This window comes from Dicentrarchus labrax, unplaced genomic scaffold, assembly GCF_905237075.1.
Source record: "Dicentrarchus labrax unplaced genomic scaffold, dlabrax2021, whole genome shotgun sequence".
NCBI classification, from domain to species: domain Eukaryota; kingdom Metazoa; phylum Chordata; class Actinopteri; family Moronidae; genus Dicentrarchus; species Dicentrarchus labrax.
Window position 1 is genome coordinate 26,744,082 of NW_026136704.1, and position 288,358 is coordinate 27,032,439.

The following is a 288,358-nucleotide window of genomic DNA, read 5'->3' on the forward strand; positions in this document are numbered from 1 at the left end:
TGCAGTACAAACAGTCTAAATTTAATAGGACTTCAGAAAGCATCCTACTTCTCCTTGTGGTGAGCAATTCAGAGGAACAAAAACATCTGTACCTTACGTGAGATGATCTCCACATCTGGCCTGAGTCTTGATTGTTTCAGGGGTGTGGGCATGCACCAACAGCTGCAACCAACCACTCCCAGATGTTTCTGATAGGCCAAGTGTCTAGCTGTTTGTTAGGCGTGGGGTGATCTTTGATCCTTCGACAGCGTTGGCTGTAGTGTTATTGTGAAGAGGGCCTGAGAAGCTCTGAGAGGCACACAACGGAAGCGCAGCAACCCCACAGAAGGGCCTGTGGTGCACTGTGGTGAAAACAGGCATGGTAAAGTGGCTTCAGCTGTGGAAAAGAACTCTTTGGAAACCACCCAGCGTCTCTATCCAGGCCCAGTTGTGCTACTGGCATCGTAATAGAGGAAGTAAACACATACGTTTAACCTTGTGATTTACAGTTGCACTGAAAGGAAAGAGAAACGTGTGCCATCTTTAATTTAAGTTTAAGAAATAGGAATCTCTGAAACTTTGAAACACTGAAATGCTTTTTCCATCATATATCAGTGCTGAGTAGTGTAGCACATTGTGGCATGGAGGACACCAATGCTATAAATAACCTTTTTTCTTTTTACTAAAAAAAAGGGATTGCCCTGCTGCTGACATGATCACGCTGCCTGAGCTACACGTGGCTACAGCCTCTTTGAACTGATGAGCATCCTGTTCCTTGATCCCAGGGCTATAAAGGCCTGACCATCCCTGTCATCGTTGTGACAGGCTTTATACACCCACCATTTTGTTTAAAAGAGAAGTGGTGCACACCAGGCCAGAACTTCAAAAATAAACACAGCATTTTATGGACCGGAAAAGGCTTCACATAGCTGTGCCACTCCTGCTTCCTCTCTCATCCCGCATAGCTTAGTCCCACTGCAAGAGCACTTCAGCAACAGGTCTCTAAAGAGGCAGCACAGTTTTTCTCTCATGTAATACCAATGGTTCAAATACACACCAGTTGAGGGCACGTATCCAAGAGCATAAACACACTGGAGAGACCCCAGTCTCATCAGGATGGACATGTCACTAGGAACAGTACCCCACAAAAAAGGGGAACATATTGGTAGTGAACAATCAGGCTTTAGTGTAAATGTACTTCTCCTTTTACAAAAAAGAGAAACAGTGCTTGGCCCAGCCAAAAGTCTGAGAAAACAAGAAAAGAGTTGTATGAATTTTAAAATGCAGAAAAAATTTAAAATTACTGCCATGTCAGCCTTGTTTTGAATCAAAGTCTTTCTCAGCCAGACCTCAGATAAAGATGGTATGAGACAGAAGGCTCCTAACTTTCACCCCAAGTATGGGACTGAAATGAGAGGATTCGCCAAAATGAAAAAATCTGTGTAAAAACAAGAAAACAGGCACAGACCCTTTTTATAAACAGCAAGTGATTAAGAATAATTACATGCAACGTAAAATTAAATAAGGGAAGACCTCAGTGCATTCATTCAGTCATTATTTTTGACTGTTCATTAAAAAAGTAAATGTCTATTGTTTATACACATTATTCAACTTTACGTTGTCCTTGACGTAAGCAAAACATGATAATTGTCACTAGAATGCATCTCTCATTGTATTAACACAGCTACTGGGACATTATTAGAAGTAATTGTGACACCAGCTGTAACTAAATTTAAAACTTTCATATGTATAAAAAGCATAGAAATTCAAAGACTCATTTTCATTAGGTTTGACCATAAAGCCAAATGATTTACCAGTATCATATTCTCTAGTTTAAGCTCTGCATGAATGATTTCAGAGTTTGCCAAGATTTCAACCACAGCATCATGTTTTGCTCGTTTCTCATTTGAGCTCTTTCTATATTATCTAGCACAGTTTTACATCCCTTCACCGTGATTAAAGCTACATTTTAATCTGTTTTGCCATGCCTCGCAGGCATTTATTCACTAAATATTCTGTTCAGTCAGTGGCTGTGAACAAGTGCCAATTTTTGGCTAAGTTACATCAGAACACTTGGGCTATAAAGTTTAAGCATTCAATTCCTGTCAATGTTTAATTTTGTGCACATTGAAGAATAACATGAGACTTAAGACTAGGCAGGAGTGGGTTTCATTCTTTCCTATAAACAGAAATGAGACATTAAAAGCTTCACAATAGTAGGGAGTTTGGGATTTAGTAAATGGGTTACAATCATTTTGTACTAAGAAACAGTTTGTTCATACACTATTAGCAAAAGTTTTATAATACAGCTGTAAAAACTGTCAAAAAGAAGTTTTTCAATGCTACACCCTGTCATACTGCAGATATTGCAGTTTAATGTATCACAGGCAGAGCCGCCAAATTTGGGGCATTTATTCTAAAAATGCCTTAAAGTAGTTTTTGGTGGTTCCTGCACCACAAGCAGATGTGTTTTATAGCATGCACGGCAGTGAGCTGTAATCAAATCACCAGAATCCCAAGTAACATCCCAGACAATAGCAGACTGCCTGTAGGCCCAACATAACAGTGGATCTTAGATAATAATGTCTTGACACAGTGAATCTAGAGGATCCTCACAATAACTAAACTACCTTACAACATGCTGCACCATGTTGCTTATTTGAGCCACCTGAATAATCTGGACAGCTGCTGTATGCCAATCCACCTGCAAGTCAGTTTTCAGTGCCAAGTGTGTGCATTACTCAAAACCTCTCAAACCAAGTAAAGGTGACCCCTGGTGGCCGTGCAACTGAATGAAAACTAAAATAATATATGTGTTTTAAAATACAAACTGCATAGATTTTATGCTGCTGTTCCTGTTTTAGTGGAAATGTTATCTCATTCAAGTTCATTCCACTAAATAACATCATTGTTGTCTTTCTCAGCAATCACAAGATGTGTGTTGTTTGGAAAAACAGTCGATGTGTATTGTGTATGCCTAATTATACATAATGCAACCTACTTTATGAAGAGTCTGTTTTCTAATTAAGCATTGAGTGCTATCACCAGATGAGCTGCTTGCTTTTCCCTTTTTATGACAACCTAATAAATAAATCATTAAATACTAAAGGATTACTTACCAAGGCAAATTCTTTGTATGTGAAAACCTACTTGACAATAAACTCGATTCTGATTCTGATTCTGGAGCGACTGTAATATTCAGTGTCACCCCTACTTGACAAAAATAGATATACATTTCAGAAAACCTTGTTTTATCAAATGCTTTACTGAACAGCATTGGGCCCTTATGAGTTTGACATCAACTTTGAAACTTGGTTAGGCAGTGCCTGCGAAGGTTTGTTGAAAGAATAACTGAGAAGAGGCTGCACTTTGGTTGCAAACCACATACTCTTCAAATAGGCTACAAAGCTGAGCCACAACTATGTCTACATGGTCTCAGCAAAATGTGTGTTTTCCCAAAATTATGCTGTAATTGACTGAAACTAAAACAAGGCATGTTTAAAACTGAAGTGTATAAAACCAAAAAACTTTTAGATCATAATCTGTTTTGTAAAAATGTAAATGAAATAGTTTGTTATTTAATAGTACGTCTGTTTTATCTCTGATATAACCTAAAAATAATGTATCATTCATCATAATATTCAAGCATAATACATAATACATGCAAGGTATAGCTAAACTATTATCAAACGTGAAACATATGGATCAAAAGCATTATGTTGCTCATCCTCTTCCATCCTACAAATATTAAAAACTTGCCTGGTTTGTCATGAGCAGCTAAGAAATGTAACTGTGGGAGGAAATAACCATGACTAAAGCAGTTTTTAGTTTTCACAGTTTACTATTTACAGACCTAATTTACAGACAGTTTTGTATGCATCTGGCTTGACATCTCTGCATAATCTTAAACTTTTACAGAATGCTGACAAGACAAAATAACTGTTCAATAGCAAGTAATTCCAGTCAACATGTCCCTGCCATCCATATACTTAATTCTCTGAATTGTCTTTTAAACAGTACGTGGAGCAGCTGGCCCAGAATATACACATAGAAAATTGTTTTTATATCAGAATAAAGCATGTTTCTGTCTTGAAGACAGTAAGAGTATTGTTCATTCAACCATCAAGTTGGTGCTTGACCATGAAGATATCCTTCATTCTCATACATTCTCTAACACCTTGGAGTTTATCACTGAGCTTTGCGTTTTGTTACAGGACAACTGTATTTATCAACTGTACAATGTGAAACAGTAGGCTGGTCCTCACTAGCAACAGAAAGAGAACTACATTCTACAATTTTTATTTATGAAGATCTCTTGTAAAATCTCCCTCAGTATATCACTTCTCTTCTAAATCTCTGCTCACCAAACCACATCTCAGGTCTGTTTAAACCCTCAGGTTGAATGTGTCATCCCACTGGACAATTTTACACTTTCAGTTTTAAATCTTAGCGATATATGTGATTGTCACTGATGCTGTAGGCCTATGTGTTTTTGTTATGCATGTGATGCACTTTAATTTTTCTGGTAATTTCTATTGTCTGGCTATGTTTCTTTTTTTATTTCTTTACTCAGATCTCTCTTGCAAAAGGGACCTTGATCACATTGAGACTACCTGATTAAATAAAGGTTTTATATAATTTGTGAAAGTAGTAAGTAGTAGTAGTAAGCTGACTTACTAGAAATGATACACTAAAACTACATTATATTCTCAAGAGAATAGTTTTCCGGTAAGTATTATGACCTAAATATGCACTATAAAACAGTCTATATAACAAAAGTCTATACTGAAGAGGTACTAACTGTTTTTCCAGTTACGCAGTTGTGGTGCAGCTTTAGCTGGAGAGCTGTAAAGGAACAAGTTCTCTGTTGAAGTAAGCAGAAGATAAAGAATGCGGAACTGAAGTTCAGGAGTAAACGTTTCCGACCGGATGACAATTTCGTTGGACAGCATTCTGTTTATACCACTACAACGTGGGACACAGTGACAGAACTTTTATGGCAGGGGAGTAAAAGTCATTAATATCTGTTTGTACGCGTATGAAAATGGGGAAAAAGCGCCCCAACGAAGACTCGGAGGAGTCAAACACTCCGGTGAAAAAAGAAGTTCCGGAGTTCAATGGGACTGCGTTTAAAACCATGCTGAAAGACCCCAGCACAGCCATGAAGGGTGAGTGTATATGTTACAGTATGTTACACACATCCCACAGAAGTGGTACATATTAGTGACTTATTTATGTATCTGTTCTTTTGTGTAGTCCGTATTTGATCAATCACCATCTTTCCTGTCTGCAGTGTTCTCCTGTTTGCCTTTGGTTCATTCACCTTTTTTTCTCACCTGCAGGACTGGAGACATTCATATCAACAGCTAAGAAGCTGCCGTGCTCTGACCTGTATGATGTGGTTGAAGGTTATATTAAAATCTCTATGGAGTGTGCAGAGATATTCAAATTGCTAGAGGGAGAGAAAGCATGTAGAGAGTGAGGTAAGCTGAGGTACTTTTTGCACTGGATGGGACTTACTGTTCTTCTTCTTTTTTTTTACCATCTAATGTTCTAATCAAATCTTTCTTCTGATCAGATGATGCTGATCTTTGAGAGCCTGGAGATTATCCTTCTAAGGACAGCCAGTGACTTGTCCCACTTCAACATGGTTGGCAATGCGATTGTGAAAAAGACTGTTTCTAGCTACATGAAACTTCTGCAGGGATCTTTCCATTCAGAAAATCACAGGTTGGTGTTATGACCTCCGTACAAGGCTTCAAGTGTCAGACCTCAGCACAGTTAATCTGCCCATGGCCCTAATGTTGTGTTTTCTGTTGTGCACAGGTTTGTCCGTCAGTGCCTCAGTCTTCTGTCCGCCTTGGTGTCTCAGGGCCCAGAAGCTGCCAGAGAGGTTCTAAGTCACGTTTACATCAATAAAGCTCTGTCTGGACTGGCAAAGAGAAAGGATAAGAGGGTGTGTTGAAGAAATGTTTCAGTTTTCAGCATGTGTTGGAGTTTTTGGGTTCTGTAGATATGTATGCTTACATTCTTCTCTGTAAATTCTCCAGGGAAGACCTGATGTCCGCATGGCTTTTATCCAGTTTGTGCTGTCCTTTTTGGTGTCTGGAGATAATGCTACAGTTGGACAAATATTAGAAAGCAAAGGTAATCATTTTATTGATTCTAATTTACACAGCATACTTTTATCTCCAGTGTGTTGATGACATGTTCATTTGGTGTGTGTCAGAACTCCTGCCAGAGATCCTGAGTACTGGTCTGAAGGAGGACAGGATGTCCATAGTCAATCTGATTCTGTCCACACTGAAGACTAGAGTAAGTGCCCAGCAGCTCACACTTTCCATTTAAAATCAATTTATGGATTTGATCTTTATATGTGTTTTTATTTGTCTTGCTGCAGGTGGTACTAAACAAGGCCATAAGTAAAACACAGAAAGTGCGTTTTTTCACACCTGCTATGTTGGCCAACATAGCGTCTCTGTATAAGTGGAATGGGATTGTGGATGCAACCACTGATGATAACAGAGTGAGTTGTTTGCTTGTGTCTGTTTTCCAAATTTGCTTTTCTACCTTCTTCCACCTGTAGGTCTAAATTTTCCTTATTTTTTAAAGATGGTTGAGAACTCAGAGCATGCTGGGATATCTGTCATCCGGGAACTTGTTCACAGTTTCCTTCTTGACCTGTGTTGCTCTCGTAAGCATGGTATCAGCTTTCATGATGCCAGCTTTGGCACAGCTGGCAGGTAAGTTATCAGTGGGTCAAGTTTACCTTGTACTCTTCTGGAAAGTCCTCATGCTGATCATAGGATTTTACTTTTTTACAGAGCTGGTAACATTGTCTTACTTCAGTTCTTGGTGGGGCTGAAGCAGGCCACAGAGGACGAATTGGTGGCGGAGCTGGTTGTGAATGTGTTAAAAGTTAGCCCTGATGTGCTGGCCAGGTACTTTCAAGAGACTCAGTATTCATATACACCTCGGCCCAAAAGTGCTTGGCAGGAGAATGTCAAGTTACTTAAAAAGGTAATGCTTGCAAGTAGATTTGCTTTTATGAGGCTTCTCACGTGTTTGCTCATATCCAGCTTGTCTGTTGAAAACAATGAATAAAAAATCCTATCTGAATCCATCCATCAGATCTATGAAGGCCAGCCAGAGATGTCCGCAGTCTTCCAAACATGTGAAGTCATCCCTCTCCCTCGCCTGCTGTCCATGATTATGGTGATATCTCTTCCTCCGGTCTGTAACAAGGCCTTCTTCACACAGGGCCTTAGTGTAAGTGACTGCGTCTCATAAGAGAAATGTATCAGTGCTTTAGCTGCAGTACCACAAAACACTAATAAAAATGACAGTTCTTGTCATATATTTTCCAAATATCTCCTCTTGTATCCAACAGCTTGCCAACACAACAGTGCAGCTCACAACTCTGTCCATGATAAATTTCATCTTGAAAAAAGCCAGCAAGAATATGGAGTACCTTTTGGATAAGTCTGAGTCACACAGCTCAGATATGTACACTCCTGACATGATGGGGGAATTGGTGCAGCAGTACAGGGAAACACTCAGCAAGGTAAGCTCAGAAACGGGCTGTCTTAATACTCACCAACAGTAATAACGCACCATTAAATAACTTTTCATGCTCTGTTCCAGATTTTGCCCGATATGACGAGTATAGTTGCACAATGGCAGTCACTTAGCAAGAAGGAAAAAATTAATGGTGAAGAAAAAAAGACCAAAACTCAAGGGAGTGCTGCACAAACAGATGATAAAAACGAAATGCCTGGTAATAACATTTACAGAATAAGTATAGTGGTCCTATGATACAAAGTGGATGACTAGCAAAGACATTTGATTTATTATGTTTTTTTTTATGTTGAGCAGTTGCCGAGACAGCTGAGCTAATCCTGCTGAAGGCTCTGATTCTTCAGGTCATATGTCTTTACCAGAAAGTAGTGCCACATCTGGTGAACCAGTGCAAATTTGACTTCAGCAAGCTCCTTAAAGGTGATGTTTTTTTCAATCGTGCTGGTCATACACAAGTTATGTGTTTTGAGTTATAATGCTGGTGGTTCTTCAACAAAGCCTTTAAAGCTGATTGTTTTTACCTCTCCAGGGATTGTGTCAGAGAAAGGAATAAGGGAAGAAGTTCCCCCCGTTTTGCAGTATCAGATACTGCAGTTGGCCTTAGATCTCCCTGCAAGCAAGTTCTCCTGGTTCCGCATACAGGTGAAGAAGTTACAGCGTTGGTTTTATTTCACTATTTAGACCTATTTTTTTTTAATGGTTGTTGTTTAGATGGTGTTACGTTGTAATCAGTGTTGTGTCTAATTTGCATTGCTTTTCTTTCCAGGATGTTGCAGATACAGAATCATCATCTGGAGAGAAGTCAGTACTTTACCTGCTTCTCAAGATGTTTGTCAGCACCAGCAGCAGCCACCTGAGAACTTCCACACGGATGCTGGTTCTAAAAGTACTTCCTAACTTCTCCTCTCTGCATTTGCTTTCAGCTTGCACTATATGTGAGACATATCGATATAGATATAACAAATCTTCCAACCAGGCAGATATGAAACGTGATAATTGTTTACCACTAATTTACACCACATTAGTTCACTTTGGCAAACAGACTCTAAGTGGGATTTTTTTTCACTATACATTAGAAAGACGTATCATCAACAAAAATTAAATTCAGTTCATTTACACTTTTTGATATATTTGTTTTAGAAGTTGAAAGAATAAAAATACAGCTTGGAGAATGTATTGTATCATCTGAAGTCACAACCTAATTTCAAGAGGATATGTTAGCAGTTCTTTGGCTACATCAGGCAAAAGTTCAGTCATACATTACAGAAAAGTAACTTTCATGTTACTTGAAAGAGCTTCATGCATAATGATTCTGTGGTAAAACTGCATATTTATGAAGTTAATGAAGTGAGAGCAGTGTTTGCAAAAGTATGTTAATATTTAACTGCACAAGTTTCTCCCAACAGTATTGCTAAAACTCAGTTTTGGAGAACAAAAAGTGATTTGTGAGTGTTTTGTATTTCCTGCCTTGTATTTAGGTGCTAAAGGACAGTGGGGTGTTTGAGTACACCTGGACTGAGCTTGAGCTCTGGCTTGACCAGCTGGCCAGAGTTGAGGCAAACCAGCAAGAAACTGTCATCCAGTTTTTAGAGAGGGTAAGCCCATCTATGTAACATATTTGTTTAAATCTCAACATTTCTATCTATTATACTACTGTTGGTTAGACAAAATAAGTCATTTGGAATCATGACATAGTAGTTATGATTGATAATAAATTCCTGGTCTCTTTCTCTAGGTGTTGGTGAAACTGGTGTGCAACTCTTACACATATACAGATAAGGTTGCCAGCCTGGTCCAGGAGGCAGCATATCTGCAAGCTAACCTGAGTAGCCAGGAGGGCGATGCTGCCAGTACCCCAGTCTCACACATAGATGGTGAGAATTTAAAGAGTCAGGGAGAGATGACATGTCTGTCAAAACTTTTTTACAATCTAACAATGTCTTCTAGATGTCGTAGACATGCTGGATGTCATTATGGAGGGTAATGAAGATGAGATGGAGGATTTTGGGCCATCTCTGAGTGAAGACCTCATTATCCAGACCTTTCCCTTCAGTGTGATGGTACCCGCTGCTCTGGAAGCCCGAAACAAACTGCCAGCAGACAAGGGTAAAGCACTTCTGCCTCAACTGCGATGAATAGTAAAATGTTGAGTGTGGAACCATAGGGGTGGAAAACTCATTGTTTTTTCAAGTTGGTGTCACTAAGTGTTCAAATGTACACATAAAATGCAAAATTGTAGTAGAATTGATGCACATCTAAAAACATTCAATGTGCAGCTTGACAATTTATCATTTGCTGCATCAAAAAACTAATTGTGTGGTATGTTGTTAACCATCTGTCTTTTTCTTTACTCAGGGGTGGTATATGAGTACTTGTCTGCGGTGCTTTCAGATGTTCTGCACTGTCAGAGAGAGCCGCTCCCCCTCTGTCTGGCACTGCTGCAGTATGATAAAGAGCTTGTATCCTCAGAACTCTCTGCTTCTCCTCATCCCTCCATCGTAAACCTTCATCAGTATTACTGCAGATGGCTACCACAGCAATGCCGGGAAGAAGTGGTTAGTTTTTGATGGAGGCGAAAGACTGGTTAACTGAATGAGTGACATTGTTATAATGTCTTTATATAGGAACTAACAGCGCTCTCTTTTTGCAGTTCAAGTCCCCTGAATCCCATTCAGAGGGATTGCCAACACCCACTTCATTCACTGCACTGATGAAAGCTACATATAGCCAAGGACTGGGCACATTGCTTGAGGACAACTTCAGGAAGACTGTTGAAGAAACTCTAGCTTCCATGTCGATGGCTGAGTTTCCAGTAGCAGTCAAGCAGATCTTACTCTACATAAAATCAACAGTGGAAAACCATGGCACAGTAAGAGCACAACGCAAGCTAACTACTCAGTAAATTACTAATGTATAAAAATATACACATCACATCATGTCCTTCTGCACAGTTCTCCAAAGATATAGGAACTGCAGCTCTGAAGACCTTAATGGGAATACTGCAGGATTTGGTGACCAAGCTCCAAGGATTTCAGGAGACCACAAACTCTGAGCCAGCAGCAGAGAACTCCCAAGAAGGATCAGACCTCTTCCTGGAAATCAACCAGTCTTCCACAGTAGAAGCCAATAAAGAGCAGGTTGGGAAAAAGTTCAGCTTTTACAGTGACTTTTATTTAATAGATGTTGTTGTAACTATGACTAATATTATCAGGTTTAATACTACTACTATTTTTAGAATAACTTATTATAATATGACTTTCTCTATGTTTAGATCCTTCTTTCTGCACTTGGCTCCATCTTCAAGCATCCATGTTTGGAGCAGTGGTTTCTGGCTCTGGAGCTTGGTGCTTTGCCTCCTCACACGCTGAACCCTGTTAGACTAAAGCACATGTGTGCTCAGCTGAATGATGACATTCTGGCCTTGCTGAGGACCAGCACCCCTGCTCTTAGTGATATGGGACACCTGGAGCTTATTTGTAGCTACATGGACGCTATAGAGAAAGCTGTGCTCAAGGAACTGATGGAGAGGGGCTCCCAGGCTGCAAATAAACAGTCTAGACCTTTCAAGGCCCTCCTGTCTCTGCACAGCTACATGGACCCCTGTAATCTGAGGGAGGTGGTCTCTAAATTGCTACTCCTGCCCCAGGAGAGCCTAATCTCCCCCAACAGTGAGGGCACAAATGCTGAGCTTAGTGTCTATGGTCATGCAGCAGTGCAGATCCTCACAGAGGCTAAAGCTAACTCTTCCCAGGACCACAGCATCTTTCTGTCTCTGGCACACCTCCACGGCCTGGGGACCCTGCTGCTGTCGTGCTCCAGCCCTGCGTTGGAGGCCTTCCTGCAGCAGACTCTGTCTAGTGAGCCAGGCAGTGCCAAGCTCATCCACACAGAAGTGCTGCTGCACTGTCTCCAGTGCCCTCTCCCAGATACTCAGGCCATCAGCTCTCTGCTGCTGCGGAACTGCTCCACGCACCGGCTCTGTTTTGAGGTGTGGTGCCTAGAGCCAGCAAACATGGAGAAGATCTCAGACCAAACAGAAACATTCCTTCCAGTAATAAACACCTACCTGCAGGTGGCAAGTAGAGAGGATCCAGCCAGTCCCAAAGATGGTTTGTACTAACACAAGTTCTCTATTGTCTTAAAGCATATATCACCAGGATTTATGTCACTATTTTTTTAAGTATTTTTGTACATTAATTTAAATGCTCTTTTATAGTGCAAAAAGAAGTTTTAAAGGCCTTGAAGCAAGCACTGCTTACCAAATTATCCCAGCGTGTTCTGGGAAACCTGACGGAAGACTCCGGAGCCCAACTTACTGAAACGCTAGCCGGTCTGATCAAGCTCTCTGCAAACATCAAGGACACCAGAGACTTGATTAATAATCTGCCAAATGCTCTTCAAAAAGTGGACAGTTTTGAAAGGTATTACTTGATTCTTAATACTATGAGTAAACTATCTATATAAGAAATTATTAGCTGATAATTATTTACTAATTGCCAAAGTGTTTTCTCTTCCAGATGGCAACTTGTAGATGTTATCACAGAGAAACTGGCTGATTGCCCAGCAGAACAAGAAAGCTGGAGTCAGTCTGTCACCACTGCTGCCCTCAAGTGTCTCATCGCCACTTACAGTCACTGCAAAGATCAGGCTACTTCCCCTTCAGAGCAGGAGCAGAACATCCTGGAAAGACTGCAACTACTCCTAGTGGGTTTATGTTCCTCACAAATAATGCACATGTTTAGTTTTTACTTTCATGCATTTCATATTTTATCTTCTTTAAACAGACATCAGCTGAAGACATCACTGCGTCTGAATGGAACAGTTTTGTCAAGAATGGACTGAAGTAAGCTATTTGTATATTTCCATTCTCCTAGATGTTTATTCACATCAGATTACTTTTTTCCTGCGCAATAACCTAAAATATATTTGTCTACTGTAGATATCGCTACAGAGATCACCACTTTCTGAACACATTGAGCAAACTGTTGGAAGTGATGTATGGTAGCAGTGAAGTCCAGAAGGATCTGATACCTTTATCCACCCTTCACATGATGACCAGCAGCCATTCTCTGTTCCTGCCCACCATGTTAGACTCTGATGAAGAGCCTAGCAGGTGTCAGGCTAAAGGTACATATGGAGTAGAAAAGAACGGAGAAAAACATTAAATTACAAACATAAAACCTTATCCCTCAATTGTTTATTTCATTACTGAACACAAACACACACTTATTTTGTTTCTCATTTCAGAAGCGCTAGTGTCCCTACTTCTCTGTTTGGTGAAGAAATGCCCTGCAGTCTGTAACATCAATCATTTTGTTGTACTCTTGGGAGCATATGGAGTTACATTGAGTACTTCAGGTAAAACAGGAAATCTAAGTATGTTTGTGTTTGTGCGTGTGTTGTCTTTCTTTCCTCTTACATCTTGTTTTGGTTTGCAGATCAGAAACTGTTACTGCTTATGCAGGAATATGAAAGAAACAATGTCAGTCTGCTGACATTTCAGTAAGTTACATTCATACTTATGTTCTACATGCAACAAGTGCACTTGTTATGTGAAAACAGTGAATATGTGTTTTTAACCACAGATCCTTCTTGTGGGGCCCAGCTGCTGTGGAGCATCACAAGACCAGGAAAAGCCTGGGAGCTTCCCTGTGGAAGCAGGCGAGCTCAGATGACCTGTTGGCCCTGCTGAATACTGACAGGATGCTCCAAACTATTGCACACTTTCCCCAGCAACGCAGAATCATCCTGCAGGTTGATATTTTATTTCATATTTACTTTCCAAAACAGGATTTTTATAAGAAATTATCTGAAAGGTTACCTTGTTTTCTCAAATTACTTTGGTGATGCCAAGCCATTTACAGAGAGGAAATAGTTTCATGTGTATTTTTTCAATGCTTTGAGTATTACAAATTAAATTCCATCCACCTCCATTGTAATCAGGTGGTTGCAGAAAAAGAGATGGATATCTAAAAAGGGAGAGAGAAGTGTGAAAATATGTTTTTTGTTATTTGGATGATCCTTTAATATCTATTTTTTTCTCATATATAGGATGTTAAGGAGCCGCTGTACAGTAACAATGCTGTAAAGGACCTTGGGAATTTATATGATCCCTGTTTTCTTATGCCTCTGTTCAGCACCATACTGGGGCCAGGTGAATATATTTAATTGCTGTTGTCATTGGTCCTAATCAGTTAAGGTTATCACTGCTTTATTTCTGTTTTTATTTTCTCTTTTTTTCTGTGTGACAGAGTGTGTGATTGACTGCCTCAAGTTTGTATCCAGCCACGCCCTTGGAGTAACTGTAATGGCTCTAAGTAGCTACGACCCAAAAGTGAGAGCCGCAGCGTATCATGTGCTGAGCTGCTTCTACCAACACCTGGAGGGGGCTCGAATCAGAGAGAAGAGACAGGTAAAATAACAAGGAGGTGGTGTGTGAGTATTTAAACATTATGTGGAAGTCGCATCCAGAAAACACTGATGGGTTTGTTTTTATCCAACAGCTGCTGTACTTGATGGATACAGTGAAGAATGGAATCCGACAGCAGAATCAAAGACTTCCATTTGTACTGACCACTTACATCACCAAAGTGGCTCAGCAGATGCTCAAACCTGGTGTGTAACTCTGAAAGTTTGTCCCTGACCTGATTTGACTCAAAGTGTTTCCATAAGGATTTTATTATTTGTCGGTGTTGAAATGTTATTCTTTTTGTTCTTCTTTATTTGTTTAAATTCTACATACAGTATACATTTTACCATTGCCTGCTGCAAGAATAACCAACTTTGCCCTCTCCTCTTTTACCCTTTTCCTTGTTTTTACTGATTTCCCAGAGGACCACATGTATGTGGTGTTAAACAGGTTTCTGCTGTCCCATCAGAGTTTGGACTTCAGAAGAGTCCCTGAGTTCTTCAAGCTGTTCTATGGCTTTGACTTGGATGTAAAGTATTATATAAACTGCTGAAAACATTGTTTTTGTTTTCTTCTACTTCAAGTTATTAATCATTATTGGTGAATTTTACCCTGAAAAAATAAATGACTGTTCAAATAAACTCTGCTTATGTCAACAACATTTAACCTTCATCTGTTGCTTTTGCCCAGCTCAGATCTTTTTTTAGCCTGATGTTATCTGTTTCCATGAAGGGGTGTTAACCGTGGGAGACTGACTTGTCTTTTTCTTTTTTTTGCTGTAGCAAAAAATGGAACGTGAGTGGATCTTGAGTGTGCTGGAGGAAGGGATAAGTGATGGACACTGCTATGAATTGTGTGAACAACAAGGCATCTTTCAGACCCTTTTAGGCTTCAGCAGCAGCCCCCTGTGTGATGAAAACTCCCAGGTATACACTGTGGGAATCACAATGATGCAACACATTGATGCTCTGAATGCACTTCATAAGAAAAACAAATAAACAGAGTTATGTCTAATTTGCATTTATCTCACATGTGTCTCTCTAGGCACAGATTATCAGGGTGTTGTGCCAGGCTGCTCGTGTCACCAGAGCGGCTTATAACCTCACCAAGAGCTGTGGACTACTAACCTGGATCATACAGGTGGTTGAAAAAAGGTAAGCTTGGGAGTAAAGTCCAGCCTTAACTTTGAATCTTGGACTGAAGAGATTACTGTAGTAACATGATGATAATGTCACATCCGTCACCACTCATTATCCTCCTCAGGAATCTAGACCAGCAGCTGCTCAGTGCCATCATAAACCTGCTCCATGCGCTGTGGTTCACTAACCTTGGGCAGAAGGAAAAGCAGGTGGATAGAGCAAAAGCCTCCTCCTCCACAGAGGAGAAACCACAGGGCTCAGTGAAGTGTCTCCCACTTGCACTCATCAGTGAATTCCTGTGTGTGGCATTAACTATCAGCAAATACCTGAGGTAAAACTTTTAAGTCACTCCTACGACTCTTGAGCCAAAACATTTTAATCTTAATGTGTACTAAAAAGTTAAGACCTTAACCAAAACCAACACATAATAAATGTTAACTGTATTATGGTCAATGATGTCAGTGTTTCTTTGATCTCCTCCTGTCAGGTTGCGTGTGAAGGCAGCTCAGCTCAGCCTGTTTCTACAGACTCTTTGCTCTATACTGAAGCATCGTGTTACAGCTCATAATGTAAACAAGCAGGCTGACTGGCTAACACTCCACCCACAGCCTCTCTCATGTACCGAAGTCCTCTCTCTGCTTCTCTGCTGGTCCTCCCTGTCTCGCAACACAGCACTCCTTACCCAAATACAAGCCTTGTCTGAAAAGCACAAAGTGAAGGAATTGCTGGGTGAGTGCCATTATCATTCAACTAGTTCTCTCATACCGAAAAGCTTGTACAAATGTACAGATGAACAATTGTCATGGTTGTCTTTCTGCCAAAGGGGTGGACAAAATACTGTTAACACATAACAGAAAAGGAGACAATGAGTATTGTTAACACTGCTGCTATGGTGGGACATAATGAGTTGAATGCTAATTGTCAGATTAAGTTTTGCAGTAAGCCTTTTGATATATGAGGTTTCAAAGGAACAGGAGACAATGAAGCCAAAAAGGCCAAATTGATGCGTGCAGGAGAGTTACAAACATTCCAAAATGGTAACATGCCAAACTTAGAGCATCTTCAAAGAGATATAGCAAGTGGAAACTCACCAACATGGACATGACAGATATATACAGTGTATAGTTGTTAACATATACTACTAATTAGCATGAAACCCTAATATGACCCACCTCATAGCAATGTTTGCAATGGATTTTGTCTACACTATTCCTCAGACAGGTCTTTTCTGCCTAACTAACAAAATAAGTGACCTAATTATTTAACTGCTGACTATAAATTGTAGATGCTGCGGATGGGAAAACAATTTTTCTTATATATTTTCTAATATATTATTTCTCACTGATATATAGCCAAACAGCAGGTCCTGGTTCACAATGAATTACATTCTGTTTAAATTCTGCTTTGTTGATGCTATGAGGCATTCAACATTTAAAAAAATATATATAGAGCCAAAAAAGCTGACATTAATTCCCACAAATGATGATTAATATTTTATACTGAGGGCCAACAATGAAGCCAAGCCTGTTAGAAAGTTTGCACCCTGCAAGACTGTAACATTGTAATCACACCAGTTCCTGGCAATACCTGTTCCAGGGTGTCTGCTCAGTTGCTGACCCTGTGTTCTCTTCTCTGTAGGGAAATGAATAGAAATGAGGCTTATAAAGAATCACGTTGTTACATGTGATGACATTACATGCTGTTTTTCAATTACAAACACTGGAGGATTTAGATCTTGTTCTGTGTCACAGTATCTAAATCATTCCTTGTATCTTTAATAGCATAAACATAGTTTTGTTCATCTTCCTCCTCAGGGATGGGAAAGGATAAGACCCGAGGTAAAGGCTCCTTTTCCAAGGCCCGAAAAGAGAACCTGGCAGAGGATGCTGAGACCAAGAAACAAGAAGAGAGTCTCCTGACAGAGTGTAAATCTTACCTCAGCAGTATCTTTGTTCACTGGGAGCCTGTGTGTCCCTTATCTGAACCCCAGCTGGCTCAGGCAAGAGACAAACTGGATCCCAGTCGGTTGGCCAGTGATACTGCGCACCTGCTCACCAAGTGGTCCCTGAGGTGCTTGGTGGAGGACTCGTATGATGAAAACAGAACAAAAGAATTCTTGCACTGGGTCGAAAAGGCTGTGATAAAACACAGGGACATTGCGGTTGTTGTGTTACTCGATCCTGGCTTGAAAGCGGACCTCCTTCGACTCCACCATCAGGCCTTTGAAGCTCAGTGTCACTCCAACATTTCAGGAAGAGTGGAAACCTTCCAGCTGTTTACCAACATAATGATGCAGTTACTGGAGACCCAAGGCCACCTTCCAGAGCTGCATCAGGCAGTCGTCTCTGCCTGCCTGCCAGAAGCCACACATGATCAGTCTAGACGTGGTAAGAGTCAGCCACCTTATTCACAGAAATGTCTACATCAGTACTGTGACAATACTGTAAGAACACTGTACCTCACTTAAAAACACACTTTTCCAGTTTGTACTACAAAAATATCTAATTGTTGTATTGACACACCGGAGTCACATAGAGGTGCCCAAACTTTTGACTAAATATAATGGGGATACCATCAAGTGATATATGGTATACAGGGTAGTTTATTTTGTCATTATACAACATTAGCTTGCACAACAAAAAGTGTAAATTCCTTTATGCTACACACACAGAGATTGTAACAGATAATTCAATTAGGATTAGGAATAAAGTATTTTTTTTTTTTTTTTATTAAAATAACATTTAAAGAAATATTGACTTTGTCCAATTCAGCAGTGGGCTATGAAAGTGAATACATGGACATTGTTTTGCAACATTTATTGTAGTTCTCATCAAGGTGGTCCTTGTGTAAATTAATGCAATCAGTTGTTTTGCTTTAACATATTACTAGAATTTAATAATAGAGAACTATATGTGCCACATTGCAAAAAGCATGGAGGAGAAACTTGATTTTGACAGCTTTTCAGGCATGTGAGAGATATTTTAATGGTCTTAGATTTTTAATCTAATTTGACTCACATAGTACAAAGAATATTAAGTAAAATATTAGAAACATAAACTCTGTGGAGATGCATGTTTATTTTTCTATGTCAGTATCTGGAAAGCCAGATAATAATCCTGTGGGAGTGGCCGTCAAGGAGATGACTGTAAATGAATTAAGCTTCTTGTTTTCTCTTTCTTTCCAGAAGCAGGATTGTTCCTGTTGTCACTGTACATCCATGAGTTGTGGAGTGGAGCCACATCAGCAGACCTGTTCCTGTCTCATGTCAGTTTGGTGACCAGAACCAAGTGTAAGAGACAGAAAGCATCCAAATCATCACTGACTCAAACAGCCATCAGAACCATCTGTAATGACATCATCATTATGAAGAGTTAGACATCTGAACACTGCGGTGTTCTTTGACTTAATTACAAGAAAGCTTGTTGTCGTTAATTTTGCTCCTTTGTTTCGTTCTTGTAAAAAGACTGAAGATATTTTGTAAAACCCTTTCTTATAAAATGTTGAGATACAAATGTGTTATGAGTTTAAGAATGTTTTTTTTTTAACATATGGTTCCTGTATTACGTATTTTTAAAACTGTGTGTAATTCTATGTGAACATTTGGGGATTTGGAACACAAAAGTTTTTTTTGGACTAAATTAAAGAAATTTGAATCGGTGCAGTAAAGTTGCCTTTAGTTTTTCCCAATATTTTATTATTTATTCAAATAATATTAAATAAGAGCAAGAGCATATACCACACCATAAATAAATGGTAAAAAAAAAAGATATATACAAAGCAAGAAAGCAACACGAAATAACCACAAAACGGCAATGTAAAATCTGTTCAGACAAGAACAAAAAAACACATTAGTCCAAGTAAGTGTCCAATACCAGTATTCTGTCCTCAAAGTTTCCAGTTCAAGAAAGAAAATACCTTTGACAATAAATTAACACTCTACGTGGAAATGGTCTGTGAGTGGCTTCCAAATGTGGAGAAATGACCGATCATGACCTTTAAGTACAGAACTAATCCTCTCTGGTAATACATTAAGATCTCTCACAAACTGACAGAAGGAGGGGTTTCCATGCTCCATTTCAGCAGAATAAATTTTCTTGCCAAAAACAATTTATCCAGCAATTTGGCTTTCAGAGAGGGAAGTGACACATCTTTAGGGAATGTTATATTGAGTTTTCTGCAATCTATTACAAGTAAACACTATGTTGAAACAGTAAACAGCTTTTTTCCAGTCCTCCTCTATGTCATTACATTAAAATTCCCTAATCCATTTATGTTGGTGGTTGTACAAGCTGGTTAAGAAGGTAGAAGGAAGAATTGAATGTGAAGAGTTCTTCCAGTTCAAAACAAAAGATATAGGGACTGGGTTTGGGATATTCGGTGAAGGGAGAGTATGTGCATTAATAAAGTGACAAATTTGCAAATACCCCCCAAAAGTGTTCCTTAAGTTGCAGAAAGACATAAGAGTTGACCCTCCAAAAGATCTCTAATAACCTCAATACCCGGAAAAGCCAGTATTTCCTGTGTTCTCCTTGTACTTTAAACATCTAGGACAGGGTTCATATGTACACACACTGCCAGTTAAATCACATTGTTGCACAACATTTTGTGTAATGGTAATGGTGGCCTTGCATCTCCCCAACATATTTTCCACAGCTGCGTTGTTTGTTCACATCCATAAAAAGTGCTCTCTTTTCCATTTAGTCTCAGGTCAGGTATTTGATGTTCTGTGGCTTCCCTTGGTCCTGCAATAATAAAAGGAACACTTTAAAAGTTTGAGTAAAGATTTACATATATATATATATATATATATGTATGTATGTATGTATGTATGTGTGTGTGTGTGTGTGTGTATATATATATATATATATATATAAATGTACTTTGAAGGCAGTAAAGGATTATGCATCACACTTACCTTGGGAAGTTTCCACTGCGAGACATTAGATTCAAACCGAAAAACAGGAATCCCACAAAAGCAGCCAGAATAATCCAAAATATTATAACAATTGAGTCTGAAAGGGAAGAGGAAAATTGCAGTCATCTCCATGTAACACAAGGAGACAGATACAAAAAATGTATAAAGTATGAAGACTTACATTTATTGTATTTCAGCTTGCTTTCATCCACAATCACAGGATCAAGATAATCATAATAGTATTCCCATTCATAGGAAACAGCGCTGGTTGAGTTCTCCATTATAGCTATAATATAATTTTGAGAAAGAAGTAATGTTGTCTCATTCCAAAAAGTTGGTGGAGAAAAAGGATAGCCAGCAGCACATAATGAAAAACTAAACACTGTTGTTCAAACAGATGTAGTCATGTCTATTTGAGGAAGCCGAGAGCGAGATCCCTCCAATCATCACCCACATACGTTGTCTGCTTCACTCTGTTGTTTTTTCTCTTGTGGGCTCTGATTGTAGATTTCAGGGGATGCATGCGATGTGCAGGTTTGGCCACACGGGTGCATGATAGAGACTAATTCACAGGGTGCAAAACGTCTATGGAAACAGGACTGGGTAGGGAACATGGAAATACCTAATGTTGTGTCCTAGTATAGTACTCAGTTTACAATGAGTGGGTCTGATGAGCTGCACATTATTACACCTTACATCATCAATTATTCGTATTACTTGGTTATTTCTATTTTTATATAAGATTTGATGGATCTTTGCTAGGAGTTTTTTTCAGCAGCCATGGCACTACACACTCCGGAACACGAGGGGGCGTCAGTGTATCATGAGCGCAAGTTGAAGGCGCATTCTTCAGTATTGAGTGTTTTTGGTCCGAGTCTGAAAAGTATACGCCAAAGGATTTAGAAAACCACAGCTGTATAAGTACAACATGGAAGCAGCAGATTTGTGTGCAGGTTTATTTCCCTCCGTTGTCGCCTGGTGCAGAGCGAGGCAGTTCCAGGACAACCAAACCGAGGCTCGACGCAAGAAGCGCCGCCTGCAGCTGCTGGCAGCTCGGCGGCTGCGGCTCAGGAAACTCCAGGGAACATGGATGAGGAGGGGAAAAGTCTGCAAACAGAGTCGACTGCATCGCCTCTGTGCTCATGAGAAGTGGATGACAGCGGTGAGAGCTTGCCCTAGAACCATGGATGAGACTGAGTCTGTTGTCACATACAGTGTCATATGACTAATATTTATTTATGAACAGCAGAAGACTTCCATAACTTGTTAGTGATCATACTTAATACATGAACATTGCATTGGCCATAATAATGAGGTGTCATATAAGGCAAGTGTATTTTTTATGAAAGATAAATTGTTTTACCAAAAACAGGGAAACTTAAAAAAACAAACTGAAAATACAAAACATTTGCCATTTACAGCTTCACCAATGAATTGCTTGATTACATATTTTTTTATTATTATCACTTTGATTATATCACATCATGATTAATAATAGTTTTTAATTATTGTCCATCCATAATTGTAACGACAGCATGCTGTTCAGTGTGTTCATGGCTTCACTTTGTGTGTTTACTTGGAATTTTACCAGCACTTCCTGTGCTAATCACTTTTCCAACATTCCAACCAGATAACACATCACTTCTTGAGGGATCGTATGCGACGAAGACCCAAAGTGTGGCTCTATCCTCGGACCAGCGACTGGTGGGAGAACACAGCTTCTGCTTTCACAGATGATCAGTGGCTGCAGCATTTCAGGGTATCAAGAGAGACTTTCTCCCATCTCTGCATGATGTTGAAGCCACAGTTGAAGAGGCAGGACACCACTTATCGTCTCTGCATCCCCCTGCAGAAGAGAGTGGCTTTGACGCTCTATAAATTGGCTTACCCCTGTGACTACAAAACTGTGGCAGAGCTCTTCGCTGTGGGGGTGGCGTCTGTTTGCCGCTGTGTGCATGAGTTCTGCACAGCAGTCATTGAAGTGCTTAAGCCGCAGCTTGTTGTGACACCAAACGACTCAGAGCTTGTGAAAATAGCAGACTTTTTCTTACACTCATATGGGATCCCTCAGTGTATTGGTGTATTAGACACAATGCAAATTACAGTCATCAAACCACCACACTACCAGTCTGAGCCACCCAACAGAGAAAGTTATCTTGCTATCTTATTACAAGCAGTGGTGGATGGCAATGGCATGTTCTGGGATCTGAGCACAAGCTGCCCAACATGGGTGAATGATTCCTGTGGACTTCAAGAGTCGTGGGCATGTGAGGGTTTCACCATCAGGATGCTCAATGTCTGTGGAACTGACAGCGGCCGCTTTATTCTTGGTGATGAAGGGTATCCTTCTCAACACTGGCTTCTCAAACCGTGCACCAACACAAGCTGGATGACTGCAGAACAAGAGGTGTTTAATAGTCAGATTAGTCAAGCACACAGTGTAGCCCAGCATGCTTTTGAGAGGCTGACGGGTAGGTGGAGGTGCCTGAATAAACGAAATGACTGCAGTGTGGAGATTGTCAAGGACATGGTAGAGACATGCTGTGTGCTTCATAATCTGTGTGAGAAAAACAAGGATATGTTCCTTCCAGAGTGGATTAGTCGTGAGCCACCTCCGACTGCTAATGGAAAATCCTGAAAGGAATAATGAGACAGACTCATTGTTGGTCTTTCAGCAATTTGTACAAAATGATGCACATTAATTTTCTCCTTAGATAAATGGGCCTTAACGAATATCAGTTGACTATGTATGAATGTGGCAGAAAGAGATACTGTTCTTGTGGTTTATAAAACATAAATATATATTTTTATACATTGCTCTGCTAAATTGCTGTTCTGCTGTTGTGCAACATGAAGTCTCTCTTCCTGTTTTGAAGATGCATAATTAAACAACTTTATTCAAATATTTAATTCACACATTGTTTGACCCATTCAATACAATTATTAAACAATATTATATGACTTGCAAACTGTTTACAATTTCACAATGGTAAAACTCCAAACAACAAAACCAACAAATAGTTTGAGACTGTAAACAGCTGTGGGCTGTGCATTGAATGACTCATTTATAAAATGAACTAGAACACAAGCTGTTAGTCACAACAGTTACATAAATGCTTTTACAGAGATAAAATACATACTATGATAATATAATAAATACTATGCTTTTCTTTATTTTTAAAGATAAAATACATGCCAAGTAAAGCCATGCAGTAGTGTTTAGAATAAAGCCTAATCAGATACCATCAGTCCATTGCTACTATTCTGTTGCAGGATTAGAATGTGTCTGTAGTTACAAAATAAAAACAAATACATTCATGGCCATCAAAAATGTTCAGTCACAAAACAGCCTAAGGTATATGTCCTTACAAAGCTGCAGAGTCCTTTGAAATAAGCTTTGCAATTTGCATTAAGCAAGAGGTCAGCAGCTCACTGTCTTTGCTTCGAGCCTCCATCTCCTCGCGCCTCAGCCTCTCCTCCCTTTCTGCTTCCTCTCGGCGTAAAGTCAGCTCCTGCCGCATCTCCTCGCGCCTCAGCTTAGATTCCCTCTCCCACTCTTCCCTCCTCTGCTCCTGCTCCCTCTCCAGCCACTGTCTGTGACACTCTGTCATTGCACTGAGAAACTCTTTTGTAGTGTCACTGTGATCTCTCCGTTTATGAGTCTCTGCAAGGACAGAGCAGCTGTCACACATCAGCTTTGTTCTAAATGATATTTTATTTGATAAAATATAGTTTTTCATTGCTTTTTGCTTCATAGCATTATTTTATGGTCAAAAATGCAAATACTGAATTAACCTTAAATGAAAGGCCAACAGTCAGAAAACACATTGTAACAATACAAGCAAATTGATTTGACTTGACAAGTGATCCAGTAGTGGTTTGTATTGAGTCCAAATGCGTTTTAATGCTTTTATATCTGTTTCTAAGTAAAGCAAATGCTTTATAGCAGTATTGAGTCAATATTATTAATTAATATATCACGACTGAAACACCAAGGGAGCTCAGAAAGGCTGACTAAAGTTTTACTTACGAGATCTGACCCTATGAAATCCAGGATGAGTACCCCTTCTCATGGCTGAGGTCCCACTGCTTTCTGTAGAGTGTGATTTATCTGTTAAATAAGGACACAAATGTATTTGGTTAAATAAATGTAATCAGTTGTCACTGTTCCGATTTGAGGAGCTTGACGCACAGGCCAACAACAGCCGCTGTTAACATACAAAACATTTGACTTTTGTTACTTAAAACCCATTGTATTCAATTTCTGGGGGGCGTTGGGTATTTACAATGCTGATTCTTAGTTATATTAATTAGGCTATAGTTCCTTCACCATTACAGTCGCAGACCACAAACAATGCCACTGTCCGAAGGTGTAGTTACCTCCTAACTGGGCCAAAGGTGCATTAATGCATTTGGGACTTTCACTGGTCCCCAGCTGACCCTCTGACCCTCTTCGTCGTCCGAGTACACTGTCCATTAAGTCAAAAAAGGGAAAAGTCTTTCGTCCATCACTCTTGACAGTCTTATACGAATGTCTCATCTTTTTTAGTTTCTCCCTTACTTGGGTGGTTGTGCGTTGAATACCTAACTTTGCTAACTCCTCTACCATGAACTGAATGACTTCTTCGTTACGACAAACGCCCTCCATTTTTTGCTGCACAGTCTCGTCAGCCCATATGTTTAGCAAGGCTTTAGTTTCACTCATAGACCAATACTGGCGACTGTTAGTGGACATTGTGGGGGGCCCGCCTTATAGCACCGAGATGGCCCGCTTGAGGTTCGCATACACTCCTGCTGAATAGCGAAACGGTGAGAAGTAGCTGTGTTGCACTAGCTTTACAGTGGAAATGGTGAAAGCACGGGTAGGCACGGACTACCAGTACCCGTACTCAAACGGGCTGCTTTCAAATGCTGCTCAGTAATCTGGCAATGTCGGGTGAAGCATATTCATATTTGAGAAATTGATGTTGGGGATTGCATTAAAACGTAACCATCAATCAAATATAACATATATGGCATACAACATGTACAACAGCTATTTAAAAATATCAAAACACTTGTTAGACCGAAGTGTGTATTTCCAGAGGTGTATGATTTTTGAGAACTAACTTAAAAAGTGAAGTTGGCCACTTTTTGCGGCAATCAAGAGATGCCAAACTGGGAGGCGATCGGTTGCAAAGAGGAACCTCCAAATGACTTTTCTAGTCAATTAAAATAAATTATAATTTTCCCGACAGTCGTGAACGCAGCATTATCATGTGACACCCGACGCTGACAGGGCACGTACGGGGTGGAACCGCGAAGCCACTAGCAATTGCTAGCATATCAGAGCTTTGGCAAGAGCTGAACGTCGCTGGTTAATGTTGTGAGCTTATATAACTACACATGGTTATGAGTGGGTAGTTTAAACGCAGTTGTCAATCGGTTTTCCGTATAACAAACCATTATGGATGCAGTGAACGCGTTCAACATGGAGGTAAAGTTTGTTTTTTTTCCCCCACTGTGTCCAGAGAGCTAAATCCGAAAGCTAACGCTAACTAGTGTCATTTTTTGAGTTAACCTTACTGGTTAATACCAGCACATTTGTTAGATAGCTGCGAATAGTTAGTTAGATCGACCTTCAACCGCTTAATCTTTTCATTTTGGGGTGTAAATATTAGTTCAGTTTAACGTGGTCAACGTAAATATGGCTTGATGGGATTTGTTAGCCACTAGCTTAAATCGAGTCCAACGCTTGTAACGTTAATCTCGCAAGGCCTATGATTTTTAATGTCCTGCTAATTGTTAACTGAACCTTACACCACTGAGGCCACGGTAAACTATGAATAGAAATGTACATATACTAATAATATTAATAGCTTCTGTAACTTATTACCCCATTCCTGTATAATTAGTTATGTGTCCTGTTCTCAGTGCTGTCAGTAAAGCTGTTATTAAACCTTACAGCTGCCACCCACTCAGGTTGCTTTTTCTTTTTTTTTTTTTTTTTTTAGGTCTGTGTAACTTTGTCCATCATAAATTAATCGTAATATTTGGCAGATGTCGGTTATTTTATGGTTGCCGCCTGAAACCCTGGACGGTCGTCTTGCTTTGCTGTGTTTTTGTGTGTCTGTAGCAGGTCTGTAGTTTACTTTCCGCATGTAATTGTTACAGAGAAGAGAGAGAGAGATGCTTGAATAAGATATGAGTGTAAGTTTTCAGCTTTTCACAAGCAAAGTGAAGAGCATAAATCCTATTATGTGTTTTTACAGAACACATTAAAATTCTTGCTGCACACCATATAAAAAATAATCCAATATGAGTCAGTGCCTTTTTTATTTGTAGAGCGTATAATGGAAATCTAATAAGAATACTTTAATAATAATAATAAGAGCCTTTCTATACGCCTTTTATTTTTTATATATATCTATTCATTGATTTTAATGAAAATTGTCTATATTGTAATAAGGTAATATGTCTCTTTATCTGGATATGAAATGGCCTATATGCGGATATGAGATTGTGGTTATACCCCACAGCCCTACATACCGTGCTTTTAACACACGAAACAATCTTGTTTAAGCTATGTATTTCCTATATTCTGAGTTTGTTTACTGTTACAGCATTTTCTGTTATTTACCAGTGTGAAATGGCTATATGTTGCTGCACATTAGAGTTGTCTATGTTACCCTTTTTTTTTTATGCTGCATGTTTTCCAGTGTTATCATATTCCATTACTTTTCCCTTAAAATAAACTGATGTCCTTTTTTTAAACCAGTTGTTCTCCATGATTGACATGAAGCCTCCAATATCCCGTGCCAAGATGATGTCCGTCACAAAATCAGCCATCAAAGCTATCAAGGTAAAACCAATCCTGCTTGCTAATGTCAAACTATATGTGGCCAATAGAGACATTAAATGACACATGTTTGAATGTAGGAGTGGAGATCATTTTCACAGAATCAGATACGTGGTCTTTTGGGTTTCTTTCAATTTAGCTTAGCTCTCTATGTCATAATGTCAGAGTTCAGATTTTTCATCATTCCAGGCTGCATGGTGTGACTGATGTAAAATTCAGATTTTTAATAAGCTTTTTACTATCTTCCAATACGCAAGTCTTTTTTTTTTGTGCAATTCCCCAAAACGCATCAGTTAACTCAACATGGCACTGGTTAAATGTGATTTTTGTGTGACCTTAATGGGTGCTAAGACATTTTATAGAACTTGGTTATGTAATGTCAGATAAAATCCTACTGAATTTGAAGAATTTTTCATTGCGGTTTCTGACTTATATGCCTCCAATCTTGCATGATTATGGTATAATAGTATAACCACAGGATGTCACGATTACAGAAATTTAGTCGTGGATACCAATACCAGTCAAATTCCAAATTCCAATCCACAACCATTCTCGATACCAATTTGATACCACGGTAAAAAACAAAACAATAAGGTACTTCAACATATACTCCTTTTTTAATAAAAAAAACTTTTGAACATTACAAAAAACATCAACGTTGGCCCATTTTCTAATAGATTGTTTTCATATTTACTTAATTCAATAATTAGCTCACAAACAATTTTAATCAGCTCACCTGGCCTGGATACCTGGATACTTACTGGGAGTGAGAGATGCATTGCTGAAGCAACGGCACCAAACTCAATGTTGGAGAGAAGTAGAAAAATATTTTCGGTTCATTATGAAACTGTGGGTCGCCACAGTCTGTAATTAATGGGAAAGGCTGCTTGTAGGCCTACATGGTGCCCTATCAGGTCAGATGGGGCAGAAAAATGAGTAATGTCCTATTTTGAGAACTTTGGCATTGACTTGGTAGCAAAATATAGGTTCTTGGGACATCCGTAGTATAATCTTTGGTAAAGTATTATCTATTATGCTGTGGCTGATGTTATTTATTTATTTTTTTTATAGCTTTACAAGCATGTTGTCCAGATTGTTGAAAAGTTCATCAAGAAGGTATGTACTATAGAGCCTCTTATTGTACATTGTATTACACAAATCAAACTGCGTTTAACAAATGCAATTTGTTATGATCAAACTAATTACTTGTATTTTTTTTCTTCCATTTTTTTTTAGTGCAAGCCAGAATTAAAAGTCCCTGGTTTGTATGTGGTTGATTCCATTGTTCGACAGTCACGGCATCAGTTTGGTGTTGACAAAGATGTATTTGGGCCCAGATTCTTGAAGAACTTCACAGATACCTTCCAAAACCTTTACCATTGCCCAGAAGATGATAAGGTGCTCTATGTTTTTGTTATTTTATATCTTTACAATGGATAATAATTGAAAATATCTCAAGGTTTGGATTGCTTTTTTTCCCCCTTTATCAGAGTAAAATTGTCCGCGTCCTGAACCTGTGGCAGAAGAATGGTGTGTTTGACATGGACATCATTCAGCCTCTGATGGATATGGCCAATGGAGTCATTGTACCTGCGCCTGCACTGGAAGGTACAGAAGTTAATACAAATTTCTTGATGTTTGTCTGTTTGTAACAATGCATTTGAGTGTTATCTTCGAGTAAAGGCAAGTGCGGTTGTAATTTTCCAGTGTTCGATGAACTGCATGCACAGATTTAAATCTTTTTCTTTTATCTGAATAGTTCCCACTGACCACCAACGAGAGACACAGCCTCCTGTCACTAGTGCCTCAGTTGTGCCTGTTGTACCCCAGCTACCCAGTCCTGATGCCTTAGCTGCTGTGGCACAGCTGTTTCAGTCCCCCCATGGTCAGGAGGTAAGCAGTAACATGGTTTAAGTGCTTCAGCAGTTCTGGATCATGGTTGGTGAAGAATTGTTTAAAGGTCTGAATGATTCCTCTCTCTTCCTCATCTAGCTGCAGAGGATGCTCCAGAACTTCCAGCAGGCAGATAAAACTCTGGCAGCCACCATTGCAAACAACATACCAAACCCACCCCAGATGCCTGTGGCCCAGCTCCACCCATACAGTGAACACACAGAAAAGAAAAGCTCTTTAGCCGAGGTACTGCGCTGTGATCATATACAAATACATTTACTAACCTATGTAATAGGGCTGGGCGATACGGCTTAAAAATAAAATCTCCGATTTTTTCACACCAAACCCGATTTACGATTTGAATCGATTTTTTTGTAGACTGTTTTTTAGCGGGTGTTTGTGGGCTGCGGTCCTGTGTATCTCGCAGAGAGCAACATTTCTCCGACTCGGCTGCATTCCTCTGCTTGAGGTGCTGGAATAAATTCGTCATACTGCTACCTTTGGTTGCAACAGCTTTCAAACAAACTTTGCAGTGGGTCGTGGTTTGTTCGCTGTCGGACGCCACAAAACCAAACCAGTTCCAAACAACACTGTGCCTTTTTTGGGGACGAGCTCATCCTGGCTTGCTGCCATGTTGTGTTTATCTGTGGAGAGGTGGGGGGAGAGGTCAGCGCACTCTGACCTACGGGAGCCCAAAGGGACCGATTTTAACTAAAAATAAATCGTGTTTACCTACGAATTTGAATTAATTGTTAAAATCGGTTTATCGCCCAGCCCTACTATGTAATATACAATGTGTGTACATATATATTTTGTATTTTTTTCCTCAGAAACTCCTTGACCGGTTTGACTATGATGATGAACCTGAGGATATAATGGCTAAAGATGGCAGTGCCCAGTCACAGTGAGTTTCATAAAATGTATAGATACATCTGTCTGTGTTTTTTTTGTATGAATGGGCAGGGACAACAGCACAGCATCATTTTTTAAGGTTAGGACTTCAAACCATGTTGCATATATCACACCATTTCAGGTACTTCCCTTTTGATAGCGCAAAGAAAGTACCTTGTTTGCAATGAGTGCTGCTAACATGTATTAATACATTCAATGATGTTTTCAGTCAGCTGTTAGAGGTATAGCCGTTAGAAGGGTAAAATTCACTGATTACCGACATGGTGGACGATGTGAATTTTTGAGCTGGAATAAAAATAGACTTCTTCTATGTGGATTGTGCACATATTTTGCACCAATATGACTATGGAAAGATATTCAGAAGGCTTCTTCCTTAAAGAGATAACTTTATCAAAGAATATTTAAGTTGAATTATTCTTTAACATGTTAAATAATTTAACTCCTACATCGTCAACCAATTCTTTTTTACATTGACGAGAGCTGCTTCTTCTCTCTTTCTCTTTGCTGATTGCCACTGTAATGTAAACTACAGCACACTCTGCTGGATAAACTTTGCGTTGACACCAATATATTACCACAAGTACTTATTTCTGCATTATAAACTGTTTTCATATTGCCCCATATTGGGTAACATAAACATAACATAAATGTCTGCAATAGGCCAATATTGGCCGATAATGTCAGCCAACTGACCACTCTAGCTAAAGGGCAAACTATCTGCTGTTACATTATACATTGACTCCAGTTTTGAAAGATGTTCAGACAAAGAAAATGGGAGAAATGTGTCTTTTCTTCAGCTACTGTCATGTGAATATTTTGACAAGGTTAATAATAGTTGTTTGTTTTGGGTTGTGGGGTTTTCTGGCAGAGTTGATGAAGGTTTAAGTCCTCCACTTTAAATTGGGTACTGCTTAGCTGTTGTCTTTCACTTTTATGTTTTATTTAAAACTACAAAAATCATGACGATGTGACATTTGTTGAGGTCTTTATGAAACAAGTATGTTTTTTTTTCCATCTGGAGACGATTTGTTGGCCAAGGCATCTCTGCAGCACAACAGTACTTCCTTATAATGCTGTTTTGACACATATTTGACCTTTTATCAAAAATTTGCAGTTCTTGTGATTTGGAAATTGCACTTGGTCATCATACGATGTCATTCAATTGTGCATCCCTAACCCACTGTGTTTTTCTTTTTGACATGACATGTGAGCGTCTCTGCTGTTTTCCATCTATAATCTGCTTAATACAGCATAAGAGTATATGTTTCCAGTTAAACATATGTGCAAGTAACATAGTTAAATAAGAGTAACACAAACATAATAATAAGTAATTAAATAATAGCAGCAATAAATTAAGGAATTAAAATAAACTAAATTGAATAAAAAATTAAAAAAAATAGCTTGACTTTTACTGCATTAGTATAGTCATAGCAGGTCCCCATCTGTTAACAAATATATCTTTTTGAAGCCTCAAGGCATAAGTTATTTGTTCCATATGGTAGATTTCCCAGACCTTCTCGATCCACATATTGTATGTTGGAGAATCGGGTTTTAATCATTTAACTGTAATACATTTAAGAGCTGCAATCAGTAATATTTGTAAAAGGTATTTTTTCCCTCTTCCAATTAAGTAATTTGGTATTAGACCTAGCATTATTGTCTTGGGACCTTTTTAAAATTTTTCTGAAATACTTTACCAAGTGTCTCAAAAACCTCATCCCAAAATGTTTTCAGTTTAGGACATGTCCAAAGTATATGGGTATGGTTACCAATTTGTGTCCCACAACTTCTCCAGCATTTATCTGAATACATGGGCCCCATTTTGGATGTGATCACTGGTGTTCTAAAGAATCTTATTATTACCTTCCACCTGGTTTAGTTGGTTTTTAATGTGTTTTATGGTCTTTTTAATTCCCCTCACTATCTGTGTATTTTGTCTTGACAGGGGCATTCCTGATAATGTGTTTAACCAGTTTCCTGGTCAGATGCCTAAAATGGATAATGTTCATCCACATATGATGGGACAGACTGGTGGTATTGAGGTATCCTATTACAATTGAATTCTATGATAACTCAACTAAGTGTCAAATATAGCCACTCCAATACGGGTGCAGGCTTCAGTTAAAATGTACTGTGGTCAATATCCCTGTGGTGTATGTGTTTTTAAACTATCTCCTGTGACTATGTCTTTGTCATCCCTCAGTACGGGGGAGGAATAAGTCATGGTGAACATCATGTGATGCCGGATGGATACCGTTCCATAAATGAGGCTTATTCACAATCACAGGTAAATCTTCCAAGCCCGTTCAGTTTAACCTGATTGAATGCCTCTGTTGTGAAACAAAGACTTTCAGTTTGAGTTCCACCGAATTTGCATTTGACTGTCATGACCTGGGTTGTGAACTCTTAAAATAAGAATTAATTTGGAACATGTCATCATTGTCTAATAGGGAAATTCAAGAGAAGACTCAACTATGAGGCGGGAGGGCAGACACAGAGGCTTCGGCAAGAGATCAAGGTCCAGATCCGGTTCCAGGTAAGAGACTGTGTAGCGCTGTGGATTTCAGGTAGATGTTTTGAAATGCAGTTCTGTCTCTTCAGTTAATTGGGGGACATTTTACACTTGTCAAAGCCTTTTTTGTACTTACTGTTAATGTTACAGTGGGTTAAGAAAATATTTTATTATCTGCTGCGATACCTGAAGGGTAATTTACATATCAGGAATTATGGAGCCGTTGGTGCAGTGCATGCACTGACACACTGCACACGCTGCAATGGACCCTCAGTGCTCTGTGTTCATTTTGTCATTTCCTGCTCAGGTAAAAGGTGAAAAGGATAACGTTCCTCTTAGGAATTGCATGATTTGGTTGCACAATGTTGAGTTGTTTCAATGTTCCGTGTTTCAGATCTCCCAGGAGAAGAAGATCAAGATCTTCTTCTCGCTCAAGAAGGCCTAGGCATCGACGCTCTCGTTCTCGCTCCAGAGAATGGCACTGGAGATCTCGCTCTCAATCTCAGGACAGGAATGAAAGGGAGAAGGACAGAGAGCGCAGACAGAAAGGTCTTCCCAGCATAAAGAGCCAGACACTCAGTGGTATGTGCTATTGTGTGTAACAGAAACGAACCTGTGACTCTGAATCTAATCAGTTTAAATGTACACCATATTAAGAATATTTTCACCGCTTTACCTTGCTGGCCACTAAAGGTAGAACTTCCGTATTTCCTGCATAAGCTTAACTGCACTGCACACTGTATTATGCCCCAGATCTAGCTTTGTGGGTCAGATTAATTTTAGATAAGATAATTTTTTTTAAAAATACAGAGAAATTGGTTGCCAACATTGGAAACCAGATTTGTCATGCATTTCCCATTAGAGCATTGAAACCATTACCTACAGTGAATCTTATGATAAAAGTTACTGATGAAGAAAGTCAACAGAAACACACAGAGGTGGGGCAGAGCAAGCCGGTGTGTTTGTGAGAGACCAGAGTAGGTGTGTGTGTGTGGCTTACGTGGAAAAGAGTACTGAAGGGAAAAGCAAAGTATGGTAATTGAAGTAGATAGAGATTTAAGTAGTGAAATAAGTAAGCGTATGTGTATATAATGGGTAATGTAGCCTAGTCTTTCAAATACTTTCAAGTATGGCCGTCACCGCCATACTTAAACTGTCATCCTGTGGGAAACGCTGACCTGGATTTTTGGGGTAACAAGATTTGTCAAACATTTAATTCTTTGAGGTTGCCTAAGCAACCGTTCTATCAATGACAACATATACCAGTAAAAAAAAGAAAAAAACTGAGTATCAAACATTCACATTTAAACAGATAGTAAAGTTAAACACAACCCATCCTCTAAGTTGCTAATGTCATTTTGCTTTCAGTTTGCAGCACTACACTTTGGGTCGGACAACTAGACAAGAAAACTCAGCAGTCCGATGTGATGTCCCTTTTGGAAGAGTTTGGCCAGATTGAGTCTATCAATGTAAGTGTGGACAATTCACGTCAGAGATACTTGTATAATCCTCTATGATCTTAAGATAATGTTATCAAATTACCTTTGCTTTCTCTGTCCAGATGATTCCTCCGAGGGGCTGTGCGTATATTGTTATGGTTCACAGACAAGATGCCAATACAGCCTTGAACAAACTCAGTAGGGGGTCATACAAAGTCAATCAGAAACCTGTTAAGGTACATAAACTCTTACAGAAATTTTACTTATACATTTGTTTCTGTTTAACTTGTTTTAGTAGTAATAATAAACTTGATGATTATAGCTAATTTCATTCTTGCCTAGATTGCTTGGGCTTTGAACAAAGGTATAAAATCAGCACACAAAAAGTTCTGGGATGTGGAGCGGGGAGTTACCTACATACCCTGGAGCAAAGTCAAGGTTGATGAGTTGGAGAGCTATCGGGAAGGGGGTATACTGGACGCAGAGACACTAAATCCAGGTAAACACTTAGTTATTCCTTCAGCTTGGCCAAGATTTACCTACTGTGTGCTATTAGAAACAGTTTTCCCTCATGTTGTCATTGCATGTTCCTTTGTGCACAGAGTGGAATAATGCCAAGGACCTCAATAAGCTGGCAGCTGTAAATGGAGCGCTGGAAAGTGTACCAGCAGATGGAACCATCACTGCTCATATTCAGGTAATGCTAATACAGTCTTTAAACACCTTCTTTTTAAAAGTGTTGTTATTGTATTGGTTTAATGGCCTTGCCATTGGAGGCTTACTTTATAGTGTTTCTTGTGGAGGATGTAAGGAAAATAAATTATTGTTGCATATGAGTAGTGGAGCTTATCTGAACTACCCTATCTTCTTCTCTTCAAAAATGATGTCACTGGAAGTCTAAATTCAAAGAAAGTACCCAGGTAAATGAATGTTAGAAATAATGTACCTAAAGGCTATCCCATTCAGTGAGAAATACTCTGCAAATCAAGGTGTACACATGGCACATTTCTATGGCAGACCTAGCTTCAAAACGCTTTTATAAGTAAATTCTTGCTCAGTCTATATTGGGCTTTAAGTTACCATAGTTACATTAATGATGGTTCTGTTACTATGTTATTTTTATTTTAATTCAATCACTTATAGTTAAACTAACTGACATTTCAAACGGTACTCACTATGTCACCTAAAATAAAGTTTAAAGGGGACCTAATATGCTAATTTTAAGCTTTATATTCTCAGTCTGAGACTCTACTGGAGTGCCTTTGCATGATTCACTCTTCAGAAACATCCTTATTTAGCTTATACTTGCGCTTCATGCAGTCCCTCCATTCTCGCAACAAGCTGATTAGCCAACTTCACAGAAGCCTGATCAGGGACTGCACCCAGTGCTTATAAACACTGCTTCGTCCTCTTGCTGGTCTCGGCGGCATGATAGCTACAATAACTTAGTTTGGACAATAGTGATATGGGGCACTGAATTTGATTAATTTGCTGTTCATCAGAGCACAAATGAATAACAAACAACAAAATGAAACGCCTCCAGAGTGGAGGGAACTGGGCCTCACTGATTACTGTACAAAAGCACAGAACTTCTTAATTTTATTCACTGGTTTTGGTGAGATTGAATTACATTTTATGGAGAAATTTTTCCCTCTGGCCTTCCCTCTGATGTCCTCTGGGTGCTCAGCTTAAATTTCCAGTGATTTATGTTGTTTTCTGATGGACAGATTGCTTCACTGTTGCTTTAACAAGACAAGCTTTTATGTCAAAAATGTAGAAAAAGACGTTGGTAGGTTGCAATTCTGAGATTTTTGCTCACAGGGATTACTTTTACATACGTTTACCTCATTATTTGACACTTTGGCCTAATATCAACATCTGACATTGCATAACAGAATAACATATAGGTCCCCTTTAAAAAATGTAGGATTATTTTAAGTTTCAACCATGGTATAAACCTGGTGTCAGAGTCCAGTCAAAGAACACAAATTAACCTTTGCTTGTAAGAGTGCATATGCTCATGTATAATTTTACGTGGGCTTAGGCAAACTCTTGGGCCACACTGCCTACCTCTGTGTGTGACGCAGAACTGCTGCAGCTTGCAGGCCTGGGTATCCACACAGGCAGCGCTGCTGCTGTGCTGTTACTGCCAGCCTTCTATCTCTCTTCTACTCAGTCTTTCTATATTTTGTTTGCCTTTGATAAATACTATACAATAAAAGCTTTGTTAACACATTAATGGATCCTCTCCACAGAAACACTAGTTTTAAAAAATTTATTCAGATTATTCTCATGTCTGACATATTCTACAGATATACATATAGACATTGAAACTGTAGTAAAAGGTGTAATGTTGGTATGTTGGTATGACTATGAACAGATCGTGTCAAGAGCTGCACGTGGGGGAAAAAAATAGGTGAATTATCGTCTCCCTAGATGAAGAGTTGCTGCAGCCATGCATGTTGCTCACATGGGCTGTGTGGCTGCTCTAACCTGTTAACATAGGCACTGAAATTAAAACCAAGAGGTTCCACAAGGCCCACACGATGCTCAGGTCGGCATTGTGGCTCAGCATAAGGCTTAGTCAGAAGTGATGCTATCACCCTCTGGCTTGGTGCATACTGATTGCGTCTACACTTCTAGTGTGAGTGATTTACACTATCAGGTCTGGTTTAAACTAGGCTAACATAAAATAGGCTGCAGGTGTCAAAACCAGCAGCGACAGCTGACTGTGTCTAAAAAAGGATGCACATTTACCTGTGGCCAGCATTTGGGTTTATGTTTGTGTGAATGTTTATGGGCTTGTGAGCTCCATATGTCACAACTACACAACTGAAATATAACGGGATGACAAATACCTTAAATGGAACATAAACCATCACTTGAAAACCCACACAGTGGCAATCAAATTGTTTGTGTGGACGTTCATTTTTGTGTCATATTTAATACCTTGAATGCTGATGAGGCTGAAATATCAAGGTACTTATTTTGGTCATGATAAATTCAGCCAATAGAAGATGCATTCTTTATAATATCTCTATTTATAGAAAAACCCATAATAAACCCTTAAAATTATTTCCTGGATGTTCAGATTATAAATGGTTGGAGCTTTGAGCAACTCAACTTTCTAAGCGAGTTTGGGTGCAATCAGTTCTTATCATTGTGTTGTCTTGACTTGGTGTGGAACACTGAGCTTGTCATGTGAAACTTTCTAGAAGAGGTCAGACAGCCTGTAATAGTTGCGTATTAGAACTTGCTGCCCCAAACTTGTGCTTTTAGAAAACCTACAGTCAAGGTGTGTGCAACAGATGTTGAATATGATAGTATTTTGTAGCGCTGAATTAAACTGTTTTATTAAAAGAGAAATTTTAATGTTTCTGTCTTAAATGAATATCAGATTATTTACCCTCTAAGAGGGGTCATCGTGTCACTCATGTCTTTATTTGCATCTTAATGGTTCTTTCAGAGTCACCAAATCTAATTTGGTCATTTAATCCACTTGACCACAATTCAGATAAGCTCCTCTGCTGATAGGCATTAAATTCAGCAATGCTTATTCATCAGTTTTCCTTTTTTCTTTGCAAAATATTTGCACCTACACTCGGTGACCTTGTACTGTGCAGTATAACTTATTCAAATAAAGTGGGACATTACAAAAACCTTTAATTACTGTGGTATGTGTAGAGGGAAGAATTTGTTATCCTGTCTCTGTTTTCAGTCATGCAGCTCTATTATTCATAATGTCAGAGTTTCGCAAAGTCATGAGCACTTGTTTTTTCTTCTTCACATCTAACTACAAAAAAAGTTTTCCTAACCATCCACAGTGGTTGAATGACAACAAAAATACTAAAATGGGTATATACATGAATTAGCTCCTTTTGTGGGAAATTTGTTTGTTTTAGTTGCAAACGGTGTGAACACTAAACTCAATATATAAAAACTGATTTAGAGCTAGCAATAACTACATTAAAGCAACATAATATATTGTATTTTTGACAGTTCAGGTGATCATCCAATGTAAAGGCAAAATCTAAGTTCTAAGTAAGTTTTGTAAAAATATTAAACATCCTCTTCATCAATCTTATAACACATTTTTAAAAGGCCTCTTATGACCACATGTTGAATAAATTGAAAACAAACTAGCTTCAGTGACACATGATCCAGCTGGACTGTTGGCAAACTACCAAACATAGCAGGCCTGCTAAACTGCACACCTCACTGTGAAGAAAGGTTGCTCAAATGTCGAGAGTATCTGACTGTTGGCTGCTGGAGGAAGAGTGCCCAAGTGGGAGACAAGGTAAGCCGACAACACTGTTAGCAACTTATGCTCAATATTGCGCTAAACCCACCAATTGTTAATAAAAACTGGTCAGAGACATGATTTTTTTTTATATTTCTTTAGACATGTTTTTGGTAAGGGGAATATTTCCTAACAAAACAATTTTTCATGAAGGGGTGAATGGCAATTTAAAATTAAATCACATCTGCCACGCCTAAGAATGTGTCTAAGGTGGATCAGAATTTAAGTCTATTTTATACTCCATCATCCATATACCACAGTACATACAGCAGGGTTCAGTCATCTATGCTTGTCTTTATACTGGATATGTAACTCCAGTGCGTGCCATCAGTCAACTTATTAAGGAAAAACTCAACTTATTCCTACAATCCAATTCTTGCCTCTGCATTAGTTTGTTGCTGTGCCTATTTCTCGAACATTGTAAAAGATAATGGGTCTAGCTTAGCTTAATTTAGTTAGCAATTTAAAATATGATCACGAAATAATTAAAATAGACATCCTACAGTTAACTTTTTTTGGGACATTAATGTGACAAGTTAATAATTAATATAGATAATATTAATATTTTATAAATAATAGTATAAGAGTATACATATACTCTTATATTCTACATTATGAATATATATACTATAGTGTACTATTTTATACTCAGTATATACTCAGAAAGTACTATAATTATACGTGTGCCATGTATCAAGGCTGAGTCCTTCCCACTGTGGCCCGGGTTCAAATCCGGCCATGGGCCCTTCGCTGCATATCATGCCCTGCTTTTCCTGCCTCTCTCTACAGTCACTGCATTCAAAAAAGTCCGTTTTATAATCATAACTTCATTATTTCTGGTATTTTAAGGAAAGGATCTGCTAACTTGAAACTAGATTGAACATTTAAAAATGTCCTTGAAATTACAGATTTTTTGCAATGACTAAAACTCAATGTTATTGGCTATACATAGAATAGGATGTGCATTTTGGGCTGAATTTGGCATAGAAGCTGTTCTAGACCTGCAGCAATAGGGACAGGAAAGTTGTTTTATGCATCATAAGTGTGTAAAAATAATACACAAAATGACACTAGTAGACTGCACACTATGCCCACATGTTCACCCCCCTACCCATGCTCACTTTATACAAAAGAATATAACATGGACATGGAGACAAAAGATTGAGTAAAGCACTCATGGAAGCACTTGCTTGTTTGGAAGACAGTTTAAATTTTTTTTGTCGACTACTGTATGTGATGGTAACCTCTAGCCAGCCACCATACATAGCTGAATTTCATCAGAGGACCTTCAGGTAGTATCATTTCAGGAGGATGAGATGCCCTCACTCTCCTTGATGTTTGCTTTTTCTATTTGACATGCCCGGCTGGGGAAAAAGCTGCCATATTTTCTGTACAATTATTAGTTATGACAGCCATTTTGTTTTGGGGAAAAAAGAAAATATGAATTTGAAAATGATTGGTGAAGTTCCAGTGTGTAACATTTGGGAGGATCAACTGGCTAGAATTGAATATAATATTCATAGGTATGTTTTCTTTAGTATATAATCACCTGAAAATAAGAATCGCCATGTTTTTGTCACCCTAGAATGATCGACAGAGGCAGTGGGTCCTCTTCCACTGCCATAATTGTACAGTAGTCCAGATCAGGCCAAAACACTGGCTGTACATAAGGGCCTTTCGCTAGTTTTGCAGCCACCATGGTTTTTCTTTCGCCCTTGGTTGAGTCAAGAGGTTTCAGTTGGTTGCAATTTGCAGTCTGACTGCCACTAAATCCTACACACTGGTCCTGTGGTGTTAATCCTCCCGGTTTTTCTAAGTATGACCCTGTGCATTATGGAATTTTACAGATATCAATCAATCATTCTTCTAAATCTAAAGCTGTACCCCTTTTTCTTGTTCTATTTCCAGCCAGTCACCACAGAAGTTCTGTGGCAGGCATCTTACATACCCATATAAAGATTCAATACGTTTCTTTAACTATAAAGAGAATGCATCTGTTTGAATTATTTGGATCCAAGATGTGGCTTTCGAAAAGTTGCTCTTCTCAAGCTGACCACTTTTAATACCAGAAAACTCGTCACCATTTGGTGATTTCAGCATTTTGAATGTAAGATATGGCATCCACATGAGATGAATAGATGTGAGGAATCTTTTCTTTGACAATCACCTTTAAATATATGTCTGGTCATCGGCCTCTGCAATCTGCCTGCACAAATCACAGACAAACTTGTGCTTATTGCAGGATTACTCGACCACACGTTTGGATACTCTGATAGTAAGGCAAACTGAGGTCAGCCCTTTTGTCTTCAGTTATATTGCTGCCTAGAACATTATTCTGACCAAATCAACTGAGCATTGAAAGCAGCTAACGCTAGCTTCATTGTATAATGTGCATCATAACATTCATACTATTTATTTCTATGTATGTATCTATGAAATCCACTCACCCGCACATGTATGTGTCAGGAAACGCTGATGTCCTGTTGTCCAATATAAATGCACATCAACTCTACAGTAACTCCGAAAACCGATTCAACACCTTTGCTCCCTGGATCAGCACATCCCAGCTATTGTACTTTGACTGGCTCTTCTGTCTGTATGGCATGTTTGGTTTGTGGTACAGGCATCAAATGGTGCATGTCAACTAATGTGACACTGCCGGTGTGTTGCACTAAAAGAATGGATGAAGGAGGAGAGAAGTGGCAGTGTAGTTGAGTTGAACTGTTGAGGCAGAGTCTGCTCAGTGCAGTGGGGTTGCCTGGGTTTTTACCACTTTTAGTTTTCAATCTCTTGCACAGTTCTCAGAGTAGCTTTGGGGAAAAAAAAAAAAAAAAAACTAAATGAAAACTTTCCTTTCCCATATTCCATCTTTTCATCTCTGAATTCATCAGGATGCTCCATTTACATGTTAAGTTCTCACGCTGTTTAAAAAAAATCTTAACCCAAGATGGGTTAATAACCAAACACACAACAAGCTATTACTTCTACAGTTACCTGGGCATGTAGAAGTAAAGCAGGTTCAACAAAAAAAATAAATGGCAGTCCTTGGAATGAAGTGGACAAGGTAAAAAAGGTTTTTACTGCTCATGGTCAGTTTACACAGGGTCCACATTTCAAAATGTCAACCTCTGTGTTGGCCTCGTACTTCTCATTTTTTATGTATTATTTTTATGTGTGGGACCTTCTTTTATATGCAGTTTAAAAGTAAATGGAAAAAGAAATTAAATAGAAAAAATAGAACTAGTGTGTATGAATCAAAAGCAATTTAAAAAGTAAACTAATAGTCAGCAACAAACTATGAATTTATGCACATTGCAAACATGCAAATTACTCTGCACATAATAAAGTGTGAAAATAATAGGCATGAAAACCATTACAAAAGCGTAAGTGCATGAAATAGACTTACATTTCCCACTTGGAAATGTAGCTTTTCAAAATGTAGCTCTTCAAAATATTGACGAATATCAGTTTTTCATGATCCAGTTAACAGTTTTTAAGGGATGGAGCCCATTCAAATGTTTTTATAACTTGAGATTAATGTATGAAAACATCAAAACATTTAGATTGTTAATACAAGACTGCTGCAGAATTGTGATAACTTGCAAAGCCAGTCTCAACCTATGTTTTTAGATGGATGTGACTCAGTTAACAGCTTTTATTTATAAAAACTATATATATTCCAAAAGGGCTTTAAATCATTCATCACTAAGAGTTGTGTATAGTTTTAATTAGTTTATGCTTGAACTAAAACCATCCTAAATCAGAGTAATTAAACACTAGGTTCTTCTGGATATAGGTTTCCACAAAGGGTTTGCATATTTGATCTTCAAGTTTGTGCTTAGAATATAAATAAAGTTTGTGAATATGAGCGAGAGACGGGAGAAATCAGGAGAATGAGAGAATCCAAATGTGGTGGTGACATGTTGTAAAACCTTGTGCTGTTCTCTATTTATCCTTGATTTCTTTTTCCTTTTTTTTTCTGACTCTTGGCCATTAGCATTGCATTGTATAGGTAGCCCAGTCATTAACATGGATTATAATCTAAAATCTGAGCAGTCTTCTCCTTTCAGTCGTTTTCAAGTGAAGTGACATTTCAAGGAAAGGGGGATTCTTCAATTTCATCAAATAGTACAACAGTGGTCTAGATCCATGTGTGGAGAACATCACCCACATGAGGCCTCACAAAGGTGAGTGTTATAGAAATGATCTTTGGATATTGGGATTCCAACTCTTTGATGATACTGTGGACTGGTTGTAAGGTAATGACAGGTTCATTCATAATAAAATGGACTTTTGAATTTGCTTTTACTCATGAATAACATCAAGGCTAGTTTATTGTAGAGCTGCCTCATTATTGTCTTTTCATGTCTTATATGTAGCAGGTGTTAACAAAGAGCAAAGGAATTATATTGACAAGCATAAAAGCACTGAAATGATACCTGTAGGGTTCCCTAAGTGGAATTAACCTGCAGAAAAAATGGAGGAGCACATATCCTGTATTTTCTGCTGATGGAGAGAAACACCAGGGTAAGAGCAGATCCCTCTGTTGCCACTCCCATGTTGTTTCGTTCCTTCAATAGCATCAGTGTTATTGTGAAAAAGCATGAAAGGCGGTGCCCAGCCGACCTATGTTTGGCTCCTGATGAATTAAAGGATAACCATCTTAATCCAACGCATTAGTGCCTTTGCCTGCAGTTCCTCTGATGGCCACTCAATGGCATAAGGTAATTATGCCTCTGTAACAGGTAATAAAGAAGCAGCTACTTTTATGGCTGGCTAATTAAGCCAACACTGAAGTAATAAAAACTGCAGTTCTTTGAATGGCCACTGGAGGCTGGCTGCAGAAGTAAGGGAATCTAAATAAGGCCCGTATTAAAATGGCCAACTTTACAGCAGAAATAAACATGTTAACAGCCTAGTACAAAAAACACGTTCATGACAACTGTACAGGCGGTGAATTTCTCCCTTTTAAATTATATCAACACGGAAAGCAGAGTGCTATTTGCTTCTGCATATTTACGTGTTTCCTGTAAAAAAAAAAAAAAGGCAGCTAGGGAGGGACTTGTCGTGGATGTTGATTGGCATTTACAGTAACCAATAGTGCTGTGTGTGTTACCCACCCACTGCTCTGCAGCTAGTGCTATGAGCTAGCTTCAGCTAACAGCAGATACAGTTAGCTGCAGTACATTAGCGGTATGCTACTTTAGCAAGTATTTCTGTCCATCAGGAAATTCTGTAAATCACAGAGAGTTGAGGCTGAGCAGCCAGAGGACATCAGAGTGAAATAAAAAAAATCATAAAATATGATCCAGTTTCATCAAAATCATATTACGTTATCGTCTTTGCCCATTTTTGGATTTACCGTCAGCCTGCGGAGTGAGGACTCCCAAGATGGCGACGGCCAGAGCCGACCACACTTAGCTTCACAACTCCTCTTCAGAAACCTCTTCTGACGTCACAGAGGCCAGGTCCATTTTAATTATACAGTCTATGGCTCTATCTGCTGCTATTCTTTTTGAAAGCAATGACTACTCACTCACGTTGCAGATATGCTGGGCTTGTCAGTCTTTATAGATTTTACGCCTAAAGTAGCTAATGTTTGTGGTATTGTTTCGTCACATGATCAAATAGATACTTGATCATGAACATACATTATACCAGCAGTCATTTGTGCATATATGTGTCTGACAAAAATATTAATTAATTGAATTAGAATTGAATTTCTTTTTTGTTTATTTTATGTAGAATAAGCATGTAACTTTGTTGTAGATGTCTACCAACTATTATACTTTTAAAAGAAAAGTTAAATCCGTGACAGAGATGGGTTTGCCTTTTAAGGGCACATATATTACATATTTCAATAATTTTGAGCCCTCTAGCAACACATTGTAAAGAGAGCCTGATCTTGCTACGGGCCTCCCCACCCATGGGCCCAAGTGCAACCACGCTGCCTGAACTGTATATTTAAGCCCTTGTGGCCACTAGATGGTACTTCCAGGAAAAAAGAATATTGAAATAACTCGGAAATCCCCAAATTCTCAAGTCTCTCTTGAAATACAAAGTAAGTATATTGAAACAGTCAATGGATGTGTGTGAGTGTGTGCGTGTGCATATATATATATATTCATCAATGTGTACATGTATGTATGACAGTATAAATACAAACATTTCAGTCACCAGATTTATACTATATTGATTTCTACCAGACATTACATAATGGTTCTTACTGTTGCCTACAGTCACTTTAATGTATATAGTTGTTTCCGATTGATCTGTTGCTAAAACTTTCTGACATTGACAGGGAAACCTTTCCTCAGCTATAGCATTGTGAAAAACATTTGATGTGCGATCAATGATTAATTTGTGACTCATCTGTGCAGAGATGGATTTTATTATCCCACTGCATGTGATTGAGATAAGTTGGAATGTAAATAGGTGCTTTCCATCTAATGAGAGATTGTTTTGACATGCACACATGAGACACATCTGTTGTTTCTGTTAAAAGGGATATTGTTGTACATTTGTTCTGAGCTTGGGCACTCACATTTTGATTTATAGGTATACTTGCTCTGTAGCTTCCTACAGCCAGCTTTGGCACCAAGGAGAGAATGTCATGGCAGAACCTGTAGGTGATTACCTTGCAACATCTGGTAGGCTTTAAGTTGTCAGCGACTGGGACCAACACTTATGCATTCATGGAGAGAAATGTAATTTGTGTTAATGATAGATTTAGGGTTTTAGGTTGAATGCATGGCACATGATTTCTATCTGGGGGAAAAAGTTAAATATAGTGAGCAATTTGAGTTAAATTACTGTTTCAAAGGTCTTGCGTAAATGTTTAAATGTTATGTCTCACTCATTCTACTTATCAAATTGAATTACCTGAGAGTGCAGTCATGCAGTAACTGGTGTACAGCACATTACATGATAAATATGTTTATTATTTTCTTTTATTATTTTAGGTACTGTGTTCTGACTTTTACCATAGAGCTTGATTCTGGTAACATTTTAAATGTTTGATATGATTTCACAATAACTTTGATTTCAAAACTACAGTATAACCTTTATTTGCCAAATACTGTAAACTTGTCATATATATAGTAGATTATATTATATTATGTATTTATTATACAACAAATGTGTCCGATGCTATTTCATATGCCCATACACTATTCTTATGTTTTAAAATAGAATATTTTTCATGAAGTCACAGTCAGAGAAAACTCCTATATAGAATAATTATAATCTCAGCTAGGAGTCCTGGGTAGAAAACAACTGCATTGCTTCATGCTTTATTAATTCTTTTGATAGATAATCATTATTTGTCAGCTGCACCGTAAGTTTGACAAATTGAAGGTTGTATCAATACAAATATACAAGTGCAGTTATATTATTGATAAAAGGAAGTAATTGGTCTGTCTGTGTAATGTATCTTGTGGCTGTTCTGTGAAATCAGGGACATTGTGACAGAGGTCAAGGGCTTTTCATAGTGATCAGTGTCATAGCTTTTGTTCATTGTTCGTTTGTTGGTCAGCAGGATATCTTGAAACATGTGAACACATTTCTGTTAAAATTAGTGGAAGTTTGGTGGCAGTCTCAGTTCAAATTATTGTGCGTGTGCATATTTGTTGCATGTATGTATCGTATCAGGCACTTAAACACTTCCCTGCTTGGGTCTCCACCTTTACCTTGACTTTAAGGCAAAGCCATTCTGTTTGCTATAATTCTGAAACTAAGGGAGAGTCCTAAAGGTATGTTTGCAGAGACAAGTGGATTGTTCAGCATTTACAGGATGGTGATTTGAACCCTCGGAATGCCTTTTAGGTTTAATAATTTACCTAAAGGGTCAATCTCCATCACTAGTCACCAAAAGCTCCACCAATTAAAACTCCCACCATTCCTGTTACAATTAGCCAAAGTGCTGGTAAAATCCTCCCATATAAGGTCACTATTCTTTAGAAGTTACTTTCTTACCGTCTATTTACCGTGTGTGGTTGTAGTATATAGTGTATACAAATCAAGAAACCCTTCTGACCATGGTGTTGGGTCTTAAACTGCAGTTGCAAGGGGTAAGTAACAAAACACTAGCCAATTTTTTTCATTCCAGCAGTTCAATTCAATACAAGTCATACATGCTATAGATTCATCTAGATTCTGAACATCTTGTCTTCCACCAAAAATCTAAATTTTATACAACATTATTTCAGCATCGACCTCCTTCATACTAAATAATATATGTACAATTTTGCGTGTGCTGAGCAAACATACTTGACCAAGGGTAAATGTGCTTCTTATTCTGACTGGGTGACAATTTTTTATTTGAAATGAAAGACTGATGGGCAGATCTAAAGAAATATTCATGGAGTGGCAAGAGGGAGGCATGGAGACTTTAAAAGGTCGAGAAATATATGCTGCAAACAATAATATATTTGCTTGGAAAAGCCAGTCAGTTTTTAAAAGTTATTTTTAAAATTAATTTAAATTAATAAAAAAGTTAAATTGGAGAACGAACTGGCTCTGAAGACTGATATATATATTATATATATTATATTATCATATAATTATTCTGTATTCTGGCTAGGTATTGTGGGAGTCCATATAACCCCTTAAAATATATCATTGTTATGTCACAGTGTTGGTTATATATGGGTAAACATCCACATATGAAAGTATGTTTGTCCGTAAACTAGACTGAGCTGAATTTCTGCAGATTTGCTCCATGTTCCATTTCCCTAGTATGTTTAAAGCTATAATATAGAACGAATGAATAAAGGCAGTTTTACTATACAAAGCTTGCAGTTGCTGTTCTTCTTGCAAGGGTGTGTTTACCTCCTTTTTTGATCTGTGGACTTCATCTACCACACACTTGTGTTTCCTTTTTACAATGCTTGTAATGTAATACTTGACTGACGTATACATTTTGTCTTGTTTGCTTACTTTGACAGATTGGTTAGCTATGCAGTATGTTAATGTATAATAGTATTGTTTTCTGAGGACTCCACTGAAAATTCCTGGGGAAACTCAGAAATATATAAAAAAAATAAACAAAAATACTCATCAAGAGATTATTTTCCTCATCAAATGTGACAAAGATAAATTAATTAATTAATTAAAATATAAATGGGATGCAATCATCAAGAAGCTGCTTCAGAATCTGTTAACACAGTTTTTTTTCTTTCAGTTCACTGCTTCAAGAAGGCTTTCTTGCTTGTTTCTTTAATCTTAATAACAATGCTATTGTGTTTCTTTGTCTTCCAGGTGCCACAGGTTGAACAAGCAGCACCCATCGGAAGTCCACCGGCTTTTCCTGGCCCCATCATGCTGTCCCCTACATCCATGCCTCCAGGAGGAGCTCCTTTTATGCCCGCAGAGTTTGACCGTACAAAGTTGGTACCAGGTAAGACATTTGTATAGAGGACATTCGTGTGGATCTTTTAGATGTGAGTGTAGTCATGTTGATTAAAATCAACTTCTCTTTGGACTTGATAATATGAACAGGTCTCTGCTGCAATGTTGTCACTTTTCTGGACTAGATGTTACGCTCCCTGGTCTGTTTTTTCTTGTGTTGCCACAATACTTTTCACATTTTTCCTCTGGGGATCAATACAACCTTATTCTTTTTTGCAGCAGGAAGTGTAAAACTTCCAGAGGTGTCCACCAATGATTCTATAGGGGACAAAGGCACACCCTCAGATGTAGGCACCGACAACCAGCTGGGGTCTCCTGTAGCACCGGGGATGACCCTCTCAGGCCCTGGAGTCATGCAGGGTCCCAGACCAGGTATGCCACCTATGCAGCCTCCCCCCGGGATGCCGAATCCTCATCTACCTCCATTCCTGTCACCTCCAAACATGCCACACATGCCCCCAGAAATGATGCCCGGAGGACCTATGTTTCCACCAGATAGGTTCAGAATGCCAATGCCCTTTCCTCCTCGTGGCCCCCCTTTCCATCGACATCCTTCTATGGGACCAGAGGGCATGAATGACAGAGAAGGGAGGCATTTCCGAAATGGGAGGCCAGGGTTTGGGTGTCCGCCCTTCCACAGAGGGAGGTGGTAGATGTTGGCTGAATGATGGACCTGAAGGGGAGAGGATGCTGAACCACTGTGAGACATACTAACAAATATCAGGACATCCGGTTCAACAAGGACTGCGGTGAACAACTGTTGGTGCTGAAACCTAAGACTTTATTTTATACCACCAGAACCTTTTCCTAGTGTCAAATAAACAATGGAAAACAAGACACGATGTTCTGAATGTGGTCTGTGCTCCTTCAAGTTCACCAGAGAAGATACACTTTGCTGTAAATATTGTATGTGCTTGTAGCTGTTTGCTATCTTTTTGTATATTTGAAGTTGTGTAGTTAATGCTTAAGTCTGTAATCCTAGTAGTTGGGGGTAAAAACAAAGGCAAAGTCTGTATTTTTGATCTTAGTTTTTGTCTATGGAAGAAGATTGTAAAAATCTATTATACCTTTTGGGTATTTTGTTTTTAGTAAAATCCCTTTGTACCACACTGATGTTAAATTCTTCCCCAGAGAAGATGGTTTTCATTTAAAGCAGGAGATGATTTCATGTCTTGCCAGTAGAGGGTAGAGTAAACCCTGTTACCATGGCTTGCCTCTGTTGTACATTAAGGTCACACCTTGTAGAATTATGTGCAGTGAATATTAAAAAGAGGTACTACCATTTCATCAGATTGTTTTATTTGTGAGGACATTTTTAACTTCTCTAAGAAAACTGAGGTGGGTTACAAAATTGTCCTGCATGTGAGGTTTCTGTCTTAAACATCACTTAGCAAACAGTCATGCATCTTCTGTGAAGCATACAGCTATACAAACATACTAATCTGCAGTTTACCTTCCTGTCTCATTAAACATAGTCATGATTTCAAAGGTTTTAGTTATGGGATCTTGATAATAATATGAATTAGTATTGCCACCTAAACCATTGTTGATTGTTTAAATAGAAGTCAGCTTAGACCTAAGTCTCTTATCACATTTCTTGTCGCATTCATTTGCTCAAAAAGCATCTGTATGTTCGGGAGCAGGAGATGGGATGCACAGGCGGACTGCACCAATGAGCATTTAAACAATGCGTTATCATACACGTATTTATCTGTGTTGGTTCACACGATGATAAAAACTAAACACATAAGCCTCTGCTGTGTATTTCACATTTCATTGAATGCCGATTCGAGGTGAACCGCAGCTGATTGGCTCTGCGAATAAATAAGTGGCATTCTCATGATCCACTTGCACCCCGTCTCCAAGGAAGGTGGGCTCCGCCCCTCTCAGCGGTGTGGGAACAACACGCATGGTCCGTGGACAAGCAGACCTTGGAGAGGCGGCAGGAGTCGGAGACGCGGATGGGCAACACCGGCGTGTGAAACATGAAGATTTCAATGTCAGGACGGAAGCTGCCAGGTCCAGACGCTGGCGGTGACAGGTATGTAAGGAGACCGGATAGCACGCCGTCCTAATCATGATAAAGATAAATTATGCTCGATGTCCGATCATGCTTCCGCGTGGTCCTAGCGCCGTCTACATGCATGACCGCGTCACTCAATCACACAAGTTTATCAGAGGTGACAGACGCTGCCGCACTGAGGCGGTCGGTGCGGTCCACTGGACAAGGCCGACGAGCTGTGTTATTGTACACGGGATGTCGCGCCTCTGGTGCCGATTAATTTAGTCAAACATCAGTGATTTGGGGGTAGAAACAGCCATATAGCCCGAATGACGGAGGACATACAGCAGGGTTAATGTGCATGTCCACGCATTTCACTGTCCATCCCAGTACATGAATGCACAACCTGCACAGCAGCTCTACTGACAAATGTCGCTTTCCATCAGCAGTAGGATGTTGGTTTGACAAGACTTGCAGGAAAAACAGACACGGGGACTCCGCCGTGATACCTTGAAGGTGTTTGAACGCCTCTGTGGTCATTTTTACTGTTGTGGAAAGGAGAAGCCGTGTGTGGCCTCAGTGCGGTAAATTGTTGAATGAAGCAGTCATTTAATCGGACTCGTTTTATCTATTCTTTCCCCGTAGTACAGCTTAAGCAGCGCTGTTGTTGCATTTGCACATTGCTTTAATAAACAGATCATGTGCAGGTGACTCAACTGAAAGACGATAGCTCATTTGTGCTGCTGTGCTTTACTCCAATGACCTTATGGTGTCAAGTTTGTTGCAGCGTCACTGTCTCCTGCTGAAAGTGGTGTCTTCCTTCCTGTTGTATTGCTGTGTGGCTGTGATGATCATCTTAAACTGTCAGTGCACAGGTGACTATATAAACTAATGAGAATGTGTAGTGATGTAGCAGGTTAAGACTCAATGCTGCATCATGACACTGAAATGTTTTTATTCAGTCTTTTGAAACTGAGCATTAACTAGCTGGCACAGTCAGCTTTTGTAAAGCAGACTATATAGATAAGAATTGCATGAGCAATTTGTGCTGCCAAGAGAAATGGAGTTTTTCTACAAATAACCCCACCACTGGGAGGGTAAGGTACAGTTTTTCCTCAGTCAGCAGCTTGTATTTATGGTGACTCTAGTATGACCTGACTGGTCTACAAACAAGCCATGGTAAACAATCAAAGGGATTAAGACACAAGAGAAAATATATTAACTGCTACAGCACAAAACGGTTAACAACTACAGGATTTTCAGTGATACAAGTTTCCCTTCAGTGAAATGTAAGCAGAGCAATTACCTGTTTAAAAACTGTAGTTGTGTGGCACCACTTATAGTGATTCTATCCCAAATTTTAGCTTTTGAGCCTGTCCGCCCATATGCATTCCAGTCATATAATTTGGTTAAATGCATTGCTTCTGTCCCCACGTTGACATCCCACACAAAGCTCCTGACTTCTACCAGAGGTAGGCATCAAGACAAAGACAAAATTCCATAATTTTCATCAATTATCAGAGATGTATATATATTTTTGCAGAAGCCACAACATTGTGAATAGCATAATCCTACTTTTTAGCTGCCAAAAATATGTTTTGGCAAACTAACCCTTTTTTAAATTCACTTTTCCCCTTATTGATCCATCTAGTCATTATTTTGTCAAAATATATCCCAAAAAACTTAATAGTCACTGTTTTATTCTCAAAAGACACAGTTGTTTTTGAGTGGATTAATGTAATTTGGATTATGTTTGGTTTGTGATATTGGGAATTAGTTATTTCAGTGGATGGCCTAAAAGTTATGTAAAGCATGAGTTAACCTGGCAGAGGTAAGGTTCATCCTGTCAAAGGTGTCCTCTGCAGTGGTTAAAGAACATAGAATCTATGCATGACCCAAACAGCAGCCTGGATACATTGTTTGTGGTAGGGATCCACAGGAAGAAAACAACCATGCTGTGGAGCTAGCATCAAGCAAAATGGCTTCAGTGTTTGGTGATGTGTCCTTAGGGTAGTAACCTGAGACTACCTATGTGACATGCCTGCACAGAGACCTCTCCCTCTATCTGTCTGTTGTGTGGTCAAGTTGTAACCAGTTTTGCTCCCCTCTGGCTTGTGTCCACACTCTGTAACTCTTCATCTCAGAGATCTCAAATGTTAGACCAACTTGAAGCAGTGTAGCAACTAGCGTAGCCACACATGAAAGAATGTCTACACATTCATATGGTGATTTGTTGGCTTTTTGTACAATCCATGACTTTGTTCTTCATGCGTGTACAGCAGTGTACTACCAAACAGTTGATTTCTTGAAATGCGCATAATTTAACCCTCACAAGTGCTCTTTGTGAATTATTCATTTCCATCCCACTTGCATGTAACTCTTCATTCCTTTGAGAAGTGGTGCAAAGTAAATACTGAAGACAGTCTAGTGTTTTGCTTAGTGTCAAGTGAATAACATACTGAGCCAAGGGTGATAACACCAACACAGACCATTCATTCAAAATACAAACTCACTACTATTTACTGTATTACTAACAGTGGTTTGTGATTTTGAAAAATCTATGGTTTCTATTGTTGTAACAAATCTAACTGTTAGATTTGTGCTAAATCACTTGCATCCCAGTATTGGCTTAGGGTATTTAGTCAAGTCATACAAGCAATCAGCAAATAGGAAGAGGAGGTGTGTTATGGAAATATTAAGTACAGAAGTTGGAAATCTTTCCCACCAGGAAACTTAGGCTGTGTCATTCTGTTAAGTGGCTGATTTACTACAAGACTACTGAGCTGAGCCTCAGTGGCATGCACACATGCCTCCAGATGTGGTAGGAAAATATCATCTTAATAGCCATTATTCAGCCTGTCAGGTTTTAATGCTGAAAAACCACATATATACTTTCTACTGTTCACTTAAGGCACAATATACAACTATTTTACCTTTTTAAAATCATTTTGATAGTAAACTGACTTGTAATGGGGAGAGCGGTGCCTCTTTCATTCCTACTCACTGGTCAGAACGACGAGTGTGTAATTCTATAAGGCACTACGTCACACATCACTAAGTATATATGACAGCTACATTAGCTTGGAAAATGCTGATATCAAGTACTGAATTTGATAAAGTAACTGTCAGACCACAAATGAGACAAGAATTAGGTTGGGAAAATGGTTGACGCCGGAGTGTTTCTGGGCGCTGGGGCTCATCGATTACTGTACAGAAACACAACTTTAAAACTTCACTGATTTTGGTAAAAACGCATAATCTTTCATGGAGAAAATAACTTAACCTTAAGTGTGCTGGGTGTTCATGCGTGCTGTCTGTCTGTCACCACTTTGTAGTCTCACTTAAAGTACCAAAAGTGAAAGTGTCTCATTTCATATTAATAAATATTATTTTACTGCATTGTAATGATTGATGCATTAATTTGCTCATCACTTTAATGTTGCAGCTAGTAAAGATGGAATGAATTTGAATTACTTTACACCGCTCTCTTAATCTGTAATAATACATCATAATTTATTAGTTGATTTATAAGTTACTAGAAACAGAGTATCCATAGTATCAGATAAATGGAGTAATGGAGAAAAAAGTACAATATTTGCCTACACATTGTAGTGGAATGGAAGTATAAAGCAGCATAAAATGGAAAAACTCAAGTAGCCCTAACATGTTTGCAGGCTGTATTTTACAGGACAGACATTTTACTTCCCCTCTGTATTACAGTTGTAAAATGAGAACTTGGATCACCCTTTATTACTTTTAATGTAGAAGTGGACTTCTCCCGCACAAAACATGCAATGGAGCAGCCACATTGTGTAACACTGTTGATGTTGCAGCTGTGAGTGGTCTTCTCTGTCCAGACTCTTGTTTAGAATGCAGTACGCACAGGCTGATTGCCAAATTTGTCTTGTGAGAATTGTCTGCTCTCTTTCTGCACAGAACAACACGTTCCTTATATTCAAGCAAGGTAGATTTCATGTTGCAGCCACATTCAAGAAGTGATGAGTAATTTTTTCACATCTATATTGGATCATCTCTTTTAAGAGTTTGTTGGAGAGTTTTTTTTCCAAATCAAGCAGTCTCTGTTCCCTTTCCAGCCCAAGTTGATGAATGAAGGACGACCATACTTTCCTCTCCCGCTCTGTTTACATCCATGTTGTATTGAGTTTCAAGAAGAGCTCGGCCTTCCCTTGTTCCTCCTGACAGGACATCTGTCTCCATTAGAGAGTACTATTGATGTGCCGTTGTATCAGTCTGTCTTCCACCATCTTTGGGCAGTTGAAAAGACAAATCCCATTGTTCTCCACAGTCAGAGAGTGTAGTATCGTTCTGTTTTGGGCATGGGCTGCTAAACAGTTGATTCGCTGAATCTTTGACCTCTCTGTCAATATTTCAGATACATTTTAAAAAACCTTGCATATTTTTCTCATTTATTACCACTTGCAGAAGACTGGAAGCTGCCACATATTCCAGCATTTGACAAAGTGAGGTCATGTATGATGAATTCATGATGCGCTGACAGTCAGCATAATCTGGAAAAGCACCTAGATGGCTTGCCAAGATTGGATCCCAGATGCTTTCCAGAGGACAACCCCTTGGGCAGTGCTGCACTTCACTAATAGTGACTATGATGTGCTCCATATAATATGAGGAAAGATTGGGTTGTGTTCAGCTAACCACTGCAGAAGCATTTTGTAGTATTATCATTATGACTTCCAAGCATAATGAAGACGTGGGTTTTCTCATGAATTATTATGAATCTAAATGAATATTCTTATCAAAGTAAAAAATGAATAGACCCTATGCTGTGGCTTGCACCTTTAGAAACAAGCAAACAAGTGCTCCCCACAAATTAAGTCGACTCGCCTGCACCATCGAGTATTGACTCGAGCTTCAAAGCCTCCTTTGAGGTTGTGGTAGCCTCGGAAAAGTTACTTCTAAAAAGATCCTGTTCCAGTTACAGTGGGCTACTATTCTGAAGTGAGAGGCCAGTGTGCGTATGCAGACTAGTGGATGGTGTTCAGTAGCACTCTCCTGGTACTCTCCACTGGTGCTTATCACAATGGTCATGGGGTTTGGAAAGACGTGACAGATGAGAATTAAAAGGGCTCATCAAAGTTCTGTTTCTCCTCCTATTTCTGAGCTGTGAGCAGGAACGTATGACCAGCTGTCAGAAATGCACATGGTGTTCACATGGTTGATAGAGCCTTGTGGTTTGGGATGAATAATAGATGCTAAGTGCACTAAACTGCAGAGGCTATGAGTCACTTTGGGAAGGCCGGAGTTGGGTTAACTTTACCGCGCTATCAATCATAAACAAGAACTTTTCAGGGCCCGTCTTGTTTGCTTGTATTTGAAGTGGCATAGCACATTTTTGGTTGTACATTTGAACCTCACTCAGTGAGCATTTATTTGGTGGTACACTGGTCAAAAGATGTCTAGACTTCAAAATCAAAACAGGGCATTATTTGGTACAAAAGTCAAAGTATAATCTTTGTTTTACATTTAAATTATTACTATTTTAGTGCAAGGCAGGTCCTAGATGTGGAATTATATAAGTAATTGTGATATGATTGGTTAAATTAATCAAATAGTCAACTGCCGGAAATTTACAATTTGATTATTGCATAATCGTTTAAACTGATTTATGCAGGGAAAATGCCAAACAGTTGCGGGTTCCAGCCTCTGAAATATAAGGATCTGCTGCTGTTCTGTTATTTTATTTTATATCATAGGTTGAATATCTTTGGGTTTTGGGATGTTTGTCAAACAAAACAAGTCAATTTAAAGATGCTCAGAAATGATGGTACAATCACTTCTTTCTTTTCTTTTCTTAAGACCTAACTATTAATAGACAAAAAAAAGAATCAACTGATTCATTGATAAGAAAATAATTCTTAGTTGTAGCCCTAATTAAAATGCTATTGAAGAAATGGATATGTGATTATCCTTTTAGCCAAATTGAATCCAATTTTATTCTTGACGTCTGTTGGTCTGTAAATCAGTGCTTACTGACATTTTCATGCAGTTCACAAATTCTTGGAGGCAAAAATATGGCCAGTGTGCTTTGTTTAACTAGCTCAGTATATAGTTGACCCTACCTAGCAGCTCGTTAAGTGCAGACCACCGCACTTCAATATGCTCCAAGCATCTTTTATTAACTAGTATTGGAGAGCTACCAATGCTGTATAGGTTCAGTCCTGACCAGTCAATTCCAGCTTTTTCTCTGCATTCTGAATCATTTCCCTCTCTATACCGGTGTCTTTGATGTTGACTCTTGAGAGGCAACTCACTGCTGGAGACCACTGGATCCTCTGCTAATGATCTCTACCCGGGCTAGGGTTACTGCTTTCATGTCTTGCATAACAGTTGCATTTTTCTGTTTTAGATATCAGTTGAACATGGTGTTCTTTTTCAGTACAATGGATCATCTGTTTCCTCAGAGGGACACCGGGGGGACATGTGTTGTTGTGATTAAGGAGACCTTCAAGAAAATAAACACTTGAACTCCTGTGTAGATGGATGCTCTTTTCACTGTTATACATTAATATAGCAGCCATATGCTATACCAAATGATGCACACAGCCACTCCCTTGTTAAATAGTAAAATCAGCTTTAATGTGACGTATGCACAGTTTATATTTATAGACAAGTAGCGCTGTGTACAGTTCTGAGAATGATGATCGAATCAACAGACAAATGCTGTTGAATCTACATCTTGATGCATAATGGCGGGCAATACTCATCCCTTGTATGTTAATTGAGAGTTTAATTGGTGTGAGACCAGGAATCATTTTGGCTTTGTAGCTGTTCTGTTGCTGATAGACATGAGTGGCTTTATTGTACTGGACATAATTCATAGCATTTCCATATTGTGGTGCAATGTATTGAATGAAAGGCATTAGATTTACACACACATCAAAGTCATGCTGCTACACTATAATATAATTTTGCTTGAATGTTTGTTTTGATCACTAGTGTTGTTCACTGTATCCCTTAGTATGTCCTTCAAATTAATACATTACACAATGGACAATTTAACATCACAGCTACATCATGTTGAATGATGTGACATCCTGTGGTCTACTCAGAATTGTTATAATAAACCATTGCATAGTCAATTATTAACTGACCTTTTATTTAAAGCTATTCTGGGGAACCGCACTGTGATTCAGCGTGTTAGGCGGAACACATTAGGCTCCAGTGCCTTGAAAAAAGTATTAAACACTGTTGACTTTTTCTACATTTCATCATGTTAACAGCCTCACATCAGAGCTAAGTAAGAATTGTTGTGACTGACCTATGCAGTAACCCAAGTGTGGCAAGTTAGAATTGTATTTATAGTTAGAAATTAATTAGTCCAGTGTCTAACATTTACATGGCTTTATTGACAGAAATTGAATATAATATTGATTCATAGGTATGTTTTAGTTAGTGTATAATCTCTTGAATATAGAAATCCATTTCTCTACAATAGCCCTGAAGGGACAAACCAAACACTGGCTCTGAATAGGGGCGTTTGCATTTTTTGCAGCTACCATAGTTTTTCCTTAATGCCCAGAAGAGGTAGAGTGAAGCGAGGAAAATGTGACCTGCAGTTACACCGCTAGATGCCACTAAATCCTACACACAGGTTAAAAAAAAAAAAAAAAAAAAAATGGAATGTTTATCACCCCAGCCTCTTTGCAGTGACACTAAAACCTCAGTTTGGTGTAACCAATCTCCTTTTAAGATGAGGCTGTTACTGTTGAAGACTAGGCACAGCTCATCACCTGTCCAACACCATCCTTACCATGAAGCATGGTGGCAGCATCAGCTGTTTTACTGGCAGGACACATGCAAAAATAAAGGGGGAATAAGTCTCATTGGAAGAACTGTGGACTTTACTCTTGTGCAAATTTTGACTTAAAAATGTGGTAACTGTATTCAAATAAGATCATTTTGTTAAGATCTCCTTAACAAAAACATTTGAGGTAAAACAGATTGTTGTAGTTTTGTGAAGAGTCACATTTAGTGAACTTGTTGCATATCCTGCCAAATGGATCTCTGTCGTTCCTCTGCCTTCAGCAGTTTTCCCGTTCATTTTGGCTGAAGGTGATTGGCAGTGATTGCAGTTGGTTGTGACACCTGGACAGCATCAGCAGTCTGAAGTGTTTCTGTGGATCTGTAACCGTAGTCTCACCTGCCAAATTGCTCCAGCAGTATTGAATGGCCTGTCAATGTATTGGATGTCCAATTCAATCAGCTCCTAAATTGAGTGCGGATAGCACTGGGTTTAATAGCCTTGTCCCGGTGATGAGAAAGCAGAGTATTTTGTTTAGCTGAGCTCCATGCAAGCAATCTACATTTCTGAAATGCCTGTGGTGAGAGCAGACGTGGATTCAGCATTAGCCCACATTTCACTGGTAGACGCATTTGTTGCGCTGCTGCCTGTTCCAGTATTTTTTGGCTGGGGAGATGAGCAGATAAGAAGATCTCATTTTATGTGACAAAGTTATATTTATTTAACTTTTCAAATAAACACCTATGTGAATGCAACAGAAGTCACTTAAGGTTAATATTTAGCTGCTACTGTAAAAAACAATCATCCAGGAAGTACATAAATACACAAAAACAATTTTCTTGACGTCATGTTTTCAGATCGTATTCTGTGCTTCCAAGTTTTTTGTTTTCATTGGATTGTGTCCCAACAAATTGTTTCATTAATTGAAAAGAAGAAATTGGCGCACAGTGCGTTTTGTGTGTGTGGAATTTGTATCAATTTGGCACAAAACATCAAAGAAAAAGCTGTTATTCTGACAGATTACCTGCGTGAGAGCTCAGAGTTGATAAGAACCCAGGTTATTATGTCTGGTTCCCTCTGTAGACCAGACATTCCTGTCCTCACTATGAAAACCCAGTGATTTAGTTTAATATCAGGGTCACAACCTTGGCAGGACATGAAGATACATTGAGAGGAAGCCAGTCTGACCACGGTGCTGAGTGCTTTTTATTTTGGTCATAGTCATCGCAAAGTCTAGACATGGCAATTCACCCCTCCAATCTCTAGACTCCTTTCAGACAGACTAAGCTCAGTGCTCCCTCTGTCTCTCCTCTGCAGGGTTGTCAGGGTGTCTACACCCTGGACTAGCTCAGGACACGTTTTACTTTCAGCGTGCATGCAAAGCTGCCTCTGGAGCACATGATGCAGGCTGCAGCTTAACAGACATTGTTGTGCCCTGTCTCCCCTGTTTCCTGTGCCGCTTCCATCATCTCAAAATGAATCCGGCACCACTGTCACTGCTGACGTGATAGCCACATGACATCACTGGTGCTATGACAACAGCAAGTCCAGCCTCTCCCTCATTCACAGGTCCATTTTGGGCTGTTGCTGAATGTTCCAAATTATGCACCACAACACATTAAGACTGCAACCTTTCAGCCCTTGTTGCCTTTGAGGCGAAGAGAACATTTGTTTCATTTTCCAGAATACAAATCCTGCTTTTGAACCACAAAGAAAAGAGATGAAAGCATGATTATTTTCTTACTAAGCCAAAAATGAGATGACGTTTATATTTAAGCTGCTAATGATCAAGATCGAGAAATGCAGATCTGGATCTGACAGTTGTTGATCTTATTGGTTTTTGTACAATAAAAAGCTACAACATTTAGTGTAAACATAATGCTTCTCATAGGGGAGTGGAGGGGCAATTACTGAGGAGACGAGGGAGGGAACACGCATTCCTGCTGGCAGTAGGTTTGTAGTTTAGGGGGATGGAATTATAGGAGGGAGCAAGAAGGGAGGGAGTGAAGAGTGTGAAAGAGTCAGCAGGAGGAGGGGGGTTACAAACAGTCACTCCCCTTCCCTCAGTTCTTCAACTCATCTTTGCATGTAGGAGTCAGTCTGCTGTGGACAGCAGGAGGAGTATCAATAATCCCCTCATGTAGAGCTTAAAATTTCCCTCTTAGTCATGTGTGGGATTTATCTTGGCTACTGTGGGGACAGAAAGTAGAAGTGACACTTCCTGGTTGTTTACAGTAAGGTAAGTCATTGCATTTGCTGTTGTGTGTTTTTGCCTCTTTGCAAATGTGTGTTTGGTTGTTTTAGTAGATGGAAGAGACAAATGGCTGGCCATCCCCAGACCTCCCACTTTCCAGAAGAGGTGCGAAATAACACCACCAATAATGCACTGAGTCAATGTTTGGCCTGTAAGCATAGGTTTCTGTGTATTTCAGAGTATATTTAATTTTTTAGATGGAACCAATGCTCTTTTGAATATATTGGGCCTTGAGGGTTTGTATTTCCAGGATTTATCTTCTCTGGATGCAGGATTTTCATTAGTTTCTATCTGTGTTGGCATTTCCTCACTCTAATTCTATAATTTCATGTTTTTTTTGTGTTTTGTAACCATATCCGGGGGTCTTCACAGCCTGTGTTTAGGGTGGGGTTTCCACCTCATGTTTGTACCTGTAGCACTCCTGTGAAGGGCACAACTTTACCTACAACTGCAGGCAACGAGCCATTGTATTGCTCTCCATTCACTGCCAGACGCAAACAATGCAGCTTGTTTCTGTGTCGTTGTAATGACAAAGCATTGGTGGTGGTGGTGTCGGTTTTGTGATGCTAAGAAAGAGAGATGATGAATTGCAAATGTGAGAGGTGGTCAAAGTCAAGGAGAATTCCCAGAGCGCATCCTGGAGGGGGGCTGGAGGACTTTATGATGTGTGAGTTCATTTAAAATCCCGGCTTTGTGTTTGAAAGCTGTGTGACTCCTGTGGTGGGGAGAGGGGCGAGAAATGGTCATCTGGTGTCATAGTTATGGAAATGTATTGACCGTTCAAGGCTTAGCAGGACAGGAGGTCAGGCTCTGGCTTTCAGTCTTGTAAATCTTGACAATGCTCCTGTTATGACTGGAGGAAAGCAAATTTAAAAAACAAACTCTGAGTTCTCTTTTTAAAAGCTTTATATGAAGATCACATGCAATGGAAGACATGTCCTCATTCTACCTAACCTCAACCTAACAAAAAGATTCCCTCTTCCTAAAAGGAGAATAATTGTAATCACAGATTGGTTTACATGGTCTTGTGTCATAAGCTTTACTTAATTGAAAGGCAGTGTGCAGTAGAACAAAGCATATATTGTAGATTTACAAGCCAGCAGAGTTCATCTGGGATCAGGTGGTCTTTCAGATACTTAGCTTATTATAAAAGTTAGACTATATATGGAGCAGAATTCAGCATGACGGCACATGCAACTCCACAATGAGATTTTTCTAGTCACTCTGTTTCATACCACACAACTCAAACCACCATACTTTACTGCATTTTCTTCTGGCTGTAGCATATGATGTGTAGCCTACTGCTGTGGTTACATTAACATAGCAAAGAGCTAAGAAAACACTCTGGACAAAACTGTGATACATGAAAGGAAGTGCTATCTCTATTACCCAGGATATTGGATTGTTTGTCTTTGCTCAGTGTAAATGCAAGCAGTACTATATAAAAGTAATGTTTTTTTATATGGTTAACAAAAAAAACAATGTGTTATGTTGGACATTAGTGTTAAAGTTTAGGCACAGGCACATGCACCCTTGTCTCCTCTCAAATTCACATTCTCCAGTCAAATGTGAGTGGGGAGCTGCATGAGCTTCAGCTGCCAGTTGTTTATATTGCGCACAGTCAAACTATGATTTTTATCATCTCAGAACTGAATGTGTTAGGTCTGCCATTTGAGATACTGCCATGGGATGTGCTGAATGTAAGAATAAGTGATATTTATAATGTATAGATATCAAATTTGGAAAGAAATTGAGCATGAACAGCTTGTACTCTTAATCTCATATATTTGAGGTATTTCAAACTTTAAAAGGAGAGTGCCAGGTAATATGGAGAAATGGGGAAAATACTATCATAATGTATATAAATATGTGATGGTTTGGGCATGTGTTGTAGACTGCTGGGCTACCAGGGTGCCCCTTTCACTTGCAAGTTTGACTTAACGTTTGCATGCCACTGAGCTTTGTGGAAGTACAATATTTAACTGCAGTAAAATATCATTTTTGCCACAGTCGTGTGTCTGTGGCAGCAAGCTGTACATAGTTATTTTGATATGAAACAGTTATTATCTTACGTTTTGCTGCTGAAATTAAAAGTGTGCTTACATTTAACTTAATTAAATGGTCCTTAATGGTATTAGGAGTGCCTCTTCTACATGCAAGTATCCTCCTGCTTAGATACACAAAACAGAATGTTTACTACCAATCTGGAATGTACAGGACTCCAGCTGTAATGTGACTTTCTAAATGACATTTTACCACAGGGCAATAAAAGAGGACTGGAAACTGTGATCAGGACCGCTTGGAGGAAGTGGACACATTTTCTACCCAGCTTTGTGTAGTCATGTGTATCAGGATCCACCTCGGCTCTGCTTCAGTGCACAATGCAACTCTGTAGGGAATTGGGAGCTCCAGGGGTGTTATGGTTGAGGTGGTGCTCAGGGGTGACTTCTCCACGGGATCTGTCTACAGATATGATTTAGATAAAATCTCCTCAGTGCATGTAAACCGTGGACATGCAATTTATGAAAGAACAAAACAGTCCAAGAGGGTGCACTAGTGTTACTTGGAAACTTGTTCTTTTACATTAAGGATGAGTTCAGTAACACACAGATGCTGTCTCATCTCATCATCTGGTCTACCAGGATTATGCATACTCTCTCTTGAGTATCTATTTGCAACATAACCTAAAATGTTTCCCGCTCATTAATATTGGAATCAAAAAGATGTGGGGCCTGTTTAAATCAATCCAGATTTGATTTTTGAGTTTAGATTGTGTGCCTGCACTTGTGATGCCATACAAAGGAACTGACTCAAACTATCTTCCCACTCACTGACCTGAAAGCAAATGATTGCCTCTGTGGAGGAAGATCCTGAGTGAACCAGATTTAGAAAACACATTTCCAATGCAGGATTGTCGCTCCTCTATGTCCTTGGCATTGTGTTTATTCTGCTGCCAGCAAAAGGGACATTCAGGCAAAGACAAGTCAGCTGCCATTCTGAGATTGGTAAATGAATGGCTTACCCAGCAGTGGACTGGCTTCTGGTCTGAGGACATCAACATCCATTCAATGTTTTTTTGTGGTATTGCTGGCTTACTGAAAATGAGCAGGCCAATAGAAAAGATTTTAATTTTATGTAATGCAAAGATTACAAGGCCAGCTGGGCTCAGTGGAAGCGTGCTGACCAAGGCTGAATGGTTCACTCCCTCAGATTTAGAAAATATACTTGAGCATCTCCTACTGACATTAAATTTCTCTATTGCAAAATATTGTCCCATAAGTTTTCATTACCCACATTTTTCCAGTGATGTGCCCTTATAGTTGCATATAGTTTATTTACTTAAATTTTTCTGTACATCAACACCCACAAGCTGATTATTAATCCTACCTTACTATTGAGCTGAAAACAGAATGAGAAAACCAGTAAAGACAGAGCAGTTGTAGGAGAGGATATATTACACTGTTTATATTGTATATCACTGTAGTTTTCACCAATATTTTATTTCAGCTCACAGCTGTTTCTCATATACATCATCCTGTGCCAGTGCTCAGTAGATTAAATGATACCGTTGATCACAAATCTATAATCATAAAACTGTCAAGCACATTTGCTCTTCGTGTGAGGGGAAAATTGTTGGGTGTGTTTGGAGTCAGACTGTGGAGGAGCAAATTGTAAAAGTCTGGAATGTGAAGCATGTAAAGGCAGACCAGTTTTGATGCTCTGTGTAGCCAGGGGAGACCTTTTCACTGACAGTGACAGTAACAGGCTATGAGAAGGTCAACTCATGAAAGTCTCTGGTGATTGTGGTTGTGATATTTTGTCACAGAGCCTTTTTCATTACATGAAGCATTTTCTATGCACTTCCCAGATGACGGCTTCAAGTATTAATCTTGTATTCTTGCAATTCTGTCACTACCTGAACATTTCTTCAACATATGATTTAAGTTTAACGTAATTTGGAATTACATTTGATTTACTTTCAAGGGATTTTTATTTTTGCTTACATCCAAATCTAAAAGCTGTGAAAGGAACTGCTACCAGAAAAGTGGGTGAGAGGATCATTGATGCTCTCATAGTATGATTTAGGAAAGGGGAATTGAAGAAGAAGACAGAAGAAATGGAAGGTTAATTTACTGAAAACATTTGTTTAAATTCAGCTATTCAACTGAATTACTTTGTTCTGGAAAATCCAAATCATCAAAGGCAGTAAGGAGGCCTTACATTTATCTATCTGACACACTAATGGGGATGGATTTGTGTATAAACCTACAAGTTTCAAAAAGTATTGTCAGTTGCCCTTTAATCTGAGCAAGTAATACATGGTAGCTTCTCTGTACATGTTTTTTGGTTTTATCAGACTACTTCAGACTTCTTTTTATTTCATTAAGTGGCTTATAGTAGATTGTAGTTTTAACGGAAATCCCCTTATTCCCTTTACCAGATTAAAAACCACAGATCTCTTCCCCCATAGAACTATAGTCAGAGGAATTACTATAACCACAACCTGTATCCACCCCCCTTTGTTTTAACAGTAGTCTGTGGCTCACAAATACCTCCAATTAACAGCTGTTTAAGAACTTCAAAGGTTGTCAATGAGGGGCTAAATAGCCGTAGGCAGGATGTGGTCTGATAGCACCTCTGTTGTGATCCTCTGGACTAGCACATTGCTGGCATTGATGATAGAGATGAAAGTACTCTGGCACTTAATTACATCACAAAATCTTGTATCTTGAGCCAGTGTGGAAAGCATATCAGTATTGCATCCTACTGCATCAATTTATAGGTGAGATTTATATTGCTTGGTTCTCTTTAAATGTATATCTTATCTTAGTGATAATTTCACACATCTGCTGGTAAAGCCAGTGCACAATAACTAGGATCCACAGTTAAAAGGAAAAAAGATTGACTTACTCTTGGTTACTGCTTATGGCATTGCCAAATAATGTGGCCAATAATGTAACAATAATAATGTGCCAAAAATATGAGGTCATATCTGTACTTTTAAAATAAATCTTCATCGATACATTTTTACCAGTGGCCATGGAAGCTTTCTAAATCTTCTTGAACCTATAGAGTGGACACAAGATTAGTTGACCCAACAAAACCTGCAGCATCTGCTGTATACAAACCTCATATAGCCTTAACGCCAGCAGAAGCAGTGACCTCTGCACACAGTGGTGCCCTAGAGAAAACACTGGCAGGGACAAAGGTGCCACCAGGCTAAACAACACCAGCTGCTGCTCACCAAAAGGGCTCCAAAATCAGTACCTGCATATTTATTGCAAATAGTATAGCTCAATTTTAAAATTACACATTTAAGGCATTGATATGCATATTTTGCACAATTAGGGCTTATTTGTTGCAATCCTCAAGATGGACAAACAATGCAGTCTATATGTCACCTCTATCTGAACTGGTCCTTATATTGACCCATGTTTAGATTCAAAAATGTGTCTTGACTAATGTCATTGTAGCCACAATGTAGTAACAGCAAGTGCCAATGTAACAAAACTGAACAATATATTAAATTAACAATATACGCTTTAGCTTGTTCATTATTCAGCTTTTACCAGTGGTTGCAGTTGTCATGCCAGGTCTCACGCCAACTGTACGGACAGCCATTATTCTGCATGCCGGCATCCTTCTAAAGGCTGCTCTGCTACATTAATAAAGTCCCTCCACACAAGACCACCTGAGCCTCTCATGACGGGGTCAGACAGGTTACACACAACAGCAGAATTTGCCGCCATCGCCTTAACATGAAATCCATTCTGCAGCAAATTAAAATAACTGTGTGGTTCGGCTTACATTGTCTGTTTTTGCTGAAATATGTTGTTTTTCTTCATATAATGTTGCTTTACCTGCTACTATGTCAATTAAATTGTTACAGATAGAGTTGCTGTTGAAGATGGCATATGTAAGCAATGGCAGAATTATTCGGGCCAACATTACTTTACCTGTTCATTTTTCTACATATACATTTTGAATAAGGCAGTATAAATCTTTGCTGAATAAGACGCATGCTGGCTAGCCCATTGCTTCATGGTACTTTCTTGGCACAAAGCTATTCCAAGACAAGTTTGAGGCTTTCATTATCATTGAAAGACCCCTTTCCAGCTGTCTGCTATTCAGGGTTTCTAGGGCTACAGATCCAAGTTAGAAAAATACTTTTTGGCTACATGATGGTGGTTATATAGTTTTCAGTTCAACTATTAAATAAAGACCGGAGGAAGTGCTTGTTTTGTTCAGCATCCCAAATAAATGCTGCCCTGGTATGGATGTTTTTTTTTTTTTTTTTTACAGATGTGAACATTTGAAAGAGGATGCAAGCTTTTGTTGATGCTAAATTTCCCTCTAGCCTAATAGAATCTCAAATACAGTTGAGCACACTCGGGAGCAGAAAATGAGTCATGAGAACAAGAGATTTCTGTTTGCTGTTTGGTACTTCCATTCGCACAGAAGCATATGACTCTATATCATCGGGGATATGTGAGCTGTCTTTTAGTGGTAACCCCCCTCCTCCATACAACTACCTGTGTTATTATCTCTAGAGACTGGAGTGTTCAGATTACAGGGTTTTGTGTTGGAGCTTGTAACTAGTCAGCTCAGTACATTCTTGCCTTTCACCAGTGTAGTTAGGTTAAATGACAGGAATGTGTTTGCAAGAGTCAGAGCAACATATAGAGTCACAATCAGATTGCCCACATTTATGGTTGTATCTTCTATCACATTATGCGCCTGGTTTCAGTGGGTTATGCAGCTAAGTCATTTGTTATCTTAAGATTTGTCTGCAGTATTACAGTATTGTATTTTTTCTACATGAAGTTCAAAATACTAGGAATGTGTGACCAGGTGTTTCACACTGTCATTAGGTTTTACCTGGTTTTGAGAGTCCATAAGTCATATTTTGGCTGTGGGGCAAGAATTTTCATTGTATCCTTAAATGATACAAACAACTTCACATTTTTGTCCATGGGGATCTAAAGGAGAAGAAGAGCAGGTGGGGGGATAGTTTTCCCATGTTCCTGTTCAAACAGGCCCAAGTATTTGTATAAGCTGGGCTTTTAAGTGGTCTTTAATAACAAAAGGACCTTAAATCTGCTTGTCACATATTTCAGGGGTGACAAAATCCCACGATGCATGGAATAGAATTATGAACATGACTCTCCCAAAACAGTTTCAGATATCATCAACATTGTTGTGAAATGAAGTGGTGGGCATAAATCAGAATGTGTGACATTTATGTTCCAATACTGTCATGCATTTTTGAAGCTTTTCTTACCATGAATCCAAATTTTTGCCACCGGGGACAGGGAAAAGACCAAACCTAAAGCCTCTATGTTTAGATAACATTTTCCTCCTCCAATTTGTAACATTGTGAGAATAGAGGAAATATTGGCTTGGTCCCAACATTTACTAATACTTTTATAAGCTGATGGGCTCGATAACGAGTTTGGAAAAAATAAATAAAGTGGCATTTCACTTCCAAGAATAAAGTAGATGCTGGTTAAAAAAAAGAAAAAGAACAGTTTGACATACACAGTATTTAGTATAGTGTGAACTAATGTAGCATTTACTGTGTAACACATGCAGGACAGTGACAACATGTGAACTGGGTTTTATGAATTGGATGTTTGCACATAAGCTGCACAGTTTAATGCTTTTCATGTACTGACTTCCTAAAGTGGTGTTAGTTGTGGTGAATTTTTGTGCTTTTCCCTGAAGCTGTTGTGTTGCTAATCTTGAGACACAATAAAACTATTCTTCTTTGTGATCTGTGGGTGGCTGGAATCTCCTGTGGTTATGTATTTCATTAAGGGCTTGTAACGAATGAATCCTCAGACTTCTGCTGTCCTGTGCTCTTATGCAGCTTGCTGAAAATGACCCACTTACTCGAGTCCTCACTCTGTCACACTGCCATATTACTGATAACATTTTCCAATCTAATTGTTGATTTGCATTTATTTTTTAGCTGTGTTTAAAAGACAGTTGTTAAGATACAAGACAGAGACATGGGCACTAACTTACTAATGTGTGTTAGCAGGTATTTCTAGAAGAACCCACTGGCTGTTCCTGGGGATTTGGTGCTCTAGAACATATTTTCCAACGCTGGCATTTCTTCCTCATGTATTAATAAAGAGCTGATGATGGATTCTGTGCACCAGCAGCATTGCAGCTTTAGAGAATATAGTGTTAGGGAATTGAGGCCATTTTAGCCTTGTATTCAGATATTCTGGTAACTGCTGCAGTTAAATATCCTTGTATTTCAAGCATGCATGCCTATTTGTACATATTCATTTTCAAGAGTTCCTCCAGGCCAGCCTCTTAACTATCTATGTTCTTCAATCTTAAAACCTTTGGTATATTCAGAGGGAATCAGTGTTCCATTATCTCTTCGCAAAAGTTGCCAGCTGATTTATCAGGATCCTACTGCAAGAAATATTTTACTGTAAAGAGAGCTGTTCTCTTTTTTAGAAAGCTCAAACTAATATTGTTCTTGTGGATTAAACAAGGAGTTGTTTGTACTGTGTGAAAGATTGAAAATAATCTCTTATTAATGTGCTGATTTGATAGTGGATGAGTGGACTTGGACTAGACCACTAATTTGACTTCTCTCCCTCATGAGTTTTTAAGCAAATTTTTATACACAGTTTTACTTTTCTCAGACTTTCCTGCTGTCTTTTTTAATCCAGATGGGAATGTCCGTGTGAGAGAAAGGACATACAATGTACAGTTCAACAGTGTTGCCTAAATAATCAGCTATTTTCGTGTACTTAATATTTTGATCATTCTGATTTGTTCACATATTTCAGGCCTGAAAAGGTGAGCTTATGCTGTAAAATCCAAGGTCACTGCTCAGTGGGTTGCCTTAACTGTACCGACTGTGAATACCACATCTTCTGCTATTTAAGCCCCTCATCTCAGCTTGAAACAGTCTAATTAATTTCTGGCCAATTTCCCATCATATTAACATTGAAAAACCACTGAGAACATTAGCAAATCCAGCATGGCAACATATTTAAGCTCCCCTATAAATAGCAGAAACTTCAACCATAAACACTGACTATTAGACCTGTCAAAAAGATTCTTGTGCTTTATTTTATTGTATTTACAGTTTTATGAAGCCCTGTAGGCCTCACAGTGGCAATCAGGGCTAAAACACACTGGACATTTTGTTTCTCTCCAGAGATGACATCTGCTGGGCCATTAAACTTTCACCTTACACATGAAAAAATAAAGGGTACTGTCCAGGGAAGTGTACAAACAAGCCTAGAAGTAGCCCTTGGTGTAATGTTTATGCTAGCATGTTTGTGTCCCTCGGTGAATCTCATTTCCTGTAATGAGTGCAATGGCATTTCATAGTTCTGTTCCCCTTCCTTCTCTTTTTCTCTAACAAATATTATTGAATGAAACGGGTAATAAACTCCAGGGATAGAGGGAAAACAAAGGGACCTCCATCAACATCAAACATTGTGCACTGCAGTACCAGTGATTGCTGATGAGTGAGCAGAATGAAGTGGGAAAAGGGGGAAACATACGGTAGAAAATGGGGTCAGCTCTAGTTTACGTAACGCCCCTCTTCACAGTAAGCCTGAGTGCATGCAGCAGCAGAGGGTTGGGCTCCCACTCATCTGCGTCGGCTATACACGGAAAACACTGCACCCCCCCAAAGGGTCTGTCCTAAAAGGAGGGGAACGCACATCAGGAGGAACAACAGCCGCAATGTAGTTAGTTAATCTCCTGTCCCATCTGCTGATGGTCCCAGGCATGGAAAAGTGCCTTTTTTTTGGAGCAGGCTGTTCAGCCTGAAGGCAGGTAGATGGAGTCCAAATGTGCATTATGGTCATAACTTATGTGCCGCCCCCCCTTGCTCCCAAAGCTATCTAATGCAGGAGTTAGTGCTTGAGAACAGACAACAACACTACATGGATGGTTCACTTCAGCTCTGAATAACTCATGTTCACTCAGGCTGTCACAATGCTCATATCGTCATTACATCCCCTCCACTTCACACAACCCCTGTGCATGTTGAAAGGGGCTGAGTGGATCACTTCCTCTGTCAAACTGAGAGTGGTGTTTATCTAGTTGGCTTGACCAAAACTTGCTCCTTTTTCAGTAAAGTATATAACGAAGAAACAACATCATAAGGCAGGATCGAGTTATATTTGTTCCACTATTCTGCTTTTCTTATGTCAACTCACTGACTTCTTTTTCTGACCAGCACCAGTGTTTTAGGGGACACGTCCATGTGACTATGCACGCTTCCTACAGGGACTTAATGAGTTGATATACAAGTTGTAATAGGCTACAAAAGTACAAAAACCACTAAACTACTTTCCACATTTGATATGATTTCTCATCTGGATGTCTGTTTTCAGATTTTTGTGGATTGTACCAACAGCTGAGGACCAAATTGTCTGAAGATTCAGTGACAAACAAAATGCCAGAAAAATCCTTACGGTCCTGCAGGTAGGATAACATTCACACACAATTTCTGTTAGAAATGAAACTTCATTTTTCTATATTGGCTTCATGTTGTTTTGAAGTTTATTTGAAATGTTTTGTCTTCTGTTTAGCCTCTGAGTCATGGGTAATGTGGAGAGCCAGAACGGGGACCATGGTCTCTACGGTAACGAACATGGCTATTTGTCACGTAAGCACATGTCTCGGTCTCTTCGCATCTCCAACAAGCAGTCCAGACGTTCTCGGCATGCTTCATCAGGGAAAATAGAGCACAGGAACTCTGAGACGAGCACGCGCTCAAGTAGCACCCCCAGTATCCCACAATCCCTAGCTGACAATGGCCTGGAGCCCTTCAATGAGACAAATATTCTCCCAGACTTTGGAAGCCCCATTTGGGTGGACCGTGTGGCCATGAACCTGCGGCCTGTGTCCTTTCACAATGATCTTGCAAATCCCTCTGTCCACATGAATACCATGCACATAACCCTACCTGGCCCCACTGCAGAGGAGGTGCTAGACAAAGATGCTTACACGGGCGAGGTAACATACTTCCAGAAAACTCAGGACGGCTCCAAGGAGACTGTCAGCTTCAAGAAGAAGAGGTCTAAGTCTGCAGACATGTGGCGAGATGACAGCCTGGAGTTCTCCCTGTCTGATCTCAGCCAAGAGCACCTAACTAGCACAGAAGAGATTGTAGACACAGCCAACGAGAGGGACTTTGTTGACTGCAAAGGCCACCTGCAGTCCAGCCCCACAGACTCAGCTGACAGGGCGAACTCCCTTGATGAGCTATATAGCCAGAAGAACCCTGCCCGCCAGCAACCCCAACGCCGCTATGCCAAGTGGCATGACTGCAACAGGGCAATCAGGGAGGGAGAGGATGATAAGATGCTCTCTCCATCAGAGGAGGATGGGAACACCTATGGTGCATACACCCTCCCCTGTCGACGTTCCCACTGCCTTTCTGAAGGCCTGAGCAGCCACCAAGCTGCCATGTGTGCCAGTATGCAGGGCAGGAGGGCGCAGACTATACAGGTAAGATGTAGAGCAATTTCACATTGTACTGATCTTTTACACCAATAATTTGGCTCAAATGGCACAATTCATAAAAAAACATAAACCATTTCCCCCATCCATGATAATGTGAATAGCATATTTATGTCTGTTTGATACTCTCTTAAGTTAGTGAAATGTCAGGGACCTGAACAGTTGAAGCTGTATCATAACTCCTTTTATGCTCCTCGGACAGAGTATGAAAAGCTGTGCAGAATGTTAATGTAGTCTGGTGGCATCATCAATAAGACAGCTCCCCTCATTCATCCACCCCCAATTGTGTCTGAGTATTTCCTCTGCTACATTCACCTCACAGATAATAAGCTGCTGAAACAGATCAAGTGTAAAAAGAAAGCTTATGTCAGGGGACCGATGTGTCGCTTCCTGATGAAACTGTTGTTTTTTTCTTGGGAGAAGAGGCTGCGATGACAGGAAGGGAGGGGGGTACAGAGCTTAAAGTCAATCCCCGTTTGAAATGCCTCACTCTTTTGTTATGATAATGAGGGGAGGCCTGTGGAAGAGTGTAACAGTAAAACGTGTATGGTGGCCCTGTCACTGCGGGGCACCGTCAACCCTAGTGAATGGAGCTCTGGAGCGCATGATTGGGTCATGTGACCAGATGGAGATACCAAACTCAGTGAAACCCCCTTCATCTCCCAGGAGCCTTTGGCCATGTGGGTAGGAGAGGGCAGACCCTGCGGTGCCACAGGGAGGGCAGGCTGTACTCACACAACAGCAGACTCTTTGCTGTGAGTAATTAATTTCGAGGAGAACCTCAGGATTCAGCAACCCATGGACTCTTGTTAGGAATTTGTAATTTTTGCAACATGTTTACTTTAGAAGCATGGCTCTATCCTTGTCTACACAGACAGCTTAGTCTTCAGTCAGGGTAGGAGTTGTTACTGGCTTCCTTCTTAGTGATGAAGACGACGTGGGTGCCATGCCATCTCACCTGTCTTGTGCTTTTGCCACGATGCAGGATGTCACAGCCGGGGAGGGCAGCGAGTATGAAGATAGTGGCATCGACGGGGTGACGGTGGAGGCAGAGCACCAGTCCAGACGCTACAAGACCATGTCAGCCTCCTTCTCCGTGTGCTCGGCGGCCGGCAGGAGCATGTTCGCTGGCAGCGACAGCGGTAGCAGCAGTGGTGGTGCGGCCAGCGAGTGTGTTCAGGGTGTGTATGAGAACTTTCGTCAGGAGCTGGAGATGAGCTCCTGCCAGACAGAGAGCTTGGAGGAGGCGGGGTCCACCCTGAGTGACGAGCAGAGCACTATGAGCTCCGCCTACCAGTCTGACCCGTTGCTCAGCGTTGCCCAGGGGATGGTGCGCAAAGCTGGTAGGCTTGCCGTGAAGAACTTTCTTGTACATAAGAAGAACAAGAAAGTGGAGTCAGCAACGAGGCGCAAGTGGAAGAGTTACTGGGTTTCTCTGAAAGGTTTGTCATGCCCTCAATGCGTCCATAAGATTACACTTTATTTCTTCCATAATCTTAATACAGCCCTTTTAACACAGTATGCTTTTGATGAATATTTAGTTTTTTGCTGACATACAGTAGCTTATGCAGAAATACATAATCTAACTTCAACTAAACTCAGTAAACCAAGCTTTAATTCAAGCATGATGCAAACTTCATTATCAAATTTTATGCCACTTGACTGGGCCTGAAATCAAATCAGTACTAATGATCATGATACCTCCATCATTGATAAGTCAGGCATGCTGCACTTCTTAATGTTGGCCACTGGAGAGCAGAATTAAATTGCTTGAGAAAATCTGGCTGTTAGTAAAAATTGTTATTCTTTCCTAGAGATTGGGGCCAGCAAGTGCATGTGCTGCAATGTAATAAATACATTTTTATTTAATTTTTCTAGGTTGCACTTTGTTCTTCTATGAGACGGATGGTCGTTCAGGGATCGACAACAACAGTATTCCCAAGCATGCCATCTGGGTAGAGAACAGTATTGTTCAGGCTGTACCAGAGCATCCTAAAAAGGACTTTGTGTTCTGTCTCAGCAACTCCCTGGGAGATGCTTTTCTGTTTCAGGTAAGAGAATGTTTAAATGTCATCTGGTCTGTGAATAAGTACAAATTTACCCATGGGCAACTATTACCTTGACCTATATGTACTTGGTTTTCTTTGCTTTCATGCTCTTTTGAGGTCTGATTTGCTATTATAATTATCAGTGAATCAACACAGGAAACCCAAGTGAAGAGTGTTTTATTTTGAATGTCAAGAGGCTGGTTTTATTGTTTAACCTCTGACCTTTTGCCGTCTGTCCCCACGCAGACCTGCAGCCAGACAGAGCTGGAGAACTGGATTACAGCCATCCACTCGGCATGTGCCACTGCCGTTGCCCGCCAGCACCACAGAGAGGACACGGTGCGCCTGCTTCGCGCAGAAATCAAGAAGCTGGAGCAGAAGATAGACATGGATGAGAAGATGAAGAAGATGGGAGACATGCAGCTGTCTGCTGTTACTGACACCAAGAAGAGGAAGACAATCCTGGATCAAGTAGGTTTTATTCTCCTTTCTCACTTAAGCTTGTCTCTCACAGACTTCCCAAATGTCAGGCAATTTTTAGTGATTTTGCTGAGTCTTATGCTCACTTATGCTCAGTCTGAAAATTTGATTAATTCTCTGAGGAAGTCAGGGAACTTGGTGTGTGTGTGTACTAAAACTTTGTAAAAGTTTTTGTTGCAGTCTCGTTAATGCAGGTTACAAAAACATTTTCCTGTTTATGTTTTCCCATTTAACTTTAGTTTAGAGTAAGATATTCTGAGAGGATAATGTCTAAACATTAAATTTGACCAGTCAAGTAGTACAGGTAATAAACATCTTTTGTCACCATTTGCCTGTGTCCATATAACTTTAAATACAAAGAGAAAATAAAATATAGAAACTTAATGGACAGCACAACTTCCTTAAATGTGAGAACACATCTGTAGCTAGAATACATTGGGAAAAATCAAAGACAAGCTTCGTCTTTATTTAGTACAGTAGCAGAAAAGCTCATGGAGTATTTCATCAACACAAGAGCTCTTGTCATCAACCTCCTGCCGCTGCTCTTTCTGAGTGTTGACACAACTGTTAGACCTCATAGCGTTGGAGATTTGATCCAGGATGAACTTCAACTTCATAGGAAGCAAACTACTATAGAACTCAAGATGTTTTTCACTCATAGTGGTCCACAGCTATAGTGACAATAACAATTATTGTTTTCAGAACATGTTCAAGTTGTCTATTGGTTGCTTAATTAGAGGTATCACATGTAAATTTCAATATCTGTTTCCCAAAGTGGTTCTGAGGCAAGAAACTGGAGATGGACAGAGAAGCAGGGAGAGGTATCAGGGGATTAAGTAACAGATCTCAGAGGAATCATCCTCTAGAGGCTGCTGATGCTACACACCTATCGGAACAAAGTTGCTTTTTGTTTTTTAACACAGTATGCAGTTGGCACCGGTCGATAGCTTGCCATTCTCTCATTTAATTGCAAAGCTCATATTGTCTTTAATAGGTCTGTTTACAGAGAAGGGAGATCAAATGGCCTTTGTTTGGTAAGTTAGGTAGTGACTGGTTGGAGCGGTTCTGTTTGGCAGTGTCAGGTTTCACATTGTGCAGAGCTGAATGGATATAGGCCTGCTCCTTAGAAAGCTGAAATGCTCCCAGCCTCTATCTGCCAGTGGAATGTGCAGTATTGTTTCTTTCTCGTCTCTGGGCTACTTGGCAGTGATACAGAGCCCTCCGCCATGGCACTGGCTGCCTCTTCCAAACACCAGTGCAGGACCGTGACTGGGAGGGGACGGCCCAGTGAATAATCACAATGTCCTGCTCTAGTGCCCCAGTAAACATCAAACCATTAGGAACAGAGAGTGCAGGTTGGCAACACTTTGAGCAAAGTGGTAACAGAGCTTCTAAGGGGAGAGTGGAGATGCTCCATCTCCATCTGAAGTTGACAAACAAGTGTCTTGATGAACAATTAACTGGATGTGTCGTTGTGTTCCCCTCACTCTGCAGATCTTCCTGTGGGAGCAGAACCTGGAGCAGTTTCACATGGATCTATTCCGCTTTAGGTGCTACCTGGCCAGCCTGCAGGGAGGAGAGCTGCCCAATCCCAAACGCCTCCTGGCCTTTGCCTCTCGTCCCACCAAGCTGGCAATGGGCCGACTGGGTATATTCTCTGTCTCTTCCTTCCATGCACTGGTAAATATCACCTCTTTGTGTCTTCATGTTTATTAAATGTTCTTATTTAATCTGATTTTATGTAGCATTGCCATGATACGCTTTTTGAAAATGTGTTTTGCATGCATTTACATTTTTATGTGTTTACAGTAGCTGGAGCCTTCAATGGCAAGTATATTTCAGCAAGACAAACTGAAGCTGTTTCAAGAATCAAACCTTTAACCGTTCAGTTGTAGGATAATCTCTCTAAATATTATGCTGCCCCTATATTAAGAAGTTCCCTAGATTATAAGAACAAAATCTCCCTCAAAATACACATTGTCATCACTGAGTACACCGACTCTCCTGGCAGGGCAATTGATTCCAGAAACTAAAATGTGTTGTGTCAAACCATGTTTTTCCACAATGACTACTATTTTGGAGCCTGGGTCTCATGCGGGGCCGCCTGTTTGGGTGGTTTTGGTTCAGTTTTGGCCTCCCACTGCTGTACGGAGGTTACATACTCCACAGCTAAAAGCACTGCTAGTACAGGAAAACATCTATTTGATTTTTAGAGATATGTTTGCAGATCAGTGAAGTACTTTTTTCCCACACCACCAACGCAGTGCTGTGGAGCAGATGGGTGTTTGAGCTACAAGAGAGCAGGGTGGGATGTCTAACAAAAGACACTATCTAACAGCTCTCTCCTACTCTTTTTTTTTAGTTTATTTTTTTCCCCCCTTCTGTTCCACTCTCTAATATGCTCCCACTTCCACAAATACCTGTATCAGCATTATGTCCAAAAAGGACTGACAAAAGTTGACGGAACAAAAAAAGACAGACTGATTGCCTAGCTTAACTACAGAGCATGTTTAGTCTTACATGCAAAATGCTTTTTAATGCCCAATTCAGCATTAAAATACCCTTTTATAAGACCGTTTTACTCTTGCTTTTGCACAAATGAATAACCTAGAAATGTCAGGTTATATAAAAATCTGCATGTGCCCAGTGCTCATGTGTAAAACGACAGCTCTATACCTAAATGTTAACTATTTATCATATAAAGGCCCATGTGACCCCTTTTCGTTATTTCATTCATTCATTTAAGATCACTGTCTTTTTGGTGTGTCCCTTAAAGACTTCCTTTTTATTGGCTCTTTTAATGGCTTATCTACTTTGGTCTTTTATGTCATTTAGAATATGGTGTATAAAAGAATGGTTTACACACATTTTTGCAAAATGTGATGTAATGTGAGGTCAAACGGATTGTTGACTGAGCTGCTATGTTTTTTCAGGTGGCAGCTCGCACTGAGACCGGAGTGAGACGGCGAACACAGGCCATGTCTCGTTCCTGCAGCAAGCGCAAGAGCAGGTTCTCTTCTCTCTGGGGTCTTGACACTACCTCAAAGAAAAAAACAAAAGCTCATCCCAGTATAAACCAGGTCTGTGAGGTTTTACAGTTATTTTAGAGTTTCAAAGCAATCAATAGAAGTGCCTTAGCCACACAAATATTTATTTTTTCCTCAAGTATTTATCCTCCACAGTTCTGCTTGAGTTATGTCCACTTGACCTTCTTCTTGTCCCAGCAGGTTTTTGCTGATGGAGAAGAGCCAGTGAAAAAGCCTGTAGATGGCATATATGTTGATCCTGCCAAGGAACATACAGTAAGGAGGAATCATTCTGTTTGCATAAATTTGACACTGAGGTGTAGGTCAAACTGTGGGAACTTTCTCAACTAAATCTTTAGCAAACCCTGACACCAATGAAATAATAGCCCTGTCTGTATCCTGAGAAAGCAGCAGAGCAAAGGCCCAGAGGTAACAACTATAATGGCTACTCTGGCACATTAGAGGGTGTAATTTTTCTTCCATTCCTTTTCAAGCAAGTTTACAGTAGTGTACTATAGTCCTTGAAAAATGTATTGCAAGCAACTGCTCAGTGGGTGTATTTATGGTAGACAATACTGGTGAGAGAGTTTACTTTGGGAAATTATTAAAACATACTAGTTGAATTTTCACCCATTCAAACCAAACTTTGCATTAAAATGTGTTTACATTGTAAAAATTAATCTGTACTAAAATAGCAGACTGAAAAAACATTTTATTATCTCTGTTCAAAGAAAAGTGACAATGGCACGGTGAAAAGCCTTCCACGGCCCAGCACAGAAACTGACATCTGGGTCCCTGACCACCTCACCCCCTCCTGGGTATGTCTGCCAAATGACCAGCCGGTGCTTACCATCATCCAACCAGGGGAGTCGGTACTGTGCGTTCTGGAAACCATCTGCAAGGTAATGGTGCCCGGCTTTCACTTTTTATTTTTTATTTCATTTTATTATGTTTGCATGGCAAAGTCTCACTTGTAGAGAGAAAAAATCCCTCATCCCTTATTGTAACAAGACTTTGCTGGGTTAAAATGCTGAATATCTGTCAAGTTTATGGTAGCAAACAACCAATCCTCTTTCTCTCTTTTTGCCCTCATATCACAGGCTCACCAGCTTGATCCTACCAAGCACTACTTGCGACTAAAATTCCTTATTGAAAACCAAGTGCAATTCTACATTCCCAAACCTGAAGAGGATGTGTGCGACTTGGTATGTGACTACCTGCTTGAAAATGATCTCATTCTACCTCCTCCTTTTCAAGATTATAAAGGTCAAAAGGAAATGGTAGTAATTGCATTAGTGTGTGAGAGTGTGTGTGAGAGTGAGTGAGTGAGAGGAATCACACATCATACAGCATAAGAGCATCCTTTGTTGTAAATTATTAATAGGTTTTGTATTTTTATCCTTTCAATTTCATGGTTTCTCTGGAAAACTGCTTGCCTGGCAGAGCCATGCATCAAAACATGCATCTGTTTATGGAGAGCCTTAATAAACAAAATCTGTAGTAATTTTTGTATTTACATCATATAATCATGACATGTCATAGACCATCCTGCATAAAGACTCTCAGAGCTGCTTTGTCTGAGAATACAGAAAATTAGTGCTCTCTTTCAATGCTGTCAGTAACGTACCCACCAGAATATGAATAAAGAAGGCAGTGGTTTCATTATTTATATAATAACTTCTTTTTGTTCTTCACAGCTTTACAAAGAAATTGAGCTCTGCTCCAAAATAACAAAAGTAATCCAGTTTGACAGAGATGAATCCTGCATGATTGGCTACGGTAGGAACAATTTAAATGATCCTGTTTATTTTCTTATAGATTGACATTTATAATATGATGTCTGTTCAGTTAAGATAATGTTATGAAGTCGGTGTCAAAGATTACATGTTGTGCTCTGTGTTGGGCATAATTGTTTTTCTTTGACCTATCCACGACCTGAGTGTTTATTTTCCAGACCATTGCCATATATATTGCACAAATCCCTCGGATGTGTTTTTTTTTTTATAAGTCCTCCTCCTCTCTCTCTCTCTGCCTCTCCTTTTCCTCCTCCAGGTTTCTCCATTTCAGTGGTGGAGGAGGACGGAGTACAGCAGCTCTACATCACTGATGTGAAGGCGGGCGGATTAGCCTTCGCCAAAGGTTCATTACCCTTCATTTCTATCAAATTAACTCTCTTCAAAGACACTCAATCTGTGTCTGTTAACTGATGCGTTACAGCTAGAGAAAAAATAAAAAGAATGTGGGGTGCATTAGCTGTTTCAATATTTTTTACATGTTTTCAAAATGGAGCATTTTTCCTCACATCGAGGTCAATAGACTGTGTTACTGTTTCCCTTTTAGAAATGCATTAGTGTATGTCTTTCAATAGGCAGAGAACACAGCAGTTCTCAAGGGCGTTGATTACTATAATCATAAACACACTGCCTCTCACTGGCCTTTGTGAAGGTTGATACTGAATACAACACCTCACCACAGCTGCTTCACATTGGTACCCCTGCTACGAACTTAGACTGCAGGCTTGAGTTACGTCAAAATATCTTGCTGGGGTTGGTCATAGTGCAGGTAGAGCACAGCCAGTGATGCTGTGTTGCTGAAAGTGAGATACCTACTAGAGAAGTGGGTCATGGTTGTGGATCTGAAAGGCAAAGAGAAAAGATAATGAATCTGCAACTAATTGACTCTAAAATAGTATTTTATACAATAATGTCATATCATCTTAACTATGAGTACAATGGTCGCTTAATCAATGCTGAAAATGAGATGGAATGATATTATCATCTCTTATTTCACAAAGTAGATGCTGTTTATTTAGTACATCATTGAGTGACAGGCAGACAATTCAATCAAAGCTGATGATGTTGCCACTTTGCAGGTCTAAATGCAGGGGATGAAATACTTCAGTTGAACGGAAAAGACTCCCACAGTCTCAATTTCTCTGACATGAAGGCGGCATTTTCTCAAGCCTCGCTGGCTTTGACAGTCAACACCCTGCCTTCTGTCGACCGCCGACAGCTCTGCTACCTGCCGCCACGCCGCTCCGATGCAGAGGAAGATCTCTACACTGACATCTTCTCACAGAGTCAAGGTGAGAAGCGCCATCAAATAACTGCCTGACATGCATGTCCAATCAATCTTATTATTTAGTTTCTCTTACTCATTTAAAGCTGCATTTGGAAATTTGGCATATTCACTAGTCCAATAAGCAGAGGTTAGTTAATTTCCAGAGATCATGTAGTGTATTAAAGCTGCACAGTCACGTTTACCAATCCAGCTGGCCTGTAATCACTTTATACAAAAGGATACCAAATAGACCAGAAAGGCAAAAGTAGGCAGTTCTCAAGCTTTGGCTTTTCTTTTTGAGTAGAAAAGATTTCTCACTAGTGTCCTTAGTGACACCAGTTTCATCTATGCATGGTGAGTCTACAGGGTCTTAATAAGAGAGGATAGGATGCTCTCAGCAGTGTTTGCTGCCCCACTTTGTGGATTAGCTTGATATGGTCGGACTGTTTTACATAAAAGTCGTAAATTGTAATAAAAATGACATGGCAAGGACAATATTTCACTTCTACTTTACAGTGCTTGCGAAAAATGCATTCGTTTCATTTAAAGAGACAAGACAATCCGTTACCACATTTTATGAAGCTCATACATGACTGTTTCGTTTGTTGCAGAGGAGATCCTGGACGACGGGGTGGGACTGTTGCTTGAAAGCTCAGGAGACAGCCTGGACGAGGACTCTGAGATCTTCAGTGAGTTTGATGAGTGCAGAAAGGTAAGAGCCTAGTTCATTATTTGTTTGTGGAATCCGATTGAGTACAACTACAGAAATACATCCTGAAAACACATCTTTCATATAATGTGCTGGCGCCTGTGCTTGTTTCCTGTCCTTCACAAAATCACTGAGATCCTCGGTCATCCCACTTGGCCTTCAAAATGAGAACAGGTCACATTACTGCTTTCTAAAAAATTGGTTCTCTCTTTAATGTGCAGAAATTAATCAAATATTGTACCAATTCTAGTTAATTGCCTGTGTAATAATTAATAATAACTAGTGCAGTGCCCGTAGGAAGTATGTATTGCTATAGAAAAGTGTGAGGTTAAGTAGCTTTTTCATGGGTGGCCAAATGAGGTCCTCGAGTATCCGGATCTCCTCAGACCGGAAGAGACTCGGTCCAGACTTGTTCAGCCTCAGTAATCCACAACAGTCAGTTTAGATGCACAGAACAGAAACGAACAGCCGGCAAAATCCGCTGCAGGTATTAAGCCACTCGCGCCGCTGCAGGTATAGATCAGCCTGTTTCTTAAGGTGTGTCGTGGGGGTGGGCTCTGCAGTGATTGGCTCTGGTGCGCACGTGGCTATGGTGGCTAGGGTTGACAATGCTAGCGGAATTCGTAAATCATTTATGAAATGTATTAACGGTATCTTTTGTAGTCCAAACAAAGCCGACGTTGCACTCCCTTAAACCACACAGCAGCCATGTTGAAACTCTCAGGTCAGTCTGATCCTGATCTACAGACAGACAGACAGACAGACAGATTTCTTGCTTCTTCTTTTTTTTTTAAAAAAAGGATATGTGCAAAATAATGAAGGGGAAAAATGTGTGCAGCATTGCATCATAGTGGTGGTTTAGGTGGTCTTTTTCAACTGTCTCTCTTTTTTAATGTTGACTGCCCCTCCTCTCTCTCTGAAGACAAATCAGAAGTTACAGGATTCTTTGTTCTTGAGTAGTCTAGCCTCAAAAGCTTTCAACAGTAATCAGAGTGCAGCTTCTTAGACTGATTCATCAAAGTTCATAGATGAGTGAAGATTTGAGTCTTTTTATCTGAAATGTGGTAATGATGTCTGGGATTGCACCACAAGCTCCATAATAACAGAACAAAATCATACAAATGCTTGTGAATTTAAAAGCTTTTTGTCAAGTGCCCCCCTTGTGTACACCGTGATGACCATTTATGCCTTGTTCCAAATGTTCCTACAATCAGTCAAAACAACAGGCTGGGAGTTTTGTTTCTAAAAAGGATTCTAGTGGCTGTAAAGTAAACTCATACAGAGATTTCTTACGTTCAAAGTAAATGACTGATAACCCCTAATCTAACCCCTGCAGAAATGTTTACTTTTATTTTGTGCTTTGGAAGCGAGAGACCTTTTTTGCCAGCACACTGAAGGGCAAAAATCCATCTTTACACTTAACACTTCTACCTTGTTGTAAAAAAGCTATTGCAACATAGCTTCCATTCCTGTTTTTCTGCCCTTTTACTTGTGCTGGGGTGTATTTAGATTGCCACCTTTGGTTAGTTGTCAGGCTTTAGTGCTAAGGATTTCTTCCCAGAGTCATCATTTGGTACAGACCTTCACCAACTACAGTGAGTGAAACATCAACATAGAAGAAGCAATGTAGAACTACTGGCTGTAGGCTCAATAGATAAAATGTCTTGCAACTACATTGCAACAGTTAGAACTCTAGTTTGTTATGTATTACCACCGTCACTTCTGGCTTACAAATGTGTGCCTTTTGTCGGGGTGCTGGGGAAATTACTGACGCTTAGAGGACACACAAGAAAATGAAGTCATGAGACTCAGTTGTTACATAAGTCCTGGAATCTACTCAAACGGAGAGCATCAAATATGTGTTATCTGCAGCTGTATTTTCTTCTTTTCTTTCTTTTTCCCTATTTCCTGATCTTAACAAGGACATTTTCTGGGCTTCTGAACTCTTCACAGGACCCCTTCCTCATCTGATTAACTAAATATCTTTTGGCACTAAATGTTTCCCACTCTTAATTTTCTTCCTGCAAAACCTCCCACGTCAGTTGTTCCTGCATTCACCCTGCTCTGCAGCCTGCACCTTTGCAGCTCCCCTCTCCCCCTATTCCTGAAATTGTGCATTTATATTCTACTGCGGTGTGGCTCACTCAGCCAATCCTGCTGTACTGCAACCTTGAGGAGGAGACTATTTCCCTCCTGCTCTTTTGCTCTCTCTCCGGTCTGGAGGATTATCAAGACTCATTTACAATGCTGCTGGAGTTGGCCAGATCTTCACACTCACACTGTGTGCCTGAGTTTACCCAGCCTGTAGAGAAGAGAGAGAGAGAGAAAACGGCAGAATATCAGTGACAGGACTACAGCAGAGTCTGAAGGCGAAAAGAAGGGGAGTTGGAAGACTGTAAGCACTGGTGGGCGGAGAGGAGGAGGCTGAGCAGCTTCACTCATCCTTCATCACAAGCACCACAGCACCTTCTCCTTTTTTTTTTAAAGCAGAGGGAAGACAAAAGGGCTGAGAAATGTGTCGGAGAGGCACAGTTTAGACTTGACTCTTTCCAAAGCCTGGGGTCTCTTTCCTTCTGGCACTTAAACTGACGCTGATTGTCCACCTGCACCTGGCTATGTCCGTCCTGAAGTGGAGCAAGCACAGCAAGCGCTCCTCAGACTCCATCTATGACATGCTTCATCTGGTGAGATTCCTTCCTTGTATCCCTTTACTTTACCTGGCTAGCTCTTGCTACTGCTGTGATACATGACTAGCTGTTGTGGTCTTATTCCAGTGAGAGTAGAACACCTCTTCTTGGCTGCTACAGACAGACAACAGGAAGCTGTGAGTCACCGTTGTGTCGCAGAGTTGCCCCATAATCACTGGAGGGCTCTACTGGATGCCAAAATAAAACACTACATATAGGGGCTGAGTATCTACAGATCTGACTCCAGACAACTTGGACATGACATGACCGCAACCGTTGTTGCAGTGACTCTCTGACTGTTGTAGAGTTTTCTCTCTTGGCACCTCAAGCTGTGATCTCAGGCTTATCTCAGTTTCAGAGGGTAGACATGCAGTCTTCTCCCTACTGCATCATCAGTGCTTTCATGTTTTTAAACAGTTTTTAATCTGTATTTCATTTGTAAGAGGAATTGCTTGTATGGCATCTCAGTTTTATACCGGGCAGCCTCTTATCTACATATTGTTCTTTTCATGTGATACTGAAGGCTTGGCCCCCTTCCCCTCCCACTCTGTTCTTTCTCTTCTCTCTGCCATGTCATGACTGTCCATGCATCCAAAGCTGCCATGGTGTTAATTAGCCTAGATTGTGATTGTGAAGACTATGACTGGACTGTGACTGTCTTATTAGGCTCAGTAAAACTGGTTGAGCTCAGTTGACTAATGGGGCAGGAAAGAATCAGGTTTATTTGCAGATTTTCTTCCTCCTTTTCTCTGTAATTCACCACTTTTTGGGAGGTTCAAAATTGAATGCAGGCTGTTTTTTTTTTTGTAACTTCTTTGCTGTCATACTGCAGTTGAACTTCCATTTGGGTTGAATATACAGTATCTCTTCACATCTGTACTGACCACTGTTATGCCTTGTAATGAGACATGTCTTTATGGATGCTAATGGAGCAAATCTCAATTGATCTGTTTTGAAAGGATCTTGCCTACTAATTTGTTTGTGTAAAAACAACTTGTTCCTGCACATCTTCAGCAGTTTTTAAACCACTTTCTACACCCAGTGGTTTTGCAAAGGATGTATATTATGGATAGGCACATACTGTGTTTACTGTAACATTTTAAAATCAACAAAAACATCAAAGTTAATAAAATGTCTATTGCTTTCACTGTGGATAGCCCCAGTGCAGTGGTGTAAATTGCATTTGCCACATTACATTTACAGACATTATAGCACCTCCCAGATCATCTGTTGATCTGGGAGCTGCCTGATTATTTTGGGAAATTGTCAAGAGGGACAAAGGCCTGTCGTGCCTCACATATGGATGTGTCTGTCTGATTAGATAACAATGCTGATAACCATTGCCATTTGCAAAACTGCATGAGAATCTGACTGTCAGTGGATTAAACAATCATCTTTCTTGGGTCTGTACATATATTGCTTTTGTATTTTATGTTTTCATCATATTTTAGTGAACCATCTAACGTACAGATTATTTTTATGCAAAGTAATCTCTAATATGAATAAGTTATTTTGATGCCCCCAGATGTGTAGACTGATGATAGACTAGTAGCTAAGATCTTAATCAAGATTATTTTTTTATCTGAGAACGATAACTTTGCATCTTCTGCAGCTGTGTGGAGGCTGTATTATTATTTCCCAGAGGAGCTTATAGGTGTGACAAGATAAATTGCTTCTGTCTGGCCTATAAAAATCCTTATACTACCAACCAGAGACCTCTCAGCTCTCTGTTATGCACTCTGTGGTGTCAATACCTGCTAGTGGTTCCTGTTATGTGGTCATAACGGTCAGCAACTTTTTCTGTTAATCTTTATGTATGATCTAGCTTAAAATAAGTATTCTGTGTGTTGTATTTGGTCTATTAAATTCTTTTCTCATAAAAATAATGAGTTGGTTGATGGGCATGATATTAGCTCTTTGTGCATTCTGTTTTGTGTTTCTATTGATGTCAAATGCCAAAATTACATTTGGTAGTTATGGCTGGTGAGGTTGTAGCCTGTTCCAAACGAAGCAACTGTATTAGTTTAGCCATGTAGGCTGTTGTTGAGTGGGGTCTATTTTTGTCCAAAATGATAGTCCGATGCACATCAAGGCTGGTCTCCACGACAACCCATACTGTATGTGGACAGATACTGTTGTGTGTATATTTTGATTCCGTGAAAGAGATGAATCATTACACCACCAATCCGTCAGTAGGAGGAAAACACCAGGGAAAAGAGGGATGTGAGTGAAAGAGAGGGAGGCGGAGAGTCATTGTTATGACAGACTGAAAATAGACCAAATTAGTGCAAATGATTTTTTTTAGAGCTGCCTTTCTTCCTCTTTCCAGGCTCACACTCTGCACAGTCATGAATCTGTGCACATCAGTAGGTGGAAAGTAACACCTGCAAGTTAATATTTGAGGTGCTGCTTCTGTTCCGATCGATATTTGGATTTTACTTCCTTCGCTTTCAAGTTGGAGTTGCATAATTTATCATATCACACTTTTCTTTCCCTCTTCAATTTTCAGAGCACAGAGCAAGTCGCTGCTTTCTGCCGCAGTCTCCATGACATGAATCCCTCGGAGTGTGTGTCCTCTTCGCCTAGCCCGGACTCGCCCTTCCCACCTCCTGCAACTCCCCGACAGCTCTCCGATGCCGACAAGCTCCGCAAAGTCATTTGTGAGCTTGTGGAGACCGAACGCACCTATGTCAAAGTCAGTATCACTCATCTTACTTGTAAGAGGCAGATGGTCTTTTGAGTGTGCGTGTGTCCATCGATCTGTGTTTCTGTCTGCCTCGGGTTGTGTTAGCTCTACACATTACCTATTCCACATGACCAATCCATATTTATCTCTGTGTCCTGGGAGATATGAGGGGGACACAGCTGTGCCCTTGCCTGGATATTGCCTAATCTTTTTCTGCCCAATATAAATGTGGCTCAATGGAATAACTGGGTTAGAGAGGGTATATAATGGGATAATGTCATGGCTGTTTAAAAATGTTATACCTCATTACAGAGGGCGCATGTGTGTGTGTATATGTATATATATATATAACATACACACACACACACACACACACACACACACACACACACTTATTATAGAAATCACATTGTGCGTGATACATGGTGTATTGTAGAACCTTCAGAGGGGACAGTTTTCGTAAACTTAGGCCAGTTGTTCCTATTACCCACAGTCATGGACATTTGAGCGTTTGTGTGCAGTTTGCAGAAGTGGGAATTGGCAGTTCAGCTGCTATTGTAATATAGCGGTAGACAAAATAATGGAAACACTAAATGAAGGAGGACTTACCACAAAGGTTTGTCATATTAAGTTGACAGCTAGTTAGCCATATTTTCCAAATACTGTAGGCCTTATAATATTGTTGGTTAGTTTCAGCTTGCGACTACTGTTGCTGATGCAGTTTATGTTTTGTACATGTTGTCACGATTGTCAAGACTACTCATACCCATGCATTGATTTGCAGGCATTCATTATGTATGTATAATTAGGATACTTCAGAATGAAACATGTCAACATTATTTTGTCTATTCCATGTATTTTGCGTTCTAACAAAGAATTCAAATACTTGTTATTTCTTACTAAGATGGTCATATTCTCTTTTCTTCTTTAAGACAAATAATGAGAACATGAATAGGAGGCTGATTAATTTGATTATTAGATTATAAATTAGAAAGATGGGAAATATGTCAATTACAGTGTAATGTTTTGTTAGGCCAGCCATCCTTCTTTGGATAAATTAGATTTATTTAGATCTATTTCCCTACTTTTTGGCAGACCCAATTAATCTCGTAGGATTTCGACAGTTCAGCTTAGGTAACTGTTTTCACCGTCATTATTTAATTGGGTTTCCATATAGCCCCCTTCCCTTATTAAAGTGCATGCAGAAAGGCATCCACCAGCACCTCTGTCTTTGATCTTGGAGGGACACTCTCACCTTAATCACTGTTTTGTTGTGAGGAATATTTAAGCATTATGCAAAGCTGCATGTTTTTCATGTCTGTATTTCATGTAATAACTTGGACAACCCTGAATCAAATGTAATTCACCCTTGTCTTGCAGGATCTCAATTGCCTGATTGGGAGATATTTAACTCCACTGCAGAAAGAGACCTTCCTCACGCAGGATGAGGTATGTCAAATGTTCCCTGTGAGCCTTTGAGGGGTAGTTGGCTTTTAAATGCCAACAGTGTTGAAATGTTTCAAGAAAAGTGGGTTACATAATCATGTGGAGAGTAGCTGTGTACAAGGACAAGGGGTGGATGATGAGACAGGGAGAGAGAGAGAGAGGGAGGTTTGCAGAGTAAAGAGATGATTTAAATGCACTTGCAATAATTAAATTCATTCGGTTGCATTACATTTTGAGCAATCCCCCACTAACTATAGCAAGGGACTAGTATTGGATGCATCATATAAAAAATTGAATTCTGTAAAAGTCCCTAAAATACGGTGAAATTATGTTGACTTTCCTCAAATGCATTTTTCCTCCAGCTGGATATACTGTTTGGGAACTTGCCAGAAATGGTGGAATTCCAGGTTGAATTTCTCAAGACCCTGGAGGATGGGACCAGACTGGTTCCAGATCTAGAGAAGCTGCAGAGAGTGGATCAGTTTAAGGTATACCCCGTCTTTATGAAACTTCAAACACTAAAATATATCCAGCAATGAGCATGTAAAACACCCATACGATTTTTTTCTAACCAATGGTTGGGTAACTTCTCATCCTCTTTTACAGAAAATCCTCTTCTCTCTGGGAGGCTCTTTCCTATACTATGCAGACCGTTTTAAAATCTACAGTGCTTTCTGCGCCAGCCACACCAAAGTCCCTAAAGTCCTCGTAAAAGGTGAGTAAATGTGCTTGTGGGTTGACATTCCTCCTTGGCTCAAAGGAGGGGATGTATTTATTCATCAGCCATCTGCCATATCCTGCAAGGGTCCATAAATCTGCACTGCAGAGTTGTCAGCCAGACAGTTGTCCATTTGACCCCTATGTACTTTAAAGCTGGTGGCTCCTAGGGCTAAAAAGCCTTGCTACAGTATATGATATATAATAAGCAGTGTTGAACAGTCTGTTCTCTTGCTAGTACACCCACTCCCTTTAACACTCAAGTGAATGGCTTTGTTTGCTGCATTTACACCCAATGAGTCAAGTACTTACTGGTCATAACTGAGTTTTGTGAGGTGTTATTTGGATGAAGCTATTTTTAAAGCAGTAAACAGATTATTCTTGCCAATTTGTAGCTGCCTCTTGGATAAAATGACTTGTCTAGTTCAGTCCTTTAGACTTGGCTGTAGGTAATTTCTAATGCAAGACAAAGTAAAACATGAACACCTATTGGTTTGAACAAGAACAGGTTAATGCCACAGTTACCTAGGTAATATCAGCCAATTTAAGCCAAACCATTTAATCCAGTTTCAAACAGAATGCATGCTCCATTATTGTGAATTACAGACAATATATATAAATTATTTGAGTAAGCCACTAAAGAGTAGAATCATCTGTATGAGTGCTAACATCAGTTGTGGAGAGGACTAATAAAAACATGGATAAGATATCTAGAAGTTGTGCAATATGTATATCAATATAATATAGAATATTCAATATATATTCTTTATTGGTCATTCCAGCCAAAACCGATCCTGATTTCAAGGCCTTCCTAGATGAGCGCAACCCCAAGCAGCAGCACTCTTCCACCCTGGAGTCATACCTGATCAAACCCATCCAGAGGGTGTTGAAGTATCCCCTCCTGCTGAAGGAGCTCTACTCACTCACAGACCCAGACAGTGAGGAGCACTACCACCTGGATGGTAAGATCCAGTCATAAGGCTGTATGAAAAAATTAAATAATTTTAGCAGGGGAAAGTGGGTGACTGCATATGGTCACAGCAATTCAGTGCTTACCATGTTGTTTTCTGCTTGTCTGCAGTTGCCATGAAAGCCATGAACAAAGTTGCCAGCCACATCAACGAGATGCAGAAGATCCACGAGGAGTTTGGAGCAGTGTTTGATCAGCTCATTACTGAGCAGAGTGGTGAAAAGAAAGAGGTAGGTTGGAAAAACATGGCTTGGCTCATTGTGTCAACTAAAGATTACATGTGGAGTGACTGCTGATACTTTGTTGCTTTTGCCAGGTTGCTGATCTGTCAATGGGTGACCTGCTTCTCCACACCAGTGTAACCTGGATCAACCCCCCTGCCTCCTTAGGAAAATGGAAAAAAGAGCCCCAGATGGCTACATTTGGTATGTTGGGGGTTGAGTTTCCTCCATTAATTAAAGTATTTTCATGTTTATTTTCCTCCTATAAGTAAACACTACTACTGTTTGCAAAATTACATTATAATTTGACATGTTTTAATTAGCTTTAAAAGCGATAACTTTCAGTGATAACTGTTTTTCCCATTGCTTTTTAGTGTTCAAAACAGCAGTGGTCTTTGTATGCAAAGATGGATCGAAGCAGAAAAAGAAAATGGTATGTTTATACACAAGCAAGAACCTATCAGCAACACCAAAGCCCATTTAAAATATAACCTATTTAGTTACAGCATTTAACTTTCAGAATCTGCCCAGTGGGTCACTTGTAAAAGATTTTCACAAGCAGTTTTAGTAAGAAAGAATTAACAAAATTTCTGTTTGAATGATTGTAGGGTGGCTCCCATCGAGTCTCTGTATCTTCAGAGGAAAAAGACCCTTTCCGATTCCGTCACATGATCCCAACTGATGCCCTTCAAGTGAGGTCCTTGGCCAATGCAGGTAGATTATTCAATAAATTCGTACTGTCTTGAAGTACTGATGTTTTTATTCTTCTAGATCCAGAAATAATTACTTCAGAAAATCTTAACCAGGCTGCTCCATATGAGGTCACAAGTGTTGATTTCTTCCTCAGATGGCGAGGGCTCGGCTGTGTGTGAAATTGTCCACACAAAGTCAGAGTCAGAGGGGAGGCCAGAGAGGACATTTCAGCTGTGCTGTAGGTGAGGATCTCTTCTAATGGAGGTTGAATTCCACAGCAGATTGAAGCTTTCACTGATACAGTCCTGTCTACTGTTATCTACAGAGTGACAAAGTGATAACGTGCCCTTCTATCTCCCTCAGCTCTCCCGAGAGTAGAAAAGACTTTCTGAAGACAGTCCATTCAATCTTGAGGGAAAAGCACCGCAGGCAGCTCCTAAAAACAGAGAGTTTACCCCTCAACCAGCAGTATGTGCCCTTTGGAGGAAAGCGTCTCTGTGCCCTGAAGGGAGCCCGTCCCGCCATAAATAGAGCAGGTAAATGCCAGTCTGTGGCTGCATTCACCCTACAGCTTCAAGTGTCCCAATTCTGAATGTGTTCCTTGATTCAGATAGGAAGCTTCGGTGTAGTGTGAACAAAAAAAGCTGGATCTATGATTTTTCCATTTATTGTTACAACCACATTTATGGATTTAATTTATATGTGGGAAGATTCAAATAAATTTTTCAGAAGAATATTCTTTGAAGTATGCGTTTATACTCCGTATGCTTTTATCTACACTTTTATTAATCTTGTCCTCAAAATCCAAAAGAAAAGGCCAGAAAATTAATAGTAATTTGTTTGTTTTCTGTTATTTGCAGCATCTGCCCCAACCAGGACTCTAGGCAGGAGGAAGTTAGTGCGCAACCGTTTCACCATAGACACTGACATTGTTTTTGATGGTGAGCCCGAACAGGACCTCGCCTCACCACAGGGGCCTGACTCAAGTCAGCTGCAGCAGGAAGACGAACCAAATCAGCAGCAGCAGTCTGAGTTAGCAGGTGACACAGACCGCTGGGTGGAAGAACAGTTTGACCTAGAAGAATACGAGGACCAAGAAGAGGTGAAGGAGACAGACATCCTTAGTGATGATGATGACGAGTTCTGCCAGACACCCAGAGCATTGTCCACAGAGGTCGACCTGGAGGCCCCCGTCATGGCTTTGTCCTTGGCCAGTGAGGAGAGCGAAAGCCTCAAGTCCCCAACGGTCAGTGACATACCTGATGATGAGGAGCTGGCCAAGACTGAGAAGCAGAGCGCGATTGATGACAACGTGGAGGATCAAAATCAAATGAAAAAGGATGACATTTGGGTACAACGGAAGCAATCCGGTTCGTCTCCAGACTGTGGCACATAAAGCTGAAGAAAATGGGCAGACAGTGACAGCTTAAGATGGGCTCCATAAAGATCAGTCATCAGTCTTCACAAACAATGCATGGGCATTGACATATATCGCACAGCTAGTAGAAGATATATCCTTCCTTACCTTACTTTTGCTGAATGCTTTTTGTACAGGTAAGATCATCAGTGGAGCAATACAGGAATCCAGAATGAGGGAGCTTTATCCCAAATCAAATGCTGTCACATAGAAGTCAAGATTAAGCTTTGAGAGATGAACTAATGGTACAATCATGGGATCTAATCAGTTGCTTTGATTGGCATGGTTTGCACATTTGGGCAGCATTCTATAGTCCTGCCTGCTGTTGCCAAATTTGGGTATTGTGAGAAGATTAATATTTGTTTTGTCTGTGTGACTCAGATATTATCATAGTTAAGGGCTGTATATTATTTGTCCTTTAAAGAAATAGAATAAATAATTGCAAAGGACAGTCTTGTCTTGCATAGTTTACTGTACTTGTACATTTTTACATGAATATACACTGACATGTTTTTGGGAACGGATTTCCCAGTTATGTATAATATGATTTTGATCCCTTGTTTTACAGACTTAAAGCTATCTTTTTAGCCTGGAAAATATTTTGGTTGTTCTTGTTACATTTAATAGCGGAATTATGTAATAGCCTCTATGTCACAGAGGCTAGGGGATTTTAATTTGTTTTAATTTAACATAATCCTGTTTTACTTGAATTTGCTGTTTCGTGTTTTTGTTTACTGTGAAACGATTTTCTTAAGTTTTCCTTTTTGATCTTCAGTATTGCCATTTAAACAACGCTCATTTCATTCTTAACACTTTGCGTGCACACTCTGTATTGTAGAGAATTTGCACATCAGCTATTTTAAAAGGTCTTGTGTATTCAAAAAGATTGTTCACTGGTAATGGATTACAAAGCAATGTTTTTATTTATTCATATGTAAATTAATTTGTTAGCAAAAACATAAGTAAACATTTTTTTCACAGAGGAAGTCCAAATTTGCTCAAGCAATCAAGGGGAAAGACTTGCAGTATGCCTGAAACGTGAAAGAAGTCATACTTGTAAACAACTCATTGTGCTACTAAGACTGCATTTTTATTACTGGGTGTATATAGAAAAATGTATTGATATCATAATAAATACAGTTGTTTCCTACTTATAATTCAAAGCACCTCTGTTGTGATTTATGGGTTTGTGTGGTTTTAATTCACTCCCTGCATCATCCCTGCAAAACAGTTTTGTGATGTGAGAAAAACCCAAATGCTCAGACTTGCCTGAGAATGACAGGGCTAAGCAGCTAATCGATGCTCAGGCCTCAAAGCAACCCACAGATAGATAATTCAAAGGGGAAAACTAAAAACTGAACCTTCAGTAGACATTAAGAGCAGCTTTGTGTGTTTACAAGCCATGGCTGATTAGGTGTCTGATGGTGAAGGAGCTAAAACCCTATTATCAGAAAAGATAAAATAATGTCTATAGTTTTCACTCAGGACCAACCCTCTCGGGGGCTATGTTCAGTCATGGAAATAGCTTAGAAATGTTGACAGACTGAAAAGTGCAATGTCTTACAATATTGGGCTGAAATACAAACAAAATAAACACCATGCAATACAAAACTGGTTCAGTGGTTTTCAGTGAGTGTTGGTGAGGGTCTTCTTGTGTCTGGCAAATGTCATCATGATTTTTGAGAGATTAAATGCAGGTGCCTCTGTTATAAACACTGCAAAATAACGTGACAAACCGTGTCAAAGACCATGATGCCAATCACAGGACGACAGCGGTTACAAGTAGATCCTCACCTGACTAAAAGACCCTTAACTGGGGTGTTTGCCCCATAACCCTGTAAAAATCTACTTAACAGTCAAGATCAAAATATAAGCTTCAGCAAAATGGTATTTACTGGAGGGCTATTGTGTTGTAAAGTGCTTCTTTATATTGTCCACCCCCTCTGTTTTTTTAAATGGTAATGAACAATTGAGCAGTTGATGAGGTAGGGAGGTGCCATGTTCTCTGAGGTGGTAAGACTAGGGCACAGCAACTGAACTACATTTTGAACACAATAGCTCTTGCACAATTTTAGTGTTAATGGTAGGTATATTAAAATTACCAGAAAAATAGTAGGAACAATACATCTCATCAACTGTACTCTCCTAATTAAAAAGTGCACATGATGAGACAGTTTGCAGTAAGTTTTGTTTGTTTACTCCTGTAATCTTTCTTTTTACATCCCTCATTGCAGCAAAATATATTCTGTAGGCAGGGGACTAACAATCTAAACCAAAGGAAGACCTAAACCGAAACTGTACAAAGAATAAACCCTTTCGATATATATCACAACATGGCCTTTTCTCTGGTCCAGTCCTCTGTCCAAACATTTCATTTACAGGCAAGTTATTTTATTATATTATGCAAGTTGTAGGCATTTATGCCAAAGACCAATTTCATCAACATTTTAAAGATGACATGGGAAGCACATGCCCTAAACACTATAATCTATGGTTCTCACAGCCCTATCTCCTCTCTTTAGTCTTTGAGCTCTGTGGACATCCTGTCAACCAGGCTCATTCCCCTTCACCAACCCCCACTCTCACTCATGCCAATCACCACCCCCACTAAAAAAGCTTGGGTGCTTCTTCCGATAAAGGGAAAAGATCACTTCAGACTTCATTGTGCAGTAGATCTGCGGCAATAGTATCAGCTGCAGTGGTGAATGACAGAGTGCTGAGATGGGACAGGGTTGCTTTGCCAATGCCCTTGCTTTGAAGGAACAGATGCATATCTTAGCTAGAGATAAAATGGCCCAATCTTAATTCATGAGATTATTTTTCTTTTTGTCTGAACAGTTCATTTCTGAATCTTGAATCCTGAAATGAACACTGAATTAGAAGTGATAGTGGGGAAGGAAATTGGAATTTCATGAAATTAATTTATTTTAAAATGTTACATGATTTTTTATTGGGGCCTAGGAACGTGTAGTCACATTTACATACAGCAGGTGGCACACAGAGTCTGTTGTAGAGGTACATTATTTCCTGTGCCTTTGCCACTGTACCTGCCTGATCAAGTTACTTCAGTTTGCATCATATTTGTAATCAAATCCATCTCACATCAAACTCCAAAAACAACAGCATAGGGGTCACACATCTACAGAAAATAACATGTTCGATGTATTTAAGTTCACAGTTACAGGTTTCTCAGCATGTGCAAGTCTGTTTACATTTAAAGCGGTTGAGCCTGTGACGTATAGTATCACTGAGCAAACCTGTTCTACGGGTTTTCCAGTTTCTGTTCCTGTTTTATGACCTCTCTTGCTATCTCTCTCTCTCTCTCTTTCCTTTTCTGTCTCTCTTACTTCAGAAACAAGGTGACCAACAGGGTGTTGCCTTTCCTAGTCCAATTGAAGGTTGAATAAAGGAGTGGCTCTTGTTAAGAACTATGAAATCCTCTGTTGTTTAGAAACATTTCCATACAATCAAACTATCTACTGGGCCACATTTAAAGAATTTTTGTCAATTCTCCATCATTAATGATCAGAGTTAATGAGGCTCATGCTGGAGCAATGTAGATGTTTACAGATCTAACACAAACTTTCCCAAAAAACATTACATTAATGTTGACTTCAGTGCAATACATAATGACCCTGTAGCAATGTGTCACTTTAACTGATGCCCATAGCAAACATACAAAGATAGAAAGAGGATGTGGTGATTTGATAAAATTGTTGCTACTGACGATGCATATCAAGATGCTTCCCGTGTGGGCTTTCACAGAAAGAAATGAGTAGGTGTGTTGCCCTTTAGGTTGACCACATACATACATACATACATACAAAGATAGAAAGAGGATGTGGTGATTTGATAAAATTGTTGCTACTGACGATGCATATCAAGATGCTTCCCGTGTGGGCTTTCACAGAAAGAAATGAGTAGGTGTGTTGCCCTTTAGGTTGACCACATCCAGTTTTTCCTGGGACAAAGCCATATTTCAGTCCATTGTTGCAGACCTTTAAAAAAAGGAAAAAAGCATTTTCTAACATAACACGATTTATTTCAAAAAAATGTTTTTGTCACAGTGCTCTTTATGCTTTATGCTGACATGCCACCACACATGTAGGAGTAACTTGGATAAAGTACTGCAACAGCAGTACCAAACCAACATGTATAGGCTTGGGCTTGATCATGTAGACTTAAAAGTCACCAAAACTGAACTTGCAAGCTTTTTGCATGGCACCATAATCCTACTCTTTTCATTGGCACTTGATGCAGGCAATGCTGACAACATCTGTTAAAATGAAAGCTGAACAAATGCAGCATAGTTTTTTTTATTTTATTGCAAGTTTCAAGTCAATATAAACCAGTAGGATTGCACTGCAGGCATGGTGATATCACAGATTTAATGCTCTGTAAAACAGATTGCTTGAGCAGTCTTTTCATTAGACGACAGATGAGAGATGAGACTGCACATCCCTTTGAGCCATGAGAGCAAAGTTGGAAGTCTTGGCCCTGGGCCTCTGGTCTTGGGCTTCACTGGCCTGTTTGGGACCATAGCTGTCACTGCCCAGCCCATGTGGAGGGTATCTGCCTGCATTGGCGCCAATCTCATTGTAATGGAGGAACTCTGGGAGGGCTTATGGATGAACTGCTACAGACAGGCTGACATCAAGATGCAGTGCAAGGTGTATGACTCACTGCTAATTCTCCCACCAGAAGTGCAGGCAGCCAGGGGGCTCATGTGTGTCTCCATAGTCCCGGTTCTCATCTCCCTGTTCCTCACAGCATGTGGGACCCGGAAGAGCAACTGTTGTGGCGATAATATAAAGGGTAAGAACATCACCCTGGCCTTAGGGGGTAGTTTGTATTTTCTTTACTTTTGGACCACACTCATCCCTGTCAGCTGGGTGGGTTGTTGATCAAAGGAGGAAGAGCTCTACACTGATGCCTATCTTATGGTGGAGAGGGACGTAAAGAACAAGTCCAGCTTTCATAAACATCAATATTATGTGTAAAGAACTGTACTGTACTGCCTGAAATGAATGTGCAAATTTCACTTCACAGACTAACATTTGAAAGATGGTACCCGGCGAAGGTCACAAGATGATGTCAAGAGTGTGCATAAATGTATTTGTTTTCACTACCTATGTACATATTAATCTCTGACTACTACAAACATACTTTGTGTTCTTATTACATTAAAATGGTTCTCATATCCATTGTTTGTATTTTTTACCCAAGCCCTTCACATTTGAACCAAAATATTTGAACAATATTAGATAAAAAATAAAATATTTGCTTTTAGCTCATTTGCCGTGAATGTAATCAGTGTGTTTAACACTCTCTCTGATGGCCAAGAAGTAAACCTAGTCAACAGATTTAAAAAGTTCAATAAAGGTTTTATTCTATGGTTGCTTGTCATTGTATTTCTTTCGAGTGTTCTAGTGTGTAGTTCCCACAAAAACATGAAATCAAACTTTTAACTAAACACAACTAATACTCCAGATCGGTTATTTTTCCTGCACTAAGACCTACATGCAGTTTTCTTATGTTTAAGAGGAAGACGTGGCAGTGACAGGGTGAGAACTGCTGGCAAACAAACAATAGCGTGTTACAAGGAAACCAATCCTACTCAAGTTTCTGTGCGCCACACCTTTTTATCAGCTCAGTTTGTATGTAAAGTAGGAGACAGTTTCATCACAGATCATCCTATCAGCTTTTGGTTTGAGAGAAAAAACCAATTCATAACCTACACACATTATTTCAGCCACCACCTACATATATACATTTACCTACAGACATGGGTTTAATACTGGGTATCCAAAATGATAAAAAAAAAAAAAATTATTATTTTTTTACTGTTTTACATTTTATTGTTTATTTTTTAGCTTCGAGTTCCGACCAGTAATCATAACAATGAGATTTTAGGTATGTTTCAAGTTTATAGTAGTACAAACTATAAACTATCTAGTGTGTAGTTCCCACAAAAACATGAAATCAAACTTTTAACTAAACACAACTATCCTGTACTATCTAACTATCCTAAATTAGGTTCTTTAACTCCCAAAAACATTGTTCCATATAGTACTGAAAACATTGAAATGTCTCATACTTTGATCAATTGTGACTTTATACAATGATTGAATTAGTTTTTGATTAAGAATCTTAATCTGAAGACTATCGATTGTTAACTGCTGATTGTTAGTAGTCACAGTTGTATTTGCATTCGAAACAAGCAGCACTCTTTTGGTGTGTCCCCGTTTATCTGGCTGTAAAGCAGCCCAACCGGTAAGGTTGCATTGCATCGTTAGCATTTTTTTGTGGGTGTATAAGTTCCATGACTTGCTCTTCCTCTCAGATTTGTTTCGTGAGCTGTGAGAGTAGAGCCAAAGGTCTATCTTTGGCTCATTGTGTGATAGCCGCAATGGCCACTTACACTGCTTACAGTGGCTACAGCAAGCCACCTCAATCTTATGCAGGCTCTTACTACGATGAGAAGCAGGCCCAGACCTATGCAGATTATCAAGACTCTATAGACGAGGAAAAAAAGAGAATTGAGAAGAAGAACCGTCGGGAAGCCATCTGTTGTGAAGTAGTGGCCCTCATCATCGGTTTCATTGGACTAATCGGAGTGGCAGCCGTGACAGGCCTGCCTATGTGGAAGGTAACAGCCTTCATCGAGGAGAACATAATTGTCATGGAGACCCGCTGGGAGGGTTTGTGGATGAACTGCTACAGACAAGCCAACATCAGGATGCAGTGCAAGGTATATGATTCTCTGCTGTTTCTGCCTCCGGACCTCCAGGCTGCTCGGGGTCTGATGTGCAGCTCCGTGGCCCTGACCACCTTTGCCCTCATCGTTGCAGCAGTGGGGATGAAGTGTACTAAAGTGGTGGACCATCGGGCTCGCACCAAGCATGTTGTTCTTGTGGCTGGAGGCTGTCTGTTCCTGATGGGCTGCATTACTACTATAATCCCAGTGTCTTGGACCGGCCATGTCATCATCAGGGATTTCTACAACCCTCTGCTGATCGATGCCCAGCGCAGGGAGCTTGGGGAGGCTCTTTACATTGGCTGGGTAACCTCAGCTTTGCTTTTCACTGCCGGAGTGATCCTTCTGTGCCGCCATGCTCCCCGAACCCAGGAGCCAGATGAGAGAATTGTATACAACCCTGGGGTAAACAACTACCAGCCTGCATACACATACCAGCCGTACACGTACCAGCCAGCATACAGCTACCAGCCTCCCTACTCTGCACCCCCGCCAGGATCTGTAGCATACACACCAAGTCAGTACTAGGCACATGATCAAACTAAGACAGACCATTTTGGACTCTTTTTTTTCTTTTTTTACTAGCCAAAATTTGGCACATTTGAATGAGGAGAATCAACTGACTAATATGACCAAAAGCTGTCACTGGAAATGGCCAAATCTTTCCTTATTTTCTCAAAGAGGGCAAAGTGTATTGCAGAGATTGAAATTTATTATGGAACTGTTTGTGTATGACCATGATGAAATGTGCTGAATTACTGTACTTGTTTTCAGACGCTTAATATACACTTTAATATACAATTGAAATCTGTAATAATACAAGTTAATAGTTGATATCACTGTCTTCACAGACTCTGCTGACATGCTCTTCGAGAACAGATTATGCACTAGGCCTTTTTCAGATTATATACCTCTATAGAATTTATGTTCACTATTGAGTTTTTGTTGTAAATGTACGTACTTTTTCAAAATGCTGGCCTAAATATAAGGTCAATTGATTGTGGTTTACAATAAAGGGATATAGTTAAAAAAATAGTTTGGTAATTTTGTCTCTTTTTTGAAAAGATACTTTATTAAAAGGACACATAACTGATCATGACATAAGGGTGAGCGCTGCTTCCTGCTAAAAGCTAAATGTTTTCCTGGGGTTCAAAAGTTTCTATTGAAACTGCTCCTGTTTCACAAACTGTAAATGCAAAGTTATGTTGTTACGTTGCCTCCATCAGTGGAAATGTGCCTAAACTAGTAAAACCAGACTGTTCACACAGGTCCGCCCACAATGCAAACCTGCCAAGAGATTTCATTTCAACCAAGCCAAAGCTGTGACTGCCAGCTTCTTCCTGAGCATAGACACAAGAGACCCAGACAAGAAATCCAATACTGACAGTGACACATGGGTACACAAGCATTACCCCATCCCATGACACACACACACACACACACACACACACACACACACACACACACACATTACTTATGTATAAGAGTTTTTAAATGCTCTTTTTGCTAATGTTTAAAACGTTTTGAGTCTACGTTCCTATTTCAGTTGTAATTTTTAAACAATACCCTGAAACATAAGAGACTTTATAATGAATTTGAGTTCAAATATAACAAAGACTAGGTTAAAAGGTGCTGATTGATATCTGTAGTTATAACTGTTAATTCATTATAATAAAGGCACTTTTCTTTCTCACACAGCTAATACTGAGCGGTTTTTTTTAATAAACACCCTTAAAAAGTGTCCTTGTCAACTGTCACTTGAGATGTCAATTGAGACTTCTGAATAAACAACGTGGCTGCTTACTGCAGCTCCTGTGGTAGGTATACAAAGAAAATAAGGCCTGGGGGGATTCTGTTTCTTAGCAGCAGGTCGCAATTCCCACCCCTCCCATTCTCGTATCCTGTCCACAGGGAGGAGGCAGTACAGGTGAACATCAACCTGCTCCTCCTCCTCCACTGGGATGCAAAGCCATTCAATAGAGGACTCTACTGCTTCCTACTATAGTCACACCGTGTCCGCACATTATTGTACGCATGAGCTTGGAGGAATAAGAGGAGGACAGGATGGCCAACTCAGCACTGGAGCTAGTGGGTCTGATACTGACCCTAATTGGGCTGATTGGGACGGCAGCAAGCACTGGGATGCCAATGTGGCGAGTCACAGCTTTCATTGGGGAGAACATCATTGTGTTTGAGACCCGATACGAGGGTCTGTGGATGAACTGCTTTCGGCAGGCTGACATCAGAATGCAGTGTAAGGTGTACGACTCTCTCCTGGCCCTCCCTCCTGACCTACAGGCGGCAAGGGGGCTCATGTGCTGCGCTCTGGCACTCGGTGGACTCGGTCTGCTGATCAGTTTGGTGGGGTTGCAGTGCACGTCATGTATCGAAAACAACGATCGGGCTAAGCGACTGGTACTCATCATTGCAGGAAGTATGATCATAATGGCTTGCATCTGCGTCATTATCCCCGTGTCCTGGACAGGTCATGTCATCATAAGGGACTTCTACAACCCCTTGCTGATCGACGCCCAGCGCAGGGAGCTCGGAGAGGCTCTGTACATTGGCTGGGTGGCATCCGCTTTCTTGTTCTTTGGAGCATGTATGTTCATTTGTTGCAATCTGCAGTCTGAAGACAAAGAATCAGAGAGGTATATGTACTCAAGGACCCCCAACTACATGGCCTATACTCCACAGCCTCTACAGCCTCAACAGCTGGTGCTACTTCCCCAACCACAACCCCAGCCGCAGCCAATGTTGTCAAGACAGCCATCAACCAACTACAGCTACCACTCCAGATACCCCTCTGTACGCAGCGCAGTGGCTTACCTCTGAACACTTAAACTGACTTCACAGTTATGGTCACTATAAGGAAATTTCATTTTAATGTGGGCTTTGCTTGGCAGTGCAATCTATGACACATTTCACATTTCAAAAATGAGTTTCAGGTATATAAAAGTAAAATACATTCTTAAAAAAATGTATTTACAATGCATGCAAATGGACTTGATTCATATATGGAGGTCTGTTTTAAATCATCACATCACTTTACACATTAAATGAGGAGTACTTAATGTGTTGTTAAAGAGCACTAGTTACAGAATCTTTATATCAAACTATAAAAAACTATAACCTTGTCTGCATAAGCCAATACAAGATTTCCATTCCTTTAACGTGTTGTATCATACAATTTTATACTGACAGCCTTATTTTTTGTATATTAGATTATTTTGTATGTGTATGCTGTATATAATCACTGACAGTAGATTTGTGTTTTCTGTTAAAATGCTATTTGTCTATGACTGAGCTATGTGGTTATACAGACAGTTAATACTTCAGACATTTCAATTACAACCCCCTTTTCCTTTAACCTTCAATATTCGCAGTGCCTGAATTGTGTATTCAGATTTACATCCCTCACCACATCAACAAAAACAGACACGCATGCAAAATGTTTATGAGAATCACACATCTGTATAGCAAAAATACTGTCTCAGAGGCACCAATCATTCTAATACACTAATACATTGTATGTTTCTGACCTGTTTTAACCAGTATTAGACACAGGATCCACAAAGGTAAAGGCAGACTTGTTTCATGTACTACCATTGGGACAGTAAATGCTTACTGGAAATACACATCAGACACAGACGTGTCTAAAACTCAAAACATTAGGTCTATTTAATCAGGAAACATTTGTAAGTCTTTGTTTGAGCTTGATATGATGCCCTGGAGCTCATGGAAACTGATGAAACTGAACAAATAGCTAACTAAACACGGGATGCGTATTTAAGACTGGTTGTTAAAGGCGTGGAAACTTAACCGGACAGCTTAGTGTTTTTGAAGAAGCCAGACAAAGACAGCCTGAGGGCATGATCATGTGATAAGAATTTGCAAGTCATTTTGAATAGAGATACAGAGAGCTTTAGACAAAAATGTGTGTAGTTCATTTCCGTGTTGATTTCCAGCTCCATATATGTTTGACATTTCTATCTTCTAAGTTTTTTAGCACTTAGGTCACCTTATTTCACTTTTGGTGTGTTTAAAAGCAAGCTACAACTACAACTGGATAATCTGAACTCCTAATACACTGGATGCAATTATATTTTCAAACAGAAAAAAAAAAATATGTGTGTAAGGGACTCAGTAATTGTATAGTAAAAGTTATTTCAATGCTGTTTCATACTAAAAATGTTTGTTGATGTAATGTTGTCTTTTCCTATTGTTGACACCAAAATCAATAATCATTAGCTCTATTTTGACTGTGTGAAGTGAGCTCCCTCTCTCTGAGATTCTTCCATCACCTTGATAGTCTTTTCTGCCCCCCTGTGGACAACAGAAGTACTGCAGAAGCTTCTGTATTACATTGTATAAACGTTTGCTTCTGTATTTTTAATCACATATTATTATGAAGAATAAAATCATGGCAAGTGACAAACACTTCTCTGAAGTTTTGAGCTGTTTCTGGTATTTCTGGTATATCTTGTTGGTGTTTATTCCTAGAGAAGCTGATTGCACAGACATACCACTATAGCTAGAGGAACCATAAACACAAAATAAGGTGAGGTCTTCTTTACCCCCATTGCTCTGAGCCAACCAGGTGACGGCAGAGCTTTTTTCCCATAACAAACCAACTCTTGCATACAAACTGCATCAGATGAGAAGATCCTCACTGCTATGAACACATCTTTGACTTGATTATGAGATGTTGTACTAAAGCATCAAATTTTTTGGTGTCAACGTGAGCTAACCTAATTTTTGGATTTGGACACAGCTAAACTGCACAATGGTTCAAGGTGCTGCCGAAATAGCCGCAATGTGTGTCGGCCTGATTGGGCTTATTGGGGCGGCGGCTACTACAGGGATGCCTATGTGGAAGGTGACAGCTTTCATTGGGGAGAACATAATTGTGATGGAAACCCGCTGGGAAGGCTTGTGGATGAACTGCTACAGACAGGCCAACATCAGGATGCAGTGTAAGGTGTATGACTCCCTGCTGTTCCTGCCCTCGGAGTTACAGGCAGCCAGGGGTCTGATGTGCTGTTCTTTGGCCTTGTCGGGGCTGGGGCTCCTTGTGGCTCTGGGAGGAATGCAATGTATTTCCTGTTTTCAGGGCAATGATCGGGCTAAGACCATTATCCTAATGGTTGCAGGTGGTATGCAGTTCATGGCCTGTATCTGTGTCTTCATCCCTGTGTCATGGACAGGTCATGTAATCATTAGGGATTTTTACAATCCTTTGCTAATTGATGCCCAGAGGAGGGAGCTGGGAGAGGCTCTCTACATCGGTTGGGTAACTGGCGCCTTCCTTTTCGCCTCAGCCATGTTGTTCGTCTGCCGCCGTATACCCTCAGACAAAGGCTCATTTGATGTATACCACCCAGCCAACTTGCTCAGTTACAAGCAAGCACCCAGACAGCAGACTCCAATGAGGTATTATCCTATCTCGACTCTTTCCAGTCTCCCATCAACTGTATACCAGCCTTCTCTACAGAACAACGGCTCTGTTGAACAACAACTTGCAATGCCACTGCAAAATATCCCTCAAGTAATGAGAAATGATGGAGAACTAATCAACCAACATGTTGTCTACAACCCCGGCCTGGCTGAAAATGCATCGTTATATCAAGGTAGCATGGCTCACCATTCCTCTATGCAGAGTTCTAACCATGTTGGAAGCCTGTATATGCCAGGCAACTTGTACCTTAGCCAAAACACCACACCATATACACTGGCTTATACCGGCAATCCCACTCCGTCCTACCAGTCGAGTTTTCATCCGGTTCCTCACACTCCTGTTTTCATAGGATATAAAGCATCAAGGATTCAACCAGAGTCTCAAAGCGGGAGTAGTGCTGGTGTATATATATAAAGAAAAAGTTTGTTGCTTCTTAAACTTACCGACACCAAGAACTTTTCTTTTATAGTCGATCAGCACAACGTAATTTAAACTGCTACACATTAGTGCAAAATGAAGGTAAATCATGTTATCTCTGCTTATATTAAGATTACCCTGATGGCCAGACTAAATAGCTTTTTTGACTCTTTTTCTACTATTATTACAGTTTTTATAATTTGTTTTGTCGAACAAATTGGTTATTTGATCAGGTTGAACACAACTGCTGTTGTTGTTAGTGTAAATAAAGGTGACATTATGCTGTTTTCATTAAGCCCTGGTGTGGGTTTACTTTCCCAAAGTAGAGAGATTTATGAGAAACCATCTGTTTGCAACAACATAGCCTTATGTTTCTTTGTAACCATCTGTTCATTATAGTTTTTAATCTGCTGTGGTTATCATTGAATGTGTTTCAGTGTGTTTTGTTTTTAATGTCTAGTTGTCTACAATGTCTACAATCAAGATATTTTTACAACCACTCAAATACAAGCTATGCGGTGCAGTATAATAAAATTGCCTACTTATAGTTATTTTGTAATAGTTTGTATTAGCATCATCATTAATACTTAGTGATTGGCAGGCCAATTTGTAGAACGTAGCAGTTCACTCAGCAGCATTGAGTTTGTGTGTAATTTGTATGTTCCCCTTGGGAGTTGTATGCAGTTCAGGTAGAATCAGAATCTGTATTTGCCCTATGTTCGACTTGCAACCTATTCAGAATGTTTCCCTGTATATTGCAGATGTTTGCTGCTAGGATAGACTATCTATGTTGCAGTAAATCAAAAAAATTGATGTCCAAAATAAAATGTTACAAATGCAAAACAATAATAAATGTCACTATATACAATGTGGTAGCAGTAAAGGTGTTGTTTTAAAGCCTATTCGAGCCTATTCTTGGTGTAAAAATGGTACAGAATAATGTAAACAAAGTTCTTTCTATTTTTTTATTTTTTCTGAGGTTACATTGTTCTGTATATTATTAGTATTATTGTATATTTAGTATTGAGTTAATCCAAAAGTAACCCGAAGTAATCAAGTTAAGATTACATTTTAAATTAACCCTTAAAGTGGGACTACCTGGATGGACCTTCACAGCGAAAAAGATGAGAGCTATGGAACTGTGCTTCTGAATATATAAATCTGCTTTGTATCAACAACAGCAAATACTTCATGTGTTGTAATTATTGCTTGAGCAATAATATAGTGGCAGTTAAAAATTCCTGACAACGCTAACTCCATGGTGGCCTGAACCAATCCAAGACACTGTCATTATTCGCCACCAGATGCCGCCAGAGAACGTGAGGAGTGTCCTAAACCCTGGACTGAGTGCAATCTTCTGTTCTTGCACTGCAGGTGTCAGAGGAGTAATGCCCTCATTTCACTGCATTTCATTAGCTGAAACTGAACAACTTCATATTACGGGAATAAATTGAAAACATGAAAACCTTATTTAGGCTACTGGCTACACCAATAAATAATAAACATGGTGGAGTAAGTTCATCATATCATATTGCATCCTTATTCTTCATCTGGACTTTTTTGGGGGGATACAGAATTGAGATTGGGTTTCTGCTGTCGAAATAAGGCAGCCACATTTTGTAGGCTACTTGTTTTCTAGTTTACCCAGCTTTTACTGTTTCATCTTCAATAGAGACTTAAAATTGCACAGCACCTTTTGATAAAAAGTAAATTAAGGATATTCTTGCAGTCAGTGTGTAAATCGAGAAATCATTCTCAACTATCAGTCTCTAATTTTTCTAATTTCTGGGGAATTAAATAATAGTAAGATTACACTAATCCCAAGAAACACATCAACACCCCTGATGCTTCTCCCTTGCTTGGGGAGATGTGGTTTGGAGCATCATTGCCAGTTACTGATTGGTGCAACTGAGCAACCATGAAAACTTTTTAACTTCCATCCAAAACCACTCTGCTTCAAGGAAAAAAACAAAAGTAGGTTAAGGTGATGTGAACACATTTTATTTTACTCTGAGACTGTGTCAGATAAACAGTTGAGGTAGTTAATCTTCAAGGGAGCGTCACAGACCAGTTTGAAGATTAGATTTGCATTTCCATCAGGACTGGAGCAAAGATTTAATCATTCCTCGGTGTACCAAAGCAAAGACGTTGTCGAGGTCGAATGTTGCCAGATTTGAAGTTAATCTTCAGGACGTATCCATGTTTGTGGATTAGTGGCTTGGCTGTGCCCTCAATTGAGCGCCTGCACGGGAGGTACGCTCAGCTGTGTCGAGTCAGCCAAAGACAGTGAGAGTGAGACCGGAAGCAAGGCAAGCTTGATTTCACAATAAAAGCACTCAATTAATTAAAGTAAATTATATAGCAGCAGATGCAGAAAAATCCATCTAAACATTTAAATGGAAAATTTACACGACTAAAGGCTTTGGGATTGAGAATCATAAGCAACTCAAGTTTAGTTGAATATGGGAATAAGCTGTATGTAGGGAAAAGTATGAATTATTTCTAAATAAATATATAACAATATTTAATGGGAAACCATCTATAAACACAAACATATACACAAGATCTGCAGCAAAAATTGTGTTGGATGCTTGGTATTTTGATTAATTTGTTTAAAATACAAATTTAATGAAATGAAATATATGAAGCTCATTTCTGTGCTGTTGATTGTGATGTTGATTTTCTCTATTGTTACCACACGGTTGCCAATTCATCTCTTATTTTGAAAGCTGTAACCAGAAATGCCATTTTCTATTTGCACAAGCTTGACAGCAAGAGCACAGCGCACGGTCCTCCTCCTCAGTTGCAGACTACAATTCAAGTGTGCATCAGAAAAAAAAAACATGATAAGAGGGATGTCTGGACAGTGAATATGGGAAGCAAAACCTTAACGGCACAAAAAGGATTTTAGAATGGGAAAACTGGAGTCTTTTTGATCATTGAGAGCTGCAAGTGGAGTGTCTGTTTTTGTTGTTTTTTTCTCATCACAATGTGTGAGGGATGGATGTGGGTCGGATACCAGTCTACTTTCGTTACGGATACAAGGACTGGCAAGTTATCAGCATGATTTACCAAGGGCAGAAAAACTGATATCAATGTTAAATTCGACTCTGGAGGGAGGACCATGGCGAAAAGGAAGGGACTGTTATTTTCACTGCTGTACTTTATGGCAGAGTTTTGGCTCACTTCACAGCAAGTCCTGAGAATTGGTAAGTAGTAAGATTGTCATGTTGTTTTTTTATGTCACTAACTATTAATGTACAAACAGCCACTATATGCTTATCAGCTTATTTAATATTCAATCATATAATTACAAGACCTGGGTTCTCTTTGAGATTAATAGCCTACTTTATCTGTCTTTGGATTTATAATAAAAAAGAAAAAAAGACTATCATAATATACATTATCATAATGCATGATATTTTTAATCTCTCACCAATTGAGTGTGTACCATTCCTTTTTCTAAAGATTACCATGAATGTTATATTCAATTAAAGACAGCCAGAAAATTCATGCAGAGATTATGCAGGTGGTTGTCATGCAAGAATTCTCCATTCATAGCAATTGTGCAGCTCAGATGCTGTAGGTAGGTAATGGGTGCAGGACAACCTTTAACTCCTTGCACTGTCAACAAAAACTTAGAATAGGGAGTCACAGTGTGTTCAGGGTACTCAGTACATTTGTGGTGCCTGTTGGGTTACATGTCGTATCTGTCGCTGTGTCACTATAACACTATATTATGATGCCAACATATAATCAGTGTCCTGTATATACCTGACGGACATTTGGCTGTGTGTCTATGTTATTTAATAGTTAGCTTATATTGAGTGTCACTGGAATAAACAATTTCATCCTGAGACGTTCCATGTTGTTGTGATGTCTGTACATTATCCTTATAAGTTTCATTATTGGATTCTTGTTTCATAAGGGAGGTACTGAGGACAGAGTGCTGTGTTGTCCACATGAAACAACTCTATTGGTTTTCATCAAAATCATGTTAATCCACTTTGGTTGGCGAATACCAGTGTGTCTCTCTCTCTGTTCCTCCATGTTGACAGTGCAGGTCAGAAGCAGATGAGTGATTAAGTTGGCCTACTGCTGCATCTGACAGCATGCACTGTTGGCATGATGATGTCTTTGGCACAGAGGAATGTGAAATGGATACAGAGCTAAAAAATAAAGGGTGGGCAGTATTTGGTTTCTCTTCTACTTAACAACATCAAAACTTATTTAGTCTTGGTGCATATGTATGCTGATGGCCAATGACATCTGTGAATGTAGATCTGAGTCCAAAGTTGTCTGTAAAGCCTTTGAGAGTTGACAAGAACTCTTCCAACTTCAAACTGCACTTGTAATTAGACAAACAGCGCTCTTGCTCCTACTGTACCCCTTTGATTTCTGATGTAAGAATGAGACGGTGTTTGCTGGCAAATTAATGCTGTCTGCTTCTCTCCCATTGGTTATCCACTCTTCCTCTCATGAGTTAGAAGATTGCATCACAAAAATGACTTTTTTAATTTAAGCCTCAGGACTCTCTGCTCCGTTCAATGCCCATGGGCGACTCCAAATTTCCTCTACTTCTAAAGACTTTAACAATCATACTTGTGGCATTGCATAACTTTAAAGGCTAATAGGCCACCTCCCCGTTCTACCAGTGCCGATCTGTGCTCTATATTGTTAATCTCTGTAAATCATCTATCACTCTCCGAGGCCACCTAATCTTTGTCATTCTCTTCATGACCCGCGCACATCATAATCTCTCCCATATGGTGTGTGGCTTGGTTCAATTAACATTTCTCTGTCTTGGCAAGTGTTGGCATCAGATTGTGACTGGCTTCCACTCTTTTCACTGGGGTTGGTAATAATGGTAAATCTTCTCCCCCAAGCCCTTAAACAACCAACACTAATCTTCTTTATGCAGAAAGTCTCTTCCCCAAATATGGTACTTAGGCAGCGACCAAATCTGATCACTGGGGAGAGCACAGAAGCAGCAGCTTGCAGCTTGGCCTCCAGTCTATTTTGCCGTTTGTGAAATTCCTGTTTCCTCTTGCTTCCATGCTTTATGTATTAGTGACATCTAAGTTGTTTATTTATGATGTAATCCATATGATGTTAAATTTGTCATTAGCTACTCTCTGCCTTTTTAGAAATTAGGTGGATTTGATACAGATTATAATCCTGATTTTTACTCTTTCAGTCTAAATGTTTTGGTGGTAGGCTGCAGGCAGCTATCCTACAAACAGAGAAACCTCAGTGCTCCACATCAAACGAAGATAGTAGACTGGTTAGGACCTCCTCATTCATTCACAGTCTGGCAAGGACCCAGGTTTGAGTGGTGCTGGTGGTGGTGTTGAGGTGGGGGGTCTCACTGGGAACTTGCCCAGGATGGGGAGAAGGGAGAAAGCAAAACACTACGTCATTGTGTTCCTCTGCCTTCTAAGACTCCCCTTCATGTGATAATTGCTCACAAAATCACAGATTACGATTGGGATCTAAAGATATGTTTCTTAATATTAACATCTTATTTTTATTTTATTTTTTTATTTAAAATGTCCAACCATCTGCCCAAACCTAAACCCTGCTATTTTTTCTTGCTCTTTGCACTGAAGCGTGGAACAGAAGTCTATAAAAAGCATAGCTCTAGGGTTTATCAGCATTTGCCTGCAGCAAAAGCAGAATCTTTTGTTTTTGTGACCTCCTAGCATGCATCACCCCACAGCATTGTCTGGCCTATTAAAGATGAGATGGAAGCTCAGTGATCCTTAAAATTATATTGTAAAGTAATTAATACTAGCAATAGAAAGAATTTTCATTCTTTCTTTCTTTATAAATTGCATTAATCATAAAGCTCTGATAGAAAATAGTAAACCCTGCAGTGTTCAAATATCAAAGAGGGGCCTTTTCCTTGGAGGAGAAGAATGGGTTTAATATTCGGGAATTCGTAGATTAGAGATTGTTTATTTTACTTTTGAGGACAGAATATGGATGTTTCTTAGATATCTACAATGCACAATAAAAGTGTCTCAGCAGACAAGTCTGCTAAGTGATTTCTGCTCTAACTTTATAGTTTCACCTGCACCTCTAAACTCAAACTTGTAATTACTGAAGTATAAACGATCCCAGGCAGCGCCAACTTTTTTGTCCATTTGTTCATTTGCTTTCTAATAGCCTATTGAGTACGCGTATTGATCCATTTGTCATCTGCTAGCAGACAGTGTGAGATTCCATATTTTATCTGCATCAGTATTGGGAAAAAAAAAAATCTAATTTACAGTGTTGGTTTGTCTTGTGCCATGAAATGCAGAAGTGCAGAATATACAGCTCTGAGCCATGACCCCATGACCCTATGACCCATTTTTGGATACTGCAGCAAAAGCAATACAGGATCAATTTATTTAGCAAAGATATCAATTTATTTAGCAAAGATATCAATTTATTCACTATATATACTGTTTTTTACTGTTAATAATAATAATAATAATAATATTCATTTAAAATGACTGAGCATGTTTAAGACGTGATATAATATCTGCACACACTCAATGTTCAAGCGGAGGAATGTGCCTGAAATAAGTGAGTGGTTCAAATCTGTCCAAAAACAAATCATCAGATGGTTTATTTTTTTATACAACTGTTCATTGGAAGTAAATAAACCATCCCATATTAGCTTATCATAGATATATTACACATGGCAGTTGGCAAGTAACCAGAAATAGCAGTACTAAAAAATGCCAAGAATGTGTGTCACCATAGCATAGTTTCTCAACCAGAACCAACGGACATGTTTATGTAAAATGTCCCACTCAGTCAAAATGATTTAATTACCCAATTCAAGGGATCATTAAATGTATGTAAAAGGATGTATTCAATGGATTCAATAAATTGTTACTGGAGTTTTTGTAAAGTTAAGATGGGCTCCAATTTGAAACAATCATTATTATATGCCCTGAAAACCATTGTCTGTTTTGACCCTCAGATGTGATGAAGTTCTCCCACCAGGCAGAAAGATACATTTTAAATTCTGAGATGTGAGCAAAGCTGGTTGATTTCCAGGTATTTCCAGGATTTTTTTTTAAGTTGCTCAGTTTAAAAAATGTCTGCCTGAAAGGCTGAGGAAATCATTAAATGTCGCTCTGTACATCAGTGTAGACGCAATCCTCATTGGACCTCAATTGTTAAGTCTGGGGTAGACACAAACATAATCATTTTACTGGTAATATGCACATAGTGTTTTGTGAGGTCCTTTAATTGAAAATGCATGTAGAGATAAGACTATGATTTCCTGCCTCAGTTTTCAACCACATGAATATATGAGCTAATTTGAAACCAATTTTACAAAAATTAAGTTGAGACGGTTGCTGCTTCACTCCAGATGTCTGGAAGGTTGATGGTGGTCATGGGTATGATAATGACTTTGTGATTATAGCTGAGCTTCAGTACTGTGCTGCACAATAACCAAGCTAACAGATTGATCAGTCATTTCCTGATACAGCGTATAACCATATCAGATATAATAATAATCTGTGGAATCACAATCAGACATTTTAAGCAAAGAGCTCAGTTACTTCTATCAGCATAAATATTTTCCAGTGGTGTTTTGCTGTTCTGGGCCAGCACTGATTGCTTGGACCAGCACTCTTCACGCTGAACTGCAGACAAACTGCCGTCACACTGAATCTCCCGGGTCGCTCTCTGGAAATCAAGAAACTCATTATACTTTAAACAGAAATTTAAGATCTTATCTCAGGTGGAAATGAGAGCAGAGATTAATGTGCCTTTCCACCAAGCTTCAAAGAGGAAATAAATAAGTGAACAGTGCAATAAAATAGATGTTTGTCTTTGGCTGACAATAAAGGTTGTGTGGGTAAATAGTTTATATATCTCATTTCAAATATAAAACCTTCCAACCAATACATGTATGTCCATACAGTGGTCTAGTCAGACATGAGCAGATGCTGTCACTGACAGCTGTTGTTATTTATGACTTAAGCTTACAGATCTATTGTAGGACTGTGAGTGAATTTACAGTCATTTCTCATTGGAAGAGGCAGTAAATTAAATAGCCTGGACCGTAATGGCATATTGATGTGTTATTAAGAGCTTCTGATAAATGTTGAATTCATAAGCTTTAATTTTAGAGAGTGGTATAGAGTGTCTCTAACTGTGCTTTTTTCATTATTCACTGTTTGTTCATTTGTATTATATGCCATATAATACACTTTGCAGATGCATACAGTTTATATTTTGGCCTCATTTTGAGCTCTTGCATTGGAATGGATGCACGTTATTATTATGCATGTATAATTAGAGGTCAGCTACAAAAATGTAAATCAGAAAATCTAACTAGCAGCAGCTATTTTTGCCTTTCGCACAAACTGGACCATCTATTTTCAGAGCCCTGTTGAGTATGAGCAAGTATGAGGAAAATAAAATCTCTGATTTAAATTATACTGTGATGCTGCCACTTGCATTATTTTGTTGTTAAATCCTAAACACGGCATGTGACATTTGCTGCAGCCTCTGCACTTGAAGCAAACAAACATATGACTGGCTGATCAAATCTCATGTTTATTTCCCCTTTTATATTAAAAACATCTTGAAGGGAAAAAGACACATCAAAGACGCTGAGATGGAATAAATTTTTCTTGGCAAATTTGGGAGAAGGTTATTATGTTTTGGCCTGAGAATTTTATATTCTAGTGGACAGAATTAAGAACTTTAACAGGTCCTAGCAGCTGCTCACTGAGGCTTGGTAACCATAATTAGGATTGGCACTTTCAAGCATGCTCTTAGTGACCAGGGAGTCCAGACAAGGCTCTCTCAGTTTGGGGTTTGAGGCTATGCTACACCAAAGAAAAAGGTCATTCACAATCAAGGTCTCAAGGGGAGCTTTTTAAAGGCCCTTTCTCCTTTCAAATCAATCACAATTTCACAGGCAATTCTTCAAAGACTGTTAGAGTGCAATGACCTATTGCCATCTGTAGACTCAGTGTTGAAGTAAGGTCATTTGCAAACTATTGCAGAATCAAAATGGCATGTTTATGATTTGTGTTAATGGTTACTGTAACTATAGATTGAGAATTTTGAAAATGGCAGCACTTTTTAAAATACCTTCCTTTAGTCTTTTTTTGTTTGCAGGGAAAATCATGTGCATGTGGCAAACCTGAATACAGTCTGTTTCACATCTGTTTTAGGATAAAGAACCGGACTTGCTGTTCAGAACTGGCCTTGTTCCTGTCTGCACTCGTGAATGTCAATGTAGTGAGAACAAAGATTTCAGAAATCCTATCACTGAAGGCCCAGATGTTATAAATGATTTACATCTGAAAGGCTTGGGTGAAATCAACGTGCAGGGGCATTTTCAGCAGGAATAAGGACACTGAATCCCACACAAGTCTGCCTATCCTATATGCAGGTGGTGACAATCCAGTGACAATCCAGCATTTTTCTGGCCTTAATCCTAATGTTTTTCATGCTGCTCTTTATGTAACTGAAATGCAAAGCATTGTATGGTATCGCTAATGCCTGGCTTGAGTAATATATATATCCACATTGCCGGCCATGGCATGCTAGACCCATCATCTTTCTGGAGCAGGGCAGTGGATTAAGAGTTGGATGGTGTTCAGAATGATCTTCTCAACTCAACAACCCCCTCCCCGTGGCCCTGGCACACACAGCCAGCTGAAAAGTGATTGTGTTTGAAAAGAGAAATGTATCTTATAATGAAATGTTGACAGTTGTGGTCTCAGCTCATTTTGAAAGCATTGGTGTTTATCACCTCGTCCAATGTAGGCAGAAACTTGAAATGTGTCAGGCTGCATCTACCAAACAAGTTTTCCATAAAGAGGCAGAAAAAGCAGCAGACAATTCCAGTGCGACATGATTTAAAATATCTTCGTTTGTCATTCCTTCCTCGATAAAGTTTGATACTTCAGATTACTGTTTGGTCTAGTCATTAGTTATGAGTATTCTGAAATGATTATTCATAGTTCATAATTAGTTAAATTGACAAAGAAATACTTTACATGATTGATTATAAATTAATTGCAAGAACTTTATCAAGCAAACACACAGAACATTGCTTGTTTCGAGCATCTCAAATGTGAGGATGAGCACTGGAAAGCACACTTGGTACTTATAATAATTACCGGAAAGACAGACATGATGAGGAAATCCCTTTTGCACGGCTGATGATCATGTTTTAGAAAATGAAAAAATGTTTAGTCTTACAATATATAATATGTAGTTTCTACGTGACAATGTTAATCCACTGCAGCACCATTTAGCCTCTTTCTCTTCCAGCGCAATATGATGGGACAATGAGGCAGTTCTCTATCTAACAGTGACAATTCAATGGTTAGCTTTGTTTTTTTGTTTTTTTTTAAAAATAGGTTTTAAATGTTGCTGAGCTTTTTATAAAACTGTTGTTTACAACTTGAAACATGTTAGATTAGTACAGAATAACAGCAAATCTCATAATGAAAAGATTCTTTGGTCATCTCAAGTAGCTAGAAAAGCACTTCACAGGACTTCAGAGTCAAAGATTCTGGTATGGGATTAATGAAATCTCAGGAATGCTTCATAAAACCTCCAGGTAGCAGAAAATTCAGGCCAAAGAAGGCAACTAATCAGCTGAAAAGAAACATGTAGAAAAGAGTGTTTGGCAGCCTGAGCAGACACACTTAGCCTTTAACCTCTTTACAGTAAAGTACATTCTGTTTTGGGGCTTGACTATTTGATACTATAAATCACAAGCTGGTGGCTACACGTTTAAGTGTTATTTCATCGAAGGTGACTGTTGTCTAGATCAGTAAATTGAAAAAGATTGGAGATATGACTGTGTGGGTGAATGGGAGCTGCTGTTCAATCTCATTTTGATTCTGATTCTGATTCTGATTGAACGGGAGTGAATTACGGTTAAAAGAGAGAGCAATAAGACTGTATAGTATATGGGTGTAAGAAAATATCGATACACTTTGTTATAGCGATATTATGTTTTGTGATGCTGTACCGATTCTCAGAAACACTACATTGATTTTTAACTAAGAGTTAATAAAATAAATTTGTGCCAGTGGTCTATTTTGTGTTTGGGGCTAAATCCCCCGACCACTAGATAGCAGATGTTAAAGGGACTGTGATAAATACTAACACAGATACCACTGTCCTGCATAAAGTAGAAAACTTTTAGGACTTTTTTAAAAATCACAATGTATCAGCTAGCTCACAATATTGCAATGTATTGAACTGCAACCCCTGCATGGTGATCCATATCGCCAGATTCTTGCCAACACACTGCCCCAGACATGATTATATATTAGTGGATACGTTAACTCCCTAGATGTATTAGCTGTGTAGCTGGCCTTTAAAGAACTGAATGTGTTATTGTGTCAGCTTGTGAAATTTAAGCCATGGAAATAGGGTGAAGTCAGTAAAGGTCAAGCTTTTATTTGACTGAGATTAAATCCTGTCATCTCAACCAGGTCCCTTAGTAGCATTATGTGCAGAAGTACAAAAAAAAATTGGGCCATATTATGCAACTGTCAGAATTCAGTTGCGGTGACCTTGAAACTTGAAAAAAAAAAAAAAAAAGACTATGACGGAGGTAAAAAAACTACTCTGAGTGAAATCTGAAGCAAATTCTGATGCAGTCTTTAAGAAGAGACAGCAACGTTTGTACTTCCTCAAGAAGTTAAATGTTTTTAATGCAGATAGGAAAATTATGTCTTTGTTTTACAATTCTTATATTGAATCTGTTACTTACTTATTGTAGGATTGCTTGGTATGGTGTCCTGAACAGCAGGGGGAAAAAAAGCACCTGAGCAATATTATGAAGGTGGCCGGTAAGGTGACACAGACTCCCCTGACGGCTATCTTTGACCAGCAGGTTCTCCGCAAGGCCAGGTCTATATTAGATGGCACAAATCATCTTCTTCACCTTGAGTTTGAAACTCTTCCCTCAGGCCGTAGATTTAGAGTTCCCCGGTTGGAGTGCAATAGGAATAAAAATCCTCCTTTATTCCCTGTGCAAAAGTCCATTTTGATCTGTGTGTCTAAATGTAATTTAGCATTGTATATTGTATGTACAAGAAACATTTATATACTTCTTTTTGTATGTGAGTTGTTTTTTTATCTTGTACCCTTGACTGAAAGTCAAGTTTCCCGTCTGGAACAAAATGACTGAAATAAACTAAACTAAACTGAACCCCTGTTTCTTTTCTTCCTACAGGGGGCATCTTTGAAACGCTTGAGAATGAGCCCATCAGTGTTGAAGAGCTGGCCTTTAAATTTGCTGTAACCAATATAAACAGGAACAGGACCTTAATGCCAAACACCACATTGACCTATGACATCCAGAGAATAAACCTATTTGATAGTTTTGAGGCCTCAAGAAGAGGTAAGGATGATCTCATTTAACTCCGAAAGCTTTCTGTGTTGAAGAATCAATAAAAGAGATTGTTTTCCACACGAGTGTCTCTCCTGTTGGTCATTTGTTATTTTCTCTCTCCACTTTCTCTTTCATTACTTCAGCCTGCGACCAGTTGGCTTTGGGTGTTGGGGCCGTATTTGGCCCCTCTCACAGCTCATCTGTCAGTGCCGTCCAGTCTATTTGTAACGCCCTGGAAGTCCCTCACATCCAGACACGCTGGAAACACCCCTCAGTGGACAACAAAGACAGCTTCTACATTAACCTCTATCCTGAGTACACCTCAATAAGCAGAGCTGTGCTGGACATTGTGCAGTTCTACAAGTGGAAGACAGTCACTGTTGTCTATGAGGATGCAACTGGTGAGTCAAGATAAGATTTGATGACAGGAGCCAGATGCTATTAATCCCAGGGGGGATATCAGTTATTAAAACAGCAGTAAAGCATAAAAACTGTGCATTTACATATGTGGGAATTGGTTGTTATATTTGTGCCTGGGTGAATGCTGTACATGTTTGTGTGACACAGTAGTTACTGGTGAAGGTGTGGAACCTGAACAATACACCTGTTCAAGTGTTTGTTAGTAGTAGGACCGACCACTATTGTTTTTGAAGTTGAAGTGATGAGAAGCGATATGGAAGGGTTGATCGGACATTGAGGAACCTGATTTGAACCATAACAGCTCCCACAACTCTTCTACTATAAAACTCATATAACGGGCGATGTAGTTGTTGAATGCTAAAAAACAGTTTTTTTTTCCTAGCTTATAATCACAAGGTGCTCAATTTGTACGGACCTGTATGGCTCATTCATCATACAATAGATCCAGAGAACCCCAACATAACAAATCAGCCTCCCAGAAGGAATAATAAAGGGAAAACATGGGACAATAAATTGTTAAGCTGTGGCTAGTGGAAACAGAGGCAACCTGGAAAGAAGGCAAGACTTTGTCTCACTTTAGAGATACCAATATTGATGCTCTGAAATTTGTAATTGATTCTCTTCATTCAAAATGCTCCTCCGTGGCTCTTAACACACACTTTCTGTGCAAACTAGTGCTGAAAAGTCATAAACAGCAGCGATGTTCAAAACATTTCTCACCTTTCAGCTGGCAACTTGGTGGTCTTCTTGGAGCCCCATTTAGTGTTTCTATTGTAAAGCTCATACATACGTTTGTTTTGATGGTGATGCTGATTATAGCTGTGATACAAGTAAACCAGTTGATATAAACTGAAGGATTTTTTCTGGTTCTCATCTTTGTAAATTGAATGTCTTTGTGTTTCGGACTGTAGGAATTTGAAGATGCTAGAGTTTTTTTCCCACTATTCTCAAACATTTTATGGATTAAATGATAAATTGATTCATCATTTTAAACAACGACAGATTATTTGAAAATAACAATTAACTGTTGCAGCCCATTTACACCACAGTTATTATGTTTACTGTACACACTAGAAGTACAGTCATGCCTGTTGGCAGAGTATAGCATAGTATATGTCTGCCTAAAACACTATGGTTTACAACACAGATTTACTGAACATAATAATGAAATGCCAAATTCACCTGCAGCAGTCAACAGACATCACAGAAATCAAACCATCCCCATGTGCCAAATGACACAGTAATCAAACCAATAGGCCAATGTTAGGCCCAACTGGCTGCACAGAAACCGGTACTGACATCCATCCCATAACATCAAACATCTGTTGTGTAGTGAAAATAAGATAACCCTGTTTATCAATGGCTGCTGCAGCCTATCACAACAACTGCCCACACATACTAATCCAAACACACCGTCATAATGCAAAATGACCATGTGAACTGCAGTTTATGAAAATAATGTGATAATGGTTAACAGAAAAAGTGTTTCTAATAATCTCAACCTTTGCAACAAGGCCAGATCTGAATAAGCATCCCGCCTTCAAACTGTAGCACGGAGAAGTAAAGTGTCCTACCTTTAGAAGAGCTTCTTCTTTGACATTGTGTTGAAAGTCCTCTCAGCAGGTCAGACTCTGCAGCCAGCAGTCACAACAGGGTTTATGCTCCGATGGCCACGGTGTGCACACAATGCCGTATCCGGTTATAAACTGAAATTATAAATGGCAAAGACAGCAATGTGGAATACGGTGTATTGTAATCCTGCTGCTGAAAATTGTTAAAAGTTAATTGTTACCCACCATTGCTGCCCGCGAGAAACTGCGGCTAGCACGTGTTCCTTTGGCGTCTTTTCCTGGCCCATAAAGAGCCGTCATTTATTATCACTGTGCGCCAATCTGGCTAGTTTAATAACTGTCACCAGTATCAATCATGTGTCATGTTGTTAGCTCCAAAAACAGTATCTCTGGCACGATGTATCAGTGGGTTCAAAATCGCGTGCCACCTTCTCGAGCGCAAAAATGCGTACGGCCGAACTATAATCTTTTATTTTGAAAGTCTGGAAGTGTGCAATGACGTAACTTGACGAAGTTAATGTCTTGCAGTGCCTCACCGTGACCACAGGAGGGCAGTGATCACTCGTGATTTATTTTTTTATTTGTTTTTGTGTAATACAAGATGAAACTTTTTGATATCCAGTAAGATTTACAATACAGCGAAGGTAGGAACATGTTACAAATGTATATAAAAATATCTATATAAATATCTAATTAATCAAGTTTAATAGTTAAACACTAAATCGGTGTGCAGAAATTAAGAATATACAAAGTATCACAGGTTTCCATCGGGGGGAACTTTTAATTTTAATTTAGGTTATAAAAACTGTACTGTTACATTTTAGTTTTTGAAGACTCACCTCCGGTAATATGAAGGTTTTTCCAAGATAACATTTTCGGTTAAATACACTTAAGTCTGCCTTAATGCTAGGAGACACCGGCGGACCTGAGTGTATTTAGAAATTAGTGTTTGTCGCCATCCAGTGGTCAAAACTGGGAACTGCAACATCAAATTCGTCCAGCTAGCATCAACAGAGACGTGACGGTTTATGCACAAACCGAAACAGGAAAAAACATATAATTTTCCTCTAGTGGTGACAGTTAAGCCGAAGATATAGTTGCTTTTTTTAAAAACCATGTTATGTTAAAATTGTTAACTGATTACCTTCTTACAGTACGACTAATGTTAGCTGCGTGACCGCAGTTTACAATTAAATACAGCGTATTTAATCATGTGTGTTCACTGCCCTCTTGTGGCCACACTGAGAAACTGCAGCGACAAATAAGTAAAGTTAGCGTTAATGCACGAGTTGACGTTTCCGGTTAATACTTTCAATATAAAGTGTCGAACTAGAAGCAAACCAGAAACGAACTAAGATGTACTTAAATTATGAGGTTTTGGTAATCGTAGTGTTTTGTTGCAGCTCCTCACTGTGACCACCAGAAGGTCACATACGAGGGGTTCATGGGAAAATATAAAAATCAATCAATAGATAAATAAATCAATAAAAAAAGGTTCAGAGAGCTATTTTGTGTGAATAGTGCTGAATAGTGGATGTGTGCAGTTGCATTTGCTTTTGTCAAAATGCATTTTGACAGCACATGATACTACAGTAAAATACACTGCCCTCCACCCCGATGACCAAACCAAACGACTTTCTGTCCATATACTCAGCTAAATGGTTGTGAACTGCAAAACTGGATACATTTGAGCACCTCAACATTAATTATGTTGAGATTATGTTGCCATTCAATAATTGCAGCTCCAAAGAAGCTTGGACAGTGTGCCAATAGCTAAAACTTGTGGGTTATGTTGTTTTCTGATGCTAAAAAAATATTTACACTGTATGTGCAAGAATTATATCCTGCAGAATTGACATTTATTAAAAGGACTTCCTCCTCTTAATATGATATGACAGTAGTGAATGTTGACACAGTGGATGTTGGAAAAATAAAAAGGATGTTTATTTTTGGATGAATTGTTACATTGTTGTTTTGTGGTCTCATACTTTGCTTAATGCTTCCAAAAAAAAAAAAAAAACCTTTTTGAAAATGTAATACTGTTAAACCAACACACTCAAACACAATTAAAAACTGATGATGTTTTAATCACACAGTCTTTCTTACACTTCACCACAAATTACCTTTTTATTTTGAATATTTTATGGTTTAATGCCTACAAAGGGTGGGTTTGTTGTAAATGCGATTGAGGAGTCTAATGATCTTCTTGTCTTTTAATTTAAGGACTGATTCGTTTGCAAGAGTTGATCAAAGCTCCATCCAGATACAGCATTAAAATAAAGATCCGCCAGCTGCCAACAGGAAGTAAAGATGCCCGTCCTCTGTTGAAAGAGATGAAGAAGGGGAAGGAGTTCTACGTCATCTTTGACTGCTCTTACCAAACATCTGCTGATGTTCTCAAGCAGGTGAATAACACAAACATCTATCAGCGTGAAGCCTACACTGGGCAGAGGTCATTGTCATTGTCCTCAGGTTTTAGTTCATAACTTGACACCTAAAATGTGACGTTCTGTTAGAAATCCAATTAGAATTTGTCAGTGGAGAATAGTCTGTGTTATTTTGGTGTTTCTGCATTACTTTTGGTTTAATATTCACTATGTGCAAGATTAGTCAAATTCTATCCCCTTCGGAAATCCTATGTTCATTTCCAAATCCAAGCAGAGCCTATTTTCGAGCCAGACATACACATTTAGAACCAAAAGCTGCACAGAAGATTAATTGGAAACACTACGCTAACATGAGCAAATTGTGACATCTACTCACTCGGATCCTTGTTAATGCAAACAATATAAAATGAGGCGATTCAGAAAATGGATGGAATGTGTAATTTGAAAGAGTCCCTGGGTATAGATATGGTTGGATGGCGTTAGGGAAAGAAAAGATTATTTATGCTGGCTGGAGCAAAACTGGTATGAATGTACAGTTGGAGGGAAACTGTGAACCACTCCTTCATCTCTCATCCTGTTTAGATCTTGTCCATGGGGATGATGACTGAATATTACCACTTCTTCTTCACCACACTGGTAAGAAAACTACATCTCAAGAATCCATTATTGTTTTTTTATTTAACGTATTTGCACAGGAACTTTGACTCTTCAAGTTTCCCACTGAAACTGGATAAAAAACCAGATGGATATGTACTTTGGTAACATGCCACATAATTACACCGTTCCATCGTCTTAATTAAGTGTCCTTGTAACCTATAGGCAAGCTTAGATGTGTGTGTTCACCTAGAGATTCTGTTATGCAAAGATTATGCAGATGAACTCAAACATCTGTGGTTTGTTTTATAATAAGATTGCTGGGTGTTTTCAGTGCCCTTGGCATAATTCCATGGTATTATACTGTATATTGTTCTATTGTTTTAATCAAGTGTCCCTTTACCCTTCCCTAAGTAAGTCACATCTACTTTTGAGTACTTTTAAGCAGAATCACATTAATTATGCACTGACAAAGTTGTTGCACTTCTACAGGACTTGTTCGCCCTCGACCTGGAGCCGTACCGCTACAGTGGGGTCAACATGACAGGGTTCAGACTGCTCAACATTGACAGCCGCCAGGTGGCCTCGGTGGTGGAGAGGTGGGCCATGGAGCGACTACAGGCTCCCACCAAAGCTGAGACTGGGATGATGGAGGGGATGATGACAGTGAGTTTACCTTGACCTTCCTCCTTTCATTCTTCATCTTTCATTCCACATGCTAAAGCTCTATCAAGTGCAAGGCTGTGTGTGTCGTCTCCGATGGTACTCCGATTGTTCACATACTATAAGCCATATGTTCAGCAGTTCACTCAAAGTCCATTTATTCTATACAAGGCAAAATGATAAATGGAAAATATATCGACAGTCTATGAGCTTGTCAGCAGAGCAAAGTTGTTAAAGATCAGCCTTTGTTTGAAAGGGTGAAGGAATAAACATAGTTCCCATAGTTCCCACAATGAGAATAGGATAAATAAGTCAAACTGAACTCAAATGTGACATTTTATTCACATATTGCCAACTTTGCCTGTCAAACTTGGCAAAAAATATACTCTAATATCAAATAAGGCCATTCTAGAAATCCAGACATAATCACTGAGAGATGTAAATATATAAACACTTATCTTATTTGGGAAGCTGTGCAAAACCTTTACACATAATTAATCAGAGAATACAGCAATCCACCTTGTTGCTCTCTGATTGTATTTACAATCAGAAAGGTACTTTGAATAAAATTGCTCACCAAATTGTGCTCACTGTGGCTGGTTGTGTGTGCCTGTTTGATTGCTCTCCATGTAATTTGTAAAACTAGTGCTGCAGTTTTTTTGGCCATGCTTTGAGAAACCTTCGTACACCGCTGTGCATGTACATTCAACATTCCTGATGTGATAAGTGCACAATATGATTTGTGATCCCTGCTGATGGATGATGACGGCTGTGTTTCTCTTTCAGACTGAAGCAGCTCTGATGTACGATGCCGTCTACATGGTGGCTGCTGCCTCGCAACGCGCCTCCCAGATCACTGTCAGCTCCCTTCAGTGCCACCGACACAAACCGTGGCGCTTTGGATCACGCTTCATGAACATGCTCAAAGACGTGAGTTTAGTTTATGAATGTGTGGCATCCGCCCCTCTTCCTCCATCCATCCATCCGTTTCACAGCCTGCTGCCTCAATCTAATTTCCTTGGGTGCAGGAGCAGGAAGAATAGAGTTAGGAGATCAGATGTGATGAACGAGGAACACGTGTGTGACAATTATATTTAAACTAATTTTTCTCAGGAGATAGGGATTGACATCATGTGCTGCATGTGGGAGGGTTCTTAGATGAGTGGGCTGTGAGATGGTAACTGATTAGAGCTGCAGCTTTTTATATGAATGTTTAATGCAAACATGATACATTTAATTCTCATTTTAAAATATATGTGTTCATATATGTGATTTAATATAAATCTCACTCTGGATCCTCATTGTTTTAAGTTTGAAGGATGCCATACTAAGTATCCTAGATATTAAAATGTATTATATTCTGCATGAACTATTGGTTTGACAGCAGACAGAACAGGAACACAATGAGAAAGAAGCACATTTAAAAGCAAACAGTCAGTCTGGAATACACATAGTCCCATCGAGTGAAATGATCCCATTTTAATTGTGTAAGCAGACTTTCTCAGCTCTGCTAAGATATATTCATTTGAATGTGATAGGCTCTCTTCTTGTGTTGCAGTCTCTAATTAGATGGGTTTTTTTTGACATATGAGCTTTTCAATTAACAATGGGGATGGAATATTGAAAGATACAGGCAAGGCCAAAGAGCAAAATTAATAAATTAACAAATTTTCAGCTGTTTATCCTCAGAAGATATTATCTGTAATTAGACTTGTGATCAGCATTTTTACATAAATACACTGAGGTATAAAATATGAGCCTCTGCTCCATTTGTGATGAACAGTGTAATGTTCTGTGTTCTGTCTTCTACGCAATACAAATTACATCCTTTATCTTTTCAAGCACAGTTTTTATTACAGTGCATTCATTTAAAAAGACCACACTGGTGTTTTAGCCCATTTACTACAAATTATATGTACTGATATTAGGAACTGGGAAAACCATGACATGTGTGTCTATTCATTTTATTACTGTATCAACACCAGCGTGAATATTTTGTTTATTCTTATTTTATTCTTTTTATCGATGTGACTCACGTTTTCCACTGACATCTCACATACACATCAAAGAGAAAAAAGGTTGTGCATTGCAGTGTAGTTCAGTGATAAAACGTGGACTTCTCTGTTCCTGAGAGTTTTGTTGGGAGAGATCATAGTGATCACATTGTCATTGGGAATTTCCAGTGCAAGAGTTGAGAGTGGTGTGTTCATTATGTATTTATTTTACAATTATTTACATCTATTTTTCATAATGCTTCTCTATATCTCTGTTACAGTCTGGTTGACAAGTATGACTAATTTAAAAAAGACTACACTACATTAACACACAATAATCATGGTGGATCACTTAGTCATTTTCTGTTTGATACTGCAGATAAACCACTGGCTGCCTAGGTGGTGGAAAATGCCTTAGAAAAAATAAAACACTGCTACAATTGAAAAATTATTAGCAGAGGCACAGTGTGGAGAATTGAAGCTGAATTGGTTAAAACCTGCAAAATACTGACATGGTCCTACAAGATTGAATTTTATAATTGTGCTATCTGAAGTGCCCTTCAGCAAGACACTGAATCCAGAGGGTGCTGCTCTGTAGCTCTGTCTGCTCTCTGCTCTCGTGGGGGAGGGAAGGCAAAAAGACAATTTGCCCTGCAGGAATCAATGCTATATTCCATATTTAATACTAAAAGTTAAGTTTTGTAGAGAAAGTTTCATTAGGAACTCCCAGCTCAAGAAAATTAGGTTCAGCTTTGTGCACTTGGGCTGTTTTTTTCCCCCCTTAAATTTACCAATACACATACAGAGCATGTTTGTGAGGATGGTGTATAGAGGCCTGAGGGAGGAGTGGAAAAAGCAAATGAGTTTCTCTCACTATGATGCTGATGGTCTGTCCAATATGTTAATGGGTGTTCAGTGAGGTTGTCAGTGGTGTGTTTAAATCTCATTCTTATCCTTTTTATCATCTGGATTCTCCGAACCAAGAAGATTCATGTCATCACTACATTTACAGTAATGACACCAACACATGGTCGAGACAGAGATACTTTTGATTGGTGAGGATTTAAAAAGAGACTTAATGACAGGAATAAATCTGGACTTAGGGGTCAATTAGGTCTCACAGATGTGTGAAGCGGTCTAATCAAAGAGCAACTTCACCAAATGATACCCTGTAACCTTCTATGGATGCGAAAGATCTTTGCATTAGAAACTGATGTCAACTGTGAAGGGGTTAACGTTTCCCTTGATGTCATCAAGTTTAATCTTGAATCTTATGTTTGTGCATTGCCACGTACCACAGTCAATACAATTATTTAGATTTACAAACTGACCAATGTAAGTTTCTGTTTGAAGGCTGATGAAACACTCAGGCTTGTTTGGCATTTCTTAATGCACCTTTAACTTATTTCTAACAAAAATCCTCCAGACAGTTTAGATTATTTTAAAGACTCTAATGTGTGGTGTGGCATGACCCTGATTAGTTAACCAGATTATTAAATTATATTACAATCAGTTATTGGAGTGAGGGACAATTCACCCAAAGATCCAATAAAACTTTCCCTCTTACTTATAAAGCCAGTTATACATTCAGAGAGTTTTAGTATGATTTGTGGTGGTTTGGAGCTTTTGCTAATACCTTATGCTCAGTGGATGTTTTTCTGTCTCTCCAAGTGCCCCAACAAGTCTTTTAAAAACAAACAAGCCACACAGCTCTTATCCTATATAACAGCTTTATTTCCCAAACGTATTTGGGCTTCTGTTGACTGGAAAAACAGTGTCCTTTTGAAACATAGTAACACTTTATTACTGTTCTCACAATAATCCACAGGCCTTGTTATGATCACTTTCACTGAGAACTACTTCTCTCCAAACCATATGTCTTATGTTTGTGCACAAGGAATAAACTCCTCACAACAAGTTGTATAGATTATCAAAAGTAACCCAGTTTTTCAGTGGTAATATGTAAATGAGGCGGCAGCAGCATGCTTTTGTTTCTACCGCTGAAGTCTTTTCATCAATGTGTGATTCGATTATTTCTCATTTAGACCTAATGCAACACTCTCGAATAAGAATTTAGATGTGGTGTATGTTTTGGATCCACCATCTCCACATGTTTCTGTGAAGGTTTTATATAATAGATTAAGATTTTGTGTTTTGGGGAGAACTTCCCCTTTAATTACATTTTCAGTACACTTTGATTTGCAGCCAGAAAAATTTGAAAACATGAACGTGGGTTGTAAAGTTGGCAAAATTACAGTCGATGTATTGATTTGTACATATGCCATCTTCCCACAGCGAAGCTGGCTTCTCAGTGTCCTCTGTCAATGCGGAATTGAGATGCAACTAATTTCTCTAAGCTCTCTGTAATAGAGATTTAACCTGACTGTTATTCAGCTGAGCTCACTTCATTATCAACTGCATTCAAATATGTCTGAGCTCTGCTGCCCACCCGCTGCTCTCTGCTCAGACAGAGGCCATGCCTGCCAGCTCCATTTACATCACCGTCCACCATGTTACATACTCGAGTCACTTTATATTTCGAGTGAGAATACAGCCAATGCAAAAATCTCCATTAAGATGCAGTTAGCCTTTGTCAATGTTCTTTGCTTGATATAACACTCATCAATTATTTATTTTTTAAAAATTGTTTTCATTTTTCCAGGCTTCTGCTTGACTGTGCATTTATTTATATGACAAAAAACTGAGGGATTCATTGGTTTGGTTTTCTGCTCTTTCTTTGCCACAGGCTCAATGGAACGGCTTGACGGGACAAATAATTATAAACAAGACAGACGGCCTGCGGAAAGAATTTGATTTAGATGTCATCAGCCTAAAGGAAGATGGCTTAGAGAAGGTGAACTATCTGACCTGTGTCTGTACTGTCAGTACAGACTGTTATTGTAGATTTGAGCAGAACTGAAGTAGGAAAAATATAGACAAACAGGGCCACTGCTATTCACTGTAACTTTTTTCTCTGGTTGTAGAAAGATTACTTTTCTGTAAAACAATACACAGCATCTTGCTGGTGTCCTAATTATGCCTGAAACTGTTTTGACACATATCTCTTGATAATAGTTGTCACTTTAATTTTAAGTTCAAACGTTTGTGGATGTTCCTTTAATCACATTGACAACGCTGCTCTCAGGTCATAAACAGGCCTGTTATCTGACAGATCTTTTCACTACAAAGAAATTAAACTTAAGTTAAAACACTTGGGAGCGAAGATTGAAATCAAAATGTACTCTGGGTAAAGCTCGTATTATTTTGTCTTTAAGCCACAATTCAGCATCACTGTTTTTTTTCCCCCTTATTTTCTTTAAATTCAGGGCTTTCTGATTAAAATGCTTTCTCTTTATTATTTCTGCAAGACAATCGCGGGCAACAACCGCCTGAATAAAGTGTGGAAAAAGGTCTGTACTTTAGCTGCCATGGCAGACTAAAAGAGTATTGACACTGTTTATTAATTAACTCTTCCTGCTGCCCTCTGTGATGTCTCCCCTTGTTCTAAAAAAAATTAATTTAAGGTACTGGTGGGAAGAAATGTTCAACATTTATGTGCTGGACATGGCATTTCAAATTTTATAAGATATTGTGTTATATGTTATTTTCCTTTTTACCCTCCTCATATATGTTGTTCTTTCATTGTTGTTCTTCTGCTTCCTAGTACTGGTTTATTTTCCCTTACCATGTGAAGGCAACTATGGATCTTTGATGTCCAGTATGGTTATTTGGATATTTTATTCTTTACAGATTGGCGTGTGGAACTCCCAGACAGGCCTTAATTTAACAGAAAACAACAAGGACTCATCCACAAATGTGACTGACTCAATGGCCAACAGGACCCTCATTGTGACAACTATTCTGGTATGAATAGAAGTAAAATCATTTTCAGGCAGCATTTGATCAGGAATGTCTTGATAAAACTAATGAAGTCTATAACGTGCGTTGTTTCAGGAAAATCCTTACGTCATGTATAAGAAATCTGATAAGCCCCTGTATGGAAATGATCGCTTTGAGGGCTACTGCCTGGACCTGCTCAAAGAGCTCTCTAACATTCTGGGCTTCTCCTATGAGGTAAAACTGGTGTCTGATGGCAAATATGGAGCTCAAAATGACAAGGGGGAGTGGAATGGCATGGTGCGAGAACTCATTGACCACGTAAGTTTCAATCCATATTATGATATTATATTATGAGAATATCCAGGTATTAGCAGTATTGTCTGTCTTCAACTGTGGCTCTGCTGGATGTTGTTGCGCTGTAACAGGTGGCTGACCTCGCTGTGGCCCCTCTCACTATCACGTATGTGCGGGAAAAGGTCATAGATTTCTCCAAGCCCTTCATGACACTGGGGATCAGCATCCTCTACCACAAACCCAACGGCACCAATCCAGGAGTGTTCTCTTTCCTCAACCCACTGTCTCCTGATATCTGGATGTATGTGTTGTTGGCATGCCTGGGTGTCAGCTGTGTTCTGTTTGTTATTGCCAGGTAAACTATCACTTGAAGAAAAAAGTTAAACAATGTTCACAGACGTTACATGTTTTGCCAAAAACACACTTTACATGTTTTACTAAATAGGCCACTTAGCAGCAAGAATGCAGTTACTACAAATAATACTTGTTCCTCAGTTTAGGTTGAGCAGATGTCACTCGGTTTACATATATAATAGGCATAAAGCAAAGGCTAATAAATGGGACCAAAGGACTACTGTGTGTACGAAAGAAACAGAATTAGCTTTATATGTTCATTATGGTTGGTTGTAAACAAGCAGTAATGTTTACACAGAAGCAAATGTTGCATGCAATTTATAATTGGTCAACCAATAATTTTGGCTGCATTAAGAACCTATGGATTCATTGCATACTGCTGCAGTAACTGAACACAGTAATATTTCTGGCTCTGAATTAAGTCAGACACATTAGCTGTTGCCACAGATATGAATATGGTGTTATCTTGTCATCATTAAGTCATTGTATCTTTACATTATTAATTGTGACTGTTCAATTCTTCACCTTCAGGTTCACTCCCTATGAGTGGTACAACCCTCACCCCTGCAACCCAGACTCAGACGTGGTTGAAAACAACTTCACTCTTATAAATAGTGTCTGGTTTGGAGTTGGAGCACTTATGCAGCAAGGTATACTTACTGCAATTATAATTGTACTATGGTATTATGCTGTTTTCATAACTGGCAGAAGTTTCTTAACTAAAGTCCCCCTTTGGTAGAGCACCTTCACCCATTACCTTCATACATAGAAAAATGTTTCTGTTGTAGAAAGTGGCAGTCAGTGGAAAAAAATTGTGTTGCATGTTATTGTCTCATGATGTATTTGTTTGTAGAATTCATAATGTACCTTGTGTTGTTATCTTACAGGATCCGAACTAATGCCTAAGGCCCTCTCTACGAGGATAGTTGGTGGGATATGGTGGTTCTTTACACTGATCATAATCTCCTCATACACTGCTAACTTGGCTGCCTTCCTCACAGTGGAGAGAATGGACTCACCGATCGACTCTGCAGATGACTTGGCCAAGCAAACCAAAATAGAGTATGGTGCTGTAAGAGATGGCTCCACCATGACCTTTTTTAAGGTAACCCTCTTTTCACTCTATAGTAAATGGAAAAGTTATTGTACACCAATGTGGGAAGGGATGCAAATAAGAACTTTTGATTTTAATTAGCCTGACAAGTTTTACCCTTGAGTCATCAGTCCTCAGTCAGTCTGATGGGTCTGCAGAAATTGGAGTTGGGGAAAAAAAGAGTAGGGTTAAAGGTTAGTATCTTAGAAATGTCCTCATAAATGCAGCTTAACAAAAACCTGTGGGCAAATTTTCCATAAAGATTGCAAGGATTTATTGTTTAGCCTGTAGCACAGCAGCCAGTTTATCTGGCTGTGCAGAGAAAATGGAATGAACTTGGGCAGATTTGTACACACTTCACATCCCATCTCCTGCCATGCATCAGGATGATAGCTCCAATCAGCAGATAGTCTCTGAATACGCTTTCATTGAAATATTAGCGACAAGCATTAACCTTGTATCAACCACATACAACCATGTATCAACATTATCTACTTTGCATAAATCTTTGTGTTGTTGTATTCTGTGTTGATCATTGAGATGCATTGTTTTAAACTTCCATAAATCACAATTCTTATTCAACAGAAATCCAAGATCTCAACTTACGAGAAAATGTGGGCATTCATGAGCAGCAGGAAAAACACGGCTTTGGTGAAAAACAACCGGGAAGGGATTCAGAGGGTTTTAACCACAGACTACGCTCTTCTGATGGAGTCGACCAGTATTGAGTACATCAGCCAGCGTAACTGCAACCTCACTCAGATTGGAGGCTTGATTGATTCAAAGGGTTATGGAGTGGGAACCCCAATTGGTAAGAAAAATGAGTAACAAACTAAACAACAAACAATTATAACCAATGGGAAACAACAAACCTAAAGCTTATGTTGCTAGTAATGGCAGTAATAATGTTTTTTATCCTGCTGTTGTTTCCCTACTGTAGGCTCCCCTTACAGAGACAAGGTCACCATTGCCATCTTGCAGCTTCAGGAGGAAGGGAAGCTGCACATGATGAAGGAGAAATGGTGGAGAGGAAATGGCTGCCCAGAGGAGGACAGCAAAGAGGCCAGTGCTCTGGGTGTGGAGAACATTGGAGGAATCTTTATTGTGCTGGCAGCCGGACTAGTCCTCTCAGTTTTTGTAGCAATTGGAGAGTTTATTTACAAATCCCGAAAAAACTTGGACATTGAAGAGGTGAGTGTTGGTCAGTGTGAATGGCACAACAAGTATTAACACACTAGGGGAACGTGATCGAAGACTGTTACGAACCCACTACACATTTGTGTTGTCATTGTTGTCTTCAGATGACTACAGTAATCACTGGGCCAACAAAGATTTTAAGTCTGAATGTGTTGAACTGCATTGTTACAATCAAAACAGAGATACTTTTTAATGCAGAGTTTAATGTTTTCAGTAGTTTTGATGTAGAACACATGAACATTTTAGTCTTAATTGGAAGAATTACATTTGAACCCCTCTTTATGATGACAGATGGTTGTTGACTTCTGACATCATGACACTTGACCATCTTGGCCTTGCTGTTTTTTGCAAAAAACTGTAACATTGTAAAATTGTTTTGTGTGAAAACATTGTCATGACATGATGTTGTGGGTAAGTGGTATTTTTGAGGCATGTTTACCATGTTAATTTCAATAACTGCAGTAGGTTTGAGAGCATTATAAAATGTTTGCCATTTTCATATTTATAGCGCACAGAATCTTTGACATAACAACTCTACTTCTTACCACTTTTGTATGTACTTGTGTATTTAAAAAATCTTGATTTATTCAATGATGGTTGTTTCCAATTTGTTTATGAACGAGTGCTCCCTCAAGATTTTATTCAAGTTGCTTGACACTCAGGCCATCAGTTGCTTACTGTCTATACATTTTTTTTTTTTTGCTTTTTTGTATCATATGAAGTTCATAAACATGCATGTATAAGTTTCTTCATGTTGGAATTGTTTCAGAATGACTAAAGTTATATGAGAACATTACATCTTTTAACCTTTTATTTCTGGTTGGTTTTGGTTTTGATTTCTCCCTTCTTTGCACGCACAGCCTTTTTCCCTTCTTTTCCCTACGACCCTCTTCGGTCACATCAAGAAGATCTGAGGTCTTATAAAACTAGTATGTCTGTCAAATTGTGGCTGTCCCATTTTGCATATTTGATTGTTGTGATACTTTTTAGTTTTCGTTTAATCATTTGTTTTGGTAATTTCTGGGGAACAATTTTCACGAGACCCTTTTCTCATGTTATCAGGGAACAGGGTTATAAGTTAAGTAACCTCAGGTTTGCTTGTTATTGTTATTGGCCTGCACTATAGAAAACCTACTTTATTAGACATATTATATGCTTACATACTACACTATATATCACCAAGTCTTATTTTTGGCATACATAGACTGCTATTATACATTTGCAAATCACTTTGCCTGCATTCATTCACCACTGGTGTAAAACAGTGCATCCAGTTATGCATTTAAAACCGGTAGAGTTAAAAAGGTTTACCAATGCACACAATGTAAAGCAACCAATCCTTCAACAAGATCTAGAGAGACGGCCTCTGGTCACTTAAGTCCTCACACTGGCTGATGACACATGCCACAGGCTCAGCAGTAAATTATTGCATCCCTGAATCACCTTTGTCTTTGTCTACTTTCAGCTATGATGAGGCCCATATTCACTTCACTCAGGCTTAGGCTTTTAAATAACATCCTCATTAGGTAGTGGATTATAAACACATATTAAACACTCCTGGTTTAAAAGTGTACAGGTCCTGTCACACAGATGAGAAAATCCAGTAGATGTAATGACATTTTTCTTCCCCCAAATCTGACCGGTAATACTGAGCCTTGCTTGTTATGTGTCTGCATTATAGGATTTGTGTCACATCGAATGGGAAAGAATTTCAGGTTTGAAATAATTATGCCTACGACTAAGGACAGTTGAGTGGGATTCATGAACAGAAAACATTACATCAATTTATAATCACTGTCTTTTGATTTTTTAATGAGATTTTGTCCAATGCCACATCATAAATACCTACAGTGAGTCAATTAGCAAATGGAAAAGGTGATTATGATTATTATATGGATGATTTTGAATTTGAGAGATTTCTTGCATTATGCATACAGCGTTACTTCAGAAATATGCTATCTAATGCTAATGTGTTTTTAAGTCCTGCTTGATCTTGACCGGACAACTGTTCAGTGTTGTGTCTCTCCTTTTTTTCACACTTTGTTTCTACATTTGTATCCTAACATCTATGCTTCTTTTACAGTTGATTCATTTCAGTGCTGTGATGGAGGACCTGGGTATGTCTTTAAAGTGTCACACAACAATGAGGAGAAATACCCAAGCAAAGGGGATGGCAGTATTACACAGTATGTTCCTTTGCCATAAAAACACACACCTTAAGAAGAAAAATAGACTGCACCTACCTAGGGTATTGGGTTTTTAATTCATTTCATTTTAATACTGTTCTATTAATTAATATAAATTTGATAATAAAAATGAATCCCATATTCTTGTTAAAAATTTTGTTTTAAATTGTTCATATTCATATTACATACAATACATATAATTGCTTCATCTGAATTGCAGGTGTGCGATTGTGAACTGGTTATCTTTTGACTACATCTGACAACATTTTGTAACTGATGTTCACTTGGTGTTGCACCAAAGTGGATCAGCAACTGACAATCTGGCTGTTAATTTTAGACATGAAATCCTCTTGCTGTCCATCTGGCAATTATAACATATACAAACTTAAAAAAACATATTTCCATTGTACTCTATCGACACCAGCACATATCAATCGCATGATTAACTTACAGTATGTGACTTTATTTTAAGTATGATGGCTTTCTTTAAACTTTGGGGATTTCTTCTGCACTCCTAAGCTGAAAGAATTACTCTGCTGAATCTGACTGATCACAACAGTGAAGTTAATTAAAAACCAATGTACTTGGCAAAATTGGTGTTTTAGCTTTTCCAGTTGGCTCTTGACACTGATAAGTTCTGACAATTTCCTCGTTAAGTAGTTGTTCTCTGATACTGTATGACTTCTTCGTCTTGTCCTGAAAGGCACTTTTCCTTGTGCTTCTAGCATTACAAATGCAACACAGTGAGGACTGTTAAGAGAAGAAAATAAGTGTGAATGTAATCTGTCACTGTACAACCAGCTGTTTGTTAATCTGAAGGTTGCAGACCAGGGTGCTAGCTAGCTGGGGTCGGCATGTCCCCTGGTTTCTCTCATTTCTCTGGGAGATTACAGTATTATGGTCCTCATTTATATAATCCTGTCAATGGGATACAGCCCCCTTCTCTGCACTACCCCTAAAATGAAGTTCATAGTGACTGCAGCATGTAATCAGTTAGGATACAGTATCTCAACTCAGCTTATAAGATTTATGTTGTGTTGCAAGAAGGTCATGGACCTTATGCTGCAATTGATTATGCACGTATTGTGTCTTTCTCTAGGATTTTGACCTCTGCAAGAGAAACTCCAATACTATAATGTCCACTCCTTAGTACTGCATTAAGCAGTCCAAGACAGAAGTCGCTGCAGTGCCACTATTGTTATTTATATAAGATATGATTATTAGCATTCTTGCAATAAATAATAAGGGATTTGAAAACTAATTGAATATCAAGTCTACAATCTGGTTTTTACTGAGGTGGAGACCAATATCATCCTATCAAGAACTTTGGTTTATATTGTTCTGATGTTCCAACAATAAGACTGTGTGGTTTTTTAGACAACTCATTTTTGTCTCAAATTGGAAGTGCATATGGAAAAGTTATAGCGACCACAATTCTGTAACCATTACTGCTTGTTTAACAAGACCTAATCAATGATATTTGCACTTGTGGCGCTAAAACAACGGTCAGTATTAGCCTGCAGGAAAGTCCAGTCAGCTCCATGAGTGTCACGCTGCAATGTGTTTGTCAATTCTATTAGCATATATGTTTGCTGCTTTAGCAATTCCAGCTTCCAGATGTTTTAATTTCTTATCCCTGTTTTCCCCCTCGCCTCCTTTTTCCTAATCCTTGCTACCTAAGTACTGTGGAGTCTGTCTGTCAGAAGATAATGACTGGAGTTAATGTGAAAAGTAGGTAAAAGGGACATAATGTAAATCCTTTATAAATATCAAACCATGTATTGTGCGCAGAAGAAAAAAAAAAGGATTGACAGTGTTCTCAGTCAATATGTGAATATTTCATTAAAACAAAAAAAATAAGAGAAGAAAGAGAAGAGGGTGGTGAAGAGAAATGACACAGAAGAAAGTGAGAGATCATCCAGATTTTGGGTAAAAAAAAAGAAATATAGGCTCAGACACAGAAGATATATCAAGAAAGATACAGAGTTCAAGGGGGCTTTGCATTAATCTCACGTTGTAATGACAGTTTAAGGTTTTGGTATTCTGATGAATTCCAGGATTGGGCTTAAACTGCTTTCATTTTGTTTGCTGGTCTTTAATCTTCTAACCCTGCGTTCTTAATCAGAACTCAGAGCAGGTTTTTAATCTCGCATGAATGAGGCCGCGGATTATGGGCCTCTGACCTTGCCATGCCGCACAGCTGCTTCCTCCTCAAATCAAGTTTCTCTTCCTGTGTAGCTGCAAAAGAGGATAATCTTACTTTTTGTGCTACAATGCTCTAAAATCCAAACTGTGCATAAAAGACACAAACAGCAGGGAAGAATCCTAATTTTGGAGAGGGAAGGTTAGAAATGGGTCCACTTCATAATGCTTTGGAATGCTTTGGTATTTGAAGGTGATGCCAGTTTTGACAAATGTCAGCTAAAGGATCTTCTACAGATGTGTCATGGCAGCACAGGGAGAGACGATATCTTATCTCTGTGGCATTATCATCATCTAATCCTTTTGACTTTTAGATGCAACACCACTTGTTGAGTTTAGAGTCACAGCTTTGTGTGTCAGTGTGTGTATGTGAGTTGACTTCCCAAAGAGAGTTTTATTAGTTGCTTCAGTGTTGCAGGTATAGTTACCAATTTAACCTTGAGGTTTGTTCTGTGGGAAACACAATGAGATTGCGTTTTCTTTCATCGACCCCTAGTGCTACAGCAGCTATTTGAAAGGACTCAAAACGACAAGCCAAGCACTGTACAAACTCAAAGATGTAGTTAATTCATATCAGAAGACAAAACCATCTTGACAAAATTGCTTCTGTGATTTTTAAAGGGTCTTTCTGAAATGGCTGTTCTATGTTTAATACTGGTTTGTTGACCAAGATCCTCTCCGCTCTGAAATAAGAGGGAGCACTCAGACCATTGTCAGCTCACATTATAGCTCTGTGAATGTGAACTATTTAAACCCTGTCAAATGTTTATCCTAGTTTGCTTTTAGTGCTAAAGGATGGACATTCACAGCCTGACACTCAAGCCATCAGCTGAACCAGGTCTGCAGACACAGTAAAACCAACAATAACATGAACTGTTAGACTTACAATGATTGCTGTTATGTTATTATGTTTTCTGCTCAAAGACAGATCTTTGAACAAGGTGTGTGTATTTGATGATGTTACAGTGATAGTCATTATACACATAAATGTAACCAGTAGTTATAAACAGCAAAAATGGTAGTGAGAATGGCACTAATAATGAGCACGTAAGCATCGTGTTCAATTAAACTGTATTTCTTTCTTTTTTGTACTTATCTTGGTTTATCTAAGAGCTGACTTATATGTGCATCGATGTGTTAGAAACAATGCATAGCTGAATAAGAACTAGGCTGCTATGATGCAAGAAAGACTAAATGTCAAGTCAAGGAAAACTCTGAACAGAATTACTATTAATAGTTTTTGAGCAGATGAGGATAATGCACAGTGTGTCACAACAGTTGTCATTGACAAGTCTATGGAAAGCAGCCTAATGTGCCATGCTAATAGCTAAAACAGTCTTATGTCAGATGGGGGAATCAGTAACTTTAGTTCCTAGTATATCCATGATTTACTTCATTCTTCTTTGTGCTACTTTACCAAGAATTAAGGCAACCTGCCAGTCTAACCAACACCACCTATTGGTATCAAAAGTATCTGCAGCAACATATATTGACCTTCACATGTAGACATAGAGATGTGTGCTATTTATTGACAAGTGAGGAATATCTGCTGCAGTTGTAAAACTTGAAAGCAATGAATGTTACAACTGCAGTTAAATTTGTTTTATAGCTTGTTCATCAATACAATGGCTCAGGTGGCTTACTTTCCATTTCTTTCACAGGTTATGTGTAGAATTGGTTTAATTATGACTGAACAGCTTCTCTCTTGTGCCCAATCTGCAGCCTACTAAACATGTATGTGTACATTTGTGAATAAATAAGAAGTCCCATGAGGTGCTTTGCTTCTAAAAAAATAAAAGCAACATAGATGTTTGTTTAAATGACAAACTCGATACAGTTAAAGAAATGCAATCTACTGATTTTTTTCACAGATTTACAATTGTCTGGAACATGGTATGTCTGATTCCACTAGTTTGCCAGGTCCTCTTCCTTACATCTGCAGCATAATGAATTTTGCAACTCAGTTTGCACAGCTGTCATTTACACCTGACTTTTTCCAATTTCCTGTCTGCAGAGCCTCTAGATACTTTCACTCTTTACATAGCTCGTTTATTAGTCTCATCTGAGCCTGCCTTTAATTTCAGCCCTAATTTAGTCCCATCTATAGTCTTTCTAATGATACTCTGTAGTACTGTAGATCTAATATATCTGTAGACACCTATTCAGTTCCAGATACTAGCAGAAGTATTACCCAACATATTTTTGCTATCAAGTGGAAATGCATGTAGTTTTGTCTAAATCCATGTTTATAAAACCTCAGCATCATGTGCAACAAGCATATTACTTTTAGGTCACAAAGTAATTTTGTTTATGTTAACACAAGTAGTTCTGAACCAGCTTCCTGTTCTTCATTTACAGCTCACTGAACAGTCTGACATAAGCAATGCTACATGTTGTTGTTTTGCAACTTCAAAACTTGAGGTTGCATAAAGATATCTAAAGAAGGCTCAGTCTCTTGCAGGTAAATTGCAGAAGGAACCATTCATACTGTAAAAGTGTTCCAGTCAGTCAATTAAGGGTCCGAATAGCTGTTGAGGTAAATAGAGTTGGACTTCCATCTACTGGCCAAACTGTGGGACTGTGCATCAATAGAGGAGGGGATATTCAAATAAAACACTGAATGGTAACAAAATGTTGTTTATTTAAACATGTAATCCAAGAAAGCATTTAACAAAAAATACTCAATATGAAGACAGACCTAAATGTAAGATAATGCCATTAATATGGGCTCTGGGTTAATGTGCAACAGTGCTTGAGACAAGAATATAAAAAGGTTGCCTTTTGTTCTGTATTCATACTATACTACTGCGTAAGGCACATTTTGCATCAAATAACATAATTTCTTATGTTCCCTTGTAACACACTCAGACACACTGAAACCATTCCTCAAACTTTCATTCAAACAATCCACTGGCATTCAAATAATGCTGTTGAGAATTTAAGTTAGCCGTAACAATTCCTCATAATCTACTGTAGAAAGATCTGTTAGTGCTGTGCATATTTAACAAAAGAAACAGCATAGTGGGGGAATAATACAGTATGTGTCAAGATTATAATGATAGACAAATTTGCCTAAAATTAAATAAATGTTTTTTTATAACTGTGAGAATATGTGTGCATAAAGGAGGAGAGTTAGGTGGGTGTGCAGCAAGAATTATATTAGCCATAAAAGACAATTGGGTTATGAGTTTCCCTGAGAAAAACAAACTTAATTTTACGAAACATCCTCCTAATGTACAAATGGAATTGGAAATTACCTGAAAATTGTCTGCACTTTCAAAATGATTAATACTGGAATCTGTGTTTACTACAGTAAAATGCATATTAGAAATACAGTGAAGGAAATCTGACATTTCTCTATGTCACTTTAAGAGACTGATATCAGGCAGAAAATCATTCAGTGAAATACACAGGAAAGCATATCTATCCCAAAAGGGGATTACAGTATATTGTTAATGTCCAGACAGGTGTTGAGCAGAGATGCAGGATCAGGGCAGCTCTCTGGAGAACCTGCCTCCTCTGTCTGTGTGCTGGCCTCTGGTGCAGCAGTTTGAACTGAGCCTGCCGGCTGGGTGCTTGGGTCACAATCTGAGGAGCAACTTACCATTTCAATATTGATCTGGGACTCCTCATCTTTACCCACATGGTTAGGTGACAAAATAGGTAAGTCTGGTGAGGAGAGCTTAGCAAGAAGTTGCAAGTGGTCCTCATCAGAACCAGACTCGATGCTGACGCTCTTACATAAACCACACAGACTCTGTCGCGTCTCTTCCAGGTTTTGTTCCAGCTCAGTTCGCTCCTGCAGCAGCCGCTCTTTCTCACCTTTCTGTACAGAGAATTACAGTAAAACTCATTCAAATGCATCAGAAGTTTTGAATAAAGTGGTTAGTAGGTGAAAATCTGATCTTCTGAAATAACGTTTCTGATTAGCTGCGCTGTGATTTTGCTCGCCTTCATTCTATGTACATTTCCAAACACTTGTATTTACCACACCAGAAGGCTGTGGTAAATACAAGCATGTATTAATATAACAATGCTAAAAAGCTTTCTTTTTATACCACAAAACATAAAGCAGACTTCCAGTGCAAATATAACACCTTTGTTATGTCAAATGGACAGGTGAAGGTTTGGTTGGGGCTGTACTACAAACTTGTTTAGGATATCAAAAGTACTTCTATTCACATTGCTGCAGTTCCCACTGTTCACCACTAGAGGTCAAAGCTCACAGAGTAGTTATAGCTCAGGAAAAATACTAAATTCAATCATATCATGTTTGACAACATATTGAGAATAGTGGACATAGTAAGGGAAACTTACTAATCTTTTGATTTCACATTCTAGCTGTTGTATGCTATCTAGTTTCCTCTTTCGGCAGCGCTGAGCTGCGACACGGTTTTTGCTTCGTCGGCGGACGTCATGGACAAATTCCAGCTGATCCTGGGTGAGGTTATGGCGTCTCAAAAGCTGCTGGAAGGCACTCCGGCTCAGTGCTGAGATCTGCTCCACTGGGAATGGAAGTTGAATCTGTAGAAAACAGGGTTATTTATTTTACTTATTATTTACTATTTTCAACTATAAATAATCATTAAAAATCAACATCAGCTGTGTATCACAGTGACCTCTGCTGCTCTTTTGTTGTTGGCCTCAGTATCTCCATCTGTGTCCAGGTCTGAGTCATCCCCAGAGTTGAGCGAGGAAGACATGTAGGGACTCTTCTCTGACTGGGACAGGCTGTCAGTGGGTGGAGGTGGGTCACCACCTGTCTCCAGTTCCTTGAGGAAGGGACAGTCTCCTACACTGGAGGTCAGGTCCAGCTGCTTAAGCCAATGAAAGTCTGATGCTTTTGCCAGATTGTTTTGGTCTATGGGATCCAGGGGGAGTGGCTGAGCATGAGATGGACATAGGTCAGACCAAAATCCCTTCGCCAGATGTTCAGCCACCTCTCTCTCTACGCTGCTCCTCTCCCCAAATCCCTCTTCGTGGCTTAGAGCAGTAAGTGTAGGGTCTGAGAGATCACCTGCCATCCTCTGTTCAAGGCCAGCCTCACTTTGCTCTAATAACTTACGGCAATCTTCCGCCCCTGATGTGTTGAGTGGACATGAACTAGGGTTACAGTTGGTTTCAGCACCAAGCGTCTCAACAGTCTGTTTAACATTGCTGCCTTCTGGCTCAATGAGTTCTGGCGGATTCACATCCCCTGTGGTTGACAGCTCACAAGGTAAGCCACAGTCTGCCAAACTCAACTCACTCTGATTACACACATCTCCTATCTCTAAAATGTCCCTTTCGCAGAATTGAGAGGAATGATCCACTTTGTCAGAGTCTGGGCATGGCAAAGACAACATGGGGCACACGCCATTTGCTGTTAACTCCAGAGATAAGGGGGCCATTTGTGGTCCACAGTTCTCCAAACAGAAGTGGTCTTCCCCACTATTCGACTGACCCTGTGCACTCTGAGGACACTGTGATGTGAAGTCTGTTCGTTCATCACCTGTTGAAGGCACTGAGCCGTGTGACTCAAATGATTTTGGTTGGCTGCTCCCTACACTGGAGCCAACGCTGGCACTGGCATCACGGCTCTGACAACAAGCTCTACGCTTGACCTCCTGTGAGGTTCTTTTGCCTTCAGAAAACTTTGGGATGAGGAAATCAAAGCATGCTGATTCCAAGTTATGAAATCCCAAAAACTCAGCACTGCTGTGAATGGCATGGATGTTTTCTTTGGTGAAGGGCAGCTTTGATGTATAGGCAAATTGAAGCAAAGGCTCAAACCCCTCAACGGTCACCTGTGGGGCAAGGACATACAGCAAATTGTTGAGGCACAACAGAACTCACACAGCTATAAATTACTACAATATGACCGTACTAGAAAGGTGACCAGCTAATAAAGGAACATAGGATAACCAGATTCATAGGGCTGTTTGATACATGTCCTGAAATGTATGACTTTTAGTTGCATAAAACTGCTGTTGAACCAACCTATAGAAATTACATTGCATATAAAGCTCAGTGGGTACTAACCATTGGTACTAACACATCCATCTAAAATGAACAAAGCTCAAAATAGTGGAGTTCAGCAGTAGCACATTCAGTATCATATTTTATTGGAACATGTTCTTACTATAACTATTTTACTGGTAATAAAATTACAGCTAATAATACATTCATAAACAGACCAAATACTTTGCAGTGTCATTGTTTTTCTGAAATCCTTCAGCTAAGCAGCAGGGACACTGACCTCATCAGGCAAGGTGATGATGGGATTCTGTCTGGTGACACTGGTAACCCTGCTGTGAAAGTATTCACTGCAGGAAGCCAAGACAGACTTGTGTGCCCGAAAACTCCTGTTTTCCACCACCACTGTCACATCGCACAGGACATCCCGCTGCCTCTGGTCATTCAGGCACTGAAGAACATGGGCGCTGTGCACTGCAGACTGAAATGTGAACACTGACATGCGAGGAGCTTTGAGCGACATGGTTCTTACAAGCTCAGCCTGTGTGACAGAGGGAAAAGTCAAAAAAGCATTATAATCACAATACACTGTTTATTAAAATAGAGCACAGTGTGGATCAGTGATCATTGTTCAATCAGTCTATTGACAGAAAAGTAACTGGCAAAGATTTTGATTAATGATTTTAAAAAAAATACCCAATTTTTTACAGCACTAATTCATGGGTTCCTGCTTCTTGAATGTGAATACACAAGTATTCTTTCCTCCTCTATCGAGTTTTGGACAGTGGGCAGAATGAAACAAAACATTTGAATACCTTGGACTTGTGATGGGAATTGTTTGCATATCTTATAGATGAAATGAGTAATTGATATTTGAATAATCTATTGATAGAAATCATTTTATCAGTTGAATTGATAATGTACTCCTTAGTTGCAGGGGGTGTAATGAGGCAATGCTATGTTACACCAACATATACACACATTTTCCTACTGATACTTTTCAAACATGTCATCTTAGATGGTTCTTCAACACATACAAAAGGGGAGTTTTATGGTTACGTAAAGCCACTGCAAATGTACTTATTTGTCTGTATTTTCAGGAACTTAAGACAGTTAAGTGTAATTTTTATGGTCAGCAGAAAAGGTCACTTATGCAAGACACTTGACAGTCCCTTCTCATTAAAGGCAATTATTGATCACGAAAGAGTCTGCTAAATGCACAAAATGCAATTTAATTATTTAGATAGAATAACTGATTATTATCCAGGTTATTAGTGATCTGGGGTTTCATGCTCCAGCGCTTCTGTCTGACATCAGTAAAACTGGTGTAACTTAGCTAAATGCAGTCACTTATGTTAACATTGCACTGACTAGATAGATCTCTGACAACATTGAATTAACTAGCTAGCTAACACTTGGAGGACCAATAAGTTAACGTTGCTGCAGACTGGATTGTAACTCTTGGACAGCAAGTTTAAAATGCTGAATCATGTTTAGCAAAGTCACCCGACTGGGCCTGTGGAGGCGTAACGAAAAACCTAGTTAGGACTACGACGTTTTACGTGTATAACGACTGACGACAGTTTTATTAAGATATTAATGTAATGGTCGAAAATGTTATCCAAACGGAGAGGATTTAAGCTAGGCCACGCAGTAACCTTACGGTCAATGACTACAACGTTAACTTGTACCGAGCGAACACTAAACAAAAACTAAACAGTAAAACCTTCAGAAACAGTAACTTCACTTTTTAATATTCATTAAAAAAAAAGGCCCAATGTTCACTGACCTGCCATGTCAGCTTGATAACACTGCCATTGGTAAATTTTGTGCAGAGACGGCTCTGGCCATCCGGAGTCAGACTTTTCTCTCGTCATGTGACAACTCGGACCAGAAGCTGTTAGCACTCACTGCGCATGCTCAGTGCAAGAGTCAGAAAGCCACCACACAAGACAGGAAAAACTTCTCTTATTTTGCATTTCATTACATGACATTGATAAAAAATAGACATATAAATATTTTGTACAAATTACTCTTCCCCATCTTTAATTCATCTTGAAATCAATTTTTGTTACGTGTACAAATCCAATACCACGATCTGTTCAATGTCCATCTAGACTTTCATTGCACACCTTGTCATATTCCTGTGAGTGTGAAAACATACAGCTGTACTGGTTAATACTTGAAACATTGTTCGACATCTCTGTGATGGAAAAAGTCAAGGTTGGCGAATGTCCTTTATGTATAATCAATATAATTTCATCACAGCCCAGTTTAAGTCCCTGACTAAACAGGCCATGGTTGGTCAACTGTTTGAGATCCCGTATACTGAGGAGCTGAAGCAGCAGCAGTTTGGTTTGTTTGGATTTCCTGAGTAGTGAGGCATGATTTTATTAGATGATTCTTTCATAGAAGAGGAGGTAGGCTTGGCAACTCTGGACTTTACTCTCGCTCACAGGCTGAACGCTTGTGTCGCTGATATGGAACCAGGATCCTCTGGGTGGCTGTGCATCTCCTGAAGAGAAGTGATGAGTTAGTGGAGACACTTAAAATGTTAGGACCAAGTTATAATTCCATTGATTGTCACACCTGAGGTCCCCTACCTTCTGCTGCAAGTCCGTTGGATGAGGGTTTAGGGTACTCAGGTCGTACTTTCACATAGGCTGTGTAATGACCTGACCTCATTGTTCCACTGTGCTCTACGATACCGTACAGACTGTACAAAATCTGAGTATCTCCCTCTGTCACGTTCTGTTCGGAAACAACTTTTTATTAGTGCTCAGATTATAATAAAACAATGATACATGTACAAAGAGTAATGATATTTAATAAAAGCTGTTATTCTCAACATTTACCTTGCACTTAACCCCACAAAAGGGAGCTAGATCCAGTATCAGAGGGAATTGGACATGTCTGTTGACCTTACAAATACTGTATCCATTCTAGAGGAAAACAACAAAAGTGAGCTCATTTAAAATTGCATAAAAGGAAGTGTTTCACTGCCTTACAAAAGACAACAAAAATGATAATGTCTCATACTCTTTTGTTCACAGATTAATAAAAAAAACAGCTTGGCAGACAGTCAACAGGATCAATAAGTGTAAAAATGTTGGAATTTCTTTAACTGACTTACCTGTTGAAATCTCTTCAAATGAAGGGTAAGGACTGGTGGGGGAGAGGAGATCAGCATTTGCTTAAAGGCATCAGTGTAAATATTCTTCTTGGAGCCTAAACAAAACACAAATAAAGATGAACTGAACTGATCCCCAAACAGAAGAGTGAGTTTCTTAAAAAAAAAAGAGCAAAGATACACAATTTAATTGGCTTCTTGTCTTGTTAGAATTAGTGCATTTGTGATATTGTACTACAACAAATCCAAAATAACTTTTTTTTTGTTTTATATCAAGAACAAAAGCACATCAACAATGGGTCAAAAATTATTATGGAGAGGAAATACACATACCTCCAGCTTTGTCTTTGTTCAGCTGCCGTTTAGTGCATGTGACACAAAGCAGGCTGTTGTTCTGCGTGAGGGTCTCCACTTCTGTGAACTGAAAAAGGCACGACTGCACTGAACACTCCTGTTTCTCAGGGGCCGTCCTGATAGACAGGGTCTGGAAGGCCAGCTCTGGGTCCTGATTGACTACCGTGTACTCTTTAGCCTCCAGTGGCTCATCTTCAGTCTCCATGACTTGTTCCACAGAATCAGAGTCTTCTATGAAGGTATCTTCCAAGGTTACTTTCTCCATTTCACTCACCAGCGGTGTATCTTCTTCTCCTTCCTGATCCATGTCAGATGTTTTTTCATCGTCTATGATGCTGTCCTTTGAGTGTTGCTCCTCTGATAAGACAGTAAAACGGTTGCTGACCGATGACGCAGCTGATGAGTCGCAGTCAATCAATGAATCCTCGTCCTCTTCATTTTCCAATTCGTCCTGGATCATGTCATGGTTTTTCTGGTCCTGTTCAGAGACCTGATTTCCTTCACTCAGCGAGGCTTCTTCATGTGTTTCATTGTCAGCATTTTCCCCATCCTTTGCATCTGTAATAGGATCTGTCTGTTCCCCCTCTGTGTGGCTTGGAGATGTGAGACTGTCCAAAGTGACTCTGCCCTCAAGCTTCTGCTGTCTCTTTTGATGCTGTAGGCCAAAACAAAAAAACAATACAGACAATTCAGTTTATTCTGTACAATGTATAAACACCCATCCATCAAAAAGATATATATATATATATACATTCAGTGAGGTACCTTTGCTTGCTTCTTCGCCTGCTTCTTTGCTTTCTTTTGCTGGTACTTGCTGGTGGGAATGTCATCATTTCCGTTGGTCAAAGCAGGGCTGTTCCTGCCATCCTGGCTTGACTCACTGGTGTTTTGAACTTTTTTCTGGTTCTTCTTTCTATATGCCTGTAAGATGTGGTCAGAATAGAGCACATGCATGTAATACTAAACAAAAATGAACAAATAATTGCCCAACAAATTGTCAAAAAACACTCATAACCTTACCTCATCAGAAACAGGAAGGGAGAGATCCAAAAACATCTCTGTGACTACAGACACCTGTAAGTGCAAAGTAGTGGCCATTTAGCTCGACAATGACAGGACACTGACAGTTATCGTAGATTTCCGTCCACAATACATACCGTTTTACACTGCTGACACATTATAGTGCTGGTCATTTCCCCACCAAAAACGTGGTCAACAAAGTTTTTGGGTAATCCATTTTTCTCGTACTCTGAAATCAGAACTTCATTGTCAGAGGGCCCAGTTAATTATTAGACGTGCCAATATTGTATACAATGCACCCTTTTCTTGCTCACATGACACTAGCTAAAACAATATTCAATTTCTAGTCCAGTTACTTACCTTTAACAAGGGATTTCAGCTGCTCTCCATCTGTGCCTTTTCCAGATTCTTTCAATGCTTCCATGATGCCCGAGCTTACTCTCTGTAGAGACAAAAACAATCTTTAAATGTAAATGATGAAAATAAGCTTTTGATAAACAATAAGGAAAAGATATTGCACAATAAGATGTACAACATTTTCAAAAAATCTCAATGATTTCAGCCACTTAACACCCTGATGGCACTCTTATAAAGCCTCTGCTCTGTCAAAATTAACCAACCTATCGGAGTAGCTTTCTGAAAAGCAAAATCTCTGAGGTCATTAAATGTGAGGAAAAGCACAGCTACAGTGCCCATTTCAAGTGTAAATCTTTAACCAAGTTGATGTAGCGAGATTTGTTTAAAACTAAATGCATACTTTGATCTCCTCAGCTCGCATCCCATCCAGAAGGTAGCGCAGCAGCTCTTGGCTATCCTGCTGCTGAAACCCTTTGAACCGGGCAGCCCTGCAGAAAGGAGACAAGACAATGAAATATGTTTAATGCAGTGATGCTAGGCAGCACATTTGAAGCACATCTCAAGGGTGCCTAAACTTGTAGTCACACTCACTTTTTACAAACTTGTGTGAACAACTCCCGTGGTGTTACCACACTCTTCTTAGATTCCTGGATCTCATTCAGTAGTTGACACATAGCCAAAGTCAGGGAACCGGGCTGATCTAACTGCACTCCAATAGGCTCCTGCAATCATAATAAAAACAAGTCTTCAAGTAAACAGTGTATATAAGACAGGATAAATCTATTTTCGTCATAGTTAAAAACAAAAACTTAAAGAATAATGGTAACAAACCAGATCCGAGGAGGCAACAGGTTTAATGTTAAGGCTCGTTTTCTCTTCTGTCACTTTGTTGAGAGTCTGTCTTAAGAGCTGTGTTTGAGAGAGATTCTGGAAAAGACAACCAAAGCAATTAATAATAACTCTAAAATGTAAGACCTCTCTCATTTTAACTAGAATCGTATAAAGCACAATCTTACCTGAATGACAGCATTAAAGAAGCATGTGTTTCCCAGGTTGCTCAGCCCCTTTACTGAAACACCACCACTTTCTTCAGTTGCACCAGACTTTTGTGATTTCCCAACACTCTCTTTCTTGGTGTTTTTCTTTTGGTGGCCTATATTTTCTTTGTTTTCCTTGTCCTCAGTTTCCTCTGCTTTTACAGTTTCTGTCTTCTGCTCAACATCCAACAAACTGTCTTCCTCTTTCACTCCTAAATAACCAAATACAACATAATGGTGGACAACATTGTTATAGAGACAAGTAAATCCCATAATACAATTATTGTACCACCAGAAAAAAGAAAAGAAAACAGGGATGCAAACTTTCCAATGGGACTTACTTTTTTGTGGTCTTTTTATGGGATCTGCAGAGGGTTGTTTTTTTAGGTTGGTCACCAACTGAGCCAAATGTCCAGTTCTGGAGTACTGGACTTCATCATCACATATGTAACACCTGCAAGTTTGGCAATGCATGAAAAAAGGGAACAAGCACTTTTTATTTCAAACATAACTTATGCCTCCCTGATTAACACACCACAGCAACATGCTCACCACACACTCCAGCTGTCCAAGCTGATCACCAGGCAATGCGGATCCGACCGAGGAGTCTCATAATGTTTGATAGCATGCTGGTTCTCTGAGTTTCGTCCACATCCCTGATAGAAAAGATGCATCTGTCAGAAAGCCGCGCAAAAAGCAAAAAGCATTGCAAAAAGTCAAATCTGTCAAAATCTGAATGATAAATGGACTGAATGAACTCACTCTATGGCCGCATTTTAAGCACATCCATACGCCAGCTGTTTCATGATCCTCTTCTGACTCCTGAGGCAGGGTAGCACTGATATTTTCTTTATTTTCTTCATTTTCTTCATGCTTACAATCCTGGCAACTCGTCCAATCAGAATTCCCGGAGAGTTTCTTTAGAAGAGTTTGGTCTGTTCCCTTTTTAATGTGTCTGCAGGATGGACCTATGAAGATAAAAACAAACACATATAAAACACTTAATGGTACAGTCAACCTTGGCCTTCCACAGGTTCTCATGACATGACGATGATGATATATTCTTTACCTGTCAGGTCAATGTCATCTTCCTCTCTGGAGCTCTTGTCCTTCCCCCTTTTCTTTCCCATTTTCACCTAACATGAAGCACAATTAGAGATGAATGGAAATCAGACACAGCAGTAATCTGGAGTACCGTTAGCTCTGGCTAATAGCAACAGCAGCTATATTATAATGCTGTTTCCCACCATTTAGTGCCAGTACATTCAGTGCCAGAAGCAAACAACTAATGAGACGTTTAACTCTATGATCATCATCATCACGGCCAGTCAACTTACTGTCACAAACGGAGCCTAAAACCTTCACAGTTTTCAGTTTCGTTTACTTTGTGTGGCTGAATCCTCTAATCTAATTCTCTAATCCGGACATAGTCAACAGTTTACTGCTTACAGCCCTGAACAGAGAGACTCCGGGTAAGAAAATGGTCCCACAAAGTTTCAAATTGACCCAAAAAACCACTCCGGTGATCTGGCAGAAACCCTCCAGCTGACACAGGCAGACAACAGAGGAATAAAATGTGGTGTCGCTGTTGCTGCTGCCCGGTACGCGTGTTTCCTGTGTGCGTCGCCTGAAACCGTCCGAGCTGAAACAAAGCCCGAATACAAGCTAGGAACAGTAGCACTACCATTACTACAGACCCTCAGGTGCTCGACTGTCCTGCGTGTTCACCTCATTTTGTATATCGCTTATTTAAAGATAATTAATAAACTTACACGCTTGAAGAGGCTTGAAGCGATTTAGGTTTTTAGTTGCCGGTAAACAAACATGTCATTTGAGTTGTAACTAATGACGTGGCGTACCCTAACCTTATCTTAAAGCAATAACATCTTTGGATGTGGAAACAGAAAGCTGTTTAAAAATAGAGGTGGTTTATGTATAACAGTAGTGAAGATATTTTGCCTCTAGCAGCATGTCTTACTTGGAGTGGGCAGAGTCTCAGCTTGCAGAGATAGAGCTGCTGACCAGCATGTTTCCCACCCAGGAGGAGCTGGAGATGACAGACCAGCTGGCACTAGCTGAGCTCAGGGACTATGTGGAGTGCTTAGATTCAACAGACAGTCCTCCACCTTCAAGACCTCAGTTTCTCATCAAACAGAAGCTGGACACTGTAAGCACAGAGAGGGTAAATGAGTAACTGGTTGTCTTAGTATTGTCATTGTGATTTAAACATGTCTTAAAACATAATTATCTGCTGTTTTCTTTTCTTATTTTGATTCACCATTCAGGTTGAGGTCATTCTGTCCTGTGCTTATCCATCTGAATATCCCAGCGTGTTACCAGAGATAACAGTCCGGTAAGGCACTGCCACTTTTGGTGTGCAGTGACGGTGATGAACTCTTCACATATGTAAAAGAAGAACTTTAATGACTTAGTTTATAATAATTATAATGATTAATTCCATAAACCCTGCAATGGGAAGATGAGCAATAGACTAATGACAAAGATGACAATAATTTATGTAACTCTGGCAGAAAGTAAGAGGATTTTTTGGTGTCTGGTGATGAATAATAGGAATCACAGCTTATGTGGGAAGATATATTTCATTTATCCTCCTTTATTTATTCAATTAGTCAGTATCTGGCAAACACAATACAGTCTAATATTTTAAATAAATATGAGTAAACTTAAACTATCAATTTTGCATAGAGATCTTATTATATATAGGTCGATATAATGCAAAATACTGCAGCAGCAGTAAAGAAAAAAACACTCTACACTGTAATTTGCTTTTAGAAAATATTGTGAGCAGTCATTTATATTCATTAGTAAGCCTATCAGCCTCTGTTATTTTGTGCTATGTAGTGCAAATTTGCTTCTTCAAGATTTCCAATCAAAGTTTTTGCTCTCAAGGATGGAAACTTCCACTTGCAAAGACCTTGAATCTTCTCTGAATCCTTCTTACAGTATGTTTCATTTGTGCCCAGGTGTGCTGGTCTAAGCAGGGCCCAGCAGACACAGCTCCACGCAGATCTCAATGCATACCTCATGGAAAACTGCCAGGGGGAAGTGTGTGTGCTCTCTGCTGTGGACTGGGTGAAAGACAACCTGCAGCTCTTCATTAATAAGAGCTTATCAGCACCAGCTCCTAAGAAAGAGTCTACCTCTCTACAGCCACAAGAAGTGTTCAGCCGACTGTGGATTTACAGTCACCACATCTACAACAAGACGAAAAGGAAGAACATCTTGGAGTGGTCCAAAGAGCTGGGCCTGTCAGGATTTAGCATGCCTGGGAAGCCTGGTATTGTGTGTGTGGAAGGTCCTCAATCTGCCTGCGAGGAGTTCTGGTCCAGGTATCTTGAGTGTTGTTATTTTTAGCAGCTGATGTCACAGCCAGAAGCCTGCTGAGGTACCAGGTTTATTATTTTCCAAACTTTTTCCCATTTCACAGAGTGAAGGTTCTGACATGGAAGAAGATCATGATTCGACATAGAGAGGATATTCCCCTTGATCGTCAGGGTGAGGACAGCAGGACTGTTGAAAGTATAGACTCCCTGCGCAAATTCACAGGCTTTGAAGAGGCAATGTTTGACCCCCATGGGAACAGAGGTAATCACATGGACCTTGGGCAGCTCTACCAGTTTTTAAATGAGAAAGGCTGTTGTGACGTCTTTCAGATATATTTTGGTATTGAAGGGAGAGGTAGTGGTCAGACCTAGAATAAATATACATTGGTATTTGACCGGTGCCTTCTGATTAAAATCTCTTCTCCTTAAAATAAGTGTTAACCCTAAAATGGAAATGCATTCATTAATGTTTTTGTCTCACATGCAAGCACACAAATGGATTGTGAGCATGCGGTCGCGTGCCTGATAAACTGAAATAAATTAACCACTTTTTTATGGATGTTTTTTCAAGTGTTAAACTCGGGACCTCATTGGGATAAAAGGCAAAAAGAACATTTCTGCAATTTCAGAAAATAGTTCTCACTTATTTCAGCTAATGGGCATATTTTTCAAAAGAAGCATTAAAAATATGTTTTTCTGAGAGTTTTATCAAGGAGTTATATTTGCAATTTTAATACTCTTGCATGTGCTGCAGATTACACCTTGCCCTAGGTGCTTCTTTCCTCAAATGGCACCACTGTGTATTACTGCCAGGCTATTAGAGGATTTTCAGGTCTGATACCACATTAATAATTAGACAACATTCAACAATATGCTAGATATCTGTTTATGAAATCTGTTGATATTTGTATATGAATGATAAATAAGACAACCGTGGAAAGTCTCTCTCCAATTTTCTTTGAATGATTAGTTGTTGGATACTTTTTGATTACTCATAATTAAAATGTGCAGCTATTGAACATGTGTCTTATTTTCAGCCCTTCCAAGACTGACATGGAAAAAACATCCATATAGATTTTTTTGTGGATTTTTTTCCCTCTAGAGTTCAGTGTAAAGGTCATCATTACAAATGTATGGCATTCATGTTTATTTTATAGGAGATTTTATTAGCAAAGTGCACTCCTTACATACAGTAAGTATTCTTATACTTAATCTTTGAAAGTCCATTATCACTTTATACCATTACATAATGTCCTTTACCTTCCAGTGCTATAGAAATACCCCAGAAAATGATCCCCGTAGAGGAATTTGAACCCTCAGTGAGTGTTCCAGAGTTCAGACTGTAAAAACATAACAGCTGAAGCTTATAAAAATTAGCATATTGTACTTTTGTAGTACTGCCTGTTCACCAGGACTGTGGTACTAGATCTATTCTAGCTGACCTGGTAAACTTCAACATAGAGTTATATGCTAAAAAGAAACCACAAGTACACACAACTTAAGGCCAAAGACAAATGTTTGTTTACATGCATTGGAGTGAATTTACTTGTAAACTAGTTGGATCTTTATTGTCCAGCAGATGGCAGCATTATATAATCAAAGTTTGAAAATATGGTATCCTTAGATGTTCTGGATTTATGGATGTGAAAAGTTTAAACCTAATACAATATACAACCTGGATTCAAAATGAACTGCATGAACCTAAAAGAAATTAAGCAGTAGTAGAGTTATTATTTGGTTAGAAACAATGTCAGCTGTTATTTGGATCAAATACAAATATTTATTCAAATATTTAACTTTCATGAATCAGCCATGTAGATTAAAATGTTAATAATCATCAAATAATTGTATGATGTAAAAAGGCTATTATATCTGTGGCCTTTCACATTTTACAACAACAAGACAACACTCTCATTTGTGCATCTTTTTTTTAAACAATGATTTCACTTTTTAAAGCATGTGTCCTAGAATTGCTCACCAATGAACACCAGATTGAGAGATGGCTGTGAGGATGGGTTGCTCATCCTGTTTTGAGTCCCAGGCCTCTTTTTTTCTTGGAGATCTTGGTCAGCTGGTGGTCCTCAGAGAGCATACTCACTCCAGTCAGATTTCTAACTTGCCTCTTCAGAAGACTCATCAGAGGAGTCCTCTGTCTGTTTGTTTATCGAGGAGAGCTACACTCCCAGGTGCACAGCTCCAGCTTGTCCCCCAGGACTTATACTCTAAATCAGGATGAGCAATCTCTTCCACATCTCTCATCCTGTGTTTCTGGGTCTCATATCCCTTTTTCTGTTAGAATTTCTACAGTGAGTTGAATCAGTCAGTTCATGCCTTCATCATAACAGTACTGTATATGGCTATGACTAAACAGTCCCCCTTATATGTAGTTCTTACTTCTTACACCTTCTTATTTCTGTTATCTGTGGACAGATTCATCAGTAAAGTGAGTTCAAGAGATCCTTTAAATATCAAAAGATTAAACAAAGATATATCAAACACACTTGTTTATCTGAATTACTGGATTAAAAATGTGCAATGACTGAATCAATAAGTATTTCTGCTGTAATACTGCTAAGCATCTCTCCTTCATCTGGATGTCAATATGTCATTAAATGAGACATGGAGTCACAATCTGTCTGTTCTAAATTTAAATGTCGTTTGCCATGATTTAATGTAATGATTTACACAATGTCATAATAGCTTTGAAAAAGCAATTGCCAATGGAGTATGAATTGCCAACTTTTGTAAGAAAGCAGTTGTAAAGGTTCTTTCAATAAAGTCAGAATTCATTTTTATGCCACACATTTAATTAATTTAATTCCATGCGCAGATTACTCAGATGCTTCATTGATTTTGTCTTTTATTCTGTCTAGTGAGTCTCTTCAGTCCGTCACTACCGTAACTATATAACAGTAGTACAGAACAGCATATATGTCTTAAAGATTGACTTGGAAGTGCTAATTCAAAGAAATTGTGTCGAGGAACGTTTGACTTATGGCTCACTATAAAACCATTTGGTGCTCTTTTGCCAACTGTTGCACACTGTGAATGTCCTTTTCCTTGGGTAAGTGGCACATGTTCCAGCATATGATCCTGACATCACCAAAAATGACTGCCGCTTTAACTAAAGCCATGATGAATTTGAGATATGGCTGAATATCTAAGAGGAAAATGCAACATACCTTAGTCATTGCCACCTGCTCCCTCCATCATTCATTACTGATATCTATCATCCAGATGTATTGTGATAATAATAATGATGATGATGATGATGATGCGCATGTTTCTAGTAGTTTTTACTTCATTGTCAAAAATACTGATCATGGGCAATGGAGCAGTGTTAAGATTCAAGATTCAATACTTTATTGCCATACAACTCGGTGCAAGTTGCTTGGGATTTGCTTCAGTGTGCTCAGGACATCAACAAAGACACAGAACATATAAATACATATACAACACAAAGGCCACAGAACATAGAAGTACATATACGGTATCCCACACAGTTATTGACTTGTGCTACAGCTACAGCCATAGTGCAAGTCATTAACACTAACTTTGGTCAATACAGATCAATAACACCAACAGGTCAGGTATAGATCTCTCCTTAGCAGATATGTTATCTTATATGTTATTCTAACTGACCTGCAGCTTTTGTATTGTGTTCATCCTTACTTACTTACTGAGTGCAATCTCTAAGAACAAAGAAGTTGTCTCTGAACTCAAGCACTTTGTTTGTATTTTCAAATGAAACAATGACTGTGGGTCTAAGTGCCAACATGCAGCTTTAATTTGATGGTGTTTATATCCACATCAGATTAATTAAATTGATTAATTTTAGGGGACCAAAAGTTACAAGGCAATTAAGATAAACTTTAAAACTTGACACCATCTTGCGATGGGATCACACCAGCCACAGTTAAAACTTCAGATCCATGAGTACTCAGTAGTCATTACTACATTATGACATATGTGCTGACTACTCATGGGTTGGACCAGACCCATCTTTGAACTTTGCCTTCATTTTGATTTCAACTACACACCTGTAAAGTTTTGTGATTGCATCTTGCATGGTTGTATCACGTTAATGAAATCTATCCGCATTTGTGGTAGTTCCCTTTACAGTAGGTGCCTCCAGGGCAAGAACTTGCTTCAGTGAAACACACACATACACACACACACACACACACACACACACAGACTCACAAGGTGAAAAGTAGTCATTAGTACATTATGGGTCGGACCACACCCATATTCAAACTCTGTATACTGCAGTCATAATCCCTTATTGGTAGGGAGTTCTACACTGTATGCTCAAAATAGTCAGCGCTATGAGTCATTATTTGCTTTCGTTCCTGGAATAGAAAACCAAAACAATCGGAAAATGTCACTGTCCTTCAACTCACAGACTGTACGGTGTAGCTAGATTGATCATTTTAAGTATAAGTATATAGATGCTATTTACTGTGGGATGATTATACTGCCTACCTGGACACTGAGATTGGGCTCCATGTCAGTGAGATGGCTCAGAAGATGAAGCTTCTGCTTGGAGTATCAAGAAATCTCTTGGTGCTTTAATTTACATTAAAATCACAGAACTGCAGCGTCAAAGTGGTGCAGGTAGGGGCAATGGTGATGCTCATTTCCCTCCACTTACCTGCCTCACAGCGTTTCATTGCTCCGTGATATATTTATATTTTTAAATTAAATAAAAGCGGGAAACAGGACTGTATACCTAAATGGATTTTCAGGTATTGAGACCACAGCGTACTATAATTTCTGCTGTTGACTTACTGGGTTGATATTGAAGAGTTGAATCATGAAAGAACTGAGGAAAAAAACACATGAGCTTCTGAATTAATCAGCTTTGCTGTTTGAGACTTTTACCCACTGACAACATTCCTGGAATCTTCTGGTTCTTATCTTGAAGCTCATCATTGACTTTCCACAGATGTATTCACACCCCATGTTTGATGCAATGAGCTATCGATCAAAACCCAAACATGTAGCCTTGATTTAATTAGCCAGTTCATACAGTATATAAAAATACTGTACATTTTTGGAATATTTCTTCCTCTAGACCAGTGCATGATGTGTGGTTCTTTATTATTACCAATGACAGCTATAGATGCAGTCTGCGTGGGTTACAAAAGAGGTTTCCACTGTTTTTGAACCTTTTCTGTTTGCTCTACTTGGCCCTACACCACATTGATGACACTTTACTTTAAAGGACCAGTGTGTAGGATTTGGTGGCATCTAGCAGTGAAGTTGCAGTTTTCTACTAACTGAACACTGCTGACGTCTGTATTTGACAACATGGGAATGAGAATGGGCTGTGAAATGTGTAGGGTACACTACTGTGGCTGCAAAACTTGCAAAAAATGCAAAATGCTTTATCTACAGCCAGTGTTTGTTTTGTCCTTTCTGGGCTACTGTAGAAACATGGGGACTCCATGAAAGGTGACCCGTGGCATCTGTAGATTAAAACAGCTCATTCTAAGGTAACACAAACAAATTCAGGTGATTATACACTAATGAAAACATACCTGTGCTTATCATATTCCATTTCTGCCAATAGATCCTGCAAAATGTTTCACACTAGACCTTTAATTCCCTCTATTTAGCATTTATAAACAGTATACATGCTTAAAGTAAAGTGTTACCACAATATTATCTCCTCACAATAGGAATACCTTTGAAGATGCATAGTAAATACGTTTTGTTGTTGATGCACAGTAAATAGCTTGGCAAATGACTGCAGAAATCATATCCCTTGTTCTTGAAGCCCATTTTGGCAACTCTTTGTGAAAATCATTTTTACATTAAACTTCATTCACACATGATTTACTGGTATTTTTCTTTTTTTCATCATTCAGACAATAACCCAATTCTGTAGGTCTATTGAACTGGTGATGCATATAATTGAATTAGTTTTGAACGTCACAGTGAGGTATTTCAACACAGGGATTTCATCATGTCTCTATAGCTGGCACTCTTTCACAGAGCCAAGCTCATATAAATAGTATTGTTTTGAATTACTTGAAGCTGCAAACACTGAACAGAAGGTTTTGAGAGCATTATGATGATGATTTTCCAAACTTATGCTTAGAAATCTTCAAAGTACTGAAAATAATGTACACCACAGTAGTTTCAGTCCACATGGTTCTTTACCTAATATGAGCAATATTTATTCTTTGCGTTTTTGCACATAATAGAAACAATCCACAGTTCAAACCGTACAGATTCCTTCTGGATAAGCATTAATCATACTGTGTCTTTCTTAAAGCACAGTTGTACTTCAGAACTCACAAGTTATTTCAGAGCATTAATTGTACAGTGGTATAATAAATGCGGGGACATAAGCAGTTAATTATTTTTATAATAAAATATAAACTAACGCAGTCAATCATGTCCACAATTTTTCACTGTATGTTTGTAAGATACTCTATAATACCGCAAGCATATTAAAGTTGACTGCAATGCATTAATGCAGTGGATTGAATGTTTGAGGAATGTATTAATTTGTATCCACCACTTGAAGTTGAGCATTGCTTTTGCTAGTGAATCCACTACAATGTCACAAGAGCTGAACAACAGAACTCCTTTTCACGGCATATCAGTCTGTTAATTTGCTATCTGTTGCATTACCATTTCCAATTCAGCCAAAGTAAACTCGATAATCAAAGCAATTAAAAACACAATCAGTTGTGTTTCCAAGTGCTATGTGGAAACTTGGCCTGGCAGCTCTTTGGGATTCTGGACCTTCTCTCCTGATGACCCCTCAAGGTGAACTCTTGTATGGCTGTCCATCCCATGAATACTAAATATGGCTGAATTAAACATTTCTCTCTTCTCACTACTATTTAATCAGTTGTCTTACTGAGCTGTCTGTCTGGAGTAATCCCTGAGGCTCACCATCACGCTGACTGGCATCATAAAGACGACTGGCACACTGTTCTGGAAGTATTCAAGCCTTAGCAATCCCACAGGTCCTTCCCCTCTTTGTATGCGCTCTTTAACAGCTATAACCCTATAAATCAAGAGAAGGCCTTTGTTATATTGAAATGCTCTATATCACCCCTCGACCAAGTGTGATTTATTTTTGCAAAGTACTTGATATTGATAGAGATTTATATTGGGGTTGTGTGTATAATCTTTATTTTCTGTGCAATTATTTCCCTCATTCCAAACATTTTAAGAGAGAATATCAGCCTTGCTGAATATTTCTGTAAACCATGCTGAAGAGTTTTTTTTTTTTTTTTTGGTGGATTTATCATCACTGGTGTTGGTGGTCATATCAAGTGTATTTTCATGTTTGAAATTAAACATCTAAAACTGACAGTTGGGATCACTAGGCCTTTCAGTATATAGTCTGCCATAAATTCATTAAATGAGAAGGAGAAACTCAGCTATACCACAACATTCCTTGACAAACCATGGGTGTATTTTTTTGTCAACAACAGTGGTCTCTACATATAACCACCATGTGTTGAATTTGAAAATGTACGGCTTTAGCAACCAATGTGACTATGTTATAGTTTTAACAACATGGTTAATGATGTCCTTGTGTAACTTTGTTCAATATTACCAGTAGAATAAATGAAATAGTCAGGAAATCTTAAAGCAATAAGCACAAGGTGAGCATCACTTGTACCAAACTTAATTGTCTAAATGTAAGATATATGTATGTATCTGAGATTATTGATGCAATAGATAAAAGTTGCAGAGCAAACAGCAGTACATCGAGCCAGAGTTGTGTTACTGATGCTATTTTAATCCATGGGCAATTAAACCTGATGTCGTCCTATGCCATTACTATACATACTGAAAAAAATAAAACATCCAGAAGAGGGAGAGGATTTTGATGATAATGAGGCTGATGCCAACATGTGATGTCCACCCACATCCAGACAGCTGGCATCCTGCAGGCACAGCAATTTGTCAGAACCTTTTTAATACAATGTTTACACATTCACATTCTGTTTGCACTAGAGAGTGTTATTTGGAAAGGGAACTCCTATAATAGAATTCACAAGACAAATAATGCTATGTCATGTTCATCAAATATATAGCTGTAAGTGTTTTATTTTTTAATCCTTAAACCCTATTCAATGTATATATATATATATATATATATATATATATATATATATATATATATATATATATATATATATATATATATATATTCAATATAATGAATGACAAACAGACTAACTACAAAGCAATAGTTTCAACCAAACAACTTTAGGACAGCGGATACAAATGTTTTGACTACAGTTTTCATAAAAACAGCAACTTATTGTTATTTGAACAGTACAAACAACAAAAGCTAGGCATTGCTGCTTTTTTAAAAATGTGATAATGAGCTAGTGTCACATCATCTTTCCCCAAAATGGTGACTTGTTATCCACTTATTAACTGGCTAATTATCACTTTAACCACTAGCATGTCTACCACATTCAACGTGTTAGTTCCTGTGTGAATATATACATCATTCTGTGTGTTTCCACATTAGATGTGTATATTCGCTGGAAATGGCAGACCCCACCAGGATAAATGGAAAGTAGCATTTAAAAGAGGTTACTACTTTAATAGACTGAACAGTAACAAAAACACACATTGAAGAAAACATCAAAATTATATTTGATCATAATCTCTAAGGATAAACACTTAATATATAAACAATAAAAGTGCAACACTATCTTTTCATTCTGAAGAAAAAATAATCTCTGTTATCAAACCAATGCTAAGATATTCAATAGCTGTCATTTTATTGGAGGAACATCAGTCTCCCACTCACTAATACTGCAATTTTAATTAAGTCTCTGGTGAGTTCCTTGGAAGAATCTCAAGTGCTCAAATCCAAACAGATGGCACGCTATTTACTGCATACCTTATGCCACAGGTACTAGGTTGTTCCCCCCCAAAAGACTATCTATGACAAGGCTTCCCTTTATGTACTCTCTTAGGCCTGCACAATTCAAAATTCAGCCAAACAATATATAAAAGTTTGTTTTAATTAGATCTAAAAATACAATATAGAATAAATCAAAATGGTAGACAGACAATCCCAGGGCAGCCTATTTAAAGATGTACCGCAGAGAATGTGAGTCATTGTGGATGAATGAGTTTAAAATACAGTGGGTAGCCCTGTTTCAGTCATCAATCCATGGGCCTGCATGTGGCCTGTTTCGAACAGCGGAGCTGCTGCCTCACAAAGTGGAAGCCCTCATGCAGCAAACAAGGGAATTGTATCTGACTGTACACATTCATCTAGACTAATGGCATGGTGATGCATCCAGGGGGATACACAAGCTCATGTTCTTTGTTCCAGATCATTTGACTCCTTCTAACTTCCACTCGCCCCTGTCACAAGTGGAAGTGTGAGTGATCTGTTTAATCTCATCAAATATGATTAGGCAAAACACATCTCAAGATAATATCCCACAGCCCTCTGATTCAGTAGCAATACAGATGAGGCGTGAATGTTGCAGTTATAAGTCAAAAGGGGGCTACAGAAGGCTCAGCTGTGCTTCTCCTATATTACTTTTACATGACAATGGGCTGTTTGAACATGAATAAATGTAAGAAAACATTTAGCTAATCTAGCTGTGGATGTTGACAAATTCTTGATGTTCAGGAGTGCACTTGTAATGCTAGATGGCATCATTGTGAGATTTTCTTTCTTTTTTGCAATGACTCATTTTCCCAGGTAGCAGCAGTGTTGTAAACATGCTGTTATTATTCTACCCAATTCTCTATTAGAATGAGCTGTCAATCAAAGACAAAACCATTTACATAAACAATGGAACCCCAGGCTTCCAAGGGCAACGATAACAGACACCCAACAAAAAAGTTCAGAAAATGAAAAGGAGGATATTGAAAAATTGTGAATTTCATCTTCTACTGTCTGCTCTATGCACCTCATCTTTGGGTGCAGAGCAATGATTACAAGTAAACTCTTCCAAAATATTTGTTCTGCCTGGCAGGCAATATGAAAGATCACATAATATAAAAAAAAACTAAGTTGGACTGATTTTTTTCCAGTTGGGAATGTTATGATTATTGTTATCGGTAAATTCAGTACTGTCTCAAGGTTCGGAAGAATCATTGGGTTACTTCACACTGTCACTAATACCTGTTAAATCTGTAATTAAAAACTTGATCCAGAGGACAAACATTTCTTCATCAGTTCTGTTTAGCATACTGTATTTGCTTTGCAATCCCACTCCATCTTTGAAATCCCTTTATCCTTTTACTTCCTCAGCAAATCGCCCAGTGACTTACACAAGGCAATTTACATGCTTGGATAGTGAAAACAAGTGGAATTACTGTTATTTCTGCATAAAACGTTGTGCTGTTAATCCAAAAGAAGGACCACTATTTGTGTCAGGGTTGGAGGGCTTTTCATGCACAGTCTTGCTAAGGCTCCTCCAGTTGTCACTAATCTACAGCAGAACTGTGGGATGAAATAGAAAAAAACAAACCATGCTGATAACAGTCTGGTCAAAGTTACTGTAACAAAACTTTTCTACTTAAGTATTGATGTTGACACTAGAAAAACAGCAAATACTATTTAATCGTACAAGACTAGAAATACAACTGCAAGGACTATTAGCTCAAGAATTAATGTTCAAGATTGCAAAATCAGAATTGTGCTGCAGACCTAATATGTTTAAGTGTAATAATGTTTTTTTAAGATATCAATTCATCCCTGAAGGATTTTGACAGAGACTTCTGTTCTGCTATGATAAGAGCTTATTGTGAGCTGGAGGACTGATATGGACCCTGCCTACAGGGTACAGTGGGGATCAGTTTCTTCAGTTTAGTAAGACTTACAAGGCCTCCTCAGAGGTCATGCTGTGATTGTTACATTGCCCACGGTAGGGTTCTCACATTTCAAGGGTAAAGAGAAAATCCATTTTCCAACTCACTATTTACGATTGCACGTGTGCCAATATCCAATTACTAAATTATGATGAATTCTTGAAATTATTTTCTGCCAGGCATTATTCAAGACAGTCTATCTCAATTTACATAGCTTAACGATGCACTGAGCTTTTAATAATGCGAAGGAGTGTGATAGTGGGAGCTGATGTTTATTTGAACTGGCTGGGCTTTTGGTAGTAATGATTATGAAGTGAGCATTGGGAACCGTCTCTGCGAGAGGAGAGGGGGAGCGAGGCGTTGTGTGAAGCAGGCAGATGGTTGGCCGGACAGTGTGTTGATAATGGCAACATTAGTCTGCTGGGAAGCAACATTATGCTCAAGGTCAATGGGAGCTGAAGAATGGAGGATCATAATGACTTGGGCCCTGTGTCCTGGAACGAGATCTCCCTTTAAGGATGTTGAGATATTTAATATGAGCTCACTAATCTCCACAGGGCCATTATATCCATCCTCAAATTTCAAAGAGTTCATCTGTGTCACTGAAGCAGTGATAATGGGCCATGAAAGGTACTTTCTTTTATTTTTCTAAATTGGTAGGGTTTAATGTACATTTAGTATTAATATTACTGCTAAATGTACTATAATCAACATTTGCTTTAGTCAAAAGTAGGTTTGGTAAAGTTTTATAATGCTCGTATAACAGACCATTTCACTTAATGTCCATACATATGGCCTTGTTTAGATTATGTGGATATAGTTCACATTTTCAATGTGTCCCTCATAGATTCATGGTATTTTCATAAGAACACCATTATTTGATTTTGTAGAGAGTGCAGTTTTACGTATACTGATCCTCATCTATAGCACGTATTTATCCTGCAGTAATCCTTATTTTAAGTAATGAAAAAAAACAAACGCTAGTAATACTTACGTACCAATCTATAAATCGGTGATCCGTACTTCTCTTCCATATTTCACACCATTACAAAAACAACATGTGCATATATTTTAACTATACAATTGTTTACACTCTATTTTATGACTTCTCTCTTTTTTCTATTCTATTTTTTCCTGATGCTATTACTATTTTTTCAGTGGTCTAATTTCTCCACAGGGATCAAAAAAAGTTTCATCTGCAGTGTTATCGTTTCACTTCCAATTAAAGTAATCTGCTGCATCCTAACATCCTTGACCATAATGTCAAATCACGAAGTGGTTCCTCTCTCACGTTTGTTAAAACAAGGGCAACAGCAGCCTGCTGCGTTGACATCTGTGGGTAGTTTCATGAAGCCCCTTCAAGCATATCGAACACAGCTCCAGTGAGACGCGGAGGAATTCGGGGAGACTCAAGTCTTCCTTTTGTCACCCTGTATTAATGCACAAATCATGAGCGGAGCTGAGAGCCTCGGGCCATCTTCCTGAGGAGCTTCATGGTTTTTTAATCCTTCAACACTTTGCATATATTATTAATACTAAAGGCTGAGTAATACTCAACAATCGCATGGAATAACAATTACAGTGCAGCGTTGGTCATGGTGCTGTCCATCAATATGCTCCCTTTTATAGAACTGTAGATATGCAGACTGATATTGTGACTATGGGTAATAGCGCTGTAATTCATGAACACAAAGCATTACTCTTGAGTGCATTTGAAAAGTACAAACCTAGTCAGAACAAAATGACAGTTTTCAAGTTGTTCATATTTTAATCTGCACTTTGTCTCTCTTTTTTCTTTTTTTTTTACAGTGGCATAGTTGAAAAATGAATATTCAATACTGAGAAAAAAGCAAACCTCACACATCCCCCATAAAAAGCAAATTAATTACAGCGATTAAACCTTTGTACAAAATGAGTTATTTATAGCATCATATTGAACTAACAAAATAGCATGTATGAGCATTGGCAATGTGGTTCAATGTCTTTGATACAGTGACTATATACAGTGAGGGGATGTCTGATTCACCAATGCCTCAACATGTCATTAGAACTGTTTGCAGCAAACTCAAAGGCCATAACGGTGATCCTTGTATTGTTTTTTTATGATAAGTTACAGAATTAAAAAATGGAAAAGTTAATGTCAGACAACTACTTTAGTAACAGCAATAATATCAATCAATATAGTATTATATAATAAATGTCAATCAATTATAATAATAAATACATATATTTTGACCAGAATTTTTTTTTTACATTTTAAGCAATTCATTAGAATCCCTGTTTGAAAAAAATCTCCATAACTGCGAAAACAATCTCATCAAAGTGACGGGAACTGATAAAACCTGAAATTAAAAGCTATAACCAGTGTTTTATCTTTTACTAAAATTGAATACTTACACATTATTTACATGCCATCTGGCAAAACAACCTCTTGTTAGATGGGACAAAATTAAGACTTGTGGAATACTTTAAATACTGTATATGCTAATATACAAATTGTAATGTTTCAGGGATCCCAAGATTCAACAATATTGTTCACCAATATTCACGTTAGCAAAGTATGTTACAGCAATATCCACACATTGAGCATAGTTGTTCAATAAAATTCAACATAAATAATGAACCCCAACAAGGTTCCAATCACTCAGTTTGGATCTAACATCAAATTGCCAACCAAAATTAAAGTTCCTCATCCGTGATGATATCTGCAAGTGAAGTACTGAAATCTTCATCACGTGTCTGACACCATCTCTCCATTTAGACTCATATTGAATCCTGAGACATGAAACAGTTGATGTGTTTTCCCTCCATGTTAGTCCTCAGACTTTGTGCTTTAATTTTCTAACTTGTTCTCTGTTGGTACAAATCAACAGCATGAGAAAAAACTGAATGTAAATCAATGCAGAAACAGTGCTAAAAGGGAGTTGATTTCATCTTGAGACAATCAAAGAGATTGTGCTTTGTTTTAGATGTTTTTGTTTTGTCAAAGTGGTCTGGTTTGTTTTACAATTTTTTTTATGTAAGCAGTATGGCCGTGGTCGGGTAAACTCCAGGCAACATCCAAAACCACTGTTCAATCCTTAAAAAGATTCCTCTGATGTTAATGTTTGATAAATCAATGTATTTAACATTTTCGGCTCTTGAAGCACATTTCTTGTTGCTTCTAAATTTTTAAAAAATCTGCAAAAAGTTGTATAACAGGTGAAGTAAGAGTAGAGAGAAAAAAGTTAATGCAAGCAATGAAATAAATGCAGAAGAATGTACAGCATTTAGGCACCATAAAACTGAAATGGAAATAATCCAATTGTGCATGGTTTATATTGATTACAAAAGGAGAAGGCTATATTGTCAGCAAATGCTTTGAAAAGAAGCATATCCAAGCATGAGCTCTGTGGAGAAGACAAAAGAATTAACGTAAAGCAAAACAGACCATGTAGTAACGCTGAGGCAGCTTAAATTTGCATGTCTGCTGTCAAACGTTGTCATGAAACGAAGGAAAAGAGTAACAGAAGTCTAAATGAAGTACTCTTTTTTTTCCTCTGCATGCACATGGTTTCCCTCAGCATTGATGATGGCTGTGTCTGCGTCAGGGGCGTCCTCTGCTCCTTTGGCCTCATGTGTTAGATATGTCCCTGTAGACATATAGAGCCGCAGCAAGTTATCCACCTGCTGAAAAGCACTAGACATATACTTTCACTCCAAGCAAGAAAATTGTCATTCAAGGTAGCTTAAGTGACCTCTTTTACCTTTATGTCTGGCCAGATATCGTCCAAGAACTATTATCAGACACAAGGTGATGAAGACCACGACTGCAACGACACCACCGATTAACGCGTGATCGGGTCCATGTTGTCCTAAAGCATTAGGATCTGAAACAAGACAGAGACAGAGATGGAAGGAATGGAGAGAAAGTAGAGAGATAATGTTAACACCTGCACCAAGATGTTTCACTGCTGTCTAATGCAGCTGTAGACATTTATTTAACAGCAATGAAAATATTTTACTCCTGCAATTATCCTGAAAAAATCCAGATGTAGCTTTAACACACAAAGCACAGCAGTCCCAACTGAGCTTCGTCATATTTAGAGCAACCTGACATCGGTGCTTTGAAGTGCTTGAATTGAGGTATGAAAGAAGTAATCGTAGGAAATACCACAAATCTCTGCACAATTCAAAAATGTGGCATTAGTAACAGCAACATGCTAAAAGAAAGTCTAGCTCTGAATGATGTTTTAGTTCTTTTTTTGCCCAAGCCTCTACCCATGCTATCTTTTGTGTTTTCCCCTTGCTCGCTGCCAGATTCTGCTGCTGAGGATCAGGTTTTTTAAATAAGTGTTATTTAACATGAGGTGTCCTCCGGGCAGAGAGTGAGTTGAAGGTTTCCCAAGCAGGAACATGCTTTTGTGTCTGTCCTGTACTAAACTGTAAGTGGCTATGTCTTTATTGTGCACCTTGTGTGCTCTCATTATCTCAGGCTGATGAATGGCTATGGCTTCTGCTCAGTTTTGCAAAGTGACCCTGGGAAATGACGGCGGGGATGTTCCTACAAACCTCGTTATACTCCTCTGTTTAACAGAATGCAACCATCATTTTCAGCAACCCAAAGTGTGGAACATTAAAAATAACAAAAGATGAAGTTGTGAAACATGCAGTTCATTTAACTCCATGCAGAATAGAACCACCACAATTTTTTTATCAGGTACTCACAAGCAGGCGCTCTGGACGCAACAACTGTTTTGTCACAACAGTTGAATTATCTCAATTTCGGTTGCATGTCGATGGATATAATGATCTGTACAAGTGATTCCACTGTCAACAAGAGGCATAAGCAATTTTCACATCACACTCGGCTGGTGCACACTGCTCACAGGAATGAGACTGCTTCTGCCGCACTTCAGCTTAACTTGTCATCTCAACAAAACTTACTACTTGTGCTTTCACCTTAAACTGTGAGTAAATGACCATTACGTATTTATACGTGTCCAACCAGATTTCAGAGCTTTAACTGACATGTAAATACACTGATTATTCTTATGTCAATCCTACAGAGATGCAACATTAAAAAAAGATGATTGCATAAATTAGAACAACTTTCTTGAAACACTAAGATGGCACAAAACTACACATATTTCATGGCACACAGGGATATCACTGCCTTAATTTGCCAACAATCCTTTTTCCATTCTGTCTCGCACAGACACAACCTCAAGTATTTTAAACATTGTAAATATAGATATATCTCTCAAATAAATACCATATCCAACTATACTGTTGCAACCACATGTTATGCACATACTGTAGATTAAATCACGAATGTAGAACCTAGAAAACTATTGTAAACAGAAATATTTTTCAATAACTATGTGATCAGAAATGTGAAAGATAGAGTTTCCACAAATAATTTTGGACTTCCCCTTCCATTTCTGCTGTAACCACATGATCTGAAATCAAATATTTACACACCGGCACAGATACAATCTCCAGCCCAGCTCCACTCAGATAGAGCCGTCTATTCCATTGTGCAAAGACAAACCAAACCAGAAACATATTGTGTGATAACTTATGCAGCCTGTGACATGGCTGGAGAGAAAGCAGCTGGCGTCAGCAGAATGAGCATCCATGCATGGTGATGGTTTGGCTCATGCTGTGTGAAGGTCATGATGTGTCCTGACCCAGATCCAGATCCAGCATCACACACTGTAAATCTGGCTTGCAATGATCATCTAGTGGGATATTTACCTGTTGTAGGCCCTGGAAAGTCTTTGGCTGTTGCCATGGTTGCAGACAGTGACAGCAGTAAGGGAAGACGAGGGGAACAACACCGTGATAAAAAAAGGTGACCACAAAGTTCAAAGGAAACATGAGAAATTAGCATGGTCTGTTTTTCTGAGTTTTAACTTTCATAGCGTGCAAAAGTGACGGAAAGCAAAGCTTGCTGTCAGAGCCAAATGCATGATTAACTGGAGTTACTAGAAACGGTCACTGGGAGAGCAGCACACGATATATCGACAAGGACAAGATGAAGAACAAAAGCGCACATTCTGAGATTTCTGGGGTGTAACTGGCAATGTACATCCATAATGTTTCAGTTCTACAAATAAACATATTTCATCACTTACCTCTAGTGGCATGTAGCCATGCGGATAGTTTTGGTATTTGCCCATGTTCAAATATATCTGTCTTATAATCCATGTGAAAAATGATGTGCTGATCATTTTTTTATATCATGATTTGGGTGAATAATTGATTCTGATTGGCTGCAGGGTTTCTATTAATTCCTGGTATAGGACAACAACTAAGTAGTTCCAGTGAAACTTTCTGTTCACTGTTCTAAATGAATGTACTGAAATATTTACAACACTGAGTGTAGTCCTTTAGTGCCTCATCCTTTTAACATCACAAGATGACCACTGTAACACACAACTTGCAAGAAGTACACTACCCCCTACACTTCACATTACTTAGGCTATTTTACCCGCTATGTTCGTTCAGGCTGTGGTGGACAGTGCATCATTTGTTGGTGAAATTGATTTTAGACAATGTCATGGGTGGATTGCTAGCTAGTCTTGTTGTTAAACATACTGTCAAATTGTATTGTTTTTTAACTGAACAAAACATTACTGACTTTGAATCATGCTGACATAACGTTAGCTTTCTGGCTCATAGCTAAGCTGAGCTGGGCTCTATGAGGTGAGCAGACTAGAAATATCTCCCGTTGTCAAGTCATATCTAAGGTTAGTCCTATTTACTGGAGTAGTGAACAATGTTTCCATTGCATAAGGGATAATAGTGATTGTTCCATGTTTTACTCAAACTCTCAGGTGTTTCCAAGGAAACAAATGGTCTATGAAAAACTTTAGATTTTAATTACAAATTGCATGAAAATGTAAATTAATGGTCTTATTTTGAATGGACTGGAAGTATGGCCTTCCCAGTGTCCATTTATTCTGAACAATGGACAGCTCATCAGGCATTATTTCTTACTTAAAGGAATAGTTCCAGTATTTTGACGTGGAGTTGTGAGCTAGTTATCCATAGTCATTGTGTTACCTACAACAGACCGCATTCAAATGTATTTTAGACACATAAAAAAGGCTCACCTAAAAAAAAAAATCTAAATCAGTTTAATCATTTATCCCTAGTACTTCTGAATTACTATGCATAAGCCCAACTACGCTGTGCACTGTATTATGTTGCAGATCAGCTGTTTGGGTCAGAGTTACAGCGGCACAGCTGGGAACACTTAAATGGATATAGCGTACACTTAAACAATGAGGTGGGCCTTTTTAGGCCTTTTTTATTTGGCTAACATGTGTTTTTCTGCAGCCCCTGTCCACAGCAGTGCATTACTCTGCTTCCCTGCCAGGATCCCTGTCTGCTTCTCCAAACTGGGGGTGTGCTGACTGCCACCTGCTTTAGGTAATGCAATGACTATGGATGAGTACGTCGTACAACCTCACTTCAAAATACCCAGATAATGACTTCATAACGTCACCATCAGAAATTAAATTCCTTCTACCACCATTGTTTTAGGGTGTAAGTGTAAAAACCTGGGCAAATAAAATGAAACTATCTGCATGCCTTCCAAACTAGAGGTAAATGAGAAAATATGTTCTCTGTTGTGTGGACTGACCCTTTAATATTAATAGCAAACAAATATTTCAAAACATTCAGGTATCAGATAACATGTCGTTCAACTGCACCTGAGTATTCAACAATAAATATCGGGCAGTCAATGATGAAGGATAGTTAGAAGTATAAAAATATGGCCAAAAGTCCTTACAGACTCACAGTTGTGCTCGCAAAGGCAGTCAGTAAGACTGCGAGCTACTATTGGATGTAAACAATACACAATTTAAAATATTAAAACAAAAAGCAAAATTTTATGAGGAAAGAATGCGTTCAACACGTTTACTAGACTTCAAGGATACACATAAAGCTTTTTGGTGAGAAACACAGAGCGTTGTTTGTGTATAGGAAAACTCCACAGGGTATTTTTTTTATATGTTGTTTTGGGCTTTTATTACCTTTAATTGATAGAGAGAGCTCAAAAGTGGGGGGAGACCAGGGAATGACACGCAGCAAAGGGCCACAGTCAAACCCATGGCTGCTGCAGAGAGGACTCAGGCCTTAGCCAGCTCTACCAGGTGAGCTATCAGGGCGCTCCAGCTCCACAGGGTTGAGTATCAAAATGAAGCACATCCCATATCTACCTTTGTGTTTTATTATTTCAACAGTGTGAACTATATACAATTCTCCCTGCAGAGCGCTCTTGTGGCTCAATATGGTAAAGTCATCCACAAACACAACAACAGTAATTCCATTAGAAGAGATTAACTAAAGTAACGACATGGAGCATGTGATTTTGATCAACATTATTCAAATGTGTTCTTATTGTTCGGTTGTAGCCTAATGGTAGAAATCATTCAGTCAGAGAACAAAGGTTTAAACGCTCAGTACAGAGTAAGTACCTGGTGGTAACTTACTCCTACTAAAATGTCATATTATCAGCTACCAATAATAAAACTAATCAGAAATGGTAATAAAAATGCTGGTAAGGTTACAGTGCTATGTATATAAAATAAAGCAGAAAGGAAAAGACAAAACTAGAGTATTGAATTCATCCAGTAAAACAATCCTATTTTCTAGCTCAAAGCCTGGTTGTAAGCTCATCAATCATCAACTGTGTGTTCAGTGTCATGTTTGTGAGTGCATGGAGCGTTGAGGCGGGGCCATGGAGGAGTTGCAAGCGTACCTGTGAACGCAGCTGTGACTGCCTATGTCTGATGTGGGAATGTTGGCATTAGCAGATTGTAAGAATAGAGACTAGAGAGGGAGGCAGGAGAGCTGAAGATGGAGGCACTAAGGTGATGACGTCTGCTAAATGAAAACAGGAACAACGGGGAGCAAAAACAAACCTCACCACAGGGAACAGGCTCAACATGAGAAAACTTACAAGGAAATCAAACGGCACAAATCAATACTGCACATGGCCGGTGCAAATTGGGTTAATTTTGGTCTTATGGTCTAATGAAAAAAATGCACCAATGATAAAATAGTGGATCAAGCTGTGACAGTAAATTCGTTCCACAATATCTTTGGGAAAAGGATGAGTCATACATGAAGGACTCATATTTCTTACATTTGTTACATTTTCAAGAAATTGATGATTGGTTGGTAAATAAGCCACACATACAGAATGTAAAACTCATCAAGTGTCATGCTTGTTGAGATGAAAATGTACAATGAACGAGTGAAATGTGAGGGTAAGAAGGTGGAAGCAGGGCTGCAGCTTCACAAACAGATGCAGTCATTTCTCAACTGTAGTTAACCGAACTACTATCTGTTACCATCTCTCTAACATCTCACTCAGAGTAATTATCGTATACGCTGTTTCTTTGCTTTATTTAATACAGTGTATTAAGGAGCATAATTGCAGACGGTGATAAATTGCGGCGGAGCGATGACATTTATTGCTTCTCAGCTCTCCTGTCATTAGCAAATTAGGCTTAGAGGCTGAGATGATCCGAAGAGACCCGGTAAGTATTCAGCCAGACACGGTGTAGCTCTGAAGAATGACTGTCATCATCAGTGGAAATGAGCCCGTCTTGCACATCTTTTACCTGCTAGACTCAATTTTTCATCCTTCCCTAGTAACCAGGGCCTTTGTATTTAGTGTGAGAGGGCTTCTGAGTATTATAAACTTTGCTATTTCCTCTGTTAAAATGACAAAAAGTAAGACACAGCTCCCTCTGGCACATGCATGTTTAACTCTAGTGACCCAGGTTAATTAAACAAATTTGAATTTTTCTTCTTTAATTTGAAATAATAATGAAAAAAAAATCTTCCTGACTGTGACATGTCAGGACTGAAACTTTGGTCCGGCATATGGCTTCCAGATATGACAGCATGATATGAACTATCCAGAGATTGCTGCCTACTCCTGTTCAGTGAGCATGCTGAAAGAAGAGACTGAGATAACGAGAGCTGAAAGGATGAATGTGACATCCTCCTTTTCCTTCGTTTTTTCCCAATGAAGGGCTTTCTCTCCCCAAAAGCCTCTGCCTTTAAAATCGAACAAAGAAGCTGCTGTGCATCCACTAACTGCTTGTGAGCTTGAATAAGTCCAGCGTCTGAGCTGTGATAAGTTGCTCCCAAACAAACTGCACTCTCGTGTGGGACTGTTTAATTGGAAATAATGGAAACAAATAAATCCATGTTGAATTTTAATATTCTGTCCTTGTTTTTGTATTTTCACTTGGCTGTATTTGATAAACGTTATAAACATGTGCTGCAGAGGCCTTAATGATCCGTTTCCTGCACCATGCTGTCTTTATTCTCTCAGCCGCTCCACTGTCTCGGGATTAACTTATCTCTCCTCCAGGCGGTACTCGGAAGCTAAATTCTGCATCCTTAACACTTTCTTCCTTATAGGAAGAGTCCAAAAGCTAGACCTGTGCAGCAATATGTACAGTAAGGTAAACTGGGTTATCCTGCACAATGCCAAGGCAAGATCTGGAAATTAATTCTTGAGGAAATCATCTGCAAACTGGTGACCTGCAGGACTACAGATGACTTTGAAATTTAATTATTCTTAATTTTATATATTTGAACCACCAAACTTAACATTTTTCAAATCCTGCATTACCACCTGGCAGACAATGCAATGTAATCATATATCAGGTTAATATTAAAGAACCATAAGGTTTTACCAGTTTTATCCCATTTATTACAAATCACATATACTTCACACCACAGATAACAATTTTGCAAACCAAAAGCAGGTCATCCATTATTCACAACATTGGTGGTTTGATCTACATGCTAAAGTGTTATTGAGAATGACACTGAACCCCAATTGGTGTGACCCCAACGGACCGCTTCCATCAGTGCGTAAGCAAGAAAATTGTAAAGAACTTTGTCCTACTAAGGTTGAAATATGTTTTTCATTAATTTCTCTGCAGTATATCAAAACTCAATAAGCTGATCATGAGATGTGTAATTCATCACAGTTAATATGAATTCTGCATTAATTAAAGTTGCAATGTTGTTGTGAGGTCATGCATCGGACTGTGTCAAATAAAACTGCAATTAAACTGCATGATCACACAATCATAATTTAGAACTGATAAAAATGTATGCAGACCTAAATGGACACTATATAATTTTCTGCCACTAAGGGGTCTCTCACAACAAAACAATAACAGAAGACATAGTTTGGTGACGTCGTGAGGTGTCTGGGATCATGGTAGCTGTTGTCTTGTTATTGTTAAACAGCTACCAAATCTATCTGACGAGACTCCGGCAGAGGTTGGAGGGTGGAGTCTGTATCAGCTGATATTGATTCAAGTCAAATGTTTCTGTCCACAATCTGCTACTTCATTATAATTACCTGACAGAAAAGATAACTCCAAGCTTAATTTGATCTTCTATTGAAAAATCTCTCAGATTTAAGGAAGCTATTGTCGCTTTGTTATTCTGCTTTTTGACTTTAAATTGCCAGACTGTCAAACCCCCAAAACCCCTTTGTAATGAACACCAACCATCTTCAAGTTACAGTGTGCTGCAAAGCCTTAAATATGAAGCAACAGCAAAATTGATCATCCATAACAAGACTAGCCATTACTGTACCCACCATATACAAACAGTATATATTCAGCACTGCTGGTCCCCAGGTGGTTGCTGGCCTCGCAGCGGTATGTGCCGTTGTCTGTTTTGTTTAGTGTGGTGATGGTTAGTTCCCTGCCCTCCACAATCATACGCTCGATGTCTGGCAGCTCTCCTCCATCTTTAGACCACAGCACTGGCTCAGGTCTGGGAAAGAAAACACAGACGATATTTTATTTTTTATCTTTCTGCTTATAATTTCCTAAATGTAAAGAAATAATCAAGTATTCTTGAAAATACTATTTTTGTAATGAAGAAGAATCAAATTCCAAAGTCCAATTTCCTATTCCTATTTTTTGTAGTAATTACCATCAAATTGAAGTTGTAAATAAATGCCAACTTACATTGGGTTGCCTTTGGAAACACACTCCAATTTGAGGTATTGCCCTTCCTGTGGAATAATCAGTGAATGCGTGATCTCCAGATGGGGAGCATCTGTGAAGAAGAGACAAATTCCAACACTGTGACAGTAATGTGTGGTAGAGGCTTTACCTCTAACACTGACAAAGTACAACAGTAGTTAGTTCTTTACCCATTGGGCAGCTCTTAGCTTTAGCCCATATCCCTGTTCTGCTTTGGTACTAATCCCTTACCTGCAAACTAATCCTACACTAATCCTGAGCAAATGCAAAGCTAAACCTGCAGACATAAATGTAATCTCAATCCTTGTATTTCTTCTCAATGCTAATCTTACACCTAATCCAGCTTTGCATGGTGTGTATAACTGCACTCACAGTGGACCTCCAGGACCTCAGTTGTCATGTAGGGGTTGGACAGAGACACATGCTCCACGCTGCAGGTGTAGGCGACGCCATCGTCCCGTCTGTCCACCTGGAACTGGAGGCTACTCCTCACTGTGAATGATTTTCCTGTGGCATTCACCTTCGTAGTGCCTGTAGAGAGTGAAATGTACTTGTGAATTACTGATATGATGGTTCTGGATCTTGTGCAAGAATCTTCATGCAACAAAAAAAAAATTTAAAAAGCAGAGAAGCAGAGAAAAAAAGAAATGAGCTTGTACGTTAACTAAAACGTGAGAAACATGAAATGTTATTCCACGATGTTTCTGACATAGACAGCTGCAGCGTTGTTGTTGTTGTTGTTGTTGTTGTTTTTCTCTGCATCTCCTTTGAGGGAGAGAATCCTTGGCCTTTGAAAGTCAAGTCAAAGTAGAGTGAATAGTGAGGGGAGAGCAGTATGAACGTTGACTCGGTTGGTTGGGTGTGTTTGCTCCTCCAGGACCATCTTTCAAACATCCCAGTCAACACAAACAGGCACACACTCCCCCGGCAGTTCGGACTGGATTTCCATAGTTGTAGTCACACCTTTGCTTTCTTTCCTCTCCTTTGATTTAGTTTCATACACAAACATTGAACCTTTACACAGCTACGATCTTGATTTGTGTTTGTATTTTCCCTGCCCTTTGATGTCGTCTTCATTTAGAGATTTACTTACTATATTTTTTGGGCATTTCCCTTTATTTACAGGTCAGTTGAGAGAGATAGGAAAAGCAGACAAGAGAGGGGATGACATGCAGCAAAGGCCTCAGGCCCCTGCTGCGGTGAGGACTCACCCATGACACATGGTACACGTTACTGTGCTTTTCTGTGAAAACATCTGTACAAGGACAACCTCTTGACGACAATCTCAGAAGGACTTTTCACTGGAGCTGCAACCCTCCTCAGCTCCTTAGATCCTTCCCCATACTACATCCTCCCCCTCCACCTTTTCCTCATCCTGGACTTTCTGCCATCCACAGCAAACCCAGGTAAATCAATAAATACGTATGTACTCACTCCACTCCTTAACTCACAAATACAATCACATACACACACACACACACACACACACACACACACACACACACTTGTTCATCCTTTGGTCTATTACATAGCCCCTTGCAATGAAACCCCAGATTACTCATATCTTCATCATTTTGGGCTGATCTGTCCCATTTGTTCCGCTGCACTGATTACCTTTGATTCTGTCATGTGCAAGGGGATTAATTTTTTATTGGACTTTGCAGTGGAATCACTACAACTAATACTACTGCTACAACTGCTATTGTTACTACTGTACCTGTATTTTTCCTGTTGTTATTGAGGTTGGCAGATTCAATAATACATTTTCTTCTGTATGTCCTTAAATTGAATTAATGAAATTTAAAGTGACCATTTTTCATGAAAAGGCTTGACAAAATATCCTGTTGTACAAATAATCCTAATTGTGGTGTTTTTAATAACTTTGTCTCAAAAACTAAGATAAACTAATTATTTAGTCATTTATTCAATTTCTCTTTTACTGTAAGTTACACTTACATGAACCTAATTATCAATTATTAACTGAATTATTATTTATGAATTTTGTTGTAGACATGGCAGTTTGATTATGTAAGTTATGTGAAATTGTATTTTTCAGTTTTGGATTTGAAAGTATGTACTTCTACTACCTTCTGGATCTGATTTATATTAATTATTGGTGTCTTTTATATCAAACATCAAAATTAAAAGTAATAATAGCAAAGAAAGATAACAACAAGAGGAGGAAGAAGAAACACACAAAACAAATCTCACCAGCCTCCAGGACATCACACTCATATTGATTAATGCATCACCAATGAAATAATGTTTGAGACCTAATTTTAAACATCAGATATCATATAAGCAAACAGGAAATTCAGAGGCCTTGCATTTGAGAGTCAACGGCCTTGCATTTTGCCCTGAAGTACAGAGGGGGATAGTAAGTACCTCTGTGGTTTCAAACACAAATCTCTCCAGCTTTTCCTCTCATTCATCAAGTCGCCTCCAGCATCAGAGTAGTTGTCAGTCTGTTTCAAGGCGGCTGCTAGCATCGCCAGAGAGCACGCAGAGGCAGCTTTCATAAGAATGTGAATGTGCCCAGGTTCACCTGCTTTGAACCAGAACCCCGAGAGGCAAGCAAATCTACATTCAGGCAACTGGGGGCACTCCTGTAATCAGCACCTCTGCGTCTGTTTTAACAAGGCGGAACCTCAGGAGGAGGAGGATTCGATTTTTTCAAAGGAGTACTCCAATTATAGTTTAATAAGAGTAATAGTAGGGTTGGACAGGTACAGTTGGGAAAAGTTAAAATTTTGGCTTCCCTTCAAATTATTATTGTTTTATGTTCACTGGGTCAAGTTGTCCTCAACCTTGAAAAAATAACTGCATAACAATTTGAGCCTTTGTTTATTTCATGAAGGCATCAGAGGTATTCTCTAATAGCACATTCTTTTTCTACATGTGCAACTATTTCAAACTGTGCTTCTTTTAATGCCAGAACCTTCTGCTCAGCACAGTTTGCAACCTACCACGTGCTGAGCAATAATTATTAAAATGTTTTGAGAAAGAATTTATCAGTTACACTGGAACTCATTTATCCTTAATGAACAATCTTGCACATTTATTATTTTGGTGTTTGGTAGTGTGAAGAGGCATATGGGATGAGCTAACGACTGCTGTACTGGTAAATATGTGGTTGGATTCACACAACTGGTCTTAGTAGTGTGGCCAGGGAACACTTTCAAACAAATAAAACTTGTTGTTGTCATTTTAGATCTGTTAATATTATTTAAAATGGCTAAAAATGTAAAATTGCCAAATGATAATACCAGAGCAGAGATCAGCAGCAAGCACTAAGCTCAGGTCCCTCTTTACATAAAGAATATGATACTGGGTCACTGTATTGCTATTATTATAGACGCACAAGATCAGTGCTGAGAATAGGAATGTAATGTCTGTAGTTGAATGAATTGAATGGAGCAATTTAAAAGGCCTAAATACATTCACATACGTTTGTTTAGCACATTTGTTTGTTTTTTATTTTATTTGTTTGTATATATATAAATACAGACAATACAGACATTTATTAGCAATATATCACCTGGGCACCCTGGTGGTGGTTATGAAGTCCCATATGCAACAAACTGTGATGCACTGTGTGTTCTCACACCTTTCTATCAGAACCAGCAGGAACTTTTTCAGCAATTTCAGCTACAGTAGCTTGTCTGTTAGATGGGGCCAGCCTTCACTCCCCAGGTGCATCAATAAGCCTTGGCCACCCATGATCCTGTTGCTAGTTCACAAAATGTTCACTTACTGCCTAATATATCTCACCCACTGACAGGTGCCATGATAACCAGATAATCAGTGTTATTCACTTCACCTGTCAGTGGTCATAATGTTATGGCTGATCGGTAAATTATATATATATCAAGTAAAAATCAGTATGTTAATCACATTTCTCTCCAACGGATAAACATTCATTACACCAAGAAATAGATCACATAGGCTGCAAGTATGCACATATTGAGCAGGTAACATTCATGGATGAACCCACTAAAAATATATATGCAACCCCAACAATACATTTATGATGCATCAAAAATAACCATAAGAAAAAAACACAATGAACATATGGGCCTCAGAAAAACTCATGCAGCATTAATGGATACATTGACATTCCTACATTTACTTGATAGTGTATGTACACATCTATCTGTATCCTGTCTCTAGCACAGAGCCCAAGTGAAAAAAAATATATCGAAAAAAATGTATTCAGAAAGAAATACATATTAATAGTTAAATATAAGAGATCACAGGAAACTGCTAAGAAGTAATTCATCATCCAGTCCCTTTGGCACCAGTGTTTGAAGAGTGTGAATCCAGTAAGCCTTGTGCTGTTTGAGTAGTTTCTCATGATCTCCACCCCTAGGTGGTAGGGTGACCTGTTCAATACCACAGAAACGTAATGAGGCTACATTGTGCACTGCTATGGGATAATCCTGATTGTTTCTGCGTATGTTGCTTTTATGCTCATTGATTCTCTGTTTAAGTGTTCTGATGGTCTTCCATACATATGCAAGCCCACAGGGACAGCGTATCATGTAAATCAGGTGTATGGATGCACAGGTGATAACGCTGTTGATGGAAAATGTTCTACCTGTGTGGGGATGGGAGAAGTGATTGGTTTTCATGGTGTTGTTGCATTGTGCGCACCTGCCACAGCGATAGTGGCCCTTGGGAAGAGGTTGCAAAAGTATCTGGGTTATTAGACTGGAATCCTTGTAATAACCTTGTAATTAAAATTTGCACGGCCAAGTGATCTTTTATATTTTTCCCCCTTTGTTGTACAAATAGAGGTGGATCCTCAAGAGATGGATGAAAGTTCAGGGTCAGACTTTAACATATGCCAATGTTTTTTGAACACCAATTTGATTTCAGTGGAGTAGACGAAATGTTGAGTGATAGAGAGAAATAATTTCTTTCGTTTTTTACCCCCATTGTGGAAATGTATATATTTAAATGACCTACCATAAAAATGAAGACCTTCTATATATATATATATATAATTCCTTTTTATAGTTAAAAAGTGGCTGTCTATGTAGTTTTTTTGTTAAATTCTAAGCTTTAGAATAGACTAGTTGTGTTAGAATAGTTGAGAGTTGTGATATTTAATTGAAACACAGTGGATACCTATGACCTTAACAACAATACATTAAATTTACGAGCTGAAGTGACGAGGATGAAGTTACTTTAATACTTTAACGCAAAGTTAACAATATCGTGCGGTCAGTTTTGTACGGCGACACAAAGTTTCAAACATATTTCGGATACAACATAAAGGCCAGAATTTATCTGATGATATGATGCACTGATTTAGATAGGAAAATATTTACCACAGCCCCGGCTCTTAGATGCTGTGTAGGGGGAAGACTGTGATCATCAGACCTCTTTAAATAGAGAAGCATGTACACTAGTGCAAACATGAATCATCTGGACCAATTTGATTTTTTTTTCGGTAGTAAACATGTCTTAACAGGTTTTTCCACTGATTGGAAAAAGTTTTAACTACTTTTGTTTCAGTTCACATGAACTTTTTGTAATTTGACAATTAAAAGTTGCAACAAAGTTGACATGTTGGGAATACTTGGGAAAACAGCAGGGAGTAAGAGATGTTGTGTAATTTAAGGCTGTAATATTGTTGAAAATAAAAATGTTTGTGATATTTCTTCTTTGCTCTGCTTGCATAGCAGTGTGGGAGCCCAATTAAATGTAGTAAAATAAAGGAGCACACAGATTTTACATCAAAACAATGACAATAGTAAAATAAATATATTTATTTTCTAGACTAAAATGTCTTGATATCTTGCCTAACTGAATTTGGCTGAAATGAGTCACCATGTTGAAACTGTTGTGTATTCGAATGTGCCTTTGTGTCACTGTAAAATAAATATATAGGCCACTTTATGTATGCAAAGAAAGTGACAGTGGGTGGATTTTTTCCTCAATAGATTACAATTTGAAGCCTAGCTGTCATTCAGCAACACAAGTCATTTGTATGGCTCAATATTCTGCAAACAAATTATCTGACACTGGATGACAGTTGCATTTTGAGGTTTGTAATGATGTGTGCTTCTAATATAAATTGTTGAAAAACAAATCATCAGAGCATGAAATAAATATGACATGTTTTTGCTATTACACCTGCTGTCATCTTGGAGCTTTGGAGACTGGTCCCCCAGTGGGGATAGATTTGACTGACAGCAGACACTGGCGGCAATGATCTACCACAGAAGAACCAATGGCAAAACATGCTGCTCCCAGCACATACTCGCTCAAGAAAGCTTTAAAGCAGCACCTATAAAAGACTTGGATCCAGGGCACTGATTGACATTCCTCCTCTTTGACACTTTGACATGGAAATGAAGTTTTTAAGTTGAGCCCTCCAGTGTCTGCTTTGTTCTTTATCTCTCTTTGACTTGGAGATGCATCACACCAGGTCTGTTTGCCCAAGCAGCTTAATAAAACCCACCGTATGCAGGTAAAACTAATAAAAGAACATTTGTGTACAAGACACCATGTTGGGGCAAACTGGTATATTATGTTTTTTAGAGATATGCAATTCGCACATCAATGCAATTCAGACATCAAATTTAAATGTAGGGAAACATTCTTTAGTTTTAATTTTCCGTTATGCCTTTGTGTGATGTGCTGACCTCGAAATGGGATGAAAGTATTACATTATTAGCTTTATCCACAGTAGCTGATGTTGGACTCACCAGTCAAATTCTCGCACCCATTACATTTTGGCATTTTTTTATGTGTCCATAAATGTTAAGAATATTAAGTCTTGTGCTTTTAACAACAAAGTATAAGTTTAAAGTACATCTCAAGACATAAAAAGAGAGAGAGAGATCATCTCAGTGCCTCTTGAGATGGACAGCAAGTCTGGTTGTGATGCTGTGTGCCAGCTCTCCACTGGCCTTTCAGGAATCTACGTGCATGTCATTTCAACAAGAAAACTTCATATCCCGGCCCCTCTCCCATCAATCATCATGCCATGTTGGGCAGACACAGACAGAGCCACCAAGAAAAAGCTCTCTGGTGCAAATCTTCAATAAAGAGCAACTGTCACACCGAGTCTCCGCAGCAGGCTCCATTACATTAAAGAGCTGCACACAGCTTACCTATGCCATCAAATTGAGGAAAAACATTCCATTCCTATTTTGTTATGTTTTTGTCTTTCTGTGCTTTTTTAAAGCAGAAATAAGACAGTGATAAAAGCTATAAAAATACAAAGTGCAGAGCTTCAGACAGTTTGGAAAGAGGTACACAAGAAAGTGAAAGCTTGTAAGGCACACAGTATGAAACCACAGAAAACTTCTGCCGGTTTAGTGTGATCAGCACACATTACACTGCACCATCTGCTACCTAATGCATTGTCTCTGTCACAGTTTTTTTTTCAGTCTGGGTGAAGCTAGTTATGTGGCCTTTTTGTGTTTCCATTCTTGTGTGTTCTTGTATCCTCCTTGACTCGTTTGACTAATCTAATCGCTGCTGTTCGAACAAAATAAAGCACCTCAGAGCCACCTGCATGCGGAACGAATGAGAAGCCCAGCAAGATCAACTCATCACATGTAAACAGCACTAAGGCAGGTAGTACAAATAATTTAAACCGTGGGATGAATTAAAAACAGTCTCAGACTGTAAGCATGCCATTTTGTGCGCATAATCTTCCAGGTCTTCCTCTCAGACAGTTTTAGAGGGATACCCTTTCTCTAAAACACTATTCAACACCATGGCATACCAGTGTTGAAACGATCTGATTAACCACTCAGTCAATTGGTCAATCAACAAGAAATTAATCTGGTAATAAATCAATTGTTTAAGTAATTTTATCAAGCAAAACTGTCAAACGTTTGCTGGTTTCTCTGCTCTGTATCAATGGAAACTGAAAACATGCAACAGCCCAAGAGCAAACCCTAGAGTTGACTTTTTTTTTTGATAATCACCTTTGCGGGATTGATTTGTGTTTCTTTTAATTGACCAGCTGAGTACATCATTACTTTAGTGCCATTCCAACAGTGAAAGCAAAATGCTGTGCCGAACTTGCTGTTGATGTACACTTAACTTTATAATTAGAATCAATAAGAGGTACTTCTATATGTCTTCACCTTGGTCAGGTTGTGAAATGTGGACGGCTCTGCCACAGTCCAGCAACATTTGGACAGGTTCCAATGACAGCAGCAATGCTGGCTGTGAGCCAGGAGAATCATGGCACCGCTAAACCCCCGGCCAGTGGAACAATGCATAAATATGAGCACAAAGGAATGCAGCAGCTGGATGGCTTGACAGTAATGATGTCTCCAAGAGGGTACAAGTGGTAACAGAGTATACAATGCTCTGTGAAATCCACCCCCCATTGCTTACCTTGGACCTCCTTGTCATTTCGGAACCACCGGATGTTGGCAGCTGGTTTGCTGCCTGATGTGGTGCACGTCAGAGTGATTACGTCTCCCTCCATTGCAGGCTTGGTAAATCCTGTGATCTCCGGTCGTCCTGGCACTCCTGTGGTGCATGTATATAAAATTATTAATAACATACAGCATACATGTACATGATGAACTGAGTAATAACCCAGTGAGCCGTATTGGCATTGTTATTTAAGATCAAACTTAACATTTACTGTATATACAATAATTCAGTAGTGTCACAACAATGAAAACAACAAAAAACAAACCAAAGGAATTCTTTAAAGCAGATGATGGCTCACAGTAAACTAAATATAAAAAATTTAGTTTGTGGTTATTAAATACATTTAAAAATAAGAACAAGATTACCTTTTACTGTCTGGCTGTGAGATGCTAGATGAAGGTCACCTTACAGAAATGTAAGTCGAAATAAATGCATGTTTTGACAATGTGTGGGAGATTACTTTTATTTTTCTTATATTTCTGCATATCCTTCAACACAACTGTCTGTCTTATGCAGATGTGAAAAGGTTGTGTTTTTTGTGGCCGTCCTGCCTGGCAGAAAATCCAATATAGTAGCACTAATAACATGCAAGTTTAACTGTCATCCTGTACTCTAGTAGATAAGGGTAAAATGTAATGCACGAATTATTTTTTCCTACAAAGTAACAAGTGCGTGATGAAGAAAAACAACAGACCAGGATTCAAAATGTGTATGTATTCATGCTGTCAGAGCGTGAAAAATTAGCCACAAGTAATTGGCCTGTGGAGACTGAGCCAAAACAGACATGCTCACCCAGAACAGTGAGAAAGGCCTTGGTGGTCTTGACAGGCATGGTGAAGAGCGAGCAGGTGTACTGGCCCTCATCTGACAGGCCGACGTCACTGATTCTGATGGTGAGCTCCTGCCACGAGGCTCGCACCAGCTCAATTCTGTGGTCCCTTAGAGCTGTATAAGGAAGGACGACACAAAGAATCACAGAGGGAACAGAAAAAAAGACAGAAACAGAGTTCACTAATAGGCAAATTCACACTGAATTCAGGGATGGCAATTAACTGGTAGAAGTACTATTTGTAATTCAGATGACCTTTACCAGAACAAAGGCAAATGCACTGTGCTTCAAATAGTTGTCTAATGCTACAAACACATACTGCAACCAATGGCTTGAAACCTTTTCTTTACATTTGCATTCTAGGCAGTCTTATTCAGTCAGTGAGAATACAGAAGGTATCAGTGGGATGCTCTGAAGCGTAGCAGCAGAAAAAGCTTATAGTCCTAGATTGAAATATCTATTTAGGTAATCACTTATACATTCCAGGTATTGATTTACACTTACTTTAACACTTTTAGCAACTGGCTCTGACTGTGACATTTCTCACTTTGAACATTGATATCAAAGCCTCACCCTAGCCTTATACAGAAACCCTTACAATAATAATACAGTTACTGTAAAGAAGACAAATAATCATACAAGTGATAACAGAAAATAGTGCAGATACGGGCTGACAAACAATTCAATTTAGTCTTTATTGACAATGTATCAGTGATATTGTTTTTGGATATGTGTTACAAATATTTGTTGTCCGAATGAATGCAAATAATGACAAACTGTAATGCTACACTTCATTCTACTGAATTCCAGCCCAGAGAAGGTAAAAAACAAAGCAACAATACTGCTAATAGTAATTTAAAAAACAGCTTCTACAGCTGCATACAAATGAACCACTACTACTTCTAAGATTCATGATGCAATAATCATTACAATGAGCATTCTTAAAACACAGCTTGAAATCAAACCTTTCAGTGCTTTCTTAAGATACCAGACACCTTCACCACTGCTTATTCAGATGTGACGACACCCTCATAAAGCTTAAAAAACCATGCAGCTAAGCAAAAAAAGGTCATCTCACACCTGTCATCTCTTATACAATTTCAAATTCAGAATCACCCGCTCATAGCCAACCACACCAACCACAGAGGGCACAAAGGAAAGTGCTCTTCATTGAATAAATTACACATTCTTAATCCTCAGTCCCTTTAGGCCTGGCCAGCTCTCTCCCTGGACACCCTTTCACCTGAAGTAATTTGAACACTGTTGGATTGTACAGATTTGGCAAAATGCAGCAGAAGTAGGTGTTGATTAGGATTTAATCAACGTGGCCAATGTAAACTGTGTAAGATAAAGAAGACATCTCTATGAAAATCATTAATCACCTGCTCTGTTCCCATTCATTTGATTTTTGCGATAAACACAACAGACATGTGATACACAATTAAATTAGATTGGCTCAAATGATTATTAGATTTTCACAGACATAGGTCATTATCAACAACACAGTTCTTCAGCTTCAATTACACCACATCATTTGAAGATCATTATCTTATAATCACACACGCTAAAAAGAGAAAAATAAAGATTGGCTATAAAGATATTGATGGCCTTCAGAAGTTTCTTGTTATAGACTCTTTGTCATCCAAGAATAAAGAATAGCATAAATAAAAACATTCTTCAAGCCAGAATTAAAATTTAATAACAAGCTGTGCCATCAGAGAGCCGGCTTATTATGTGCTACGGGGCTTAATACAAACATTTGAAAGTCTTACTGTAGCAAACTGCATCCTGAAACAAAGCTGCCTGATGTTCTTTGTAGTTAAGCATCCTCACTACAGAGCTTGAAAATGCCCAGAGGCTCTGGCAGAAAACAACAAACCCTTTGGTGGATGGATGCATTGGAGAGGTGATGGGGTCTAGGCAAACATCGTACAGGAACTCAAAAGATATGGAAGTACAGGCTGAGAGGATCAAAGCTTTGGACAAGATGACATACTGTACTTCCCCTGGCCCAAATCCCTCTATCTCTGCAACACACAGAGAAAAGACAAGGAAAAGAAGAACAACTTTTCTTCTTCTTAACCCCTTGTTCCGCAAAGCACAAACACCTCTGAGATGCTGATAAATGTTCTGGCATTTTCCTAAGGGACGTAAAAAAGTGTACATTTGTACTTTGCTCCAGCAACTGTGATCAGCTTGATTTTATGTCTGTTACAACAGATTTAAGGTTGGAAAAATTTTCAGAAAAAAAAATCAAAAATCAAAATCAAAATGTCGATAGAAACTTCCCAAACTACTGCAGCATAATGCACTTCTCCAATGTCCATCTGTATTGTCAGTCTGATCCAAACAGTCATCATTTTGGAAAGATTGGCTGGAGCTTCTGTGGTACAGCATTGACAACCAGCTCCATAGAAGCGTATTTAGTCATATTTCACCAAAATTATGGCTGTTTGGAACACACTGAACATATGTGGTTCAGTGGTTCAAAAAGTTTCTTTGGACTTTCTTTGCTGAAACTAACATTTGCAATCCACTGAAACGGACGTGAACTCAAGCTGACAGCAGCTGCTGTTCTCTCAAACAACCAACTTTCAAATGCCTTTTAACATCGTCTGTTAGTCTAAAGATGTAAAATATCGTTTTAAATACAGTGACCAAATACAGTATGGACGTCCAATAATTTCAAGTGACATTTAAAGTAACAAGTAGGCAACACCTTATTTTTTCTATCTACTGAACAATATTATATTTAAGAACAGAATTTTTTAAAGAATTGGAAGGTCAGTAGCTGAAATACTGATTCAGGTAGTCTGAACCCAAGTAGTGGCTGAAAAAACAACTTACAGTTAAACAAAAGATGGACTTGACTGATGCATTTTTGTTAGACAGCCCCTGGCACTACACATAACGTGAATCAATGACTTATTGATAGAATGAGATGTACAAAGGTTTGAATAACCCAAAGACAAGTGTTATCTATTACTCAAACAGCATATGGCTAGAAAGCCATACTACTAGAATCCAATCCAGGCTAGAGGCCCAGATTGTGGGCAGATCCGTCACAATCAGACCCACATGCCAGTGGCTGACAAAGCTTTTTTCCAGGTGCTTTAGGAAATCAATGTGATGAAAAGGTTCATTTCCCCCAAACCCTAGATAGCTCCCGCGCTGTTCATTCTGCTTAGGAGGAAGCATAAATCTGCACCCTGACCTTGTATATGCTCCAGCCTTGCAGCATGGCAGCTTAATGCGCAGTACATCTCCTGTGATGGAGGCCTTACCAAGGCTGTCTGAAATCAGTAAAACTGACACTCCAGTTCCCCCTCAGGGCAAGGCATACTGTTGCTATGGCCCTTTGATGCAAAGTAATGTTTGCCTTGTTCCTTGGCAGTCCTTTGCACCACTGACCATGTCAGTGGAAGACCAGTCCGAGGTCTCCCAAGAGAACTACTTTGTCAGATTCAATTTTATCAACCTAGTTGAATTTTAGTTACATTATCTGAATGTACTATGTCCAATAGTCCTGTTTTAATATGTGAAATGTTAAAAGTACTTATTACAATATGGCGTACTGTTTTGATGTGTAAAAGAAGAGCTGAGAGTCTGGGTGGTAGCTACATTAGCTCTGTCCTCAGATAAAACTGGAAGCAGAAGAACTGGAAGTGCACTTATCACATGGCATTCACTTCTGCACTCCACTGAGCAGCAGACAGATGTTAACCAATGTTTCCAATCCAAAACGATGAAGTATCTCCTGACAGTCCAGATAGAAAAGGACATTTTACATCTATCCATTAGTCTTGGAAACAAGCCGATGGCTTCTGGGTTCAGCCAAAATATGTTACATCCGCAATGCTGAGTGTCCCCATTTGGCCATTTTTGCATGGCCTGTAACCACTTTGAGTCAGTCCTGGAATGTGAAAGCACTAGCTGTCCTTCAGCGAGAACACAGGGTCCTGGCACCCTCCCCCCCCACTCTCCAGCCAGGGGCTCCACTCTTTGCAATTAGAGTGTGTTTGCTGCTGGCTGTGCTCGCTCAGTGACTGTGTGGGCGATTCTGGATGTGTTCCAGGGCTAGTGGTGCAGGCAGGGGGCTCTTTCCCACCACACATGTGGCTGCAATTAAGAGAAGGAAAGGGCCTTGTTCCAGAGGGCCATTGTTACTGCCCGCGCTCTCAGAGATCCCACAGAGCAGATGCTACTCAAATTGGATTCTTTTTCAGTGCTTGAAGGAGGGAAGGAAAGAAGAAGGAATTCTCCCAGCAGCTATGCTATGTCCCCTCTTCAAGTGGTAAATAATGAGACTCAATATATTTTTGTCTGTCCATTTTCCAGCCCACTGACATAAGCTTGATTGTATACTGTGGGATTTTTTCTGCCTTTGAGACAATTTTTTCATGTGAACTCTCTAAATTTAATTTTTATTTTTAAAAAAAAGTGCCAAGGATGTTACATAATTCTGCTGGTTTTCAGCACAGTTTTACACATTCCATTTTGCAAAGACATATTACAGTACAACACATACAAATGATTTAGCTCCTGTAAGAAGAATCTAATCTGAAACTTCTGAAGTAATTTAAATACAACATATTCTTCATTATTCTAAAGAGCAAATATACATTATACATGAGAGCGAAGTGTGGCACAGAGCTAGTATAGTACATACAAGAGCATCTCTTCACATTAGTGATAATAGCGAGTGTATAGTGCCATAATGGTAGATTCACATTTCAGTGAAGCTGGAGGTAACCCAGTGCACTTAAAAGCCCATTAGTCCCTGAAGAAAGACATTAGCTGTGGCCATGAGACCCTTTCTACATGTCGCCAGTAAAAACAGTCACTGAAAAGTAAACAAAACACTTGTAAGAACAAACTTGTGGCTTGGGAAATGTTCCACAGAATCACTTCAGTGTGAGATTCTTTTTCTAAGCTAACGGAAGAAAATGTAAGATAACTGAAGAAAATGTGGGATACCTGACATATCCATTTAAGAACTCCATGGTATGTTTAACTCTTTCACATTTAAATATATTGAGTTTAGTTTATATATAGTATTTATATGACTTTTTTCCTCTTACATTTTCTTCTTGCTTTACAGATGTACCCATTAAACAATAATGCACAGGCAAATGCCAAATAAAGATAAAGAAGAAAACAGCAACAGCAACAATAATAACAACTAGATGGGCATTTTGAGAGCACATACATCTGCCTGTCTACTACAGTGATGTTTGAGGTGGCTGTTATGTTTTGCTTTATGTTTAGTCACGGTACACCAATCACTTAAATCACGATGGGTTCTTACATGCACAAAGAATTCAGCTGATTTTGCCATAGACACCTCTTTTACTGACCTATCTCGCAATGTTAACAAAAGTTAAAAATAATTTGTGTATCCGCCCTGTGATTCAGATCCGCTCCAAAATGTAATTATTAATAAATAAATAAATATAATTATAATAATTATAATAATAACATGACTTTAGTTCATGTCAATTTCACACAGAAAATAGATTTACACACTGATAACTGAGAACAGGCTGAGTTAAGTGTCCACTGTACTTGCGTACAACAGACCCACCATCAAATGTTGTGTGTTTACTAGAATGGACGTTTAAATGTGCTTTCATTGGTGCTTACTCCAGTAATTGCATCCTTGGTAATTATCCTTCATTCTCTCAAGCTAATGAATGTTTTAATGCTCACATTAGAGCATTCATTTAGCACATAACAGCATTTTGATTACTACAAGCCAATTAAGATCAATTTTGCTTTGTGACCTTTATGATCCAGGCTGAATGCCCCAATTAAATGTCATGAACGATGAACCATAAACTTCTGAGAGATGGAATTGAGATGTGGAAAAGTGATGTACAATTTGCCACAGCATGCATGTATATGCTGTAAACATCTCCATATCTCTGCTACAAACACATACTGTGGATCAAATGAGCAATTTGTTATCTGCTTTTGACATGCAACCTGCAGTATCTTCCCATTAATTGCATTATTCATATTCACCACATCTGACAAAAGATTCTGCTTCCATCCTGCATGCCTCCAGGAATGTCATTACCATTCTCTACAGAATCGCTACTTAGGTTTTATCCTTTTCCCACAGAAGCCAAAAGTGAAGTAAATCATAATGAAGACAGCAAAGGACAGCTCTGCTCTCATTTGTCCTGCTCAGTAATAATAATTCATAACCCCGGCAACATATAAAAGGGATAAATCCAAAAAAGACATATGGTCCAAATCGATTTATTCATCATGGCAGCCCACCACAGAGCCACTCCCTTCAACAGTCCGTGCTAATTGGCCTAATGTATGAATAATGTGTTGGACTAGCTATTAAGGAAATCTATCTCTGTTGTCTCAGGTCTGTGGCAGTAGTATGCAGGAATCTGCATGCTGCTCTTTGCCATAGTGTTGTCTGAAGCCTCTGAGGTGGCAACAATCAACCAAGACTCAGATATACATAATGGATGAGGAGAAGCATGCCAAGTAACCAGCTGGCATGATATAAGGAGAGGGCTGTGTTCAGCTTTAGACAAATGTGCAGAGACAGTCCAGCCCATATGGATCGGCTTTGGGAATCCAGCAAGGTTAACACTCTCTTGGAGCGGCACAAGGTTTGACTGAGCCTCTTATGGGAGAGGATGAGATAGAGGTCCTTCTTATCGTTTACACTCTCACCAAAGATACATTAAGCTATTGAGCTGTCACCTGCCCACTATTTTCTTTGCACCACAACCACATCTCTTTTCCTCCTTTCAGGTCTTTGATGAGACGTGACATTGCTGTGTAGACAAATCGTAGGTCACAATTTCTCCCATTGGGCATATAAACTAATAGTGTAACATTGTGATCCTTCTTCTGTTACATATTGCAATTAAATTAACAGAAGGTTAATTGGAGTACTCTTGTCATTAAAGGAGGCTGTCCTTAACAGCAAAATGACAGCATCAGTACTTCAGTTCAAATTTGTTAAATGACCCGATTATACTTTATACTTACTTTAGCCTATAATGTTTTTTGGGTGACACTGTCATAGCAAAGCAAAACCTTTTATGGAGGACGTTGGGGTCAATGGTTAATTCATATTCTGTTCCCTACCAACTGTAAAAATGTGTTTCTTTTAACCATCTAACCTAATCAATCTTTAATTAATCTAACCATATCCAGATAGGGGCGCTTGATAGCTCACCTGGTAGAGCACATGCCCCTTGTACAAAGGCCTTACAACAGTAGCCTGGGTTTGATTCCGACCTGTGGCCCTTTCTGCATGTAACCCTCAGCAGCAGTTACTATCAAATAAAAAAGCAATAAAAGCCCAACAAATTATCTAAAAAAACAACAACTAAAACAATTAAACACGTAGTTTAATTGGTCTACAATTAACCAAACCTTCACCATAGAGTTGGCAGATCAGAAAACACAGTTTTGGAAAGCACCAACAAACAATCTATTCTGTCTTAGGTATTAAGAGCTGCATTACGGGCATTCATGTATGGATGATGTTTGATGCAAAAGATACACATACTTGCTTTTCCTACTGTTACACTGGAGTAGACTTATGGTATTCAGTGTCTTTAAAATTCTGAAAAGACAGAAATCCCTATTCTCCTTGGCTGTAAAAGCTGCTCTTTGGGGCTTTTTTCATATTCTCATTTGTCAGACCTGAATTAAAATGGAACAAATTATAGTTGGGGCAAAGATCAGATTTTGTCTTACTTTACCCAGCAGCTGTCAAACTCAATTGATATAATACAGAACTTCAGCTTCTTTAAAAATGTTTCTCTTAACTCCACTATAGCTGCTGAAAAGGATTTAAAAGGTCATTTTAATGCTCTTTTTCATCCCTCACTATTTTTATCAAACTCCAAACACATCCAGACTAATGCCCTTATCTTTAATACCGAGCTTGAGGGAAACAGCAAGAGCAGATTTTTAAAAAATGCCTCACAGAGCATTTTGTCTTATTTAAGACAGAACAGCAGATGTATTTTTATCATCATTACTTGTATGTGTTAAACATCCCGGATTGGGAAAAAAAGCTGAGTTCCCTTTGGATTACACATGCACAATGACGAACTACCTTGTGAGGAGAGAATGGGGGAAACTTGCATGTGCATCAAATGGTAACATATGGCTATGCTGTCATGGACACCCAGGCGGATTGTAGTGAGCAGAGAGATGGAAAACAGACACAATAGACAGAGACAAAAAACACAGGGGAAAGGAAAGGTTTATCTAAACATCAGGCAAAAAAGATACCAAAACATCTAAACACTGAGAAAAATAAAATGCAACGTAGCTGCATTAATCCAATCTACTCAATGACAGCAGTATATGACCAGCTGCTCATCAGAGGAAAAGAACAGCCTCAAGCTCAGCCAGTCTGCAGTTAGTTGTTGGACTGAAAGGTAGCATAAGGTTGAATCTAACATTTTTCATTGGCTCCTACAAGAAGGTACAACAAATGGGAGAAGAAGGACAGTTGCAGCCCTCTGCCAAGCAATTAACTGGTGATTTGGCACAGCAGAGATTTCTTCCCAGGTGTCCCACCCTCTTCCTCGCATGAAGCCTGTGTTGTTCCACGCCTCCCGTTTCTCCTGATGGCCTCACAGGCATCGTATTAGTTGTGCCAATAAAGCTTTTCATTTGGCTGTTTAGAAGGAGATGGCGAGGAAGTGTTCCCACACTTAGCCCTGGCAACCTCTGCTGAGTGGACCACATTCATTTTGTCATCCGTATTGCTCTGGAATAGGATTCTGTCATGCAATATAAATGGATGGCCAAAAAGGGCAAAGTGGCTCATACATACGTTCTCCAAGCCCTCCTTACATGTTTGTAACAGCAACATTCTGGATTTATATGTGGATGAAGATTACTTGTATTCACAGGAGATGAGAAATGTGAACAAAACACAGTTAACTTGCTTATTTTAGGCTAAATCAAATAACTAAAAGATATGATTTAAATTGTTTACCAAGTGTTACACCTCTTCAAAGTGCAAAGAAGTGAAGGTTTTCTGATTTTATTTCTGACATAATCTATAATAATAATTCTGAATTTTCAAAACTGGTTCTGCAAATTCAGGTATTCAAATGTTACATACTGTATATTGTACACCAGAGAATACAGAAAAAATAACAATAAAAAAAGAATGCTTTTGGTTCAATGGCTTTTACTTGAATTCAAATCTTTTGGGCACATTCACACCATTGACACAAGAGTATATATTTAAGATTCAGTTAACTTTCGTTTAATTGTATTTGGAAGTAATTTCATCTAATAAAACACCTTAGACCTCATTACTAAATCCAATCACTTGCAAGGGATAAAGTATTTCTTCAAACCAGACTGTGACTCTCATTCTGCTGGTTCACTCTGGCGTCTCTCTCTCCTATCAATTGTTATTCAAAGAGAAAGTTAATCTTCAATCACTGAACCAATGATATTGTATTAGCAGCTACAGCATAAATGAAATGGGTAATATGCTGTGAGAAACACTGAAAGATGAACACCCCAACCCTTACAAGACCAGTCCACTGTTATATTCCCTTTCACCCCAATTCCAATTTATCAACTCCAGACTTTTGTCACCTTTAAATTGGATTTGGCTGGTGAGAGCACATTATAATTCATTCTGGCTCAGGCCTTGTTTCACGAGGTTGCAACAGTGCACTTCCTTTTCAGTGACATCCAAACAGCTATACAAATGTAGGGCAGCTAAAATGCTAATTAAGCCCAATCATCTCACAATCCACAGGCGTCACTGTGCTGTAAAGAACATTGTCAGTATGTTGCGTGATTACAAAACTTCAATTCAAAAACAGTCTATTTCTGTTTAGTTTGTGCCCTGGGACATCAATGGAGACATAAATTCATTAAAAGTCTGCTTTGACGTGTAATGCATTTCGCTCTTATCCTGTCTTTTTCCTGTATTTAGTCAAATTGAGTGCTTGCAGGCTGGCAGGCAGGCAGGCAGGGACAATTTTACACATTACAAATTTGAAAAATTGATGAAGAAGACTCCTGTAGTAATATAACCTGGCAAAGACATCTTTATCATATCTCATCATTTTATCATTATGGCCATTATCCGCAGGAATATTACTCACCTTTCTTGTCCCCAAAGAATAGGGTCTGTTGTGCAGGGTTTGACCACTGGAGGGAAGTGTTATCATTGTAATCCACACGACAGGTCATGTTGGCTATGGCCCCCTCCACCACCGTCACATTCTGAGTAATAGGGAACTGACCTTGGCTACCTGTGGGATTATGAAACAGAGTTTGAGGTCATGGGCATGACAGGAATATGTTGTTTTTATCGTCTTTTCATTGAACCACACTAATGTACTATTCAGACTTGACACCTTTCAAAGTTAATGTTCTGTGATCATACTCATCATATATATTCATTACATCACAGTAAACCAAATATAGCTTAATGGAAGTCTGGTTGACATGGACTCCAGGCTTCGACAGCTGTTGGAGCTAGAAAACAGTCTTTTTTTATGCTGGAAACAATGGTAGGTTTTACTCTTCCTGAGTGCCTTCCTCGTTGCCTTATTGCAGGGCCCTAATTGGTAGCATGGCCTAATTAGAGGTAGTCATGTTCTGCTGTAGAGTCTAGAGCTGCAGCTGGGTGGTAAATTGACACATAATCCTAGACACTGTGGGCCTTCGATCCGAGCGACCGCCTTGCCCTGAAACAGCCGCTCGTCACAGTGTGCAGAAGACAACCAAATGAGGCCTAATCACCCAGCCTTGCTGGATTTTACCTTCTTATTTCACATTTGTACATGTCGTCTCAGCAAAGTCCCCTAATTACATTGCAAAAGCATTTCTATCCGGCCTGTGTTTTATTGAACTCTGCCAAGCCTCAGAAACAGATGTCTAAAACCAATTTACTTTGTGAGAAGACAAAGTGTAGGCTAATATGAGCCTGACCAGACCGGCCCCTTTAAGGATGACAACATTAAACAACAAATGTGTTAGAGCACTTGAGTGCATGCTTGATGCTGGATGTGCTGTATTTGGATGGGACCATCTCGTTGTCCACAAGCTAATCTTTGTGCATGTTTTCTCTTGATGTCACAGCTTTGTTTTCCTCTTGTAATATGCCTGTATGTGAAGGTGACATTGTCTCTGCCTCTCACAGGTACAGTTCACCACAGGGACATTTCAACTAAGGGAGCAGCTGTCTGCCTCATTAGTCCAGCTCAAATGGGGAAGCAGAGGAGGCTGGGACAGCCAAAGGTCTGTGGACCTTCCTTGACCTCGATTGTCCTGATGGAGACCATTGTCAGCTAGAGGTGAAGGTGAGGCTGACTATAAATAGTAATGGAAAAATGATTCCAATAGTGCACATAACTTATCTGCTCATTACACCCAAACACATCAACAAACACATCCCTATTATAATAATTCAATAGCACTTGGCTGGATATTAGCTAGGTAGTCCAACAAAACCAGCATCATATAAAAAACAAAAATTAAAATGAATGCAGATTCATTGTAGTGGGTACCATGTGGAGGTGTTATTGTCAATTCCTGCATAACTCTCAACTTTTTTTGTCACTTCATCTACTCCACCATCTCTCCAGTATCTTTGCTGTCTGTCTCCAGTGTATACTGCTTACTATTCACAGAAATGCATTGAAAAAAGGAAAATCCAAATTGAAATGAATATAACTCTCAATCCCTCAGGTTTTCAGGGTTATATAGGATTGCTTTAGCAAAAACCTGTTGCTGAAATTCATTTTAATTATGCCTGCAAGGCCAATAAGGGCTGTTCACATAATCAGATATACGGCCGTGTCGTGAGGGTTGTTTTTCAGTGCAGGTTTGTGTGCACTGCAGCTAACTGTACTTCACCTAATGCATTCATGAAATTCCACTGTCTTGACATTCTGTAGCAGTCTAGAGTGTGGAAAATGCTGTCCTTTTTGTGGAAACATAATCCCCAGCCCCAACTACAGAGTGTATTTCTTTTTTTTTTTCCCAGATGGTGATTGGAGGGCGGTCAGCCTAACTTTTACAGTACAGTGCCAAACAATATTCTACAAAGTCACTGAACCACAAACTGCTTCACTGTGCTGTGTGACCCACACTGACCTCGCTTTAAAGGAGCATATGTTAAGGTGTGTGACAAGGAGGGATATTCCACAACATATTTGATTAACTTGTGGCCCAATTTTTACAAAATAATATGTGGTAGCACTTTACATTACAAGTCTGTAATAAGAGTTGTAACATGTTGACATCAGGGGATTGTTGCAATACAGACCTTCTCTTGTGTGACACAGGTAGTCACTTACCGGTGCACTGTTGCATGTGCTCAATAGGACCACTAAATACTTAGTGGTCCTATTAGCTGACTCTACCTGGAGTGGGAGATCGAAGGATAGGGGGGAGTTTGAACACAACTAGCGTAGGAAATTCAGGAAATTCTGCCAAAGAGCGAGGCCAGAATAAGCAACAGAACCAAAGCAGGGCAAGCGCGTAACAGAACCGGGCTCACAGCCTCCTGAGGCCAGCTGATTTACAGAGGCTCTGATTAGGACTATAACTCTGGGGATGAAGACACGGCTGTAAAATGACACAGGTGTACATTATACAATTAATGAAATCATACAAAAAAAACTGACGACACCTGACTAATTATGGCAATGAACACAAATGGTGAACACAAATAACATACAGTAACAAGAAAAAACAGAACATGATGGATGATTTGACAAAATTTACACAACACATACAAACCATATAACTTGGTATAACTCAGCTTTAATGTTAACTGTTATAATTTGCTAAGATGTAATACAATGTGCTTCATAAATTAAACAGAAAAAAATAAACATTTGACATAGGCTCTACACTGAGAAATTGCACAGAGGCATCTTCTCAAGACAAATTTAAAAACTAAAGACTATTGTAGACAATAAAGGCTAATCTAATCTAAACAAAGCACACAGATAATTAAATAAGAGACACATTAAACAAAAGAGATATTTGAAAACATGTGCACAAAAAAAATCAACACACTGTGGCTTTAACAGTAAATAAAGAATACACACTGTAGGTAAGGAAATATACAATAAAAGCTTCTAGGTAAAAGTGTAGATTATGTTGAGCCATGGCAGTCCTAAAGTGAACCCACTGAAAGGGAACAAACAGTTCTGAGAGAAGTAATGGAGGTATGAAGGTTGTCTGCTCTACTGATGATCCAAGACGACTCAGTGAAGTGATGGAATGAGGAATAAACCTGCACTTTTGCAATATGCCTTAGGGGAGGATAGGCCATCCCTTAAACACAAAGCATATCAGCTCTACAGGCTAAAGGACTTCAATACTGTGCATTGCTGTATCCTTTTTCCAGTGCTTAGATGTATTATAGTGAACAAGAGTGAACGACTTATTTTCAGTCAAGGCCAGCTGCAGGTTGACAGCCTCCACATATTTACAGTAGACAGCATGCAACCTGCCTGTCATGACAGCGAATAGGTGATGTGAGGATTAAGTAACCTGAGATATCTTGATGAAAGTAGCTGGCGCCCTCTGAAACATGAATACCATTAGCGTTTGCTTTTTTCATGCTAGCAACTTCCCTCCTTCAATCCATGAGTATCATGGAGTGCTATAGTAAAAGAAAAATTCAATATGTGATAAGTCACATCGGTGTTTCTCTCTCCCTCTCTGTCTTCATTTTTCCAATTCAGCCTCCCTACAGCGTCCCATAAAGGGAGGTTAAGATTAAAAACATGGAATGATGAACCCTGAACTGAAAATGAACTGATTTTTACATTAAAATTTAACTTAATCAATTAAAATCCTAGCTTTTTATTGTTTTGTTTTTGTGTGTATGTGCTTTTAATCAAAACATTTCCAACATCAGCCTGCTTATGGGCCCAGCTCTTAAAGCTATAATTGGTCCCTTGGCAGTGCTTTCCCCTTTCACAGTTTTTTTTTATGACAGTCACATGGATCTGAGAGCTGCTGTTTTTTTTAGTGCTAAAGCAAAGAGCCCACTCCAGTGAAAGCTGAAACTGGCAATATCATCCTGAGCTGGGAGATTATGGTCCACATTCAGGTGGGCCACCAGCACACTGATCATCAGTCACAATGTCAGCACACACGAGATTAGTCAAGTTGTTTGCTGTGCTTCACAGTCAGAATGCTGCTGACACATCTCTCCACTGTGACATTAACTTTCATACAGAATCGAGTGACACTGCCTCATGAATCAAATATTTACCTGCACATCTGAAATTAGGTAGAAGTGTAAATGGGGCATAGAGGATAGCATCTTCATTGTAAACACAAATATTTGCTGATTAAATTTGAAAGGGGAACCATCGAAACAGATGTCTGATAAACACAGACTAGATGTACGTAGGTGTCTGCTCTTCATCTCTACACATTTTTAGCTTGCGATGAGGTCTGTGCAGCAGGTGTAGAATATAAATATGAATACAGATGTTCAGAATGGCTGGCTGTTGAGTGTGCATTAACAGTAAACTATTTCATTTCATCTCAACCAGCCTCTCTTCATGCTGTTATCAGAATGCAGCTCAGACCGTAGCCTGATGGAATCTGAGTCTGACAATATTAGAAGCCAAGAATATGATACTTAGGTTATTGATTTTGTCTTGAGGTCTGGGTGGGTATCTAGAAAATGTGAATATGAGTAAGATAGAAATCTTTATGACTGTACTTAAAAGGAGGATTAAGAGAGTTAGCTGATGAATGTAAATGTTGAGTGTCTTATCATTATTGATGATGTGGAAATCTTTTGGTTCTGTTTTGATATGATACTCGTGGAAAATCAAGGCATGCTGGGAAACCAGGTATGAAAACTGGATGTGGATCATTTGAGAACCATGTTGCATATATAATTTCACTGGCTTGTCTAATGGCCACTGATCCAGGGTGCAAGGTGAAAAATACTAGGAACATCTCTGTTGAGAACAGAGAGTTAGTAGAGGAAGAATGAGCCATACCACCCCAAAAGCCTTTCTCAGTTTCAGCTGACTGCACCAAATAATGGAAAGCAGTGCCTTGATGAATGGCTGGAGAGCAGTCAAGCACACCACTGCAGAATAAACTGTAAACTGCAGGCAGGATAAAAAGAAAACAAATAACTCAGAAAATAGTTCAAGAAATAGCCAATGCCTCCATTCATTATGAAATAAAAACGATTATTAATTTTCATATGAAATGAATTCCAGGCAGTTTATCAAACCACAAGTTCACCTCTGGTGCTTGATTTTACAAGGGCTTCTTTGCAAATAGAGATGTTGGAGATGCTGAGCTCCCTTCTGCATGCTAATGAGTCATGGCAACTTCATGCAGTGCCTGCCAGAAACAAAATGCCATATAATATCATGTCTCTAAAAATCCCATGTATCTGTACTGAAAAGGGAATATCTGAAATTGATTTATTAGTACTGTACATGTAAATGGCTGTACTCTTCATTAATGTAGTTACATGTGATATTGTTATTATGTCAAACAGAAATGGAGATCAATATTTCTCTCTTATCTAGACTTAATTATTGACATGACAATTTAGTCAATATCCTTAAAAAATAATTTAAAGAAAGATATTTGAATGTTTGCACTAAAACTAAAAGGTATGATAAAAACATAAATGGATGAATGTCTGAAATTGTTTCATTTCAAGGTATTCTTTCTCAAGTAGTCTGACAAGTTATCTTACAAATAAACAATTAATCTGTAATTTACAGACATCTAAAATGTACCTTGAATCACAGACAGCCGTGTATGTGAATTATATAATAATATTCATGGCTGTCTGTAAATGATTATAAAACAACCAAAACTGTTTTTTAACAAAAACATTCATCTTCAACTTGTGTACACAGTACATGCTGTGAAGCTGAAAACTAAAAGTTTAGAAAATAAAATCAAATGTCTTGCATTAATACTCACAAGGTATTTAAACAGACAATATACTCTTGAGAACATAGTAATTAATCACTGAAATTGCTGTGACTTGACAAAATTGTAATTAATTGGCTAACTCTAAACTGTGTGGCCTATTTGCCAGCATGTTGAGAAAGAAGGAAGTTGAACATCCGCAGTGTATAAATATTCCATTTAATTAAAACTTGAGGCCTCTTGTGGTGTACATTCCTTGGTGGAGGGAACAAGAAATAATGGAGCTTGCTGTCTCCCATGTGAGACAAATACAGACATCTCTCTGTTCCAACTCAGTGTGAAGTTTTGTAAAAGCGTGACTTACATTTTTTTCTTAACATCCTGTTGGATTCTGAGTGTTACTCCTCTTTTACTTGTGTTGGAATAACCTGTCCTCACTTGGCTCAGTCACTTTCACCACAATAACTAATAGACACTTTATCACATATGGCACATCCACCATTCATTTTGCCTATTAAATTCTTGAAAGAGGTCACACAGGTTACACCAACTACATTCCTTGCTTCAAATAACTCCAGGACTAATGGTTGTGTCCCATGTTTTACAATCTAGTATAGCCTTATCTGAAGAAACCCAACCTTGATTCAACCTTCCTTACTTACTAAAGACCTATTGCTTTTTATCTCAATGATTCTGGAGAAAATCATTTTGAAGCAAATCTTGGCATGACAAATAAGATATTCTGATATATAAGATGTGTGCTCTTCAGTAAACAAGGAAATAACATATTTGAACATTTTCTCAAGAACTAATAAACATCTCACTCAAAGTTATGAATGATTTCAGATGGGAATACTTCAAATAGTTTGCACAAAATTCTTTGAATTGATAACCCTGATTCCTGCACCTCTTTAGTTACATGATCTGTACACCAAGGCCCAATTGTGGGACCACATTTCTCATTATACATTACATTCATACAGATATTTCCTTCAAGTGTACGTTAGAGATAGGCAGCTACTGTATGTCTGTAAAACCAAGTTAACTCTTTTACACACCCTGTTCAGCTTGTGTCCTGGACTACATATCTCAGAATATTCTGTAGTTAAGCCAACAAAGCTGAATTTCCTGTCATTTCAACTGAATGTTTTTCAGAATTGCCTTTAACCTTCAATACACATGTTCAATACAACTTAATTGTTGGGTGACATTCCTAATTTTAGTTTAGTGACCTTTTTCTCCAACTAGAGAATCCTGCCTAGATAAAATTGCTTGATAATTTTCTTGTCTTGTAGCTGTCATGGTTTCTATGAGAATCTAAAGTGGGGGATATACTCAGTTTTTAACGATGTAAACCAAGCAATTTAACGCATCTGAGGACCAACGTTCTGAACAGATGCAGGATAAACAAGGCAACCATCATGTGCACATTAACGGGTAGATAAGAGCAAGTACATATATCCCCGGCCAAAGGATAGAGAGTGTACAGCTTTGTTTCAGCAACCAAGCGGCCAATCAGTATAACATCGAGCAAGGCTTTTGACCAGGACTAAGTTAAGAAGCCATAACACACCTTCTTTGGCAACCTATTTTTTTAACTGATGTCAAGATTTTATTGATAACTTTTATGACTTGTCAAGGCCTTGCCCTGAGCTATGTCTCTGACCTTTTGGCCCCTCATGAGTCAAGAGAGCAGCTTTAACACCACAGACAGGGCTCTTGGCAGTTGCTAAGTCTAGGCTCAAGATGAAAGATGACTGGATTTCACCGTCAGGACACCTAGGCTCTGAAATGTCCTGCCAGACAAACTCAGACTGCTAAATCAGTATCGTCCTTTAAAATCACCTTTAAAATCCAATTTGAACAAAGAGGCCTTTTCAAATTTTCAATGTTAAATTTAAATATGTGAAGCCATGTATAAATGGCTTCCAAGTTATCCACAGTTGTCCACTTATAACCGACATACCAGCACATTTCAGGATTTTTTAATCTTTTATTGTCATATTGCTGCAAATAACAGTACTCTGAAGTTATAATGAAATCCAGGTGAATCTGTTTCAATCAAACCGGGCTCTGTGATAAAATCCTCTTTTTTTGGCATCTTGGGAGCTGTAACAGCGCAAAGGTACTGGGTTCACCCAGCAAACAAGGGGATTTCTTTCTGTTTGAAGAAAATCTAACTTTAACAGTTGAACAGCTTCAACTTCAACTTGAAGCAAGTTTAAATCTGATCAAAGACAAATTGACAACAGAAGCAGGGACTGAAAATTGGCAGCTTTTCATTTCTTTTTCTCATTTCTCATTTTTCACAGCACAAGCAACATCACATACGTACAAAACATTTCAGAGTAGTTTTATTAATGTAATGAAAGCACACTTCTGAGTATATCATCATGTTTTTAGTGAAGCATGGTTGAAAACATATTTTAATGGTGCCACAGCATTGGTTTCAGATTTCCCCTGGACAGAAGAGCTGATGTTTCTCTTAGACCAAATACTTCCCAACTGTACAAGTAGTGCAGCTCTAAAACCTTTTAAATAAAGTATGCTCTTGTGAATAAAATAAAATGTTTATTTTTTCACATGGATGTACTAACCTTACTTGCGGTTTGTTACACAGAACCATCTGGGAAGTTGTCGTTGGAAAAAGTTTGGAAAAGGGATGAACCTCTGTCTATCACCGTCTATCACAGGTGAACTTCAATGAACCATATAACGTAGTCAAACTCTCTCCAAGCAATTGAGGAGAAGAGCAAAAACATATTTCAAAGCCTTTAGTGCTGTTCATTGCTTTTCTTCCAAGGAGAAATGCTAATGGAAAGGTTCAAGTAAAAAATCTAAATCAGATCAGTTTTGTTTGAAAGTTACGGGTCTGGGCATGTATGTATTGTTCAATTCATTTGAAATAGGCTATGAGACCAAAAAGGCAAGCACAGAAAAAAAAATTCAAATTTTGTAATTTGGAGGAAAAAAAGCCCAGTCAGTCTTGGAAATAGCAAGTAGACAGGAAAGCCTACAGAGTATCCACAGCATTTTTTTGGACTGCTGTATGGGAGCATTACAAATTTAGTGTTACCAATGACAATGACTGAAATAAAATGCCGACTGTATGCAAGCACTGTGCAAAACATGCAACCATTTGCGTTAACTTTACCCCATTGTGTCCACTGACAACACAAGAGGAAAGAATCTGGTAGGTAAGAGCAACTCCATCTACCTGCCGCATTTTAACAGCCACCATGCACATTCAGAGAAAGCAAAAGCCATAACTAAAACATTAGGGGGGTTTACAGTGAAAGCTATGCAGCCCTATGCAGTGATGTAGGATGCAGGATTTCAGCATATGGAACATAATGAACATTTTAATAAAAAAATGAGATGGATACAAGACCTATTCTTTTAATTAAGATTTAACAATGAAGTGTGTGTGAAGTGAAGTTTAGAGTGTTATGTTCCTTATGTCAATAGCCAGGATTTTTTTAAGACAGTTTCACACAATAGTTTAATTTTTAAAAAAAAAATTCTGATTATTTTGACAAATCTACAGCTCAATACAAGATCCCCCAAGCCCTACACTTTCATTCATCGCCATTATTAGGGCATTGTCAGACATGTGTGTTACCACAGAACCAGACTGGATTCAGTTTGTTCCTACAGTATTTTAAAGACTGTTAATTTGACTGTTTGTGATTGATTCTAAAATGAGTAACTGGGATTTGTGTTATTCCTCTCTTACATAAGAGGGAGAATCTATACACTATCGGTCCAAGATAAAAAAAACTGTCATCAAAAATTGATTAAAACTGTGTAGTTCTCAACCCCAAACTTGATGTAACAGCTCAGAAAGACACATAATCAAGCCTAGGAGTGTCTGTCTCGGGCTGTCCTGATAATGGATGCCTGTCACATGATTCTCCACAGTGGTACTGATATTATCGTTTAGTATACCATTTGTGTGGTCTTCCTGCCAACACTAACAACACCGCTCCCTGAAAGGGAGTGAAGTGGATTAGACTAATGCTGACCCTTCTGTGGAAGACTACTGAAAATGAATACACACAACCCTCCATTCTAAAACACTTTAACCAGTGCACACAATGGTTCAAGAAATATACCAAACAAAGCCATGTATACTCAACTAATCCACAAAATATGTCCATAATGAAAAAAAAAAAAAAAAAAAGTCTAATTCTGATGAATATATAGTGAGTATGGAACAGAACAAGAACAGCCTCTGCAGTCAATGGCAGCTGCCTCTATCTGCCAGTTAGAAACAGACAGCAAAACTATGAATTCCTCCGCACATTAATATTCCATACTGTATGTTACTGGAGTGCACCAACACTCTCTTTGAAGCATATCATGTAAACAACATGTTCCATTCACTAGAGTCCAAATAAGACCACTTTGGAAAATTCAGACGAGATGTTGCCAGTATGCAGAATACTAAGGCATGCAAACCCCTTCTGTGGTTACTGTCTGTCACAATTTTAAATAGTCTTGATATTGCAACAGCTTTGTTAGTAGCTGCTACTAATTGCTTGTTTACTTTGGGCATATGATGGAACATATAAAGCTCATGTGAGTAGGGAAAGTGAGGAAATGATGTGGAAATTATGAAATGTATCTGTTTCAAGAAACGAAAATATGAAGACCTTCTGATTTAGTGTACAATGCAAAACTACACATTTCAACTAGACATTGAAAAGCTAAGCACAGTATGTAAACTATATGCATGCATACAGGCACAATAATAAACAACACCAAAAACATAAAAACAGCATGATAAAGCTGACTACACCCATCATGTGAATAATATCTGAATATAATGTGCTTTCTGACACATTCATTAACTTGCCTTAAACGGTAAGTGTTGATAAAGGAAATGCTTTGGAAGTTAATGGTTATGAAAGTGGACAAGACAAGCTTCTTTTATCAATTGGCCCATGAAGTAACCCCATCATATCTGATTGTTTTCACCTAAAATGGCCTTTTCTAAACAGCGTTAAGAGGAAAAACACGGGCAAAAACATATTTCATGTAATTTATTTTTATAATGACTGAAAGGTCATACCTGTCACCAAAAACAATCATTCACGGTGACAGTGTAATTTAAGCAGAAATGCTTCTTTTGTTTATGGAAAACCTGCTGATCTGGGACACTCAATAAGCTGTGCCATTTTAAAAGCTATCAGCCTAGTTGATTGGAGAGATTTAAGCAACTATTTAAGGGCAGCAGCTAATTAGCACTAAATCTGATCCATTAACTGAAGCTAATCTGTAAATTACCTGTCCAAAGTGATACATGTTTGAAAACTATACAACTACTGGTTTGAACATAGTCAGCTTTAGATAATGTCACAATTTAAAATCAACAGGGAACATTTGAAATCTTACTATACAGGCCTTCCAATGCGCAATTCATTCAGTCATAGAAAATCCATATGTAATTAGGGTAAAAGCAAAGGCTGTGATTACTTTTGGCCAGATTAATAATGTGCTCCATGTCACTCTCTTCCCCACCCCGTTCACATCTGACAATAAAGTAGAAAAGCAAAGAGGCTACGGGAGACACTCATAAACAAAAATGGATTCAGACACAATCCAGCTGCAGTTTCTATTTCAACTGCTGTTATAATTTCAGGTGTAAATGGCATCTGGATGTTTTTTGCAAAATCAAACGTTTCTTGCATTATATGTGTCTTTCCGTGGAACCTTATCAAGACACATTCAACTGTATGTATCCTTTATCTGCATTGGGATTGTAATGGATGTAATTTTACAATGCTTCCATCAGCTGTAAACAAGAACAGTTTCCAGCAGATCAGACAGCACAATGCACATGTTGCGATGACCCACCGCCTCAGGACAAGTGCATATCAGCTCTGTATTGTATTCATAGTCGGCACCGTCAGCGTGATCTTAAATGATGCAGTCAGTTGATTGAGCTGTTACGGAGCCCGATGAAGCCTGTTAGAAAGGAAATAACCAAGACAGAGTGAGCTGTCTGTCAGCTTTACCCTCCATCAAAAAGGACATTTGGTGCCTGTTACTGAGTAGCACCTGAGCAAAAGTGAACCTCCCTTGACTCAGAGGTGGTACTGAGCATCGTCTTCCCCTGTGATTTGCCACAGTGGGGGAGGTAGGGGGAAGGTAGGGGGTGGACAATCCACAGAACTGGCAATAAATATCCCAGCTGGGGGAAACTCTTAGCAGTGTTTTTTTCTGCTGTGCAGGAAAAAAAGGAAAGAGGAAAGTGGCAATACATCAGCCTCAGAAAGTGGGTCAGAAACACTGTACTGTCTCCAAGTGAAACAGGAAATTACACATTCAACTGGTGTTACCTACAAGACTGTACATGTGATGTGTCTCAAATGAAAGGATTATGTTTTTTGTCAAATCCTGGTGTTTATAAGCATTCTGATATACAGAGTAACACTGGTAGCGTTTTAAGAGTGCAGTGTCTTCATAGTGACAAACAAATGGCAACAATGAGACAACAACAAGAAATGTTCCTAAGAGTGATCATCCCAACTCAAGAGACTGCTGAATAAATAAATAGATAAATGCTTTAATTAATGGGAAAACAGTTTGACACAAGCTTGGTTGTGCATTATGCAACATATTTTTGCAATAACCACAACTATGGATTATCTTTAAAATGTTGAGGAGCCAAGAAGTGGGACTGAATGAGACTTGTTACCACATGCTCTCCAAATATTACTTACAATATATGAGATATATGCATTCATCTTCAACCTCCAAAAAGCCCACTGAAAAATGTGATCAGAAATATGTTGCTCTTTTAGATGTTCTTTTAGATAAAACCTTATCACACTGAGACTCCTTGCCCTGTCCTCTTAAACGTAACATAACTTCTACCAGAACCATTGTATTTGAACTGCTGTTCAAGTTAACATTGAATGTGCCTGAACATGTCCTTCATAACAGTTTCATAACAGAATTGTAAAAACAACCTCTATTATTTCAGCTTCATGTTTTAACTCTGCCACATGGTTTCCTACTCGTAGAGTTGCTGCATTTTTCTCCCCTTTCCTTGGCAAAAAAAACATTGCATTACAAGTTTTTTTTGCTACTTCTAGCTCAAAAACATGAGTTTGGGATGGCCATGAAATGTTCTCTCATGAAGCAGTTTACCCTCAGTTTACTCAGTGTCTACACTTTAATAAATGATTATTCTTTTCTCTTCCATTTTAATGACAACTGCCAGGCTTATTATTATCCTGGCTTCTGGGCCTTTTTTTTTAACAGTTACTCCGCAAATTACATAGCAATTATTAGCGTGCAATAGGAAAGCTGACAAAATCCATTAATCAATATTCAAGACTGATACATGCGGTTATATTCATTATCTTCATCATTATTAATAAAAGTTATTAACTGTAATTAGAGTGCTGAAAGTGCTATTGAAAAAGGCCTCCCAATGTTGAACTAAATTCCAGAGGTACAGATGCTGAATGTGTATCTTCTGTTAATTAAAACTAGCCCCCTAATTACTTCTGTAATTAGAAACCACTGCATTTTAAAAAAAGGGGGGGGGGAAGCACAAAACCGTGGTGTTCAATCATGAACATTAACAACATTAATCAGTGGGTTTGGTTGAAGTCATATCCGAAAAAGCAAACAAAAGCAAAAAAATAATTAACGCACGAGTATATGATGTTAAAGCATGTTAGGATTTCATTTCACTTTAAAGCATAGGAAAGACTACAGTATGCTCCTCAAATTTCAAACAAGTCAAGCAAACGAGACAAAGCGACTAGCAAATTTTTTTTTTTTTTACAGAATCCATCAGTAACAGCACTAACAGTGGCATCAATAACCATACAGTCACTGAGACACTGGGGTAATGATGTTAGGATGCTACAGTAGTATCACCAAGAACATGAGCAATAACAGAACATGTATATTCAATATGAATGGAAGAGAAACTGTCTGTAAATCATCACATATTCTGTAGCAGAGTTTTTTTCTCAAAAGGTTGAAGTAATTTGTGGGGGAGCAGCAAGAATGAGAAAAAAACACCCTAAGTGCTAGATTTGTACGCCTGGTGCATAATGAATCTGAAAATGACAATTTATTAGGGAATAGATCAGGTTCAATAGCAACGAAGTGAATACCTACACCACCAAATATCAGGACAAAGCATTAACTACTGCAGGGCAGCGGTAAAATAAAAAGTATGAGAAGCATGCTTGTGACCAGAAGGTCTCCAGTTTGACTGCACAGTATGTCTGGGAAAATCTGGGTTGGGAAAGCAAATGAGAAACACTCTCCTCCCTCATCTACCGCTGAGGTGTCCTTGAACCAGGAACAACCCCCCAGCTGCTCCAGTGGAGCTGCACAGTGGCCAAATAGAGGGAAAGCATGACTGGGTGAGGCAGGCAGCTCCCTGGTGTGAACATGTGAATCTACACATATGTGAAGCAGGTTGTATCTGCGAAAGAGCAAGCATGTTCAACAAACCTCTCATGAAGAAATGAAGGTTAAGAAAATGCCCAGAAAGCTTTGCAGCAAGCAGTGTATGTTAATGCTTCCTGGGCTCTTGGGGGAGATAAAAGGGCGATCCAAACATTGTTTATTGGGAACTGTGTGCAACATAAATCATGTAGCAAGAAAATGGAGGCAATAACTCACCTTTCGCTTTGCTTTTTGTCCCAGCCACTGATAGCATGAAGGGATAAAGCAAGGAAACAGCAGGTTAGATAGGTAGTATGAAGGAGTAACATTGATAGCATGATGATTATTTACTCTACCCATGGTGACAGGAAGTATAAGATTAAATGTTATGAATGTGAAAATGTATTCCATACCATGATGGCATGTCAAATCTTAGAAGAGACAAGAAAAACATGGATACAAATATCACAGCTTTATTAAATTACTCTATGACAAACTTAGCTAATCATTATGAATTGAGCACTGAATTTCATTATACAACCCTGCATTTTAAATGACAGTAAAAATAAATCCCTACAAATCCTTGAATCATTAATTCTTTAAGATCTACAAAACAGTAGACTGAGGTGTGCTTTATACCCTTTTGCACAACCTGTGTTTTATACTTGTTTTAATTTTCTTTCAAATTTTCTGATTTCAGCTTCTATAATGTGAATATTTTCTGGTGTCTTTAGTCATCTATAACAGTAAACTGAATATCTTTGGGTTCTGGACAAAACACTTCTGACATTTGACATGGACCAAACAACTAATCGATTAATCAAGAAAATGATGAATAGATTAATTGATAATGAAAATAATTGTTAGTTGCAGCACTATTAAACATCACTTTACTGCAACATCTGGGGCAATGGAACACCAGCCTTCAGACAAGTTAAACAAATTAATCTTGAGCGAAAGTTCAGGAAGACTATTCTCTATGTAGGCCTGTAGTACTTTCCATCCTACATTCACTTATCTCAGGCATGGTTATGCATAATTTCCTTGCTGTCATTATCTGGGGCTGTCAATCGTGATATCAGCTGTTCTCATCAGCTGGTCACATCTATCCAAAAGCACAGCAACACATCTGCATTGTTAGCCTATCATCTTGCTGCTGTCTTTTGAAATATGATTTGCTCTCTCTGCTTTAAGTTTATTAATGCTGCCACTATGCACACCCTTCTATTTCCCCATCTCAGAATCCATAGAGTCATCAGCCACCACTACAAGTGTCTGGAATCCATGGGGGGATATATTTTGTTGATTCCCCAAATCTCTCAAAAATAATAAATTAAATTTTATCATCAGTCAGATAAAAGAAACTATAAAAATGCAAGTGTGTGCTTGCATATTTTCAAGTTAGTCTCGTCTTTGCCTCTGTAAGATTACCGTGTCATGGGTAATTATGTCATGTTAATTATGTAATCTGAATATTTTTGGATAAAGAATCCATATTGTCGCTAAGTAATGTTACATTATGGCTAAAGGATCATGAGATACAGCAAATAATCCCAACAATTAAGTGCTAGAAAATTGTTAATTGCAAAGAAAATTGTAAACCTTTCTCCTTACAGGCTAATCTGTTTGACAGTGCCTAGGAAAACATTCTGTTCAATAACTTTCAACTTTCACCTTCTGTGCAAATTATATGCTACTCAGGGTAACATGGCAGATTGGTAAACACTTTCCTTTCATCATTACTCGAGAGACAGGCGCTTGTTTGTCTCCAGTGGTTACAGAAAGGAAGGTGCTTAGCTGTCTTTCAGGGGGAGACACTTAGTTAGATGTAATGAGGACAGAACATTGTTACCAAAGGCTTCAGACTAGAAGAGATTAACAGTAGATTTGCTAGTAAGCCTCAGATTGTGAAAAGGACTCATTGCATAAAATGCTAAGTCAACACTGAATACTAATCAGAAGTAGAACTGTGTGTCCAACACAAGACAAAGCACCATACACCACAGAAAAGGCTAAGTTCCAGAAATGTAACCACCCTCCAACTTAATATACTACACCATGTCTGTCATGGTAAAAACACCAGATAGAAGAATTAAAGCAATGACTTTCTGACCTATGGTCAAAAGAGCTGAAGTGCACTGAGAATTTGGGCAAATTGGCCAATTAATAAATGTTTTGTTCTGTAAATTACAAGAATACACAAGAAGTCCAAAAGAAGTGGCCTGACATTTTGCTATTTTTTCGGCATTTCTATTGTTTACCCTACATGAAGTTTCTGACAGAGCTGCAAGTGAAGCAGGAGGTTTTCCTTTAAAAGCCTTGGCCAAATCTGCACTGACTGGGGGTCACACAGTGTGCTGTTTCTTGTGGACGTGGAGGTTGACTGACAAGAGCACTTCTTAGCTCCTCGAGAAATAAGCTCCTCTTGTAGTATTTACCTCTCTCCCACCTCTGGTCTACAAATGCATTGTGTGCTGACACATCCTGTCTATTATGGGAAATGTCTAACAGCTAACAGGCCGTCGTTCCCTTCCAGCTGGAGCTGCCGGTGACATTGTTCACACTATGCACACCTCATTTGTTTCTGTTGTTGTCAAGGATAATTTTTGGCTTCTTACCATCTTTCTGCTGCTCAAAGTTGCATCTGTATTCAACATGCTCATCAATGCTGCATTCATGTGTTTCCCCGCTGCTGATATTTGAGAACTGCAGGGCATCCATCATAACAATAATGACATGTTTGCAGAGAAGGGTATTTGAGAGGCAAGGCTTTGTGCGTGTGTGTGTGTGTTTCCATGTTGTTACTTTCTGTATTAAGTAAGCTGAGGCTAAAAGACTATCTTGCAATCCGCATTTTTTTCTCAGTAACCAGCCTGCACAAGGGCTATAATTGTACATGGTTTTTTTTTGCACTTCTTTTACCAGGCCAGGCCAAACATTAAATAAAAATAGTGATAATTTTGCTCATTACAATACCCATAGCTGAGGGTGGAATGAAGCCTTGTGGAAAAAAGTACTATTTCTGACTTAAAATAGGTCAGTGTTGAGGTCTGCAGAAAGGACAAAATGTTTATCTAAAAATAGGTCATTTCTTGGCGATCCTTGAACAAGCTCTTATCTGATGAGGAAACTGGGAAGACCAAACAAGTAGCATATGCCATTCTACTATCTAATGGAAAATTCATTGTTTTTGACACTCATTAATCTTTCTGTATGCTCCCAAGCCTACGCCTCATCCTATTTTCTCCTTACGTGGAAGTTATTAATCTCTGACTCCCTCTAAATTTAATAGTGTTGACAAAGTCAGACACCATGATAAGATTCTCCTTGCTGTGAACTGGAAATGTTTGCAAGCACATGGCAAGCATATCAATATATTCTATCTGAAAAGTATAACGCTTTGACATACCTAAGAGGACTTTCACTGAAAATCAATATCAGGGCACATAACAACACCCTTCACTGTAAGAATGTCAATGTGTTTAACATATTTATCGCATGGTTAAGTGCATGAGTACATTTATTAAATCCAACACTATGTATAAATGCTGCGTAACAACAGCTATCTGTTGTCCATGATTACATTAATGCAGTAAGTTATAGCCTTTATGTTAAAAAAAAGGATGGTAGTTTTTCATTCACTTATCAACTCTCTGAAAAACATAACTCTAAGAAAATGAGAGAGGCTTTGGAGCTGCTCTAGTGTAAACAAATGGAGTATCAATTTTGCACCTGTAATTTGTTGGTAAAATGTGGAACTTGTGGAACTAGAACTCACATATCGCCTTAGTTGTAATGACCAACAGACTCAGAAAGCAATAAGATTAACCTGCAATTAATGTGCAAAGGAGCAGAATCATCTTTTTAATATACAATTGTTTTAAACAACATCATACTATATTAGTGACTCTGAGGCAGTGCAAGGGTAACATTAGGGATTTATATATTAGCTTAGACAAGCAACATGTGTAGAGCACTTGCTACTTAACAACACTGAAAACCTCCTACATATTTTTCTAAGTTGTTTAGTGGAGAATTACTGCAAACTGCTAAATAAATCCTCTTAGATGATTCATAATAAAATACATAAAAAGAAGGGTAAAACAGTGTGTCACCGTAGGTTATGACTGCAAAGACTAGTCATAGGTACTGCATCTACTTCTGTTGTTTTTCATAACAGCAAAGCCATGTACCGACCAAGTTTTCATGCCCACCTATAAAGTTTAGCAAAAAATGTACAAGACTGTTATTTTGCTGTAGTTTAATAACACTGTGTTAATTTGCTTCCTGGAAAATACTCATCAAAAATAATCATTACAGATTACTTAAACTGGCATGAATAATATACTCCATGGTTATTTTTTCACAATACAGTTTCACTGCTTCATGATTGAGATTTAAAAATGCACTTGACATTATGAACAATAATGTATGTAAGGATAATGTATAAATATAGCCACATATTACAAACCATGACTCAAATAATGTCACTTAGTGACCATCAAATGAAGACAATGCAAAATGTTACGCCACCAAATACAAACAAAGCATAGAGAACAAGCTTACATAGCTTAACCAAACAACTTCAGTAAAGACAAGGAGAACACGTGGAGAGAAACAAAGACATGGAAGAGACCATTTGTAGGATAAACCAGGATCCCACACGAGACGGATGAGTGCAATATGTGCCGGAACAAAACAATAAAATGGATAATAGCATATCAATGACAATGAGATAAGAAAGCAATAACAAAAAGAGAAACACAACAAGACAGAAAGATGGGACTTTGGCCAGTTTGGCCACCAGAGGCATAAATCTGGAGCAGCCAGTCTGCTGGTTAGCTGTATTTGCATTGTGTGAGGCTCAAAGTGCAACGGAATGAAGTACATTCATTTATCTGTCAGACTTATTTCTAAAGTGGGGATGCAGGCCTGTAACGAAGCAATAGTCGCCGGTCCCTGTGGTGATTAGTTTAACCGACCACTGAGAGATTTGTCCTCTAACACTGAGAGCTGGCCTCTGTCCCTCAGCTGGCCATCACTGGGGTCACTGCTCTCCCTCTGCCAGTGTCACACAACAAACTCTCATGGGACAATGCGGCTGTAAGTAACCCTTTGACAGTGAAGCACTTCATAATATTCAGCTCACACACACATACTCACAAGTGGAATCACAAGGCAGCTTTAATAGCTGCTCTGGCAGCTGCGCATGTTGGTGGCTCTGAAACAGCGGCAGCAGGTAACTGAAAATTTCAGCTTCAAAAAGCAGAAATCTTGTGAGATAACATCATTAATTTGCTCTCTCTCTAGATGGTGCTAATTTTTTTATTTTAATCTAATGGTTTAGGGGTGCGTAACACTATCTTTATTATCAATCTGTCACTTATATTTGTATTTATTGTTTAGTTCATACAATTTCAGAAAGATAATCACAATTTCCAATGCATTACAAAAGGCTTGTTTTTGATCAATGGTTAATGATTATAATTATGATTTATTATTTTTCTGTAGACTAATACATTAACAAAAATTCCAGTATTAGTTTGATAAAGTTTTTAGACAACAATTAACTACGATTTCCAAAAACTGTTTATAGCAGAAACTAGAGTTTTATTTGAGCAAAAATAGAGAATCTAGTGCCTCATTTAGAACAATTTCTTTTCTCTTCTGTTTTTCTTTTGACCAATCACAACAGATCTACACAAAGGTGTGAGTGGTAACATTCCAGTAAAAAGTTTAGAAGTGTAATATATTGAACATGAGGTGACACAGCTGGTAAAGTTCAGCAGCTGTAATATCCTCTCACCTGTGTCCAGAGTTCTGTGAATAATTTAGTGTTTAGTGGATTATTGATGAGGTTGAGCTGTAAGAAATGGTCCGTGCCTCCAGCTTTTTACAGCGATAATACCAAATGAATTACCCGATTAAAAGAGCCAACTCCTCCATAAACAGCAGCGACTCCCTTCAGAGCAACACAAGCATGTTTTCCCTTCTCCGGGCAGCACACGCTGCTGCAGAGGCTTGTATCTCTGGTCTCTCTCCAATGAAAACACCACAGTTTAAACACGCTTCTAGAGCACTGTCAAAAGTAGCATTACAGGCACACATATTGTACCTCCCGAAGACGCCTCAAACCAATTCCTTCTTCAATTTTCTCATCTTGTCTCTACTGTTTCCATCGGAGCACTACATGTAACAAAAGCTGGCGAGTGTTAGAGCAACACAAGTATGAGAAGGTGAGCCAGAGTAATTGAGAAAACCTGTTTTCACACAACAGTGTCATGGTGTAGCCACTGTGTGATGAATAAGACCTACTCATTGTTTCATGTCACTCTGGTAATGAAAAAAAAAATCAACGTGCAATCCTAATGGAGGCTGTCAGTAAAACTTGAACTGCATTAAAATCCAGACAGTAACGCAGATGTTTATTTTTCTCATTTTCTTCCACACAAATAAATGACTGCAGCCAGGAATGTAGCCACATATTTGTCCTTACTACCACACTTGCTGCTATGTAAAGAAAATAAATTCAATATGTAAAACAACTGTTTCGCCATTTTACAATTTAAAAAAAATAAATAAAAAATGTTAAACTACTCTAAGTCTATCTTATACAATATGCTATTTTGCCAAAGTCTGACAAATGCAGAACTGCAGAATTCAATCTGTCACATATATTTGGGTACAGGATTTGTGTGTATGTCTGAGTGAAACACTGTAAGTTCAAGCAGGGACAGGAGCTTTGTAAATAGCTAACTGACAACATTATACATCATCATTGTATCAATAAGTCTGCATGTATTTGTTTTTGTTCAGTTGGAAATTACTTTAATCCATGTTTTGAACAATGAGACTTGTGTGATGTTATACTGTGTTTAAATAAAGGAACTAAATGTTCAGTCTCCTCGCTGGTTGTTCTGACACATTCATTCATCACCGCTTTTTCCATTATCATTTAACAGGCGGCTGTTAAAATATAGATATTTAAATTATTAAATTAATATCATAAACGTGCAATGGCTAGTCAACTATTGGCTTTATTTAACGACTACTATGCGACTAGGAAAATCTTCAGTCAGGGGTAGCCCTAGTAAATACAGATGTAAGAAGGGGTCACAATCACATATAAATAACCTGAAGTTTTTGAGAAGTAGTTCTCTGAAGATATTCTTAAATATTTTGGACCTATTCCTTGCCATGCTTTACCCATATGTGTCTAAATTAATTAATAAATTTTTTTTTTTGAATCTTAAAATATATATCAAACATTCAAACCCTTATCTAGTACCATATGTTCAGTTAATTTGGCTCTACTGGTATAAATATTTAAGCTATAATTAATCGACTATACACAATGAGGCTTCTTAACCGGCAGCATCATTCCAGCAGACTACAACGTGCTCATAGGTTTAAAGTCTAGCTGCCAGTATAAAAACCATCATAAACATGGTGCCCACTGACCCAATCATTGCTAAATAAGTTGTTTAAACTCACAGCAATGGTAGAAAACCTGCCCTTTGTTTAATTAATGAGCATAGTTTTCAAGTGCTAGTGTGTAAGCATAGATTAATCATGTGGGAAAGAACAGGAGGATTGATGCCAAGATGAAGCTCAAGCATTTGCCATGATGGGGTGGACTGTGATGCCTATTACTTCGCTTTTCTTTATGTTTTCTTCTTCACCATTCTGGCCATAGCAGCTTTGAACTTTACCATGACACTTAAATCAAATCTTTGTTTTTGCTTCAGGCACAAGATTTACCATTTCAGCAGTACATTAGACACAAAATTGCCTTTTCAATAGAGGTTGTAAGATGTTTTCACGGAATACAGCAACATGAAAGATTCAGACCTGCAATTTAATATGAAAAGACATACGCTTACTTCTGCCTGGTAGTTATACTGCCTGCATCCTCCAAACAGATCAGGTGTGTAGCAGAAATCTTTTAATAGATATATTGGGTAAAATTGTACAGGTAAAACTCTTGTTTTTATGGTAGACACAATAAGGGAAACACCACAAAAAAGACAACCACAGTGCCTACAGTTCCTCTATCACTCAGCATTACCTGTAAGATGGTTTATGGTGTGCATGCCACAGGGTGCATGACACCATGCCATGAGGATATGCTTCAGTCCAGCTGAGTTGTATTTGATATAAACTGAGATGTTTGAAAGTGATTTTGGAGTGTCCATCTCTACTCCACGCTCTACTAGAAATCAAATTTCCTTGTGTTACAGAAAATTGCTTGACATTATGTGGCTGCACCAATGCCTTGCAGAAGCCCCTGTGCATGCAGATGAGGGTCCCCGCTTAAAGCAATCCAGGACTCAAACCTCCTAAGTCTTTATCTGCCAAGCCCCAGGATAATGGCAGGCCTGCACACACACCACTCCTCTCTGACTTCAGTCTAGCATGATGGTGACACTGTCAGACTTCATATCTTCATATAGCACACTAGGGAAATGCATAATTCTCAACCTCAATTTTACAATCAATGTGGAACAATAACGCTGAGAAGGAGGTTTTTTTCATGTTTGATTTGATAAAACAATAATATTCCAATCATTTATGAAATGAGATTTTGTATGTTTTCCCTCTACACCAAGCACCAAATTTATACCTTGACTGAAGCACTGCACAGTTGGGATACACATAGCTGTGTAAGTTAATGCAGTCTGAATTGGGCCCTAAGATAACAATTTGCAGGGTGCTTTACAGTACTTGCTGGACGACTACAAGTAATACTTTAATGTTGCAAGAATAACACTCAATGAGCATATTTAGGCAAAAGCGTATTATTATTATATACTATTATATTATTTAGTATATTATTATTACAATTTAGCATAATTTCAGGAATTGGTTCCACAGGAGATGAAATGCTTGTTCAAAATGTAGCATAATATTTAGGAACATTATCTTAAGAGAGATGTAATGAACAACAGGAGGGAGTGACACATGCAAAAAATACTGTACTTTGCAATATTAAATCTTCTCATCCCTTTGTGCTGTTAGGAAGAATAAAAGACAAAATTGTTTATAGTTGTCTTGTGAGTGGAAGTCACTTTTGGATATATTTGCGAGTGTTTACATGAAGTTAAAACCCTGCATGACGCCTGGCAGCTATCTTGGGCCCAGTTCCAAGTTTTTGAGATATTTTGCCCTGTAATGTGTTGTCATGGAAAATGTTTAAAAGGTAAAACAGACTCTCTGCCCTTGTTTTCTGCGAAGAGTATTTCAAGCTGTGAAACGCTGATAATGTTGTTCACTTCGAGCAAATACATGTCACATCTATTGAACAAAGTTTTTCTCGCCAAGTAAAAATGAGTTTTGACGCTATTTATGGAAATCATGTTGGGTGAAGTTAAATGAATAATTGAATGAACTGTTGGGTCAAGCTTCTTTACTTTGATTCATCAACGGTCTGTCATGTATGACCTGTGTTCATCGGTCCTCCCTCCAAGGTCAAAAAACAGATAGAAATGGAGAATGAAGAGAAGGTGACGTCCTCAAGGTCATTACATGCCAGTAAAATGTGAGAGAGCAGATTGTCACTAGTAACAAACCCTTTAACTAAATGTAATTCATACAAATGTTCTGCGGTGAAACTGTGGATAGTGCTATGTTACACATAACCACATGTGAGATGCATTTGCACACACGTTCACTTCATCACCCTCTTGGCATATCAGTCCCTTATCTTTCGAAACACACTCACAGTTGTGTTCCATGTCCCAGTGATGGAATTCTAAAGAAGGTCAACCTCTGGAGAGTACTTTCGGCTGCAAAGATAATCCACTTTGATGAATCTGTTCACATTCTCAAAGTGTCATCCTTAACGCCTTTTGGAGGCATTGACTTGCACCTTGATATGAAATAGATGCTTCATAAATCACCTTGACTCGCAAATACTGATGGTGCTTTACGACACATCAACCTGGATTGAAAACTTGTTGAGAATGACAACATGTGTTGGTGAGTGGCACTTGGTGTTTTTCAGCAACAATCTTCTGTCACAGCTGGCATGGAGAGGAGGAGTTTGTAGGCAGGGGTAGGGGATATGATTTTCATATACTCAATATAATGATAAGAAAACATCAGTGCGGTTAACCTCATCTTATGCCTTGTACATTAAACATTGATTTCTTAGAGGAATAGCTCATAATGACCACCTCCATGTTCCGCCTTCTAATGGTTGAAGGTTGTATCAATTATAAGGTTCCCGGGTGGGTGAGTTTTCATTTAATTTTACTCCATGAAACACTGCTAACTAGAACTTTTAGCTAGTTTTGCTAATGCAGATATAGCTAACTGGTCAAAACCAGCTAATGGAATTTCATTCAAGAACCATCACTGCTGAGTTCTTGCAGAGATGAAGTTAGCCCAATCGACTGTAAGTCACAGTGTCACCCAGACTCAACTACAGTATAGACAGGGTCACACTACTCTTCTTAAAATACAAAGCTAGCTTATCATTGCTCTTGGTTGATGCAGATGCAAACTCCTGCTTCAACGTCACTGATGTTGGACAGAGAAGTTCACCACCCACCCCTATTCTTGGAGCTTGAGAGCCGGCGCCCATTCATCAGTGATGAGGCCTTCCTCTTGAGGATTAACATGCTGAGTCCAAAACACCAGCTTCCCAGATCCCTTTGTATTATTAAATACAAGCTATCCAGGAGACTAGTGACTCCAGTATTTGGCATTTTAATGGAGTGCTTTTCAAAGAGTGCTAGGTCTCCACCCTTCAAAGTTACATTTCTGCATGAGGACTACATGTTATCTATAACTACTGCAGAAGGACAGCTCATGAGGCTCCTGGAAAGGAGTTAAGCAAGGCAGGTGGTGACCTGTCCAATGCAGGTGCCAACAGCACCTCAAGGCAGGTGCTCAAGGCAAGAGGGAAGTTTACCAGGAGCAGTCTCTCGGCAAAGTGGAATGACATCCCCCACAGTTGCTTGAGTCTAAACTTCTTCCTACCCAACGGTCCTTTTATGGACCTGACACCCTTATATCACAACAATTTCACATTTTTATTATTATCACATTTTCTCTATTTGATTTATTTTATAGGATTGTGTATTCATTCAACCAAAGGAAAATATTTATCGGGCTACATTAATCTCTTATCTCTCTTTCATATCCCTTATTTGTAAAGAATGAAAAAGCCAATAACCAAAAATGTTGTAAAACAGATCATTCTAAGTCGTATAACTAGAGGGGATTTTACTTTCCTTAAAACGTTGGTTAGTAGAAATTGTACTTTTAAGATAAGGTAGATGAAATTCCTCTGGTTTAAAAAATCTTGATACATTCCTGTTAGCAGACGTAGCAAAACGTGTTTGTTAGCAATGCTTAATAACTTCATGCATCTGCAAAATTACGTCAACTCAACTAGGAACCCTTCATTTGCAAGATATGAAAGTGACTTTTAGCTTTCCTCTCTAAAAAAGTCAAATCTACATGGCTTTAGAGCAGATGCACGCCTGCCATACTGACACTTCCCATTATTTTTAAAGAAAGAAAAACTCCTATCAATGCCAGAGGACACACTCAAAAGAGCCCGTCATTTTAAATGACATTGACAATGCAAAATATAAATCAACAGAATACGATTGTAAGTGCATGCTGAAAAACTAGGCAAGCATTCCAAGTTCATATTTTTTTATCCCTGTCTTAGCTTTTAATACAAGTGTTTCAATGTTTTTCTTTTTCAGTAAATGTTTTTATTAATGCCATTTTATCTTCAGTGCAGAACACTAGTCACACTGTACAATACTTCAGATTGCCGATGGTGTTCAGTGTTCAGTGTGGTCAAACATAGATGCTTTTGAGATACTGTATGCTCTACAGTGAGTCCTTTCTACAGAATCCTCTGCATTTATGTGTTGGTGCTAATGGAGTGAACTTCCATTAAAAAACAACAACAAAGAGAAAATTTTGTCATCATCCCCTTGACTTTTTCTTGAAACTTCCTTTACTTATTAATGCTAACCATGCAAATAATGCTAATAGCTAAAACCAATACCAAAACGTCTATGACTTGTTTTTGGATGTTGTTGAGTCATTTTGGAAGATGAGATATCACCAATATAAGGCAAAAATGTGTGATGCATAAGGTTTCATACCTATACACAGAGTGTTGAGGATACTTTATAATACCAGAAGAATGTCCACAGGAGATGCCACTTGTAGAATACATATCTCTTTAATCTTTATGTATCACTTCCAAATTAATTTTTATATATTGTTTCAAAATTATTTCCACACACAAATCATGTTGTGGTTCAGGTGGTCACTTATCTCGTGCCAGTGATGCTGCCACTGCTATGTGACTCTGAATTAAGACATTTCTAATAAACCATGTTTCTTTTTGTTGCAAAGATGGTTCTGCTCAAGATCATCACAACAAAATAACCTAGTGAAACTAATAACTTCATTCATGTCAATGCTTTACAGCATTTAGGCTAAGTAATGCCATTAACAGCTACTGTGGCCCCAGTCCAAAGTCCATTAGTCATGCTTATGGTGCAACCAACTATTTTGATATTATCATAATTAAATATTAGTGCACAATATTTCCATATGATACTGGTGTATAACAAGTTTCATATTTGCTAAATTTTGTAATTTAGATAGGATCATTAAAGAACATTTAAAAATATACATTTAAAAGAAGTACTGGTGTGGTGACATGATGTACCATGGTACCATCAAGGGTTATACCAAGGCAGAGCATCTTTTTGTGGCAGTCTTTGAATACAATTCGCCTGATACTTTGTTGACGGCCTGTGTGTAATTTTGAGTCCATGTCTGAATATTTCCTGCTGTGTGCTCAGTGCTGTTAGGGATATGTAATCGTTCACTGATAAAAATGAATCAGCATGACCAAACAGAGCTTTTAATTTTTTGGCTCATGGCAAGACTCAGTCACTGCTCAATGCCAGCTGGTCAGAGTCTTTCTGTGCACTGAAAAAGCATTCACATGATTTGGGTATTTGGCAGCCCTCTTGTCTTTAATGGGACTGTAAAATCAATTTTAGCCAGTTAGTGAAAAACCCTTTCATTATTATTGTGGTCAGAGGTTGATTATTTTTCTTTTGGTTTCCTTTCTTTCTTTTTTCTTTATCATTATTACCTTTCTTACACTCACTGTATGACTGCAAATAAGCAGGTTGTAAAAGATTAACTATTATTTATTATTTGGAATTGAGAAAAAGCAATTTAATCATGATATACAGACAAATATCCAGTATTTACCACACACAGTAATAATATGGTTTATGGAATACATTTTACAAAATTTGAGAGTTAGGCTACCAAAAAGCAATTTGAGTGAGAAATACAACCCTTTTACTGTTTTTATTTTACCTTTAGGATACCAATGGAGAAATCAGCTTCATTCAGAACTAGCACTTATTGCTGTGACACTAGCTGTCACATTATCCAGCAGTATGATCAATACTTGAGTGGGATGATGACATAATGTCACTGTTTTGATACCACACTGAGAAAATATAATCAAGTAACATCCACACTGATACAAGCCAGTCAAGTCAAGAGCAATCTGGACTGTGGTGAAGTCAGCTCAAGGATGAGAGGAGAAGGGTAGAAGCAATGACCACCGTGACCAGAGACACGCCCTGCTGTAGATGAGGCAATGTGTCTGCTGGAAATGAGCCAAAAGATGCACTGAGTGCAGTCCCCAGACTGGTTCTGAGGCAAGGTATGTGGGAATTCACTTTTCTTTGACACCAGGTGCACCACAGGTTCTGGCAACACAACAACCACTTGGCTGACAGTGGAAAATCCAAAGAAACTGCTCGCCTTGCAAACATCCCCGTCGACAGGGTCATTCCCAGTAGCTGAGTTCCCAGTGCCATAATTTACTCTTAATCCCTAAAAGACTCTCTCTTTCCCTTCTAAGACAGTGCATAATATCTAAGCAGAGGCACAAAAGAGAGAAAACACAAGCCTCATGTTTAGCAGCCCTATTATGTTTATTGCTGGATTTACTGCAGTAAAGGACATGGTTTGAGAGAGGAAGAAATAGGCAGAGAGAGAAGAGCATGACACAAAAAACAACATAGCTCAAGGAAGAGATTGTTTGGGTTCAAACAAGGCAATACTTATCCACATTCATCCCTATGGATATGGTGGATTATTCATGACACATCCACTGTGTAATTGTCAAAGTAGATTTTCAGAGTGACAAAAGTAGAACACAGAGCATGTACATGCACTTAGATGTGCACAATCTCCCACCATAACCTCCACACTACATTCTCAACTTCCAAGGTAGGCATTTCATGTGAGGACAGAATTTCTTTCAAGCTCCTTTTTTTGTCTGATTTGGCAATAAAACAATAACACTGTGTTTCACAAGAGACATTTTATCAATAGCAATAAGAGAACTGTTCACAAGAATATCAATAGTTTCACTTAAATGCATTAAATGCAAACTGCCATGAAAGCACATAAGCCCTCATATGCCTTGACAATTGTGCATGCTATGAGTGAATGACCATGTCGTCAGTCACAACCTATATCTGTTACACCTCAAGAAACAATCCACAGGCAGTCCACAATGGAGATGTGCTCAGCAACAATACCACATGACAAAACATTAACATTAAAATGTATACCTTACAGATAAATAAAGAAGAAGAAGAAGAAGAAGAAGAAGAAGAAGAAGAAGATGAAGAAGAAGAAGGGAATGGCTGTTTGGGGGTTGTTTGTGGTACTGGGAAACAGTGGTAAAGTGCATCCTCTTACTGTCTCTGTGCTAGAGACCAGCTACCCAGGGTCTGATAACAATCCACTGTTAACTTTGGTGTGTTTCTCTCCTTTTACCTGTCAGTCTGTAAACAATACCATGCTGTCTGCAATGCTCTCTGCCCCTGCTTTGGCGAGAAGAGGAAGGCCCGTGGTTTCTATCCCATGGGATGATGAGGTGAACAGACTTTGGTCGGTGCCATAAAAGTATCAAAGTTCAGTATCCAGCCCTAGTCTTACCTGCTTTATTTCTGGTTTTGAAATATTTTCCAATTTCTGTCTCCATCCCAATTCAGTGGAAGTTAATGGAATTTTGTGCCTCATGCTTATAGCAATAAAAATAATAAAAAAATATTCCAAGAAATTGAATAATAATACACCTTTCCTGATAATCCAAAGACCTACCTATAACAGTTGACAGTCTGTTCTGTTGAAATTCAATGGAATTAAAAAATGCAATATAAATGTAATTTTTCAAATCAAATTCAAAATCACCTACATTGTATTGGGGTGAAATCAAAACTATGTCTCTTTGTAAGTTGGGTAAACTGAACTTAAAATAAATGGGCTAGAGAAGAAGGACTACCTGTTTTATTAACTGTTTTTAAGTAGTTCTTATCTCTGGCTTCACTGAATTCCATTGCCTATGAGGCATCTTCCTCTGAGCACTGCCACATATTCTAATTAGAGAGCACACAGGCTGAGTGGGCTCTTTAAAAATAGCTTCCCTTTAGATTAGCATGGAGAGGTAGAGCAAGTACAGTATAGGTAGAAGAATAGAATATGCTCTTTGTAAAAACATCTAGCAGTTCTGTATTTTCAATTAAAGTTCTTCTTGCGAAAAAAAACTGTCAATGTAAATATTATTCAACTAGAAGACAAAAGATGGCCCATTAAAATATGTGTTTAAACAGGTGACTTAAAATGGCTTGAAGGTACTAGCAACCCTGCGACACACTTCGGCGGAGTAGACATTTTCTCATCTGTGACAAAACTTGAGTGTGCCACAATTTAATGTATCAGAGTTCTGTGTATGGCAACAGATGGGGGTCTAGCTGGCATACCCCTCATTATTGAGCCTCCAAGCCCTCCTCTTTCGCATTGCCACCTGTCCAGCAGGTCTAATGTTATTCTCGCACCTGGGCAGGCCATCACAAGCTATCATCAAAGTTGTGCTCTGAGGGCATCCAGTCTTTCTGCAACATGTCACACTGAATAGAAAGAGAGATGACACACATTCACCTTGAGACTGCACCATCCACAGACTACAGTTACTGAAAAGCCTTTGAAAGAAGTTGTAAAGCATCTTAGCAACAAGATATAGTTTTGAATAACCCATGACTGTAGAACATAATAAATGGAAATTTCCCTTGGTTAACCGCAAGTGCACATCCACATTTATTTTGTTGGTTAACAGAATACGTATTTATTCAAACCACGTCCTGACACACTAACCTAAACTTCCTCTTATCTCCAAACAGGAGCAAAAATGTTCCAATTATTGGAAGGAACAGCTGACAATGATTCAAATGGGCAAGAACAATGCTCTAAGAAGCAGCTGAGAGATCCATATGTATGAAGATAAGCATCAAGCAGCTGAGTCTACTTGTTCTCTTCTCTACAAACAGGGGACTTATAAGAAGCTAGCCACGTCTACCATGCTTTCATAATAATATAATTCCCAAATTTTGTGTAATGAACACTCTTGGAAATGAGTCACCAGCTAAGCATGTCTTTCTCTTTGAAATGTTTAAGTTATTATTTGCCCATGTAGTTGTGCCTACCTTGGTGCATCACCCCTGTATGATAGTGTTGTGGTATTACAGTAATAAATGTACATGGAGCATTTTATGTTCTTTTCATAATGCACCCCAAGAAGAGATTTACTGAACTTTATGAAATGGATGTCAGCATTCTACTTATTAGACTTTTGGGAGCCTGCACTCAAAGTGGCAGTCAACGCTGGTCATCCATCATGTGTAATCTCTTGTTTTTGCCAAGATTGCCACAGATATCTTCAGCTAAGAACAAACCACTCATCTGTCACCAAGGCTGTGTTGAACCATTTTAGTCTGTCCACCTGAGATGATGCCATGTGGCGAGACATAAGTTGTTAGGATGATAGCTCTGCAAACATCTTTCACAGTGTGTTGAACTGTCAATCCTTGCCTATGGATGCAGGGTATGTGTTTCTTCAATGCTTTCATTAACAGATCTGTAAAGCCACTCTAAAGCACAAGGTCTAGAAGTTGATTAAATGCATGTTTACTTGGAGGCAAGAAGAACAAAGGTCTCACAGCACGGCACAGGGAGCACAGTATCTGCAAGGCTGCCATTAAAAACTGTAATATCGGTTTAGCCTCCCGGACCCCAGCCATCAATAAGAAGGTCTTCATGACTGACAAAGGCAAACAGGCAAACAGCAAACAGCTCACAGGCACAATCCCACCTGATAAGGCTCATAACCTCATTCACTCTTCACTGGAGGAGTTAATCGAGTCAGGTTGACATCATGAACTGAGATAATGCCAATAAATACCATTTTCTCACACCATGTTCGATAATTATAGCTCTCTAATCCACCAATTGCTGGGGTCTTAGGGTGAAGACACTGCTTTAAGATAAGGCTCGGTATGTTCATTATTGCAATCACATGGAAACTGTTGATCCATTGTGTATTAATAGCAACTTTCTGCTCTAAGAGTTGCCATCAGTTCTTATTCCCCATGCAGCAACATTGAAGAGAAAGTGGAATTAGTTTTTTGTTTAGCCCAAGCAGCTCATCCTAATGGGTCTTGCAGGAGTTGCTGTTTGTACTTGACTATTTCGCCTTTGTTCAATTATGTATTCATGGCTTTACTTTTTTCTCCTGAGGTAATAGGAAATACATAACTATTGACTGCTTTTGCCAGGGTGAGCTTCTCACATTCTCAGTACAACAACTTCAACATGTTCTGATCTCATCCCCCTGTCCAAGAAAGTGTCTCTTTCACTCGCTTCTCTGCCTCCGGTGCAATGTGTAATTTCGCACTGTCATAACTGATATCTATGACAGTCTTGCTGATAGTTCCTCTATAGACTAACAATCATCATATTTGCTCATGTCCCCATGTTGACAGACAAACAAGAGCTTCAATTTTTATCAGCATTGTCAGTTCAGTAGTCATCACAGTCAAGCCACACTGAATGCCCTTGACTACAAAATGCTCTTCAGTGCAGGCTATTATTCATGTTTTTTTGTTTGTTTTTTACCACATGCCACAAAGAAAGGGAATGCCATGGCATTCGCCCTACTTTTATTAACACACCCTTCAAGCAACATCTCCACAATTAAAATAAAATCACCTTCGACTAATGTGTCTTGATTGCAATGTGTCTGTAGTGATGGATGCATGGTGTGGGAAGGAGCTGTTCACACACCACTGCTGAAGTATCATTTCAGCCCCTGGAGGGAGGGCAGAGTTGGGGTGGGGTATTGGCTAAGTGATGTCCCTGGCTATCACACTCCTCATAAGATGGACAGAGAGAATACTCTTCCTCCGCAGAGATTGATTGCACTGCTGTTGGCTGTCGGGAGAGATTAACCTTGTGAGCTTAGAAATGTAAGGTTCTATCTGTTCAGGCTAGTTTTGATGTATTACATATTTATATCAAAAATTGTAAATCTAATATGTAGGGTTATTAGAATATTTATCTTATTAAGGATAGCATAATAAAGGTGTGAATTCAAAATCAAAGATTATTTCATGAGTAAATGGATGAGACGTTCTAAAAACCACAACAATGAAATGATAGCATAAGCCTCTGAAACATCCATGACTTATGAAACAAATTCTTGAAGGAGTTGCATATAAACGCCGCCTGATGAATCAACTGAAGTATCAGCAGCAACACTGTGACCATGTTCAACCACTTTGCAGTTTATTTTATTTGAGTGCAAGAATGGATTTTTTTTTATTACGAAAGCCTCTGAGAGATTTAAAGATTTGCCTCCCTTTGACTTCCAAATTATATGAACTATGTAAATAATTGATGATATGATGAACTGACAGTAAAGAGATACAGATTAGTTTCTAGGTACATGCCACAGATTTTTTTATTATTTACACTTCAATAGACTAAGAGTTGCCTTTATCATTTGACCCCAGGAATGTCAAACAAAAGCTCGTCCCTGCTATTTTTCAAATGTCGCAACTGCCAATTTTCACTGAAATTCAACAGAGCATCACAAAAACAAAAATGTCACATTTCAGACATGACAGTTTTTCATTTTTATTGTACAGTTTAACTACGGATCTTGCTTCAGTCAAACAAGCCAAACTCCACCTGTTTGAGATTCATGTCATCTGTAACACATAATTAATACCAATGCTTGATTATGGGCTCATTCATGATAGCCTGTTATGTTCCTAATGGAAGCAGTCTGCATGGATTCACATCCTCAGCAGAGCAATCACTGTGGCATTTCAGCACCCTGAACATGTGCCAACCACAAACACATGCAGCTGGAAATGCAGGAGAGACTTAGGCATTTGCTAAATGCCCCACATCAAAAGCAATTCACATATTTCTGTATTTACATACATTATTGGTGATTTTTTTTGTTTTTTAATCACTATAAAAATGTACTTGATTTCACAAGATGTTTCAGACTAGTAACAGAAATCAACAGAAAGAATTAGGAAGAAATTCCTTTAATTTGAAGCACTTAAACTAAGTGTTCTGATTTTAAATTAATTTATTTATATAAAGCAAAATGTGTCTATGTTTGAAGATGATCATTCTTATCCTGGGACATAGTTTTGTTTGAGAAAAATATGAAAAATTAATATCATGGGAATTTGAGCTGAGATTACAGAGCAACAGTATTTAACTTCTTTGAACCTGTAATGAGAGTTAACATTAACACTCTATTAACTCTTCCCTATAGACTACAACATGTGCTGACTCATCTGGACTCAGCTAGAGCTATTAACTTAAGTTTTTTCATTTATAAATGTTGAACTACCATTTCATGCTATAGTAGTACAGAGAGTTTTTATACAATTTGTATATATAATTTTTTTCACTTTCTGTATCTGCTAGGTCAAAGTTATCATATATATATTATATTATGTCTACTACTGCTGGAATGCAAGGCAAATGTGAGTGGTGAGATTAAACCATTCAGCAGATGTGCTGTAAAACCAAAAGAGTGAGCTAAAAGACGGGGTGTTGGGATAATGCTCTGCAGGTTGAACACCACTAGTGATCCCCTTCACATCACACAAAGTCATTTGATTCAGTGTTAATATGAAATGATTAATAGTGCTTTAACTAATCTTGCCACCCACAAAAATTAAAGTGCAACATGAGCTGTAAAGTAATGTTACTCATCCAATCTGGTAATAAATCTGTTGGAAAAATTCAATTGCAACTTTCTCCTTGTTATAACACTTTCATAATGTTGGTGCTTAAGACAAGCTTATTCAGTAACTCAAAATTTTGCCATATGGTTAACAGTGTATCCTTTGACATGACATAGTCCGCTAAAGCTGACAGATGTGATCAGGTACTTCAGCCAAAGCCCAGTTCATGCTACCGCTTTGCATCACATCTAAGTATACTCAACAGTGAGATAATCATCAAAATCTAATTTATGTCCAGACAAACTAATAACTGCAAGTCCAGTACCACTTCAATGGTATATCAGGATTACATTTTGAACTTAATCACCGATGCAAGATGGTTTGGTTATAGATGATATCCCTGATGAAGTTAAGCGTGACTTACAAGGCCTCAGTTTATACCAGCCTATAATACCAACAGCTCCAGTATCTGGGCCACATTACTGGCACATCTGTTGTGAGATGAACATCCCATAACAGAGCAGCAAGAAGAGATTGCTCTGGTTTTACAGGCCAGCAGATATTGGACCACAGATTGCAGCCCAAACACCATTTTACACATGAACTACAGTAAAAGGGAAGGTTGGAACAGCATCAGAACCATCAAAAGTGGTCCACAAGTTTATAATGATTTGTTGACACGGGTGACAAAACATCAGTTTATCTGGCCAAAACTGGTCAGAGCTAGGGTGCTACAATCAAATAATCAAGCTCAACAAAGGTGTAAAGATGACACTGGATTTGTCACAATATTTCTCTGTCACTGTTTGTGTTGTCTCTCAGTTAATTCGTGATTCTGTGTTCAGGGTTTAGCTGACAGAGTTTGGAAATATAACACTAACCAAGGACAGTGAGCATAAAGTATTTCGTACTCCACTGCAAAGCCTGAATGTCTATATTCTCAGTCTTTGGGGAATAATATTTAACTTTAATATTCCTTTGGTACATTTACACCTGTCATTGATGTGAATGTTAGAATAATGTCCAATTAGGTCAGACAAAAATAGCAGAGCAAATAAATCATGTTCTCTGCTCCTGAGAAAGGAATGCACATCACAGACTGTCAGGTGTGCAAACGAAATTACACCTCCCATGGGGAACACGGACCATGTACTTCATTATTCCTCTTTTAGAGAGAGAAAGAAAGTGCACTCATCGCACTTTTCTTACCCATACACCTACAGTACCATTATTTCTGACACCAGCAGCATGGCCTGACATAACTACTATAGCATAAGCATCTGGGCCAGGATCCACGCTGAAAAATAGAACTAATGAGTGTCTCAGTTATAGTGTACTGGACTGGGGAAATACCAGATCAGTTCCTCTGTGTGTGTCAGTATGTGTGTGTTTAAGGAGGGTCAAGGCAGGGTAAAAGTGTGGTCTGCTGGCTCTAAGATATGTTTTTTTCAAGAATCAACCAGCCACATTTGGGTAATAACATTTGTTTCTTGTACTTTTCTGTTTACAAGTTAAAAGACGTAACTTGGAGAAAACCTACAGTATCACTTAGGCAAACCGATGTTGTTTCATGAATAGTAACAAATTATTCTGTTTCTACAAGCATTCTGTTCATTCAATTTCATCGGCACACAAGAAGGAGCCAGATTGAACAGGTTTAACATCTCTGAAAGGAACCAATGACTCATGACAGAAGGACGGTATCCAATTTTGGCGAGGGAAGCACAGGCAGAAGACAGAGGCACAAAAATCGCTGGAGTTCCAGTAGACTGTATCGTCGGCTCAGCATGAACGTTCTCTTTCACTGGAACTATCGAGCCTTGGCTTCCCAGGATTCACAGCGGTAACTCACTACAACAACTCTTCAAACTCTCCAGCCAAACACACCACTCAGATTACTTACATGGTGGGGCCAGTATGGCACAAGACTGAGACCTCCATTTTCATGTAGCTGACAGTATTTTCTGTAGGGACTGGTAATTGTTTCGTAAAATACAATTGGATGGTATGCTTGGAACTCATAGACATATTCGCCTGTTGACAACAAAAGTTGAACCTATACACCTCAATAAATATACTTAGTTACTTTCCATCACTGTCTACCACAACTTACAATACCACTACTAATAATGTCAAATTACACTTGCAACTACAGCCAAACATGACAAAACCAGAATTAAATTGAAGACAATACAGAGACAAACAAGATCCATTAAAATAGGAGGAACACACATTTTTAAAAGTGAGACTAAAACAGTTAGGGTTTTGAAGCGGAGTTATAGGATTTGACAAGCCTGATTGCTTCAGCGAGTCGTCCCAAAGCCTGATGGAAAAAGTCTGATCACCTTTCACAGACAAATCAGTGTATGGATTGATTGAAACAAAATACCACTTAGGTTTACCAAATCTACAACAGACTTGTACGTTGTGAGCATTTGAAAACCACAGATTGTACAGTCAATGAACCTTGTGCAGACAGATCAATGTGCATCAGGACTGCTACGGTATGTGACCCCACTTCAGCATCTCCCTATACTCAAATCCTCCAGCTGCGTCAAGAATATCTATACGGTCACACACACCCACACCATGCGCATTGCTATTGTATGAGGGTAGGAAGCCACACTCTTAAATTAACTGGTCTACTGAAGCAGTCACGGATAAGCTGACACTCTTAAGAATTATCATCATTATACTGCTCGGTCAGAAATGGGTATCAGATTATCAGTGATGAGAGTGAATACTAACAAATCTTCCTGCAGCCAAGTAGCTTGAAGAAAGCGGGGTGGCAGCTGTTGCCCTATAAATCTGATCATGTTTCTGCTCCCGGAGGAGCCCAGGAGGCTTCCAGAAAGAGCAACCAGAGCTGCCCAATATGTTGGCATCGAGTATCAGTGTTCAGCTGCACCAAATTCAGCTTCCTTTCCTTCTTCTCTTTGACCTTAGATTTAGCTGTCATTCTCAGTGCCAAATGCCGCTGTTAACTGATTAAGGGATGAGATATCTATAAATGGTAGAACGCTTGGGTTTTTCTAAAGCATTGTATTTTTATTTAAACTGTAATGACTGGTTTGATGAAACTGGACAACAGGAATGCAAAAACTAAAAAGTAACAGGGTTGGCAACTTTACAAATATCAGCGGTATTGTACTGTACATACACTATTTTGCCTCGTCGTCAGACAATCTGGAGAGGTTGGTGACTCGAGTCGGTTCGGTGTGTCCCGTGCCGTTGTCCGTCGGCGTCAGTATTGGCGTTGGCGTTCATTTTGGCCGATTCGACATGTAGAATGGCCTCAATGACCAATCTGATTGGTGGAGTGCTAGCCCATGACTAGCGAATCAGTGAGTGCACGAGAAAACCTGAAGTGATGATGGCTAATGATAACAAGATACTGGCGTTGGCGTAGTATGTTTACTATCGTCACTTACGGTTTTCTCGTGCAGTCACTGATTCGCTAGTCAAGGGCTAGCACTCCACCAATCAGATTGGTCATTGAGGCCGACGGCCACTAGGCGATTCTACATGTCGAATCGGCCAAAATGAACGCCGACGCCGACTGACGATGGTACGGGACACACCGAACCGACTCGAGTCACCGACCTCACCCGACCGATAATCGATAATCGGGTTGGTGTGGGCGGGCCTTTACACTAACCTCTGTATAATCCCTCACAGAGAGCTCAGACAGACCTCTGGAGCTCTCAGTGATGCGTCCATCAAAACAACTTTCCCTCCTTCCATTCTCTTATGCTATAGGCAAGGTGTTTGTCCCTAGCTTAGGAAGACAGACTGTAAATACCACCTGCAAACGACCTAAACATATTGAACAGGGAGAACTTGGAGAAAAAAGTCTAGAAATGTGCTGTGATCTATTTTGGCTTTCATCACAATCCTGCGAACACACAATTTGATATCAAAGAAACTGAAAGAGCCCGCACACTTAAAAAGACATCAGTAAACCAACAGTCTGCACTGTGAGATGCTAAAGGCTATTAAAGAAAGCCACACATTTCCACTCATTTTGAATTATGTACAATATATCACTGACAGACTGACCATAAAAGAAAACAGCTCTTCTGTCTGTGTAGCACATCCTCAGGGTAAACTCTACATCACATCAGAACCACAGGCCATTCTGTAATAATGTCCACTGCCCAGTGGTGGTCTGTGGTGCCATGGGGTCTGCACATTGTGATCTGTGGCTCCATGACAAAGTGCTAAAAGCCAAGGGCATTATTTCATGCTGTTCCACAGGCCCATAGCCTGACTCATCCTTTCTGATATATATCTAGCCCTAGGGATGATGTTCAGTTTAATTATGGATACACGGGACATCAGTCAAAGTTAATGTTGTTCTTGTTTTACACAGCCATCCATACAAGCTGCTTCTGCCACATTGTGCACATCCCAAAGAGATTTGAAAGATTGTTACAGAATCTTAGGGCTAGGAAGTGAGCAAAGAAGCCAGGTGAATCTTTGAATAATTGATGCAGTCTAATTTTCAAACCGCAGCATGTCTCCAGCTGCTGTCATCTAATCATCATTTCACAGAGAAGACATCACAGCTTTGTTGCAGCAATGGTTAATACTGGGGGAGTGGGTTGGGGGGGATTTGCGAATACCTGTGAAAACTCTCAGTTGTGGTAGGGATCTCAAAGTGGTTCTTATACAGGAGCCGTGACGAGTACTGAGCTCAGCCCTCCTCTCCTGACAGTGGCCTCCGGCAACACTCATCCCTCCCCTGGTAGAGCTGCAGGCAATATGGCCATTACCTTCAGCCCTGTGGAGCTTTACTTCCCTGGACAGCCACACACTCAGAGATGCTGATGCTCCTTATGAAGGCTCTTCCTTATGGCCAGAATATTAAAAATGTGCCTGGTGGTGCCCACTTGGGAAGATGTCCATCTTTATTATGTGGTGATACAAGCAGACACTTGGAGTTAATGTGTAGGTACTGCTCCCTCCCATAGCTGACGGGATGGGTTTCACTCTGCAGAGACCACTTAATGTTTTTGTAAAATGCTGAATTAGACTGTTTCAATTGTCTACAGTCGCATCTAAAAGTAGGTATTTTATTTATCCCTTCCTTTGTTTCAACAGAGTATGTGGCCAGCTTATCATGGAGGCTCAGATTTCTTTGTGAAATAACAAGCAGTGTAGATTAATTGCAACAGTTCCAGCAACAGAACAGAAGCGATTTCTTCCAAAATATGCTGCTAATGACTGGGTGTCACCCTCCCTTTCTGTGTCTATATGTATGCGCCTATGTATGTGTGCCAGATTGTAACCAGCCAGTCTGATGTGATAAAAGAAGAGAAAGATGCACAGATGGCTAAGGTCATTACTTGATTGATTTGCATTGTGATTGTTCTTAAATGGACCATTACACTGAATTTGTAGAACAATAAGGAAAGAAAGCTTTCTCCAAGAAGAGTTAATGACTACCTTTTTATCTCTGTGCTGACATATTCCCCAATTACCTCCACGATTTCCAAACGGATGATGAAGACTGTCAGGAGCGAAAATGCAAAGTAACTCCAACATCGAGACCAACACATGCTCTCCACTGCTGGAGCCAGAGACTCTTGGCTCCGAGTGAGAGCTTCCCAGCCAGCTCTTCTTGGCACTGCTGGCTCTCTGTCCTGGGCATACTGATTCTCATATCAGGGTTCATTTACATAATCCTGCCTGCGATTGGTCTCAGTTTAATGAAGGGTGGTAATGCATTTCTATAACAATGTTTCACCCCTCAACATGCCAACATAAACAGAACAGTGTGATGACATCTGGTGAAGCACTCGCTGACTCTATAATCATAAAGAATAAAAGCTAGTCGTAGTTCAGCAGTGTCATGGCTCCGGCATTTTCAGAGACAAAAAAAGCTGTCAAACTTTTTTCTGGATGCGTGCTGCTGGCTTCCAGTGTGGCAAACTGTTACAAGTGAGCGGATGCAACCTGCAGTGGTAGCCATCAACAAAAATTCATTTTCTTCTGTATCTCTGCTGCAACTATCATCCAAATAGTGCTGCGACTTGCACTGCAGCCTACTCTCTAACCCTCTTAAATATTGTAGATTAGAGAAAAGTAAATGGTTATTTTGTCTGTCAAAACCGTAGTCTTTCAAAGGGATGCTGTATTTGCCCGCTTATTATATGCTAGTGCCTGAAGAGGAAACTAAATTTTAATTTTCCAAATCATACCCATCGGAAGGAGAGCAGCAACATAGCAAATGAGAGATATTTATAGGGGGAAAAAATTGCATTTTGATAATGTAGGAGAATTCAGTTGCCTCTGAAAACTTTATACTATTTTCTGAGAAACTTCAAAGACACTTTTTTGATTAGTTAAGACACGACTAGAAGTACTTTTTACGTGAGTAAAAAATAGATTTTTTTAATCTTTATCCTATCCCCAAAACAAAAACACTATAAAACTTATTTTCCTTTAATATCCTATAATTTTGTGCTACCAATGGTCCAGTAATAAGTTCTCGGCTGCATAGAACAAAGACACATTTTACAGATGTTACAACTACACTAATTTGAGAACATATATATAACTACTATAACAACTATTATGGCATTCAACTCTCACTGAACCTCAGTTGTAACACCTAAACAGATGGCACCTTGTGTCGACACTGTGAACTCCTGATGGGAAGTTGGGCTCACACCTCCAACCTCCCAACACAGGGTTTCTTCTCAAACAATGCATCCATGGTGGGGAGATTAAGTAGGCTGCCACAGGAGTGCACAATGCTTCATTAGGCCTAGCAAGGAGGGATGTCTGTGCCTGAAGCAATCTGGGACCCAGCGAAGTGTCGAAGGACCTCTAATGCAATCCTGCATGCTACTCATTACAGCCCACTGTATTGACTATATTAAGGAGGGCTAGAATGATTATTCAAAGGATCAAATCAATTGTTCACATAATACTTTCACTCAAGATCTAATCACGGCATGCTTAATGTATTTAATCATGCTAAGGTCAGCAGTGCATAAAACCATGTATGTGGAGGTGGTGATGTTAATGACTTAAGTAACTTGTGACAATCCTTTAACCAGTTCTGCTGTGCTGAGACAGTGGAATCACATAAAGAAACTTTTCAGAATGTTAATTATACCGAACATCTAGTTCTGTCAGTCAAGCTACAGGTCTGCTACCAGAAACGTATCCAGGGTACAAGTTAAATCAATATTATTCTATAAAATGATGTGTACTCCCTGCCTTTATAATGATCTTGTAAAGATTAAACATCCTTCAACCTAAAAAATAAATTAGCACTGCTATTAGGGAAGGGATACATTAAATTGTTAATTTGACAGTTCTTGGGGATATCCCTTTTAACATCTGTGTTCCTAAGTAACCTTCCACCAACAGTGATACAGTGACTGAAATTAGCAACCATAGCTCTAAAAAATGTGTTGAATGCATATCCTTGCACATAAAATATTTATAGAGCTGACTTTTAAAATATTTTGATACCATGTTCAGTACATTTCCAGACAGTCTTCTTCTACTCTGCTTCTACATCTACTTTTTTCCTAACTTTCTCTGCTTGATTATGGTGATGTAATGTAAATCCATGCAGCAGCAGCAACTGTGCAGTCCTACCACAGAAGTGTGTAGTTTTAGAAGCTTGATGCCCCCCTGAGAATTGGGGAAATCCCTTACTTTTTTATGCAGCTTACAAATGCCACAATGTACAGTAAAACCTAAAATGCATTTCTGTTACTACATGAGTTTATGTCCACACTTTTAAAATATGCATGACTGTTATTGCTAAGTATTTTTACAATGATAATACATTACATGATAGTATCTTCTATTATTAAGTTAAAATGCTTACATGTGCTTACTTTACTTTATTTATTATATATCATTTTGTTTTTATTCAATGTGGGGAAAACATGATATTCTAGAAAAATATGGCATGTCCTTAGTACAAAACCCTTCTGTAAGTTTGAATGAATAAAGTAAGATAAATATAATATAAAAATATTCAGAGATCCCAGTGTTTTCTTGTGTTTCCAAAGGATGGCTCACACTGAAAATCAATCCAGGGGGAACAATCTCCTGGCATCTTCAGATGAACCAGTGGCCTGAGCTTTGAATTTGTTCTGGCTTTATCAACACTCTGTCAGTCATTTTCAAACAGGATTGAGCAAAGCAGATTAGCCTGGCTCTACACCGGCAACACTGTTGACTCATTTGACTCACAGATGAATACAAAATTATCTCTAATTCGTTCAGAACGAGCAAATAGAGGAAACATCGTCCGGCATTAGGCTGAAGGGAAGATTTCGTTCCAGGATCGCTAGGCTTTTCACCTCTTCTTGTAGGACATGAAGGTCACAGCACACAAGGCTTGATGTGGGCCAGCTCTCGGCAGTGAGGCAGGTTGGAGGGGCTGAGCTCCATCTCCAGGAGGACAACAGAGTGCCACTGTCACAGGGAGTATATACCCTCACTGCCACCGAGAGCGGTCAAGTGGAAGGGGCCAGCCCTTGAGCAGGCAAGCTTGTGTGAGTGTGTATGTGTGTGTACGTATGTATACACAGGGAGCAATCTGGAGTGTGCTGGAGGCTATGGCCTCTTTGACGTGATAGATTCCCTTTGCAGCCTGCAAAGCCAGGAGGAAGCCAGTCAACATCCTGCCACATGCCCCACTGTTTATCTTCCAAAATCTGGTGGCGGGTTGCATCCTCTGGGCTTGCCCCAGCCGCTCTCTCCTCTCACCGTAATCACCATAACTTATGGTGACATAAATGACCATGCGCTTTCTAATGTTTTTGCTAGATTGAAAGAGTACTGCACTAAAACTGATGTTTCCCCATATGGATTTCCTGCCATTGAGTCGAGAACATGCAACCTGCAAGTGGCATTTATATGAGTATGCAAATGTTCACTGTACTTTAACAGATTCAAGCTGAATCAGGTTTCCCCAGAAAAACAAGGTAGATAGCTCAGAGCTCTAAGATCATAGCCTCTTATTGAAGAGAAAGAGAGAGCTGGGAGGGGGAAAAATTCAATTCCAAATCTGTGGCTTCAAAAGTGGATGGAAGCTGAATGCAAATAAAGTTCTGTTTCTCTGTGTTGTGATTTATCACTGTGCCGAGCAGGCGGTGTATTGAACGGAATGACTCTCCTCACATATTGGAAAAGCAACTCAACAACAAAGCACAGGAAAAATAGAGCCAGACAGATGGATGACCTTCAGTCCTCCTTGGTGGGAATAGGTAGATGAATTTGTTTAGAGAGCTAATCGTTTGCTCCGGTAAAATAATTGTCTGGAAAACCCATCTATACTTCAGAAAAAATCATTGGGCACTAGTCACTTTTGTGAAGTCAAACAAAACGATGAGGGGATGAAAGTAATGAATGATGGACCATAAAAAAATAAATGAAGCAAGAAATATGGGTATATGTAATTTTTTAAACTGTGCCGGTACAGATGACAACACTTTTATCTTTCATGAAAAACTGTTATTGAATAAAAGTCGCATAACAAACCCTGTATCAGTCTGAGAATGAGAATAGAGAATAGCCTTTCTTATCAAGAGCCACATTATGGATGCACCATAACCAAATATTAACACAGCATTTGACATTTCTGTGTGGCACAATGACATTGCAGCACTCCACCCCATACCATGCACTGTTAAACGAGCCTGTTGTGGATAGAACTGTGTACTCAGAATCCTGTTCCAGCCAAAGTGTCAAATTTCTGCTGAAATGCCTCTTTATGCTAGTTTTCCACCATCTACAGAATCTAACTAGGGTTTTCTATCATCCATCGATGGACAAAATAGAGAAATGTATAGGGAATTTGGGCTTTGCTGCTGTTTGTTTAAGCCATTATTTTTTGCTGGTTTGTTTGTGAACCACTGGGATGCTGTGCTATTCCCCACATCAAGCAACAGTCAGTAAAAAAACAAAATAAAAAAAACGGCAGCACTGTGAATAAAAAGCAAGTCAGCTCCAGGCTTCCCGTTTTACTGTACTCTGATCCTCCAATTTGTTTCGGAATTTCCAGTAAACAGAATTGATTGAATAGGGGCCTTGTGTTTTCCATCTCCCTTCTCTCCATATAATTCTCCGGTGATGAGTCATGTCACCATTGCTCTGCCATGGGTGAGCCTCAATCTCCGTGCCCAATGACTGCACCAGAGAGCAATCCTTCAACGTAGCCCTGGCATCAATCTTGCTTGGAAGCAGTTGGCGATGAACCTGGACTGCCTTGAAAAGTTCTCTGGCTGACAGCTACCATGATCAGCCGTCACAGCTGGCTGTCTGATTCATACCTGAACGCCACATCAAGAGAGAGACAGAGAAAGAGGTCACCCCTCTGCTCTGCTTCCACATTGAGTGTTCCTACAGAGAACAACAGCACTCTCAATCCCCCTTCAAAATGCTCTATGAGTTACATGTAAAATAAAGGATGAGAAAACCAGTGGAACAAAGGACAGACTTGGAACAAACACAAGAGAATAATGGGACCTCTAGTTTTACATTCACCTTGTGTGGCCAAGTAACTAAGGCACTCTCCTGCTGGTCACTGTTTCATTTTTGTTTAGTTCTCATTTCCAGTGTAGCAAGCAATGAATAATAAAAAAAACAAAGGTGTGTCAGGCTGTGACAATTTATTTTTCATATGTATAGTTACAATGAAGGTCTTATATGCAAAATAAACACAAAGGGCGTTAGAGGTCAGTTCACTTAAATCATAAGATTTAAGACACAATTTGAGACACAATCTCAGATAAAATTTAAACTATGCTCCACTTTGGGTATGTTTTCTGTGATTTGGGTGAACTGACTTAAAGTTTACAGAGTATAATATAATGTCCTATTTTGAGAGTAGAGGGTAGTGGAGTAGAGATTTTTGGTACAGGTACTGTATGTCTAATGTACCACTTGTAAGAGGAAATATACATATGTTGAGGATGCAAATTATAATACTGTTTTGTATTTGCATTTTTGGCTTCAGACCGTGTGGGCTGATAATTGAGTTAAGAAACAAGGAATTTCAGACTGTAGCAAAGACATTGTTAAGACTTGGTTAAATACCCTGCAGATATACAGTATTAAGGCCATTTTTTGTGCCATGGGACGGTAAAAATAGTACTTATTGTACCTTTAATATTCTAAAATAGGGCTGGTGGCAGAACAAAACTGATGTCCTTGACTGTAGTATTAGTATCACCAAACCTTGATTCTCCCATTTCTGCATCATGAAACTCACACAGCATGGTTTTTTAAACACCCTCAAAAGGTGAATGACATCAGGATGGTGTCATAGAGCTTACGCATGCTGCCCTGAATCTTGATAAAAGGTGTGCAGAAACAGGCTGTTCTCACTAACCGACACACACTGCCATCTCCGAATTTGAGCTGAGAGGGAGAGCTCATTGCTCCTAATCCTCACTGACTAATCTGGGAATAAGATTGTCATTCACACTGAAAACTGTCTCTCACAGGTATGCTCAATCCACACAAAGTCTTTAACAGGGGAAATCTTCTTGTGATCATGTTAAAACTCCATTAACCCAGTCATCAGCACTGCGTGCACGCTGCACTGCCCTGTAAGGTTAGGGAAAATAAATGTAACTAAAAAGAGGCGGGAACATAGCCATCTATTATCACCTACTTATACACTGAACACAAACACGTAAACAATTCTTTAATCTAGCAATTACCTTGTTCAGATAATTATTTTTTTTTAATTTCCTGTTATTTGAACCCTAATGCAAACTGTATTGTGTATGTTGCTATATTATTATAAGGTCATGGCTGCAATGACTTTGGCAACTGCATGATAATGAATTATTCTTGGCCCACTTCCCTTACTTATTGCAATGTTTGAGGAGCCAACATTTGGCCAAGGCATACGTGACCAACAATTACCCTTCCTTTGTGTTGTCATGCTGCAGACTCTTGCTGGCTCATTCCCAGAGGAAAAGAAAAATCAATTGCTTGCGCTCATATTTGAACACAACATTTACATACAAGCCACACACAGCGAGAGACATCCTTTTTTGTAATAAATTCTTTGACTGCCTGAGGTTAACTTATACTACATCAGAATCTGAAGTAAAAAAGGGTTATTTAACATCTGCCTTTCCCATAACAGAAATGTATTTAGTTTCTACAGCCACCCTCTAGGACAGTAAAGAAATAAAGTAAAGAGTAAAGAAATCAAAACCATGACAAGCTTATAAAGCGGCTTTCTTGTGTCTTCAAGCTATTATGCATTCTTTTGCCAGCACTGCAGAGGGGAGTTGTGCTCTAATTAAACTCACCTCCAAATATCCTTCCCGACACCTCCAGAATACTCAAAAGCTTTTAAAATGTGGCTGAGATGGGAATTTGTTATGCATGTACGCAGCAGTGCTAATAAATTCCCTGTTTAGACTTCAGCCAAGATTAGCGTTGCAACCTGCAGAACACATCTCCAGTGTGCCACAGAGTCACAGAGGTCACTATTCAAATTCTTTGACACATGAAAGCCTCCTGTGATTGAACCAGTCCTCAGAGGTAACGCCAGCTGCCGGAGCAGGGCTGTGTGAACTGTTAACTACTGACTGCTGCTGCAAACATCTGTGTGGATAAAAAGATTTGCTACAATTCAACGTTATCAAAGCTAAGAAAATAAAGCTCAAACGATGAAGCAGCATTCAATCCAAAAATGGTGGGGAAGAAATGTGGCGCACACAAGACCGCAACACATTTTCTGGATGTTCTCTGAGGTAACTTTGAATGCTTTGTTTAGACAGTAAACTGTAGAGAGGATAAACTCCCTGACTAAATAAAGCAGTTCTTACTTTTCAGAAACCAGGTAATATTATTCATCATTTCAGAAAAATAGTGAAAACAAGGAATTAATAAGAATTCATTGTCTAATTTCAAGGCTCAATCAACCCAGCATCATTTGTGCATTGTTGCTCTGTAAAGAGGTTTTTAGAGCAGGCAGGACCTTTGAATTGAAGTAAACAGTTGAATAAACACACCCCTGTCAGCGAGGAGAGCTGTGTTCGTTAACAGCTCCATCCCCACACAAAGAAAGGAACAACACTCCTCCTCTGTGATACAAGCTTATTAGCTACCTGCGAGGATTAAATCTGATCACTCTGGGCTGTCGCAGCAACAGTAAATAGATGTGTTTCTACTTTCCTTTCTACTTTGTAAATCACATGCATTTTGATTCCATTATAAGCCCACATAAAATCTCTGCTGGCTCCAATTTTTATGCCCCGTGAAAAATGACATTGCCGTCACCTTTAGAGATATACCTTCAAACATGACTGCTAATCTACTGCGTTTGCTAAGTGCTTGAGGGGAAAGGGTGAGTTATTAAGATTGAAAGTAAAGACATCCTAAATGATTAAACACATAATTAACAGCTACTGCATGAAGGGCATGACTTGTCAAATCTCAAGGGATTCCTGATCGGCCGGCTTAAATCTCCCACAAGTAATTCTTCTGCACAAAACACAACATCAGCTCAGACACATAAACTAAACCAGGGCGCCTGAAGCAAATGAAAAGTTCCTCAATCTTTCAAAATATGTCTGCTGTTATTCTTGTGATTACACCATCCAAACATCCCTGGAATCCAACTTTAATTCATCTTTCTGCCTTCTCCAGTATTTTAAAACAGCACAAGAACTGCATCTGGGCTTTATATGACAGTGCCTTGACCTACTTGTAAGTTTGGTGGTTCCAGACAAAAATCAATGTCCTGCATTTCTGGCCCCCCAACCAAACCAAGTTCAACAATTACATCTCTTTGAGGAGAGATAATTATTCACCAATGTGCCAAATGAACAATTTTGTTTGTCTGACAACAAAGTATAAACAACAAGTCTTGCGTGACAATCCAGAAAATCAAGCTGAGCTTTGGACGCTGCCCCAGAACAAGCATCTGTCAAAACAAATGGATCTTGTTTTCAAAATATATAAATAAATAAACAACTTATGATCCATGGATGAAATGAAAAAAGGGACATTGACAAAGAACTGTGGAATCTCAACAGACATAAGCGTGACAATCATAGCAATTTTACTTTTGGGCAAAACAGGAAAAAAACATCAATGGCTTTTGGCAGAAGAAATAATGGCATTATCCCAAACTGCAAGATTACATTATGTAGAAAACAGCCTTAACCTAACTCAAACAGTGAAAATGACCTCATATACTGTACTAATGTAATTAAGTAATTCAATATCTAGCATCAGGTTTCTTTTGTCCATATGTGTTCTTTTACAAAAAAAGACTGAACCCAATAAATGGATCCTAGAAATGACACTGATCAATCTCCGGGTTGAAACTCTGCTCTGCTTGGTGTGAAAGATCAGTCTTGAGGTCACACCTCTACAGTTAATATTTTAGCATATAAGTGAAATGTTTCCTTTCATACAGTACTAACAACAGATCTGGCACACTATCCAACTAGCTGAAGTACGACAAAGAACAGACAAAAATCCAAGAAGTTTACTTGCCAAACAAGGACGCATCAGCCGTCGGCTTTGGCTAATGGGATTGAAAGGAAAACCCCATCATTCACTGCGAGGACGATGAATCACATCCAAAATATGCTCTAGCCTGTACATAGCCGCTTCAATCAGATGGAAAAATGAAGAATATAAAATAAATAATTCATTCACCCCCTTATTGTTATTCAGGGTCACGGAGACAATCCCAGCACACATTGAGCAAAAGGCGGGCAAACACAACGGACAGCTCAACAGTTAATCATAAGGCTTCAACGGACAATCATTTACACTTACCTTTATGCCTAAGGACAATGGATGTGACTTGCAGGTGCATTCAATATATGAGTGAAATACCATGACATAATGTCACCTTGTCTGTAACCAGCAAGTTATTCACAAGAAAGAAAAATACTGAAAATGAAACAACACATTTAATTGCACTGGTACATATGTATTTATAGCTCCCCTAATGAGCTCAGACCTTATGCACTTTTTAATCACATTATCTATTTCGTTTTTTGATTGACAAAACCTAAAAAAACACCTGGCAAAAAAAGTCAACTTGTAATTCAGAAATGTCTCTACTGTCTATGTCTATTTCTTTTCTTCTACTGCACAAGTATATAGCACCTAAAACAGGAAACATCTCTTTAATTTCTGCATAATATTTTGGCTGCTGTTCTGGTATTACAAAGAAACCGAGAGGGAAACCACAAAAGCAGCCACAGGGACACAATAAAACCATCTCACAATGGCCACTTCAACTGGATATGACACCTACTCTGTGAACATCCAGGTTGCCTGCAAGGCCCAATAATGTCTCTTCACAAATGTTTCACAAATGTAGATGCCATTTCCCCAGTTAAACACACTTCATTCATAACTAACAACAGGCCGCATGAAGTGATGTCAAACAAGGCTGTGGGTGGTTGTTAGGTGAGTGTAAAGATGTGTAATTCCCACAATCCCCCACGCTCATAAATGGGACAGATAGCCACTGTCAGTCAGCATCACAGCCATTGTGTGCCACTGGATAATTAGCACACACACACACACACACACACACACACACCACACACACACACACTTAGTCATGGACACACACACACACACACACACACACACACACACACACACACACACTTTCTCTTTCTCACTGCTTATTTTTTTATGGTTATGTGCATTCTCAAGATTTACAGAACTGGTGTATACTGCAGCACCTCCAGTGTTATAATTGGATAACTGCAGTTGAATTACAGCTGACCTCATTTGGACGACAGCTGATGGTAAATCACTTGCTTATCTGGAAAAATGTTGCTTTAGTTTAGTCCATTGTCTGTGTTTGAGTAGAAATGTCTATTGTTTGAGGATGTTTCCTCTGAATAGGTATTTGAGTACAGTGTTAGAGGCACGTATAACTCAGGGGGGCATTAAGGCATTAAGACACAGTAGGCTAAGTCTCCTTTCCTGTATATATTTCAATAAAACAAGGGCAAAGAACATGGTGTCCTGGTCACCTAATGGTCTAAGACCTGTTGCATGTTAATCTCTTTGTCGCTCCCCATATTTCCAATCTGTTTCCACCTATTATCAAACAAAGGCAATAATACTGTATGCCCCCAGAACTCCTACAAAAGGACTATGTTAATATTTTTGAGTAATTTGTGCAAAGCCTCTCAAAATTAAACACATAACATGCAGGTCTGCAATGCAATAATAAAAAAACATTTAAATTTCTGATCATTTCTGCCTGATATTGACACATCAGCGGAGATTATATTGACATGTACAGTATAACACAATACACAAATAAACATTTGATTTGGTCTACCAGTAATTTTTTCCGTATAGTGTCACACAGCAACCAATCTATATTAACAGTATTTACAGTATCTTATGAAACTTTCTGTCTTTTTCTTCTTTTTTTTTTTTACTCCATTAAAAAGTTCGACACTTCACGAATACAAGGCAAAAAATTTTTTATTTCCTTTTCTATGACAACCGTTCACCAAGCCGTTCACCAAGCACAACTAAATCCTCGACCCACTCTTGCAATCATCACCAGCCGATTCGACACATGATTTGTCAGGCTTTGTATTCTGTCTATGAGTGGAGTGCCTTACATTGTACTTCCTGTATCATCAGAGCAGCTTGTCAAAGCAGACTGAATTGCATAAATAAAGGCTAATCAGTCTTATCTTGAAACAAATGGTCCATGTTACATCGCCAGATGAGCAGAACTCCATGATGGCACCCACAGGGGTTCGAGATACTTTATAAAGAAGACTTTTCCTTTTTCAAAATCACTTAACAAAAGGGAAGATAGGTTAACAGAGCAGGCTGTCACCTCTTAATCAGTCTTTCTGAATTCAAGGTTTATTTTAGAGGCTTTTAACTCTACTGAGTTTGTCAAAAGGGTCAAGAGTTGTAAAAAACAGAAAAATTGTTATTAATCAGTATGTCCCCCCTTAATTAAGAACCATTTTATTATATTTGATTTGACAGGGTATGTGACTCTCACTGTTTTATTGTTGTCACTTAAAACATGTATAATTGCACTTAATAGGGAACTACAATTCTTTCTTTTTTTTTCATTTTTGACTCACTGTGTGGTATGTCCTGTATTATGAAGCTAATTAGGTCATTTGCTCCATTGAAGACATTGTTTGGAGATTAAGTTGCTCTGACCCATCTGGTTAATGGCCTGGTAGGGTCTCAACTCCCATTAAAATATCTGCCACAGAGGACAAAGAAATATATTGAATCCTATTATTGTCCTAATCTAATTATTCAACATCAGTGGACTATCATTTCCCTATACCCCTGACAATTCAGCTATAATTGAATAAGGAATCCAAAAGGATTTTTAAACATACATCAGTTAAATGCAGATCATTTGAGCATTATTCTATTTATTTATTTCATTTATTTGAATAGTCTCATTTAAGAAAATGTAATTTATGTCAGGCTATATGCAAATGACGATGATGGATGTGAATAGTGGATAGCTGCATTACAGAAAACACTTCAAGCAGTCAGTCATTTTTTCCGACCTCCTCCTCAGCTAAAAATGGTGACATCCAGTCCTAACGATCCCAAAGTGAAAAAGTAATTAGGAAGATAACAGTTATACCACATAGCTAATGGGATGCTTCACAAGTTCCCGCCCATCTGCCATTTCATCGACCACTGGTTGACGTAATCTTCGGGCTTATGACTCATATCCATCTGTCTAAAAAGGACTGCAGTGATACTCTGGCCAGCTCTAGTGCCCTTGTAACTAAACTGCCAGCCACTGGCACCAAGTCTAAAACGGTACAGACAGATGCTGTCTCTGGCATGATTTTTAGGCACCGGCAAAATATAGATAAAAAGAGATAATAAAACACTCTAAAGAGCAAAGCCTTACTGCTTGAACCTGGCTGCTTTGACACCTGGCTGCCAGCAACCTATCCAGCAACCTAAATAAAACAATCCAACTAATGTAACACTTTTTCTTGAAGTCTTAACAGGGTTAATAGGAGAGTCATGTGGTTGCACAATTTGTCCTGTATATAAATATTTATTAATCACTTCAGACTGCAACAAGTCTATGGTCCATTTTCTTCAATGTTTTACAAAATGTTTGTTCATCTTTTAGCATCCATTAATGAATGAAAATGTTGTTAGCAGGAAGATTGTATTGGTGCCAGTGAAAATGTTCTCTTTTTTCATCCTTCAGAGGATTCCAAAATTAGTTCTAATAATGATTTACTGTCTAATTTGATAATCAAGATCTATGTAAAAAGCACTTTAAATATTTAGCTAAAAAACATTTTTTACTTAATTACAGACTGTGAGACACAAGCACTTAATAAGATTATTATAATTATATTACAACTGCATGACAAAAAATATTATCATTCATCTGTCATGAAGAGATCACGATGCTGTTATAACTAAGTATGTAAATCATTAAAAGATCCCTTAGATCGGTGGATGTGGCTCTGCTGGTAATTTCTACATCTTGGCTTATGACCAGGCCTTTGCTATTAGAGCCCCCAGACTGTAGAACACTTATGGAGCTGCCTATGGAGATCACACACAGGTTACATCATTAGTGTCTTTTAAATCCTTTTTTAAAATGTTTTTTTATAAGAAACAGTTCATGAATATTTGATTTGTTGCTGGGTTTTATCATTTCTCTGTTGCCATTTTACTCTCTTTTTAACTTTTGTTTCATCCACTGGTGTTTTATGACCCCGTGTAGTTTTTATTTTGTTTTGTTTTTATCTTCTGTTTTTTATGTTAAGCACTTTGTAACCTTAAAAAAGTGCAACATTAATAAAGCTTATTATATATTATTATTACTGCCCAATTTGAAATTCTAATGGCATTCTAAAACAAATATTGGAAAATGTTAATGATTACACCTGTAAAACAAAATTGGCTGAAGATGCTCTTTTTCTTAAATGTACAAAAATCTGTACTGTGTAATGCTGTAAATATACAGAAATTACAAGAGTACATATTTGTCTAGAGTCATAATGTAATCACTGCACTGCTCCATTGCTCAGATTTCAGGTAACTACTCAATTCCAGGTTTCAATTAAGGGTACTCAGAAGTGTTTTGTAGTCTTTAATGTCCATCAGTGTGACAGTATTGCCATGCTTTAATGAAGATAAGAAACCAGTGCAGTTCACCTTGTCTGAGAGTCATATTGCTTTCAGTTCTGTTGATAAAGAGCCACAACTCCACCTCAGCTGCAGAGGAGCTGCTTTCCTTAAATTGCATAAGATGTTATGCAGAGTTTTCTGAGAGCCCTCCAAGCATGATTTTTTGGTGATTTTCAGGTCAAAATGCACACTTAATAGAGACAGAGCTTCCAACTTCAACACAAATCTAAAGTTTGCACAATCTCCCTGATTATAATGGGGTCGTTTATATAAGTCTCCCACAATCAGGTAAGACAGAGATCATCTGTTGTCTGCCACCACTGACTAATATCAGTGTTATACTCTAATCAACGACAATCATTTCTGCGATTAAATGACTATGGCCAGTCAAAACAGCATATGAAAAACTTGGTAATGTAAAAACTTTTTAAGATTTTTTTTCTGAGATAAAATAAATCTGTCAGTGGCCATATTAATCTAATGACTGTTGACACAAACACTGTAGCAATCTGAATGAGGTTCTAAATTTGATAGAAGACTAACTGAGAACTTGCAGCAACTGACATTGCCTTTTAAATTATGGAGCAATTGTCATTTTATAATAAATTAGTATGTAATAGCCTGCTTTTTCTGCAAGCTTTTCATATTTATGACAACTTGATTATGGTTTTACACAAAGATTGAGAGCTGAGTGCTCACGATGCTCATGGCTGCAATCTTACATTCAGAAAATTAACTTAATTTGCTCGGCGGAGTGCTAAGAAATAGCCTTGAAATGGGACATCAAGGACTGGATGCCAACTCTCCCATCTCAATTATAAAGGCTAATATCTTTTCAAGAAAGACAAACATGGCCACAAGCGGTGCTTAAGTCAAGCAACAGGAGGCCTCGCCAAGGGCAATGTGACTGCTGATAAACCCACGAGTCAACAGCAGATTTAATCTCTCCTTCCCACTTGGCACATAATGGGAGAGTTCAGACAGATTTATTTTAGTAAGTCTTTGCACCTACGTTTGCTCTACTTTCTATCCCATCAAGTGAATGTGGCATTGAAGAAAGTATGACAAGTTTCATTTCCAGTGGGTGGTCATGACAAGCAAGCCCTAGATCCCAGTGCGAGAAACAAACTTAATTAGAAAGGAAGAAAGCACTGCAGCGTACCTTCTGTTATGCCTGCAGAAACAAAGCTTTGGTATTGTAAACCTGCAGTAAGGTTTAACCTCGTTGTGTCGCCCACATCATCATTCAGTCTGATTCTCTAATTAATTGTGTGCTCACACCACCACTGATATGACCAAGTAACAAAACTTTAATCATCATCATTAGAATGTAAAAGATACTAAACTAAAATGACATAGTGTATTTGGTGAGATTTCATTCAATTAGGGCAGTTTCTAGTAATCTTAAGGTCCAGAGGAACTAATCATTCCTATCCTCTTACAAATTGCTTTTTTAAATGCATTTTTGAATATCAGATGATTATATCATTATCAGCCTTATTATTTTTGTTATTATATGACATAGCTAGCTGAAGAGGTGGAATGAAATGTGTGAAATCTGGCAGTTCCAGGTTAGGTAATCCTAATTCTTGGCTTTTTTCTCCTCTTTTTCCTCTACTAAAGTATTGCCAATTCACTTCAAGTTAAATTCACAGTTAGTGAAGGACAAGTCAGGTATAATACTCAACCATGCCCAGCAAAATGCTTTTACTTATAATAAATGCCATTAGCAACTTTGCAGCACAATTGACGTATGCTGTTATCTATGGAGACCAGCCCAGCTCACTACCAGCATAGGCTGACCTGCACCATCAATTATATTTCCTTGTTTCCTGGCCAACCAAATACCAGGATCTACTGTGAGGTTGGCTGTGGTGTGGCTTTGTCGACAAAAAATTGAGATTGACTTCAGATATTGGCTTTTTATGTTGCATAATATACTAACATAAGTGACACATAATTTAGATGAAAAAAACATTTGCATGCTGTGCTGCTTCATATAGAAAATATTAAACTGCAACTACTGTATGTGGTTAGTAATGTTAGTAATAGAGTTTTTATTTTAAGCAGAGAAACCAACAGCAGAAAACCATGACAGCAACATGTGCATAATGATATTGACAAAAATGAATGTGGCAGTCTGACTGAATAATTAAGCAGTGATCCACTCAAAGTAAAAACTAATCAATAAAACACCTATGATCTGAGAGTGTATCTCCCTTTTTCACACACTTACGCAAACAAAACTCAGGACTTAATAAAATCAGGCTACACAAACAGGTATATCCCTGCCCTCTCTAGCTGCCTACCAGAATCCGCCTTGCTAATGCTCATCAGCCTGCCAGCGACCACGCCTGACTCCAGGCTTCTCTGTTTGCTTAACTATGCAGTCCTGAGGTGTACACTGAGTGGGCTGGGCATGCTGTGGGAAACACAAGCTGATAATATCTAATCCTCTGTGTGAAGGACATATTTGTCTTCCCACCCAGTATCCAACATGTTTAATAAACACACAGTAGCCTGCTGAAATTTTACTGCAGCACACCCATTCACAGGCTCTGCTGTTTCTCTTTGCCTTTTAAACAAATGATATATCAAAGATAATATATAGTAAGGGGATTAATATATACATTTTGGTCAGAACAAAGATAAACTTGTGTCATTTTTGCCATGGGAAATGTAGTCTGTGTATTAACTCTAAATACTGATCTATAATGGATTTGACTCCGTGTTGTATTGAGCCAGATTCTGCCTCCTTCAAGGTCAAATACAATTCTTTATGTTATTGTGGTCGAGTCTGAAAGTCGATCTCTATATCCTGGTGAGCCAGATAAGACTTCATAAGTTCATCACAGCGTGAGCCATATAGATGAGGAGGAAGCAAGATATCTGGCTCTGGTTCTGTGTCTTGATATTACGGCATCACCACTAGGATTGCAGGAAAAACCCCTGCTCGATGAGTGGATGAGTTTGGGTGCTCTAACTTAACTGTTCACAGGCTGAGTGTACTTCTGGTGTTCTTACTAAAGGTATGTTGTAAAGACCAAAAACTAGGATTTGTTGGGACTTCTCTGTTCCATTTCAGTGTGTGTGGAAGTGCTTAAGTAAGTGAGCTGACACCCACTTTTCAGAAAGCACATTTGAATCTTTGCATATGCACCATCCTTGGTGAGACACATCTGGACGCCATCTCCTCTAAAACAATTTCACCCAGAGGAATTGCCACCTTGCAATACTTGCATTATGCTAAACAGTCAAACCAATCAGGCCAATGCATGTACTATATTCAAGTACCAGCTGTAACAGAGATCACTCTTCATTTTCATATTCACGTCTTTGTTTACCTGCCGAGGGCACTGGATGCTGGATTTCACTTGTAGCTTGTATTTATTGAAGACAGTTCACTATCATATCTATCAAGGATTTCTTGACTTCATAAGACAAATCCATGCAATCAATTGGTTCAATTTAATGAATTTATACTTTTTAAATGATTAACTGATGTACACAATTCAGCTCTATGTAGCTGCCTTTGTTATTTATAACTTTGCTGCTGTGAGATTGTCATACAGTATCAATCAACTGAATAACCAACAATAGCATGTCAGAAGATTTGCCTAGAAAACCAAGTGAACTGAAAAGGTTTTCAGTGGGTCAGCATTGGGGGGAGGGGGGCGGGTCTTGCTCTCATATGAACACAGGACAGCTTATTCAGCAAGATTTCTTATTGTTCTGATTGTAAGCTATTGCAGCAGCATTGCTGCCAAGACATGCCACCAAGAAAGCTTTCCCCTCTGAGGGTCTGAAGCCTTGAAATTTAGCTGCACGCAGAGAATCATGAGGGGAGAAACTTATTCTGCTAACTTCCATCCATTCTTGTCCATGTCTGTTGTATGTAATTATATCTGTCGAGGTGAGCGTCGCACTGTAAATGCCAAGTAAACATGCCTTTACATGCTGATAACACAAGTATTGTACCTCAACTTGTCCAATAAGTGAGTACAAAAAACAATGTCAGCACAAACAAAGCCCAGAGTTGAACCAATGACGCAGTTTGACAATTATTTGGGTTGATCAAACTGGACCATGTGCATGTGACAAATGTGTATATGACCATTTTCCTGTCTGATGTCTGTTTTTATATCCATCCTTTATCACAAAATGTTGAAAAGTCAGGAGGGATGGTGCTTCTGTCATTTGTTTTTTTCACACCACTGCCAGAATTTCTGTTTGTATTTTCATAGCATTGCTCTTTAAATTGTTCAGTATGCATCACAGGCCTCTGACCACAGAGCCGTGGCAGAGCATAGCTTTTACTATACTCCAAACAACTGTAGTGAAATTATATTAAGCTAACACGCCAGGCTTGTTATCAAGCTAACTGCCTCTTGATAGAAAATAGCTACTCCTTAGACTGTTAGCTTGCTACAAACTGTCCTTATGTGCCAAGGGGTTTGGTGGAGTAAATATGTGAATCAACATGCTATTATCTTTCTTTTTCAAGTTTTCCAACCTAATAGGTTCTTTAATCATGCTACAGTTTTCCCTTCCACCGGATATTACAGGATATGGACTGAAAAACATCACCCACTGGGAGTTAGGAAGGCAGCCCACTGATGCAGGCTTTGCCTGCAGTCAGCTTCTCTCACTCTTGGGCACAAACAAATGAATAAGGAAACAAGGTCTGTTTAGCGTAAACATTTTTAAGGTGATAGCCCATCGTGGTGTGATATGACATGACACCTGAGTAATGCTGACGGAACAGATTCTAAATGAGGTGCAGAACACAAAGTGCTCAACCATAAGGTGAGCGATATACAGTACCTGCTCCAGGGAGGTGCAGGAGGGAAAATATTGACAAGCAAGCACCACTGGAGTGTGTCGAAGCAAACTGAGCAGCTCATAATATAATAACAATTATCGCTGCTGCCTTGGCTTCATCAAGCAGCAGAGAAAAAAAGGGATTGTCTCTGATTGTCACTTGAAACTTGAAGTACTTCACATTCAGCAGCTCAGACTGTGAACCCTCCACACACAAGACTACAGATGTTGAATACATCCTGTCTTATCCGATTTGCTTGAAAGGAGTCCAACTGAACTGAAAAAAAATGGGGGTTGCAGCAACTGTGGAGCACCTAAACACAAGGGCCTATAATATAGGAGCTACAATAATAATGTGCTGTGTCCCCTGCAGCTGAAAATAGTGCTGCAACAATTAACTGATCATCAGAAAAAACTAATCAACAACTCAGGTCATTTAACAAGCAAAAGTTCCAAATATTTGTAAGTTTGAGCTTCTCAAATCTGAGGATTTTCTGCTTTTCTCTTTTTTCTATTACTGTAAATCTTTGTGGTTTGGACTGTTGGTCAGAAATAGGGCTCACGGACCATGTGACAGTTTCTTTAACATGTTATGTTATGGGCCAAATGATTAAATCAAAAAAAGAACTGGTAATTAAAAATACATTTTTAATGATGTATATATGCTTGTGAATCCTGCAAACCTGGAAGACAGGCTGTTTAAATCCTTGGGCAGAAGACATACAAACTCTGAAAAGTCCAGTCAAGAAAGATATATATTCAAGCTTATCTTAGCTTGCAGCAAATGGAGTGTATATATATATATATATATATATATATATATATATATATATATATATATAGACTAAAAGGGTATACTTTTAATATATCTATAACAAGTAAACCTAAAACTTTTTCTAGTTTAAAAGATTGTAATATTGCTAAATGATGATATTAAGCACTGACCTCAATCAGTCATATTTCCTTGTTAATGTGAAAATCTACTACAGATCCTGGAAAGACAGAGTGACATGGTAAAATGTCCTCTGGGGCCAGCTGTCTTAACAACTAAATGTGAATACTACTATCGAGATCCCAAAGTGAGAGGAAGCAGAGGACCTATCAAACTATCACTCTGAGGTGAAGTGCTAATATCATGTATCACCAATGTAATGTCAACACTGTGACTTTATTAACATGACATTCATTACATATAGTACTGATGTTTATTGGTGTCCCTAAGAGCAAAAGTGCAGGTTTTTAAAGATTCGGTGAAGGTACAGCACCCGTCTCATGTAAAATTTCTAGTAACTTTGGCCTTTTGTGCTACGTGTATATTTGATAAAATATCAATTACGCCACTCGTAAGACCAGCGGTTCTCAACCTTAGACCAGTGGTATACCCCCCCTCCCCCCAGTTCGGCTACCAAGCTCACACATTGAAGACCCTTGTTTTGCCCACAGAAAGAACAACAACTAATTTCATCTGGGCTTTAATTGGTGTTATTTGATTTAATGAAATAACGTCACATCACAGTGAACATTTAAGACATAAAATAACCATTATAGATGGAAATACATACTCTTATTACTGAGGTAACTGGGCCTGTTAACATGGCCTATAGTATATGGTGATTGAGTTCTTGTCCCATGTTGAATGTCAAAGTGTTGACATTGCTGAGAGCTGCTTCCTGTCTCTCATTCCGTGCTGTTATTTATTTTATTCTCCACGATGATTTGACAACCCCCGGAAGTCTCCTCCCTTGGGGGTCCTGATCCCTAGGTTGAGAACCACTATGTTAGACCATCAATACCAGTAGCAAAATTATTGCAGGTTGTTTCACAAATGCTGTATACAGTATAACCTTACTTATAACCCAAAAGCTCACTGTTTCAGATCTTGTACGGCTTCACCTTAAAACAAATTGGGGTGATGTTTCTTAAAAGGCCAGTATTGCACTTTTGTTGTTTTCTGATTTCTCTACCTGCAATTCAGCAGAGTCTTTGTGAGAAGTAGTGCTCCCATGCTCTTTCCAGGCCATGGGCTGTACAGTAATCAATGTTGATGAATGAGTAGGAAGGCTCTCTTTATTCCAGCCCTCGCTGAATAGAAAGTTTCCATTATCTCTCACAATGTATTCACTCTATCAAAGTGACAGGGTTGAGGCAAGCCACACTCCATTGCCCTCACTGTGCCCATACCTACCTTCATCCGTCTGCTCAAAAGCACAGGGAAAGCCGGAAGAGACTGCTAAAATAACACTGCACAAACCTACACAATCTATAAGACTTTAACTCTTGAGTCTCATCCATCAAAGCTGTAAGGATACAATTACGTGCATGCGTTGTGCAAAAATATCCACTGTAACAGAGAACCATTTGACAAGAAAGTCACTTTAGAACATTTTTTAAAGAAAAATGGCAGAAAAGAACAATTTGCCCACCTTTTGTTTAAGCAGTATTTCACTTTGCTACAACAGATTTATTTTTCCGCCCCCTTTGGACCTTGTCTGACTCAGCTAGCCATCAACCTCTGACACTACTAATACAAAGAATTTTATATTTATCGGTCAAGCAGTTTTCAGTGCCAGAAAAAATTAAAGCAATAAACAAACCAAAGAGTAAGGTAATGTAAGAAGAAATGGAGAACTAGAATCGTATATAGCTAAAAATGCTGCTAATATTGGTACAACTATGATCAAGACTTTGCAGGTACCTTACAAATCTCCAAGCTTATTGTCCATCCTATCATGAAGAAACAATGCTGTTAAAAAATTATGCTTAAGTAAGACAATTAAGCCTGAAAATGTGTGATGTCAGAAAAGAATTGGCTACAGTAAGATCTGAAAGAGTTGTGAAGTGAAAATCTCATATTTGAATCTTTTGGTAATTCTCATTTTATTTCATGATTGGAAAACACACTTAGGTCAAAATGTCCTGCAGGCAGAATTAACAAACAAGTTATCAAAATGTGGCTTCATGCATTTATATATATAATAAACACACTTTGTTATTAATCTGGTAATCTCTCATCTAATCATTGTGAGCAGTGCCTGGCTACAGAGCTTCATAAAACCTCATACAACAACTCACTGCTAAATGTTTGGGTTTAGGTCTTGATGATTAAAGTATAGGTTATTGTCCATTAAAAAGGGCAAACCTAGGATCAGAATATCTGCAGAGACTTTACGTGGACGCCTACCATGTTGGTTTTGATTTTTTCAATAGGCAGTGTCATTAAACCCTAACCCTAACAACAAGCCTCCCCCACAATTAAGCTTAAGTAAGACAATTTAGCCTGAAAATGTGAGATACCAGAAAAGACTGCTGTAGTAAAAACGGAATGGCAGGTTAAAAATTGTTGTGTATTTGGGAGTAAAACTGGATTTGGGAAAACATATGAGACCTAACCGTTATATCCGAAGAAGAAATTACAATCATTCTGTTAAAATGACCCAGTTCTACATACAAGCAGCTGATCACATAAGCTGAAGTCCTCCATGTATATCTAAGGACATGTTACATTGTCCTATTTCCCAGGACATCTGCTAATCATTCAGGGTCATTTTAATAAAGAGCTAAAGTAGGATGCAGGGGAGTGACGCTGGCCATAAAGAGCAGCCAGTATGCACACAGGGCCCAGCTTCCTGTATCATTATGTTACTCTGCTGTGGTTGCCTTTTTAGAGGCTGAACTCATTATTTTTTCATGTTGTTGATCTAGGGACTTTACGGCCCTCTGAGAGTAGGGTCATGCTCTTCTCCATTAGTTCTGTTAAACGGCCTGCACCTTCTAGCGTTGCAATTCTACAACACAAAAACCAAAGTCAGGTGGTGCACAGATTAGTGAGATGGAGGATAGTGTTTTCTTCATCCTGTGAGGATTGTAGTGTTGAGACAAAAATGTGATTCCATCTTATGACTTTATGCTGAAGGAGTAATAGAGCATTTTCTCCATGGAAATATGGAAATGTGGCACAATTAACTGTCTTCTTTGTCTTTCACATCTATCATTCATTAATTATTGCATTTCTTTACAGTGTTTGTTGTAAGTGTGGAACATTTAGTGATCTGATGTCTGTTTTGAGAGAAATGCACAACTTGTGATATTATTAAACATGACAGGTCCAGTAGCTGTAATGATTAATCTCACTGAATAACTATTAAAAAACAATCATGAATTCTGAACAAAATCAAAATTAAGACACCTTTTTTAAGTAAAGCAATGAATGTAATTATATCTGATATCCCACCTCTTCCATTCAACTTAGTGTTATCACACTGCTACTCATCTGAGGAACTTACTATTAAAGCCACTGAATGCCATCCTCCACTGTGCTACTTTAACTGCTTTCACCTTTTCACCTGAATTTATTATAAGTCTGTAAGGTCATACGCCTTAAATATTGGATTTCAGGATATAAAAACATCAATTAAAATTTTGGTGTTATTAGGAACAAAAACAGACTTTTAGAAATAGTCAGCTGTCTCCGGAAACTAATTTCAGAAAGCTGTAATTATTTTCTCCTGGAATCTTCCAGTATTGCTAAAAGGTAAGCCGGTTAGTGTTTCCACACAACCAGATGGTCCTTGCAATTGCAGTACTGAGAAGCACTAAGAGTAAACAAGATGAAGAGGCTCGGTCTGAACACATCGACCAATCTATCAAAGGGATCCTTAAGCTTGATGATAAAATATTGTCTGTATTGCATAAAGCCTTAAAAAGGTAAAGCAACAATGTGCTTTACAATCAGAATAATAAACCCAAAACAGAGAAAACTAAAAGAGAACATCAAGAGCACTTTTCATGCAGTTTGAAATTGCCATCCTGCAGGAGATGGATTTCTAATAAAAGTCTAATAAAAGCTGAAATAAGATGAAGAGGTGCCTTGACATTTAAAATTTGTGTTATTCTTCACCAGGCTTGCATCACATAATGGGGAAAGGCTTTAACATTTGTCCTTTAGCCACCATAAAGACAGCTTATTAGCGTTTTCATTTCTAAATGAACATATTTAAATGCATATTATACCCTGATCTCTGTTTGATGGTCAAGTCACACCCATGTGTACAACACTAGAAGAGTTCTGTTTAACCGTGGCTGCTTCAAAGGACCACATCCAGTTTACAGTGGCATGGATAAGCCTCTATCCTTCTTATTGTAAACCCTGAATACAAAAGCTGTTAGGTTTTGTCGGCATTACTTGCAAAACTGTGGCATGTAAGCACCTTATCTGGATTGCGTTGTCTTTCTCCAGAACATCCCAACTAACACCTGAACTGGAATATGAAACAGTGCATGAGCTAATATTCAGAACACTGCATGCATGTAAATACACTCAAATAAGCCAGTTTGTATTTGCTTCTATCAAGTTGCAATTAGCTCCAATAAAAGCCAGCAGGAAGCCTGAAATGCTCCTCAAACCTACTATCTGTGTTTAGATCTTATCTACAGAGAGAGACAGATATGACGGGCATGAAAAGAGACGTGTGTCTATATCTGACAGAGACCAGTTCCTCCTGAACTGCACTTAGCCATTGCAACGGCTTTCATCACTGATCCTGAAGAGGCCAATTTCCATCTGCTTCGAATATTTATGTTACCTAAAATGAACCCAATAGCTTACGCGCCTTCTCATCAAACAAGATTTTGCCTATCAATGTCATCGGCTTACTGGGAAGTAAACACTCCCCATTGTGGCCGTGGTTGTGCCCAGGTGGATGGCTGAGTAAAATGCCAATCTTTTATTGTGATGCGACAGCTCTTTGGTATTAAGCATATAAGGCTGCAGGGATCATCTCCGCATCCTAATGCTCCTGATGGGAAGGACCAGAGCACTTCCAAGGTGACTGAAAAAGCCTTGTGTGATGTCAAATTAAAATGTAATTTGTTGCAGAAAACAGAGATGCATCAACAGGCTAATCATTTACATGTTTTTTTTTCTCTGCCAGGGTACTGCTGGGTCAAAATGTTTTTCCACTAAATTAACATTCATTCATTCATTCACTGGTGCAGTTAGCCTTCATCAGTGTGTGCCTTTACACAACTCAGGCACTCTAACAACACATAATATAAACGTGGGGAATAGAATTTCATGTTTTATCAAGCTAAATCTTAGATTATATATACATATACACAGTATATATACAACTATATATACATACATATTAAATGGGTTCATCTTTGTTGCTCAGAAAGATATGGTGTAATGCTGAGCTTCAAGGTAAAGATGCATTTCTTCTGTGCTTCTGCAGACTTGGAAAGTGTCTCTCATTGCAGGCTCTTCCTGCAGGATTTGTGCAAGTGCCAAGTGCAATTCTATCAAATGCACAAGACAAATGTCATGATCCATCAACTACAGGTGAGCTATACCACACAATGAATAGACTATGCTTCAGTAACTGTCAATTACTATGACTAACACTTGACAGGTTTGAGAATCCTAAAATTATTGTGCTGTTGATGAGCAAGCAAAGCACCTCTGCCTCTGAGAACCTCTAAAGCCTCCAAAGCTTCAAAAGCCTATGTTAACACAGACGACAATACTCCAGTATTTGTTTAATTTCACACAGCATTTTCAGTCTTGGTTCACATTGTTACCTGCCACCTGTACTGTGTTTGTGCTGAGATCAGTGGGTCTACTGCACAAACTCGTCTGTCATGGTCCCTATGCAGACTTTCTAAGAGACTGTTTATCACATTTGTTTTATTCCGACAGACCAAACTACAGATCTTTCACTCAGTTGGTCAATTTAGATGATGTTAATCTTCTAACCTGACTATGTTTTACAGCAGGACAAGCCAAACTGGACCTACAGTTTTATACCAAATTTCACATCCCGAATTTCAAGATAATTCACTGAATGCTTAAAACCAAAATTACTGAGAAAATTCGACACTTACAAATCTCCTGCCTAATCACCTCTCACCAGCAACACATGAGAAAGCAAAAACAAACACAAAGTATAATGAAGCAGGCTGAGCACAAAACCCAAAATAATTAGCCAATTAAAGGTGTGAAGCAACAAAGAGGAGGCAGCGTGTGCAAAGTCTCAAGGTCAAACACATTTAAATGCAAATTCAAATAACCGATCAGCGAGGAGGACATGTGGTTTAACGACCACATACAAATGAAACCATCTGCCTCTGCATAGCCAAAGTATCTGAATAGTTTACAGCAATGCACTTACATTGTGCAGTAAATTAGCAAATTGCAGAGATGAGCTTACAGTGCAATTACCAAACATCAAGAAGCAATATTCATGTAAAAGAGACAACAGCATCCAACATGTTTGTTGATTGATAGCATGCGCCAACACATAGCATTTATTGATAAGTGATTTTTCAGGCCAGGCACCACGCAGTAGCTGGCAGGATAAGACAAAGTGGATGAAAAGCACATTTGAAATGCCGGGGGTGTAGAAACATGGATAACAGAATCGATACAACTAAAACCAGGCTACACAATTTCTTTGTGTCAAACTTGTTAAAGGGTTTTTGAGAACAGACCTGTCAAACATGTATAAGATATATTCCACTGTCATAGACAAGCAGCTTTGGGCAAACAGAAGTTTCATTGAATTATCCCTAAATTCATTGTAATAACATCAAAATTTGACCCTGGTACTGAAAAAAACCCTGACAAACCAAATAATATAATTCTTTCAGCTTTACTCTGTATCTGACATCATTTACCTTCCCTTCAAAGTAAACTTGATCCTTGATGATGTGTTTTCGCTTGAGTTTATCACCCATTATTTTCTGCCTCCTCTGTGAAGAACTACTAAATGATTTTCAGTGGACGCAGCCGCCACACAAACACTAAGACGTATGCACATTCAGACACACACACTGTCTGCACTCAAGTGTGAATTCCTCAGATTTAATTAGAAGCTAATTTTGAGTCATTATGCAACTGCAAACAATATGGAAATGAGCTCATAGGTTCCTGACAGTTCAGTTGACTTTGACCAGAAAGAAGCATGACGAATTGAAGAAAAAAAAAACTTGTTTATTAGCGTCTAGTTTACTAACCAATTATCTGATAGCTGAACTGGGGAATTATAAGTCGAGAGAAGGGGCTCCAATGTGTAATCTTCAACACTTCTGCATTCAGAATAACAAAGGATTTTCTTCTCCAGCAGCTGTTTACAGTCATATGCATTAAAGATTGATCCTCAGGAGCTCCTTTAATATTATTTATCTATGCCTATGTAACCAGTCATGCATATCCTGATTATTACTGACAGTGCTATATTTTCTTCTCACAGTGAAATATTCAAATACGTTTGTGGTTATTTTGCGACTCCCTGCTGCTGAGGGACTGTTTTATTTGAAATTGTTGAAATTCCCAATACACACCACTGTTTAATATTAAAGAGCAATGTGAAAAGTTTGCAAAAAATTTCCACACTAGCTGAAACTTTGTGGCCCAGAGAGCATATCTTGAAAAAATGTTGTTTAATCACAAACACATCAGTGCACATCTTTTTACTCCATTGCACACAACTTTAAAAAATACCTCCTGGACCCACAAAGGCATGTGTAATGTAATGCCTGCTGAAACTGTAAAAATAAAAAAAATGATAAAAATCGTATTTTCTTTTGCAAATGCAGCCATTTCCTCCACTTCTATGTAAGTGCTTAGAATGCATACTGTACCTTTACTGTCGAAACTATACAGGGAAAGCCCATAAGATATTTTGTTGTTGTGGTTTATTCAAAGTGAGATCCGAAAATGCTTATGTGAGCTGTTTCAACATATCTATATATAGTATGTGTATTATATGTTTGGAGTATTCTGAACTCCTCTTTCATCATGCATGCAGACACATGGGATAGTTGGAAAAAATCTTCTGTTCTGGCCTCAATTATGCATTTTAATCTGGATGAAGTAATTATGTGTATTTTTTTTACACTTTAGAGTCTTTCTTTAGAGACATACAAACTTTTCTTTTTAATTCAATGCTGTCAGTCATCAGCACCACTAAAGTAAGCGCATTTTGATTACATTATGATATGTATAATGCAAAGGAAGCTGTAGAAATAATACAATCCACATTAGATCAAAATGCTAATAAGACCTAGTTGCACAGCAGTGTTGTTTCAAGCATAAATATGTCTAGAAAGGTCACCTGAGTTTCCTCAACAGACTAAATGAAGCTTTATAACTAGGTTCGGGAACAAAGACCACGCCCTGCACTCATCTAATTCCGCTCAAACTTACTTAAGCACACCTTATCCATTCACTCCCTCCTTGACTCACTTTCCACATCCCCCCTCCCCAAACCCATTATTTTTCTCTCCCTCTCTTATCCAAAGACAGGAACCAATGGGGCTCTCTACAAGAGATATGAAGAGACAACTCCCCCACTCAGTCTCGCAACCCATTCAGTTCCCTCTTACCATTGCGCCGAACCCTTTCAACCATTCATCCATCCGCCAACAAACCTTCATTCCTTGACCTTCATCCCTCGACCTTCATCCCTCGAACTTCATCCCTCGACCTTCATCCCTCGACCTTCATCCCTCAACCTTAATCCCTTCATCCCTGAACTCTCATCCCTTTATTCCTTCATCCCTCAACCCCTACCCCTCATCCCTCAACCCTCAACCCCTACCCCTCATCCCTTCATCCCTTCATCCCTTATCCCCTCATCCCTTCATCCCTCATCCCCCTTCCCATTATCACCTAGTATACCACATCGGTTCACATTTGTTCATTATGTGCAATAAACTTTTCTTATTTCATACATTCGATGGCGTGGTCGTTGTTAGTGAAAAGCCCTTCATACACACTGATTCTTTGCTCAGACAATTAAAACTATAATGAAAATGCTAAATTAAAAATAATTCTCAAATGCAATTATCTATCTGGTACCTAGAGAACAATTTGATTATTGAAATTATTTGTAAGCTATATAATCATTCATACATTTTTACTTAATTCAAATTAATACAAATTTGTCAACAGAGCATACATTTGATGACTGCAGTGTTATTCCCACTCTGACATCTGAACAATTATTTTATGAAGTGTCTTATATTGACTATGTACTGTACAGTATGTGTGTGGGAGCTGATCTGATGTCGCCAACAGTTTAGAGCCTGTAACAGGATTTGTAAGTGCATTTGCACTCGTTAAATAACTCCCTTTTAATATTTGATGATAATGTCTGATTTATTGTGTAGGCCTAATGAAATGCTATTTATTTTTATTGCAGTGTAATGTATATTGACTGTCACTGCACACATTAGATGGGATGATTCCATGATACAGTTTATCACAATATGCTAGAAGAACTATGAAAAAATCCGGTCAATAGGTCCAGCAATACCTCTGACTCTAATACAGACTTGAGACAAAAAGCACAGTTTGTTATTGCACAAAGCAAAACCATTCAAGCCTAAATAAGCTAACTTCCATAACACATATCCAGTGGGATTCTTGTATTATTGGAGGCCAAAGTTATGGCTGCGCCAATTTTACAGTACAGTAAAATGGTGTACATTTTAATTTTGTGCATCCCAGATTTACGTATAGCAACTATCTGCTTTACCTATTTGAGTAAAATATTAAAGAGGATACCAGCTTAGAAAATGTATGTTTATTAAAATAAAATTAAGAAGAGCACCTCTTACTTTAGCAACGAGTAAAGCTAACTTCATCTATCCACCAAAAAAACAAGTCACTGAGAATTGAGCAGCTGGAGGACATCAGAGGGAAAACGGAACGGAACAGAAAAATATTAAATTAAAAAAATATATTCCACTTAAATACTTGTCTAGACAGTTACAGATTCATGTATGCATTTACAGATTTGTCTACACATTACAAATCTCAGTACATTTGCAAATATAAATACAGATTTGGAGATTATTTTACACATTTACAAATCTGATTACGCATACACAGATTCTGAATTCACATTTGCAGATTTCATGTACACATTTACAAATCTCAGTCTGTATTTAGAAATCCTTTTAGACAAATTACAAATATAATTATACACACACAGATTGAGATACAGTAACACTCTCCACTCACAAAGTGTGAAATACAATAGTTTTGGTACAATAATGGCCCCATAGCTCCGTTTTATACTGCCATTGACTGCTGACTATTCTTAACCAGCCGGTAGGGGTTACAAGGTGATCAACAACCGCTTCAGTTTAGAATCTTGTTTCCATTAGGGACAATGTACGTGAAATGTTGACCGCTACTCTACTGAATGCATTAGTTACGATTTGTAATCATTTGTAAAAGCCTAGGAGGATATTGATAGAGAAAGATTCAGCCTATTCTCTCTATGCTCAGTGAGACCCATTAATGGTTACACTGAAACTTGAAGCCTAATTAATACTTAAGAGCAAAGTCAGTTTGTCTAAAGGACATATAGTTGTTGGTGGAAATAATACATAACACACCTGTCTAGTTTGTTCAAAAACAGTCCTTCGCATGAATATGGAGGGGACTTGCTCCAGAAACCTTCAGCACTTGTCTGCACAAACACCAGAGCTCACAGCCAATGCTGCATAATGGAGACAAACTCAGAGCTGAGCAAAATAAAAGCAGTGATTTGTCTGAGTCTGAATCCATCAAGCTTTTAACCTTGCACGGATAAGTATCTGTAGATGAGTGCTGAACTTGTTGAATAAAGAGTAGTTAGTTTTTCAAGTCCTCTGACTTGTTCTTAAAACTTAATGTATAAATCTCACATTCAAGTGTCAGGCCTGCTGTGTCAAACCAGCATATCCCAGGTTCCCTACAGCAGCTGCAATGTTCCTAATTGCTGAAAATGTCACATTTTACTGGATTATCATCTTTTATAATAAGAGCCTCTACGCCCAAACTGGCAAAGAATGATTATCTTCCTGAATTTAAGTGATTCTTACAAAGCACTGTGCAGGAGGATGCACACACAACATATTGCTGTAATGACTGAGCGTGGGAGATCAGATTGAATTGATAATCCCTCCTCTTGCCTCCTTTGACACTTCCTTTTATCTGAGTAAGTGTGCTTCTTTGCTGAGTTCTTGTGCCATATGGGGATTATTTGCAAATTTTGTTGGTTATCTTGTTTAGCACATTTAACGAGCCGACAAGGCGCACAGAGGTGAGAAAACATAGATACGTGGATTGTGAACTGTGAATATACTGTACATCCAGGCCTCAAGTGATTTATGAATCTGTAAAAGTAAAAATCTTTAAGGGTCAACTCATTCATGTTACAAAACAACAACAATATCAAGTCATGCAGATTGTTTATGTATTATGTGCAGGGGTTTTGAAATACCCATCTGTGAAACTGAAACTTGTGCTGCCACCTTAATACAGTAAAGGTGAAAGTAATTTTGTTTACCGCTATTTTCCAAAAACAATGTCCTGTGAAGTTTGAATAATCCAAAGACCTCACTATCATTTGTTTTCATAAGGACTATTTGTGGTATAAAGAAATTCCTGTGAAAACTAGTCTTGGCACCTCCTCCATTATTGGGGTGGTACCAGGAATCTAAAAGGTGCATTATCTCAAAACCTCAGGACAATAAGCCCAAGCCCAGCACCAATAGGGATAAGTGAAAATATGTGTCTTTCCATAATTTGGGTGAAGGGAATCTTTAAAACTCTCTGTAATTGTTAACATTTACACAGAACCATGGTAAGTCGTCATTAGAAAAGGACAGGCACAAAAACTCGGGTGAACATCAACCAATCAGATCAACGAACCGTAGTTGATATTTTGCAAAGTGTCTCAACTATTTGGTTGTACTGAAATGAAATTTGCACCATATATAAAAAAGGTGGTCTCAAGTTAATCACATACAGCTTTAAAACATTCAGATTCACTAAGCTGCATAATGTATTTTTTTTAATATCTTCATGATGAGAAGATATAATGTAAAAAAAAACAGTAAACACAAGCCTTTAGGTTTTTAAACTACAGAGACAGCGGTAAACTATGCAGAAGGTCAATGGTTCAAATCCATGTATCATTTGGGGAAATCTGCTTAATGATTACCTAAAAGCTGCCCTTAAGCAAGGCACGTAACCTTCAGCTGCTCCAGATAAGCTGTTCAGTGATCAGTAGTATAAGACTGTAGTTGTACTGGGCAGCTCCCAGATGTGGTTGTGTTTTGAATCTGAGGTATGGAGCAACTGGAGGTGAGCATGTGTGGCCAGCAATCTTTGCCTGAATAAATTAAGATGAGAAAAAATGTGTCTGCATGCAGCCACCACATCAGCACTACTGTACCTAAGCTAAAAGGCAGTTTAAAGAAGTGAGAAGGCTGATGTCAGCACATTCAAGACTCCAAGTGGTCAGATGGACACATTCTCGCTAGTTCAACACAAATACTCTCAAAGTTAGCAGATTCCTTTCCCACCAGTATCTTCATGCAGCTACCTGCAGTACTGGATGCTTTTGTTATTCTCAAGACTAATGGGATTGTGTGCTTCAGACAGAAAGATTCAATTGTTTTCAAATTCTGTGAGGGACTTCAACAGTTTTAAGAAATAATCCATAAGATTTACACATGAATAAAAAACAGAAACTTAACAGAGTAAAAATCAAAGCAGTTATTAACATTAACATTTGCTCAGCATTTATTTTTGGAGAGTTACATCTGAAACAATTCACCACCAACAGGAAAATTGTTCTCGCAATTCATCCTGTGTCATTTTAAATGAGACTGGGAGATTTAGTAAAGTTTGGGGTAATTTTATTAATAAAAAGGAGGATCATTTGTTAAAATCTTTTAAAGAACTTAAGATAACACAAAAATGATTAAATATCCCATGTGTAGATTTAAGTGGTATCTATCAGTGTAGTTAGCAACTCCCTCACAAAAAGTATGGAGGCTGCGAAGCATGTGAAAAACATTAACGTTCCTATCTAAAGCCAGTGTTTGGTTTGTCCCTTCTAGACTACTGTAGAAACGTGGCGGTTCAACTTGACGGACTCCATGGAAGGAGACCTGTGGCATCTTTAGATAAAACGGCTCTTCTAAGGTAACAAAAACTCACCAATACACCAGTGAAAACACCAATGAAAACATAGTTATGTATAATATATTCTCTGCCTATAGATCCCCCTAAATGCTACAAACTAGACCCTTAATTTATAACAGTTTTGATTGGAGATACACATCTGAAATTTAACATCTTTCACTTAGTACTGCTAAATATATTTTGCCATTTCATGCTTCATCAATAATTTTTTTTGCCACAATTACCACATGTCCTGTATCTTCCAACTCAGTTTAAAATATACTAGTTAAATACAGTCTCAAATATTAAGAAAAATATCAAACATAAGATTCAGGCTTTTCTGCACATTACAGGCTGACATTTTATTCATTTTTACAAGAATAAAGGGTATTTTAGATTAAATCTGACCTACCTGTAAAAGAGTTGAACATTTTCATGAAGTAACTCATTTAAGTTCTGCTGTGTATTTAAGATTCTACTTAGTTGAGCTGATTATATGATTAAAGTTTCCCGGTAAAAGAGTACAACTAATTTCCAATTAAGTTTTAAGAGTTTTAAATAGACTGTTGCTACGCTGCCACCCTTAGAAGACTCACATATTTCAGTATATATTGTTTAGGACTGGACCTGACTGCTTTGTTTCATGGGTTTTTGTTCATGGAAAGAAAAGAAGAAAGAAGAACAAGCAAGCAGCCAGGCACAGTCTCCCTACACAGTATTGTTACAGCTATAATATCTAAAATGTGGCAAAATAAATAAGCTGTTCAAAGACTACCACTAACATTGTTTATGACCAGTGATGGTAGTTCTAAGCCTTAACATCTTTAGCTATCATCATAGTGTGCTACAGTTATGTTATATTTTGAGCAGTTCAAGTTATTGCAGTCGCACATAAAGCCGCTGTGTTTTCCTTACAGCTACGATATCTTATCACCTCAACTTCCTATAGCACATCCGCAACCACAGCACATACACATGAGTACAATTATTCATCAATCACCACCATATGTTCACAGCTAAGGCTTAGGTGAAAATTCTCCTCAAAAGCACATTACCTGCTGATCAGTAGGTCTTTACGTCACTTAAGACCTGCAGTAGGAAACTTCGCACTCTTGTATCCCAGGTGGCAGCAGGAGATAGCCATTTCAATTTTTGAAAGTTTGATGGTCTTCATTACCTCTTATCGAACATGACCTCAGTAAACGGCATATTCCTCTGACCTAGAATACTTCCTCTTAGTGGCAGTTGGGAGTGGAGATTGTAAACGAGGAATATTTTAGCTGTAGTGTCCAGCTTTCTGTCAATAAGATGTTCACAGTTGCTGTTTGGAGTAAAATTTGCTCCAACAATTCAATTTGATTTCTTAGTTTAAGCTAACAGGTCTAGTTAAGAGGGTCTAAAATAAAGTGGGCGGTATTTTCATTCTGTGTTTCATCTCCAAGTATTAATGGTGACCACTAGGATCGGTTTATTTTACATACACATTCTCAACACATCACACCTTGACTTCAGAAATAGTAAACACTAAACAGATGGGTTGTATCTTAAGGGTCCCCTAAATTGTTTAATTGTCTGAGCCAATAAAAAAACTTTTAGTGTGCATGGAAAAAAAGAGGAGGATTTGCAAGCTAAATCTAATTGATGCTGAGTGTATTTGGATTGCACTGTCCGAACATCAACATAATGAAACAATCTATATAAATGGCAGTATGTACTGATAAAACTAAAACAGAAACTTTAATACTGTATATGCTTCTTATTTTATCCATGTAAAATCGTACCTGAGAAGTGCAACATTCTATAATCTTGGAGAATATTTTTTAAATCCCCACACATGCTCTCTTTGGTTTCTTGACAAACTATAGTAACCTTGTACCTTTTAGATGATGGTTATCTGCTGTGCCCACAACAACATGACAACTGCCACGCACAGGTTCAACTTCATTTCCTGACTAGCAGCAAGATCGAATGTAAGCAATATGGTTCACTGTGAGCTTGTTTCATCTCGGCCACAGGCTGCCCTGCCTCTGCCAGGCACTTGTAATTGCATTGAGTGTCAGAGGGGATGGGATGTGCCCTCACAGTAGATGTGTATAGACAGATGGACTGAGGATCTGCATTGACATCCTGATGGGGACAGGCCATGTTACCTCACACTATGTTGGCCTGACAACAAAGGAGCCTTTCACAGTGCAATAATCTGACATTCTGCCCAACAAGCTGTTACTTAGCTGCTCAGATAGCAACAGGCTTAGAGCATGACATAAAGGACTGAACAATGAATGTACAGATCTCCTGGCACAGGCACGAGTTGACAAACCATAAGTGTTGTGACTTGTTTTATACATATGAGATATATGTGTGATATACATGTTGATATTATGTCATTATATATGTTTATGTCTATTTATATGTTCCATTTGCCAACCTTTCACCTATAGGTGGCATTGCTAAACAAAGCAAAACTGTCTCTAACAATAAAGAAGCATGACAAAACTTCTGGCTCGTAGGATAACTCTCTTAAAGCAGTGGTCATTTTGGGAGTGTCTTTCACCTTGTAAGTCTGGCCATATTAACATGCAAGGTGTGCCAAGGTCTTGGATCCGCAACCTTAAAGGTATGGCAGTTAGTCGATGCAAAATACTGAATAATTTATGGGAGGACAAATAAATTCCAGGCAACAACAGAATGCCGGACTCTGGGGCCGATTGGTTATTAACGTGAAGTTAGTCAGGAAACTTTGGGCTGTTAAAAAGGGCAATGGCTGAATATCTTACTCAAGGAATTAGTATGGGGCTTGCCAGTGCATACAGAGGCCAAATCAATGTGTGGCGGGCAATGAATTTAAGCAGCAGTGGGAAGTAAAATACAAATATTATGAATGTCAGGATGTAATTTGATATGTCTTTTATGTTATTTGCCTAACATCTATCATGAGTAAGGGTTGCCACTGCTTTGACATACATTAAATCTGACATTTCTTCAAAAGTCCAGATCCTGTGAACTTTGCACATCAGCACCATTTAACCTCTTTCATGCACTTGTGTGGTGATGATCTGCAGGCAGCTCATTTCATCACTGCTATGATGCATTTGAGGAAATCAGCTGAACTCTCATAAATATTAAAGATTTATTTTAAGATTATGTGTTTGAAGTTGAAAGGAGACTAACTAGACCTCAGATTATCTGACAAGCAGGCTGACAGACCCAGTGTATTAGCTAAGAGCATGTAACACAAGGGAGCATTACAGAGGCATAACACTACTGATTTATGCAAAGTGTGCATCAGAGCAAAGAATCACACATGTTCCATGTTTAACTGTTGTCTTTATATTGAATTTACCATGTGAACTGTTTTTGTTTTGTGTTACTCTATTGTGCTACAGGTAATTAACAGAATCTCTCAACCATTCATAATATGGTTAATTTATATTATATTATAATCATGATGCTGTTCAGTCAGTGCCACTGGTAAGAGCCCCAGAAATTATTCACAACTTTCATGAGATTTGACCTTAAAGCAACAGTCCAAAGCCGTATTAGATACACAGGACTGTGGCAACTGCATATTCTTGATGTTGATCAGAAAGAACGTCTGGTCATCTGATATGATAATAAAATCAATCTCAGAAAGATGTCACGCTCGGTAACAGCTCCTACATACAGCGGCAACTCGTGTTCATCTTCAAAAACAATTAACAGATGCCTTTAAGGGACTTTCACTTGAGGCATCTCCTTGCCATCTGCTACATCATAGCGTTGGCATTAATGCCTACTGTGAGAACACTGAACCAAAACACTGAAAGCATTTCACTCATAGATATGACACAATTACACTGAAAGTAAAAATGAAAATAGCTCGCTAATGTTTCAGATTTGTAATGATTTAAAATTAGAAACACTTCTGCTTTGCTTAGGTCAGTTGACATCATCCATTCATTTATGCTTTTAATCAATGTGAGATTCGGTATTCCTACATCAAATGATGGCACCTCTGGTATTTAATATCTCTACAGTATAAAGTTGCATATTAACACTACCAATTTCATCTTGTAAGAATTCGTATTACGCAAACATACAGAAAAAAAATCTCAATTCAAATAACTGGTGGAGCAGAAAATGTTCCCTCTGTGATAAGCTCTTTGGAAAATGTGACTGACAGATATCCGCAGCATGGGCTTTTCATGTAGGCTCATGCGCACGCGCACACACACAGACACACACACCCCATCACTACTCTGACAACTGGAACACAGGACAGCAGTTATCCAATACTGAAGATACTGGTGCTCTACAATTACCTCATGCTACAATGAATGCAATGGTAAAAATGGAAAATAGGTCACACCATGGAATTAGTGCTTTTAAATAAGAAAGTCTGAAATAATGGGTTTTGTTTGTTTCTGTCAACAGACTTTCTTGTCACCATCTGGTTTTATTTGAAGGACAAATAGTTCCATGTCCATCCTAACAGATGTGGAATGTGTTCAGAGTGGGTTTTTTAAGGCATAAGTTTTGATCTATGCGTGGGACCACTTTTCTAAAACAGATATATCACGACAGACAAACAAAGATCTAGTTTTATCTTCATGCCATTTAGTTTTGAATGCCAGAGTGTCTCAGATATACAAAAAAGCGTCTGTAATAGCTGATAGGGCTGAAAAGTTATGATTTGAAAAGAGGAACACTTTCTGGAGGCATTAATAAAAAGATGACAAGCAGAATAAATGAAATTAATTAAGACACTGACACTTTCAACCAGTGAGAAGCCTATTGTGTAAAAAACAAAAGAAGCCATTGTCGGAGCAGCCTTGCACAACTTTTTATTTGGCTCCTGCTGCTTCTGTCTGCTGTTGCATTAAGATATGATTTGTAGATTTTTTTTGTAACACAATTAACAGCAAAAGGCCACATGCTGATACAGTGCAATATTACTAACAACCATAAGAATGACTATTCTTCACTGCAATGATAATCTGTTATCTTATGTGTTCCTGTGGGCTCATACAACGGGACTTCATCATAGGTCCATGTTCAGACTGTGCCTGGTAAAACTCACCTAAAATTCAGAAATGAAAACAAAAATGACAAAATGCATTCAGTTAAAAATCTTGCACAGGCTGAACTTTTAAACTCCAAACTTTGGAAGCTTTCAGTAATCCTGAAAGGACAAAAAGAAATGCCAAGGTCCACAGATGCCATACTGAGCCTAGAGCGCCAACAACCATGGCTGAATGTTGAAATTAATGTGGAAGTGCCTTAAGATGCAGCTCCCTGATGGCTGCTAGATGCTGGCTCTGAATAAAACTGTTTTGAAGTGAATGGGAAAACCTCCAACTTCTGTCTAGAAATACAAAGTTTTTTTTGTTATTTTTGTTTTTTTGTTGCAGAAGCTAGGCTCTGAATAGCTAATGCCACTTCAAATGCCAATGTGTGTCTGTCAGAAAATATTAATGTATAAAGAGTGGTATGTTTGGGGTTGTGCTTTCATGATTGACAGGTGTCTTGTGCTATTACACCCAGATGTGATGTTTGCTGGCCCACCTCAATACCTCCCAGGCCTGACCTCTTTTGTCCGAATTTTAATTTCTTTTGCTGTATGGTAAAAGTATAAACCCAGTTTGAGACATTAAAACATATAGGCGATCAATTTATTAATATGCTTTCCATGGGCCAAAGTGACATCTTGTTTGTCAGAAAGACAGCAAAATCCTTAAGCTTTAACAAGTTTGCTAATTTGATGCGTTCAAACCTCCCTTCAGAGGTCTATTGATAATGTCACATATGTTACATGTATTTCTTTCCTACAGTCTATGTACTAAGCTAACCAACCATACATACATGTATATGGTAAACCCAACAGCCACTACACGTGGAAAAACACAGTGCAATTTGAATAACTGATACCCGGATCTCAAAGTGTTCACTCAACTCTCCTCTCATTCTACTTTCTGGTCAAGTGATTTTTCAAGCAACAGTCACAGGCTCGTGAGGCTTTACAGAGGATGAGACACATGGCTGCCCCATCTCCTCTTGCTCAACTCTGCAGTAAACATCTCAAGACGTCACAATCACTGGCTTGCTGCTTGCTTTACCAAAGAGTGTCTGGAAACCTGTCTGAGAGCTCACTCAGGTATAGCAGAAGGCCCAGCAGTGCCTCAATGCAAATCACCTCCGCACATTGGCAGCTCTTTTGTTGTTATCTCCTCTGATACAGTACGTCAAGTTCATTTAGAGATCTCAGAGAAGCCAGGCCAGAAAGCACTGGCATAGACTGCTCACAGCCAAGCTTTGCCTTTGAGTATTAGCCTATGATTCATCACTTAGACCCGACTCCTGCCCCATTTCATGATCAAATTATTTATTTTTAAAAAGCCAGTATACATCCATTCTTTTTCCTATGCACTTCTGCAAGCTTTCAGACATATTTCAAGGGGATCAGTCATCACAAATACAGCGGGGAGAAAATAACAACAGCTGCTTAGCCCAGAGAGATTGTAATTGCTGGAATCTGATGAGCATATACAAAAGGATACCCATCACTATATTAATAAGAGGCAGGAAGGAAAACATAAATCACAGCCACCCAGCCCACTTTTAAAACCTTCAGCTAAGTTTTACTTTGAACCCGTAATACAAAAAGGTCAATTACAGAGAGATAATCCATAACTAATTTACTTGATTGATGGTCTAATTATGCCTGTTTATGTCATGCTTGATAATTTACTCTTTGATAAGCATAAGCACCCTCTTGAAACTCAGAGCAGTGGCAATAATGAGCATACGAACATGGATATTGCTTGGAGCTTTTCTACGACCCTTAATACAGAGTTGAATATGAGCTGGTTTAGATCTTAGACTGTCTGCGTCTCACTATTGACTCTACATAGAGTACACACAAAGTACATCTGAAAACAACCAGAGGAGCCTTTTTGCTGTTGCTGAATTTGAAAACACTGTTTATACGTAAAGACGACGGGTGTCCACACGTTTTTAGATTTCTTTTGTAAATGCATCCATCCACACTGACACATCATAGATTGCGCCAAGTAATACTGACCAAAGAAATGTAAATACATTAGTGCTGTCAGTTAAATGCGTTATTAATGGTGTTAATGCAAACCCATTTTAACGGTGTCAATTCTTTTATCGCAAGATTAACGTTCTTTTTGGCCTAGAACACTTTGTAGTTTTTTTCACATGCTGTTGCAACAACTAGTAATGTTAGAAAAACTAAAACACCACACAGGATCTAGCTAGACCGGAAACAAAACAACAGGCACGCCGCACACACTTGTTTAAGAGTAGTAGACGTTACGTTTTGAGTGGATGGCGAGTGCGAGATGCCGAAATGGATGCCAATAATATTCTGAATGGAAAGTTTACTTTTAAAAAGTTGCCAAATGGTTCCATTGACAAGACCAAAGTGATCTGTGTGTTTTGTCGTTGTGAACTGAGCTAGCACGTCCAGTCTAAAATACCACTTGATGGCCAAGCACACAGCTGATGCAAATTCTCCGCCCCCTCGTCAAACCCAGGCGACAATGGATGACTTCAGACAGAAGCACATGGATACCACAACTAAGAACAAACTTACTGCAGCCATAGCTAAATGGGTGGCTACTACATGTAGGCCTGTTAACACTACAGTAGGCTATATGCCAATGTTGTTGGCAATAAAAACAACATTTGCACAAAGCAAGCCGATCCACTTTTCCATGTTGATAAGAGCATTAAAATGAGAAAAAATAATGGGACAAAAAGAAATCAAGGGACATTTAGAATAGATAAAAATGTGCGATTAATTGCGAGTTAACTATGACATTAATGCAATTAATCGCGATTAAATATTTTAATCGTTTGACAGCACTAAAATACATATATATGACTGGCTGGATTGACATGAGTGACCAGAGTGGGTTAGAGGAGACAGTATGTGTGCATATTAAATGAACTGCCACAGAACACCTGACCCTGACTGAGCAGGTTTAAATCATTGTTTTCTAAAGGCACAGTGTTTACCTGTCCACACGAAAAAACTGCAGTGTCCCATTCGCCATTTTTCCCCCCAGGATTCAGAAGTCATGACCAGCCCTACTCTGACTCTGACAAAGGTTGATAGCAATCACAAAAGCTTTGTAGTGTCTGTTGTTAACGCACATGAATTGGTTTGGTACTAACAGCTGATATGCAAAGTTCCAGTATCAGAATCGGTATCGCGAAGGAAAAATCTGTATTGGATTTCTCTAGGGCTTAGTGTGGACAGAAATGGAGAGAAAAACATGCGTTTTCAGATATCCCTAGCTTTGTGTGGATGTGGTCTACAGCTCTTTGGTTACTCTAGCACACATAGAAGTTATGTGATGGGTACTAATGTTTAAATTAAATAATTATCCAAAAAGCACCTTTCATCAGTCTAGGATATAATTAATGTATGTGAGTTGATTATCGCTGTCGTCAAGTGATAAGCATACTTCTTTGAGTATAAAAAAAATGTATATTATTATTCTTATTATGAGTATTGTAACTTCCAATTCCCACATACAGTACATTTTTGACAGAGCTTGAGTGAAAACCTCAAGCAACAGGCTCCCCACTGTAATCTCTTGTGAATGCAGGCCAATTACATAACTGATGAACACAAACAGGCCTATGAGGCTGCTACTGCGCAGCTTTTCAGACGGAGAAAGTCAGAGCGAAAAGCACTTAAGCACCCTGGTTTTAGGAATAATGTAACAATTGTTGAAAGTTCATCTTTTATGACCCACTTTCACCATTTCTGGGAACTCTTTGCCACCATACATAACAAAGAGACTGTTTTTCCTTGCTGCATGTTTCTTTCATAAATGTAACACAGTTCCCCCCAAAAAACAATAGGAAATTAAATTTCCCTGAAGCATGGGTTGCCAGTTTAAAGGTAAGAAAAGTTGACTCTTGACTCTAATTTGAGAGGCAATGCTAAAGCAAGGTTTTATTTTTATTCAAGTGACAAAATCTCCTTCACAGTGACAGGATGAATGAAACAAAAGTCACTGCATGAGTGCATTACTGTAAATCTATTTTGAAAAAACGTGGGGTGCTTCCAGGTAAATCAGTTTAGCTTTTAACTTTCTGATGGAGGAAAGATGGAAGGAAAGGTGTAATGTGATCACTTGCTGAGAGATTATAAAAATAATTCCTTCCTGCCAGTGTCCTTAAGGATATAGCAAGGGAAATACATGCTTGATTTGATTATAATGTAACATGAGGAATAATTTGAGTACCACACAATGACGAGGTCTACTCCTCATACAGTTTAGGTACTCTTGTGGTAGAAGAGGAAAAAAGAAGAGGATCTGTTAACTTTAATGCAATATAAGGCAAGGCAGGTTTATCTGTATAACACAATTCAACAATAAGGCAAATCGAAGTGCTTTACATAAAACATAAAAGGCATCAAGACAAAATGTAAAAGCCACATAACAGATTTTGATATATTCCATTGAGGACTACCTTTCAATGTAAATTAAATGTTATTTGTATTCTTAAATGGTTATTTTCTAATGCTTCAATGAATATTTATAAATATATCTAAAATAAAAATAGAACCAATTTCTTGAATAACAGAGGACAAAAGATTGCTGGAAGCTTCTATACAGTACTACAATACGTACACATAATCAGAGGAGATGAAAGCAGCATACTCTGCAGCTCTTACGGGGGTGGTATTTGTACAGGCAGGGGAAATAAGTATACATTAAAGGATCATATAAAAGGGAAAAAACAATGAATGCATGGTTAAAAATGTATTCATTAGCAGTTTAAAATGTAGCTTGGACTTGTGTGGTCTCCCTCTCAAGCCCAAACTTAGTTAAAGTATTTCATCTGCCAACAGAGGAGACTTGTATTCACTCCTTAAGCAGAAGCAGATTAAAATGCTTAAATTTTCTAGATGTGTAATCACATAACCATGAAGAAACGCATCACAGATTGTGTGCTACTGACTAAGCATTCAAGGGATTGTTTTTTAGCTCAAAGCCTTTATTTAAACAATATCAGGAAAACACCCATGAGGCATCTGTTAATGCATATAAAGTCTCTGATTCATTAGTGACTCTATCAGTTCACTCAGAAGTGATGATCACATGCAACTCGTACCAAATAGCAAGAAATGCAACATCATACAAAAAAAAAGATGTGTTGAAAGCAATGGGTAATCGTACATAATTTGTCCTTCTCTGTGCACAGTTATACTGTCAATGTGCAACATACTTTCACTACTACTACTACATTTTCTGAGACAGGGCCTTAAAGTCCTGATTAATACCATATATAAAATTAATTGTTTTTTGATAGTTAATGAAAAGGCTGACTGCTCGACTCTAGATTCAGAGAGGCATGTTGTGATTAATCTAGTGCGGTATCATTATGTGCAACCCAGCGCCCAACAGACCCACTGCTGCTACATTTAACTCAATGTGGTGTATAAATTTAGAGATCATACTGTACTTACAAGAAATTAATTTACATGAATTACATTGACATTAGATACAGATTCTATCAATCTGAAGTAAAAAAAAATAAAATAAAACATTACTTTATAGTAGCTAAGGTTTCATGTCATCTATGGCACTTTCAGCCCCAATCTGCTGTTTTTTTAAGGTGTATGGTCAATTTTGGCAATGATTAAACAATCTATCAACTCAACTACTATTGCCTTCATAGTCTCCCTCAGTCATCACTTTCATTAATGCTATACATGTAAAATGTGTGTGTGTGGGGGGGCACAGTGGTATTTTTCTTATCCTCCCTATTCTGAACAACCTTTGAGGATTTGCTGCAGCTTTGTGCTTTTTGATATAATCAGCTATCTGCATACTTTATGCTGTATATTCAAACCTTTCAACCGTTAGAGGTTCACTTAAAAGTAAATTTCATTTTAATGCAAATTAGCAGTCTAACCAGTCTACAGCTCTACATCTTCAATTACTGAAATACTCAGCTCTGCATACAAATAATTGGGTCAGTATAACATGAAGGTAAAAACATTAAGTCAAAATAATGGTACAGTGAATAATTAAACCAAACTACAATATGTTGGTTTCAGCAGAAATGTGCTTGTGGCCAATCTCTGTTCTTTGGAGAGATCTGTTATAATGTTTAAGTATTAAGCCAATTATTGGAAACGATTCAAAGAGCTGTGCTCTCTGACTTCACGACAACGCTGTTTCCATGGTTTCTGTTAATTCATAACAATAATGCATCAAATGATTTCCCTCTTAAAGCATAGAATTTGATGGCTATTAATATTTTGCAAAGAGCAAAATACGAATGCCATTCAGCACAACTCTTGCATCTTGCTTCAAAATGTGTTACTTTTCATGCAATAAATGTAATGTTCCCTTACAAAATGTCACATCATTACTACATATCAAACAGCAGCATGCTCTGTGTACTGCAGGATGAGGTAAACACCATGTTGTTGTGTGTATGCACTCTCTGATCTGGGAAACATTTCCCACTCATCCCTGTAATGTAATGCAATACAGACAATAACTTGAAATATTTTATAGGAATGCAGTTTGGATACTTTCTAAAAAACAGAATTGTCTCATTGTGGAGCTTATTTGTAACTGCAGGAAAGCTTGAATTTATTCACTACACCAATAAAGACTGAATATGTACCATGGGTCTTTAGCGACCAGGAACTATATTACAACCTGTTTAATTCATTAATTTCATTCAATTAAGCACTCAACTCCCTGGTATTCCTCAAACTACTTGTTTTAACAATGTGCTGGTGTCAAAATGTCAAAAATGATAAAAAGCATTGTTTTTCTAATGTTTTTCCCTAAAAAGTCACCAGAGACCTGGTCACCAGATGACAGTCGCTCTGGAAATGAAGATGTACCTGAAACTACTGACGATGAGAAAATTGTTTTGTTTTTTTGCCATTAGAGCGAAATTAGACACAAGACTACTCTTCTTACTATCTGGGTGTGTAGAAGAGTATTAATGTTAAACTTTTACTCCATGATTCTCAGTGAGGTGTAGGCAACATATCAAATGTTAATCAATCAAATTCAACTTTACACCATTTTCAGTGCTAACTCTGGTCTCATATAGTGAAGAAATGACAGTGGGTTATAGTTTCAGGTATAGTTTCACTGAATGTGAAAATCCCACCGGAGTCTGTCAATCTGGGATAAATGTGACAAAGCCTCTGTGGAGCTAAGAATATCTTGAAAACCCACATTTCCTATTAGTGCTCCTGTGTTGCCATTGGCAAAAGTGTAAGTAATTCAAGATCAGCCCAGTGCAGTGTTCAAGAACAATATCTTAAAATATCCTGATTGTGTTTCACTGATTGTGTTTTGAAACTGAGAAAAGTGGAGCACCGAGAACGGTTGAAAGTCAGACACAATTACAAGTATCATCAGTTATACTTGCACAGTGCACATTATTACCTTTTTTCATGTGATAAATCCCAGCAATGAAACATATTGTTTTTTCCATTTTCTGTTGCTCTTTAGATATTTCAAAGGTTTGTAATGAAACTGACCCGAATCCTCATAGTGTTTGACCTTTGTGTCTGGTGGTCTTTGTGATTATATTGATTATGAGTCTCTGAATTACAATGTATTCATTTTCGTAATTGTCATGATATTTAAAAAACTAAGTAGCAATATTGTGACAGCTACAATCACATGAAAACATAGTAAATGGTCACCCAGTTGCCATGTCTACAGTTCAAACTCAATTGATTGTATTAATGCCATTTGTTTCTCTGTTTTGAGAGGAAGAGACTTTTTTTTTTCATAGAATGTAAATAAAGATGTGGATCTGCAGTGATGAGGAAACACAGCTAACAACATACAGATGGCCCTTCCTCAGCAAAGGAAAAGCAAGTACTGCATATAGTACAGCAGAATCGCTTCACTTGGCCTGGGATGCACCACGCTAGTTTACTGTCACCTAGCTCAACCTACCTTATTTGCGTATTGAGATCCAATCACAGCAGGGGTAAAATTAAGATAAGCAGAACACTAACCCAGGGGTGAAATGCAAAGACCTGTGATCAGATGTCATTATCCAGATAACGTATCCAGCAGATGTTGATACCAGGTGTAAATGAGGTCAGAGAGAGTTTAGTTGTGGCACTGTTTCATCCAGTTTGCATTATGTTAAGTTGAGCACAAGGTTGCGTCAATAATGTAAGCTTGACTACAGTCGCTGTGATGTTATCCAGGTTGCTCACACATGCACAGACTATGACACGCACACACACACACACACACACACACACACACACACACACACACACACACACACACACACACACACACACACACACACACACACACAGACATTAACAGACACAGACCATTGCCATAGATGTTCACACATGCAAACACACAGTCTCCAATCTGTGTCTGTCTCAAGTTCATTCAATCAGCAATGTACCAAGCATGGCTTATAATTATGTGGATAATTGTCTGAATATTAGGGTGAATTTGTTTTTGTTGGTAAAGTATGCTAAAGCGAAAGTTTTTCTTTTGTTACACATTTTTTTATTTTTTATTGTTATGGAAACAAAAGTATTATAACAAAACCTATTTGAGGAACTTCAAATATTATGATGTTATTATTTTATATTTTCTTGTTTATTTATTGATTTGATTATTGTGACATAGTACTGTGATGGTAATGGTTATCACACAATGTAAAATATCCAACATCTTATAATTCGCTTCACATTATGAAAAACTCAGACCCTTCAGGAATCTTGTGGCTATGAAACAGACCTTCAGACTGTTGATGGGCAATCCCTGGTTGAGTCATATTGGTGCTTTAAGCCCAGCATCACAGAATTGGTTGGTGTGTACCACAAAAAGCAATTGGATCCAAAGAGCCTACTTCTACATCAAGCTACCTCCCACAGTGGTTGTTCAATCAAGGCTGAATCCATACATACAGAAAAAGTCCATACACTGTGTTGCCTTTTAGAAGGAAGATGATCTAAATTTTTAATCATCTCCAAGCCATGAAAATCCTGTATGGTTTAGTGATCAATTTCTATTTCAAAGGAACCACACCATTTTCCGAAAACATCCTAAGCATCATTTCCGAGGCTCGCTGACCTGTGGGCCATGTGGTGCTGTGTTGTCTACAAACATCAGTATGTTGAGTTACACTACAGCAGCTCCTGAGAGCTACTTCACAACCACATTTTGGGTTTCAGGATACCTCTTTTTTTTGTAGGTAATGTGTTCAAACTCCAATCGGTTAACATTTTGGTGAACTTGTTGGAAAATAGAAACTCAACAATATCTGTTACAAAATGATCCTGAATTTGCCCTAAACAAAATACTTTAACACTCTGACGAGCAATGTTCCACAACCACAGATTTAGACAGTATATCTGACCATATAATTTCCTTCAGGTTGAGACCACAACTGAAACTGCATTACACTTTTAGAGACATCTGCCATTTGGTCAGTCTAACTGAACTACAGCCTTCACAAAACACAGTCTTCATGAACCTGTGAAAATGCCAACTGAGTCTTTTTTTACAGCACAAAAGCCTCCTACAAGTATGCGTCCATTTGAAAAGTGACTGTCTGCAGCTTTCCACCCAGAGTCCATATGGTCCCTGTATTTATGGGGTGATGAAGCCTGCTCCTGGGGTTCAGAGTGGTCATTATCTGGGGGATGCTACAGCTCCAGTAGTTAAGGTCACCTGGTACACACCGGATGTCCTCACACTCCACCAGTACTGGAGGATACTAAATGTGTAATCATCTCGGAGCCCACAAAAGGCAGGGTCTATCCAGACTGGCCATTATAAGAGCTTATTGTAGGGTCCATCCTGGCTTTATATCTTGCTATTTCAGCAGCACAATCCAAAATAGTACTTCTTTCCTGTGGTATTAGAACAGATAGCAGATATAGCTGACTATGGTGAAGGCAAGACTCTTATTGGGCTTAAAGTTCATACTGAGACAAAACTAGTGTCTCTTCTTCACATTCAACCCCTCTGTTTCCTAAATTTGAAGCTAATACTAGTTCTTATCCGTTAGTAGGGAATCAATTATTTTTTTATTTTACACATCAAATGTATCTAAAGTAAATAAATGTAAGACACAGTATTGATTATCAGTTTTATTATGAGAAAAATTACAACAAAAGGTATGGCTTATTCCAAGAAAAGCAACGTACAGTTTGCACTAGAGCTGAAGTCATTTTTCAAGCAAAGACTCCAACCAGTCTTGGTTTTAGCTTGTGAGGATTTATTTCTGTTCTCTGAATTTTGATGATTATTATTAAATTGAAAAATGAAGCCAAAGCAGAGCTGCCAAAAACTGCAGTTCCTCGAATGGCAACTTGAGGCTGGCTTGAAAAAAGCCAGTCAATCTCCATAAGCCCCTGTGTTAAAATGTCAAACTTTACAGCAGGAATGAAGATGTTTACAGCCTGGTTCAAAAAACAGTTTTGGCCATGTAAGCTGAGTACTGAGCGGCCTGAGTTTGATTCCAACCTACGGCCCTTTGTTGCATGTCCCACCAATAAAATATCTTTAAAAAACTATTTTGGTTGCTCTAGCTAATTTGCTTGGTTTGAGTGACAAGTGGTTGCCATCAGAGGTGGCTGGTTTTAGCAACCAGGCTTCATTCAGCCCACCTCAGCACCACCTTCTTGGCCATTTCTGGATTAGCCGACACTGCAAAATTCTGTGGAAAAAAAGGCAAGTGTGACTTTCTAGAAACAAATGAGCTTTTCTAGTTTAGTGCTGTCCATGTTGGCACTAGCATGCATTTCTTCTAGCATCAGTTATGTTTTCAGATCTAACTTAAATCCTCATGTTGTTTCTTGCTATACTCCCTACATCCACTTAGATTTGGAACTTTCATAATTTTGACTCCAGGCTCTGTTCACAGTCACTTTGAAGGAATAATTGCGAAACAAGCAATTTGCCATGTTTTCAGAAGGATAATGACCCTAGGTTCATCTGAATTTGTTTGATTTAGATATTCAGACTACAAGGTTAGTGACCTTATGACACACTGGTGATAATTGCCTGTTCAACAATTATACAGCAAAAGCCCCTAATGATAAAATTTAATTAATGCATGTTCTTAAAGCCCAACATTTGTTTAAACATCAGCAGGTATAGTTAACATATGCAAACTCTCAGAGAATATGCAATTAACTGAACTGCACAGCATGTATACTTTAACTACAGTGGCCATTATAAATTAAACTCATATGCGCCTTCTATTCTTTATCCCAGTGTAGAGTTTTCTACCATTTTAGGTGAAACTATTACCCAAAAATTCCACAGGGCACAGCCGCAATGAGTTCCAGCTCCGTCATGGCCATCAGTATTGATCATAGCCGTTCTAGGCAATGCTCTAAATTCCACTAGAAGCTCCGTTTCTGAAACGCTCTAGGTGGGTTTTGAAGACGCATGGATCACAAAACCAAACCACGGCACAGACGCGACGTTATTAAGCCGTGCCCAGTGGGATTTCGGGGTTATTCTAAAATACTTAACTCTTCTCTCTTTTAAGATATCTAGGTCAATTAAAGGCTAAATTAGTGAAACATTTCTTAAATCTCTATTTTAACACTGTACATATGGACATCGTCTTTGCTGTTCCAACACTGCAAACACCAAATGGTTCTTGGCATTATTCATTCACACTCACATTGAATCTGCAATTCCCATCGCAACTGCTGACACAAGTCAGGCAAATCACAGTTCTGCTGCAGTGAATTTTGGAGGATTAAAAAAACACCCCTCTCCTATAGATGGTGATATTATAAACAGACTTAACTGTATTCTCACCTTCAGCTCTGCTGAGCCTTTTAAATTAAATGCGGGGCTCAACATCTCTAATTTTCTGTAGGCAACATCTCCTATATGATTACTTTCCTTAACTGAAAACATATTTTGTATGCTACGAGATTTGTGCTTATATATTCTGTAATAAATATGTATTTTTAGCGCTGTCATTGTAGTTTTCAAGAAAAGTACCCTCTCTCCTGATTGGTTTGTGTATCCCCCTCAGAACCAAACATATGAACCCTATGGATTTATACAAACTGCCAAAAGTTAGTCCTTGCACATAATGAAAAGTAATTTTAAGAAGTTCTGTTTGCAGCAGTTCCACAAATCAAAAAAGTAAGGAAGCATGATGATGACTGCACCTTCATTCTCAGAGCAGTTACTTTACTTGCAGAGTAGAGGCACAGTTCATGCCTGCCAAAATAAACCAAACTAAAATAATAATGCTTCAGGGTTAGAATAAACACACCCTGAGAATGTCACTTTCATGCAGCAGTCAGCAGATGTTAAAACACACTCCATAAAGACAACTCCCAATGTAATGTAGTCTCTTTGAAGAGGAGGTCATCTATCTTTACTAATTGTAATGCTCATCTGAACACAGGGAACTCACTGAACTGTTTAATTCTCGTACAAATCTTAAGCTTTCTCTCCTCACATAAATGTGTAAAAAAAAAAAAAAAAAAAAAAAGATTTTCCCACATCAACTAAAAAGTCACACCAAACCAACTGAATTAAAATTTATGAATTATGAAACAACAGTGCACTATGTTATTCTATCATGTACGTAATGATTTAAACTTTATTTTGAAACTGCATTAATCCCTTTTACGTTTCCTAGTCAGAGCAGGTAGAGGAAATTGCAGATGTATTTTACATTACACTATGAAACTCCTCTCTGCTTTTTGCAGTTTGTGTGCCTTCCTGCTTCACACCTTCTCTTCCTTTCCCCTTCTTGCTCTCAGCTTAGCGGCTTTAAGGCTTTTTTTTTTTTCAGCAAAGCATGCTCTCTGGCTCTGAGCACTGGCATCTCTTGCATCGGTATGCAGCTCCCGTTCAGACTGCTGATCCCTCTTTATGAGGACATGAGTTTCAATGCTTTTATCCCCCACCTTCACTTGCAAATATGCCTGCATTCAGTATCTACACTCCAGCTTTAGAGACCCGTGGGAAGCCTTTAAAGAGGAAGTCAATAAAAGGGTATAAACATGCATGAGCTTAAGTTTGTGCTTTTTGTGTCTTTATTCCAAAGTTAGATTTTTGGGATGGTGATGGAGAACAAAATAATGTTACTGTTGTTACAGCAGAATTTGTAATATTTCTGTTTATTCAGTGCATTCACAAAACAGACTTTCTTTAAAACATATTTTTTTAATTAACTAGCTTCGGAGCAGTAATGTCAATTTTAAGATTAACATATAAGCATGACCAGATCTGGTTAACAGCATACCATCAGTGGGAATGCGGAATTAAAGAAAAATGGTCTGCACAGTGTGTATATAGGTGACTTTGATTATAGTAAACATTATGTACTGGAAAGACTTATCTGCAACCTTCACTCTCTAAAGCAGTGCACATTTTAATACATCATTATATAAAGGCTACACAGCATTATATAGATGTGTGTATGAAGCACAGCATTTAGTCCAGCCCATATTGTGATATATATGGTTACCAAGAATAAGACAGAACTATCAGCAAGGCACAACCTGAAAAGGAGCTATCTTTCATGTGTAGGATGCTCCTCTGTGGCTTTTTGTTCCAACAACGACAATAATTCTAAGTAAAAGACTACTCACAGATGCAGCAGTGAACTTTTCTTAAAAACCGTCAGGGACTGGTTCTATAATGTGACTGTGAAGATGCAAAGACTTGGTTGCATGTTCTACTGCCTTCAGACAGCATATGCAGTGGGAATTAGTCCACTGGTAACTACAAGCAAGTTTGCTCAATAAAATTGTCAAATTTAATTGCGCTAAGAAAATAAACGGGTTGGACTGGTGCAATTCTTTTTCAGGATGCTCTCAGGCACATAAACAGTCGCTTTACTTATTTTGCACTGATAACAACACAGGGGAGTAGAGAAAAAACCAAAAGCACATGGGAAATGTCACGAAATACTCTGAAATACTGCCAGACTTGAAGACACTTTTAATTAGCCTCCTCGTTGTTAAGTTTTACAGCGTGTGCTCTTTAAGTTGGCATGCTTTCCACAAGTTCCTGTGGGTTTTCGTCACATATTTAGAGACATTAAAGTCTATTGTGGACTGAAGACGTTAAATTGCTTGGCAACATGAGCTTTATTGTCTGTTAATGCATGATGGCCTATGTGATGGCCAGGCGACCTGCCAGGTGCACCTGCCTGCATTCTGAAAAATGTCTGCTAAGACAGTCCACAGCATCTCATGACCCTGGGAGGGATTCAGCAGGCTGAGAATATGAATGATTTAATTTTTGTAACAAATGGTTACAAACCTTTCTCACAAGTCAACAATCTGTTCTTAGCAGGTTTTCCTTTCCATCGTTTCTATTCATTTTCAGGGTCTTTAATTTTGTATTGTGCAGAAAGCATATCCAATCATATAGCCATAAAATGCAAAACATTACCCTGGAATAAATAACTACATTTGCCATGATTTGCTGCTTACAAGTCTATGAAAATGCATGACTTATTCCAGCAAGCTATCAAATTTCTAAAGATAGTGCAACAGAGCCTCCTTTATCTGGAGCTCAGACGTCCAGCCTGGCTGCTCGACTGAAGGGGCTTTATGAGCACAGCAACCCAGTGATGCAAAGTCCTACTGACTATATAGGACTGATGGAATTTCTGTGTTAACACATACAAATAGAAACATTTAAAACAAGTGGCCAGTGAATGTATAAACACATTTAAACTAATATTATCACAACAATCATTTAATTTCAAAATACAAACATTTAGCACATCACTTTCCTACTTATTGAGGACTTATGTTCCTAAATATTGACACTACAAACACAACTACAGAAAGAAAGTATGTGAACTGAGTACATATATCTAAATAAAATGCATACAACACTAAACAAAGGCACCCCAGCTTATTGCCCTTATTGCCTTTGTTTGTGCACTGACAAAAGACCCTGACATAAGTCAAAACGAGCACAGTCACTTCTGGTCAGGCTGCCAGGTGTTTGGTTGCAGTGTGATACCTCTGATAGTCGATCACTCTTTTTGGAAGACTCCCAAACATTCACAGCAGAGGCAGAAAGGGACATCTATTATGGCAACCACATAATGAAGCTCCCAATATTTCATGGTTAACATCCTGCACTCTTTCACTTGCATTAACATTCTTAATATTTTTTTCTTAGCAGAATGAGGACTACTATTGTGAAGATTTTTTCCACTTCTGTAATAATAATCGGGAAAGCTCATGAACATACAACAGAAAACAAATGTGATTTAACTAACTAGGTGATACAACATCCACTCTGAAAAATAACTAAAACAGATCACTAGCCTGCTGGGTCATGAAATGGTGTATGGCTGTCATTTCTGAACAAAAAATATTAACTTTGTTCATAAAGACTGCAGCAAGAAGAGAAAAGGGAGATCATCACACGGGCTAAATGAGATTCAGAGGCTCATCCATAGTCGGGCACAAAGCCCACTTCAACAGAGATGAGGGCCAAGAGAGATTGGTAAAGGTCAACACTGCAAACAGGCATAAAATGAAGTATAGGCTTCATTTCGGGCACAATACTAAAATGTAGGGAATGAATAAACCTCTCACAGAACAGACGCCTACCACCTTTCCGACAGCACAGTCGAATCTCATTCATCAAAACTTCAATGAGAAATGTTCTTCATTCCATTCGTTGCAGATTCTATCCAAATACGGTTTGAGTCCATTTTTGTTATTGTTTTTATGTCTGTTTTCAGTACATATCCATGTAGGATCAATTCTACATCTTAATAGACTATGGTTTTATGTTGAGCACCTTTAACTTTTTAGTGATGGACTGCATATGACATTTGCATCATAAATAGTGAAAATGCTTTAGTATTCAGACATTAACAAGCTAGCTTACAGTAACTTTCTGATTGTTGTTTTTCGGGCGGCAACTTTTTTGGCAGTGTGTCATTTTACTTTGCTAATTTAATGGTCTGTCTCTGAATAACAAGTGAGAACCACTGCTCAGTTTCAGATTGTGGTTCAGCGGCACTTTACACTGACCAAAATGAACGAGTTTGAGGAAAAATGTAAAAATGGTAACATCTGGCCCAACCCTAGTGGACACTTTTTCTTTTTTTTTTAAATCACATACTGTCTAAAAAGAAAGATTTTTCAAGCTTTGACTCACTCCAGTTTGCACTGCTGTCTGAAAAAGTAATTATATTTTTTCTATTTCTATTATTTTTTTGACAACTACAGTGTGTTGTGTGGTAAACACAATGAGTTAGGGCTGGAATAATTCAAATATGTTTGCATGGTTGACAGAAAGTAAATCTTATATACGAATGTTTTATTATTCTTTTAGATAACAAACTTTATTTAATCTAAATCTAACTTTTTCTTTTTTTTCCTATATGTTTGCGCCACAGTAGTAAAGCCAGACTTAACTCCACACTGGAGAGCGCTGGAGAAAGGTCTGGCTGAATTGATAATCATTAGTAAAAAAGCGCTCTGGCTTGTTTGTATTTCCTTAAACCAATCACAATCATCTTGGAGAGCACTAAGCCCAGGACTGAGCCATGGTGCCCTTGCAAAATAGTGTCAGGGGAACTTGTTTTGGTGGAAGGAAAAGATAGCAGCTGTCAGCTGACTGATTATGTTCATACTATTAGCATTAGGGTTAGGGTAACTTACCATTTTCCCAGTGCAGGTTGCTAGTTTGGACATTTTTGCTGTTTCAGTTAGCGAGGGGGGGCTTTGAAAATGATAACATGCAGATAGAGTAAGGGTAGGAGAATGCTGACTGAAATAGTTGGCCAATGGCAGGCTTATACCAACAGCCTACATCCTGTGAGTCAGACTAGAGCCACAGTTTACTAAAGATGCAACTCAAGTAGGACAGTGCAGTGTTGTGAAATAAATGTGCATATTCCCACCATGAACAGACTTACAATTAGCTGCATTACGTATTTCCAACTATTTCCACCAGCCTCCATTCACAGGGGGTTTGTTTGCAAATAATGATATAAAGTCGGCCTACCACGTCTATGAAGTCAGTCTCATGCAGCTCTAAAACTTGAAATATACAGCAGCTCTCCTTATGTTGTAAATAGAGTATCGGCTGCTACTTGACAACATGACAAATGAAACACTTGGCTCTCTGGGTTTCAGCTGTGGCAGCGAGCCCTTCATGTCCCGAAATATTGACTCAGCTGTCCGAGATGATAGGAATACATGTAAATTCTGTTTTACGGTGGATTTCCCCTTTAAGATGTGTGAACACAGGTGCCTCTTCAGGAGTCTGAGATTGATGTAAGCACTGCTTTAACCACTTTTCAGTGTGACCAATTGTGGCATTCAACTTATCATGAGTATCTTGAGACAGGCTTATTGGCAAGTAGAAAAATCTCTTAACCACTTTTGCTCAAATATAGGTCAAAATAATCTTTAATGGTGTAATTTCCCTTACAGTCTATCATCTTCATTGCTAAGCTTATACCCACTCAGAAGGGGCATGGCGTGTAAAAGTGCTATGACAAAGAGCATGGCGAAGGGAGACTGACAGCACACGGCGTAGTTGGGGCAGCAAGCAGCTAATCTTTAAGCCCGTTCCCCACTTGTCTGAGCACATTTGCCTCTGGCTTGAAGCTTATCCCTACAGATGTATATCTGTCAACAGAAAGCAAGCAGGGCAGCAGTGGCTCTTTTAGGGAACATTTGTCCCCTACTGGATTATTCATTTGCAGTGGAATACAGCACAGCACCACAGCCAGCACTTGGCAGCTGGGAGACGTTGTGCAGGGATAAGCTAACCCTCAGCGGTGAGGAACGGGTATCCTTGAATGTAAACCACCTTCTTCTGCCATACCTTGCCTTCAGCTCCGCCAGCTTATTCCTGCTGCCTGATTATTCCAACCCACAGGAGATGCGCCCATGCATACATCTCACAGGCTCCCCATGTCTCACAGTATGTGACATTTTGGGGCTCACTTTCGCTTGGGTCCAATATGTATTCAATTCAAGAGATTTTCGATACACCAAGATCCAAGCTGAAACAGAACTCCATTTTCACATAAAATAGCTGGGAACTGATGCCATCATATAGTGCACGCAAAAATTCCAAATTGACTGTGCAGGTAGGACAGTTAATCACATCTCTGTTCACTGTCCGGGTGTTAAAGCCCAGCTGCTGCTGGGCTTTAAATGGTAGAAATGGCTACTCTTCATTGCATTCTATAATAAGTAAGCAAGCTAAAATGAGACATGTCAATTCTTTATTTTATTCCTGACCCTCTGAAACTCTGCTGTGTTTAATTTTGTTTTTATACATAATGAATATTTTACACTATTGTTAGGCTGGTGAAAGATGATTGGATTTTGTGACATAATATGCAGAATCCTAACCATATGCATACAGACCAGAGAATGTGTTCAAATTAATATATATTCAGTTTGTTTTGCTTATCTGTTGGAATTTCCATCCTGATGAATGCAAATGAAAAGATTTAAATAATGCAAAGCATTTTATAATATATAATGTATACATGAATATGCATGTATGTATTGTGCATAACATGATACTTAGGGTTAGCGCTTTCATTGGAATCCAGTACATTGGTGTTTTAGATATTACCTTCCTTTAAAATTATGCAAATAAAACTACTCTATTATTCTATTATTCATCATGTCATTATTGAATTATAAACAACTGCAAATCACCAAAATGTTTTTTCAGATACATATATGTTTTTTTGGGAACTTTACGAGGTTCTAAAGATTGTCAAAGTTCTGGCAAAAGTTGTGTTACATGGTTAGACGTTAGATGATTAAGATG

At 38.7% G+C, this 288,358-nt stretch overlaps 13 protein-coding genes across 22 annotated transcripts in view; 9 read left to right on the plus strand and 4 right to left on the minus strand.

Moving 5' to 3' along the window:
* The first annotated feature begins 4,912 nt into the window (after positions 1 to 4,912).
* urb1 (URB1 ribosome biogenesis homolog) lies at positions 4,913 to 18,763 on the plus strand. Its single transcript, XM_051397689.1, is given in 40 exon segments — positions 4,913 to 5,147; positions 5,322 to 5,449; positions 5,451 to 5,462; positions 5,558 to 5,709; positions 5,806 to 5,935; positions 6,030 to 6,126; positions 6,209 to 6,294; positions 6,380 to 6,505; positions 6,592 to 6,722; positions 6,804 to 6,999; positions 7,111 to 7,248; positions 7,370 to 7,543; positions 7,624 to 7,756; positions 7,855 to 7,977; positions 8,087 to 8,199; positions 8,324 to 8,443; positions 9,036 to 9,152; positions 9,293 to 9,431; positions 9,505 to 9,663; positions 9,913 to 10,112; positions 10,208 to 10,426; positions 10,509 to 10,694; positions 10,829 to 11,666; positions 11,774 to 11,978; positions 12,075 to 12,261; positions 12,342 to 12,400; positions 12,497 to 12,684; positions 12,805 to 12,915; positions 12,996 to 13,059; positions 13,143 to 13,311; positions 13,609 to 13,711; positions 13,809 to 13,969; positions 14,061 to 14,172; positions 14,389 to 14,495; positions 14,749 to 14,892; positions 15,011 to 15,120; positions 15,230 to 15,436; positions 15,593 to 15,834; positions 16,920 to 17,492; positions 18,290 to 18,763. Coding segments are annotated over 40 exon segments (6,780 nt in total). The 5' UTR covers positions 4,913 to 5,017; the 3' UTR covers positions 18,481 to 18,763.
* A 2,090-nt stretch (positions 18,764 to 20,853) lies between these two features.
* On the plus strand, positions 20,854 to 22,989 carry LOC127362227 (putative nuclease HARBI1). Its single transcript, XM_051397690.1, has 2 exons — positions 20,854 to 21,182; positions 21,651 to 22,989. Exons 1-2 carry the CDS (start codon positions 20,949 to 20,951, stop codon positions 22,656 to 22,658), a joined length of 1,242 nt encoding a protein of 413 aa, XP_051253650.1. The 5' UTR covers positions 20,854 to 20,948; the 3' UTR covers positions 22,659 to 22,989.
* LOC127362228 (uncharacterized) lies at positions 22,889 to 24,903 on the minus strand. Its single transcript, XM_051397691.1, has 3 exons — positions 24,401 to 24,903; positions 24,051 to 24,131; positions 22,889 to 23,684 (listed from the first exon to the last, which is right to left on the minus strand). The coding sequence occupies exons 1-3, from the start codon at positions 24,753 to 24,755 to the stop codon at positions 23,386 to 23,388; spliced, it is 735 nt and encodes a 244-aa protein (XP_051253651.1). The 5' UTR covers positions 24,756 to 24,903; the 3' UTR covers positions 22,889 to 23,385.
* A 387-nt stretch (positions 24,904 to 25,290) lies between these two features.
* Positions 25,291 to 48,609, plus strand: LOC127363033 (SR-related and CTD-associated factor 4). Of its 2 annotated transcripts, none has more exons than XM_051399459.1 (18): positions 25,291 to 25,496; positions 26,778 to 26,861; positions 27,930 to 27,974; positions 28,095 to 28,256; positions 28,349 to 28,466; positions 28,618 to 28,751; positions 28,851 to 28,997; positions 29,582 to 29,655; positions 31,609 to 31,705; positions 31,867 to 31,950; positions 32,114 to 32,199; positions 32,570 to 32,757; positions 33,544 to 33,644; positions 33,737 to 33,850; positions 33,957 to 34,113; positions 34,217 to 34,311; positions 47,173 to 47,311; positions 47,542 to 48,609. In XM_051399459.1, the coding sequence occupies exons 1-18, from the start codon at positions 25,467 to 25,469 to the stop codon at positions 47,973 to 47,975; spliced, it is 2,289 nt and encodes a 762-aa protein (XP_051255419.1). In that variant the 5' UTR covers positions 25,291 to 25,466; the 3' UTR covers positions 47,976 to 48,609. The 2 variants fall into 2 exon arrangements, with proteins under 2 accessions (XP_051255419.1, XP_051255420.1); XM_051399460.1 differs by having other exon boundaries at positions 47,545 to 48,609.
* A 570-nt stretch (positions 48,610 to 49,179) lies between these two features.
* On the plus strand, positions 49,180 to 92,192 carry tiam1b (TIAM Rac1 associated GEF 1b). Of its 4 annotated transcripts, none has more exons than XM_051399450.1 (27): positions 49,180 to 49,363; positions 69,738 to 69,828; positions 69,936 to 70,857; positions 71,855 to 72,311; positions 72,748 to 72,920; positions 73,164 to 73,388; positions 74,892 to 75,077; positions 76,331 to 76,477; positions 76,625 to 76,699; positions 77,155 to 77,325; positions 77,524 to 77,628; positions 78,121 to 78,202; positions 78,476 to 78,562; positions 79,296 to 79,508; positions 80,095 to 80,195; positions 85,389 to 85,574; positions 86,946 to 87,014; positions 87,374 to 87,499; positions 87,618 to 87,726; positions 88,511 to 88,690; positions 88,810 to 88,928; positions 89,015 to 89,123; positions 89,294 to 89,352; positions 89,528 to 89,633; positions 89,767 to 89,854; positions 89,976 to 90,148; positions 90,473 to 92,192. In XM_051399450.1, exons 3-27 carry the CDS (start codon positions 69,946 to 69,948, stop codon positions 91,006 to 91,008), a joined length of 4,794 nt encoding a protein of 1,597 aa, XP_051255410.1. In that variant the 5' UTR covers positions 49,180 to 49,363; positions 69,738 to 69,828; positions 69,936 to 69,945; the 3' UTR covers positions 91,009 to 92,192. The 4 variants fall into 4 exon arrangements, with proteins under 4 accessions (XP_051255410.1, XP_051255411.1, XP_051255413.1 ...); XM_051399451.1 differs by lacking the exon at positions 49,180 to 49,363 and adding an exon at positions 59,207 to 59,343; XM_051399453.1 differs by lacking the exons at positions 49,180 to 49,363; positions 69,738 to 69,828; positions 69,936 to 70,857; ... (10 more) ...; positions 79,296 to 79,508; positions 80,095 to 80,195 and adding an exon at positions 81,975 to 82,876.
* A 5,164-nt stretch (positions 92,193 to 97,356) lies between these two features.
* On the plus strand, positions 97,357 to 98,821 carry cldn8.2 (claudin 8.2). Its single transcript, XM_051399468.1, has one exon. The coding sequence runs from the start codon at positions 97,439 to 97,441 to the stop codon at positions 98,312 to 98,314; it is 876 nt and encodes a 291-aa protein (XP_051255428.1). The 5' UTR covers positions 97,357 to 97,438; the 3' UTR covers positions 98,315 to 98,821.
* A 915-nt stretch (positions 98,822 to 99,736) lies between these two features.
* Positions 99,737 to 102,226, plus strand: cldn8.1 (claudin 8.1). Its single transcript, XM_051399472.1, has one exon. The coding sequence runs from the start codon at positions 99,851 to 99,853 to the stop codon at positions 100,619 to 100,621; it is 771 nt and encodes a 256-aa protein (XP_051255432.1). The 5' UTR covers positions 99,737 to 99,850; the 3' UTR covers positions 100,622 to 102,226.
* A 120-nt stretch (positions 102,227 to 102,346) lies between these two features.
* Positions 102,347 to 104,529, plus strand: LOC127363036 (claudin-8). The gene has a single exon (XM_051399467.1). It carries the CDS (start codon positions 102,573 to 102,575, stop codon positions 103,656 to 103,658), a length of 1,086 nt encoding a protein of 361 aa, XP_051255427.1. The 5' UTR covers positions 102,347 to 102,572; the 3' UTR covers positions 103,659 to 104,529.
* A 1,909-nt stretch (positions 104,530 to 106,438) lies between these two features.
* Positions 106,439 to 131,249, plus strand: LOC127363031 (glutamate receptor ionotropic, kainate 1). Of its 2 annotated transcripts, XM_051399455.1 has the most exons (16): positions 106,439 to 106,870; positions 115,888 to 116,055; positions 116,190 to 116,447; positions 120,261 to 120,442; positions 121,007 to 121,060; positions 121,511 to 121,684; positions 122,468 to 122,611; positions 126,422 to 126,529; positions 127,044 to 127,085; positions 127,426 to 127,539; positions 127,630 to 127,833; positions 127,941 to 128,164; positions 128,695 to 128,813; positions 129,051 to 129,268; positions 129,842 to 130,067; positions 130,197 to 131,249. In XM_051399455.1, exons 1-16 carry the CDS (start codon positions 106,786 to 106,788, stop codon positions 130,484 to 130,486), a joined length of 2,610 nt encoding a protein of 869 aa, XP_051255415.1. In that variant the 5' UTR covers positions 106,439 to 106,785; the 3' UTR covers positions 130,487 to 131,249. The 2 variants fall into 2 exon arrangements, with proteins under 2 accessions (XP_051255415.1, XP_051255416.1); XM_051399456.1 differs by lacking the exon at positions 127,044 to 127,085.
* A 6,213-nt stretch (positions 131,250 to 137,462) lies between these two features.
* LOC127363034 (transcription regulator protein BACH1) lies at positions 137,463 to 142,706 on the minus strand. Its single transcript, XM_051399463.1, has 5 exons — positions 142,586 to 142,706; positions 141,080 to 141,337; positions 139,461 to 140,627; positions 139,159 to 139,365; positions 137,463 to 138,667 (listed from the first exon to the last, which is right to left on the minus strand). Exons 2-5 carry the CDS (start codon positions 141,317 to 141,319, stop codon positions 138,281 to 138,283), a joined length of 2,001 nt encoding a protein of 666 aa, XP_051255423.1. The 5' UTR covers positions 141,320 to 141,337; positions 142,586 to 142,706; the 3' UTR covers positions 137,463 to 138,280.
* Positions 142,707 to 142,748: 42 nt separating this feature from the next.
* Positions 142,749 to 148,265, minus strand: usp16 (ubiquitin specific peptidase 16). 2 transcript variants are annotated; one of them, XM_051399458.1, is made up of 18 exons: positions 148,032 to 148,265; positions 147,764 to 147,830; positions 147,457 to 147,662; positions 147,247 to 147,350; positions 147,036 to 147,148; positions 146,674 to 146,906; positions 146,489 to 146,584; positions 146,249 to 146,379; positions 146,058 to 146,145; positions 145,661 to 145,742; positions 145,438 to 145,529; positions 145,301 to 145,354; positions 145,046 to 145,201; positions 144,260 to 144,935; positions 143,930 to 144,024; positions 143,652 to 143,738; positions 143,400 to 143,547; positions 142,749 to 143,311 (listed from the first exon to the last, which is right to left on the minus strand). In XM_051399458.1, exons 2-18 carry the CDS (start codon positions 147,822 to 147,824, stop codon positions 143,190 to 143,192), a joined length of 2,544 nt encoding a protein of 847 aa, XP_051255418.1. In that variant the 5' UTR covers positions 147,825 to 147,830; positions 148,032 to 148,265; the 3' UTR covers positions 142,749 to 143,189. The 2 variants fall into 2 exon arrangements, with proteins under 2 accessions (XP_051255418.1, XP_051255417.1); XM_051399457.1 differs by having other exon boundaries at positions 145,438 to 145,541.
* A 103-nt stretch (positions 148,266 to 148,368) lies between these two features.
* On the plus strand, positions 148,369 to 152,538 carry rwdd2b (RWD domain containing 2B). Of its 2 annotated transcripts, none has more exons than XM_051399470.1 (4): positions 148,369 to 148,861; positions 148,980 to 149,047; positions 149,679 to 150,044; positions 150,143 to 152,538. In XM_051399470.1, the coding sequence occupies exons 1-4, from the start codon at positions 148,664 to 148,666 to the stop codon at positions 150,408 to 150,410; spliced, it is 900 nt and encodes a 299-aa protein (XP_051255430.1). In that variant the 5' UTR covers positions 148,369 to 148,663; the 3' UTR covers positions 150,411 to 152,538. The 2 variants fall into 2 exon arrangements, with proteins under 2 accessions (XP_051255430.1, XP_051255429.1); XM_051399469.1 differs by having other exon boundaries at positions 148,376 to 148,876.
* A 10,071-nt stretch (positions 152,539 to 162,609) lies between these two features.
* cadm2b (cell adhesion molecule 2b) overlaps positions 162,610 to 288,358 on the minus strand; it is a 130,781-nt gene continuing 5,032 nt past the window's right edge. Inside the window, exons 2-11 of one of the 3 annotated variants that reach the window (XM_051399464.1) lie at positions 206,709 to 206,735; positions 192,266 to 192,415; positions 182,099 to 182,251; positions 181,262 to 181,399; positions 173,267 to 173,425; positions 172,877 to 172,967; positions 172,501 to 172,679; positions 166,605 to 166,631; positions 164,612 to 164,734; positions 162,610 to 164,497 (exon numbers count right to left, since the gene is read on the minus strand). In XM_051399464.1, the coding sequence (XP_051255424.1) occupies positions 164,379 to 164,497; positions 164,612 to 164,734; positions 166,605 to 166,631; positions 172,501 to 172,679; positions 172,877 to 172,967; positions 173,267 to 173,425; positions 181,262 to 181,399; positions 182,099 to 182,251; positions 192,266 to 192,415; positions 206,709 to 206,735 (1,166 nt within the window). In that variant the 3' untranslated portion in view covers positions 162,610 to 164,378. The remainder of the gene's footprint in view (positions 164,498 to 164,611; positions 164,735 to 166,604; positions 166,632 to 172,500; positions 172,680 to 172,876; positions 172,968 to 173,266; positions 173,426 to 181,261; positions 181,400 to 182,098; positions 182,252 to 192,265; positions 192,416 to 206,708; positions 206,736 to 288,358) is intronic. The other 2 variants (XM_051399466.1, XM_051399465.1) reach the window with 2 other exon arrangements.

What these genes read in the sequence shown, in the direction of transcription:
- LOC127362227 (XM_051397690.1), top strand. Translation starts at nt 20,949, where the DNA reads ATGGAAGCAGCAGATTTGTGTGCAGGTTTATTTCCCTCCGTTGTCGCC. An exon ending in ATGAGAAGTGGATGACAGCG is followed by an intron (nt 21,183 to 21,650) that starts GTGAGAGCTTGC and finishes CATTCCAACCAG; the next exon opens with ATAACACATCACTTCTTGAG.
- LOC127362228 (XM_051397691.1), bottom strand. Translation starts at nt 24,755, where the DNA reads ATGTCCACTAACAGTCGCCAGTATTGGTCTATGAGTGAAACTAAAGCC. An exon ending in ACCTTTGGCCCAGTTAGGAG is followed by an intron (nt 24,132 to 24,400) that starts GTAACTACACCT and finishes CTTATTTAACAG; the next exon opens with ATAAATCACACTCTACAGAA. An exon ending in ATTTCATAGGGTCAGATCTC is followed by an intron (nt 23,685 to 24,050) that starts GTAAGTAAAACT and finishes CTGTCCTTGCAG; the next exon opens with AGACTCATAAACGGAGAGAT.
- LOC127363033 (XM_051399459.1), top strand. Translation starts at nt 25,467, where the DNA reads ATGGATGCAGTGAACGCGTTCAACATGGAG. An exon ending in GACAGACTGGTGGTATTGAG is followed by an intron (nt 31,706 to 31,866) that starts GTATCCTATTAC and finishes GTCATCCCTCAG; the next exon opens with TACGGGGGAGGAATAAGTCA. An exon ending in GCCAGATTGAGTCTATCAAT is followed by an intron (nt 33,645 to 33,736) that starts GTAAGTGTGGAC and finishes TTCTCTGTCCAG; the next exon opens with ATGATTCCTCCGAGGGGCTG.
- tiam1b (XM_051399450.1), top strand. Translation starts at nt 69,946, where the DNA reads ATGGGTAATGTGGAGAGCCAGAACGGGGACCATGGTCTCTACGGTAAC. An exon ending in AAGAGGATGTGTGCGACTTG is followed by an intron (nt 77,629 to 78,120) that starts GTATGTGACTAC and finishes TGTTCTTCACAG; the next exon opens with CTTTACAAAGAAATTGAGCT. An exon ending in GCCCCAGATGGCTACATTTG is followed by an intron (nt 89,124 to 89,293) that starts GTATGTTGGGGG and finishes ATTGCTTTTTAG; the next exon opens with TGTTCAAAACAGCAGTGGTC.
- cldn8.2 (XM_051399468.1), top strand. Translation starts at nt 97,439, where the DNA reads ATGGCCACTTACACTGCTTACAGTGGCTACAGCAAGCCACCTCAATCT.
- cldn8.1 (XM_051399472.1), top strand. Translation starts at nt 99,851, where the DNA reads ATGGCCAACTCAGCACTGGAGCTAGTGGGTCTGATACTGACCCTAATT.
- LOC127363036 (XM_051399467.1), top strand. Translation starts at nt 102,573, where the DNA reads ATGGTTCAAGGTGCTGCCGAAATAGCCGCAATGTGTGTCGGCCTGATT.
- LOC127363031 (XM_051399455.1), top strand. Translation starts at nt 106,786, where the DNA reads ATGGCGAAAAGGAAGGGACTGTTATTTTCACTGCTGTACTTTATGGCA. An exon ending in TCATTGTGACAACTATTCTG is followed by an intron (nt 127,540 to 127,629) that starts GTATGAATAGAA and finishes GCGTTGTTTCAG; the next exon opens with GAAAATCCTTACGTCATGTA. An exon ending in GTTCTGTTTGTTATTGCCAG is followed by an intron (nt 128,165 to 128,694) that starts GTAAACTATCAC and finishes CTTCACCTTCAG; the next exon opens with GTTCACTCCCTATGAGTGGT.
- LOC127363034 (XM_051399463.1), bottom strand. Translation starts at nt 141,319, where the DNA reads ATGTCGCTCAAAGCTCCTCGCATGTCAGTGTTCACATTTCAGTCTGCA. An exon ending in TCATCACCTTGCCTGATGAG is followed by an intron (nt 140,628 to 141,079) that starts GTCAGTGTCCCT and finishes CTTGCCCCACAG; the next exon opens with GTGACCGTTGAGGGGTTTGA. An exon ending in ACAACAAAAGAGCAGCAGAG is followed by an intron (nt 139,366 to 139,460) that starts GTCACTGTGATA and finishes TGTTTTCTACAG; the next exon opens with ATTCAACTTCCATTCCCAGT.
- usp16 (XM_051399457.1), bottom strand. Translation starts at nt 147,824, where the DNA reads ATGGGAAAGAAAAGGGGGAAGGACAAGAGCTCCAGAGAGGAAGATGAC. An exon ending in ATTTGAAGAGATTTCAACAG is followed by an intron (nt 143,739 to 143,929) that starts GTAAGTCAGTTA and finishes GTTTTCCTCTAG; the next exon opens with AATGGATACAGTATTTGTAA. An exon ending in CAACGGACTTGCAGCAGAAG is followed by an intron (nt 143,312 to 143,399) that starts GTAGGGGACCTC and finishes ACTTCTCTTCAG; the next exon opens with GAGATGCACAGCCACCCAGA.
- rwdd2b (XM_051399469.1), top strand. Translation starts at nt 148,664, where the DNA reads ATGTCTTACTTGGAGTGGGCAGAGTCTCAGCTTGCAGAGATAGAGCTG. An exon ending in TTACCAGAGATAACAGTCCG is followed by an intron (nt 149,048 to 149,678) that starts GTAAGGCACTGC and finishes ATTTGTGCCCAG; the next exon opens with GTGTGCTGGTCTAAGCAGGG. An exon ending in TGCGAGGAGTTCTGGTCCAG is followed by an intron (nt 150,045 to 150,142) that starts GTATCTTGAGTG and finishes CCCATTTCACAG; the next exon opens with AGTGAAGGTTCTGACATGGA.